The sequence below is a fragment of the Jaculus jaculus genome, chromosome 11 (assembly GCF_020740685.1).
Source record: "Jaculus jaculus isolate mJacJac1 chromosome 11, mJacJac1.mat.Y.cur, whole genome shotgun sequence".
Lineage (NCBI taxonomy): Eukaryota > Metazoa > Chordata > Mammalia > Rodentia > Dipodidae > Jaculus > Jaculus jaculus.
This window is the reverse complement of record NC_059112.1, coordinates 89,958,018-90,195,852: the sequence shown is the minus strand read 5'-3', so window position 1 is coordinate 90,195,852 and position 237,835 is coordinate 89,958,018. Positions and strand designations below refer to the sequence as shown.

Sequence of the window (237,835 nt, the reverse complement as noted above, 5' to 3'; positions counted from 1 at the left end):
GCCAGGAGTGGCGGTGCAAACCTTTAATCCCAGCACTGGGGGGACTGAGGCAGGACTGTCATGAGTTAAAGATAGCCTGGCCTTCAGAGTGAGTTCCAAGTTAGCCTGAGCCAGAGTGACACCCTACTTGAAGAACAGTGAGAGAGAGAGAGACAGACAGACAGAGACAGAGGAAAGAATACAAACAAACAAAACAAAAAAAAAACAAAACAAAAAGGAACCCAGAGCCTGTCGAATTCAGAACACACTCCACACCCGAGCTACATACAAGGCCCCGCCCCACCACAAGATCCAAACAAGCTGAAGTGTCTGGAGACTGTCGTTCATTACTGTAGAACAAGCATCTGAGGTTTGGCTAATGATTAAGTGAATGAATAAGGTCCTGGTAGATCATTGCCTAGGGCCCCTTGCAAAGTCAGGGCTGCAGCTCTTTTCCGACAGCCATCTGCTGTCCAATCAATCCCCCGACGACGGAGCAGCAGTGTCCCCAGGCCGGCCGCAGGCGGGCCCCTCCCTCCACCAGGTCTCCGGAAGGGAAGCGATGTCACCTTTGATCTCGTAATAACCTTCAAGGGCGTCCTCGGCCCACGGGAACGAACGTTGCGTACGGCCCGCACAGAGGACGGAGAGGGCTAGGTTTGCAGACCTCCTTCACTCCTCGCATGTTCAGCGCTGGACACAGAATGGGGAGTGGGTGGAGGGCTCCGAGGTCCGCCCTTGCAGCCGGTTCCCCGGGCGGCCAGCAGGGGGCGGCGTGCGGCCATCCTCATCTGCAGGTTCCGCACCCGGCGTGGCGTCCTGCCGCAGTGTCCCTCCTCAGACTTGGGCTTGGAGGTAAAATGCACAATATATATCCCAGTCAAAGTAAGCACCCACCTCCTCTCCTCCCGCCTTACTTAAAATCGTGAGCAGTGGGCCACTGAGAAGAACATCAACAGTGCTTGGACATCGTTGCATGATCACAATTTGTGGGGCGGGGTGGGGGGGGGGTCTGACCTCCAACTCAGTATGTAGCCAAGGCTTCCTGAAAGCTAGGCCAGCACTCTATGGAGCGAGCTACACTTCAGCCCTCCTGTTACATTTTTTCCCCTTTCTTTTCTTTCTTCCTTCTTTCTTTTTCTCGAGGTCGGGTCTCGCTGTAGCCCAGGCTGACCTGGAATTCACTATGTACTCTCAGAGTGGCCTCCAACCTATGGTGATCCTCCTACCTCTGTCTCTTGAGTGCTGGGATTAAAGGCGTGCGGCATCATGTTCAGCTTCTGTTACATGTAAATTTTTTTTTTTTTTTTACATATAACAGGTGATACTCCTTTTATCCCCTGGCCCTGACTTCAGTTATCCTGGGAGCCCTCCTTAGTGGGGTTACAATATTCACTGTGGGATCGTGAAGACATCTGTCAGTCCCTATAAGGTAATGGGGGGACCCTGCCTCAGGTTATTTCTACCCACTCTGAGGCTGTTACAATCTTTCCACCCTCTCTTCTGCAATGTTCCCTGAGCCATGGCAGGCCAGTTGGCAGACTGATGTAGTGTTGAGTTATTTGTATCCTCTGGATTTCTCCTTTGATAGGTTTTTTTTTTTTTAAATGTAAATGTAAGATTGTAAATTGGTGAACAGATTACTAGGGGTGGAATTGCCTAACTGAGATCAGGGAAAGAGACTGAGTAAACAAATGGTGGTGGGGAGGGTTAATCAAAATTTAAGAAGGCCTGAATAAGTTATACAGAAACCTACTGTTTTGGACAATAGTGAGCCCAGAAGTTATACATTGTTACTAGACAAATGTCAGTGCCAGAGATGGGATACCTTTCAGTGAGTTGTTGGCCGGGGAGGTCCCTGACCCCCCCAAAACATTACAGGTCATTGCCAAGGCTCTCAGTTTCCCACCAGGAATAGAGGGTAAGAGCCTATTGCTGAGACTCCACATGTTTGGGCTGCAAGGTCACAGAGAAATCAAGCCGGAGCTGAGCTGAAAACCTACTCCCTTTAAGACTAGCTGGAAAAAGCTATGCTGCATGCTGCTGTATGGGAAAGAGAAGTTATCGGCAGAGATAAATAGTAGACACCACAAGCCTTAAGTTTGGCCAGGCCAAATGAGCCACTGGGTGCAATAGTGGCATGTTTGTTATGGGGGAAACCAACTGCTTTCTAATTGGATTGGAGACTGGCTCAAGGGGAGGCAATACATGCCTGGTACTGAAAACCTATGTACCGGAGTACAGGGAGGTCATGAGCCCTAGGGGTGTAATGCCTGCTTGTGTCTGGCTAAATGCATCTATTATGCTCACCAAAATGTTCTGCAAGCCCTTCCTTTGGCTCTCACATTCTTTATGCCACCTCTTCCGCAATGGACCCTGAGCCTTGGAAGATGGAATAGAGATGTTTGTTTCAGTACTGAGCACTCCTCTGTCACTTCTTCTTAGCACTAAGGTGCCTTTTGAGTTATCCCAGAGGTCACTGCCATATGTAAACAGAAACTTCTCTAACCATGAAAATAGAAATGGGACTATTTGTAATGAAAAAGTTTGGTGGCAGAGGGAGGAAGATGAGAGAGTAATGGTGAATATTATCAAAATACATTATAGATATGCATGAAATTGTCAAAAATAAAATTTTAAGGGCTGGAGATATGGCTCAGAGGTTAAGGTGCTTGCCTGCAAAGCCTAATGACTGGGGTTCATTTCCTCTGTACCCATGTAGAGCCAGATGCACAAAGTGGCACATTCATCTGGAGTTCATTTGCAGTGACTGGAGGCCCTGACACACACACACACTCTCCCCTAGTAAATAAATAAAAAAATATTTTTATATAGAAAAAAAGTAAAAAATGTTAATGGTAAGCCGGGTGTGGTGGCACACACCTTTAATCCCAGCATTTGGAAAGCAGAAGTAGGAGGATCACTCTGAGACTGCATAGTGAATTCCCGGTCAGCCTGGACTACAGTGAAACCCTACCTCAAAAAAAAAAAAAAAAAAGTTAATGGCACTTTTGGCACTTTGGACTATGTACAACAGTTAAGTAGTGGATATTTAAATTCTTTGCTTCCTTTCCAATGCCTTGCCAAGCTGGCCATGGTAGAACACAGTTGTTATCCAGCCCTTGGGAACTGGAATGTGAAATAAAGTTCCCAAGAAGCAGCTGTACCTGCTTCAAACATCCTGTACAGCTGATCGGCTGACAGCACTTCTGTGGTTGTGGAGAGATGGTATGCTTGCTGATCTTTATAGCCAAATTATCTTGGGCTACTGTTGCAGTCAGGTTCACATTGGTGGTAGAAATCACCCAACCAAGATCAGTTTATGGGGAAAAAAAGAGGTTTATTTTGGCTTACAGGCTCAAGGGGGAAGCTCCATGATGGCAGGGAAAACAATGGCATGAGCATAGGGTGGACATCACTCCCTGGCCAACATCAGGTGGACAGTAGGAACAGGAGAGTGTGCCAAACATTGGCAAGGGGACTCTGGCTATAATACCCACAAGCCCGCTAAAGGACTCAGGAACCAGATGGACGCCATGACAGGCATCAGAGTCCTCAGTAGGCCTAAGTTTCTATTTCCCTGGCAAGGTCTAAGTTTTTATTTTCTGGTAAGGGTGGATTTAACAATTACTGGAAACTGATTATGCCATACATTCCTGTCATCATAGATAAGCTCAATTCTCCTAGCCCCAGCCCACAACTTTGCCCTCCAAAATCCTAAAACAATCAGAAGAGTACACTGTTTAAATCAACCAATCATGTACCCGTCCCTTTCTTCTATGTTCAAATCCTTATAAAAACCCGACCCTCCCATTACTCAGGGCTCTTGTACGGATCCACTGCCTTGGTGAAGTCCAGAGACCGAGCTTAAGCCCGAAATAAAGCTCCTTTTCCTTGCATATGTGTTTGGTTCTCCTTGGTGGTCACTGGGTGTGCTGAGAACACCCGCCCCCAACAATACACTGCCTCCAGGAGACTTTAATTCCCAAATCTCCATCAGCTGGGAACCTAGCATTCAGGACACCTAAGTTTATGGAGGACACCTGAATCAAACCACAACATTCCTCCCCTGACCCCCATAAATTAATAATCAGCTATGATGTAAAATGCAGTGTATTCAGTATGACTTTAAGATGGCCATGGTTCATCCTCACAGTTCCATCAGGTCTCCATGCAGGCAATCCTTCTTCACACTGCGCATGGCCATTTCCAAAACACAAGACCTCATTGCAAACTCAATGACCCTCTCTTTCCTATATTTCTTATACTCCACAATACCAGATAGGGTGCCAATTTGTTAATCTGGGGGCGGGGGGAATAAAGCAGACTTTGAAGAACAGGACACTCCTTGAGCACTCAGGCCCCTTCAAAAGAGTCTACATTCTTCCTTTTGCCCCAGCTGGCCCAATTTCAAAGGTTGTAATTTCTCATATCATTGAAGCTTCAGCCCAAAGATTTCATTCTGTGCCTTATCCCTCTGCTCACAGCAGTCCATTTCTATTCAGTGCAACCCTGCACAACTTCTCAGGACATGGAATAACAGCAAGCCTGTCACACAAACTGCTTCTTGCCAGTCCAGGAAAAGCTCTTTCTCACCCTCATAAACTGAACCTCATAGTCCATAATTCTTACTGCATTCAGGTCTAGGTTTGATCAGAATAGTCCATCAACCTGTACTTACAGCACTGCAAGGCATCTCTTAGGCCAAGGTTTCAAATCCTTCCACATTCCTCTTGAAAATCACCTCCAAAAGGCCAAAGCCACACAGTCAGGTGTCTAGTAGCAAATGACACCACTCCTCGGTACCAACATTACTGTTGCAGTCAGGTTCACATTGCTAGCAGAAATCACCCAACCAAGGGCAGCTCGTGGAGAAAAAAAAGGTTTATTTTGGCTTACAGGCTCAAGGGGAATCTCCATGATAGCAGGGAAATATGGCATGAACAGAGGGGAGACATCACCCCCTAGACAATATCAGGTGGATAAAATGAACAGGAGAGTATGCCAAACACTGGCAAGGGGACACTGGCAAGAAGACACTGGCCATAATACCCATAAACCTTCCCCCAACAATACACTGCCTCCAGGAGGCGTTAATTCCCAAATCTCCATCAGCTGGGAACCTAGCATTCAGAACACCAAAGTTTATGGGGGACATCTGAATCAAACTATGACAGCTACCTTTAGCTCCCTTAATAGCTATTTATTGTCCACCTCTGTTTGACCTGTGACCCATGCTAATTCTGTAACTATCAGGTGATCAGGGGAAATTATTCTGGAATGTACTAACAGACCACAAGATTCTACCAACACAAAGCCCAAGAGTGTCATCAGATAACATCTGAAACCTGCAGCAGAGATTGCTCCACCCTGCTGTAACCTGCCTCCCTGATATTTCCAGCAATGTATTTCAAAAGCTTCTCAGTTAATTACCTTCTTTTGTCCCGTAACTAAACACTTCATAGAATTGCTAACATATTGGATATTGGAATTTGGGGCAACCTAAATCTGTGTTCCCATGTCACAGTCACTTATGTATGGCTTCAGAAAAGACTATCTCTTTTTCCTTGAGGCAAGAGCTGTGTGTTTTGCATCTGCAAGAGGCAGGAGAAAAGGCCAGCCTCAGTTACAGAGGGAGTTTAAGTTTAAATAGCTTGGGGTTTTATGAAGCCCTGTCTGAACAACCAACAAAAAGAACCAGATGAATGAAATGGAAATGCTTGCTGACGAGTAAATAAAATGTGACGTTCCATTGTAATACATATTTTTTTTCTTTTTTTTGGTTTTTTGAGGTAGGGTCTCACTGTAGCCCAGGCTGACCTGGAATTCACTACAGAGTCTCAGGGTGGCCTCGAACTCACTGCAATCCTCCCACCTCTGTCTCCCGAGTGCTGGGATTAAAGGCGTGCACCACCACGCCTGGCTGTAATACATTTTTTTTTTTGGATTTTTTTTTTAATTTAATTTATTAGTTTTCTTTTCAGTAAATACAGGCAGTTTGGTACCATTATTTAGGCTCATCTGTGATCTACCCCCTCCCATTAGACCCTCCTTGTTATTGAAAATGGGTCGTGCATTGTGGAGTTAGCCCCCAGTTATTAGTATGATAAATGTCTCTGAAAATCATATGTAATACATATTTTTATGTGAAATTGACTATTTTGTTATGTGTTTATTGGCCATTTGTATGATTCATGATTTTCAGTTTAAAGCCAGGCATTCTTGATGTTCATGACCTCGCAGTACCTGACACTACCTACACAAGACCTTTGTAATAGGGGGAAACAATGATGCATCAAAATAGAAGAGAGAGGGGGAATTTGGGAGGGGAAATATGGAGGTGGAGGGTGAAAATTATCATTGTCTATACTTATGGAAACTATCAATAGAAAGTTTACAAAAACAGGTGGGAGGATTGCCACAAATTCAAGGCCACCCTGAGACTACATAGTGAATTCCAGGTCAGTCTGAGCTAGAGTGAAACCCTACCTCAAAAAAACAAACAAAAGGGCTGGAGAGATGGCTTAGTGGTTAAAAGTTTACCTGTGAAGCCTAAGGACCCCGGTTCAAGGCTTGACTCCCCAGGACCCACGTTAGCCAGATGCACAAGGGGGCGCATGTGTCTGGAGTTCGTTTGCAGTGGCTGGATGCCCTGGCATGCCCCTTCTCTCTCTCTCTTCTCTTTCTCTCTCTAACTGCCTCTTTCTCTTTGTCTGTCACTCTCAAATAAATAAATAAAAATAAACAAACAAACAAAAGAATAGAATCCAAGTGGTGTGGCATTGGGGCCACTTTTAATCCCAGCACTCAGGAGGCAGAGGTAGGATAATTACTCAATGAGTTTGAGGCCACTATGAGAATACATTCCAGGTCAGCCTGGGCTAGAGCTAGACCCTAAACACACACACATAGGGCTGGAGAGATGGCTTAGAGGTTAAGGCACGCGCCTGTGAAGCCTATGAACGCTTGTTCGAATCTCCAGGTCCCACGTAGCCAGAGTGATGCAAGCATGCAATGTCGCACAAGAGGGGGCATGCATCTGGAGTTTGTTCACAGCACCTGAAGGGCCCTGGCATGCCCATCTTCTCTCTCTCAATCTCTGGTGTGTGCTCTTTCTCTTTCTGGCTCTCGCTCAAAAACAAAAAATTTAAAAAAAAATTTTTTTTAAAGCCAGGCATGGTGGAGGCAAGCTTGTAATCTCAGCATTTGGCAAGCTGGAGAAGGAAGATTACCATGAGTCCAAGGCCAGTTTGGGCTACATAATGAGACCCCCTTAATCAAAACAAAGTTTTCTTTTGTTTTTTTGAGGTGAGGTTTCACTCTAGCCCAGGCTGACCTGGAATTCACTATGGAGTCTCAGGGCGGCCTTGAACTCACAGTGATCCTCCTACCTCTGCCTTCCAAATGCTGGGGTTAAAAACGTGCACACCACACCTCGGTAACCTTTTTTTTTTTTTTTTAGTTTATGTCCTTTGCCTACTTGATTGTTTAGCTTAAACCGAAAATGAGCCTTTTGCCAGTGGTATCTGTTGTATATATTTCCTGTAATTTATTTACTTTTTAATGCTGTTAGCAATACAATTATATGAAATCAGGTTATTAATCTTTACTTTATGGGTTCTTTCATTGGCCATATGCCAAGACATTATTTTCTTCTTACAAGATCAGGTTTGGTTTTAAAAAAATTATCTGTAACTTATTTTGGGGGGTGAAGCAAGAATCTCGCTCTCTCTCTCTTTCTCCATTTTTTTTTTGTTTTACTTGTTTGTCTACATATTATATAACAGCCTATAATTAAATCTGTAAGAAAGAAAAATGGCTTCATCAAATACCCAGGTCATCTCTTAAATCACTGGTTTTCAAATGTTAACTGCATCAGAATCATGAGAAGATCTTCCAAAATTTCTGAGGCTGGGAGTGTAGTGTAAGAACTCTTGCCTGGTGTGCCCTACACCTCAGGTTTGAGTCTTAACACTGCAAAAAACAAATCAGTGGCTGGAGAGATGGTTTAGTGGTTAAGGCACTTGCCTGTGAAGACTAAGGACCCAGGTTTGCTTCTCCAGCTCCCACGTAAGCCAGATGCACGTGGTGGCACATGCAGTGGCTAGAGACCCTGGCGTGTCCATTCCCTCTCTCTCTCTCTCTCTCTCTCTCTCTGTAGCTAATAAGTAAATTAAGTAAAACAATAAAAAAAAATCAGAAATGGGGAGATTGCTCAGTGGTTAAAGGTGCTTGCTTACAAAGCCTTCCAGGCAGGGTTCAATTCCCCATACCCATGTAAAACTGGATGCAAAGTGGTCTATAAACCAGGAATTCACTTGATCAGGAAGAGACCACACACACACACACACACACACACACACACACACACACACACACAAAATTGATTACAAAACAAAGCAGAGGGCTGGAGAGATGGCTTAGCAGTTAAGTCATTTGCCTGAGAAGCCAAGGACCTAAGTTTGATTCTCTAGGACCCATGTAGGCCAGATGCACAAGAGGGCACATGTGTCTGGAATTTGGTTGCAGTAGCTAGAGGCGGTGGTTCACCCATTCTCTCTCTGTCTGTCTCCTCTCTCTCTTCGCTTGCAAATAAATAAATAAAAGCAGATTGCTGTGTCTCATCCTCAGATTTTCTTTTTTTTTTATTTTTATTTTTATTTATTTGAGAGCGACAGACACAGAGAGAAAGACAGATAGAGGGAGAGAGAGAGAATGGGTGCGCCAGGGCCTCCAGCCTCTGCAAACGAACTCCAGACACGTGCACCCCCTTGTGCATCTGGCTAACGTGGGACCTGGGGAACCGAGCCTCGAACCGGGATCCTTAGGCTTCACAGGCAAGCGCTTAACTGCTAAGCCATTTCTCTAGCCCTCATCCTCAGATTTTCTGATCCAGTAGTCCTAGGCTAGGCCTGCACAGCCGCAATTCAGACAAGTACCCAGGACTCACACTGTAAACTCATACCCTAAGGCTTCCTGCCCAACCCCACCCTGGTCCAGCGGTATTTCTTATTACCCGGCTGATAAATTGGGCCTCTCTCTTCCTCTCTTGTGTACCTCATGCATTTGTCCAGCTGTCAGCCCTTCCCTTCATTTCTGTCTGGAAGATCAAAGACAATTGATCTCTGTGTAAACTCTTTGATTTTCCTTTCAGAGATCTCCGCTTGATTATCAAAGATTCCATTGGCATTTCTCTGCTGGTTCACCTACCAGAGGGGCATTAGTGTAAAGGGAGTGAGGCCCAAGCTTCAAGTCCCCCCAGTTTCATGAACCTCTAATTAAACAAGAGGTCTTTTGAGACATGATCTTACTCAGTTGCTCAGTATAGTCTTGAACTCACTGTAGCCCAGGCTGGCCTTAAATTTGCAACCCTCCTCCCTCAGTTTCCCTGTATCTGGTAGCTGGGATGAGAAGGTATCCTACCTAGCCCAGCTTCAATGTTTTTCTTCTCTCTCTCTCTCTTTGAAAGTCAAGCAGTTCAAAACTTTATTTATAGGGCTTAAGCAAAGGAAAGAAGGCAGAGCTCCTGTAAAACAGGAGGGTCCCCATCTTCCCTCCCTCTCTTCCTTCCTTCCTCTTTTGCTGTTCTTTTTTTTGAGGTAGGGTCACACTCTAGCTCAGGCTGACCTAGGATTCACTCTGTATTCTCAGGGTGGCCTTGAACTCATGGCGATCCTCCTCCCTCTGCCTCCCAAGTGCTGGGATTAAAGGCGTGCACCACCACACCCGGCTATTTATTTTATTTTATTTTTAAATTTTAAATATTTATTTATTTGACAGACAGAGAGAGAACGGGTACTTTGTGCATCTGGCTAACATGGGTCCTGGGGAATCCAACCTGGGTTCTTTGTCTCTGCAGGCAAATGCCTTAACCGCTAAGCCATCCCTCCAGCCCTTGATTTTCTATATAAAGATGGGGTCTGATGTTACCTAAGCTGGTCTCAAGCTTTCAGTAATGCCCCTGATGTCAATGCTGGGATTATAGGGGTCCTACGTCTCCTCTCTCCACCCCACATCTCTGAGTGTTCGCCTAGACTCTGTATTAGACTAGCGTGTGTCTGGTGATGAAAACCTTTTCGCAGTTTCCAGTTTTCATTCTGGCTTTTCTTCAGCTACATGAACAACTGAATAAGTGAGCGAATCAGGGCTGACTGCGATCCCGTCGTGACTGCTGAAGTGACACCTCCCACGTTCCCACCGCGCTCCTCCTTTCCTAGGGCGGGCTGCATTTATAAGGCCTGGAAACGAAGGCAAGTGATGCATCCATTATGGCTGCAAATGCCGACAAATGTAACTGCCAAGACCCCATTTTGAGGGAAGCTGGGATTAACGGCGGGGGCCAGGGTTCCACGGGGTCCAATGGGGGTGCTCCCTTGTTCAGGCTGATGGGCGGAGACCGCGCTGCTCACCTGCCCGAGCGTGTTGTAGGACACTGGCAAGTCAGTCGACTGTTGCTTCGAGCTGCAGGCGCTTTGTGTCCATTTCTCAAGCCTCGAATCCCTCTCTCCCCCCGAGCGAGTCATTAGGACCCACAGCCAATGTGCACAAGTCAAAAACAAACTTTGTTAGCTGGGCGTGGTGGTGCACGTCCTTAATCCCAGCACTTGGCAGGCAGAGGTAGGAAGATCGCTGTGAGTTCAAGGCCACCCTGAGAATACAGAGTGAATTCTAGGTCAGCCTGAGCTAGACTGTGACCCTACCCCAAAAACAAAAACAAAACAAAACAAAACAAAAAAATACCTTCACCTACAGAGTTCCAGAGCTTGAGCTGCATGAGACCCTATCCCCTTGTTTAAATTCTTTAAAAAATATTTTATATTTATTTATTTGACAGAAGAGAGAGAGAGAGAGAGAGAGAGAGAGAATGGGCGCACCAGGACCTCCAGCCACTGCCAACAAACTTGAGACACGTGTGCCCCCTTGTGCATCTGGCTAATGTGGGTCCTGGGGAATTGAGACTGGGTCCTTTGGCATTTGCAGGCAAATGCCTAAACTGCTAAGCCATTCCTCCAGCCCTCCTTTTTTTAAAAAAATTTTATTTATTTATTTATTTTTATTTATTTATGAGATATATATATACACACATATACATATATATACATATATACATATATATACATATATCACATATATATACATATATACACATATATACATATACATATATATATGGAGAGAGAAAGAAAGAGAGAGAGAGAGAAAATGAGTGGGTACTGCAGGACCTCTAACCATTGCAAACAACTCCAGACTCATATGCCACCTTGTGCATGTAGCTTTTATGTGGGTCCTGGTGAATCAAACCTGGGTCCTTTGGCTTTGCAGGAGCACCTTAACTGCTGAGCTATCTCTCCTGACTCTTATCCCCTTTAAAATATATACATTTGATTTCTTGAGCCCAGGCTGACCTGTAATTCACTATGTAATCTCAGGCTAGCTTCAAACTCACAGCAATCCTCCTACCTTGGTCTCCCGAGTGCTGGGCTTAAAGGTGTGTGCCACCATGCCTGGCTTAAAAAAGATTTTATTTTTGAATGAGGAGAGGGAGAATATGGGCCACTTGATGCACTGGCTTTACATGGGTTCTAAGGAACTGAACCTAGGCCAGCAGGCTTTGCAAGTGGTCAACCTTTAAGCACTGGGCATCTCCCAAGCCTGAAACCTTATCTCAACCCCTCCTCACAAAAATACCCTATTCCATTAACATAATTTTGGATTTCATTTGTTCTTTTACCTACCACTCATTAAGGCCCACTCTGCTGCTTTCCAGATAGCGAAGGTAGCCCTTGTTTTATTTCTCTTATGGCCATCATGTAAGGCCGCAGGGAAAGTCTCTCCGAATGGTGATTGTCCTGGAGCTTTTCCTGTTACGGTGCCATGATCTTCCTAGCAGCACTCCCACACTCCCAAAGGCGCCGTGGGAGTTCCTCAGCGATCAGGCAGGAGGTGGCTGGTCACATTGTATCCACAGTTGGGAAGCAGAGAGCAGTGAATAGAGGTGCTCCACTCACTTCTTCCTCTTGAGGTAGTCCAGGACGAAAGTCCATCAAGTGGTATCATCTGCACTCAGGTATGTCTTACCTCCTCAGTTACGCCAATCTAGAAACATCCTCACAGATGGGACTACAGGTGTGTCCCCTAGGTAATTCTAAATCCAGTCAAGTTGACAGTGAAGATGAAACCATCTTCGTGCCTCTCAGAAAGACTTGAATAAGGACTATCAAGGGAGCGCACCAGAATGTAAACAAAACCTGATAGTCACCCTGCTCTGGTTTCTACTGCCAAGGTGACCTAGCTGAATTTCTACCCTGCACTTGTCTCAATTATCTCTAAGGATGAGATGCCCATAGTCCAGAAGGCCCTCTTCCCCTGGGCTGGCTGAGTCACCGACAGGTAGCATCTAATGTCATCACAGCCCTGTCTGCATGCTGAACGATGATATTCCCTATGGCAGAGGACAGTCAGCAAGACAGAAGCGTGACAAGAGAGAAGGTGATTCCAGAATTCCCAGAAAATCTCTGTTCTTTTCCAGAAAATATTCCTTCCTTTCTTAGCCTGTCCCTCCTGTCATTTAAAAAAAATTTTTTTTGTTGTTATTTTTATTTATTTATTTGAGAGCAACAGACAGAGAAAGAGGCAGAGAGAGAGGGAGAGAGAGAGAGAGAGCATTTTTTTTTTTTTTAACATCTACTTATAACCTCCCAATCCCCAGCTGGTCAACAGCTTGATTTGTGCATTATCTTTGGCTTTTCCTAGTCTTGGCTCGGGATAAAAAGTCTCCTTTACTGCTCAATTGGTTCCTCAGTTCTGAGAGGCGGGGAAAAGACCCAAATTTGAGGTCCAAAAGTGAAAACAACACTAGAAGTTCATTTAATGGGGAAGATCAAAGAATGTTCACAGGTTGGGAAAGCTTTTGTTTAACTATTACCCAGAAGCTGAGCATGGGCTGATGTGTCTCCTAACTAATGAGTCCTGCTTCCTTTGGGCTTTGAAGACACTCAAATTCCCATGAGATGTATGAGCTCAGCCGGAAACTGCTGTTGATTTGGAAATGAGCCCAAGAGAAGGGGACACTCTCTGAACAGTTCCCTGGAGGACTACATCTTCCATTCCCTTAAGGACAGTGGAAAACAAAAAGGAATGTAGGAAGAAATTAATGGTGATTTCCAAAAAGTAGGCAGCTGGAGCATGTCTGCATGTCTCAACGTTGTTTTAGAAGAGCTGATGGACTAACTTTGTCATGCCATGACCAATAAGCTCTGCATACTTTCTACATAGCATTAATTCTAACAGCTTTCCTGTTAGCTTGGCAAGGTGGCACACACACACACACACACACACACACACACACACACACGTGCACTGGGGATGTAGAGGCAGGAGGATTAGGAATTCAAGGTCATTTTCAATCATACATTAAGTTTGACATCCCAGACTACATAAGACTGAAAACGGCAACAACAACAAAATTTCTTTTAGTCAAGTATGGTGGTACATATCCCTAATCCCTGCACTTGGGAGGCTGAGACAGGTGGAGGGAGAAATTGAGACCATCCTGGGTGTGGTAGTTTGAATGTATGGCCCCACAGACTCAGGCTGGAAACTCGAGTCTCCGGTGGGCAGAGTCCTACTGTGGAAGAGGCACGTCAGTCACTGGTGGTGGGGAGCAGGTCGTGGTGTGTGAACAGCTGGTGTTGGTGCTTGCTGGCTCTCTGGTGGTGTCTGTCTGCTTGTATCTATGGAAGGGAGCCAGCTTCTTCTGCCATTGATGGCGTTCCTTTGGAATTTGTAAGCCTGAAATAAACCCCTTTTGTCCAATAAGCTGCTTTTGGTCAGGCGTTTGTCCCAGCGATGAGGAGCTGACTGCTACACTGGGCTACATAGTGAGAATTTCTTTCAAAAACCAAGCAAAACTGGAGTTGGAGAGATGGGTTAGTGGTTAAGGCACTTTCCTGCAAAGCTTAAGGACCCAGGTTTGATTCCCCAGTACCCAGATGCACAAAGTGGCATATGTGTCTGGGGTTCAGTTGCAGTGGCATGAGGTCCTGGTGCACCCATTCTCTCTCTCTCTCTCTCTCTCAAATAACTAAATAAAAACATTAGGGGGGGCTAGAAAGATAGTTAAGTGGTTAAGGCACTTGCCTGTAAAACCAAAAGACCCAGGTGATTGTCCAGTACCAACATAAAGCCAGATGCACATGGTAGCATATGCGTCTATAGTTCATTTGCAGTGGCTGGAGGCCCTGGTATGTCCATTTTCTCTATTTGCTCATTTTTATCTCTCTCCCTATCTCTCAAATAAATAAATAAAATATTTAAAAATATTAGAGAAAAGAAATAGGACTTCCATAAAAATCCAGCTACACTATTTCTGGGCATATACCCTAAGGATTACATATTGTACTACAGACTTAAAAATTTATTTTTATTTAATTTTATTTGGGGGGGCAGAGAGAGGGAGTTAGAGGGAGGGAGGGAGAAAGAGAGAGAGAGAGAGAATGGGTACACCAGGGCCTCCAGCCACTGTAAACAAACTACAGATCCATGTGCTACCTTGTGCATCTGCCTTATGTGGATCCTGGGATATCCAACCTAGGTCCTTTGGCTTTGCAGGCAAGTGCCTTAACTACTAAGCCAGCTCTCCAGCCCACTTATATATTTATGATAGCTAAAAATTGGAAGCTAATAGGGCTTGAAAAATGGCTCAGCAGTTAAAAGGCAATTGTTTGCAAAGCCTGACAGTCCAGGTTCAATTCCCTAGTATTCACATAAGGCCAGATGAAATGAGGCATGCTTCTGGAGTTCATTTGCAGGGGTAAGAGTTCTTGGTTCACTCTCTGTAAGCCAAAAATGAACTATTTGGCTTGTATCAATTGCTTCTGGTCAAGCATTTGTACACAACAATAAGACAGTCACTGACACAACTGAGAGAATTGAAAGTAGTTTTGCACACATAAGTTACAAGTAATAGACTTAAAAGTAAAGTGTTGGCTGGAGAGATTGCTTAGTGGTTAAGGTCTGAAAAGCCAAAGGACCTGGGTTTGACTCCCTAGGACCCATGTAAGCCAGGTACACAAGGTGGTGTATATGTCTGAAGTACATTTGTAGTGGCTGGAGGTCCTGGAATGCCCATTCTTTATCTGCCTCTCTCCCTCTCTCTTGTTCTCTTAAATAAAATAAAATAAAATAAAATAAAATAAAATAAAATAAAATAAAATAAAATAAAAGTGAAGTCTGAGTGGCTGGGGAGATTGCTCAGTGATTAAGGCACTTGTCTGAAAAGCCTGATGAAGCCTTTGAAGAAAGACATTAGTTTTGGACAGTTAGATGGGGTAACAGACTCTGAGACTAACATAATATACAGCTCTATTTTTGTTCATAAAAAGAAGAGCTTAGACACATGGGAAGGCACAAATCAATTGAGAGCTGTGTAAGCCTCAGAGCACTGCTCCTCATGAATGTCGTGGTCTGGGACTCCCCAAAACAAGTGTGAAAAAAATAGTGTCTCTATACATTGATGTATTAATTGCTCTTGGTATTAATTGTGCCTTATCTTGTTATTAATATGCATATTATCTTGGATTTAAAAAATTATGAGTTATTGAGTTTATTTAGGGAGAAATCATAATCCGTGAGGTTATTTTTTTTTCCCCGTGAGGTTTATTTAGGGGAAATTGATATCTAGGAAAAGGCTGGAGCAGTTGCACACACACATGGAAGATGGGACATAGGAATCCCTTCAAATAACAGACCAGAGGGGGTTAAGACACAGTGAAAGACTCAGAGACCAACGATAAATCTTACATGCAATCAAAGTGAGGGGTTACCCTCAAAGCATAGCACAGGTAAAAGGCAAGAAGAAAAACACCCAAATCAAGATAAGTAGTCTTTCCCTCCTGTCTTGGATTTTTTAAAACTTAAAATTGGGCTGGAGAGATGGCTTAGTGGCTAAGGCACTTGCCCAGGAAGTCCAAGGACCCAAGTTCGATTCTCCAGGTCCCACATAAGCCAGATGCACAATGGTGGCACAAGCCTCTGGAGTTTGTTTGCAGTAGCTAGAGGCCCTGGCATGCCCATTCTCTCTCTCCCTATCTCCGTCTCTAATAAATAAATAAATAAAATATTTTTTAAAAGGCCTTAAAATTTGTTTTACTGTTTTGTTTTGTTTTTGAGGTCAGGTCTCCCTCTAGTCCAGGCTGACCTGGAATTCACTATGTAGTCTCAGGCTGGCCTCAAACTCACAGAGATCCTCCTACCTCGGCCATTATGCCGGCTACCTTGACTTTTGCTTGAATGATAATAATCTCAACTCTGAAACAATTACCACGCATAATCATTTTTACTTTAAATTCTGACTTCATACCTTGTTCTGGAAAATGAGAATAATTGAGAAGTGCTATGACTCAGAAAGAAATAGCCAAAACCTGCACAGAAAGGGTTCTTCCTCTCAGTTTGGTTCTGAACCCTTACATAACTCTGGGTAAACTGTCCAATTCTTTAGGATGTCTTTGTTCTACCTAAAATATTTGTATTTATTTAGGAGAGCAAGAGAAAGAGAGAGACAGGGCACTTGAGTGCCTCTAGCCTCTACAAATGAACTCCAGACACATGCTCTCTACCTATACAACAATGTTGTTAACAAGAGAAATTAACAATATCCTTTGTGTTGGAAGATGTAGATAAAAATTTTCAACTCTTGGCATATAATACTGAGAAGTGTTAATGGAAATGGTGTACAAACCAACAACTTGGAGTCATGTTGTTACTGGGGAACTGGGCATCTAGTTTTGTGGGTTCTTAGTATTTATTGTTAATAAAAGAATTTAGAGATGGACTCATAAGGGAGCCTAAGGACCATTTTATTAGCATTTGGGAGTAAAACAGGGTAGGCAAGCTGTAAATGTCAGCAGCTGCTGGGGAGGGAGTGAGTGATAGGAAGAGAGTCTGCGTGGCTTTTGAGTCAGGACCCCTAAGGCAGGCAGGTTGAGCCATGGAGGTCAGCCAGCAGCTGCTTGGGGAAGGGGAGAGTGGTCTTCAAAGGGACAGTGAGAAAGCTCACAGTGCATGCTTAGGATGTCGGCCAGGACTCAAAGAGATAGAAGAAAGGGAGGAAAGGAAAAGTGACCGCATCTTTGCTGCTAAGCCGGCCTGCTTTTACATCTCCGCAAAACTGGCAGAGCAGCCAACACCTGCAAACTACTTCCCCAAGAAGAGTATGTCATTAAGGGGTAACTGTTCCTCCCACCTCTTTAAATGTCTTTAAGTAAGGAGTAGTTTCTTGGCTTGGTGATGGATAAGCTCAGTTGGATCAACTTTTTTTTTTTTTGAGGTTAGAGTTTCACTCTAGCCCAGGCCGACCTGGAATTCACTATGTAGTCTCAGGGTGGCCTCGATCCTCCTACCTCTGGCTGCCAAGTGCTGGAGTTAAGGGTATGTGCCACCACATTCAGCTCTTCTTTTCTTTTTGTCCTTTTATTTTTTGAGGCAAGCTCAACAAACTGGCCTTTTCTTTTCTTTTCTTTTCTTATTTATTTATTTATTAGAGACAGAGAAAGAGAGAGAATGGGCACACCATGTGCACCATGGTCACTGCAAACGAACTCCAGACGCATGTGATACCATGTGCATCTGGCTTACGTGGGACCCGGAGAATCAAACCTGGGTCCTTAGGCTTTGCAGGCATGCGTCTTAACCACTAAGCCATCTCTCTAGCCCTGACCTTTTAAATTTGTTATTATTATTATTATTATTTGGTTTGTTGAGGTAGGGTAAGGTCTCACTCTAGCCCAGGCTGACCTGGAATTAACTCCGTATTCTCAGGAGTCTCAGGGTGGCCTCGAACTCACAGCAATCCTCCTACCTCTGCTTCCTGAGTGCTGGAATTAAAGGTGTGCGCCACCACACCCAGCTTTTCTTTTCTTTTTTTTTTTTTTGGTTTTTCGAGGTAGGGTATCCCTCTAGCCCAGGCTGACCTGGAATTCGCTATGGAGTCTCAGAGTGGCCTCGAACTCACAGCGATCCTCCTACCTCTGCCTCCCAAGTGCTGGGATTAAAGGCATGTGCCACCACGCCCGACCTTTGGCTTTTCTTTTTTTAATGTGTGAGAGAGAGACAGCGAGGGCAAGAAAGGGGGAGAGAGAAAATTGGCATGCCAGGGCCTCCAGCCACTGTCATCAAACTCCAGATGCATGCACCACCTTGTGAGCATGTGTGACCTTATGCATCTGGCTTACATGGGACCTGGAGAGTCAAACATGGGTCCACTATGCCATCTCTCCAGCCCCTGTATTAACTCTTCAGGGAGGGGATTTAGAATGTCAAGATGTCTCCACTCAGGGTCAGAGGTAAATTCAAGTTCTTTTTTTTTTTTTTTTTTTTTTTTTGAGGGCGACAGACAGAGAAAGAGGCAGAGAGAGAGAGAGAGAGAGAGAGAGAGAGAATGGGCACGCCAGGGCCTCCAACCATTGCAAATGAACTCCAGATGTATGCGCCCCCTTGTGCGTCTGGCTAACATGGGTTCTGGAGAATTGAGCCTCGAACCCGGGAACTTAGGCTTCACAGGCAAGCACTTAACCGCTAAGCCATCTCTCCAGCCCTAAACTCAAGTTCTATTCTTTGGCTATAGAAAGTAGCTTTCCCTCAATAAAACTCTGACACCTCCTTTCTCCTCCCTTTACCAGGGAAGGTGTAGGTGGGGTCCAAAGCTGATCATGAAGAAGAGGTGTGTCCTCAAAGGCTTCTAAGTCTGCTAATGTCTTTCTGTCTAGCGCCCTACCAACAGAAACCTCCTCTTTCATCTTTATGAGTTGGGATTATAGGTGTGAGCCACCACACTCAGGAAAAAAAACAAGAACACCTCTCTTTTTCTTACATGTACTCCTGGCTTTTTTGGTGGAGTCTGGCTTTGGGGCACTGGTGGCTGAAGTTTGCAGACTGACTCACTGTGAGGATACAGGAGTCTCTAGAGAGAGTTCATCTAGGACGGGAAGGGCTGGGATAAGAAGATGGTCAGTTTGGAGGATGAGCTACAAAGGACCAGCCGGTTTCCAGCAGCGCAAGTTCAACAGCTCAGCGCCTCTCGGGAGTGGTGGGAACAAATGGTCAGAGGCTGCTGTTCGCTTTGGTTCAACTTCAACTTCGGTTTCTGTGTCCACAGGCAGAGGGACTTTGAGCCAGGTCCATGCTGTCCGTAGAGGTCAAAACCGTGTGCTCTTATCAGGCACTTGGGCTATGGCCCTACCTTAAGGAGGAACTGAATTTTAAATTTTATGGATTTTTCATTGCATTCAAACATAAAAATCTGGGCAGTTACCAGTTGCCATGGTTTTGTTGCAGGTTTTGAGATCAACAGACCCTTTCTCAGCTCTGGGGGGCAGTGAGCACAGGGGCTAGAGTGCCGGACACTCCACGGTCACTAGAAACCCCCTGGCCAGTGGCTCTCTCAAGCCACTTACAACCCACGTAGAGTTGACCACCTTAGACACAGTAGGAAGGCAAGTTAAGCACAGCTTTAATCTTAGAAAGTAAGGCACGGCAGGGTGTGGTGGCGCACGCCTTTAATCCCAGCACTTGGGAGGCAGAGGTAGGAGGATCGCTATGAGTTCAAGGCCACCCTGAGACTACATAGTGAATTCCAGGTCAGCCTGGGCTAGAGTGAGACCCTACCTCGAAAAAATAACAACAACAACAACAAAAAGAAAGTAAGGCACAAAGCTCTGAAGCTGGGAAGCCCCCCTCACCCCCAGCAGGTAACCCACCTGGGGACCGGGATGGATGGTTGCTGTACCCCCAGGGATGTAACTTAGACATCAGATCAGAGCTGGTTAGATTGGTTACTTTGAGTGTGTGTTCTACCCTGAGGGTGTACATTAGGCATCAAGTCAGGGTGCATTGGCTTGGCTATTTTGTTTGTTTTTATTTATTTATTTGAGAGAGAGAGAGAATGGGTGCACCAGGGCCTCCAGCTGCTGCAAGCAAATTCTATACTCATGTGCCCCCTTATGCATCCTGCTTACATGGGTCATGGGGAAATCGAACCTGGGTCCTTTGGCTTTGCAGGCAAGCGCCTGAACCACTAAACCATCTCTCCAGCCCTGGATTGGCTATTTTGAATATGTGCAGTGGCTCTTCATAAAAAAGGAACAAGGACACAAGGGCTGGTGGTCAGTTGACATCTTTGTGAGTCATGGTGAGTCAGGGCTTTTTGGAATTTAGTCCTTTGACTCCGTTCTCTGGACTTGTCATCAGTATTGTTCTTTTGGGGCCTGTAACCCTGACTAAGTACCTGCAAAATGTAGACTGACACCTAATTTCCATCAGTTTGTTGTGAAATGCCACCCCCCCACACACACCACATAGGCCTGTGTGTTGGAACACTTGGTGCCCAGCCTATGGTGCTGGTTTTGGAGGTTGTGGAAACTTCTGGACTTTGAGGGGCATAGTTGGCACCATAGGTGTAGTGATAGGGAGTAGGGTTCATGGTTAGGTAGAGTTCCCCACTTCCTGGTAAAATATACTTTGGAAAAGAAAGTATGTTTTTTGCATTCAGTGCTTAGGATCTGGTCCAGGCTTATGACTTACAGGATTTTCCTTTTGTATCTTGGCAGGCAAATGTGACCTGGTGAGTTCAGCCTGGATGGGGAGCTTTAGGGAGCTGTTGACCTTTCTTTGCCCTCATGGCTCCAGAGCTGCGCAGGTGATTGTGAGCTGGGGAATACACACCCTAAGGGCCTACTTCCTTGCTGGTAGAAGTTAATGGATGTCTGATGATTAGGCAGTTGGCTTCAGTTTATGATAAATAATTCATAATTAACTGTGATTGGCATCTCAATTTAAGAGGGACTAGTTGGGAAGAAGGGGTTCAGTCAGTGGAAGGCGGCTAGGGAAGGTGGACCAGAGAAGGTAATGGGAGGGGATTAGAATCAAAATACAGTATATACATGGTTGAAATTGTAAATAAAGGGCTGGAGAGATGGCTCAGTGGTTAAGGTACTTGCCTGCAAAGCCTAACGACCTGGATTTGATTCCCCAGCACCCATGTAAAGCCAGATGCACAGTGGTGCATGCGTCTGGAGTTCGTGTACAGTGGCTGGAGGCCCCGCGCACACATTCTTTCTCTCTTTCCTTGCCAATAAATAAAGTTACATGAAAAAATTGTCAACGAAAATATAATTTGGGATAAATTGGCACACAGAGCAGGTTTTGGTTCTGCTTTGCTTTGTTTTCTTTTATTCTTTTCAATATATTTTTTATTTATTTGTATTCTGTTTATTTGTTTATTTATATTGGTTTTTCAAGGTAGGGTCTCGCTCTAGCCCAGACTGACCTGGAATTCACTATGTAGTCTCGTTCTGGCCTCGAACTCACAGTGATCCTCCTGCCTCTGCCTCCCGAGTGCTGGGATTAAAGGCATGTGCCACCACGCCTGGCTCTTATTTGTATTTTATTTATTGTTTTATTTTCCTTTAGTTTTTTATTGACAACTTCTATACTTACAGACCATGATAATTCCCTACCCTTCCCCACTTTCCCCTTCACAACTGCTCTCCATCATACCCCCTCCCTCTCTCCATTAATCTCTCTTTTATTTTGATGTCATCATCTTTTTCGCCTATAATGAGGGTCTCGTGAAGGTATTGCTAGGCACTGGGAGGTTGTGGATATCAAGGCCCATTTCTGTCTGGACAGTTGCATTATAAGGAGTCGTACCCTCCCCTTGGATCTTACATTCTTTCTACCACCTCTCTGCAATGGACTCTGTTGCAGTCTGGTTCGCATTGCTGGTAGAAATCACCCAACCAAAAGCAGCTTCTGGGAAAAAGAGATTTATTTTGGCTTACAGGCTCGAGGGGAAGCTCCACGATGGCAGGGGAAAACGATGGCATGAGCAGAGGGTGGACATCACCCCCTGGCCAACATAAGGTGGGACACAGCAACAGGAGAGTGTGCCAAACACTGGCAAGGGGAAACTGGCTTTAATACCCATAAGCCGGCCCCCAACAATACACTCCCTCCATGAGGCCTTAATTCCCAAATCTCCATCATCTGGGAACCTAGCATTCAGAACACCTAAGTTTATGGGGGACACCTGAATCAAACCACCACAGACCCTGAGCCTTGCAAGGTGTGATAGAGATGTTTCAGTGCTGAGCACTCCTCTGTCACTTCTTCTCAGCATTATGTTGCCTTTTGGGTCATCCCAATGGTCACTGCCATCTGAAAAGAGAAGCTTCTCTAACCAAAAGTGAGGGCAGCAGTAATACATGAATATGAACATTAAGTGTAGTGCTTACAGGGCAGTTTGGTGAGAATAATATATGCATTTGGTGAGAATAATGACAAGAGCAGGCTTTACATCCCTAAGGCCCGTGACCTCCCCTGCCATAGGCTTTTGATTAGGTTTTCAGTACCAGGCATGTATTCCCTCCCATAGAGTGGGCCTCCAGTCTAATTAGAGAGCAGTTGGTTTTCCCCACAGAGGACATGCCACTATTGCACCTGTTCAGTAATGTGACCTGTCTGGCCAAACTTGAGGCCACTGATGACTTCTGTCTCCCATAGGGCTGCATGCAGTGCAGCTTTTTCCAGCTTTCAGTTGGCTGGGCTACAGGGAGGAGGTTTTCAGTTCAGCCCCAGCTTGGTTTCTCAGTGACCTTGCCACCCAGGCATGTGAAATCTTCAGCAATAGAGTCTTATCATCTATTTCTCATGGGAAACCAGGGGTCTTGGCAATGGCCTGCAATGTTTTGGAGGCAATAGGGACCTCCTTGGCCAACAACTTACTAGAAGTTATCCCATCCCTGGCACTGAAAATTTTCTAGTAACAATCTATGGCTTCTGAATGTGCCATTATCCAAAAAAAAAAAAAAAAGCTTTCATATGTCTTATTCATAATATTTTGATTTTTGACTTTGCTTTGGAAATATGGTCTCATGTAGCCCAGGCTGGCTTTGAACTCACTATGTATAAGAAAATGACTTGAATTCCTGATTCTCCTGCTTCCACCTCTCAAATTGTTGGAACTTCAGGTGTGCTCCACCACTCCCAGATTTCTCTCTTTTTTTAAAAAAAATATATAGCTTTTACTTTTTAGCTTCATTTATTTGAAAGAGAGAGAACAAACAAAAGAGGCAGATATAGGGAGCGAATGGGTGTACCAGGGCCTCTAGTCACTGCAAACAAACTCCAGGGCCCTTTACCTTTGTAGGCAAGCACCTGGACTGATAAGCCATCTCTCCAGCCCCCAGCTTGCTTTTTGTATGTGACAGAGACCCAAGGACATATGTACATCTATCCAGAGTGCAGATTATCATGTCTGCAGAATATAGTTTTGTGAAGTCCTTCCACAAATTCTTTTAATATTCCCATGAAGGCTTGGGACCTCTTGCTTGGAGAACGCAGAAAAACAGAGGTGTGGAAAGGTTATGAAGCCTGCCCCTTCCCCACACTAAGCCTGTAGCAAGCAGGATTTTTTCCACTTGCATCAAGAACTTTCCTTGTACTTCCCTAGGAGAAAGAAGAGGAGGAGAAAGAGAAGGAGGAAGGGGAGGAATGAGGGGGGAGGGCTACCATAAGAGAGGAGGAAGATTTGGCAGACCACAGAGGGTAACCTGCCAGCTCTGGTGATCCCCACCATGGGAATGGTCAGCAGACAAGGGGCTGTATGACTCATCCTTGGATGACCACTGGGGCCATTGATTAAGACAGAGCAAGGCAGAGCTGACTCAGCCTCAGCTGAAATGTTGTTTTGTTTTTGAGACAGGGTCTCATGTATCAGAGACTGTCCTTGAATGCCTGATCCTCATGCCTCTACCTCCTGAGTGCTGGTATTAAAGGAGCAATGAGTCATCTGCCTCTTGTTTTCTTTGCCAACCAAACATTGCCCTATCTCACCCATTGTGGGCCTTGCTGCCTGCTCTATAGATTACACACACACACACACACACACACACACACACACACATATACATTTAGAGAGAGAGAATTAGTGAGCCAGGGCACCAGCCACTGCAATCGAACTCCAGACAATTGTGCCACTTAGTGCACATGTGTGACCTTGTACTTGACTCATCTTTGTGCGTCTGGTTTATGTGGTATCTGGAGAGAGATCAAACATAGGTCCTTAGGCTTTTTAGGCAAGTGCCTTAACTGCTAAGGAATCTCTCCAGCCCCTCCATAGGCTTTTTTTTTTTTTTAAAAATATTTATTTATTTATTTGAGAGCAACAGACACAGAAAGACAGATAGAGGGAGAGAGAGAATGGGCACGCCAGGGCTTCCAGCCTCTGCAAACGAACTCCAGACACATGCGCCCCCTTGTGCATCTGGCTAACGTGGGACCTGGGGAACCGAGCCTCGAACCGGGGTCCTTAGGCTTCACAGGCAAGCGCTTAACCGCTAAGCCATCTCTCCCACCCTCCATAGGCTTTTAAAAAATATTTTATTTATTTATTTGAAAGAGAGAGAGAGAGAAAGGATGGGCCACCAGGGCCTCTAGTCACTATAAACAAACTCCAGACGCATATTCCACTTTGTGTATCTGGCTTTATGTAGTTACTGAGGAATCAAACTTGGGTTCTTAGTTTTTTAGGCAAGTATCTTAACTGATAAACCATCTCTCCAGGACTCCATAGGCTTTTAAAAAAAGTTTATTAATTTATTTGAGAGAGAAAAAGAGAATGGTGCACCAGGTTATCTTGCCACTGCAGATGAACTCCAGATCCATGTGCCACTTTGTGCATCTGGCTTTATTTGAGTATTGAGGAACTGAATCTGGGCCATCAGGCTTTTTGCAAGCAAGTGCCTTTAACCACTGAGCCATCTCCCCAGCCCTCCATAAGGTTTTCCTTACAGTTCAGTTCTCAGCTTGACCTCATCTTCTCATTCATGTGGCTTGGCTTGCCGCTTTTCATTTCGTTGTCTATTGTCACCTAATTTCGTTTGTTCGACACACTGAAGTATTTGGATTTCCTTTGCTTGGACCCCTGCATCTTATCTCTCTCTTTACTGGAATGAAGTTCCCTGGAAGGCAGAAATTTCTGTTTTTGCTCACTACTATACTCGAAGGCTTAAAAAGTACTGGACACAAGCCGGGTGTGGTGGCGCACGCCTTTAATCCCAGCACTCGGGAGGCAGAGGTCAGAGGATCGCTGTGAGTTCGAGGCCACCCTGAGACCACATAGTGAATTCCAGGTCAGCCTGGGACAGAGTGAGACCCTACCTCGAAAAAGAAAAAAAAAGTACTGGGCACAAAGGATATAACCATCTAGTTCAGGAATGTTGCTGGGTTCCGTGGGTGGCTGAGGCCACAGCATGCTGGGCTGACCTGAGTTTCATGGGCCGAATTGGAGGGCTGACCGTGAGGGGCTGCCAAGCTCTTTCTGCCAGCACTGTCCTCTCCCGTCCTGAACGCAAGCTCCTAGATCCATCCCAGGGGCCTCTCAGGATTGGTCTCTTGCCTGGACACCCCAGAGCTCAGCCAGGCACCCCTTCTTACTCTCCTCACGTCTACCAACCTTTGGCTTTCCACTTGTTACATAGCCCCGGCTACTTGTATGCTGGTCTTCTTTCTTCCCTGTTATATAAGACTCCCCAGCAGGAATTCTTTTTTTTTTTTTTTTGCTTGTTTGTTTGTTTTCGTTTTTTGAGGTAGGGTCTCACTCTAGCCCAGGCTGACCTGGACTTCACTATGGAGTCTCAGGGTGGCCTCGAACGAATGCATCGCGATCCTCCTATCTCTGCCTTCCAAGGGCTGGGATTAAACGCATACGCCACCACGCCCTGCTTGAATTCTTTTTTTGTTTTAACTACTTCACTTTATTTATAAAAGACAGAAAGAGAGGGCTGGAGAGATGACTTATCAGTTAAGCGCTTGCCTGTAAAGCCTAAGGACCCCGGTTCGAGGCTTGATTCCCCAGGACCCACGTTAACCAGATGCACAAGGGGGTACATGCATCTGGAGTTTGTTTGCAGTGGCTGGAGGCCCTGGTACGCCCATTCTCTCTCTCTCTCTCTCTGCCTCTTTCTCTGTCTGTTGCTCTCAAATAAACAAATAAAAATAAACCAAAAAAAAAAAAAAAGAAAAGAAAAGAAATGACAGAGAGACTGAGAGAATGGGCATGCCAGGGCCTCCAGCTGCTTCAAATGAACACCAGACACACCACACGTGTCAACTTGTGCATCTGGTTAACATGTGTCCTTAGGAATCGAACCTGGGTCCTTTAGCTTTCCAGGCAAGTGTCTTAATTGATAAGCCATCCCTCCAGCCCATCCAACAGGAATTCTGTGGGGTCTGTGTTTGGACACTTGCTACAGAGCTATAATTATTCCACAGGGGCTTGTTTATTTGTGTTGTCTTTCATTTTTATGTTATTTGTGTGTGTGTGTGTGTGTGTGTGTGTGTGTGTGTGTATGATAGGTGTGTTTGGGCTCGCTCCACAGTACATGTGTGGAGATCATAGGACAACCTCAGGGTGTTTCCTCTCCTCCCACCTTCTTTTCAGGAAAGGCTTCTCCTTTTTAAAATATTTTTACTGGGGCTGGAAAGATGGCTTAGCAGTTAAGGCATTTGCCTGCAAAACCAAAGGACCCAGGTTCAATTCCCAGGACCCATGTAAGCCAGGTGCACAAGGGGAACACGTGTCCGGAGTTCATTTGCAGTGGCTGGAGGCCCTAGCATGCCCATTCTCGCTCTATCTGTCTCTCTTCTCTCTCTCTCTCTCTCTGCTCGCAAATTAATAATAAATATTTTTATTTACTGCCAGTATTTGGGAAGCAGAAGTAGGAGGATCTCTGTGAGTTTGAGGCCACCCTGAGAATACATAGTGAGACCCTACCACAAATATATATATATATTTCATTTACTTACAAGAGAGACAGAGATGCTAGGGCATCTTGCTACTGCAAATGAACTCAGATGCATATGCTACTTTGTGCATCTGGTTTAACAGGGTTTCTGAGGAATTGAACCCAGCCCGGTAAGCTTTGCAAACAAACACATTTAACCACTGAGTCATCTCATCAGGCCCGGGTTTCTCTTTAAAATAGTTTTTTTTTTTTTTCCCCCTGGGCTGAAGAGATGGCTTGATGGTAAAATGCATTTGTTTGCAAAGTCTGCCCACTTGGGATTGATTCCCCAGTATCCATGTAAAGCCAGATGTACAAAGTGATGCATGCATGTGTCTGGAGGTCTTTGCCAGTAACAAGAGTTCCCGGTGTGCTCATATTGTTTTTTTTTTTTTTTTTTTTCCTAGGTAGGGTCTCACTCTAGCCCAGGCTGACCTGGAATTCACTATGGAGTCTCAAGGTGGCCTCGAACTCACGGCGATCCTCCTACCTCTGCCTCCCAAGTGCTGGGATTAAAGGCATGCGCCACCACGCCCGGCTCCTCCTATACTTTTAAAATATTTTATTTATTTATTTAAGAGAGAGAGAGCGAGAGAGAGAGAATGGGCACACCAGGTCCTCCAGCTACTACAAACGAACTCCAGATGTAAGTGTAACTTTGTGCATCTGGCTTACGTGGGTCCCGGGGAATCAAACCATGGTCCTTTGGCTTTACAGGCGAGCCCCTTAACCTTTAAGCCATTTCTCCAGGCCCCCTCTTCTATTTTGATGTGATTTTTATTTATTTGAGAGAGAGAAAGAGGGCAGGGGAAAAAGAGAGAAAGAGAAAGAGAGGAAGGGAGGGAGAGAGAGAGAATGGGCACACCAGGGCCTTCAGCCACTGCAAACAAACTCCATACACTTGTGCCACCTTGTGCATCCGGCTTACCTGGGTCCTGGGGAATCGAACCAGGGTCCTTTGGCTTTGCAAGCAAACACCTTAATCACTAAGCCATAGCTCCAGCCCTTGATATCATTTATTTTTGCCCTTCTCCATCCTCCATGACAACATATTGATGGGGCCAATATTATGGTGGCCTTGTGCAGGGAATGACAGATGCTGCCAGGCTGTGAATGCAACTGTCACTTTGTGTCTGGCAGACAGTATTTGCAAGTGCTCCTCCCATCCTTCCTTTAGCTCTTACATTCTTTCTGATGCCTCTTCTGCAATGGTCCCTTAGCCTCAGAGAGGGTGAGAGAAACACCTTCTCTTGTTCTTCTGCTTGTGAGCACCTGAATTCTTCTGGATCTGCCTCCCATTGCTGTCGGCATGTTGGGATTACAGATGCATGTACCACTTTGTGTCCAGCTTTACATGGGTTCTGAGGAGAAGGCTAACCTCAGGTTGCTAGGCTTGTAAGCAAGCTTGTTTAACCACTGAGCCTTTTTTTCTTCTTTCTTTTAACGACACAGTCTCACGTATCCAAGACTGGTCTGGAATTCACCGTGTAGCTAAGGATGACCTTGAATTTCTGGTCCTCCTCTGTGTACCTCCTGAGTGCTGGGATTACAGGCCTGCAATACCGCACACATTTTATGTGGTGCTTGGAATCCAAGCCAGGGCTTGGTGCACATTAAGCAAGCTCTCTACCCACTGAGCGACTCTCCAGCCCAATTCGACAGTTGCGCAGGACTATGCCAGTTGAGATCATCAGGAAACTGAATGTGAGTCTGGTATGCAGGACATGAAAGAGCAAGCTTGATGGTGCAATAATGATCTCATAGCCATTTATCCACAAAACCACATCCCTGATGAAGGGGTCTTTGGAACCTGGGTTATTCCTCTGCACACGTGCTCACAGCCTCATTTGTGGGTCATGTTCTTTCTTTCTTTCTTTCTTTCTTTCTTTCTTTCTTTCTTTCTTTCTTTCTTTCTTGTTTTTTGATAATTCAAAAATATATATATTTTTACATTCTTTCTGCCTGCTCTTCTGAAATGTTCCTGGGCCTTGCAAGTGACGATGCTGATGTCCTGTTTAGGACTAGGTATTCCAAAGTCACTTATTCTCATGACTTTGCTAAGTTTTGAGTCTCTCCACTAGTCACCATCCATTGCAAAAAGAAGCTGCTCTGTCTGGCAGGTCATGTTGCTAAGTTTGTCTCTGCCATCCTGTCTGCTCACAAGCCCATGTTCATTAGGAAAGAAATGCTAGGAGTTGAGTCCTGAGTCACTCAGGCTGATCTAGATTCACGGTCTGACATTCTCCTCTGATCCGTTCTGTATTCATGTGGGCCGAGTTACAGCCATGAGCCGGGGACCAGCCTCATTAGTCATCAAGTGTGTGTGCGCCCCGCAAGGGTGCCTGGGTCATCCTGTCCATTTGTGGATTTAAAGATGCTTGACGTCGGCTCAGGTTCGTTCTCTTGACTCATTTCCAATTCATTAGTGGTTCTATTCGAAACACTCCTCGGCCCGCTGTGTTGCCAGACACTTAGGAGCAAAGGACAGAATTTCTCTGGTGATTTCATGTCATGCAATCCAGAGGTCGCAATTCTAATTGGAGAGCAAAATTAATTGTGGATTCAATCACCAGTTTCACATCGTACATTGTTCCCATTGCACATTCTGAGGACAAAGGTGAGTAAGGCAATGTCTTTTTCTTTGCAGAGCTGATTGTCTGAATATCAACACAAGAGCACAGCAGAGCAGGTGATTCCAGACCTATCCATGGGGGCGGTGGTTGGGCAAAGTCTTGAAAGATAAGCACAAGCTGTGCTACGCAAAGGACAAGAGGAAGACAAGAATGGTAAAAACAAAAGGCAGAAAAGGGCTGGAGATATGGCTTAGTGGTTAAGGTGTTTGCTGGCAAAGCCAAAGGACCCAAGTTCAATTCCCCAGGACCCACGTATCCCAGATACACAAGGTGGCACATGTGTCTGGAGTTCATTTGCAGTGGCTGGAGGCTCTGGTGCACCCATTCTCTCTCTCTTTTTGCCTCCTTTTCCTCTCAAGAAATACAAAAGAAATTTAAATATATATATATATATATATATATATATATATATATATATATTTATATATATATATAAATACGTTATTTATTTATTTAACAGAGAAAGAAGAGAAAGAGAGAGAGAATGGGCATGCCAGGGCTTCCAGCACTGCAAACAAATTCCAGATGTGTACACCCCCTTGTGCATCTGGCTAACGTGGGTCCTGGGGAATTGAACCTGGGTGCTTTGGCTTTGCACGCAAATGCCTTAACCTCTAAGCCAGACCTCCAGCCCTATATTTTTTTTGAGGTAGGGTCTCACTCTAGCTCAGGCTGACCTGGAATTCACTATGGAGTCTCAGGGTGGCCTCAAACTCATGGCAATCTTCCTACCTCTGCCTCCCAAGTGCTGGGATTAAAGGTGTGTGCCACCATACCCAGCTTAATTTACTTATTTGTGAGAAGGGGTGAAAGAGGCAGATGGAGAGAGAGAGATTAACTGTGGTCGGCACCATCCCATGGCCTGGAGTCCTGGGCTATACAATAAGGAGAGAGTTAGTTGAGCAAGTGGTGTTCATCTCTGTCTGCTTCTCCACTGTGGACTGAATGTGAGCAGCTGCCTCAAGCTTCCCTGCCATGCCTTCCCTGCTACGCTGGGCTGCTAGCTTGGAACTGTCAACTGAAATAAGCTATTTCCCTCTTTTCTCCCCTAATTTGCTTCTTTTGTCCCAGCAGTGAGAAAGTCACTGATACAAAAGGGATGAATTCCTGGGAATATAAAACCTACCAAGACTGGATCATGAAGTAATAGAAAACCTGAATAGAACAATAGCAATTGAGACTGAATGATACATTTTTGAAAAGTCCTAACAAAGAAGGGCCAAGTACCATATTACTTCACCACTGAGTTCTACCAAGCATTTAAAGAGCCAATAACCAACAGCTGGGTGTGGGGGCACACACCTTTAATCCCAACACTCAGGAGGCACAGGTAAGAGGATCACCGTGAGTTAAGGCTACCCTAGAATTAGAGTGAATTTCAGGTTGGCCTGGGCTAGAGTGAGACTCTACCTCAAACAAACAAACATAAAAAGTCAATACCAATTCTTCTTAAACTCTTGCAAAGTATGGAAAAAGATGGATGATTTCCAATTCATTTTATAGGGTCTTCATTACCTGGTACTAAAGCCATACAAAGACACTAAAGGACAATAATGATTACAAACAAATTAGAAACCAGTATCACTGATGGACAAAGATGCAAAAACCCTCAGCCAAATCCTAGCAAATGAAATTTAACAGAGTATTAAAATGGTCATATATGCTGGGCATGGTGGCACATGCCTTTAATCTCAGCACTTGGGAAGCTGAGATAGGAGGATCGCCATGAGTTCAAGGCCACCCTGACTTTTCATAGTGAATTCCAGGTCAGCCTAGGCTAGAGTGAGACTCTACCTCAAAAAACCAAAACCAAAACAAACTAACAAAAAAGAAAGAAAGAAAGAAGAAATGTCAGGCTGGAGAGATTGCTTAGTGGTTAAGGCACTTGCCTGTGAAGCCACAGGACCCAGATTCAATTCCCCAGGATCCATGTAAGCCAGAGGCACAAGGTGGAGAGAGCATGTGTCTGGAGTTTGTTTACAGTGGCTGGAGGCCCTGGTGCACACATTATCTCTCTCCTCTTTCTCTCTCCCTCAAATAAAAATAAAATAAATTTAGCCAGGCGTGGTGGTGCATACCTTTAATCCCAGCACTTGAGAGGCAGAGGTAGGAGGATCACTGGGAGTTCAAGGCCACCCTGAGGCTACATAGTGAATTCCAAGTCAGCCTAGGCTAGAGTGAGCCCCTACCTCAAAAAAACAAACAAAAAAGATACATCTAAAAAAAATAATTATGTTGAAAAAGGAATAAAAGTCACACAGGCATCTCAATAGATGCAGAAAAAGTATTCATTAACCAAAATATAGTTTAAGGAATACTTGTTATTTGTGAAGATAAATTGCTCTTGAATGGAAAGTCAGTTTCATGGTTAGGAATCAAGTTTAGGAAACTCTGACTGTAAAGGTTAAGAAACTTGTTTTAAAGATAGTATTAAAGCCAGATGTGATGGCAAATGCTTATAATTCAAGCCCTTGGGAGGCCCGGGGTAGGAGGATCACAAGTTCAGGGCCAAGCTGGCTATGTAGCAAGACCCTGTCCAAAAAAAAAAAAGAGACAGAGACAATATTAGTAACAGTTAGTTCCTGATTTTATTGAAGAGTGTGCCTCATCCAGAGTTAGAAGAGATATGCTAGAAAACAGATAGATACTGCTTCTGAGTAATAGTGCTTGCAGGCCAATGGAGAAAGGAGGAGCTAACAGAATTGCGATACTTATTTGTTGGATAATGACAAGCGAGAGTAGTTCCAGAGAGGAGATGATAAAGTATTACTGGATATAGGATATAGTGATGCAAAAGAATAATAAACTAGGGCTGGAGAGATGGCTTAGCGGTTAAGCACTTGCCTGCGAAGCCTAAGGACCTTGGTTCGAGGCTTGATTCCCCAGGATCCATGTTAGCCAGATGCACAAGGGGGTGCACGCATCAGAAGTTCCTTTGCAGTGGCTGAAGGCCCTGGTGAGCCCATTCTCTCTCTCTCTGCCTCTTTCTCTCTCTGTCAATTTCAAATAAATAAAATAAAAATGAAAAAAAAAAAAAAGAAGAAGAATAAACTAGGTGTGTTGGCTGGTGCCTGTAATCCCACTTGGGAGGGTGACACAGGAGGATTGCCAAGGGTGGCTTGAGGCCAACCTTGGTTGCGTAGTGAGACCCTGTATCAATAAACGAAACTGCAAGAATACTTGTGAACGTTTGTAAAGGCTGTGCCAGGAGGTGGACATCGGGTGAAGGGCTTCAGTCTTCATTGGTTTAACTGGAGCTAAGAGGGGCCCATGATTATGGGACTTTCTATTTCCTAGAAGTGGGCATAATAGAGCATTTTCCAAATGGATTTGACTGTGGAGATCCACTCTGAGGATATCCATTCATTTCTATGGTAGCTTTGGTCTTCAGACTGTTCTGACCTGAGGAGACACACAGTGAGGTTTTCTTTTTTCGTTTCTTTTTTTTTTGAAGAAGGGTCTCACTCTAGCCCAGGCTGACCTGGAATTCACTATGTAGTCTCAGGGTGGCCTTGAACTCACGGTGATCCTCCTACCTCTGCCTCCCAAGTGATGGGATTAAAGGCGTGCACCACCATGCCCAGCTCCAGACTGGCCTTTGTGTGTGTGTATGTGTGTGTGTGTGTGTGTGTGTGTGTGTGTGAGAGAGAGAGAGAGAGAGAGAGAGGGAATTGGTGCACCAGGGCCTCCAGGCACTATAATCAATTCCTGATGCATGTGCCACCTAGTGTGCATACACAACCTTGCACACTTGTGCCACCTTGCATCTGGCTTACATGGATCCTGAAGAGTCAAACATGGGTCCGTAGGTTTCACAGGCAAGCACCTTAACCTCTAAGCCATCTCTCCAGCCCCACGGTGAGTTTTTTTTTTTTAATTTTTTTATTTATTTGAGAGCGACAGACACAGAGAGAAAGACAGATAGAGGGAGAGGGAGAGAATGGGCGCGCCAGGGCTTCCAGCCTCTGCAAACGAACTCCAGATGCATACGCCCCCTTGTGCATCTGGCTAACGTGGGACCTGAGGAACCGAGCCTCGAACCGGGGTCCTTAGGCTTCACAGGCAAGCGCTTAACCACTAAGCCATCTCTCCAGCCCCCCCACAGTGAGTTTTAATTTAGTTTTTTTTCCAAATGATAGAACACTTTTCTGATCCTGGTGACTTGAGGTGGATGCAGGAGAATTGGAGGTTACAGGCCAGGACAGGTGCTGTGTAGTGAGTTCCAGGCTGACTTGGGCAACAAAGCAAGACCCTATCTTTTGGGTTGTTATAGAGAAACCCCAGTACAGAGGTGGGTTACTTCCTAGTGAGTTCTTGCTCTGGGAGACCTCTGAGGCCCCCCAAAAGAAGAAGAACTATATATGTCTTTCTAAATACTAACCTATTGAATCTTTTGTTGTTTTTTAAAATTATGAATTATTAGGTTTATTTAGGAAGAAATCACAACTTGTGGGGGTTACTTAAGGGTATTGGGAGGTAGAGCAGAGCCCAAAACATGTGGGGAGTAGGAAGCACTCTCTCATGTGCAAACACTGCATAGTTTATAGGGTTCATTTAAGAGGAATGGAGGTCTGGGGTGGGGGGAACCTGGAGCAGAGCCTTAACCGCGTGGAAGGTGGAATCTAGGAGTTTGTGTAGCAAGACTTGGAAGGAACCCGCAAGGCATCTGCTGTGTGCTTTTCCATGGAGGGAAGTTAACAGGGCAAATGGGGAGGTGCGAGGAAAAATGAGAGGACGCCTATCAAAGCAGAGACCAGGAGACTCAGAGCAGAAGTGAGTAATGAAGAGAGTTACACTCATGGTTACCTGGAGTTTGCAGAAATCACACAGGTAGCAGACCCAGAGTTAGCGAAAGCGCCCGTGTGCTGAGTTAGTGAACAGAAAGCATGCACATGGTCGATCAGAGACCCGAGGAAAATCATGTGTGTAATCAAAGTGAGACGTGACCCCAAACTACAAAGCAGAGGCAAGCAGAAAAGGTCCCCCGGATCAAGAAACAGTCTCATGCTCTTCCCACCACCCCTGCCTCCCAGCCAGGCTGTGTGAGGGGGAAGCCAGACTCAGGGCGTCCCTGTGGCCTAGTGAAGAGAGGCAGAGCCGAGCTACAGACCCAGAAATAACGAGTGGAGCTAAACGGAGCAGGGTGAGGTGGGGCGGGGTTCTCTCTCTCTCTCTTTTAAATATTTTATTTTATTTTCTTGCAAGCAGAGAGAGGTAAAAGAGAGACAGCGAGAATGGCACTCCAGGACCTCCAGCCCCTGCAAATGAACTCCAAATGCATATACCATTTTGTGTGTCCTGCTGTACATGGGTACTGGGGAATCAGTCAGATCATTAGGTTTTGCAGGCAAGTGCCTAAACTGCTGAGCCATCTCTCCATCCCTCTTTTTAAAATTTTTTTTTTGTTAAATATATATGAGAGCTAGATGGAGAGAGGCAGACAGAGAGAAAGAATGGGTGCATCAGGTCCTCCAGCCATCGCAAATGAATTCTAGACTCATGTGCCACTTTGTGTATCTGGCTTACGTGGGTCCTGGGGAATAGAACCTGGGTCCTTGGGCGTTGCAGGCAAACGTCTTAACCACTAAGCCATCTCTCCAGCCCTCTTTTCTTTTTTTCTCTTTGAGACAAGATGTCTTGTATAGTTCAGGATGGCCCCAGTGCTGGGATCTTGGGTACCACAACATGGAGAGAACAGTCCGTACTTTTTGGAGGAGTTCGAGTTAGGGTCTCACTCTAGCCCAGGCTGACCTGGAATTCACTCTGTAGTCTTAGGGTGGCCTCGAACTCAAGGTGATCCTCCTACCTGTGCCTCCTGAGTGCTGGGATTAAAGGTGTGCGCCACCACGCCTGGCTCAGTGTGTATTTTTTAAAAATAAAATAAAAATTTTTTCTTCGAGGTAGAGTTTCACTCTCGTCCAGGCTGTCCTGGAATTCAGTATGTAATCTCAGGGTTGCTTCGAATTCATGGTGATCCTCCTACCTTTGCCTCCCGAGTGCTGGGATTAACAAACTCCAGACAAACTCCAGATGTATGCACAGCCTTACTCATCTGGCTTTTATGGGTACTGGGGAAGTGAGCCTGGGTCCTTTGGCTTCTCAGGCAAGTGCCTTAAATGCTAAGCCATTTCTCCAGGCCAGTCTGTAATTGTGAAAACACTCCAGGTAGATAGGAAGTTGGTAACATTGGTTGTCTCAGAGGAGGGACTCAGTAGCTAGGTGAGGAAGATGTCATAAATAAAAGAGAGGCTGATTGAGAGGTGGAGGGTATAGGATGGAGAGTGGAGTTGTGAAGGGGAATGTGAGAGAAGGGGCAGGAAGTTACCATGGTTTATTGTCTATAATTCTGAATGTCGTCAATGAAAAAATAAAATAAAAAGAAGGATGGATGGAAGATTCTTCGCTGTACAGAATGGCTAAGTATCACCCACTGAAAAACCAACATGACAAGAAAAAACTTTTTTTTTTTCAAGGTAGGGTCTTATTCTAGTTCAGGCTGGCCTGGGATTCACTATGTAGTCTCAGGGTGGCCTCGAACTCACAGCCATCCTCCTACCTCTGCCTCCCGAGTGCTGGGATTAAAGGTATGCGCCATCATGCCTGGCTAGAAAAAAACTTTTCATGAGTGATCTAGATACAGTCAACACTGAGGCAACCACTGGCAAAGCCAGTTAAAAACAAAATAATATGAACTAAGTCATGAAAATTTTCTATTAAAAGGAAGGTGTGAGCCGGGTGTGGTGGCGCACCCCTTTAATCCCAGCACTCGGGAGGCAGAGGTAGAAGGATCACAGTGAGTTCCAGGCCACCCTGAGACTACATAGTGAATCCTAGGTTAGTCTGGGCTAGAGTGAGACCTTACTTTGAAAAACCAAAAAAAAAAAAAAAAGAAGAAGAAGAAGGAATAAAGTATATTTGCCAACAGGGAAACTATCCACCATGCTTTGTAAATAATAAATAAATAAAACATTTAATAAAAATGTAATTGCCACATGAGTAATAAGTACTACAACGAAGTATGCAGACAATAGTCTCTACTGCATGTGACAGCTAAAAATGGGCCTTAGTTTGGCACATTATTGCATTCGTGACTCAAATACCAGGAACAGTGTTGGCGAAGTGCTTTCTATAAAACAATAAAACTCTCTGGTAAATTAATACACAGTACACACTTCAGTATCCATAGCAGCTGCATTTGGGGTTCAAAAGATGATGTAAGATGGAGTTAAGTTTTAGCTCAGCTCGCTAATAAATCTCCACAGATTTCCAGTTGGATATGGAGTTCTATGGCACACAAGCAATCCTCAGGACTTCCCTGCAGATGTGGTCACATCTGGCTCCTTAAATGCCCTCAAGTGCCCCTCCAATAAAGGCTGCAATCAAGAAACGTCCCACAGATCTCCATGATGCCCACCAGGGGGCAGCACCATTCCCTCTGAGACCTGCTGGAGTGGACTGTGTGGAATGGGATGGAGAGGCAAGCCAAGAAACTGGACAGATCCTCCAGGCTATTGTTTTGTAGACAGGCGCGGAAGATCTGACTGGGATAGATAGCTTCGTGCATCAATCTTCTATCCCACTATGACTGGTTGAAGCAACTGCCCTTAATACCACAGGCAGAATGAGTTTTGGGATATTGGGCGTCCATGAGGAGTGCTTGCTTCTCCAGGAGCTGGCCATTGAGCAATGAATATGAGAGATACAGGTTTGGGTCCTTGGGGAGTCTACATTTCAAGGGTCAGCAGGATCCGAGGAGGGTGTCTGCTGTGGGGTCAGGAGCAAACTGAAGTTGATTTAATCTGAAATAAGAAAGTTGGCAGAACCAATCCTGATCTCCAGGTACTCTTCTGAGTATTTAATTTAATTTAATTTTATTGAGACAGGGTCTCAAGTACTCCAGGCTAGCCTTGAACTCACTATGTAGCTGAGGATGACCTTGAACTTATGATCATCTTGCCTCTTCCTCCCAAGCGCTGGGCTCACAGGCGTGAGCTACCATGCTTGGTTTTATTTATTTATTTATTTAATTCTATTTTTTTGTTTTTTTGAGGTAAGGTCTCACTCTAGCTCAGGCTGACCTGGAATTCACTGTGTGTCTTCTCAGGGTGGCCTCGCACTCAAGGCAATCCTCTCGCCTCTGCCTCCCAAGTGCGGGGATTAAAGGCGTGCGCCACCACGCCTGGCTTGATTGGATCTTAAAGCCACCTTGTCTGCTCCAACTCCCCCAGAGCATAAAGGTATAAGTTAAGTTCCAGAGAAGTGGCAGCCCCAGGACCAGAACAGAGCATAGGCCCCAAGCCAGGTCTCCAGGCCTGTGCATAACATGGCTCAGGGTCTCCCAAGGTATGTAGGTGCCCTGAGATCACAGACACTAGGGTGAAAGCCTCTGGGCTTATGTGGATTCTGAGGATGCAAACTCAGGTTGTCAGGCTTGCACAGCAAGCACTTTACCCACCGAACCATCTCGCCAGCCCTAAAGCCAATTCCTTTAATCAAAACAGGCAACTAGGGCTGGAGAGATGGCTTAGCGGTTAAGCGCTTGCCTGTGAAGCCTAAGGACCCCGGTTCGAGGCTCGGTTCCCCAGGTCCCACGTTAGCCAGATGCACAAGGGGGCGCATGCGTCTGGAGTTCGTTTGCAGAGGCTGGAAGCCCTGGCGCGCCCATTCTCTCTCTCTCCCTCTATCTGTCTTTCTCTCTGTGTCTGTTGCTCTCAATTAAATAAATAAAAAAATTAAAAAAAAAAAAAAAACAGGCAACTAGCCCGAAATAGATGGCTTTCTAAACTTGCACTCCATGAGACAATTTGTGAAAAAGGAAATGTGACCAGGGCAAAACATTTCCTCTTCTTACAGTGCAATGAGCATGTCCCTGTCCAATTACACGGGATCCCTTGGGTACCCGAACTTTCCACGGCCCTCAGGGTCTCTATGACAATGCACCTGAGTGGAAACCCAGGTGAGGCAGTGGCAGGCAACATACTCAGCACCAGAGAGAAAGCACTGTCTGAAGACATCTACACAGGCTCCTCTGTTTTGTTTTTTTTTTTTAATTAAGGGTTTATTTATTTTAAAAAATGTTTTTATTTATTTAAGAGAGAAAGATAGACAGTGAGAGAAAGAGAGAGAGACCATATGCCAGGGCCTCCTGACAGTGCATACGAAATCCAGATACATGGGTACTGGGGAACTGAACTCAGAGGGCAGACTTTGCAAGAAAGTGCCTCTAACTGCAGAGCCGTCTCCCCAGCCCATCTCCACAGGCTCCTCTTGAGCGCCTGCGGTTGGGCACTCTGCCTCCCCGGAATCTACCTACCGAGCCACCCAGCCGGTTCCCACTTCTCCAGGAACATCCGAACAGGCCCGCAGCTCGGCAGACACCAGAGCTCTGGGGATAGTCCCTGCATCAGGCCCTGGGGACTTCACTTCCATGGGGGCTTCAGTGTCCCCCTTTCGGAGCCCTCGCAGGGCATGACTCGGGTGAAGGGCATCCATTCTGGCCAGCCCCCGATGCCATGCAGCCCTTCAGCATTCCTGTGCAAATTACCCTCCAGGGTGGTCGCAAGCGCCAGGGGAGGTAAGTCCCCGCCGAATTTCCCCACCTACCATGGGCATGTGGGTGAACAGAGGTCAGTGGATAGAGGAGGGGGACACGCTGACTTTGGAGACTGGGTTTTGTCTTTTGGGAGTCGAGGCTGTTTTATCACACCTTCCAGTCCTGCAGGTTTCCCCGGTCCTCTTCTCGGAGGCCAGGAACCTTTTAATTTTTTACTTATTGATTTATTTATGGGGCTGTGTATGTATTTGCGTGCAGCGGTGTGCATGTGCGCAGAGATCAGAATAGAAGGCAGGGAGTCCTGTGACCCTCCCACTTTGGTTCCTTGATTGGGAGTCCCTCACTGAACCCGGAGCTCGCTGCTGTTGGTCAGACTAGCTGACCAGTGAGCCCCAGTGCTTCTCCAGTCTCCACCCGTCACAGGACGGGGGTTCCAGGCATGATTCTCAGCTGTGCTCATGCTTGGGGATCCAACTCGGGCCCCCCATGCTTGCCGGGCAAGTGCTCTTGTTGGGTGAGCCTTCTCCTTTAGCCCCAGAGCTCTTTTAAAGGCGTGGTGGTGCACGCCTTTAATCCCAGCACTCGTTAGGCACAGGTAGGAGGATCGCTGTGAGTTCAAGGACACACTTAGACTACAGAGTGAATGAGCTAGAGTGAGACCCTACCTCAAAAAAACAAACAAAAAACCCCAAAGCAAAACAAAACAAAAAAAAACTCAGCTTTGAGTCCCAGTGCTAGAGAACTGCTCAGCACGTAGTAGGTGCTCTTTCGATGGAAGGAAGAGATGCGAAAACGCCGCAGACTTTGGTCCCATCGGGCAGCCTTGACAGTCCAGGGCTGGGTGTCCACTGCAGTCCCACCATGTCAGCAGCTGTGTGACTCGAGAAAAACACCGCTAAGTGGAAATACTGGTCCCCAGATGCCCTAGCATGACGCTACACTCGGCGCACACTTTCTAAACTAGGTAGATCAGTATGTACTGTGCACTGTGTGTGTGTGTGTGTGTGTATGGGCACACATATGCCATGGAGTGTGTAGCAAAGTACAAAGACAACGTCAGGAGTTGGTACTCATTTGAGGTAGAGTCTCTGGTTCCTGCCTCATTCACCAGGCTAGCTGGCCTGGGGGACATCCTGCCTGCTTCCCTGTTTCACTGAAGGCATGCTGGGATTCCAGGCATATGACACCTTGTCTGACTTTTACATGGGTTCTGGGGAGCTTAACGTATGTACTCATGCCTGTGTGACAAGTGCTTTATCCACTGAGCCATTTCCTCAGCCCTCCAGTATACAGTTTTCTTTCTTTCTTTTTTTTTTTTTTGAGACAGGCCCTCATTTAGTCCAGACTGTGCTCGAACTCACTAAGTCGTTGAGGATGACCTTGAACTCCTGACCCTTTGCTTCTACCTCCTAAGTGCTGAACTTACAGGTGTGTGTCACCATGCCCAGTTAGGTGCTGTTATAAGCCACCCAACCGTACTCCAGAAAGGGGAAGGGAGACAAGATATCTTAGGACCCCTCTTTCCCCAGCAGAGTTGGGAGTTTCAGCGAAGCGGAGTTCTGCTCCTATCTCAGGGCCGGGCAGCAAGGCAGTGACAAGTGGGCATCACAGGGAAGAGAATGTGGATGGCGCTTGAGAAATGCGGCACAGGCCAGTATGCGCTTGGGAGAAGGGTGGATCGTACACCAAGCTCACACTGCTGGAAACTGGGAAGGTTCCTTAGGGGCTCCGGTGGAGCTGGTTGCTTAAGAAAAGAAAAAGGAAATATTGTAAATAGTAATGGTCATCTTGCTTACCCGCTTTCATTATCCGTACACTGGGTGTTTGGAAGCAGGAACAGGGCGAAGGGGAGTTTGGGTGGAATGGGAGCTCAGGGGGAGGAAGGAACAGACCACAGAGCAGAGAGCTTCTCACCTAGAAACAAAGTCACGCTGCTGTGAGCAGGCGAAGGACTGCACGCCAGGAGCTCAGACGACAGCCACGCAACCAAACCAGCCGAGTGGCCTCTCTTCACACGGTCAACGAGACGTTAAGTGATGGCAGCTCTCTTGTCCCCAAAGCAGCCTAGCATCTCATGCTCATTTCTGAAATGCTAAACTGGGTTGCTGCTCTTTTCTTGTGAGCTTGATTGTGTAGCTTTGATTCAATATCATTTACTGTCACAAAACAAAACAAAACAAAAAGGCTGTTAAGCAATTTGTAGTTTAAAAAACAGAAGGAAAACAATGCCCCAAGCCTCCCTCACGGTGAATAGTAGCGACAGGAAAATACAGATTCAGTGTGCCCCATGCTTTGGAGACACACACACACACACACACACACACATACTCACACACACACTCACACGAGACATAAGCGTGAGGTGTATGGTGATACTTTGATGAGCACAGCATGTTTCTCAGAAACACTTCTTGCACAAGTTTGGGGTGTCAGAGGGAGTGGCTGCTGGTTTCTGCCTGGGTCACACCCAGACCAGCGTGTCCACACTCTCTGTAACCCAGTTTGCCTCGGGCTGAGCCAGAAAATGCTGGAGTGATGTGCTGGGTCTGGTGGGAAAGCCACCCTGCCCGCGGGGCAGACACCGCTTTGATGAGGGTAACTGTCTCTAGGCAGTACATCCTTGGGAGTGGAGATACATTCCTGCAAAAAAGAATAAAAATCCTTAGTCATCTCACCAAGTAGAGAGCAAATGAGATCATTCTTAAATTCTTTGAGGTCCTTGGATGAAAAGTGGTTGTAAATACCACAGAGTTAATTACAGGGCTGTTTGCCATCTCCAAAGACTGGAGACAACCTAATAGAACTCAGGCATGCGGACCCAGTTAAGGAAGCTATGGCTTGTCCAATTGATGGGACAGTAATCTGCCAATAGAAAGGTTATAGAGAATTGTTGATGACATGGGATATTAAGTGAGAAATGCAACATTAAGGAAAAAAGTCAAACTATATCTAATATGGTTTCTTTAATTTAAACCAGTATAAAGACAGAAATCACCCAGCAAGTGGGACATAACTAAAATGTAACAGAGGGGAGGAGAGACGGCTCAGTGACAGAGATGTCTCACTCGGTGCTGTCACTTCTCAGCACTGTGGTGAGTTTTGAGTCACCCCAGTGGTCACCGCCACCTGAAAACAAAAGTGAGAATAACATTAATATACAGGCATAAACATAAGTGTCCAGCCGGGCGTGGTGGCGCATGTCTTTAATCCCAGCACTCGGGAGGCAGAGGTAGGAGGATCGCCGTGAGTTCGAGGCCACCCTGAGACTACATAGTGAATTCCAGGTCAGCTTGAGCCAGAGTGAGACCCTACCTCGAAAAACCAAAAAAAAAAAAAAACAACATAAGTGTCCAGAGGGCAGTTTGGTGGCATAGTTATATAGTCAGCCAGATAACAATAGTAATGTCCCTCCTAGGGCTTATGACCTCCCCAGCCGTAGGTTTTTGACTAGGTTTTCAGTACCAGGCATGGATCCCCTCCCTTGGAGTGGTCTCCAGTCCAATCAGAAAAGTTTCTCCCAAAACAGACATACCATCATTGCACCAGTTGACACGTTTGGCCTGACTGGCCAGCCATAAGGCTTGCAGGACCAACCACTGATTATTTTTCTTTCCTGAAAGGCTGCACGCTGCATAGCTCTTTCCAGCATCCTGACATGTAGTCAACAGGGAGGGGGTTTCCAGATCAGCTCCAACTTGATTTCTCAGTGGCCTGCAGCCCCAGCAGGCTTCAGCAATAGGGTCTTACCATCCAGTTCTGGTGGGAAACCAAGACCCTTGACAATAGTCTGTAATAACATGTTTTTAAAATTAAAATTGCTTTTATTTTGCTTTTAGTTGCTTGTTTTTGTCTTTGTTTTATTTTTTAAAAAACATTTTTATTTATTTGTAAGCAGAGAAAGAGGGGGAAAAAAAGAGACAGACAGAAAGAATGGGTGCGCCAGGGCCACTGCAAACAAATTCCAGATGCATGCGCCACCTTGTGCATCTGGCTTTAGGTGGGTACGGGGGAATTGAACCCAGGCCATTAGGCTTTGCAGGCAAGTGCCCCAACTGCTGAGCCATCTCTCCACTCATCTTTGTTTTTTTGGAGACAGGACATGACCTTGAATTCCTGACCCTCCTTCCTCTATCTCCCAGGAGTCGATGGCATGCCACCATGCCCGGTTTAGGTTGTTTTGGGGGTTGTCCCAGGGTCCTATTCACACCAGGTAGGCACTCTGCTAACTGAGATACACCCCCAATCTCTGGAACAGTTTTAGATGCCCAGCTTAGTTTCTTTTTAAATTAAAAAAATTTATTTTTAAATATTTTATTTATTTATTTGAGAGAGAGAGAGAGAGAGAAAGAGAGAGGAAGAAACAGAGAGAATGAGAGAATAGACTCGCCAGGGCCTCCAGCCACTGCAAACGAACTCCAGACACACACGCCCTCTTGTGCTTCTGGCTAACATGGGTCCTGGGGAATCGAACTGGGGTCCTTTGGCTTTGCAGGCAAATGCCTTAACCGCTAAGCCATTTCCCCAGTCCCAGCTTACTTACTTACTTTCTTTTTTTTTTAGAGAGATAAAAGATATATTTCTTCTGTTGCATATTTCAGACTTCACACCAACACTGAAGCACAGTGTGACTCCAGGTTCTTCTGAGCGCCCTGACAGTTTCCTTCCTATGAGACTAGTAAAGTCACTCCTCCAGGACCCACCTGGGAAACGCACTGGTCTCAGTAGGCTCTGGTGATGCGCTGCCTTTCCTGGCTTGAGGCAGGGTGTGCTGGAAAGCCCGAGAGCCAGCCCCACCCCTGCCCTAGGATCCCCTGGCTACCCGAGGAGAGTCTGTCCCGCTAAAGCCCAGCTCCACAGTGGCCCCTCAATCACCTGTTCTCCTGGGCTCAGAGCCTGGCAGGGTACCTGCCACTCCTGGGGAGCCTCAGCTGGGAGCGCCACAGGCCCAGAGTGTGGGGAGACAGGCCCAGCCTCTCCAGAGCAGTAGGAGATGAGCCCCACAGGCCCTGCTTCCCACTACTATGGCCCATTTCCTGGGGCTACTCGGAGCCCTATTGCACATCTTTTTTTACTAATCCTCTCCCCACCACCCATTTCAAATAGTAACTTTAAAAAAGTACAAACTAGAGAGGAGGGGGAGAATGAGCCTCCTCCATGTCCCAGTGGCCCTCTGGTCTGTAGCAGAGCCATTAGCATTGTGCCCACACCCCCCCCCCCGTCCCCCGCCCTCAGCACGGGTTCCTGATGGCTGAAACAAGGGCACTGCCTTGCACGGGCCTCGGACTCTTGTCTGGGGGGAAGGGGTGTCCTCCCAACGTCCCGTCCTTAAGGTGCAATCCCCGGGCTCCTCTGGGTTGTGCTGACTAGGGGCCCTGCTACCTGAGTCGCCCATCTGCTTTGACAGACCCCAGCTCCGATTTGGAGTCAGGGGACAGAGGACTCCAGCTGGTCAGTCTGCAGGGCTCCATGGAGCCCAGTGGCTCACAGTCCCGCCACAGACCAGAAAGCGCTGAGCTCCCCCTCTGTCCAGTCCTGGAGCCTGTGAGCTCCTCCTCCAGCGGCTCCGGCTGGGACAAGTTCAGGGTGCTGCTCAGGCTCTGCAAACACTCGTTGCGGGGCGGGCCTGCGTGCAGCCAGCTGGCATCACCTTTCCTGAGAGGTGGTTTGCGGTTGAAGGTCAAAGGCAGCACGGCGAAGCGGCTCTCGCCTAGCGGTTCCCAGAACTGAAGCAACCGCACAGCCCAGGCTCCTGGCCTCAGGGGCCGGCTCAGTGGACGCTTGTACTGCGTGACTTCAGTCTCCGAATCTACCCTGATGTCATATGATGTGGCCACCGCATAGGTTGGATCAATCCACAGACCACAGTAGCTGTTAAGGTTGGGGCCCCGGGCCGGTGCTGCATGGCTACAGGCTCTAGTGGTCCCAGCAACCCCCCAAAGTTCCGGAAAAGACGTTCTTTGGGGTCCCAGTCACTGCCAACCTGTAGGGAGGGAGGCAGCTGGACAGGAGTCTAGGAGCAAGGTCCTTCTATCTTCTCTGATGTTGCCTGGCACTGTGTCCAGCTTACTTTCTTTTTTTTTTCTTTTTCAGCTTACTTTCTTAATGCTATTGTAGGAGCAGGTGAAGACTAAACTATCAGTTTCACATTTAAATACTGTGTTTTTGTTTTCTTTTTTTTTTTTTTTTTTTTTTTGAGGTAGGGTTTCCCTCTATCCCAGGCTGATTTGGATCTTACACTGTAGTCCCAGGCTGGCCTGGAACTCACAGTGATCCTCCTACCTCTGCCTCCCCCGGTGTTGCCACTAAATGCATGCGCCACCATGCTCAGCTAGTTTTTAAAAAAATTTTATTTAATATTTTATTTGAGAGAGTGAAAATACTATATTTTCAATATAGAATATCAACCTTCTAGTCACCACCAGCATCCTGTAACATTTATTGACACTTTCTTTATGGCTAATTTTGTGTTCAGCTCTTACAAATGTCCCACGTGGCTCTTCCGTAGCTGCTCCTATTCTTCTCTTAACCCTGTGGCTCTTCTCCATGGAGGTGCTGTAGGTGTGCAGTATTTCTTTGTAATATTTTTTTTTTTAATTTATTTGAGAGTGACAGACACAGAGAGAAAGACAGATAGAGGGAGAGAGAGAGAATGGGCGCACCAGGGCTTCCAGCCTCTGCAAACGAACTCCAGACGTGTGCGCCCCCTTGTGCATCTGGCTAACGTGGGACCTGGGGAACCGAGCCTCGAACCGGGGTCCTTTGGCTACACAGGCAAGCGCTTAACCGCTAAGCCATCTCTCCAGCCCATGTAATATTTTTTAATTAATTAATTTTTTAAAACAACTTCCATGATTGTAAACAGTATCCCATGGTAAATCCCTCCCCCCCACTTTCCCCTTTGAAACCCCACTCTCCATCATATCCCCTCCCCCCTCAATCAGTCTCTCTTTTATTTATTTATTTTATTTTTTTTTTGTTCATTTTTATTTATTTATTTGAGAAAGAGAGAAAGAGGCAGATAGAGAGAGAATGGGTATACCAGGGCTTCCAGCCACTGCAAATGAACTCCAGATGCATGTGCCCCCTTGTGCATCTGGCTAATGTGGGTCCTGGGGAATCGAGCTGTGAACCAGGGTCCTTAGACTTCACAGGCAAGCACTTAGCCGCTAAGCCATCTCTCCAGCCCTCTCTTTTCTTTGGATGTCATGATCTTTTCCTCCTCTTATGATGGTCTTGTGTAGGTAGTGTCAGGCACTGTGAGGTCATGGATATCCAGGCCATTTTGTGTCTGGGGGGAGCACGTTGTCAGGAGTCCTACCCTTCCTTTGGCTCTTACATTCTTTCCGCAACCTCTTCTGCAATAGACCCTGAGCCTTGGAAAGTGTGATAGACATATTGCAGTACTGAGCACTCCTCTGTCACTTCTTCCATATTCTTTTTTTAAATTCCACGGGGCTTTTGGGGTCTGTAGACTGTCCATCACTTCTGACATTTGATTTTCTCCTTAAAATATTGCTTCTGAATAGCTTACATTCGTCTAGAACTGTGGAACAGATAACATGACAGTCATTTTCAGTCTATCTCATGTCTTATATGTATGCATGTGTGTATGTAGTATGCATACATGTGTGTAGGCATACTTGTATGTGTGTGGATGCAGTCATTTGTGAGTGCATATGGGGGCGTGCATGTGGAGAACAGACAGTGATGTTGGGTGTCTTCTTTAACCACTTAGCCTTAGTTTTTAAAAATATTTTTATTTGCAAGAAGAGAGAGAGAAAGAAAGAAAGAATACATGTGGCAGAGCCTCTTGCCTCTGCAAGCACACTCCAGACACCTGTGTCACTTTGTGCACCTTCATGTGGGTTCTGAATAGAACCTGGGCCATCAGGCTTGCAAGCAGGCACCTTAACTGCTGAGCCACCTCACCAGTCTGTAACCTTATTTTTTTTTTAATTTAATTTTTATTAACATTTTCCATGATTATAAAATATATCCCATGGTAATTCCCTCCCTCCCCACCCCCACACTTTCCCATTTGAAATTCCATTCTCCATCATATTACCTCCCCATTACAATCATTGTAATTACATTTATACAATATCAACCTATTAAGTATCCTCCCCTCTTCCTTTCTCTACACTTTATGTCTCCTTTTTAACTTACTGGCCTCTGCTACTAAGTATTTTCATTCTCACGCAGAAGCCCAGTCATCTGTAGCTAGGATCCACATATGAGAGAGAACATGTGGCGCTTGGCTTTCTGGGTCTGGGTTACCTCACTTAGTATAATACTTTCCAGGTCCATCCATTTTTCTGCAAATTTCATAACTTCATTTTTCTTTACTGCTGAGTAGAACTCCATTGTATAAATGTGCCACATCTTCATTATCCACTCATCTGTTGATGGACATCTAGGCTGGTTCCATTTCCCAGCTATTATAAATTGAGCAGCAATAAACATGGTTGAGCACGTACTTCTAAGGAAATGAGATGAGTACTTTGGATATATGCCTAGGAGTGCTATAGCTGGGTCATATGGTAGATCAATCTCTAGCTGTTTTAGGAACCTCCACACTGTTTTCCACAATGGCTGGACCAGATTGCATTCCCACCAGCAGTGCAGAAGGGTTCCTCTTTTTCCACATCCCCACCAACATTTATGATCATTTGTTTTCATGATGGTGGCCAATCTGACAGGAGTGAGATGGAATCTCAATGTAGTTTTAATCTGCATTTCCCTGGTGACTAGTGACGTAGAACTTTTTTTTAGATGCTTATATGCCATTTGTATTTCTTCCTTTGAGAACTCTCTATTTAGCTCCATAGCCCATTTTTTGATTGGCTTGTTTGATTCCTTATTATTTAACTTTTTGAGTTCTTTGTATATCCTAGATATTAATCCTTTATCAGATATATAGCTGGCGAAGATTTTTTCCCATTCTGTAGGTTGCCTCTTTGCTTTTTTCACTGTGTCCTTTGCGGTGCAAAATCTTTGTAATTTCATGAGGTCCCAGTGGTTAATCTGTGGTTTTATTGCCTGAGCAATTGGGGTTGTATTCAGAAAGTCTTTGCCAAGACCAATATGTTGAAGGGTTTCCCCTACTTTTTCCTCTAGCAGTTTCAGAGTTTCCGGTCTGATGTTAAGGTCTTTAATCCATTTGGACTTAATTCTTGTGCATGGCGAGAGAGAAGAATCTATTTTCATCCTTCTGCAGATATATATCCAGTTTTCAAAACACCATTTGCTGAAGAGGCTGTCTCTTCTCCAATGAGTATTTTTGGCATTTTTATCGAATATCAGGTAGCTATAGCTACTTGGGCTTACATCTGGATCCTCTATTCTGTTCCACTGATCTACATGTCTGTTTTTGTGCCAGTACCATGCTGTTTTTGTTACTATGGCTCTGTAGTATAAGTTAAAATCAGGTATGGTGATACCACCAGCCTCTTTTTTGTTGCTCAGTATTATTTTAGATATTCGAGTGTAACCTTATTTTTTTTTTGAGACAAGAGTCTCTTACTGAACCTGGAGCTCAAGGATTAAGCTAGACTAGCTGGCCAGGAAGCTTCAGGGAGCCTCCCCAGCACTGGGGTCTCAGGCACGCACTGCCACACCTGGGCGGTTCCGTGGGCTCGAGGGGCTCCACATGCGCCCACGGCAAGCAGCCTCCCGCCTGAGTCACCTCCTAGCCCTTGCTTTGCGTGGGATCTCCCATGTGCTGCAGCAAGCCTGCTCACGTCCCTCGGGTGGGTGCCCCGTGGGTCAACATCAGCACTGCTTCATGAGCTCATTGCAGCCTCCCCTTTGGCTCCCCCACAGGACAGACTTCCCCACCTCAGGGAAAGGGAGCTGCAGGGTGAACAGCCATGGAGAACCGCCTGGAGCACACGGGAAGCTGCCAACCAGTGCTGGGGAGGACCGCGCCACCAAGCTGGGCTTTGCCATGATGGGCTCATCGGTGCTGATGTTCTTCTTGCTGGGAACCACAGTCCTGAAGCCTCTCATGCTCAGGTAGGAGAGAGCCCGAGAACCAGTTTCGGGCAGCGTCAGAGCCAGGCAGGGGACCTAGGCGCGGGGGAGGGGGTTTGCCTCTGTTCCATATATGCCCCAAAGCAGCTCTGTGTGCAGAAGGGGGTGGGGTGTAAAAACGTGGAAGACATTCCCTAGCCCTGTTCCCCCATCTCATAATGTGCTTCAACACAGTTTACATATTAGATATCCATTTAGGTCACAAACTCTCCCCTTAAAATGTTGATTTCCCAGAGACAGGTTTAGCTTTCTATGGGAGCATAATGTTTCATTGAATTTCAAATGTCACATAGGGCGGGAGAGATGGCTTAGTGGTTAAGGCATTTGCCTACAAGGCCAAAGGACCCAGGTTCGATTCTCCAGGACCCACACAAGCCAGATGCACAAAGGGGCGCATGCATCTGGAGTTCATTTGCAATGGCTGGAGGCCCTGATGCATCCATTCTCTCTCTCTCAAATTAATAAATAAGTAAATATATAAAAAAGTCACATAGCAAGTGCTCAGTATACATTAGCTCCTTCATTTCCTAGGCTTCGTGTGTGTGTGTGTGTGGGAGGGGGTGAAGGCCAGAAACCTGCACTGAGTGTCTTTCTCAATCACTCTTCAGATTGGGTTTAAATTGTTTTAAAACTTTTATTTATTTTTTGTTTGTTTATTTTTATTTATTCGAGAGTGACAGAGAGAAGGATGGGGGGAGAGAGAGAGAGAGAGAGAGAAGAGAGAAGAGAGAAGAGAAGAGAATGGGCGCACCAGGGCCTCCATCCACTGCAGACAAACTCCAGACACGTACGCCCCTTGTGCATCTGGCTAACATGGGTCCTGGGGAATTAAGCCTCGAACCAAGGTCCTTAGGCTTCACAGCAAGTGCTTAACTGCTAAGCCATCTCTCCAGCCCTTATTTTTATTTATTTATTTATTTGAGAAAGACAGGGTCAGACAGAGGGAGAGAGACAGGGAGAGAGATAATGGGTACACCAGGGCATCCAGCCACTGCGAACAAACTCCAGACGCATGTGCCATGTGCTTCTGGCTAACATGGGTCCTGGGGAATAGAACCTAGGTCCTTTGGCTTTTCAGGCAAGTGCCTTAACTGTTAAGCCATCCCTGCAGCCCTTCAGGTTGGGTTTTGAGATAGCGCCTTGCACTGAACTTGGAGTTTACCAATTTCGCTGGACTAGCCAGCCAGCATGCCTGTCCTCTCTGTTCCCCGGCTCTGAGACGGAAGGTGTTGGCCTCCATGCGCCACGTTGCCGGGGTCCTGGGGATCCAAACTCTGGTGATGACCACATGGAAAGCACTTTACCCACTGAGCTGTCTTCCCACTTCTGTAACTAGTCATCCTCTTAAACACAAGGATGGGGGCTTGAAGACAGCTCAGCGGGTAAAGTGTTCACCACTCAAGGTTGATCCTTAGACGCTACCCACAGAAAAAAGTCAAAAGCTGTGACGACAGGCTTCGCTCATCCCAGCACACTGACAATGAGATAGGAAGCCGAGACAGGAGAATTTCCCAGCAGCTTGAGCAGAGTAAGATCCAGGGAACCCTCAAACGAGGTAGAGCCATAGAGAACTTGAAATCTGTCCTCTGCCTTCCACATGTGCCTTGCAGCATGTGCACACCCATTTCTCTCTCTCTCTCTCTCTCACACACACATGGATAAGCAAAGGACGCTTTCACTTTGGACCTACAGACAACTCCAGGGTCAGGGAGGTGGGAGGAGGGGTCCAACGAGTCTAGCAAGGGAAAGGAGGCAGGAAGGGCACAGACAAGGAAGTAAGTGGACTACTTATCATTCAGATTCTCATCTCCCACCACCCCCAGTTCTCAGTGTCACAGCATGACACACAGGACCACGACCAGAAGACCCCAGCAGTATTTTCTCTCCAGTATTAGCATCAGGAGAAACTCCTATGAACTAAATGGCTTTCCTTCCGTGGATCTAGGAACCTAACCTCTGGAAGTTTCCTTTATTGTTTTGGCTCCTGGGGCACTCAGAGCCAAATCTGGAGCTCTGTTCTCATAAGTATGAAGGATTGAGTGCCCTTCAGGTTAGATGTGGGTAACTCACTCCTGATTTCACTGTAGCTTTCTCTTGTTTTCCCATTACTCTATTTACCTCATCTCTTAAAAATATATACTTATAACTGCTAACATGTATTTGTGAGTGGAAAAAGTGGGTGTTTTCATGTATGTGGGCACATGCAGGCAGAACAGATTTTTAAAAAATTTGTTATTTGCAATCAGACAAAGAGAGAGTGAGGGCCAGAGACAGAAAAAGAGTAAGGGCACTCCAGGACCTCTTGCCACAGCAAACAAACTCCAGAAGCATGCACCACTTATGCAACTGGCTTACATAGGTACTGGGGAATTGAACTCAGGTCATCAAGCTTTGCTGGAAAGCTCCTTTAACTACTAAGCCATCTCTACATCCCTGATCAGATTTTAAAAAATATTTATTTTTATTTACTTGAGAGAGAGAGAGAGAGCAAAAGTGGCAGATAGTGAGAGGATGAATGGGTGCACCAGTGGCCTCTAGCCACTGAAAACAAACTCCAGATACATGTGCCACCTTGTGCATCTGGCTTTATGTGGATACTGGGAAACCAAATTGGAGTCATTAGGCTTTGCCGGCAAGTGCCTTAACAGCTGAGCCATTACTCCAGTCCTGATCAGATTTTTTTAAGGGTTTCTATCACTCATCTCTGACTAGATTTTTTTTTTTGTTATTTTTATTTATTTGAGAGAGACAGAGCGAGAAAGAGGCAGATAGAGAGAGGGAGAGAGAATGGGCGCGCCAGAGCCTCCAACTACTGCAAATGAACTCCAGACGCATGCATCCCCTTATGTATCTGGCTAACGTGGGTCCTGGGGAGTCAAGCCTCGAACTGGGATCCTTAGGCTTCATAGGCAAGCGCTTAACCGCTAAGCCATCTCTCCAGCCCTAGATTTTTTTTTAAAAAAGGATTTTTGTTTGTTTATAATGAGAGAGGAAGAGAGAACGAAAGAGAGTGGGGGAGGGGGAGGGAGAGAATGGGCATAACACCAGGTCCTCTTGCCACTGCAAATCAACACAACACATGCACCACTCTGTGCATCTGACTTTACATGAATACTGGGACTTGACCCCAGATCACCAGGCTTTGCAAGCAAATGCCTTAAACTGCTGAGCTCTAGATAAGATTTTTTTCTTTAAAAAAGTTTGAGGACTTCATGACCCCACAGTGATTACCATAACCCCATTGAGGAGGACCCCCAGGATAATAGGAGTTGGGTGAGGGAATAATAACCTGTGATTTTATATATATATATGTATATATATAACAAAAATTTTAAAACACGTGTTGTATTGAGAGATGGTTGAGGAGATCTGTTGTGAGCTGGCATCAAATTGTGGCTCATATTTGTTTAATTTTCTGAATTTCTGGAAACTGGTTCGAGTCATCAGGAGGATGTGCAAGAGTGTTGAGTGCTCACCTGTCTTGCCTCATGCTTGTGCATTCTTGTAAGAGACTTTCCTCCACGACAGACGACGGTTGGCTGGGCAATGGCTCAGTGGGTAAAGACCTGCTGCACAAGCATGAGGGCCTCAGTGTGGACCTCAGCGCCCTCAGAAGGGAGATGTGGAAGCTCACACCTGTAATTCCAGGGCTGGGGAGGCAGAGCCACGAAGACCCTGGGACTTGCTGGCCACCCATTCTAGTAGAATCAGTGAGTTCCAGGCTCAAAAACACAGGGGGAGGAGTGGTGAGATAGCTCAGCAACAAAAGGTGCTTGATTACAAAGTGGCTGTCCAGAGTCCGATGTCTCCAGCACCCTCCTTAAGCTGTATGCAAAAGGACACATGCACCTGAGATCTCAGTGCACCTATAACAACAGGAGGTGGAGCCAGGAGAACCCAAATCTATTTTTAAAATTATTTTAATATATTTATTTACTTGACAGAGAAAGAGGGAGAGAGAGACAGAGAGAGAGAGAGAGAGAGAGAATGAATGGGCACGCTAGGGCCTCCAGCCACTGCAAACATACTCCAGATGTGTGCACCCCCTTGTGCATCTGACTTATGTGGGTCCTGGGAAATCGAACCTGCGTCCTTTGGCTTTGCAGGCGAATGACTTAACTGGTAAGCCATTCCTCTAGCCCAGAATCCAAATCTTGTGGGCCAGCTAGATTGGCATTTGTTTGCAGTGGCAAGAATCCCTTTCTCAAAGAAAGTGGAAGGACAGCAGGCACGTCAAGATTGTCCTCTGATCTCCACATGCACGCCATGACATGTTAGCACCTATACACATACATACACAGAAATAAATAAATAAATATTTTTAAAAATAAAGCAAAGAGGGGCTGGAGAAATGGCTTAACAGTTAAGGCATTTGTCTGTGAGGCCTAAGGACCAAGATTCAATTCATCAGTACCCATGTACGCCAGATGCACAAGGTGGTGCATGCATCTGGAGTTCATTTGCAGTGGGTGGGAGCCTTGGTGTGCCTATTCTTGCTCTCTCCATCTGCCTCTTTCACTCTCTCTAACAAATAAGTAAATTAAGCCAGGCGTGGTGGTGCACACCTTTAATCCCAGCACTTGGGAGGCAGAGGTAGGAAGATCGCTGTGAGTTCAAGGCCACCCTGAGACTACATAGTGAATTCTAGGTCAGCCTGGGTAGAGTGAAACCCTACCTCAAAAAAAAAAAAAAAATCAATTAAAAACTAGAATTAAAAAAAAAGGCAAAGAGCAGTTGCTCACTATCAGCATCTGGTCTCTACGTGCACACACACTCATATACACTTGTGTACCCACACACATACAAACATGCAAGGGACTGGGGAGATGGCTCAATTGTTAAAGGTGCTTGCTTACAAAGCCTGGGTTTAGTTTTCAGCGATCTATGCAAAACCAGACAGACATTGATTTACAGCAGTAGCAGTAACAGACCCTGGCACACTGACACACACATATGGAAATAAATACATAAAAATTTAAAACAAAACAAAAAATATGTACACACACCCACATACAATATTACAGTTAAGAAGACATGAGGGCTGGAGAGATGGCTTAGCGGTTAAGTGCTTGTCTGTGAAGCCTAAGGACCCCGGTTCAAGGCTCGGTTCCCCAGGTCCCACATTAGCCAGATGCACAAGGGGGCGCACGCGTCTGGAGTTCGTTTGCAGAGGCTGGAAGCCCTGGCGCGCCCATTCTCTCTCTCTCCCTCTATCTGTCTTTCTCTCTGTGTCTGTCACTCTCAAATAAATAAATAAATAAAAAAATATTAAAAAAAAGAAGACACGAATAACTCACATGTGCCACTTCTCTTCAACCCTCATTTTTCTTTTCTAATTTTTTTGTTTTATTTTTATTTATTTGAGAGTGACAGACACAGAGAGACAGAGACAGAGTGAGAGAGAGAATGAGTGCACCAGGGCCTCCAGCCACTGCAAACAAACTCCAGATGCGTGTGCCCCCTTGTGCATCTGGCTAACATGGGTCCTGGGGAATCGAGCCTCAAACCGGGGTGCTTAGGCTTCACACGCTAAGCCATCTCTCCAGCCCACAGCCCTCATTTTTCAATCAAATGAGGTGGGGCCCAGTTAAAAGCATGGGACACACATTGCTACTTGAAATAATAGGATTCTTTTCCAACCCTAATACATCTTTGGTTCCACAAAGCCTATGGCCCTTGTGTCTGGTACAGAATGTGACACTGTCCTTCAACTGAAGCTTTCTGAGAGCTTAGTCAAATCACACTCAGTATTTGACCTGTGTGGTGGTTTGAACTAGGTGGCCCCCACAAACTTGTGCTTTCAGTGCTTGGTTCCCAGGGCCTGTGGGTGTTACAGCCTGCTTCTCCTTGCTAGAATTTGGCCCACGCTCTTGCCACCGTTTGCCGCCTGCAGTGGCACGGAGGTGATGGATGTCCAGCCTCTGCTCCACCATCTTTCCCCTGACGTCACAGAGCTTCCTCTTGAGACTGTTAAGCCGAAATAAACAACATTCCTTCCATCAGCTGGCTTTGGTTGGGTGCTTTGTGCCAGCAATGAGGTCACTACGGTAATCCAAGTGTTCCAGCAGATATGCAGGTGATCCAAGAATATTATAATCGTCAAGGTGTGTGGGCTAAATAAGTAGATAAGGGACAGTGAAGAATCAGGCCAGAAGTAAACCTATGATGCAGCATTTTCTTCCCTCTTTGTAATTTTTCATTTGCCTAACATTTTTCCTCCAGCAATTGGATTTTTCTTCCTCTCCAGGTTTGCTATAATTTTGACATCTTTAAGCTATATACATTTAATTTGAAAATATATGTTACTTTACTTTTAAAGTTTTTATTTATTTGAGAAAAAGAGGCAGAGAGAGGGAGAGAGAGAGAGGAAGGGAGGGAGAGACAGAGAGAATGGGTGCACCAGGGTACTGGAGAATTGAACCTGGGTCTTTAGGCTGTGCAGGCAAATGCCTTAACCACTAAGCCATCTCTCCAGCCGTATATATATTAGTTTTCTATTGCTATTTGTCAGATCACCATGAACTCAGTGCAACTTAAAACACCAGATTTCTCATGCCGCATTTGCAGAGGTGAGACATCTGATCCAGGCCTTGCCTCTGGCTGTCAGTGGGGTGTGTTCTTCTGTAGATCCAGGAAAGCGTCCCTTGCTAGCTTCCAAAGGCTGTCCTGGCTCTGGTCTTGTGTCTGCTGCCTTTGGGGCCAGCCAGCGCAGGCCACATCCTCAGGGATCCTTCTGCCTCCACTTCCCCAGTGCTGGCATTACAAGAGCGCACCACCACGCTCAGCGTTGTTTATGTGAGTTCTCGGGATCCAACCGAGGCTCACATGCTTACAAGTCAAGTACTTAACCAACAGAGCTTTCTCACCTGCCTCAAAATCTAACTTCTTTAAGGTAAGTGGAAATATCAGGACCCGCCTCAGCCCTAGTGAGGGGCCCATGGGCGCACGTGCACCCACACAGGAGATCCTCTCAGCAGGCTCTCTCTCTCACCGACTTCATCACTAACCGGTCTGATGACTTCACACATCTGTCCTCTTCACTGGGACTCTATCCTGCTTCCACCACGGCACCCGTTACACCGTGTGAAGCACAAGGGACAAGTTCTCAAGGAATGTTTTCCAAGGACAGTGTCACCGGGCCCACCTTGGCTGGCGCCTCTAGCATGGGAGGAGCACCTTGCTGCCCTCTTCTGGGAGGTGGCGCGGACTCCGCGGAACTCAGTGACAGCAAAACCCAGCAGGTACCCACCAGAGCCTGCCACCACGTCACTCGCCACCCTGGAGGCCGGGGGCACGTGGGATTGCATCGTGTCCAGAGCGCCTTCTGAAGCACACTCTGTCAGGACACGTCAGTGGGTTTGCCTTGAGATGATAGGCGAGAATTTTTAGCGTGACAGGTTAACGGTGTTTATTTCTCCAAATCACGTGCAGCTGAAGTGCTAGCAAGTCTACAGGTTCCTGGGCCTCCACTCAGAATCTGTGGAAGGGAAGCCCTGGAATCTGCTTGAATAGTCTTCTTACTGACAAATTGTCTAAAAATTACTATCTACAGGGCCCTCAGGGCTGAGGAAAAGGGACACACACACACACACAGAAACACACTGACACACACACACACACACACAGTAGAATCAGAGTGAAACTAACTGGGCATTTCAGCTCCATGCCTGGCACAGTTCCTGGTCAGGATATGACCTCTGAGGTGACCCTCAACTATTGCCTTGAAATGGATTTTTGTGTGGATGAGTGCACCTGCCTCATGGGCATGTGGAGGTCAGAGAACAGCCTTGGGCGTCAATCCTTAGCTTCTGCTTGGCTTGAGGAAAGGTCTTGTGTTTACTGCTGTGTACTCTGGACCAGCTGGCCCAAACTCCTGGGTTTCTCCTGTCTTGTGTCTCTCATCTCCCCATAGAAGTGCTGTGATTGCAGACGTGAGTACTACCACGGCTGGCTTTTATGTAGGCTCCGGGGACCTGAATTCAGATCCTTGGGCATGTGCAGCATGTGGTTTGCGTACGAAACCACCTCCTCAACTCCTAGGTGATACCCTGGTGCCCTCAGGACAGACACTTCCCTTTCCTTCTTGAAGCGTGCAGAGAGAAGAGACGAACTGCACTGCCATCCACGCACACGTGGTGGACGTCTGGCTGGACTGCACCTTCATCTGTGGGGCTGGCTGCCACGGCCTGGGCAAGTACCCATGTGTGCAGGTGTTCGTGAACCTCACCCACTTGGGCCAGGAAGCACTCCTCCACTACGACGAAGAGGCTGTCCACATTAACCCCCAGGTAATGTGACATTCATGATGAGTGCTTTCCCTACACTCCACTGGCAGTGGACTGTCCTGAACCCCGAGCATCTATGGGGAGAATTCTGTTTTCTCCTAGTGAACTTTCTTTTAGAGATGGGGTCTCAGGAGGCCAGGATGGCTCTGAGCTTGCTGTGTAGCTGAGGCTAATCATAGACTCGTGATCCTCCTGCCTCCATTTCTCAAGAACAGGGATTACAGGTGTGCACCACCACGCCTGGTTTATGTCAGGGATGGAATCTAGGGCTTTGAACATCCTGCTCAGGCACTTATCCACTGAGCCCTTAAGCACTTACTTTAATCCGATGGGGTCTGTTTTTCTCTTTTTGATGCAGTCATTTCTAAGGCCTCAAACATTTTTTTTTGGCCCCTTAATGCAGGACCCCAAGAGCTAGTGGATATGATAACAGACCTGGAGCTTTCTGCTTAGTACTTAGAAACTACTTGTTTCCTTTTGTGTCCCCACGTTAGCTACTTACCTTGTCACACTGAAACTTCCTCTTTGACTTCAGACCGAAGCTGTCCCAGATGAAAAACCCATTAGGTACGTGCAGTCGGTGACGGTGCCTTGTCTTTCCTCCTCCTCTGCATTCCTAGTGCTTTTACACACCCAAGTGCCACCAAGAGGGGAGCGACTTGCTCGACAGTGCTCTGGACATCAAGGAATTCTTCGATCGTAGAAATGGAACTCCTTTTGCATGCTTCTACAGCCCAGCCAGCCAACTGGAAGATGTCGTTCTCATAAAGCAGCCTGATCCGATGGTGATCTTCCACTGTTTACTGTGGCCCTCACTGACTCTGCTGGGAGGGGCGCTGATTGTGGGCCTGGTGCGGGCGACACAGCACCTGTCCGCTCTGTGCGAAAGGCGTAAAGCAGCAGTCAGAGCTGAGGGGGGTGGTCGGGTAGCCTCCGGCAGATGGCACCGACCCACGTCATACGGTGAGGCCAGGAGCCAGGGCAAGAGCAGAGGGAGCAAAATATGGTGGACCAGTTAGAGTTCTGGCCTTCCCACACAACATTGGCGGCAGCTGAGGACTCAGCTATGGCTGGTCGTGGTGCTGCCCTCGGAGGTGGAGGCAGGTTGGAGAGCTCAAAGCCAGCCTGGGCCACATGGAGATCTTGTATTAATAAACCCGGAGCTGGGGAGGCAGATCACAGATAGCATTCTTGCCTGAGCATGCACAAGGCCTTGAGTCCTAAGCTTAATTTTGCCTGCTTGCAAGTAAGTCACATAAAGAGTAAAGTGAAGGACCATATATGTTCATGTGGGAGACAAACCTCTGTGAGCCTCATTAAGTTTTCTCAGTCTGAAAGTATATAAAATTTCAACATTTTTTTTCTTTTCCAAATCTCTTTCCACATGAGCCAAGGAAGAAGTCCCCCTCTCCCCCCGGCAGGGCAAAGTGAGTTCAAGGTAGTTATTCTCCACTTTTCTCACTGAACTTGTCAGGATGGAGCCCAGCGGTCATGGTATCTACTGAGCACCTGGCCATCAGCCCATGTACACTAGTTCACATGACAACACATCTCATAGGAAAAGAAAAGAAAAACTCAGCCAACAGTTCATTCACCACAAGTAGGTAAAAACACAGGCCTGCTGCCTTTACTGTGGTTCATTCCTTCCTTGCCATCGGCAGCATTTATGGTTACCTGCACTTCGCCTGTCATGTGTTGGGCAATTTTTCCTTCAGCAGTACATTCTTCTAGCTCCCTGGACTTTTCCTAAGCTCTTCTCACACTGCACATTATGATGGGAACAGGAGAAAGGACTAGCAACAGGAAGTAAGGAGAAGTTGTGCTGGATTTCAACATTTACTTCGGACAGTCACACCATGCATGGATGGTCCATAACTGCTCTATAATTAAGAATCAATCACAGGTTACTAAATAATAGTGTCAGAAAGCTTCCACCAAGTACTTTCCAATTAACCAAGCTGAGTATATGAGCTGGAAATTTTGCTTTGATTTTCTAGTGTGCCTTGAGGTATCTCCAGGATTATACCTTTAAATCTTTTTAAAAATTTTTTATTTATTCATTTGAGAGCGACAGACAGAGAAAAAGGCAGATAGATAGAAAATGGGCACACCAGGGCCTCCAGCCACTGCAAACGAACTACAGATGCATGCGCCACCTTGTCCATCTGGCTAACGTGGGTCCTGGGGAATCAAGCCTCGAACCGAGGTCCTCAGGCTTCACAGGCAAGTGCTTAATATTTATTTTGAGAGAGAGAGACAAATAGAACGGGTGTGCCAGGGCCTCCAGCCACCGCAAACGAACTCCATATGCATGTGTCCCCTTGTGCATTTGGCTAACGTGGGTACTGGGGAATTGAACCTGGGTCCTTAGGCCTCACAGGCAAACACCTTAACTGCTAAGCCACCTCTCCAGCCCCATTCTTTAAAATATACATATATGAGAGAGAGATTTTGTGTGTGTGTGTGTGTGTGTACACAGCTGGGCCTCTTGCCACTGCAAACAAACTCCACATACCTGGACCACTTTTTGCATCTGGCTTATGTGGGTTGCTAGGTCAAATGCCTTTAACAACTGAGCCACCTTCCCACATCCCAATGATCCTTTTATTTGTAGACAATAAGATGAGACTTTTGAAGAAACTTTTATATGTGGGTGTAATCAAGTGACAGGTTAAGCCTCAGCCATCTTACCCCTTGTTAACAGTTAACCTCAAGTCACAAGTTAGTAGTAACCTGTGTGAGTAGAGTAATACTGAGGTACCTGCCACACAGTAGCCTGTCTACGGGGGGCTGGTGGAGAAATGAGTGTGGCTCAGAGCAGGCTTCATGCCCACACACAACTTTCTAGATAAATGTCCTTTGGCAAATTAGTTCAACTGTCTGGAGCTCGCTCTCCTCATCTATACAAAAAGGCTTCTCTTTTTTTATGACTTTTAGGCATAAGAAAGAAAGAATATGTGGGGCTAGAGGGATGGCTTAGCAATTAAAGCACTAGCCTGCAAAGCTTAAGGATCCAGGTTTGATTCCCCAGGACCCACGTAAGCCAGATGCACAAAGTGGCACATCCTTCTGGAGTTGGTTTGCAGTAGCTGAAAGCCCTGGTGTGCCCATTCTCTATCTGCCTCTTTCTCCCTCAAATAAAAAATATTTAAACAAATTGAAAAAAAAAATATGAGAACCAGAGACATAAACGAGAAAGGGTACAGGAATCCCAGAGCCTCGTGTCCCATGCTGTGCTGAGTTGCTGCGGCCAGCCTTATTCTGTTCCGTGGCTGTGGGGGGTGGGAGGTCAGGTGCAACACTGAGAAGGGTCCCTGCACCCCCTCACCCTCTGGTACCTTGGCCAACTGTTATCTAAACTAAGGGTCAGAACTTAAGGTGGCAAATATTATTTTGTATGGCTGAGACCTCCATAATAAAATACATATATGCATGCATTCTAAACCACTCTGCGGGTAGATTCTGTTGTTTTCTTGACTAAGGACCAGCTGCGAATCCATTTCTTAATAGACTGAACTTCCAACTCAACAATGCAAAACTAATTTTTCTCTGAACACACTCAAAATTGAAGCCCGGAGTGTGTGTTTCAATCACTGCAGTTTTCCCACTCAGTGATAACTGGTTCATCCCCAAACAGAGACATTAAGTTGGAGAACAAATCAACTTGAAATTCACACCATTGGGCAGATCAAGAAAATTCAGGCAGTGAGAGAATTCACTGTGAAATCCCTAAGTCTCAAGGCCCATGTGCTAACATTATTGGCCAAAGCAGGTCCAGACCTTACCTTCTGCAATGGTTATGAATAATTGAAAGCAAAATCCGTTTGTTTCCAGCCTGACTTCACTGGCCTTCGACTGACTTGAAAGAATAGCCTGTTTTCTATACATATGTACACACACATCTAATTCTTTTTTTCTTTTTTTATGGCTCTGGGGCTCTCATGTGGCTAGGCAAGCCCTACTATTGAGTAATACTGTGAGGCTATCCCAGTTACATAACTCTTTAGGCTTCAAATACACTTCTCTGATACTTATTATCAAGGCAGAAGAATTGGCTTTTAAGGCATAATAGGTTCAAGATTCTCAATGGAGTAGCTACTATTGAAAACAACTCACATCTAACTAGGCTCTAACCATTAGCAATACTCAGTTGTTTACATAGCACACTAAGGATCATCTGGACACAAATCAAGGCAATTGTTTTTAATAAACAGCGTGATGTTACAGACTGCAGCGTTGGGGTAAAGCAAACATTGACAGTTTCTGGGGAGCACATGCAGTGAGGGCCGTACAGGCTGGGTTGTGGCCGGGAACAGCGAGGCTGGGAAGAGGTCTGAAGTTCCAGACGCTGTGTTGTTCTGTAATTTTAACATAATAGCACATGCTATCTTGCTGTGTCAAATATTTCTTGGGGCTATCAGTAAGAGAACGTCAAAAATACTTTTCTCCTCATCAGTGCATTACACCACAGGTCTTTGATTCATTGAAGGAGCAACGTAGAGAGAAGGAAGTTCGCTACAGGTGGTGTGTCCAGAATGGGTGCTCTAGCTCCTTACTGAAGTTTGAAGAGGCAACACTGGGGGTGCCAGGGGTGTTCTTGCCATACTGCTGTCTCCCCAGACATCAAGGGCTATGTTCTACAACTACATATTGTTTCAGATTTTATTTAGTCAAATTAAGTCCAGAGACTGAACCCCACTGAAACCATTAAGTGGCTCTAGGAGTTGGTGTGTGCCTGTCATCTTAGCACCGAGGAGGGTGAGGCAGGAGGGTCTTGAGTTCGAGACCAGCTAGGACTGTGTGGTGAGTGAGACGCCATCTCAACAAACACCACTACCAATAGATAAGAACAACGAAAAAGCTTTGTGGGTTGGAGAGATGGCTTAGTGGTTAAGGCGCTTGCCTGCAAAGTCGAAGGACCCAGGTTTGATTCCCTAGGACCCACATAAGCCAGATGCGCAAGGTGCTACATACACCTGAAGTTCATTTGCAGCAGCTGGAGGCCCTGATGTGTCCATCCTGTCTCTATCTGCCTCTTCCACTCTCTCGCAAATTAAAAAAAAAGAAATGCTTTTGGGTTCCACAGTCAAAAAAATTGCTAAAAATCATATAAAGTTCAAGTTCTCCAACCAACCACTCTTAAGAATTTACATTCAATCTAATAAGGGACTTTTTCTTATGAAATCAGTGATGATGATATTTGGAGATTTGTGCTAGAATTAAGGAGTTTTACATTTATTTATTTGCTATATTTATTTATTTTGGGGTAAGGTCTCACTCTAGCCCAAGCTGACCTGCAATTTACTATGTAGTCTCAGGGTGCCCTCAAGCTCCTGGTGATCCTCCTACCTATGACTCCCAAGTACTGAAATTAAAGGTGTCTGCCACACTTGGTCTTATTTTTATTTTTTGAGAAAGGGTCTCAAATATCCCAAGCTGGTCTTGAACTTGCTATTTAGCTGAGGAAGACCTTGAGTTTTGGGCCCTACTATACCATATCTAAGTTTATGCCATGCTGGGGATCAAGCCCAGGGCCTTGTGCATGCTAGGCAAGTGCTTTACCAACTAAGCTACATCCCACACCCCAGGAGCTTAATATTATTAATAGAAAACAGTGAAGGCTTTCTGCCTCCTTGCTAACTTAGAAGGATTACCAAAAAAAAGTAAAAATACATGGTTCTGTCACAAAATTCTTGTAGTGACAGATTAAATGAGGTTAAAGATAGTCTACTTGGCTTATAAAATGTATTTAAAATGTTTTTGTACTCACCAACATGAAGAATGGATCAGTTATACACACACACACGACCCATTTTAATCTCCTCCATAAATTATTTCTTTTATGTAGTTGTGTAAAACTTAAGCCAGAAAACATCTTTATGGTTCACAGGAGCCACTGCCTGGTCACTTGGATGGCTGGAATGGTACTATACGTAACAGCCAAGCAAGAGGACCGGCACTGAGCTGATGGCAAGAGGGTGCACACGGTGGCCAAGTGGAGCTCTTGAGTGAATGAATACACTCATCTCAAGACTAGCACCCCAACTTGGGAGACTGCTAATCAATTCTACTTTGCTCAATCTTAGAACCTTGATGTTTGCTTATAGTTTTAATAAAAGATCCCTCTTGTCAGGGTTAGCAAAGTACACACACTAAATGCACCAAATAATGAAAAAAAGAACAAAATGAGTTTTAAATGCCAAATTCTAGTTTGGTACCATGTACCTTTTCTGCACTACAGCCTTTTCTAAATATCTGGAGCAATATTAAATTTAGTTCCACATTGTTCTTTTTAAAAAGAAGTTTTGTTTGTGCACGTGTGTGTGTGTGTGTGTGTGTGTGTGTGTATGGATGTGGCAGAACCTCTTGCTGTTGCGAATGAATGCGAGGCAGTTGTGCCGCTTTTGGCTTCCATCTTTACGCAGGTGGCTGAGGAATTAAACCCAGGCTGGCAGGCTTTGCAAGCAAGCACCTTTAACTGCTGAGCTAGCCCCCACCCTGAGTTTTTCTTAACATCTTCTGTACCATTAAAAACAAGGCACGCCAACTCTGACTTGTAAATCTAAAATACAGTACTGCACAAGGTTTCTGTAACATGAGAGCCTGAGGTAGTGAATGGTGACTCATCTGTCTTTGGCCCCATTAACCCTCAGAAGCCGATTACCAATCCAATTTTAGCAGGAACATAGTTACTGCTAGCTAAATCCCATAATTTTTCCAGAATGAAAGTAATTTTTATGAGAAAATAGGCTTCCCAGGCCATAGCATGTAAGATGTGTTATTGTGCTAATTACAATGGTTTCTTGCTTGTACTTTCAAACCCGCCTAGCTGTGCTCTCCTGTACTGGGAGTTATGGAGATGCTGCCCAGGTTGGACTACCTTCCAGAATCCCAGCCTGGAGGAGGAATTAATTCCTCTACTGTGTACAGTAAACGTGCACAGCTTTCAGCCTTCTCATAGCCATGCCCATGTGAGCAGGACTGGGATGAAAAATTCAAGTCATTCAGGACTCCTCCCTGCTCAGCCCCTCCCTTTACACTCCCTCCTTCCCAAACATCTCAAGTATGGAAAATGTCTTTCAATAGTACAAGCACCACAGTCTATGAAGCCACATACTTAAATGGAATCTTCTAGTGATGTTGTGGACTTCAAAATAACTCTATCGTGGACTTTAAGTATGTGGGTCCAGCCCAGTTCTGTGGTCTGTGTAGAATAGAAACAAGCGAAATTTACAATGTTCAGAAAAAGTTAACATACTTGTCTGAACATACTGCTGAAAATTAAACATTTTCAAAGAGTTGGCAAGCTTGGATTACTGATCAAAATATTAAATGGATTTTCATAATCAATTAAATAAACAAATCCAAGTTTATGTGCTGTGAGATTTTCACTTTAAAATAGGCTGCTCACAACTTTTTTTAAAGTGCTAAATTGGTTTCTGATGGGCAAAGAACACAGATGGCCTGTGTTTCCCTCCATGAAAATCCCCAAGCCATTTAAAATCAAGTCAAGGGCCATACACAGTCTGATCAAGCACTCATCTTCCTGATTAGTAAGAACTACACTTCACACAAAACACTTTACCAGCAGCTCTTTTCATAAAAAAACCAAGAGTCATAGTTTCACAGTTGAAAAAGTTACACATTAAAATATTTTACAATTCATTATATATTCACCAGGTTCCCACTTGATAAAGGGCATGTGTATAAAGCAGAAGAGAAGGGACAGCCTTGAAGGTGACGACTCTGACACTAGGTTTTTACACAGGACACTGAGAACCACAGAAAGCTTAGGTTCTATCATAAAAGAGCAACCAAATTCCACTCTTATTTAAAAAAAATCCAATTAGAAACATCTTTTTTTAAAAATACCAAATTTCACAATAAGATGAACAGATTTCAAATAAACAGCAGTCTGAAAATCTTCAAAATAAATGTTTTTGTATAGCTGAGAATATGGTAAAAAGTTAAAGCATCATTTTTCAAAGCAGTTGAGTATTTCTCACTACAATATAGCTTTTCTTTAGAAGTGCTTTCCTTCCTCCCAGAATCACTACTGAAGAAATATTTTCAAGTGACTTCATGAAGCTGTGTAGTCAAAAGTCATTTACACCCTACTCAATGACAAGGACAGTCGTATGAGAACCATCCCATGGAGCTTTCAATGGAAGATCTGATCTTTGGACTGTTACCTGCTCTTCTTTCTTTCTTGGATCATGTAATCTATGCTCTTTACAGAATGTGCCTACACTTCTCCAAACAGAATTTATGTGATTGTAGTAATTCTTGACAGTAAACATAAGTGATGAAATAAGCTATGTGATTTCTACATTCCAATGCTAGAGACCATCCTGGCTTATAGTGCTGGGCTAACCATTTAGTCTAATGTAAAAGAAAATGCAAAAACAACATAAATTTTATGCAAGGAGGCTCATGGCTTTTTTGGCACTCGGGTAAAACAGTTGTCTGTCAATTCTTCAGTTTCCACCAAATTTGTACCATGTCACTGAGTTTTCCTACAATCAATCCCTGATAGAGAAAGACTGGGATGATAGTATATATCAACTGCATTTATCTAAGTAACACAAAGTCTTAAATGTGAAGCTTAAATAAGTTATGAAGTTTTCTGTATCTGCAAAAGAATCTATCTAGTTTTCTGCTTAAAACAGAGTTTAAATTCTGCTTAACTATTCAAAACAGTTTACAGAACTAAGTTCCCCTAATCAGATTTGTTTCTCGTTGGCAATAGTATATACATGCTTTAGTGAAGTACTAAGTCTTCAATAATTATACCCTTTAAGGGCTCTGACAGCCAGATAGTAAGAGTATTTTTATAGAGTCCCGCTCACTACTGAAAACATCTACTATAGGTGTTCACTTCACACATGAGTATTTTAAAGCAAAGCTGTTTACTAGAGTGTAGGATGTGCACTCTATAAGGAAGTTCTCTGATAATACATCTAATCTAGGAAACGGCAGTAAATTATTGCACTTTTTTTTTTTTTTTTTGGTGTGGCACCTGAACATTTGCTAAAGCTATTTCCTAGGACATGAGTCATTCATTTCAAATACTGCGTACGGTGTCTACAGAGATGACTAGCACGAGCTCCTACAGCGCGAATGCGTTTCAAAATGCTGACGAATGTGTCCTGTGCTCAAGTGAGACTGAATGAGGGTGGAGCAAGACCTGACCACTGGAAATGGGACATGATCTTCAAATGGTTTAATTCCTATGTTTTCTATTGAGATGTGGGCTCATAGCTTAAGAAGGTAAGATTATGGTTTCTATACTCCCGTAGTAAAAAGTGTCGTTCAAGACCACACCACAGTAAAGGCGTGTGGAATCAGGATGATAGAATAAACTGATTTCATATGATTGTGCCATTCTCAGCTATGAATGGATGGAAGGTGAGGGATTCACAATGAAACAGACAGCAGTAAAAGGAACGTGGGTGCCGCTCAGCTGGTTTTCCTGAAGGAGCTCTAAACTTGATATTGGCATAAAGGGACTTGTGCCTGAGCCTCATCTACAGACAAGAGAAAAGCTAACCATGCTGTTTCCAACAATAAAAAATTTGGGGTGCAAAACAATGCATGACTATGGGACAGATTATGTAAATAAAGAATATATATTAATGATAGTTTCTATAATATAAATAGCCTTTAATAAAAAAAATAATCTTTTTAATAACATTAATACTCACTTCTATTTTCTGGAAAACATGCATGAAAAAATGTATTCAGTTCAACTGTAAAAGGAGAAAAAGATCAACTTAAAGTGAATACTGTACAATTCTGGAACAAGAAATTCTCCTGTCATTCTTTCTCTATGATGATTAGTTTACTTGTTGGGAGCCCAGAATTTCCCTAGGAAATAAGTCACAACCTTGTAAATACTGTCCAGAAAAACAAAAACAAAAACAACGAAAACCAAAAAAACACCACCTTATAACAGGTCTCATTTGTGACTGCTTCCAAAACTGTGCAGGTAAGACCCCAAATCCATCAAAAGGTTTGATTTATTAAAAAGAAAAAGTCTCGGTGAAATCTTGAGAGTCCCTTCCACCCCACGCATGTTTCTTCATTAAACAAGGAGTCAAAAACCCCATTTCAAATATGAAGTTTGAACAGCAATGGGAAAATAATAAATTTTCATTCTTTTCCAATCTTGTATAATTTAACATAAACTCCAGTTTACTTAGACCCAATGCAATTAACAGCCTTTGCTGTGTTCACATTTTAAAACACAGAACGTTGGCAAGACAAATAGAACATCATTGTTTTTCCTTCTCCATCATTTTGTATATATTTTGGGGATTTTTGTTTTGTTTTTTAAAAAAAGATACAAACAATCTTCAAAGTTTACCTTTTTTTGGACTTAAGGCATAACATGAAATTGCGCGTTATTCTAAAGCTTCATTTTGAAATGAACTAGTTTAGTGCTATCAAACCCTGTTTGCGTTTACAGTATTGAAGTTATGTAGCATTCAACTGATTCCCGTTCTTGCTGGAGTTCTACGCTTCCACGAGCTGTGCAGCTCCTACGCTGTCAGCTTCGCCGATGACAGTTACTGGCTGTGCAGCAGAGAAGCTAACCCTGGGCTTCCGGTCTCAGTCACGCTTCAGTTCAATGCGTGCTGCTTAATTGTGTGGAAGATCCAGTCCATTTTTGTCGTCCAGCCACCATGATGTGCATCATTCATTTGCTTCGTGAAGTATTCCAAAGCCTCTTGCTCGGTTTTATCTAAGGCTAGAGTCTTTCGAATATATGCAATGTCATCAAAAGATTGTAGCTCTGGCATTCCAGAGCCGAGCATCATGGAGAACAGATTGATGAAGAGATTGGCATGTTGTCGAATGGCTAAATAAGCCTTGTAGCACATCTCCTGAAACCTGCAGCAGGGGAGAGCATGTTGGTCAGAAGGAGCAAACACTGCCGACACCATCAGGTCTCTGGGCACAGGTCCTCTCCCTGCTCACCCTCTTCTCAGACGCACACTGTGCACTGCACGCACCTCAAACACTTCCTGGAATACCAGCAGTTTAACAGCACTGACTAAATATCTGCTTTGGTCCATAATAACGATATATCCTAAGGTGGTAAGGAAAATATGGGCATGCATGGAAAGTGTAGTTGCCCGACTATCCTCCAGTTATATGGCAAAAATGTGTTTTAACCCGAGTGTGGTAGTGCATGCATTTAATCCCAGCACTCAGGAGGCAGAGTTAGGAAGACTGCAGTGAGTTTGAGACCAGCCTAGGACTACACATGAGTGCCAGGTCAGCCTGGGCCACAGTCAGGCCTACCTCAAAAATGTGTTGTAAGCACACATATTACTGAACAAGATAAGGTAGCATCCAATTGTTATTATTATTTAATTTTGCTTTTTGTTTTATGAGGTAGTTTCTCGCTCTTGCCCAGGCTAACCAGTAATTCACTATGTTGTCCCAGGCTGGCCTTGAACTCACAGCAATCCTACCTTGGCCACCTGAGTGGTTGGATTAAAGGCATGCACCACCATGGCCAACACATCCAATTATTCAAACAGTAGCAAATAATTTCTTTTGAGGCCTGAATTAGCTCAATAATTGAAATTAGTTTTCATTTCCATTCCCCTTGAAAAATCAGACAATAAATAAATAAGAACAAAACATTACAACATGCTGCCTTTGCTATATATTCTCTCATTTTAAAATGGGGCAGAAAGGACTCTATCTCTACTTCTGCTGTCTTGTACTCACCTTTCAAATTCTCTGGTCTTTGTGCACTCCTGGGCACCTTTGCTTATCACTATTAGGAAATCTTGTGTCAGAACAAATGGTACACGCTCTCGTTTATAACCAAATTTTTTCTTCTTGTGATCCAGGAAGTGTCCAAAATCTATATGAAACAGCTTTCAAAAATAAGAAATCATGTTACAGTTTGACCCGTGCAGACACACACTGTCCTGGTTCAGTACATACAGAGAGAAGAGGCCGTTACCTGTCCATCGTCTTTCACCATGATGTTACTGTTGTGCCGGTCTCCAATTCCCAAAATGAAGGTAGCAACGCAGTACCCGGCGCAGGAGCGCGTGAACAAGTCAATAGCTGCATCGTAGCTGAGAAAAGAAGCAAACACCTCATAAGCACTGTGGAAATAGAGCGATTCAGGCCAAAGTGGGGTAAGCACTTAACCACTAAGCCATCTCTCCAGCCCAAGATATAATTCTTAACATAGTGAAAACACATTTCTCATAATTAATGTATTTTTATCCAGGTTGGTCCAGAACTCCCTAAGTAGATTCAGCTGGCCTCAAACTCATGACAATCCTTTTGCCTCAGCCTCTTGAGTGCTGGACTACCAAGGGGGAGAATATGGGTGCACCAGGGCCTCCTGTCAAATGAACTACAGATGCATGAGCCACTTTGTGCAGCTGGCTTTACATGGGTACTGGGGAATTGAAGTTGGGTCATCCAGCTTTGCAAGCAAGTGCTTTTAACTGCTGAGCCATCTTGCCAGACCTTAAATTTAATTATTTATTTTTGGTTTTTCAAGGTAGGGTCTCACTCTGGCCCAGGCTGACCTGGAATTCACTATGTAGTCTCAGGGTGGCCTCGATATTTGTTGTTATTCTTTTTTGTATTTACTGATCTAATCTTAGATCCCCTCATCCCTGACTCAGTTCTGCTGAGGGTCTTCTTAGGTGGGGTTATTGGTATTCACTGTGGGGACCAAGAGGCCTGGGTCCTTCTCTGGGGGCGGGGGAGGGAGGGATACAGTGCCTCAGCCCATTCCCACCCACCCTGAGGCTCTTACAATCTTTCCATCCCCTCTTCTGCGAGGTCTCTGAGCCTTGGCAGGCAAGATAAGGATCTGATTTCGTACTGCTTTCTCTGTAGCCTCTGGATCTCTACCTTAAACTTATTTTTTATTTCAAGGTAGGGTCTTGGCTTAGTCCAGGCTGACCTGGAATTTACTCTGTAGTCTCAGGGTGGCCTCGAACTGATGGCAATCCTACCACCTCTGCCTCCTGAGTGCTGGAATTAGAGGCATGTGCCACTATCACTGGCTAAAATTAATTTTTAAAAAATAGTTTTGTTAACAGGTTGGAAGTAAAATTTTGAACACGTTTGACTTAGAAAAAATAATATGTGATGATGGCATGTACTCTCTGTATATACATATGCGTGTATGTGTGTGGTGAATATACTGAATTTAGCAAGTTATGGGCAAGGCTAATCATTTATTTATTTTATTTATTTATTTGGAACAGAGAGAGGGAAAGAGAGAACAAGATAGTGAGAATGGGCACTCCAGGGCCTCCAGCCACTGAAAACGAACTCCAGATGTACAGCACGTGCATCTCGCTTATGTGGGACCTGGAGAATAGAATCTGGGTTCTTAGGCTTTGTAGCCATACGCCTTAACTGCTAAGCCAACTCTCTAGCCCAAGGCTGATCATTTAATCAGGAACCTCAAACAATTCAAAAGTTCATACACTTTTGGGCTGGAGAGATGACCTAGTGGTTAAGGTGCTTGCCTGCAAAGCCTAGGGAGCCAGGTTCGATTCCCTAGTACCCATGTAAGCCAGATGCACAAGGTGGTGCACGTATTTGGAATTTATTTACAGCAGCTAGAGGCCTTGGCATGCTCCCCTTTTTTTTCTCTCTCTTTCAAATAAATTTTAAAAAGCATTTTAAAAAGCTCACAATTTTTTTTTTACAAAGTTAAGCACAACTGCTTTCTGAAACTTGGAGTAATGCATTCAACCACCTGTAGACTTGGCACAGAAGTGGAGGCAGACACAGGAAGGAATGGTGAAGCTCACTCACATCTCTCCCTTGTTCTTGTCTTTGAGCCACTGGTGCAGCGTGTGGCTGTTGAACTGCAGAGCACCCTTCAGGCCTCCTTTGCACTGGATCTGCATGATGGTGTGAGAGTTTCGGACCACCTCAATGAGCCCCACGCAGTCCCCGATGGACAGGCAGCCATAAGGCAGCATTCTGAAACAATGATAACAGGAACTATTTTAACAGACCTAAACATCTACAGTCAATTATAAACTCATCACTCATTACAGTCTTAACCCAGTCTGAATTTGTAAATCCATCACTCGTGATCTTTGTTGACTTAATGTAATCATAATTTTCTTTCTTTTTAAAATTTCCTTTTTTATACTGACAAATTGTTAGGAAAAAAACTGTGGGAAGAGGGTGGGTTTTAAGGTAGGGTCTTGCTCTAGGCCAGGATGATCTGGAATTCTGTAGTATCAGGCTGGTCTTGAACTCGCAGCAATCCTCCTACCTCTGCTTCTCAAGTGCTGGGATTAAAGGTATATACTACCATGCCCGGCTTCTTTTCTTATTTTTCTTTTTCATTTTAGTTATTTGAGAAAGAGAGAATGAACATGCCAGGGCCTTCCTTTTGCTGTTGCAAATGAACTCCAGATACATGTGTCACTTTGTGCATCTGGCTTTACTAGGGTATAGGGGAATAGAACCCAAGCCAGTAGGCTTTGCAAGCAAACACTTTTAACTGCTGAGCCATCTCCTCAGCCTGCGCTCAAGTTCTTAAAACACTCTACTCCCATTCATTGTCTCACTTTAGATCTTTTGTGCCTTAGCTTTTATGCCTACCATCCTCTTGTAAGCTCAGCAGAGTAACCCAAGTCTTCAGCGCCCAGGGCTTTTTCACGGCCCTGTTTTGTAACCCTGAGGCACCACCCTGCCAGCTGTCTTTCCTTTCTTTTTGTGAACCACACACCCTGGTTTCAGCCCCTCAGACCTTCGCTCTTGCAGACTCTTCCCACCCTGCTAGGGAAATAAAAGAACTTTTCTTAAGCTGCTTCAGCTCATTGTCTTATTTCATGCTTTCTTTTTATTACTTTGGCCAACATATAACCAACAGTTACAATAAACTTGAACCTGAATTTTGCCAAACATAAACATGCTAGGGCTAGACTGTAGCTCAGTGGTAGAGTACTTATTTAGCACATGTGATGGCCTGGGTTTAATCCCTAGTACCACACATATATGTCACGTGCATGTGCACACCTATAATCTTATTTAACTTTTTATTTACAATTAAACTTCAAAAAAATTTTAAAATTCACTTAAGTAAAAATATTCAGAAAATATTATAACATGATAATCCGGAATATTTTCAATTTTAACTTCAGATGCATTTTTCTAGCAAAGCTAGTAATTTACAAGTATTGTGAACGCCAGAGTTATTTAAACCCTTTACTCTTTTGAGTTTTGTAATCTCTGGTGGTGCTGCCAGCCTATGTGGATTCTGACAACAGGACTACACCGAAAGGAAATTTGATTTACATAACATCAATACATCATTAACTGCCCTTGAAAGCAGGCAGGATGAACTCTGAATCAGAAGTTAAGAATTAGAAGACAACGACTTAATTATGTCCCTTACAAGGGTACCTGCAATGCCCACTTTCCTCTCTGCAATAAACAGGTGCTGTTATGCGCCACGGGCACCTTTCCTAACCCCAGCCATTCTCACCAGTCTCTAGGAAGCATGCACACAAGCCTTCACCTGCATCGCCTAGCCTTCCCACAGCCTCTGCTACAGCTCACCTTGCTCATGCCACATAGGAGGTGGCTTCAGCTTGGGTGATTTTTTTTATGGATTTGCAAAGGACTCAGAAAAGGAAAAACTACTAGGGTGGGAGGAGGAAGTGGGGAAAATGAGGATTGGGGGTGTGTGTGGAAGAATGGCAGTAAAAAATAAAAAAGAGGGCTGGAGAGATGGCTTAGCGGTTAAGCGCTTGCCTCTGAAGCCTAACGACCCCGGTTCGAGGCTCAGTTCCCCAGGTCCCACGTTAGCCAGATGCACAAGGGGGCGCATGCGTCTGGAGTTCGTTTGCAGAGGCTGGAAGCCCTGGCGCGCCCATTCTCTCTCTCTCCCTCTATCTGTCTTTCTCTCTGTGTCTGTCGCTCTCAAATAAATAAATAAAAATTTAAAATTTAAAAAAAAAATAAAATAAAATAAAAAAGAAATTCTGGAAGCTTGGAGGTAACACTGATGATTATGTAAAATGGGACAGAAATCCTATTAGTTACTATCGTGTTGCTGTGACCAAATACTGACCAGAAACAGCTCAAGGAAAAACAGGATTTATTCCAGCACAGTTGCAAGGTGGGGAAGGAGTGGTGGCAGGAGTGGCAAGCTGCCTCCTCGCACTACAGTCACAGTCAGGAAGGAGAGGGCAACAAGGAAGTGGGGCTGGACTGTAGAATATGGAACCTCAAGGCTCTCCCCATGACTCCCTCCCCCAGCACAGCTCTACCGCCTATACAGTCCACAACCTTCACCACAGGGCCACCAGCTGGGGATTGTGTTCAGACAAACACATGGACTTTTAGAGGGCATTTTACTTTCCTGGAACTGAAAAACTTTAAGTGATTTCATAAATTTTGCTTCAAATTTGATTCAAGACAAAAAGATGGATCAAACTTTAGAACTTGACAATTAGTATAATCAAACTTGCTTTTAAGTTCTCAACTGAGGTCTGGAGAGATGGCTTAGTGGTTAAAGGTGCTTGCTTGCAAAGTATGATGACCTGGGCTGGATTCCCCAGTGCCTATGCAACACTAGATGCACGAAGTGACACATGTATCTGGAGTCCATTTACAGTGGCTGCACCCATACTCACTTTCTTTCTGTTTACCTCTTTCTGTGTTTCTCTGTCTCATATAAATAAATAGTTAAAAATTAACAAAATAGGGCTGGAGAGATGGCTTAGTGGTTAAGCGCTTGCCTATGAAGCCTAAGGACCCCGGTTCGAGGCTCGGTTCCCCAGGTCCCATGTTAGCCAGATGCACAAGGGGGCGCACACGTCTGGAGTTCGTTTGCAGAGGCTGGAAGCCCTGGCGCGCCCATTCTCTCTCTCTCCCTCTCTCTGTCTTTCTCTCTGTGTCTGTCGCTCTCAAATAAATAAATAAAAAATTTAAAAAAAATTAACAAAATAGGGATGGAGGGATGGCTTAATTGGATAAAAACTGGGGGCTGTTTTGTCTTTTATGTCCCATTCTTTTTTTTTAATACTTTATTTTTTTATTTTATTTGAGAGCGAGAGACACAGAGAGAAAGACAGAGAGAGGGAGAGAGAGAGAATGGGCGCGCCAGGGCTTCCAGCCTCTGCAAACGAACTCCAGACGTGTGCGCCCCCTTGTGCATCTGGCTAACATGGGACCTGGGGAACCGAGCCTCGAACCGGGGTCCTTAGGCTTCATAGGCAAGCGCTTAACCACTAAGCCATCTCTCCAGCCCATTATGTCCCATTCTTAACAGTGACAGTCTGGGAGCACTTGCAGAGCCTTTATAAGCTTATCAGAGAAGGCTGTTCACTTAGCTGAATCTCATTAGCTATTGAGCTAAGAGGAAACAAATGAAGTACTATCACATGACCAACTTCCATTTATTACTACTACATGCATTTCTTTCTATATGCCTATTACCTGTTTCTATGATTAATGTTTACTAATAGTTTATTCTTTTAGGATAACTTTCAGCATACAGGCTTACCGAAGATCAAGACCTTGATTTTGCCAGATATTTTCCATAATGCGAATGATCTGAAGTGTTAGCATATCTTGCCGTAAATCTGCAATGCAAATAGTATGTATCAGAATCATCACTTAATACCATAAATGCAAATCAGAGGACCATGCTATCAAGCTTTCAAATGGAAGACAACTATATTTAATCATGAAAATAATATGAGACAGTAATATTTTGATCTTTTTTAACCTTCTAAAGTGTTTGCACAAAACAAGAGTGGGCACATATTTCACAGAAGTTTTAAATACATTTAAAGTATTTGTTTTTAGGAATCCTTCAATCTGAACACTTGCTGTATGCTAACACTGGGATCATCAGGCCCGACTGATGGAAAGCCCAAGGAACCTGACCCCACATGAATCAAGACCTTCTTGTGTTGGTTTCTTGGCAGACTCAGTCTTCATTTGAAGTATGCCTGTCATTTTATTTTTCTTTTCTAAAAATATTCTACTTATTTATTTGAGAGAGTGAGAAAGAGGCAGATTATATATATGGATAGACAGATATATTTAAAAAGAGAGAGAGAGGGAGGGAGGGAGAGAGAGAATGAGAACGGGTGCGCCAGGGTCTCTAGCCACTGAAAACAGACTGCAGATGCATACGCCACTCTGTGTATCTGCCTATGTGGGTACTAGGGAATCGAACTTCACTCCTTAGTCCTTGCAGGCAAGTGCCTTAACCACTAAGCCATCTCTCCAGCCCTCATTTTATTTTTGTAATTATCTGTTTAGTGCTGCTCCTCTTTTCCCTGCTCTGACTACAGCTACAATGTCAAGGTCTATCGCATAGAACAGTTATGGGATGACTGTTGCTCAAGCTGTCATGTGCAGGGTCAGTCAGCAAACGACAAAAGCTGATTTCAGGGTTTCTGATACTGAAGGAGTTCAGAACATTCCAGCTCCATCATGGGAGAGAAACTGGATGTTGACACCAGGTCCACACAAACTACTACCTCTTCTTCTGAGGGCTCCATCAAGACAATTCCCCACCTCTGCTCACCACGCAGGTTTTCATACAGCTCAGTCTGGCCGCCCACTTGCTTTGTAGCTAAACCCTGAACTCCAAATCTTCCTGCCTCTACCTCCTGAGTACTAAGATTATAAGTGCACAATACTATACTGACCTGATTATTTTCCTCTAACTTTAGTAATCATATTGCCGTTCTCCTTGTCCTCCTCAACTGTTAGCCCAGCTCCCCACTCCTTTCTGTAGCTCATGCTGGTATGGAAGCTTCAACCAGTTGCTCTTCTTTGGAGCTCATATTCCATGGGATTCCCAGAGTATGTACATATTTGTTGCTCCCCAAGCCCTATTAATCTGGCTTCTGTCAATTAATTTTGTAGTCTGGCCCAGGAGCTTGTAAGAGTTGAGGGAAGCCTCGCTCCCCTACACACGTATAATTTACTGGAGAGTGGGAAAAGTACTAGCTTTCAAGCTATAGGGGTTGATCTTTTGGAAAGAGTCGACTTTGGGGGTTGAAGGGACGAGGTGTTTGCCTACATACACTCCTCTTAGCACTCCTAGTTCAGTTATCAACACACTAAGCACAATGCTTTGCAGTCACATTCCTGAACCTTCCACGTACCTTACACAGGTTAAGAATCTACTTATCCGTCTATATTGTCTTGCCTGTGGTCTTCACGGTTCACAAATACTATGTGCATATGCAGAAAATGCAGGCATCATAAGCGCCCTTACCATCGCCGTTTTTAAAGATGATCTCATTGTTCTGAAACAGTAACTCGGACATGATGTCTGGATTCTCCCAATTCAACCACAGGGGCCTTTTGGCAGAGGACATGATTCGACATTCTTCAAGCCTAGAAGACATTTGAAGACTTTACCATGCACTTAGCTTTGTTACATTTAAATTTTTTAAAATTAATTTGTTTATTTGAGAAACAGGCAGAGAGAGAGAGACGTGGGGGCGGGGGCAGGAAGGGAGAGAGTGGGTGCGCCAGGGCCTCCAGCCACTGCAAACGAATTCCAGATACATGTGACCCCTTGTGCATCTGGCTTACGTGGGTCCTGGAGAATGAAACAGGGATACTTTGGCTTTGCAGGCAAACACCTTAACTGCTAAGCCATCTCTCCAGCTAGCTTTGTTACACTTTTAACCCTGGAATTTACTTTAAAGTAAATATACAGTAGCTTTAAAAACAATTCTTATTCATTTATTTGACAGAGAAGGGGGGGGGGTGGAAGAGAGGGAATAGGCATGCCAGGGCCTCCAGCCACTGCAAACAAACTCCAGACATGTGTGGCTCCTTGTGCATCTGGCTAACGTGGATCCTGGGGAATGGAACCTGGGTCCTTTGGCTTTACAAGCAAATGCCTTAACCGCTAAGCAATCCCTCCAGCCCTACAGTAGCTTTCTGAAGTGACATAATAATTAAAACTTTCTCAATTTTATGTATGAATTGATTCCTAATGAGTATATATAGATGAGTATTAAGCTTTAAAATGTTTATATAACTTTGAATTTTCAAAAAATACAAGGACACATCCTTAGGTTTTGGGTTTTTTTTGAGGTAGGGTCTCACTCTAGCCCAGACTGACCTGGAACTCTCTATGTAACCCAGGCTTGCCTTGAACTCATGACGATCTTCCTACCTCAGCCTCCAGAGTGCTGGGGCTAAAGGCATGCAGCACCACACCCGGCTTACATCATTTGTTTTATAGCTACTATGTCCCATTTCTTCTATGTGATGCCAGAAATTCTAATTATAGAAGGCTTTAAATGCTATTACCAAAGTAGCAAAAAATTCACTGTGAATAAGTGTAGTTCTAATTTAAGGTAGTCTTACTATTCCTGCTTTGCAGGGGTTGGAGGATTAGATTTTTGTCAAGACTTATCCAGAAAGCATGTACTTAACTATCCCAATAAAACTGTGGGGAAAGTACCTTACCTGAGATTTCCTAGTTGGTGAGCAGGGTTGAGAGGAGAAAGAAAGCCCTGTAGGGCATCCATGAAATCAGGCTGCCTCATCTGCTCCACTAAAAACTTCATCTGTACCTGATTTAAAAAAAAAAACATAATCCAAGTAAAAAATGACTCTCATGCTGGGCGTGGTAGCGCACACCTTTAATCCCAGCACTCGGGAGGCAGAGGTAGGAGGATTGCCGTGCGTTCGAGGCCACCCCTGAGACTACAGAGTGAATTCCAAGTTAGCCAGAGCTAGAGTAAGACCCTGTCTTGAAAAACAAAAAACAAAACAAAACAAAAGGCCTTCATGAAAGGTCAAAGCAGCCACTCATCTCTTACTCATTGAGACCTTGACTCTGTGTAATCTGATGCTATCCCCTGGAAACCACACTGGGAGACAAGGTTCCGTCCGTGCTCAGGAAGAGAACAAGGGCAGGAGCATGGTGGTCTTATTGGTAGGTGACAGAGGCAGCACCGTGGTTCTGAGCAGGGCTGGTCAACCCAGCTCTGCAGCTTGCTGCTGTCTTGCTAGTCCAGATGTGTTACACTGCAGCCACCCCACTCAGCACATGCTGGTGGCTTTCACACGGGAGGAGCTAAGCTGAACAGGTAAGGCCAAGCTGCATGGTCTGCAAAATTCAGAATACTGTCTGACCCTTAAAAAGAACAGTCTGCTGATCTCTCCGGATGAAGAGACCATGCTACTTTTGCTTGCCAGTCAGACTTTTAGGCCTTTCAGAAAATACACTCATGCTCTTAGGTAAAAAAGACCTAGTGAGGCTGAAAAGACTGATAAAAAACATTTGCTATAAGAGTCCCACATTGAAACCAGATTCTAATATGCAGTACCTGGCAATTCTCTTTTTATTTATTTATTTATTTTTTTAGCAAACTTCCAACTCCTGCAAATAAAATTATGAGTGATAAAACAGGGGCTAAGAACTAAGAATTCATGATCAATTAAGTTTTCTGCTGGAATCTTAGTAATGGAGTTCTTTTCATCGCTTCTGACTAGGCAGTTTGTATTAATATCACAGCATCTGTTTCTCTATCTGTGTGACTCTAATGTTAGCACAGTGCTTTCCAAACCATTCTATCACTGTTACAGTAACTCACAAAACCACCCACAGGAACTGCTCATCTTCTAGGTCCTCATCACAATCTCATTCAAGTTGACAGCGATCTGAGTAATGAGTTTCATGTTCCAAATGAACCACAGTGCCACTGAAGCCAATCTGTGATATAAAAATAACTCTAACACAAAATAAATGCTTATTTTCCAACTATATCCACTGCTCTGGCTTTTTAAGACTCAGCTGCAATATGAATCAATTTTATTTTGTCAAAGCAGTCCAAGCTAGCTGTGGTGGCTCATGCCTGCAATCCTAGCACTGGGGAGGCTGAGGTAGGAGGATCTTTGTAAGTTCAAAGCCAGCGTGGGCTATAGGGTGAGTTCCAGGTCAGTTTGAGCTAATGTGAACCCAGCCTCAAACAAAACAAACCAAACAAAGAAGAAAAGAGCCCAGCCCCTTCTTGTCCAGAAATTATTTGAAACAAAATTATTTGAAACAAAATTATTTCAAACATACATTTGACTTCATAAACTATCACTACTCCAATAAAACCAATTAATCATACACTGTATGACACTTAACACAACAAATTTCTTTCAGATTAATAGAACAACTCTTTAAACGTTGGTTAATGCTCCATACTTCACTTTAGAGATATCTGCTCAACCATGTATATAGCTGCTCAATTCATAATAGCTAAGAACTGGAATCAACCCAGGTACCCATTATTGGATGAACGGCTAACGAAGTTGTGGTTCATTTACACAATGCAATTCTACTCAGCAGTAAGACAAAAATGATACAGTGATATTGTAGAAAAATGGGACAGACTTGGAACAGATCATACTCAGTACACACACACAATCACAGAAAGACAAACACTGCATGTACTCATTTATCTGCGCTTCTTAACTTGGATCAGCCCAAGTTGCTGACATACCTGATAGGCAATGTTGAAGCTCAGACAATAGGCAAGGAAGGCTTTGCAGGGAGGGGAAGGGAAGGTTGGAGGGAAAACTAAACCAAAAATGAACTAGTACCATAGAAATGTTTCTACATGGGATGAAACCGAACCTTAGCTATAAATTGGAATACTTTGAACATAAGAGGTAAAATCTTTGGCTCTGAGCTGTAATTCCCAGTACCAGAAATCGATGCTACCCACATTAAGCTGTTAATTGGAGAGACCTATGATGTGCCCAAAACAAGACAGGCAAAGACTGCCAAAGCACTTGATTACCCAAGTGAAGTAAAAGATAAGACCCTATTGCTGAAGACACCATATGCTGCTGATGGAGACCTGGCTGGAATCCAGAAGATAGCCAGTCCCCAGACAGCCTGTCTAGTGCTGGACAAGTGCTACATGTTCTAAATAAAAAATTTAAAAAAGTTGTTTTTTTCCCAAAATGTCAATAGTTATCTAGGACCTTGATCCAATACTGTTAACTTTCCTTCTTTGCCCTGGGTGACTCAGTAATGAGGCCCTTTGCACTAGCAGCATTAAGTGACCTCACAGTTCAGCACAGTACTCATGTGGCCACTGGAAATTCAGCAGATGGGACTGAGTGAAGAATAGGAAGAGGGAAAAGGTCACAAGAACCCAGAGTGTGGTAACTATTAACTGAGCGACCGAGTCTGTTTTAAACTAGGAAAAAGGAAAAGCTCACATCTTCCCACTCACTTTCAGGGTCACCATTAAGGTAACAAATGAGAAATAAGGGGGGGGGGAATCATTTTAACTACTTACAGCTATATAAAAAGAAAGAAAAAGAAAAAGGAGAAGTATTTGTTGGGTACCTCTTATGTTCAAAGTATTCCAATTTATAGCTAAGGAAAGCAAGTCCTAAGAGCCTAAATAAGGTAACTAATTCCACACAGTGGAGAAACAGAGGAATTTGAGTCCAAATCCCAATCTTGGTTGCAAGGGCCATGATGTCTGGGTACACCGGCCCTCAGCATGGGCAGCCTGAGAAGCAAACAGCAGAGCCACACACCTTCTGGGTCTCATCCTTCTTCTCCTGCTTGAGAATGTCAGTTAGGTTGATGAGCTTCTCCATGGCCTCCACCTGTCGATTCAAATGCTTCAAATACATCCCACAGGCTCGGCAGTAGGACTCTAGCAGTAGGCCAAACCGCTGACTTACTGTCTTATTGTGCATCTCAGACCTGGAGGAACGAGCAAAATTAAAAGTATATATATAATTCTATTTATTTTTGTTTTTGTGAGATACGATCTCATTTTAGCCCAGGGTGACCCGAAATACACTATGTCGTCTCAGGGTGGCCTTGAACTCATAGTGATCCTCCTACCTCTGCCTCCCAAGTACTGGGATGTGCACCACCACACTCAGCTTATATAATTCTAACATACACATATAGCATATGTAATTTTATAATATAGAAAAGTCCAATTTCTAATCCAATAAATACTATACTTGTAATGACAATGAAATTATTCAAAACCCAGAATAGAATTACCAAGAATTTCATATAATTTGGGGGTATACAAATTTAGTAAATAACTAAGCTTATTTGAGCTATGTTTCTTTTTTTCTTTTATTTATTGGTTTTTTGAGATAAGGTCTCTCTCTAGCTCCTACCCAAGTGCTAGGATTAAAGATGTGGTGTGCTACCATTCCTGTTTTTGTTTTGTTCTGTTTTTCATTCACTAATCTCAGTAGAAGATATAAAAGGAAATCAGCCTCTGGCCACATTGTTCTATATTGCCAATAAGTTTGTTATTTTATTTATTTTTGTTGTTGTTTTATAGTTCTTTTCGAAATAGGGTTTCACTCTAACCAAAGCTGACCTGGAACACACTCTGCAGCCCCAGGCTGCCCTCAAACTCACAGCACTCCTCCTACCTCAGCCTCCCCGTCTATACCATGTCCCCCCGCAGCATCCCTGCCAAGTCCCTGTCCCCAAAGTTTGTCGTTTTAAACAAAGCTGCTTTTCAGTCCCGTTTTTTTTTTTTTTGTTTTAACATTCAAAAGAAGCTGTAGTAGACACAAATTTGTTTCTAAATTTACTAAAATGGGGGTGTGTTATGATCTCTAACTTGGAGCACTATCTCACATTCTATAGAGTATTTATTATTCTTTTCATTCATAGTTTCACTGTGGAGCCCAGGCTGGACGATTGTGATCCTCCTGCCTAAGCTCCCAGGCACTGGCAATAAGAGTATCTAACCTTGTAAAACACATCATTCTTTTAAAAATTATTTTTTTGTTTGTTTGTTTTTGGTTTTTCGAGGTAGGGTTTCACTCTAGCTCAGGCTGACTTGGAATTCACTATGTAGTCTCAGGGTGGCCTCAAACTCACAGCAATCCTCCTACCTCTGCCTCCCAAGTGCTGGGGTTAAAGGTGTGCGCCACCACGCCCGGCTTTTTGTTGTTGTTGTTTTGTTTTTTTGAGGTAGTCTTGCTCTACCCCAGGCTGACCTAGAATTCACTACGTAGTCTCAGGGTGGCCTCAAACTCACTGTGATCCTCTAACCTCTGCCTCCTGAGTGCTGGAATTAAAGGCATACATCATCATGCCTGGCTTTCTTTTTAAATTTTGAAAAAAATTAAAAATATATTTTTTGAGGCAGGGTCTCACTGTAGCCCAGGCTCATCTGGAACTCACTCTGTAGCTTGGGCTAGCCTCAAACTCACAGTGATCCTCCTTCCTCAGCCCCTGTACTGCTGGAGTGAAAGTGTGTGCCTCCATGCTTGGCTTTTTATCACTCCTATCAGCTTACTTTCTTTGAAGAGACAAAGGGCTTTGCCATTACTGTTTTAAATCCCAAGTTTGGATTTTTTATTTTTGGGGGGCCTTGAGGTAGGGTCTCACCCTAGCTCACCAAGGTTAGATTTGTTTGTTTTTCAAGAGAGGGCTCACTCTAGCTCAGGCTAACCTGGAATTCACTCTGTAGTTCCAGCCTGGCCTTGAACTCACAGTGATCCACCAACCTCTGCCTCCTTAGTGCTGGAGTACGCCACCAGGCAAGTTTAGATTTTTATTTTGGGAACATCTTGACATAGGCACATAGCAAACCTAAAGTAACCTTACTCTGTACATAGCAAAAATGGGCTGATCCAAACCTTTAAAAATATTTGAGTTCTCATAGAAGACCTGACTTTAATTGTGTATTTAATTTCAAAGGGAAAAAGTTGAGGGATTACTCACTGGTACAGTATGTTTTCAGTTTGGAAAATTACTCTAGCCAAGCAAAAACAAATAATCTAAGTAATTCAGGTCTATATTTTTATTGACAACTCTGAACATATGTATAGTGTACTCTGATCATAATCCTGCCACCACCTCCTCTGTCCTCCCTGCACTGAACCTCTGCTTCTTTCCAACGAGTCCCTTTTCTATCTCGACGAATCTGACTTACTTTAAATGCCAGAAGAAAAAGTGCCCAATCCTCTGATTTGTCAGTGCCTTCTTAAGTAAAAATCTTACAAGCAGGTTATCCAAATATTGTTCATATTTTAAGACCTAGGTAATTAAAAGAACAAACAAAAGTTCAAATGAATTAAACTCACTTCTGCATGACCAAGTCTGAAGAAAAAATATAGAAACAAAGTAGATAATATTAGCAGTCATACTTTTTAAAAAAAAGTATACAACAAATTGATACAGTTGTTTTGGGGACTTGCATGGATTTGGAATAAAACACAACTTTCATTTTACAGTACATTACCTGTACAAGCTGAATCAGGTACTGAGAAAGTTTGTCATCTGTTAAATACTTTTCCAAGCACCGAACAGCAAAACTTCGAACCATAGGATCTGGATAATTACAGTCCAGAAGCTCCATGGCCTGCTCTGGTTTGATTGGTGGCCAGTCTTTTACTAAACAGTACATCTGAGCATGGAGAAAAATGAAAAATCACATTTAAAAATCTGAACCAGGCTCACCAGTAAAGTGTGCTTCTTGTATAAGCAAGAGGGCCTGAAGGGGCCAGAGCCTTCCTGAGTTCAAATCTCCAGATCTCTTGTAAAACATCTGTGTGTGGAGCAGAGACCAGAATATTTCTAGAACCCAGCAATCTCTGGAATTAGTAAAAAGAGACAAGCTCAAAACAAGATCAGGCAGAAGAGCCATGGAGCATGACACCCAACAGTCAACTGGCCTTTATAGGTGAGCACCCCCCCCCCCAAGATGAGCATATGAGGTACCACAAAGGCACACACAGGCACATATACCATATGCACACGCTACATCACACATACAGAGGTAAAATTAAAAAATAAAAATAAAAAAAGCAAAAACCAGAACCATCTGTAATAGTTAACTTCTGATTTTGAAATTAGTCCAAATAAAAGACCTCTTTACATTCTGTTTAAAAAAAAATCAATTTAATGGGCTGGAGAGGTGGCTTAGCGATTAAGCACTTGCCTGTGAAGCCTAAGGACCCCGGTTCAAGGCTTGGTTCCCCAGGACCCACGTTAGCCAGATGCACAAGGGGGTGCACGCCTCTGGAGTTCTTTTGCAGTGGCTGGAAGCCCTGGTGTGCCCATCCTCTCTCTCTCTCTCTGTCTCTTTCTCTCTCTGTCTCACTCTCAAATAAATAAAAATGAACAACAACAAAAAAAAACTTAAAAAAACTTCAATTTAATGAGTTTTACCTATAGATATGATACAACTGGTATTTGTCTCATAAAGGTTAATAGTCCAGTTCATCTCTTAAATTTATGCAGATTTTCTGAGAGTACATGATTTCAACTGAAACATCAGTTTGGTGTAACAGTTGCTTAGTAATCTTAAACGTGCATTACCTGGGCTACTTCATCTCTGGAATTCCATTTAACAGACAGAAGCAATTTGGGTAGAATTTCAGGAATAGTTACACAATAGTGTCTGTTAGGAAAGACAAAACAAAAAAATTCTTCAAGTTATTCCAAAGGTTTAGATGTTTAATTCCTGAGTAACACAATCTATAACAAGTTTTAAACTTACCGTTACTACTAGCTTTTCTGTCCTTTTTTTAGAAAAACTTTATTTTTATTTATTTGACAAAGAGAGAAAGAGACAGAGAGAGGGAGAGAGAGAATGGGCGCATCAGGGCCTCCAGCCACTGCAAATGAACTCCAGAAGCATGCGCCACTTTGTACATCTGGCTTATGTGGGTCCTGGGGAAATCAACTGAGGTCCTTTGGCTTTGCAGGCAAGCACCTTAACCACTAAGCCATCTCTCCAGCCCTATTACTAGCTTTTCTAAAAATAAAGAGGTTAGAATTTAATATAAGTTGTAGATGTATCTACATATACATGTAGATTCGATTAAAATGGTAGACAAAAGGAAATTTAAGTGGAGGGTAGTAAATTAACTTCAGTGAATAGCTAAGAAAAATTCTGCTATGTCACTCTACTTTTTAGATACTCATAATTTCACTTACATATACAACTTGACCCAGCCTCACCATATCCACTGAGGTCAGGAGACAGAAATTAATGGCAGCTGCTGCAGCTAAATATACCAGTGTCAAAAGTACCAGGATAATTTCTAAGTGAAAATAAGACATTGTGCTATACTTTTTTCTTTAAAGAAAACTGGAATGAGGGATGACCTGCTCTGGACCCTCTTGTTTTATAGGAGCTCTGCTCTCTTAAAACTTTGAATAAATGTCTGCTGTACTTGACTTTCAAAAAAATAGGAAGGAAACTACTGAAAATGTAGTTTTTATAGTAAGTTGTAAGTTAAGTACTCTGGTACTAAGTAAGGTTTTTCCTTGAATTTTACTTTTTAAAATTTATTTGTGTGCCGGGCGTGGTGGCGCACGCCTTTAATCCCAGCACTCGGGAGGCAGAGGTAGGAGGATTGCCATGAGTTCAAGGCCACCCTGAGATGACAGAGTTAATTCCAGGTCAGCCTGGACCAGAGTGAGACCCTACCTCGAAAAACAAAAAAACAAAAAAACAACAACAAAAAAAAATTATTTGTTAGAGGCAGAGAGAGAAGGGGGAAGAGAGAGAGACTGGGTGTACCAGGGCCTCTAGCCACTGTAAACAAACTCCAGATGCATGTGCCATCATGTGCATCTGGCTTACGTGGGATCTGGAGAATCAAGCCTGGTTCCTTAGGCTTCATAAGCAAATGCCTTAACCACTAAGCCATCTCTCCAGCCCAAATTTTACTTTTTAAAATCCCATGAAAGGGCTGGGGAAATGGCTCGGTGAATAAAGAGCTTGCCTCTCCAAGTGGAATACCGAGTTTCATCCTCAGACACCATTGTAAAAAGCTGGGAGCTGTGAGGCACAGATGGGAATTTTCTGGAAGCTCTTGGTGAGCACAACAAAGAACAGAAGCAGCAGCGAGCAGAGCGAGAGCCAGAGACACCTGCCTCAAATGAGGTGTGCGGGCGAGGACTGGCCTAGCTGTCTTCTAATGGCCGTGTGTGCACCACAGCACTCACGTGTACACGTGCACACATGAACACATATCTACATGTGAGTTAGAACTAAAAATTTGAAGAAAGGGGCAAAAGATATGGCTCAGGGGCTAAAGGCACTTGCTTGGGAAGCCTCAACTACCCGGTACTCATGTAAAACCAGTGGCACAAAGTGCCACACGAGTCTGGAGTTCATGGGCAATGAAAGGAGACTCTGATACGTCCATACTCCCTCTCTCTCTTAGATAAATAAAATAAGTAAGTTTTTTTAAGTGTTCAGAGTTCAGGAACAGAATTCAGTGGTACAGTGTTCTAGCACGCCCAAGGCCCTAGGTTCAATCTACAGGGCCAACATTGAAAAGAAAAATTAAAAAATATGCGGCTAGCTCTACTGTTGAATGATTGCCTAGGATGCATGAACCCTGCATTTGATGCCCAGCAGCACTGCATAAAAAAGTTTTGTATGGTGACACACGCCTGTAATTGCAGCACTTAGGAAGGAGGTGGACGCAGGAGGATCAGAAGTTCAAGGTCATCCTTGTCTACACAGTGAGTCTGACAGCAGCCTAGTACACATGAAAAGAACAAAAATCCTTTCACGGTGCAAAAACCAACAGAGCATGTTTCTCTAGATAAAAATCCCAACTTTGAAAAAGTCAATGTCGGTAAGAAAATGGCTTTTAGGTTTGGCACGTTCACCGTGGAAGGCAGGTTCGCTGAAGTAGGCCCGAGGAAGCTGGTGCTGCGGCCCCAGTCTGAGGAGGGGCCTGACACAAGCTGCAGTTTGAGGCTGGCCGGGGCTATACAGTGAGTTAGTGTGGTGAAACCCTGTCGTTAAAAATAAATAAATGAATGAATGAAAAGATAGAGTAAGACCACCCAAAGTCAATTTTTTTACTCTGTAAGACAAAAAAACCAACAAGAAGCCTGTATTCTTGTTACTGCCCAGTCCAAGGCCCCTTGCAGTATAAACAACAAACTTTTCTTTCTAAAAACAAAGAAGGGAAGAAAAACATCCCAGACTCTCCATAGTCACCCTCACCTGTGGCTCCACAGGAAATCCTTCTCTTGCTCAGTGATTTCAGACAGAGGGTCCCGTGTGCAAATCGATCGAAGTTGTTCTTTGTCATTTTCTCTTAGTTCATTGTCTCTAGCCAGTCTGTTACTCTGTAAAATAATGTTTTATGTGGTATTCTTTGCCATAAATCTTCTCCTAGATACATGAGTGATCTATACAAAAAGCAAATTAATTTTCAATATACCTTAACTTGCCCATTAAACTATTACAAAATAATCCTAATGAGAGAAGAACTAAGTTAAGACAGTACTTGTGTGGAACAACTCTGTGTTGGTTTGATTCAGGTGTCCTCCATAAACTTAGGTATTCTGAATGCTAGGTTCCCAGCTGATGCAGATTTGGGAATTAATGCCTCCTGGAGACAGTATATTGTTGGGGGCAGGCTTGTATTATAGCCAGTTTCCTCTTGCCAGTATTTGGCACACTCCCCTGTTGCTATTGTCCACCTTATGTTGGCCAGGGGGTGATGTCCACCCTCTGCCATCATGTAGCTTCCCCTTGAGCCTGTAAACCAAAATAAATTCTTTTTTTCCCACAAGCTGCTCTGGGCTGGGTGATTTCTGCTAGCAATGCAAACCTGACTGCAACAAACTCTAATCACTTACTTGATTAATATTACCATCAAGCACAGTTAGAAGTTTAACTGTGGAAGCTATACTGGGATACAAGAGAAGCTGGCTACTGACTCTTCTTCCCTGCAAGGTCCCTTCCTAGTATACTATTAACTATCACTGCTAGCATTTCACAAAAAAGAAAAACAAAACAGTTAAATAATAAAATGAAAGAATAAGTCCTTTGTTGTTCCTTGCCTGAACACATTCTTATAGCCTGTGTTCAATTTCCCCAGCACCCACTTAAAGCTAGACACACAAAGTGGTGCATGCATTTGGAGTTCCTTTGCAGTGGCAAGAGACTGGGTAGAGAAAAAGAACAAACCTAAAATCCAACTGAGCAATATACAAATGCAAACAAATCCCAGCTTTCAGGAGGCAAAGGTAGGAGGATCAAGGTGAGTTCAAGGCCACCTTGAGATGATCATTAAAAAACCTCTTCTAGCCATATTATAATTTAACTACTAAGCACATAGACCAAAGAAAATATATTTGAAAGCATTAAGAGAAAAGCACCTAGTCACCTATAAAAGTAAGCCCATCATGAAAACAGTAGATTACTCTGAAGAGAAGGAAAAGCACATATGTGAGACCACAGGAAATAATAACAGTCAGGGCAAAACAGTGACAAAAAAACAGCAAGAGCTACAAAATCAAGAAAGATGGCAGGAATAAATACACACCTTTTAATTATTATTAATATCAATGGCCTCAATGCCCCAACCAAAAAACACAGACTTGCAGATGGGATTAAAAAACAGTTGCCTCTAAGAAGCTCACCTCTCCATAAAAGACAGACACTATCTTAGGGTACAAGGATGGAAAATGGTATTTTAAGCAAATGGGCCTAGGAACAAAGCAGGTGTTGCTGTTCTAGTATCTATAGGATAGACTTCAAACCAACATTAGTCAGAAGAGATAAAGAAGGTCACTTTATATTGATTAAAGGACCAATCCAACAAGAGGACATTACAGTTCTAAACATACATGCACTGAACATGGGTGCATCCAATTTCATTAAACAAACACTGCTAGATATACACCTATAGATAACCCCAACCATGACTGCAGTGGGTAACATCAATTCTCCATTCTTACCAACTGACAGGTCATCATGGCAAAAAATAAACAGAGAAGCATCTGAATTAAATGATATCGTAGAACAAATGGACCTAATAGACATTTAAAGAACGTTACATCCAAATGCTACAGGATACATATTCTTTTCAGCAGCACATGGAACATTCTCTAAAATACACCATGTATTAGGACACAAAGCAGATCTTATGAAATGGAAACTGAAATAGTTCCTTGTACTCTACCTGATCACAATGGGATTAAACTACAAATCAACAGCAAGAAGACTACAGAACATACATAAACTCACGGAAACTACACGGTACACTTCTGAATGATGAATGGGTCGTTAAAGAAATTAAGAAAAAAAAATCAAAGCTGGGTGTAGTGGCACGCGCCTTTCATCCCAACTCTTGGGAGGCAGAGGTAGGAGGATTGCTGTATGAGACCAACCTGAGACTACATGGTGAATTCCAGGTCAGCTTGGGCTATAGTGAGATTCTACATTGAAAAAACAAAAAAAGTTCAAGAAATAACAAGTAAATAACTTAATGCTACACCTTGAGGCCTTAAAAAGAGAAGAATAAGCCAAACCAAACATCAGTAGATGGAAAGAAATAATAGAGATAAAGGAATTAATGAAATAGAAAGAAATACAAGGAACCAATGAAAAAGAGCTGGTTGTTTGAAAGGATAAACAAGATAGACAAACCCTTAGCAAAACTGACCAAAAGAGCCAGGCGTGGTGGCACACACCTTTAATCACAGTACTCGGGAGGCAGAGGTAAGAGGATCACCCTGAGACTACATAGTGAATTCCAGGTCAGCCTGGACCAGAGTGAAAGAAACCCTACCTCAAAAACAAACAAACAAACAAAAACTGACCAAAAGAAAGAGAAATCACATAAATTAATAAAATTAGAGATGAAAAAGGCACCATTACACCAGATACCAAAGAAATTCAGAAAAATCTAAGGACATACTTTTAAAAACATAAACTGCACTAAATTTGAAAATCTAAAAAAAAAAATGGATGGATTTCTAGATACATATGGCCTACCAAAACTAAAGCAATTTGAGATAAATCATCTAAACGGACCTATAACAACCAATGAGATCAAAGCAGCATACAAAAAAAATCTCCCAACTAAAAAGTACAGGCCCAGATGGAGTCACTGGTGAATTTTATGTGACCTTCACAGATGTTTCTCAAACTATTTCAAAAAATAAAAATGGAAGGAATACTACCAAATTCCACTTACAAAGCTAGCATTACACTGATACCAAAATCAGATAAAGGCACAACAATAAAAGAAAATTACCAACCAATCTTCCTCATGAATATAGATGCAAACATTCTCAACCAAATACTGGCAAGCAGAATACAGGAACACATCAAAAAGATCATTCACCCTGATCAAGTGAGCTTTATCCCAGAGATGCAGACGTGGTTCAACATACACAAATTGATAAGTGCAGTACATCATATAAATGGTCTGAAGGACAACAATCACATGATCATCTCAATAGATGCAGAAAAAGGCATTTGCCAAAATCCAACATCCCTTCATGACAGAAATCCTAAAGCAATTTGGAACAGAAGGAATTGTCTCAACATTATAAAGGCTATTCAGGCAGGCAAAAACTAAGCATTTCTAATAAAATCCAGAACAAGACAAGGGTGTCTACTGTCCCCACTTTTATTTAATAGAGTACTGGAAGTCTTAGCTATAGTAGTAAGACAAGAGACACAAATAAAAGGGATACAATTAGGAAAGGAAGAAGTTAAATTATCATTATTTGCAGATGATATGATTCCATACATAAAGGGCCCTAAACACTACCAGAAAATTCTAAGAGCTGATAAATGCTTTCAGCAAAATAGCAGGATATAAAATTAATACACAAAGATCAGTGAAGATGAAATCAGGTAAATATTCCCATTCATAATTAACTCCAAAAGATAAAGTACCGTGGAATAATCCTAAGCAAGAAAGTAAAGGATTCTACAAGAAACATTAAAACACTCATGACAGAAATTGCAGAAGACACTAGGAAATGGAAAAGACATCCCATGTTCACAGACTGGAAGAATCAATATTATGACAATGTCTGTATTACCAAAAGCAATCTACAGATTTAATGTATTCCCCATCAAAATTGCAATGGTATTCTTCACTGAAATAGGAAAAAAAAATCCTAAAATTCATTTGGTAACACAAAAGCCTTGAATAACCAAAGCAATTCTGAGCATTAAGAATAATTCTGGTGGCTTATCACCATAACTGATTTTAAGATATATTACAGAGCCATAGTAACAAAATCAGCATGGTGCTGCCACAAAAACAGATACATAGATCAATGGAATAGAACAGAGGACCCAGATGTAAACCCAGGCAGCTATAGCCATTTGATTTTTGGGGGAAAAAAAAAAATGCCAAAAATATTTACTGAAAAAAAGCCTCTGTAACAAATATTGCTGGGAAAGCTGGGTACATGCAGAAGGTCTGGCTAACACACATTATCAACCATCATGGAAGAAGAATGTAGAGCACATAGCTGTTCATCTTTTCATCCTAAAACATTGACCCAGTGAACGTGAATACCCACCATTCTTCCTGTCCAGGCTACTATGTCAGAGAAGTCTTTCTTGAGCCTTCCCCCTGCCCCTGAACCTCAGTTACTGTTCTTTTTACTTTTTTGGGGGGGAGGGTAGGGTCTCACTGTAGCCCAGGCTAGCCTTGAACTCACAGTGATCTTCCCACCTCTGCCTTCCAAGTGCTGGGATTAGGGGTGTGTGCCACCTCGGCAGCTTCAGTTAGTGCTCTCATTCCACTACTCCTGTATATATCCACTCACGGTACTTCTTGTACAGGACAATCTCATATTTCTGCTTCCATTTGCTTCATACCTGCCTCCACCACTAAATAATCAATGGAGGTCTGTTGAGTTCACAACCTCCTAACTAGTGACTACCCAGTGTCTTTCATGTAGCTGGCATTCAATAGATACTTCTTGAGTAAATGAAAGCAGGCTAAGGCTCTGAATCCAACAAGAAGCTGAGCTGTGAAAAGAATAAGAGCATACAGAAAACATTATGTACTGCAATGCTGTTCTACAGGTCAACTACACCTATGTCAGGATAACACGGAAAGGATAAGCCCATCTGTACAGGTCACGACAGACTGGGGAAGCTTGGGGATGTGCTTACCAGTCCTGCATGGGAATAACTAAATCCTGCTTCTCGGGACACAGACCAGTTGGCATGCTCTTCAATCACCGACATGTCTGGAAACTTCACCACACTGCTGAACCAATCAAACTCCAGCTCCAGGCATGGTGTTTCCTGAGAGTAGAGGAAAGTCATTACATATATATGATGCCTGGCTATCATCAGAACTCTAACTGTGATTATGAAAAGCTTACTTTGTTTGGATTTGACCCAGTAACACCAATTGGGTTAAGCAGATCTTCTAATCCATGAGGCACTGGCCAAAGATTCAAAGCCATTTTCCCAGATACTAGGGTATCAGTGTAATCAAACAAGTTGATGTTTCCCCAGGCCAGTGGGCAATGCTCCTTGATTAAAAAATAAATAAATAAAATAAATCATGAGCCTGGGTAATAATTTACACAATGCATTTCTAAACTCCTTTCTTACCTGAAAAGAAGAATTCAACAGCTAACCTCTCCCCCCAAAAAAGCCACAGTGATTTTGTAAGGTTTAAGTCCTTTTTTTCCCTTTCCCACTTGAAGTCCTATGTATTTGAATTGTAAGGAGGAAGCATGAGCCAATGCAGGCCTGACACACATGCAGGCAGTATGCTGTGCGCCTAACAAACCACAGCAGCGTGCACACACTCAGGATAGTTAAAACAATATCAATGTGACATACTTCCTCATTATAAATAAATTTCTTAAATTCTCCCAGTATTTTCTTATATATTTATTTATGAAAGTCTATGATAGGCATATGTGTGTGTGTGTATATATGCTTTTTTTTGTTGTTGGCAGTAGCCCAGGCTGACCTAGAATTCACTATGTAGTCTCAGGGTGGTCTCGATCTTACAATGATCCTCCTACCTCTGCCTCCCAAGTGCTGGGATTAAAGGCGTGTGCCATCACACGTGGCAGTTTGAACTATTTTTGTCTTCAAATAAGGAAAAAGTAGCTGGACATGGTGGCATCTGTCCGTCATCCTAGTCCTCCAGTGGCTGAGGAGGAAGACAGCCTGGGCGACATGTAAAAATCTACATATTTTGTAAAGAAGCTCAGTCATAATTCTAATGAGGAGACGTCTGAGGAGACTGTAACTAACTGCGCCTTTTGCACTACCTTACCTCCTTAGCGCCCTTTCGGCCCTTAACAGAGCAAATGGAAAGGCAAAGTCGAGCAGCGCGAGGAAGGTCAGGAATGTATATGTCGTAATTCAGCCACTCATTCCACCTAAGGACAATTGACAAGACAGATAAAGAAAAGTTTACCTAGAGTACACTAATGACTCCTACCACTCATCAAGAAAAAGTTAAGTCAAATGGAAATCAGGCAAGGATGGACTGAACAGACATGTCATGTTACAGAATCAATGAAATAGCCAGAAAATTCCATGGCTGATCATAGAGAACACAGAAACTAAAATCTCACAAATATTCCTCTCTACATGGTTGAAACAATAAAAACTAAGGCTCACAGTAAGTTAAAAAAGAGACATAAAAGGAAGAGAAAGGAAGGGAGGAGGGTACTTAATAGGTTGATATTGTATATATGTAAGTACAATGATTGTGATGGGGAGGTAATATGATAGAGAATGGAATTTCAAAGGGGAAAGTGGGGGGGAGGGTTGGAGGGAATTACCACGGGATATTTTTTTATAATCATGGAAAATGCTAATAAAAATTGAAAAAAAAAAAAAAACTAAGGCTCAACGGAGTGCGAGGATATGTACTATAACAGGAAACCTCACAAACTAAAACTGGGGGGGGGGGTACAGTTTGTTACAACCAATTTGTAAAGCATTCACCTACAGGAAATCAACACCCACCCACCCTATGACCCAGGCCAACTAGGAATAAAGCCATAGAAATGTTGATGCACAGAGTGTTAACAGAAGAATTATTTTAAACCCAAATAGTCGACAGTAACATCAAGTGTGGTACAGGGTATGAGGGAATATTACACACACTCTGAATAGCTGCACTCTGTGGTTTTGTGGTAACCGCACTGTGCTAATGAAGCAGGTTTTTCTTTTTCCTAAACTTCATCACACACACACAGGGGCACCCTACATTCTTTTCTTTAAAAACAGAAATGTATTTGCTTGCATGTGTGTTCCTGTGTGTATGGGCATGCCAGGCTCTCCTGTCCCTGCAAGCGAATGCCAGGTCCTTAAGCCACTTTGTTTATGGCTATATGTGGATGCTGAGGAGTTAAACTGGGCTGCAGGCTTTGTAAGCAAGGACTTTTAGCCAATAAGCCTCCTCCCCAGACCCCTACATTATTTTTAGGAAATGGTTTGAAACATATAGTCCGAATTGATTCTAATTTTTAATTCTTTTTTGGGGGGGGCCTTTATCAAGGCAGGGACTCAGTGTAGCCCAGGATGACCTGGAACTCACTCTGTAGCTCCAGGCTGGTCTTGAACTCACAGAGATCCTCCTACCCCAGCCTTCTGAGTGCTGGGATTAAAGGTGTGCGCCACCAGGCTCTGCTGTTTCTAACTTTGAGAACTGGTATACTTAGGAGTAATTATACCTATCTAATACAGAGAGTGCATGGGAAGCATAAATACAAAGCTAACACCCTTAGTGAGTGTTTTCATATCTACTTTATTTTCTAATAGCTCCATATTTACTTATCTCTGATATTTTATTTGTATAAATGCAGAATTCCCATTACCATAGAGATTTAAACTCTAGTCTAATTAGACAACTAGATTATCTTTTCTTGGATAAAAAATGATCAACTATTGTTCTTTTTAATATTTTCTTTTGGTTTTGTTTTATTTTTTGAGAAAGAGTCTCATGTTTCCTAGGCTGGCCTTGAACTCACTATGTAGCCAAGGATGGCCAGATCTTCATGCCTCCACCTTCTGATGGCTGGAATTACAGGTGTGTGTCACCATAGACAGCTTAAGTCGTTATTTAAGTTTTCTAAAACCTCAACATTTTCACCAAACAGTAAATGTAATCTCTAATTTTTATAAAGCCCTGCTTCTGATTCCTCAAACAACATGGACAAATGTATTCAGTATTACTCAGGGGCCTGATCAGATTGGCAAGTTTGTAACATTCACTAATTTGGAAAAACATTTAGCCATATTACTTACACACACACACACACACACACACACACACACACACACACACAAATGTATATATTCATTCTTCCTATAACCATTCTACCTCTAACAGACATTAGTGTGAGTAGACTCCTATGTAATCTGTTGACTGTTATTTTTGACATTAACTTTGTTAGAGAAAAGTTTGTTTGTTTGTTTGTTTTGTGTTTTGAGGAAAGGTCTCATACTAGCCCAGGCTGACCTGGAATTCAATATGTAGTCTCAGGATGGCCTTAAACTCATGAAGTGTTTTCCTACCTCTGCCTCCCAAGTGCTGGGATTAAAGGCATGTACTAAAATGCCCAGCTTTACGGGCTGGAGAGATGGCTTAGCGGTTAAGTGCTTGCCTGTGAATCCTAAGGACCCCGGTTCAAGGCTTGGTTCCCCAGGTCCCACGTCAGCCAGATGCACAAGGGGGCGCACACGTCTGGAGTTCGTTTGCAGAGGCTGGAAGCCCTGGCACGCCCATTCTCTCTGTCCTCTATCTGTCTTTCTCTCTGTGTCTGTCGCTCTCAAATAAATAAATAAATAATTTTTAAAAAAATGCCCAGCTTTAAAAAAAATATTGTAAACAGAGCTGGAGAGATGGCTTAGTGGTTAAGGCACGTGCCTGCGAAACCTAAGTACTCATGTTTGAATCTCCAGGTCCTATGTAGCCAGAAACACAGTGACACAAAAGTGCAATTTTGCATACATGCCAAAAGGGGGCACATGTGTCTGGAGTTCATTTGCAGTGGCTGAAGGTTCTGAAGTGCCCATTCTCTCAAAAAATTTCTAGCCAGGCATGGTGGTGCATGCCTTTAATCCCAGCACTCAGGAGGCATAGGTAGGAGGAGCACTGTGAGTTCAAGGCTACCCTAAGACTACACAGAATTCCAGGTCAGCCTGGGCTAGAGTGAGACCCTACCATGAAAAAAAAAAAATTCTAAGAAGTCAGTGTAAACCCGCTGTGTCACTGATCTGAGAATGGCAAGGTGGGCCAGGAGGTCTTGTAGCCACACTTCAAAGTCCCCTTCTGTTTTACTGTCCAAACATAAATGTATTCTTTTGCTAGTAACTGCTCTTTTACTACAAGATAATCTGTTACCTATAGAAGAGTATTTTAGACACACATATTTTTACAAAGCAAAATTTTAAATCAACTTTTCCTGCCACTATATGAAATGAGGGAGGGAGGGAGAGAGAGAGGGACGGAAGGAGGGCAGGAAGGAGGGTGAGGGGTGGGCAAAGAAATAGGAGGGCTGAAAGTTTTAGGATTAGCTATATTCTGTTTCTTCACATCTAAGCATAATTTTAAGAGTTAATAACTTCTCCTCCCCCTAAGAAACTGCCTTGTTCTCAAAGAATCATTTTTAAAATATTTTATTTTTATTTATTTATTTGACAAAGGAAAAGAGGGAGGGAGGGAGGGAGAGAGAGAATGAATATGGGCACACCAGAGCTTTCAGCTACTTCAAGCTCCAGATGCATGTGTCACCTTGTGCATCTGGCTTATGGGTCCTGGAGAATAGAACTGAGGTCCTTTGGCTCTGCAGGCAAGTGCCTTAACCACTCTTAAGTCATCTCTCCAGTCCTCAAAGGATCTTTAATTGAATTCTGTATCAATTTTTGGAATAATCAGGAGACTGCCTGTGGTGGTATGGATTAGGTATCCCCCATAAATTATGTGTTCTGAATGATAGGTCCCCAGCTGTTGACAATTTTGGAGTAGAGCCTTGCTGGAGGAGGTGTGTTATTGGGGGTGGGTTTATGAGTGTTATAGCTAGTTTCCCCTTGCCAGTGTTAGGCTCACTCTCTTGCTGCTGTTACCACCTACTATGGTATAGAGATGATGTCCAGCCTCTGCTCATACCACATTTTCCCCTGCCATCATGGAGCTTCCCCTTTAAGTTTGGAAGCCCAAATAAAGCCTTTCCTCCCATAAGCTGCTTTTGGCTGAGTGCTCTATGTCAGCAATGCAAAGGTAACTGTAACACTGCTCCAAACTAGGTTAGCTCTGGAATTACTGGCCAAGAACAAAACCTTGACTACCTTCTGTTTGCTCCCTGAAGCAATGGAAGGATAGAAGCTGAAAATCTTTTTTTTTTTTTTTTAAGTTTTTAGAGGTAGGGTCTCTCTCACTCTATCCCAGGCTGACCTGGAATTCACTATGGAGTCTCAGGTGGCCTCGAACTCACGGTGATCCTCCTGCCTCCCGAGTACTGGGATTAAAGGCGTGCACCGCCATGCCTGGCTAAGCTGAAAATCTTTTGAATACAATTTTAGAATCAATAAAGTGACTGGTACTCAGTAGAAAGTCTTTCTGTTCTCTATGTAAATGTCTAGAGATGCACAGATTGTATAAAACTAATGACATCAAATAGTTCACTTTTATTGGTCATACTGCTAAACACAAACATGAACTTTGGAACTATGCCCAAAATCCTCTTACCTAGGATTGGAGCAAGGTACTCGTTGAGTATTCACATTGTCACATAAGGGTTCACCTCCATGGTAGATGCCTGTTCGAACATAGATCTAAAGAGAAAACAGAACATGAAAATGTATATATACATAAAAACACATATACACAACACAGAACCACACACTAAACAATAAAGTAACTGATGTGAATGAGACATTCAGTGAGACATCTTGGTTCAGATGCAGGTTTCCTGTGTGAACATGGTAAGATCACACTGATACAGATTGCTTAACATTTGTTGCTGACATGATCTGTTAATGAAATACTACTAAAGAGTGAATGTAGTTCACAACCCCTTGAAGCTTGGCATTTGATTCAGATGTTTTCATATTTCTAAAAGATAAACTGGTGTTCAATATTCTTTAAAACTCTTGTAGCTAGGGGAGCACCCCATAAAGATATCCATAGATCTGTAATATAACATGGATATTTATGTAAAGTGGAATTAATAAAGACTGTAAAAAGGCTCACTTTTGGTCATAACATGTTTTTTAGTCAAACATATCCTTGAAAACTTCTGATATGAAAAGCCTATAATTATAGCCATTAGAATTACAGAGAACTCAGAGCTGAGAAAAGCCCAAGTTAGATGCAAACTCAAATAGAATTCATGCCACATTTTTACTTTCTGGGATTTGAGTGTTTTTCTAGTCCTCTGAAAAACTATAGCAGACGATCTAATTCCATAAAAAGGTTTCCTTCAATACCCAGCAGCAACATGTGACCTTACCTTATCAATGTCTCGAATATTTACATTCACGTAGGTTGCACAGAGAATTTTGATTCTGAGTGCGCTGTTTATAACCCAGAGGGATTTTGTGGATGTCTCTCCATTCATGTACGGCGTGGCTGTGGAGATGCGCCTGGAGTAAGACGGCATTGTGAAGCAGTCCGTAGGCAGCTGAGAGTAAAGGCTTTCCTTAGCCATCAGCATCAGGTTAGGCATCCTCCCAAGCATGATACAGCTTCTTATGTACTGTAAGAGATCAAGGAGTGAGGAAAGATACCATTTCCCATAGGCTTTTCACATCAATGAAAACATGTAAGAGCATTACGAAAATTTACCTATTACTCTGCAGAGGTAATTTAAAAAAGCAAACTTGATACAGCACATTTCTTAGCAGTTACTTATTCCTAACATTTAAAATATTAACATTTGAGAGGCTCAACAAAGAACTTCCAAATATATTTATAACAAAGAAAAAAAATACTGTCACCTTTTGACACTATAGTTCTTTATCCTTTAGTAGAAGAAAAATAAAACTAGAAATAAAGATTGGAGGACACTTATTCTAATATGGAAGCAGCGGCAGTCTTGGGTAAGCTTCTGCTGCTGAGCATACTGAGTTGTAAAGATGCTGTCTACTTGCTCTTGGTAGAAACCATTTCTAAGAATGTTTGCTTCATTAAACAATAAAACTTCGTTATTAAGCCATAAACATTAACATTATAGTGTAATCATAGTACTTGGGAGGTAGAGGCAGAAGGGTCAGGAGTTCAAGGTTATCCTCAGCTGCACAGCAAGTTCAAGTCCTGTCTGAGCTACTTAAGACCTTGTCTTGAAACACCAAAAGACAAATACATACCCAAAAATGACAGCAACAAAAATAATAGGTAAGACTCCAAATTATGGAGATACTAAAAAAATTTAAATGCATTGGTTTGAGTAGAAAGGCAGGAAATAGATTTTTAATAGAAGTGCCATTGTATACCCATAACAACCCTCTATAAGCCCTTGTAGAGAATGACGGACAGTGAGAGCTGTTTTGGCTGGTTTTATCAGTCAGTCTTGGAATGTGTTTGCTTCTTACAAGGATTTATTTAGTGAACAGGAAAAAAGTGGGAAGGATTGGTAGTAATACATCTTAATAAACCAAAACGTCTATTTTATTTCAATTCCCATGTCATTGCTTGGGAGAGGATAAGTCATGAAATATTTCATATTTTGTGGTCAGAGTAGCTGGCAACACTTTTAGACTCTTACATAATTACAGTATAAAAAGTAAACTTACAGATGCTATTTGTTAATACTGATGGTCAAAAACATGTCCTAACAATAGTTACCAGCTCTTGAGAGATTCCTTTTAAGTGTGAACAGAGTAACCTGGAAATGAGCTCACCTTGTACTGGCTGAGCGGGTATTTCTCTAGGAAGTACTCGTCACACCCACACACCTTCAGGATGTACTTGCCCTGATACTCCAGCACGCAGAGCTTCAGCTGCTCTGAGGACAGCAGCATGCTGCGGGTTTTCTTCCTGATTGCTTCGGCAATGACTTGTTCGGGCACACAGTCGTGGTTGATCTTCAAGGTATACTTCTGCTTGTCATTATTTGGAGAAACTATTACCCAAATCACCACTATTATTTGTCCTGTAACAGGAAAATGTGGTCAGATATATAATCTTGATGTCTATTTCACTTCTCAAAAGACAAGTTTTCAAAAGTACCCATGACCCTCACCATAGCAGAAACAATTCCTTTTGTGTGTGTATGATGTGTGCACGTGAAGGTAAGAAGACAACCTTGGGATGTGGACCCTTGCCTTCCATCTTCTTTGGGACAGAATCTCTTGCTATTTTGCTAGGAATGCAGTACCAGCTAGTCTTTGAGCTTTGGGACTCCCTCGTTTCTACTTCCCACTGCTATAGGCACTTTGGGATTACAGACGAGAGCTGCTGATGTCTGGCTCTGCATGGGTTCTGGGGGTATGAACTCTGGCCATCAGGTTTGTGTAGCAAGTGTTTTTAAGCACTAAGCCATTTTCTCAGCCCTGCAGAAATGATTTCTAATCAACTTAATATAGGAAATCAACATAAATATAGGAAAATATCACATAGAAATAGGAAATGTTCATATCTATTTTACTGGACTAGCGAATAACAGGGAACTGGGGCCTAGCCATTTTGCATTCTGAACTGCTCAACGTATGTCATGGTATGACTCTGAAGAGTGATACATGACGGCTTCAAAGGTTTACCAGTGCCAAAGGCAGGAAACTATAGATGGTGAAAGAACCAAGGGGACTTGGAGATGCTGAATTAGAAAGAAAAGATGGGGTGGGAGGGACTAGAAATGAGGAAGAAAGAGGAAAATTAATTTTCTAAGCTTCTCCTATTAAAATAAATAAGCTGGAGTCTCGCACTCTAAGATATCCACATGGAAAAACAACATCTGAATTGTGATCCTACATAACGTAAAATTCTCAAAAATGCTGAAAAGTAAAAAGAACGTTCTATTTATTAAAGCTTGCTAGCTAGGCACCTATCACCACAGCACTTGAGAGGTTGAGGCAGGAGGATTGCCATGACCTCAAGGTTACCCTGGGCTACACAATGAGTTCTAGGCCAGTCAGGGCTATAGAGTGAGACCTGGCATAAACAATCAAAGTAAGTTTTAAACAGTAAAAAATATTTTCCTAAAGAACATGTTGTACTGTATTAAACTAGTTCTAATAACAAACTACTTGTAAGAATAATCTGTATTTGGTAAAATACAAATAAGATATCAGCTTATTCTAACAGAATTTTATACTTCCTAGTGTGTGAGAGTTAACCTATTTTATAACTTCATATCAAAATCTTCATTTTATTTGAAAAATATAAAAATAACTGAAGCAATGATATTTACATTCAAATCAAACTTGTACATTTTATTTTATTTTAATTATTTAAGACACAAAGAGGCAGATATATAGACAGAGACAGACAGACAGATAAAGAGAATGGGCACACCAGGGACTTCAGCTGCTGCAAACAAACTCCAGACACATGTGCTACCTTGTGCCTCTGGTTTATGTAGGTCCTGGGGAATCAAACCTGGGTCCTTTGGTTTTGCAGGCAACTACCTTAATCACCAAGCCATTTCTATAGCCCAAACTTGTACATTTTCATGTTTACTTCCATGAAGAAGTCAGCACATTAGTCATGTATACTATATCATCACAAGTAATGAGGAGATTTCATTATTGCATTTAAGAAAAATTTTCTTTGTATATATAATAAGAATGTGTTCACCTTTCCCCAAATTTCATAAGTTATTTATTTAAGCTATTTTAAGTAACTGATTAATTTTTTGTGGCGCTGAGGATCAAACCCAGGGCCCGGCATGTGCTAGGCAAGCACTCTACTATGGACCCATACTCCCAGGCTCTCCTATTTTTTTTGTTTTGTTTATTTATTTATTTGAAAGTGACAGACAGAGAAAGAGGCAGAGAGAGAGAAAGAGAGAGAGGGAGGGAGAGGGAGAGAGGGAGAGAGAGAGGGGGAGAGGGAGAGAGAATGGGTGCGCCAGGGCCTCCAGACGCATGTGCTCCCTTGTGCATCTGGCTAACGTGGGTCCTGGGGAATTGAGCCTCAAACCGGGATCCTTAGGCTTCACAGGCAAGCGCTTAACCACTAAGCCATCTCTCCAGCCCTCTCCTATTTTTTAAATTCACATTTTTAGTTATTTATTTGCAAGCAGAGAGAGAGAGAAGGTGTGTGCCAGGTTCTCCTGCCACTGCAAATGAATTCCAGATGCATGTGCCGCTTTGTGCATCTGGCTTTACATGGGAGTTGAACCCAGGTTGTTTGGCTTTGCAGGCAAGTGCCTTAACCACTGAGCCATCTTCCTGTTTTTAATCTGTGAAAAAGATAACCAGTTCTAATTTTGTTCATATCCTATGAACACTTTCACACTCACAGTCCTTCAGTTTTACTGAGGATCAATACCACATACACGTCACCAGTGCAAGGCTATTGACTACCTACAAGTTGTGCTCTCAGTACTGAATGCGCTCGTCAGAACAGTAGTCTGCCTTCAAAAGCTTATTGTTGAGTTATGGTAAACAACTGTATGGATGCAATAAGCACAAGGCAGAGCAGTCCCCCTCAGAGATGGTTCTCTTACCTTTATCTAACTTATTGTAGATGTGCTTTGGCAGTTCTGGCGAGGACTCTACATTTGGAGGGTAGACATACATTGCTCTGCTGTGAGGGGAGTTGAGGTCCCTAAGGTCCACGGCTTCTTTGCAGACATTTAGAATGTTTCTTCGGAAGTCCTGAACTTCCGGATCTTTAACCATGTCAAATTCACACACTGGCATGCCAATAACAAAACCTTGAAAATGTAGCAAACAGATATGCTTCTTATGAACAGAGAACTGTATCTATTTGGAGGGGTAGAATAGGGTCAAGAAGTTTCTCTAAGCTAAAAAAAATCTCTGATTAATATATTTTGTAAGAGTTGATAAGGTCTCATATAGAAAATACATCTTTCACATTCATATTAATATATTAAATAGTAATAGTACATCGATAATAATATATGCTATATTAATTGTATATTAATAATTAATACATTAATACAGGCACTCTAACTCATTATAAATTATCTTTACAAAGTAATAAAACTGGGACATAACAATCTAAGTCCTCTTACAAATGGTATTTCTTATACAAAACCTCACAGGATATAAGGTGTTAAAAATATTTTCAAAACATCTTTAGATTAAGATTTTTTATGGAGAACACTACTAAAGATTACAGAGGTTCAGACCAAATACCCTAATAATGAAACAGTGACTGAGCTTCCTAGGTATCTGCAGTTCCAAACTGGGTGACAGTGCCAAAGCTGGAAATGTATCATACCGATCTCCCGGTTGAGGATCTTTTCTTCACGGTTGCCTACTGGTTCAATTACTTTTAAAAAGGGTTGAAAAAGCCGAAGGTCACAAAGGCGTCTTGTTTCGTCAAAAAATTCTTCTCTTTCTGCTTCTTGGGTAACACTTACGAAAATGTAAGAAGACTCATCTTGCAGAAGTTGATGGAGAGGGTATTTTCTGGCTTCTTTAAACAGTTCGTGTTTTATGGTGATTAGTGTAGCCTCACGGAGGCATTCTAACGTCACTATCATTCCATTTGGTAGTAAACATTCTACGAGGATTCGAGGGGGCATCAAGTGGATGCCCCACAGTTCACCCGAAGATGGCCGTGGAGGCATCTTTTTGATCCTCTGCTGGCTTCACATAGAAAGCAGCTCTCAGGAATTAGATGTACGGCTGTCCCAAAGCCAGGACCTTTAGCAAGAGAAGGGGACATCTGTTAAAAGAGAAGCACTACAAGATGTCAAATTTCCTTTTCTGTAGCTATAACTGCTTAGGTAATTAATAATCGTCTAGGTATTATGGTCTAGACTGTGGCTCTAAATTATGGTATGAGGGCTAGAGAGATGGCTCAGCAGTTAAAAGCACTTCCTTTGCAAGCATGAGGGCCTCAGAAGGCCTGAGAGAACATTAGAGTTTGATCCCCAGGACCCACATTAACAGCTGGGCATGGCCATGCATGTCTGTAACCCCAGTCCTGTGAGGAGCAAAGACCAGACTCGCCTAGGCTCATGGGAAAAACAAACAAAAAACGACAAGCTCTGAAATCATTAAGAGACTCTGGCTCAAGTAAGAACAAGCAGAAGATGGAGTGGACACCACACTCCCTCCAGCCACCATACTTAAGCACACAGGTACCACACATATGTGTATGTTTATGCACAAATATGTGCATAAACTACACACATTACATAAACAGTCATAGAGTTTGGGGCCAAACCTGATGCTACAGAGTGAGTTTTGGATCAGCCTGAGTTAGAGGGAGATGCTGCCTCAAAAACCAAACACCAAAGCCGGGCGTGGTGGCACACGCCTTTAATCCCAGCACTCGGGAGGCAGAGGTAGGAGGATCAACAAGAGTTCGAGGCCACCCTGAGACTACAGAGTGAATTCCAGGTCAGCCTGGGCCAGAGTGAGACCCTACCTTGAAAAACCAAAAAAAAAAAAAAAAAAAAAAAAAACCAAAAAAAAAAACCCCAACAAAAAACAAAACCAAACATCAAACCAACACACACACACACAACAATCAAAAATAAATAATTTCAACTCATTCAAAAAACCACTTATGTTCAATAACTTAATAGTCATTTTAAAAACATGCTTGAATAGATTTTTTAAAATAAAGTTTCATCAAGACAGAGGCTGTGAGAGGAATGAAAAGGAAGTTGTAATTGAAGCCAAAATTTCCCTCACACAAGCCTGCTGTCACAGCTCTATAGTCTCAGTCACTCAGGAGACTGAGGCAGCAGACTGCAAGTTCACCGGCTGCCGGGGCAACTTTTAAGACCTTGTTTCAGAACAAAAGGTTTTTTTTTTTTTTTTTTAACACAGGCCAGGAAGTGGCTGAACATTTACCTTATTATACACAAGACCTCTGGTTCAATCCCTAGTGACAGACACACACACACACACACACACACACTCTCTCTCTCTCTCTCTCTCTCTCTCGCACTGTCACATATCACCTTTATCATTCTTTTTTTTTTTTAATTTTTATTTATTTATTTGACAGCGACAGACACAGAGAGAAAGACAGATAGAGGAGAGAGAGAATGGGCACGCCAGGGCTTCCAGCCTCTGCAAACGAACTCCAGACGCGTGCGCCCCCTTGTGCATCTGGCTAACGTGGGACCTGGGGAACCGAGCCTCAAACCGGGGTCCTTAGGCTTCACAGGCAAGTACTTAACCGCTAAGCCATCTCTCCAGCCCACCTTTATCATTCTTTGCAAAAGCTTTGGTCTATAGAAAGGCTCTTACCCCTAACCTGAAAGAATGAGAGATTACATGGCTTAGTCTTTGTGTCTTTCTTAATCTTTGTAATTTTCTTTTTTACTAGTGGTACAGGGGTGGACTGCATCTTATCCAGGTTGTATTTTAGACCATTTTGCATTATTTCAGATGGAGTTAGTACAGGGTGGTCACACATTGGCTATGCAGCTGAGGCTGGTCCTGAACTCTTGATCTTCCTGCTTCTTCTTCCTCAGTGCTGGAATTACAGGTGTGGCTTGTAATTATATGCTTGGCTTCCATTCTGTTTTTAAAACATGGTTTAAGTATGTATTTGCAATAGCATAAAGTGTTATCAATGAGTTGTCCCGGAAGCCTGATGCTAAATTTGTAGTGATGTGTGCCCTCGCTCAAAAAACCAGTCTTGATACTTCTGGCTGATTTTTTTCTGTACACAGGTGGATTCATGACTTTCTCTGTCAGTACAATGTTCCAGTCACCCCTGTCAAAAACTTGTATGATTTAAAAACCATTAAGTATTATAAAGATTGGAAAGCCCTGAATCTTTTAGACTTCACCAGCCTTAGGGGTTCTTTTGGAAGATGTTTGTTTCTCACTGCTTTGCAAATGTTTTCTTTTCTTCAGTAAGCCAAACTGGGAGGGCACAACAAAAAAACGAAATGTCAAGTGGAAAAGAAAGTGAAGTTAGAGAAGGAAACTGAAAGAGGCAGTGAGCCTGCTGATCGGATTAGCCTATAGTGCGATACAGACCATGGCTGTAACTGTGTGTTGGTGCTGCCCCAGGACCATGTTGGGAGCCTGGAACATACATAATGGAAGATTATGACAGACATGGTTCTGGGCCTCATAAAACCAAGTTGGGGGTATAAGATTATGTGTACATTTCATGTGGCAAACACAGTTGAAGAGGGACAGATTCTGTCCATGGAGAGGTGCAGGCTCTATAAAACACACTGTACGCCTATCTGACTCAGTGTCCCACAGAAGGCAGCAAAGGGACTGAACCACTTAGGTACAAGCAGAGGGTGGAGGCGAGGTGCATGGTACACTTAATCCAGAACCTGCCATTTCTTACTCCTCTAATCTCTTATCACCAACATGGAAACCATCACAAATTCTCTTCTTGGGTTAAACTACCTCAAAGACTTATATGATTGTAATTGTGTTTTTTCCCTCTATTCCATTTGTCATTCCTAAACTGGTATGACCTAAAGAGCTACAATTTAATCAGACACCTCCACTGTACCAGCTCTTGGCTGAAAACAAGCAATTATGGGATGCTTCAAAGTGATAGCATATGAAGGAAGCAAGGAGGAGGACGTGCAGCAATACTATAGTCCTTGTGCCTCTGGAAACAGGAACATTAACTGGAAGACCATGATAAATGGAAGAAAAGTATTTTATTGACTGATTGATATATGTATGTATGATATGCATGAATATGTGTACATGTTCATGTGTGCTTATATGAGTGTAGGTGTGCCATGGTGTGATCATGTGGAAGACAGAGGACAATTCAGGATGTCTCCTTACACATTTATTCATTTATTGTTTTTCAAGGTAGGGCTCAGGCTGACCTGGAATTTACTATGTAGGCTCAGGTGTGAGTCTCAAACTCACGGCGATCCTCCTACCTCTGCCTCCCAAGCGCTAGGATTAAAAATGTGTGCCACCATGCCCGGCTTCTACCTTGATTTTTGAGACACGGTCTCTCCTTGTTTTGCCATTGCAAACACCGGCTAGCTGGCCCTGTGAGCCAGCTGGGGGGGGGGGGTCTCATGCAGCTTTGAGATTCTGCTGACTCTACCTCCCACTGTAGTAGGCAGGTTACATATGTGTTATACACACATGCACAACTTTGTGCTAGGCTTTACATGGGTATGGAGGATTGAACAAGGGTTAGATGCCTGGTGGTCTAGTGGTTAGGATTGGTTATATTCAAACTGGGGATGCAAGTTCTGTAAGAGAAAGTGCTTTTAATCTTTGAGCTATCTCCCTAGTTCCCAAAAGTATTTAGTTATATTTATTTGAGAGAGATGGAGGGAGGGAAGACAGACAGACAGAGGCAGATGGAGAGAATCTTGTCAGGGCCTCCAGCCACTACAAAGAACCCGAGACACATGTGCTCTCCCATGCATCTGACTTACATGGGTACTGGGAATTGAATCTGGGTCCTTAAGCTTCACAGAGAAGCACCCTAACCACTAAGCCATTTCTCTAGCCGTCAAAAGTGGTTTTTAAATATTTTATTTATTTATTTATTTATTTGAGAGAGAGAGAGAGAGAGAGAGACAGAGAGAAAAGAGGCAGATAATAGGCACATCAGGGCCTCTAGTCACTGCAAACAAACTCCAGATGCATGCACCACTTGTGCATCTGGCTTTATGTGTGTACTGGGGAACAGAACCTGGATCCTTAGGCTTCACAGGCAAATGTTAAATCACTGAGCCATCTCTCTAGCTCCAAAGTTGTTTTTTTTTTTTTTTTAGGTAGGGTCTCACTCTAGCCCAGGCTGACCTGGAATTCACTATGTAGTCTCAAGGCGGCCTTGAACTCATGGTGATCTTCCTACCTCTGCCTCCTGAGTGCAGGGATTAAAGGCGTGCACCACCATGCCTGGCTTCCAAAGTATTATATATATATGCATATATTTTTTTGTTGTTGTTGTTTTGTTTTTTCGAGGTAGGGTCTCACTTTAGCCCAGGCTGACCTGAAATTCACTATGGAATCTCAGGGTGGCCTTGAACTCAAGGCAATCCTCCTACCTCTGCCTCCCGAGTGCTGGGATTAAAGGCGTGCGCCACCACGCCCGGCTTCCAAAGTATTTTTTGATGGTTGAAAACATTTTTCATATTTCAAAAGAGACCTAGTGAACTTATAGGACTTAAAATATAATTGTCATATTCCTGTACTTAAAAAATACTGGCTAGTAAAAATATCACATGGATCAAATTCATGAGCACAATCATAGAAGAGACATCAACTAAGGCTTTTAAAGCCTACAAAAAAATCCCCTGAGGCCCATAAGGGAGAATGCTAAATGACTACGGAAGACCTGCCAACATAAAAAGTTTAACTACAAACAAAACCAAACCATAGGCTATACCAAACAGCAGCTGTGTTTATGGTTTTCTTTGTTGAATACTGCTCAGTCTATGTCACAGAACCACTGGGGTAACTATTTTATAGAACACATATCCAGAGAGTCTCTCATGTTTCTAAAAGTAAAAGAGCAGACAAGATAATGATTTTATTGCTTATTCTACTACAGTAGTTAGAGGTTACTAACTTATTACTCAATATTCAAGGCATATTTCTCATGATGAGAATAAATACAATCATGGCCATAAACTTTTGGAGATGCTGGAAGGTTACTACTGATGAACATTACACTAACAGCCACACAGCGGACAGGATGCTCATGTCTCGACTGGTCTAATGGTCTCTAATGCTAAGCCTTATATGGAGCAAATGCTATCCCAGAGCTCACACAGTTGCAGAAAAGGCAATCCGAGTTGACATTTCATCACTCAGTATGCACCGTACACTTAGGCAGGCAATAACCTCTTGCACGTAGGTATCACCATTCTACATGCGGGGGAAAAAAGGTCAGAGACATGATCACTAGAAAACGTGTTTTACTGGGGAGTATGGAGATTAACCCAGGACTTCATGCATGCTAAGCAAGCATTCTATCCTTTGGATTTCTGAGACAAATGCTTCACTATGTAGCTCAGGATGGCTTTGAATTTGTTAGGAGCCTATGCTGGTCTCAAATTTGCAGACCTCCCCAGTACTGGGATTATAGGCATGTGCCATTACACCCAGCTAGAAAATAGATGGTCCGGATGATTTTAAGGCATGCACTGTAACCTCGACAGTGGCAATGCTCAATGATATGAATAAGAGAATGGATGGACCCTAGAGTTTCAAAAGGTTGTGTGGCACTGTGCAGCTTAGTTCACTTACTGGATCACTGTGAGGGTGAAATGAGTGAACATATGAAAACAGAGAGATCAGTACCCAGTAAGTACTCTGTGGTGGTTTGATTCAGGTGTCCCCCATAAACTTAGGTGTTCTGAATGATAGGTTCCCAGCTGATGGATATTTGGGAATTAATGCCTCCTGCAGGGAGTGTATTGTTGGGGGCGGGCTTATGGGCTTTATAGCCAGTTTCCCCATGCCAGTGTTTGGCACACCCTCCTGTTGCTGTGTCCCACCTTATGTTGGCCAAGGGGTGATGTCCACCCTCTGCTCATGCCATCGATTTCCCCTGCCATCGTGGAGCTTCCCCTCGAGCCTGTAAGCCAAAATAAATCCCTTTTTCCCAGAAGCTACTCTTGGTTGGCTGACTTCTAACAGCAATGTGAACCGGACTGCAACATACTCAATAAATGGTAAAAAATTATTAGCAGCCCTGTGTATTATCAACACTATCTTTTTTAGTGTATGTTTATATATGTACAATGTGAGTGTGTATGTGCACACATGTGGTGGTGCACGTGCATAAGTGAGAACAACATTTGGGTGTCAGCCCTGGCCTTCCACCTCATTTGAGGTAGGGCCTCATGTTTTCCACCTATGCTTATTTTATTTATTTGATATATGTATGTATGTATGTATATATGTGTGTGTATATATATATATATACATACATACATACATATATATATAGAGAGAGAGAATATGAATGAATGAATGAATGAATGAATATGGGTGTGCTAGATATATATATATAGAGAGAGAGAGAGAGAGAAAACATGAATGAATGAATGAATATGGGTGTGCCACAGCCTTCAGCCACTGTTTGTTAACTCCAGACGCATGCATCACCTTGTGCATCTAGCTTACTTGAGTCCTAGGGAATCAGACCTGAGTCCTTTGGCTTCATAGGTAAAGGCCTTAACTGCTAAGCCATCTGTATAAGCCATCCTGCGCTTTTTCTGTTGTTTTTTTTTTGTTTGAGGTGGGGTCTCACTCTAGCCCAGGCTGACCTGGAATTCACTATGTATTCTCAGGGCAGCCTCGGACTCACAGCGATCCTCCTACGTCTGCCTCCTAAGTGGCTGGGATTAAAGGCATGCGCCATCATGCCTGGCTCCCACCTGTGCTTTTTTTGTTAGTCTTCTTGGCCTCACAGCTTCTGGTGAATTCTGACGCTACTTCTCTTCTCACTTTGTGTGGCTGGGATTACAAACACCTGCCACAGCATCTAACTTTTTACATGGATGTTGGGGTTCTGAACTCAAGCATTCATGCTCAAGTGGCAAGAGCTTAATCCCCTGAACCACCTCCCCAGCCTGGAACTTGACTTCCTTCGTCAGCGAGGGAAACACGTAGTTAAGATGTTTCATCAAGCAGTACCAGCAGCTTTCAGTGTGAACGCCTGACAATAGCACTGGTCATGCAAGGTCACCCCAGGCCTGGGACAGCAGAGACCCAGATGCTACCACCTCTGGTCCCCCAGATCCCCAAGATTCCTATTTAGAATCTACCTACAGCTACCTACAGTGGAGGTGCAAGTAATCACTTCTATCCCTGTCTCTCTGAGAAGTACCAAACTATGCCAATCTCTAGGCTTCATAAACTGTGGGTTGGGACTCTATCTGGGGGCTGCATAATTGAATGTGGGGGTCGTGAGAAATCTGGAAAAACATTTATGAATTCACAATGACCAAGAACTCAAAACCAAATGCACAATGAACTCGAGGTGTTTCTGATAGTGCTCATCCACGGTGCAACACAACTTCACTGCAGCCTTGGGTTTGAATATACACACATGCACTTGGCACTGTGCATGCCACCATGCCACACAATACCAGTGAATGCTGCCTGAAATACCGTGGGTCAATGAAGTGCAGGTTTTTACTCTACACATAAGGTTTTCTGCTCTTGTTGAAACCTAAAAGCTTAATTACGGAAAACAAAGACAATATTTTCCTACCATCATTTCTCAGTATGGATCAAATTATTATATTTCTATCTGCAGGATATTAGAATGTTTGATCTTAAAAAGTGTATTGGAAGGCTGGAAAGATGGATTAGTGGTTAAGGCACTTGCTTGCAAAGCCTAAGGGCCCAGGTTTACTTCTCCAGGACCCACATAAGCCACATGCACAAGGTGGCACATGCACCTGGAGTTTGTTTGCAGTGGTTGGAGGTCCTGGCATGAATTCTCTCTATTTGCCTCTCTCTCTCTCTCTCTCTCTCTAATAAATAAATAAAATTTTAAAAAATGCTGGGTGTGGCAGTGCATACCTTTAATCACAGCACTCAAGAGGCCAAGGTAGGAGGATCGCTGTTGGTTTGGGGCCAGCCTGATACTAATCACAGGTCAGCCTGGGCTAGACTAAGGTCCTACCTTGAAAAACAAATAAACAAAAAATGTGTATTGGAGTTGCTGACAAGTTTCATAAAAATATCATTAAATGAATTCTGATTTAGAATTAAGACAGAATTCCAACAATTTTTGAAATGGTCCTAAACACATACTTCTGCCACTTTGTAGTACATACTTATGAGAAGGAACATTCTCAACATTGATAAAATACAAAATCAAAGTGTAGATCATCTCTTTAAAAAATGGTTGTAATGCTCCATGTCCTGCAATATCAAATATTCAACAAATCAGGGGAACTAAGTTTACTGTGGAACAACTTTGACGTGTGATCATGCTTAAGATGGAATATGAATTATGGAAATCCCAAGGAGGTTAAGGAAGGCTTCAGAGAGTCTTGGCGCAGCATCATGGATTACAGATTAGCAGAAACTTCTTGGAGGGCTGCTGCTTACATACTGGAGAGCTAGGTGAAGGCATCCAAGAGTTCTTTTTAAAATTATTATTATTATTAATGCAAGACTGGAAACTAAACATGCTACACAAGTGCTCTGCTACAGAGCCACGTCCCCAGCAAAGATAGCACTCTAGATGGCAACAAGACTGAGAATTCAGGCTGTTTGCAGCAATACAAGCTATTTTTTTTTTTTTGATTACTTGATTCTAAAGTACATGGGAAACAGAGTATTCTCAATTCCTATGCTTTCCAGCAGTCAATGGTCATTTTGTGACTGAGGCCAACCTATAAAACATCGTAGCATGCCCTTTTATTATTGAGGTCTACTTGAGCACCATTTTATAATTGTCTATGAACCAAGGGACAGCCTGGGGAGGAATGCTTTGTGGGTATTTCTAGAGTTGTCACTTCTGAATTACCATCTGTCTCACCTCAGACTTGCTCTCTCTGCCTCATCACATACTCATTAGAATCTTCCTTAGGTCTTTGTGCTATGATTTCTTCAGCCATAATTCAAGCAAGACAAGTTGACTGTCATCATCTTTGTCATCACTAGATGTCCTCTTTTGTTAATACTGGCCTCAGAATTCAGCCACCACAACTTTGTTGAACAGTCTAGTGTCAGTATCTCCAAGGTAAGCACAGAAAACCATTGCCCGATCACACAGGCCTTTCTGATGATATTTACCACAGATACATTTTCAAGATATCAGCAGTCTATCTGTACCAAAAGTCATAAAAAATAAGAAAGATATTTTAGCTGGGCATGGTGGCACAAACATTTAATCCCAGAATTTTGAGGCAGAGCCAGTGAATTCACCACGAGTTGGAGGACAGCCTGGAACTACACACTGAGTTCCATGCCTATCTGGGCTAGAGTAAGACCCTACCTCCAAGAAACAAAAAACAAACAAACAAAAACACGAAAGAAAGAATGCAAGCAAGCTATTTTATACATGTATCTGCAAGCTTCAGGGTGTCCTCATGATGACTAGCATTCATGACCTGCTAAAAATGAGCAGCTGGAATGTTGCCAACCTCCATGTTTCACGGAGAAGTTTCCTGTTTGTTGAGTGACCAACAGCTTTTTTTTTTAATACTTATTTCTGATTTTTCTGTATATTTAGATAAATACTGACAAAATATTTACACCCTATTCTCAGACCAACAAGAAAACTTTTTTAGTTTTATAGCTCTTCTGCTTACTAACTAGAAAATAATAGTAGGCTTTCTTGATTTTTTTTTGTTTTTTCAAGATAGGGTACCACTTTAGCCCAGGCTAACAAGGAACTCACTCTGTAGTTCCAGGCTGGCCTCAAACTCACAGTGACTCTCCTACCTCTGCCTCCCTCGGTGCTGAGATTAAAGGCATGCACCACCATATCCAGCTAACTTTCTTGGTTTTTTAAATTACTAAATGAGACTTTAGCCAGACTTAAGATAAAAGAACAAAATCTCCCCTCAGTTAATAATTCAATGATGTGATTACCCTATTTGGGGATTATTGTAAATATTTTTTGAGTTAATCATTCATTTTTTTCTTTTATTGGTTTTTTGATTTTTAGTTTTTTTTAATTTATTTATTAGAGAGAGAGAACAAATGCTCCAGGGTTTCTAGCCACTGTGAACAAACTCCAGACTTATACCCCACCATGTGTATCTGGCTTATGTGGGTTCTGAAGAGAACTGAACCTGGGTACCTTAGGCTTCACAGGCAAGCACCTTAACTCCTAAGTCATTTCTCCAGTCCAGTCACTTGTTTTCTTGATGCTACCACGGCCTTTTTTACGTGTTTCTACTATGGCTTGACAAAATAATCTCATCAAAATAATTTGTATCAGTCGGGCATGGTGGCACACACCTTTAATCCCAGCACTCGGGAAGCAGAGGTAGGAGGATCGCCATGAGTTCAAGGCCACCCTGGAACTCCATAGTGAATTCCAGGTCAGCCTGGGCTAGAGTGAGACCCTACCTCGAAAAACCAAAAATAATAATAATAACAATTTATATCCATATCAGACTTCCCACTAGACTATGGACTTTTCCATTCCAGAAGGGGGGGGGGGCACAATAATCTTAGCACATAGAAAACTAAGAAAGTAGAAAACTCAGTTGTTGAAGTGATTCCAGAGGAAACTGAACAAGAGAGAGCTTGAAGGAAGAGGCAGCAGCAGTAATACAGGAAAGTGGTGGTGGAACCTTGTAAAAGAACTTAAGAGCAAGAGACCCACTGGGTCTATTCTAAACACACGTCACTGAGTGGACATGCCTGGGAAGCAAGTGTCCTTCTGTGCGGGTTTCTGAGCCCTGGTGTGGGCCTCTAGCATTCCCTTCCTCTTAAGAGTAACTGAGCTGGTGCTGGAGCACTTCCAAAGGGACAGCTGTGATACACACTGGCTTTGGAAGGATGCTTATTATCCACTTCTTTCGAAGAGCTGTCCTTCACTGACCTTTGCAAGTTGACAGTGAGAAAAAAGATTTAACCCATGCTTTTAATGAGACAGAAAGATCTTTGGATTTTTATGTAGAAAATCAAGTTCTCTTGGAAGTAGTTAAAAAAAAAAAACACCTCTCAATCTATGTGGTAAGGGCTGCAGCTTACTTTCACCGTCAAATCCATACTCTCAGCACCAAGAAAGACTTTATGAAAGCACATTTCAGAGATATACTGTAGCATAACACAAAGGTTTCCTGATGAGATCCATGAATGGGCTCAGGAAGCCTCTGTGCTACTGAATTTTTTAAAATAATGTGACAATTAAGACCTAGGTGAGTAATGTCTACAAAATGGGGGGTGTTGTCTTTAAAAAGAAAACTTTATTTATTTGGAGAGAGAGGGAGGGAGGAAGAGAGAGAATGGGCACACCAACCACTGCAAAACAACTTCAGACACATGCATCACCTTGTGCATCTGGCTTAATGGGTCCTGAGGATTCGAATATGGGTCCTTTGGCTTTTGGTTTTTCAGGCAAGCATCTTAATTGCTAAGCCATCTCTCTAACCCTTTTTTGCCTTTTTGAAATAGGGTCTCAGGTAGCTCAGACTAGCCACAAACTCACTTTGTAGCCAAGGACCGCCTAGAAACCCTGATCCTCTGCCTCTACCTTCAAAGTGCTAAGATTACAGATGTGGGACACCAACCCCAAGTAAAATGTTCTATTAGCAGGTGGGTTAAAAATATATCTAATGTGAATAGCAGAAGAAAATGCCATGAAGAGAGAGAGAGTGTATGTGTTGTGCATGCAGAAGCCAGAGGACCTCAGCGACTTCCTAAAGAATATGGCCTACCTTCTTTGAGAGAGGGTTTCTCACTGACCTGGAGCTCACCAATTAGGTCAGGTTGGCTGGCCTGCAAGCCTCAGGTATGCTCCAGTCCCTATCTCTCCAACATATGCTACCATGCCTGGCATTTTCTTTCTTTCTTTTTTTTTTTTTTTATGGTAGGGTCTCACTCTAGCCCAGGCTGACCTGGAATTCACTATGGAGTCTCAGGGTGGCCTCGAACTCACAGCAATCCTCCTATCTCTGCCTCCCGAATGCTGGAATTAAAGGCGTGCACCACCACGCCCGGTTTTGTGCCTGGTATTTTCTGTGGGTTCTAGTAATAGAACTCAGGTCCTCATGATTGTGAGGCAAGCACTTTACTGGCTGACTATCTCCCCAGCCCTGATAAATACTTGATATTAAATTATTAAATAAATCATGCACTTAAAACTTTTATATAGTTACATAAATCATACCAAATCTTAAAACCTGAGACAGTAATTTTCTTAGTCTTTAAGATTTTTAATTTTTTGAGATATAAGGGTATAGCTCAGTGGTAGAATGCTTGCATAGCATTCCTGAGGTTCTGGATTCAATCCCACTAAAAGCAAAATAAAATAACAATAACAACAAAATGAAATGTTAATGTGTACTAGGAGAAACAAGTTTTGTAAAGTTTAAACTCAAAGAGACTAAATACTAATCCAGAGTTGGGGACATAGCTCAGTAGTCAATTGTTCATTTATCAAGTGTGAGGCCCTAGGTTCAACGCCTAGTATCCAAACAAACAACCCTCCATAGTAATCCAGGAGAAGCTACAGAAATGGGATTATAGGACAGAATTGTAAGGGAAATACAAGAGAGAATAATACTTTATAATAATATGCACATGATTTCACAGTGATCAAGAGATTCCTAGTCAATACTTCTTTTTTCATCTTCCCAGGAGAGTCAAGGCAGAGCACCACAGTTTCACATAAAATAGCACTCAGAAGTCAAGAGTATGTCAGGGAACGCCAGAAACCCCACTTACAGTTTCAGGTCAAAATGACAGCAACTGCTAAGTGATGATTTAAAAATCTAGAAACAAAAGAATGACTAATGTCAAATGAAAAATGACATGAATATTTTGCATTTGGTGTTCTAGTAGAGTATTTTGCTGAAAGTCTTTGGTCAACTTATGAACCAGCCGTCTGCACAATGGCACACACTGGCAAAATGGCAGGCAGGATTAGAAGGGCCTGCCTCTATCCAAAGCAAGAGAAATAGCTAACCAGTCATCAAGAGTCTACCTGTGACTTCAACTTTGAAATCCTGAACATTTAGGACAAATGAATAATCCAGGAACCTAAAAATAGTTCAACATACACATGCTCTTAAATTATTATTACTTAGTAGCAAAATAGACAATTTATATTAACCTAGTCCTATCCAAAGCAGGGGTGTCCAACCAGTGTTTCCACTTTAGTAGAGGACACAGGTAGGTCATTCCCCAACTCTAATGACCCCACAGGGAAGCCTATAGTTTTGAAGATTTCCTCAATCAGCAGGGTTCATTTCCTCTAGAGACTGACTTCATTTACAATGATGTCCAATTTTCTTCTGTTATGGGATAAGGACATGACTTAGTCAGGATTGGAGCTCACAGTCCAGTACTGTTTCTGCAGTTCCTCACTAGCATCTACGTACATGAAAATATGCCTGCCTCTCTGATCAACCTTATACTGCCATCATAAGCAAAGGGAAATCTGGGTGACCTACAGGTTTCTCAGTAGAACCTAGGGCCCTGTCTTTTTTATTTTCCCCCAAAATAGGGTCTCACTCTACCCCAAGCTGACCTGAAACTCATTCTGTAGTCCTAGGCTGGCTTGGAACTCATGGTCATCCTCTTATACCTCTGCCTCTTGAGTCTTGGGATCAAAGGCATGTGCCACCATGCCTCGTGGGCCCTGTCTTTTGTGCATGTAAATTTGTATTCATAGATTTTCAGCCTAGTGTTGTCCAATAAAGATAAAGCTAGTAATTTTGAAGGTACTAGGGGGTACAACATAGTCAGGCATTAGCATCCAGGCAAGCTTCATTAAAAAGGTCTCTCTGTTTGAGACTGTTTTCCTTTTTTACTAACTCAGCATTCTAAACATAACAAATTTATATGTACTATCTGTTGGAAGGCCAAAATGAACTGAGGAGAATCAGGAGTTGTCAGAAACCTCCACCATGGACTACTGATTCCAACAGAGAGACCTCTATTTCCTGAGGCCAAGTATCATAGCACTGCATTGATGATGCCTAAATTGCGGTCTCCATACTCCCAGACACAAATAATGGGAAAATTAACTATTTGTAGAATATTGTCCAAGCTGGCTGTTGCAAGGACAACGACTATTTTTCAGACGTGAAGGACAAGGTCCCATCTGTGCTCTGTGATCACAGTGGTGATACTGTCCATACTGCCAGACTAAGGAGTGGTATGAAGTGACTCTACTCACTGTTTGCAGCAGGAAAACAACATGCTGGAAAGGTAATAAAATAAAATGATTAGCTTCAAAATTGAGTATGTATGGCAATTTTATACAGGGAGAGGCCAAGTGAGTTTTGTAACAGAAACCACCACCTAATGAATTTAACCCCCCCCCAAAAAAAACCCACCAGCAAGCCAAGCCAAACCACACAAATGAAAACAAAACAACTAAAGCAAACCAAAGCAAATAAACAAACAGAAGAGACTTTGCAGTTCGCTTTACTCATCCCAAAGCAGAGTTCTTGGTGGTTTACACTGTATAGTTCAGTGTCATGAGACATGTTTCAGGGCTAGAGATGGCTCAGCAGTCAAGTGCTTCTTGCACACAAGCATGAGGACCTAAGGGGCCTGAGACCACCGGAGTTTTTGTCTTCAGATCCCACATAAAGTAGCTCAGCATGGCCATGCCTGCTTACAACCCCAGCTCCTCTGGAAGCGCAGGCCTGAGAATCGTCAGAGCCCTGCAAACTGCGTAACTGGCTCAAAACAAGCAGCAGAGAAGAGTGATGGAGCGGGAATCAGATGCTGCACCCTGACCACCACGGTGAGTGTCCCTGCACTCCCACCCTGGGCAGGCAAGAACATGAGGCACCACAGCACTTCACACACACACATACAAGCACACAAGCAAAATAAACTTTAAAAGAGGCACATTTTAGACTATAAAGGATTTTATATGCAACCAAGATTAGATTAGACACTGGGAAAAAAATCTGGCTCCACATACAGAATATCCTTGTTTATCATGTCAGTGTTTCTGTCCAGTTTTATCTTCCCTCACTTTCACTCCAGATCACAATCCCAGACTAAGTGGAACTAATTTCCTTTTTTAGAAGCTATTACTATAATATCAAAGAATCCCTTTCTCTTCAGCCCTATCTACTGATATACTACTTTCTTACAAAAAGATATACACACAGAGTTTCCTAAAAGCTTTTTATGCCAATACCTTATTATGTATTCTGCCTCTCCATTCCATATGCCAAATTTATTAGTCATAATTTTATTCCCCAGTTTTTACTTGATAACGAAAATCTCATAAAAGAGCTACTTGTAAGAGTGTTCTATGGGCTTGTGTCATGGCTGCAGAGACTAAAAGCTTCTTTTTTCAGGTGGTGGTGACCAAAACTCACCAAAATGCTGAAAAGAGACAGTGGAGTGTTCAGCCCTCAGTGAGACATCTCTATCACATCCTCCAAGGCTCAGGGACTATTGTAAAAGAGGGTGCAGAAGGAACATAAGAGCTAAAGGAAGGGGAGGAGTGCTTTGCAGTAGTGTCTCGCAGACACAAAGTAACTGCAGTATCCACAAGCTCACAGTGACTGATGCTGCCACACCTGCAAACAGAAGGAAAAGCAGTAGCAAGTAGCAGAGAGACCAGCAAGGAAGAAGAAGGGAGTCAACGGCAGGAGGAATTCAGGAAGAGAAAAAGGGAGGCTGGTGGAAAGGGATTATGATCATGGTATATTGTCTACATATATGGAAGCTGTCAATAAAATGTTTTTCTTCAAATTATATTCCAATAAATATTAATTATTATATTATCTGTATAGTAATATTTCCCATGTTTACCTATAATAACAACAGATGGAAAGCATAACTTATAATTGAAACTGGATTTTAGTCTTTTTATGGGGGGGGGTTGTGTGTCTCTCTCTAGCCCAGACAGAATTCGCCTTGTAGTCTTGGGGTGGCCTTGAACTCATGAGGCTTCTCCTAGCTCTGCCTCCCTAGAGCTGGGATTAAAGGTGTGTACCACCATACCTGATTTTGAAACTGGATTTTTTTTTTAACTGGATTTTAAGAACTACTTTTTTTTTTCATTTTTTTTTTGTTGTTGTTGTTCATTTTTTATTTATTTATTTGAGAGCGACAGACATAGGGAGAAAGACAGATAGAGGGAGAGAGAGAGAATGGGCGCGCCAGGGCTTCCAGCCTCTGCAAACGAACTCCAGATGTGTGCGCCCCCTTGTGCATCTGGCTAACGTGGGACCTGGGGAACCGAGCCTCGAACCGGGGTGCTTAGGCTTCACAGGCAAGCGCTTAACCGCTAAGCCATCTCTCCAGCCCAAGAACTACTTTTTTGTTAAGATATGTTGGTACATTCCAGCCCTTTGGAGACTGAGGCAGGAGGATCACAAGTTTGAAAAAAACCTGGGCAGCAAGTAAGATCCTGTCTTGAAACACAAAATAAAACAGAACAAAAACACAATTAAAAAGATATTGAGGGCTGGAGAGATGGCTTAGCGGTTAAGCACTTGTCTGTGAAACCTAAGGACCCCGGTTTGAGGATCGATTCCCCAGGACCCATGTTAGCCAGAAGCACAAGGGGGCACATGCATCTGTAGTTCGTTTGCGGTGGCTGGAGGCCCTGGCATGTGCCCATTCTCTCTCTCTCTTTCTTTTTTTTTTTTTATTTTTTTTGTTTATTTATTTATTGGAGAGTGACAGAGAGAGAAAGAGGCAGATAGATAGAGAACGGGCACGCCAGGGCCTCCAGCCACTGCAAACGAAACTCCAGATGCATGTGCCTCCTTGTGCATCTGGCTAACGTGGGTCCTGGGGAATCGAGCCTCAAACCGGGGTCCTTAGGCTTCACAGGCAAGTGCTTAACAGCTAAGCCATCTCTCCAGCCCCTTTCTCTCTCTTTCTATCTGCCTCGTTCTCTGTCGCTCTCAAGTAAATAAATAAAAATAACAACAAAAAAAAAAATTTAGAAAAAAAAAAGATATTGAGAGCCAGGTGTGGTGGTGCATGCCTTTAATCCCAGCACTCAGCACTCAGGGAGGTAGAGGTAGAAGTAGAAGGATCACCATGAGTTAGGCCACCCTGAGACTACATAGTTAATTCCAGGTCAGCTTGAGCTAGAATGAGACCCTACCTCGAAAGACAAAATGAAACAAACAAGCAAGCAAAGATATTGAATAGTATCATATCTTGACTTAATTGTTGCCATCTGCCCTGTTTCCTGGTAATAACAGCAGATTACTACACCAGTAATGAGTAAAAACTCCAGTACAAGCAATCAATGACTAACATGAATAGTAATTTATCCTCCTTCACTATTTGATCTTTGGTAAAAAGGCATTTCATTAAAGCTAACCTTCAGGGAATGGAGGTAGCTGGCAAGCAATGTAGCAAAGAGCTCCCAGAAGCGCAACTGGAGAAAGGAAGTTTGACTTTAGCACAAGCACCATGTAGCCAAGATGTGATGATGAGTTCTATGAATGATAGCAACACCAATGTGAAGTCTCATAAGGACAGCTTTTACAATCCATCTTTGTAGACAATGCACTGTGAGCAAGGCACTCCAGAGTATATGCAAGCTTGGGAGAGAGATGAACTGAAGAACTTTACCCTTTCACACATTTACTGCTTATTTACACTTATTTACAATCCTTATTTAGCAGTTAAGGCACTTGAGCCTGCAAAGCCAAAGGACCCAGGTTCAATTCCCCAGTACCCACATAAAGCCAGATGCACAAGGTGGCACATGCATCTGGAGTTCATTTGCAGTGGCTAGAGGCCCTGGGGTGCTCTATCTGCCACTCTCTCTCTCAAATAAATAAAATTATAAAAGAAAATAAGTACAATGTACCAAATATCTTAGAAATTATAGACACTTCACCTTAACAGAATGAAAATTATGAACTAAAAATGGGTGTCACTGTATAAGTATCATGAGTCATTCATATATATATATATGTATGTATGTATGTATATGTATTTTTTTAAACTCATTTATTTATTTATTTTGGTTTTTCAAGGTAGGATCTCACTCTAGCTCAGGCTGACCTGGAATTCACTATGTAGTCTCAGGGTGGCATCAACCTCTCAGCTATCCTCCTATCTCTGCCTCCTGAGTGCTGTAAAGGCGTGTGCCACCACACCCAATGAATATTTTCTTTTTTACTCACAAGATGCTTTATGCATCCTTGACTGGCCAAAGAATGTACGTAAACATGATTCAGAATTCAGCAAGTTGGAGTTCTTTCGTATGAAATCTGTCAACAGGTTATTTAGCAGAGATCACTGCTATTATGCCACGAGCTTGACATATTAAAATAAGGCACAGAAAGAGATGTAAGAAAGTTTGCAAAGAGGAACTCTGCAGGGTAAAGTTAGGCCTTCATTAGGCGGTGGCTAAAGAGGAACCTCTGGAAATGCAAGGAAGGCAAAGCTTCAAGTGAAGAGGTAGGGGTCAGCCGCTGGCATGCAGAGAGGTGGGGAGGGACCTCAGCAGAGCCTTTATGACAGGTATCTCGATGGGATGAGAACTCTGCAAGTGCATCAGTGACAGCCAGAAAGAGAACATGATTCTGCTTTAATAACAAGATTAAAGACCCGAACAGGAAGCTGGGCGTGGTGGTACATGCCTTTAATACCAGCACAAGGTAGGAGGATTGCCACCCTGAGACTCCATAGTGAATTCCAGATCAGCCTGGGCTATACTGAGTGAGACCCTACCTCGAAAAACCAAAAGACCAGACAAGCTTTCACCTTTATCAGTTCATACTAATGATCTCTATCATTTGATAGTTGCTTTATGGGCTATGTGATTATCATTTGCATAATTTCCTGCCAGTTTTGAGGCACATAGGAAACAGGTACAGAAAAACAACAACATTATTTCCACTAACAATAATGAAAGTTAGAATCTGCCTTCTGGGGCTTGACTTAAAAACAACAATGACAAGCCAAGATATGGTAGGGGAAGCCTTTAATCCTAGCATTTGGGAGACAGAGGTAGGAATTCAAGGCCAGCCTGAGACTACATGAATTCCAGGTCAGCTTGGGCTAACTGAGAGACCCTATCTTAGAAAACAAAATAAAACAAACAAAAAACCCAATGATAACAGAGCATGTGCCGCCAAGGCTCATGACTGGATTTGATCCCCAGTATAGCGCACAAAACAAAGCAACAACAAAAAGAAATTTACCTCTGACCTCTCACAATGATGAAGACTTTTTAAAAATAAAATTATAGATCCCGTTTTTAATGTATAATTCTACCAAGTATAGTAATTAATTTATTCATTTTTGGTTCAAGTCTCTCCTAGAACCAGCCAACTGAAATGTGCTCAGCTCCTTTGTTGTAACTGGCTTTACAATATCCCAAATCACCTATCTACACGTAATATTAACACTAAAATCCACATGACATTTCCGTACTTAAGACTGTACTTTAGTTTCCACAAAAGCAAAATTCTGAGAAGAGCATGAGTCATTATCACCAGGAGATAAAAAGTAAAGTTTGTTTGGTCAGAATATGAATCTCATTATTGAAATCAGTACTTTGGCCTAGAAGTTCCTTTTCTGAATAAAAGGAACAGAATGTTTCTCCATTCGCACACTCTGAAACTAGCAGAACTGTCCATCTGTCTGTTTTTACTACTCTGCATATCTGGTGTGTGGTGACAGCAAAATGACCTTTAGTCCAACTATTTTCAGTATTGCTCTTTTGTTCTGTCCTGTCAGGATGTCCCTTTCCCAAGACAAGAGTCTGTCTTTCCTCCTTATTTGAATATTTATTACAAAGTAATTGCAATATGCAGAGAACTTCTAACAGCTGGTCAAAAAAGCTCCCCCCCCCCACACACACTGGGAGTGCAGTTGATAATGTAGCTTTGAGGTACAGTGAGTGTTCCACATATGGTACATTCTGGGTTCAATTCCAGAGTATCCAAACAAAATTCTATTTATTTGTTTACGAGAGAGAGAGAGAGAGAGAGAGAGAGAGAGAGAGAGAGAACAATAATGGGTGTGCCAAGGTCTCCCGCCACTGCAAACACTGGATGCATGCGCCACCTTATCCATTTGGCTTATGTGGGTCCTAGGGAATTGAGTCTGGGTCTTTTGGCTTTGCAGGCAAGCACCTTAACCATTAAGCCATCTCTCCAACCCCAGTAACATTTTTAATTTATGAAAGTTTTTTTAATATTTTTTTTGTTTATTTTTATTTATTTATTTGATAGTGACAGAGAGAGAAAGAGGCAGACAGGGAGAGGAGAGAGAGAATGGGTACGCCAGGGCTTCCAGCCACTGCAAACGAACTCCAGACGCATGCGCCCCCTTGTGCATCTGGCAAACGTGGGTCCTGGGGAATTGAGCCTTGAACCCGGGTCCTTAGGCTTCACAGGGAAGCGCTTAACCACTACGCCATCTCTCCAGCCCATGAAAGTGTTTTTAAGATAAAATGTAGGATTTGATTCCCCAGGACCCACGTAAGCCAGGTGCACAAAATGGCGCATGCATCCAGAGTTCGTTTGCAGTGACTAAAGACCCTGGCACACCCATTCTCTCCTCCTCTCTCTTTCTCAAATAGATAAATAGATAAATATTTTTAAGTTTCTTTCATTTAATGATGCAAAACAGGAATGCTGAGTTGATATACATCCATACATAACCTTTCTCTCATATTCCCAACTCAGACTAGAGACTCCAGAGGAACTGCTGTGAGCGTTTTATGGAACACACCCACAACATTAAGTATTTCCACTGTTGACTCAAGTCCCTTTCTTCTCTTCTACTCTTAAAACATCTTCATTATATTGATTGATGAGAATGAACCACAGGGTGGCTGAGGTGTCCAAGGTCAGCACAACTTTCAACCACTTAGGTTTGGCATTCGATGGCTCTGGCATGTAGAACTTTGATTGTGCAGAAGAGCCGCACCGCTTGTGACCCGCGTGGGGGCCAGCAGTCACAAGGGGTGCAGTACCATGGAAGGCACCATCTTGTTGGTTGGGCTCCCAATAAAAATATTTTTCAAGAAAAGTTACTGAAGTAAGGAAATACTGTTATAAATGAAAATAAAAGCTAAGGTTCCCTCCCAATTTCCTCAGCAAAAGCCAAAATACTCTGATATGTGTAATGGATTCATATTTTTGTTTTGCCTTCTTACTCAATGTAGGTGTTCTTTTGACTTCACCACTCTCATTTCTAACATACAATCTTAAGCATTTTCAGCTCTTTGCTTACTTCCCATGAAGTCACCCTCAAATCCCTAGTTTTGTGTTGGAGAATGAGCCCAGAGCTTCATGCATGCCTACCTAGGGGAGTACTCTACCATTGAGCAGCATCCCCATTTCCATCACTGTTTTTTTTCTTAATATTTATTTATTTAAGATAGAGAGAAAGCGAGGGAGGGGGAAGAAAATGGACATGCCAGGGTCTCTAGCCACTACAAACAACACATTCCAGACACATGTACCACCTTGCGCAGCTGGCTTATGTGGTTACTGGGGATTCGAACCTGGATCCTTAGGTTTCATAGGCAAGCACCTTAACTGCTAAGCCATCTCTCCAGCTGCCCCCCATCACTAGTTTTTAATGCTTCCTACCTCTATTTGGCCTTTAAGCTTTGTTCTATGAAGCACTAATTGGCCCGTCTCTAATTCAACAGCATTCTTTAAGCAAATGCTCTCAACAAGACACTGCCATTTGAAGGAAAGGGAGGGTGATGGAAAACAAAGCTGGACAATATTGTATAGCCAGAGACCCAGTTTTTCTCATCTTACAGACTACAGAACAAAATGTGGAAACTACAGGAGAAAGCATGCACGTGTGTGTGTGTGTGTGTGTGTGTGTGTGTGTGTGTGTGTGTGTTCCCGTGTGTGTATAAGAAAGAGAAAGAGAGAGATGAGTAATTTCTAACGGGCCAACAAGGGCATCACGTGCTCAATGGGCAAGATGACTATAAGGCAAAAAGCCCTCAAAGGACACAGGATTCATTCTCCTCCCTGGTTCATTTCCCAGAGTGCCACTAGAGCTGGCTACCTAAAACATGTATCTAATTACACCATTACTCAACTGAGGCATTTACAGAGCACAGCTCTGATCCAAAGCCTCATCAGCCACTTCACACTCTGCCCTTCCTCTCTTCTCACACCCTGCTCTAATTTTACTGGGTCACCCTTTTCCCTTTAGTTCTGTCTTTGTAAACAGACTCCATCTTTCTTTCTCTATTCCCAACTGCTGCTATGTCAGTCATGCTCATCCTTTATGTTCAGCAAAGGACTTCTCCAAAGTCCCTTCCCAGCCTCATTAAACTTGGCTTGCTTCAGATGAACTGCAGAAATGCTCTGCTACACTCAAAAGCAAAGATCAAAGCAAACTTGCTGGTGTTCTCACTGAGAACCCTCTGATCACTAACAACTTAGGGACAACCGACTTCTTTCAGGATATTGTCCTAGCCAGGTTATATTTCCACATATCAACTGCTCATATCTTAGCCTGTTAAGTTTGCTGTCTTCTGACAGTCTTTCAGATTGGTGCAACCACAGCAACAGGACGCAAGGATACACGTTTCTATTAGTCAAGAGCACCTCCTCATGCTCTTTTCCAATTAACTTCTCTGTGTCTCCAGACACATTTTGGTTTCTGTAATTATAGTTTTGCTGATTCTTAACTTAATGTTGAGTCATAGACTTTTGTGTCTGGTTTCTTTTGCTTAACATAATGTTTTTGATGTTCTTTCACATTTTAATTTCTGTGGTATTGGGATCACATTCGTGGTCTTGAGTCATCAGTAGCTGCCCCCCCCCTTTCCAAGGTAGGGTTTCACTCTAGTGCAGGCTGACCTGGAATTCACTATGTACTTTTAGGGCGGCCTGGAATTCACGGTGATCCTCCTACCTCTGCCTCCCCAAGTGCTGGGATTAAAGGCGTGTGCCACTATGCCTAACAGTCGCTTTTTTGAATCACTCAATAGTATTTGTAGACTACACAAGACTTGTTCATCCATTCTCCAGTTGCATCCAGGGACTATATTCACAGCATTTGTTGTGAATATGCATTCCTATGGCAATATTGTTAGTGGCCGTATACTTTTATCCCTCTTGATACTTGAGAAGCAAAATATTAGGTTACAAGATGTACAGATGTGTTAATATTTTTTAGAAGGATTCTTACCCTTTAAAAGGACCCTGATTCAGAACATATATAGCCTTCTGGAGAATCTTGTTCCAGCTGTGTAAGCTATTGCATCTAGCTAGCATGGTGACTGCATTTTCAATTATTTATTTATTTATTTATTTATTTATTTATTTATTTGAGAGCAACAGACACAGAGAGAAAGACAGATAGAGGGAGAGAGAGAATGGGCGCGCCAGGGCTTCCAGCCTCTGCAAACGAACTCCAGACACGTGCGCCCCCTTGTGCATCTGGCTAACGTGGGACCTGGGGAACCGAGCCTCGAACCGGGGTCCTTAGGCTTCACAGGCAAGCGCTTAACCGCTAAGCCATCTCTCCAGCCCTTTTTTAAATATTTTTTTCCAATTTTTATTTATTTATTTATTTGAAAGCAACAGACACAGAGAGAAAGACAGATAGAGGGAGAGAGAGAATGGGTGACTGCATTTTCTAGGGCTCTATTCTTTCAGCCAGCTGCTTTGGATGTTGGAGAACATAGTTGAGACCAGTTATAGTGCAGTTTTCAGAATTTTTTTTTTTTTTTTTTTTTGTGAAGCAGATTTGGACTTTTCTGAGAAAAGGTTTCCATAAAGATTTAAGCATGTATTAAGGGAAAGGAGAGACCTGTAAGAGTCCAGCAGTGCATGCTCAGAGTAGAGTGGGCTTCTCAAGAGAGAACTGCCCAATCGAGGGTCTTTACTACCTTTCCTGTCCAAGGCTTCACTAGACTGATGACATGCTTGACAAGACTAAGCGAGACAGCAATCACTCTGGACTTGTTGGTCAGGCATTTGTGTGGGAGGTGAAGGAATGGAACTATGTGCAACAGAAATTCAAGAGTATGGGCATATAGATACACATATACATACACACATCCACACAAGGCAGATTATGTCCTTGTTCTTTTATCATGTACCATAACATTAATATAACTGCTTCAGTGTTGTTAAATACACTTTAAAATGTATAAATCATCACTGGGCAAGGTGGCACATGCCTTTAATCCCAGCACTTAGGAGGCCAAGACAGAAGGAGTGCCATGAGTTCAAGGCCACCCTGAAGCTACAGAGTGAATTCTAGCTCAGCCTGGGCTTTAGAGGGAACCTACCTCCAAAAAACCAAACAAGTGCTCGCTTCAGCAGCATATATACTAAAATTGGAATGATATAGGAAGATTAGCGCAAGGATGACAAGCAAATTCGTGCTGTGTTCCATATCTAAAAAAACAAACAAACAATACATAAATAAAACATAAAACATGAGATATCAGAAAAAAAATAAGCATCCCTCAACAAAGTGCGTTACCCATGGGAGAGGAAAGAATGACTGCATTTTGATTGTACACAGGAGAGATGTCAGCTATAACTATGACTTTGGTTATTTTATTTTATTTTTTTGAGGTAGGGCCTCACTCTAGCCTAGGCTGATCTGAAATTCACTGTGTAGTCTGAGAGTGGCCTTGAACTCATGGCGATCCTCCTACCTCTGCCTCCCAAGTGCTGGGATTAAAGGGGTGTGCCACCACTCCAGCTTTGTTATGTTTTTATTTGGAGAGTAAGTATTACAGAGATGTATTTGTTTGCTAAGTTGACAAGCAGCAGACTTATGATGGTACCAAAAGTATAGTCCTTACTGTGATTACTTGACCATATGTTTCAGAAATGTTTGGCAGCGCTTTGTGGGAGAACTTTGGAAAAGCCCAAGAATGCTGTAACAGAACTTAATGGATAGTTCTGTTGGGCACTCAGAAGACCAGAATGCTGAAAGGACAGAGAAGACTACTCAGAAAGTTTTGGATGGAAATAAGTATTCTACTGAGTACCAGAATAAAGGTCACTAAGGTTACATGCTAGTAAAGAACTTTTGTCTATGACCCAAGACTTTGAGAAAGGCTGAACTTAAAGTAACACACTAATATAAGGTGGAGGAAATTTCAAAGCAGCCTAGCATTCAGGCTGTTAAATGGGTCTTGCTAGCTGCTTTTAACCAGGTTGATGATAACAATTAGGAGTACAAAGGAGGATATGATAGGCTAAAATACTATAGCTTATCCAGAAAATGAGCACAAATAAGTTAGGAATAAAGGAAAGAATGCCTTCTGAGATCAATACACTAAACAGAAGCCAAATGTGTTGCACACGGACAGCTGACCACATCTCGAGAATCAGCCAGACCACATCCATCCCCAGTATCAAGTGCATGAAAGTGTAAACACAGCTGAAAGGTGCTCTGAGAATACAGCACTGACAGTTACAGGCCCATGAGACTTTCACTGAGTCTTCAAAGGAAGACCTGTAAAACCAAGAGAAACGTAAGGGCACAGAACACACAGTCACACTGCAAAAGATGCCACTGTGCATAGCAACGAAAGACTGAACCAATACAAGATTTAAAACAATCCAGGAAAGCACCAAATTCCATAGTCTCAGCTCAAAGTCTTGGGGTCCAATTCTACCCCTGCAGGTGGGCTGCTCACAGCCAGGGGAAATCTCCATCCCAAACTGGCAGCTTTTTTCCATATTCCTGGCTGGGGTCTCCCCAGCTCACCCTCAGGGCTCCATTGTGCCTCATGCAAGGATTGCAACAACCCTGCCTCACATAGCCCATGGTCATTTCCAAAACCCAAACCCCTGCTGAAGTCCAATAACCCTCTCCTGCATTTGTTATATACCATAATACCAGCTGGACTATTAAATTTGTCAAGGGGGGGGAGGGGATAAAGTTGACTTTGAAGAACAGGACATTCCTCCAGCACTCAGATTCCTTACTTTTAAAATGGTCTGCATTCTTCCTGCTATCTCAATCTCAGTGGTTGTAATCTCTCAAACAGTTGCAGCTGAATGGCAACAATTTCAACTCAATGTTTCCATTTCTTTCGGTCCCACATCCATCTGCTCACACTAGTTCATTTCAATGCATTGCAACCCTGTATAAGTTCTCAGGACAGAGACAAGCAGAATGCAGCAAGCCTCTCACAAAAACTGCTTCTAGCTGGGTGTAATGACGCACATCTTTAATCCCAGCACTTGGGAGGCACAGGTAGGAGGATCACCATGAGTTTGAGGCCACCCTGAGACTAAATAGTAAATTCCAGGTCAGCCTGAACTAGAGTTGAAAAACAAAAACAAAACTGCTTCTAAGCCAGTCCCAACAAAGTTCTTTCTTGCCCTCAAATCAAAATCCATAGTACATTCAGGTCTTTCAACTCTAATCAAAATAGTCCATAAACTTCTGCCTTCAGCACTGCAAGGCATCTAAGAGACCAAGGCTTCAAATCCTTCCACATTCTGCATGCAAATCAGTTCCAAAAGGCCAAACACCACACAGTCAGGTTTCTAGCAGCAACAATCCCATTCCTGGTACCCATTTTCTGTTGCAGTTACTAACCCCCCCCCCCCCCCCCCCCCCCGCTCAAGGTAGGGTCTTGCTCTAGCCCAGGCTGACATGGAATTCACTATGTACTCTCAGGGTGGCCTCGAACTTACAGCAATCCTCCTACCTCTGCCTCCTGAGCGCTGGGATTAAAGGCATGCACCACCATGCCTGGCCCTACAGTTACTTTTTTGTTGCTGGACAAACACTTCATCAGAAGCAGCTTGGAGGAAAGGGCTCATTTTGGCTTATAGACTCCAAGGCAAGTTCCATGACGACATGAGCAGAGGCTGACCATCACCTCCTGACCAACAACAGATGTATAACATCAGGAGAGCGTACCAAACACTGGCGAGGGGAAGCTGGCTATAAAACACATAAGCCCACCCCCATCAACACACCTCTTTCAGAAAGGCTCCATTCCCAAACTGCCACCAGCTGGGCATCTGACATTCAGAACGCATGAGTTTATGGGGGACACCTAATTCAAACCACCACACTAAGCAGATATGATGGGGCTGTGTATCTTGGAAGAAACCAAAGCCACAATTGACACCCCAGGATATGAAATAAACTACTAAGGATAACTTAGGCAGTAAGCAGATCCATCCCAAAAAAGAGCACAAATGGGCTGCTCTTAGCAAGGTTGTAAGGGTGGGTATGCCCAAACCTGCTGGAGTGCACATCCTGATGACAATTAGATCTAGGACAGGTGGCTACAGGATGAACGTTGGCCTTCATGGATTTCAGTCTTGCTTTTTGGTCCCATTCTTCCTTTCTGTACCCCCATTCCTTCCTTTGAAAATGGGAACATTTATCCTGTGCCACTACATCTTGGACTTAACTTAGCTTTGAGTCGACAGGCTCGAGCTAAGGAGTATACTTTGAGGCTCAGAAGAAACATTGAATTGGGACATGTGAACAATTATGGAACTACTAAGGACTACTGGAGATGGACTAAATACATTTCCTATTATGCAATACATTAGAGTTGGGGTTCATGGTTTTTTTTTTTTTTTGAGGTAGGGTCTCATTCTAGCCCAGGCTGACCTGGAATTCACCATGTAGTCTCAGGGTGGCCTTGAATTCATGGCAATTCTCCTACCTCTGCCTCCCAAGTGCTGGGATTAAAAGCATGTGCCACCACACGCAGCTTGGGGTCATGATTTAAGGTTGTATATTTATACAGAGTTGACAAGGGGTAGGACTGTGATAATCTTTTCAATTTGTATGTGTATGAATGCGCATGCTATGACACACATGTGCAGGTCAGAACACAACCTTGGGGTGCTTGTCTTTTCCTTCCACTTTCTTTTTTATCTTTCATTTTCTACCTTTGTCATCTTTCTTTCTTATTCTCTTTCTTTTATTTGTTTTGTTTCCTAAGGCAGAGTCTCATTCTAGCCCAGGCTGACCTGGAACTCATTCCCTAGCTCAGGAACTCACAGCAATCCTCCTACCTCAGCCTCCCAAGTGCTGGGATTAAAAGTGTGAGCTACCACACCTGGATTACTTTCTTTTTAAAGACAGGGTCTCTTAGGATATTTTGTTGTTGTGTGTACCAGTTTAACTGGACCATGAGCTTCTGGATTCCCCTGGCTCTGTGGGACAGTGCTCTCTTTTGCTGTTGTTTTGGTTTTTTGCAGTAGGGTCTCACTCTAGCTCAAATTGACCTGGAATTCACTCTATAGTCTCAGGGTGACCTTGAACTCACAGCGATCCTCCTACCTCTGTCTCTCAAGTGCTAGGATTAAAGGCATGTGCCACCACTCCTGGCTAGTATTCTTTTCAATGGCTATTTCAAATATAATGTAAAAGGTTGCACATCTGATTGCTACTGGATATAGTAGTATTGTGCAGATAACAATTAGGTTGAGCTAGCTGATTGCTTTAGACTTTTGGATGTTGTTTTTATGTCTACTTATTCTATCAACTGCTGAGAAAACATTAGAATTTCTAACTATAAATAAAGAATTACCCACTTCTTTTAAACCTAGCTCTCGCTGTTACATGCATTCTGTGCCTCTGTTAAGTAATACACATTTAGAGTTCTTATAGTTTTCTTCTGTTTCTCTGTAATTCTGAAATGTTGCTCTTTGTCTCTGCAGTGCTCTCTGCTTTGCTGATATTTATGGAGCTACTCCAGTACAAGGGTGCTTGCTTCCTGAAGAAGGGAGTCACCAGATGTCTCCCACACTGTCAAGAATGAGAGATGCACTTATTTTGATAATGAAAAATACAAAAGGGTACAGACTCAAAAGATATTTAAAATAATGTCCTGGTATTAACCACAGATTTGCAGACTTACGGGAAAATATAAATGGGCAGAAAGGAGAGACATAAATAGATATGGAAAGTGAAATTTGTAAATAACACTTCATCTTCATTTTCTTATGTTTTTTCTTTCTCTTTGCATGAATATTGCTCTCATGGAGAGCCTGACAACCTGCACCAGTGGGACAGCATCAGACACTGAGGACACTCAAAATGTATCACAGCAGAAATTCAGAAGTTGCTGAGAGCTCAACATTAAAGTAGACTTATAACGTACCCGCCAAGGCTCAGGGAATATTGTGGAAAAGGGGGTGGAAAGACTGTAAGAGCCACAGCGTGGGAAAGAAGATCCAGAATTATTACCCCCCCCACACTCACAGTGACTGACTGCTGCTCTCATAACTCATAACTCCACGGTGAATGCCAGTAACCCCATTGAGGAGGGCCCTCAGTGGAATGGGGGCAGGGAGGAAGGGAATGGGAACACATTATTTGTCAAAACAGCAAACTTTCTAATTAATTAAAAAAAAAGAAACAGGACTTGGGAGGCAGAGGTAGGAGGATTGCCATGAGTTCAAGGCCACCCTAAAATAACATAGTGAATTCCAGGTTAGCCTGAGCTAGAATGAGACCCTCCCTCGAAAAACCAAAATAATAATAATAATAATAATCATCATCATCATCATCATCATCATCATCATCATCAAGGGGCTAGAGATATAGTTCAGTGGTTAAGGCATTTGACCATAAAGCCTACTGACCCAGGTTCAATTTCCAGTACCCACATAAAGCCAGATGCACAAAATGGTGCATGCATCTAGAGTTCATGTGAAGCAGCTGGAGGCCTTGGTGTACTCATTCTCTCTGTCTCTATTCTATTTCTGTTTGCAAACAAATAGTTTTTAAATTTTTTGTTCATTTTTATTTATTTATTTGAGATTGACAAGAGAGAGAGAAGAAGAGGCAGAGAGAGAGAAACAAAGAATGGGCTGGTCCCTGCAAACAAATTCCAGATGTGTGCGCCCCCTTGTGCATCTGGCTAACGTGGGTTCTGGGGAATCGAGCCTCGAACCGGGTTCCTTAGCTAAGTTTCACAGGCAAGCGCTTAACCTCTAAGCCATCTTTCCATGCCATAAGTATTCTTTAAAGGTTAATACAGCTGAGCATAGTAGCATATATCTTTAATCCCAGCACACAGGAGGCAGAGGAAGGAGGATTATTGTGAGTTCAAGGCCAGCTTGAGACTATATGGTGCATTTTAAGTTATTTTTAGATAGGAAGATAAAAATTCAGACATTAATTCTTCCATATGTGACTTACACATTTGATATAGTTTCTACAAAATACCAATGTGACTGTTCTTTTTGTGTAAGACTAAGCACACTATCTCTGGTGATTAAAAAAAAATGCAGAAGCCAGGCATGGTGGCACACGCCTTTAATTCCAGCATTCAGGCAGACGCAGGAGGATCGCTGTGAGTTTGAGGACAGCCTGAAATTACATAGTGAATTCCAGGTCAGCTTGGACTAGAGTGAAATCATACCTCAAAACAACAAAAAGATATCAGAACACAACTTGGCTGGAAGAGATGGCTTAGTGGTTAAAGCACTTGCCTACAAAGCATAAGGACGGAGGGTTGAGTCCCAGGACCCACATAAGCAGATGCACAAAGTGGTGCATGCATCTGGAATTTGTTTGCAGGCTGAAGGCCCTGGCATGCCCACTCTCTTTCTCTCTCTGCCCCCCCCCCCCCATCTCTTTCTCAAACAAGTAAGTTTAAAAAAAAAAAACAAACTGGGGCTGAAAACATGGCTCAGTGGCTAAGGTGTTTGCCTGCAAAGCCAATTCCCTGGTACTCACATAAAGCCAGATACTGGCGCATGTATCTGGAGTTAATTTGCAACGGCTGGAGACCCTGGTGCTCTTTTTCTTCTATCTCTCTCTGCTTACAAATAAATAAATATAAAATAGGGCTGGAGAGATGGCTTAGCGGTTAAGCGCTCGCCTGTGAAGCCTAAGGACCCCGGTTCGAGGCTCGGTTCCCCAGGTCCCATGTTAGCCAGATGCACAAGGGGACGCGCGCGTCTGGAGTTCGTTTGCAGAGGCTGGAAGCCCTGGCGCGCCCATTCTCTCTCTCTCTCCCTCTATCTAGCTTTCTCTCTGTCTCTGTCGCTCTCAAATAAATAAGTAAAATATTTTAAAATAAAAATAAATAAATATAAAATAATGTTCAAATTAAAGAAAATTTTAAAAAAATGTTATAGGGCACTTATAGACACACATGAAAATAAAAAAGGAAAAGCTCTGATGTGTAAAATGGTCCAGCAGGCATATATTTGTTATTCCAAAAGTTCTGAAATATAAGAAAAATGGAACAAGGAATATGAAAGAAATAAAAGGAAAACATCTGTGAGCTAGAAAGACATGTTTTAGCAGAAGTGAAAAACCATGCTACAATTAAAATCTGCTAGGAATAATTTGGCCAGGAATTCAATCTCTAGCCAACAATCATGTAGAAAAAAAATCAATAAAGATATTTCTGAACAATTAGTTTCTCAAAGTTTTACTTTCCCTGAATTCATTATAAAGCACTTAATTAAAAATGCTAAAGAAAGGTGGAAGACAAGAGACACCACCTATTACTATAGACCTGACACATGGTCACCAGCTTTGAAAATGATTCAGAAAAGGCAATCTCAAATAGTTCTACATCAATCATAAGACAGTATTAAGACCGGGTTGGCGATAGCACAGTGTTTAGGTGCACTTCCTGCACAAACAGAAGGGCCTGAGGGAGCCTGAGTTTGAATCTCCAGAACTCATGTTAAACAGTTGGGTGTGACCACGCACACTGTAACCCAAGTACTGTAGGAGAACAGAGACCCAGGAATTGCTGGAGCTCTGGAAAACATAGTACATTCTGGGATCAGTAAGAAATTATGGCTCAAATAAGAGAGGGAGGTAGAGAGATGGAGCAAGACAATTGCTATTCCACTCAAACCACAAGTGACACTATGGGGTGTCACAGGGCGATACACCCCCTACAACACACACACACACACACACACACACACACACACACACAGGCACGTGCGTGCGCGCACAAGAGAAATAAAAAAACTAGTAAGAGCAGACAATGAAATCTGGACAGCTAAAGTATAAAATATTCAGGAAAAAGGAGCCTAAACCAAAGAGTCAGGCAGCATTGAGGACATGATGAAGAATATGGGCTTATTTTCACAAGAAGAAAAAAGGAAAGGAATTGAAAATTTTAGGGGAGAAAAAAAACCAAAAATATACAATACAATCATGCTTAAAATGAGGAAAACACAAATTTGAGCAAACATGTATAAATGAAAAAAAAAAAAAACCATGAGACCTGAGAAAAGAAATGATGAGACATGAATGGCAATTGCTAAGAATATTCTTTTTTGTTTGTTTTTTTGAGGTAGGGTCTCTATCCCAGGTTGACCTGGAACTCACTCTAGTCCCAAGCTGACCTCCAACTCAAAGTGATCCTTCTACCCCTCTTCTCAAGTGCTGGAATGAAAGCCATGCACCATCATACACCTTGCAAGAATATTCTTTTTTTTTTTTTTTTTTTTTTTGTTTTTGAAGGTAGGATCTCGTTCCAGCCCAGACTGACCTGGAATTTACTATGTAGTCTTAGGTTAGCCTCAAACTCACAGAGATCTACCTCAACCTCTTGAGTACTGGTTAAAGGAGTCAGCCACCACACACTGGCATGGGGGGGGGGGAGGAAGGGAGGAAGGGAGGGAGAGAATGGGCACACTAAGGCCTCTAGTCACTGCAGAAGAACTCCAGATGCATGTGCCACTTTGTGCACCTGGCATTATGTGGGTACTGGGGAATCAAACTCGAGTCATTAGGCTTTAAGGGCAAGTGCCTTAACTGCTGAGCCATCTCTCCAGCCAAAGAGTATTCTTTTTTTTTTTGGTTTTTTGAGGTAGGGTTTCACTTTAGCTCAGGCTGACCTGGAATTCACTATGTTGTCTCAAGGTGGCCTTGAACTCACGGTGATCCTCCTACCTCTGCCTCCCAAGTGCTGGGATTAAAGGTATGTGCCACCATGCCCGTCTAAGAATATTTTTTGTAATGGTGAACATGATTCAAAGAAAAAGTCTGGCCACATCTTACTTGTTTGCATAGTGGAAGTTTTTTTTTTCTTGCACATGTAAGGTGTGCGCATGTGTGTGTTGGATGCATGTGTCCTCACATGTAGCTAAAGGCTGACAGTAAGTGTCTTCTTCAATCGCTTCTCCACTTCATTTACTAGTGCAGGGCCCCTCACTTGAGCCCAGAGCATGCTGATTAGGCTAGACGAGGGTTCCTTGTCTCCACCTCCTGAACACTGTGGTTACAGGCAGGCCACCATGCCTGCCCAGCATGTACATGAGTACTGGGAATCTGAACTCAGGTCCTCAAGGCTCAAGCACTTTACTGACTAAGCAGTATCTTCAGCCAAAAGTGAAACATTTTTGCAAGCAAGTGCCTTTAACCTCTGAGCCATCTCCCCAGCCCCAAAATGAAACATTTTTACATAATAATATCAATGCAGGTACTATTAATTTCAGCTACTAGATCCACCTATAGTCAAAATATAAAAAGTTCAGAATGGGCAGAGCACAATGTGTAGGTTACATCCCCTGACCCAGTAAAATGGTGACTGCATATGCTTCCTGTGCCGGGGCAGAAGGAAGAGAGGACAAAGGTCCTATTACTACAGACTAACAAGGTAAAGAAATCAACATGACTGGAGATGGCCTGACAGGAAATGAAGACTCTCAAATCACAGAAGGGAGAATGGAAAAGGATAGTGAGATATTGATTAAACAGATCAACAGAGTTAAGAAACAGTAGGGGAAAATTTCATAACTGGAATACAATACTCAAAACCACTTCACCAACCTTTCATCCCAGTGGCTATTAACAGAAACAGTTTCTGTTTCTCTAAAGCTCCTATCAGATGCTGAGTGTACATTTAGCTTAGTGCTGGGGTGAATTATAGATATTTGCTTTTTATAAAAATCTTTTCAGGCACTGAAGAACTCTGGAAATCTCAGGGTTTTTTTTTTGTTTTTTGTTTTTTTTTTTTTTTAGTTTGAGTTTATTTCAGAATATGGTACCAAAACTTCCATTTTTTCCTCGGTTTTAGTTCCAGAAATATTGGCAGAAAAAGTAAAAAGCTGACAGCTGGGTACAAAGATATTACAAGATGACTCTAATTATCTAAAATGTTTCTTTTAAAAGAACAGTTGCTACTATTTCACTGCTAACATTTGGTTTGACCTATAGCTTCACATATTCCATGGCATACTAGAACTGAACTCTGCAGCTGGCCGTTCAACTCCATCAACACCTCAAGAACCAAGAAAGGTTATGCACATCTGGACTTCAGAAACTGGGCTTTGAAAGATGTGAAGGAAGGGCACTTGGGCACATCTGGACATAGAGCCTTTTGCCCTAATTACTGCAGAATTAAGTGTTTCCTATGTAGGGTTAGCTTGATATAATTAAACAAGGATCTGTGGACACCCCAGTAGGCACTACAACATGCTTTCTACAAAGGACACAAATGCCTAGTCCAAAGCACAGCATGAAAAGTGAGAGGCGAATGACTTCTCCATCCAGCAGTCAGTTTTTTGCAGGGAGAACAAGCATTGTTTTTGTATTGGGGGGGGGGATTTCAAGGTAGGGTCTCAGTCTAGCTCAGGCTTACATGGAATTCACTATGTAGTCTCAGAGTGGCCTCAACTCATGGTGATCCTCCTACCTCTGCCTACTAAGTGCTGGGATTAAATGTGTGCACCACCATGCCCTGAAGCATTGTTTTACATAGTGAGAACATGGTGAGGATGTTTATTAACACCCCCCCCATTTCAAACACAACTGAAGATTCACTAGAGGTGAGCCCACAAAGGGAGTCCTTTTCTATAATAGTGTTTTCTGAAAAGACTAAGACCAGAAAAGCAGCCAGACATCTTGAGTGTGCATCCTATACTTGGGAGATCCGTGTTATCAGTAACTAGAAGCAAATGCTTTCTCCAGAGCTCATTTTCCTCCCTAAAACTTGGGATGCTCACCAGCACCGCCTTCCTCACTCGACTGAGTTGTATGACAAACATTTACTCTGTGGTTACTGTGCATCAGGCCGACTACAGGTCTGAAGAAAAGCGCTATCCCCAAGCTCTGGGTCAAGCGAAGATGTGCAAATACCCAAGTGACATTCAGCTCATGCATGTTGTAAGTAGCAGGGCCTATGGAAATACAGGTGGGCAGACTTTTCATGAAAGCCTCCAGGAATCTTACATGGCTTCAGTGCAAGTTAAACCAGTACAAGGTCAGCAAGCCCTTGAAAAAGAGTAGTTACACGAGAAAGGTATCCAAGTGGCAGGAACACAAATCCAGGAGGACCTAGACAAGATTGTGATTGCTTAGTAGTTAAGATGGAGAGTTGCTCGATAAGGTGAAATATAGAAAATGATTACACAAAGGTGGGCATGGTCCCAGCACTTGGGAGGAAGAGGCAGGGGGATTGATGTGAGTTTGAGGCCACCCTGAGACTACATAGTGAATTCCAGGTCAGCCTGGGCTATAGGGAGACTCTACCTCCAAAAAGAAAAAAAAAAAATGATTAGACAAACGTGGGCTGATGGCAGTTAGTGAAGAGAATGAAGTAACTGAGACTGCACTTCATCCTAAACTCTCTATCCTGGGGCCATGTATGTGAGATCTTATCATGAACCGAAGACTTGTTAGAATTCATGGTCCCAGGCCTTTGGATCTACAGAATTCAAATTCCTAGGGCAATGGAATTTGATTTTTTTTGTTTTGTTTTGCTTTTGTTTTTGTTTTGTGAGGTAAGGTCTCACTAGTCCAGGCTGAGTTGGAATTCTTTATGTAATCTCAGGGTGGCCTTGAACTCACAGCAATCCTACTACCTCTGCCTCCCAAGTGCTGAGATTAAAGGTGTGCACCACCATGCCTGGTGGGAATTTGAATTTTAAAAGTGCCATGGGGGGCTGGAAAGATGGTTTAGCAGTTAAGGTGCTTGCCTGCGAAACTTAGGGACCCAGGTTTGATTCTCCAGGTCCCATGTAAGCCAAATGTATATGGTGGCACATGCATCTAGAGTTCATTTGCAGTGGCTAGAGGCCCTGGCATGCCCATTTTTTTCCCTCTCTTTCTCTTTAATAAATAAAAAATAAAATCTTTAGTAAATAAATAAAAGTGCCCTATGGCTGGAGAGATGGCTTAGCCATTAAGAGCTTGCCTGCAAAACCTAAGGATCCAAGTTCGATTCCCCAGACCCCAAGTAAGCCAGATGCACATGGTGGCGCATGCATCTGGAGTTCATATGCAGTGGCTGGAGGCCCTAGTGTGCCGTGCCTGTTCTCTTTCTCATAAACAAATTAAAAAAAATTAAAGTGCCCAACATAGATGAGATTATGATAAAGATGTGAAGACTTTAGTAAATATAATAAAATATTTCAAATAAATGAAGCAAAGTTTCCTCAATGTGTCCCCTAAATCCCAGTGTGAGGAGCAGCTACAGGAGCTTGGAATTACTAAAGTTTAGCCAGAGCCACTTCACATTTTATGACCCTCCCTGCAACTGTGTGGAAGTAGTAGTATTCTCTCCCTGGCTCTCTTGCATAAACCTTATTGCAACAGCACATTCATGAATTTCTACCCATTATTTGCACATGTTGATAACCTTGCTTGCAGTGTGAAAAGTAATAAAGAGGAGAGTTAGAAGTAGTGGGTGAGATAACTTGGTGACACAGAAAAGAAGTAAACTGAGGTGGTAATTATGAGAAAAGATGGGGAAGAATTAAGAGACATTTCCAAGAAACAACACCTAAAGTTTGGTGATAAGTTGAATTCAACAGGGTTAATGTGACCAGATTTTTAACTTAGACAAGAATGGTCATTAAGTTAGTGCAGGAAAAGATAACATAAGAGATGTGAAAACAAGAATGGAAAAGATAACACGAGAAATGCGGAAATAAGACCAAAGTATGTCAGTACCATTGATAGGGATCCTTTTTATAGGGCTTGCTCCCACTTCCTTTCTTAACTTACATGTGGAAAATATGTGTATTTCTTTCAGTATAAGATCAATTCATGCACATTATAGAAATTCATTCACTTCAAATATTGACTTTAGTGCTCATTATGAACATAGGACTCTGTTGTAATAGAACATAGTACATATGAAGAAAAATGTAAAAATTGTGCATAAGGCAGTAATTATTTGTATTTTTGCATTCCAGGAGCCTTTTACATAGCTGTTCTCATATAATGCACATACATCAAAATTTTGCTTCACTCTTTTTTTTTTTCTTTTGAGATAAGTTCTCATGTAGCACAGACTGGCCTTGAATATGACATCGAACTTCTGGAGTGCTGGTATTATAAGCATGTGTTAGGGATCAAACTCTGGGCTTCATGAATGCTAGGTAGAAACTAAACTACACAATGAGCAAGATCTTCAACCTGCTTTATCCAATTTAAAAAAAATTTCCTCAAATTACTCTGAATTCTTCATATATACGTGTCTGTGTGTGCGTGAGTGCTTGTGTGTTTTGCTGAAGATAGAACTCCAGGCCTCACACATGCTACATAAGCACTCTACCACATAAAACGTTTTGTATGACTGCCTATTTCTATAGGATATGAAATAGTTTACTTGTTAAACACGTAAACTGTTCCAAGTTAGAATGCATTCTGTTACAAATACAATTACTGAGTTACATATAGGTTTAAAGGCCTAAAAATTGCCAGTTTGTTTTCCAAAAGCAGCCTATGGAATTAAACAAGTAAATATCCTTCAACCAAAAGCACTGTTGGAAAACTCCACTTCTTGATTACCTGCTAGATAAAAAAATGTCTCCTTCATGCTTGTATTCTCTGTAGTAAATGAGCCCATCCTCTAAGGTTTTCATTCATTCATCTACAAGAGGCATTGTGGTTTTGAAAATATTTATGTTTTAAAAGTTAAAGAAGCTAGGTAAGGTGGTGCACGCTTTTAATCCCAGCACTAGGGAGGCAGAGGTAGGAGGACTGCCCTGAGTTCAGCCTAAGAGTCCATAGTGAATTCCAAGTCAGCATGGGCTGCAGTGAGGCCCTAACTCCAAAACCAAAAAGTTTAAGAAAAGCATCTGCTGCATTTTTGCAGCATTCTAATCCTGATTTGTATATATTTTCATTTGTTTCTCATTGTATGGTAGGTGGAAAAAGAAAAAGAATAGAGCCAAATGTGATAAATGTTCCCTTCCTGAGTACTTCTAATCTTTTTTTTTTTATTTATTTTATTTTTTTTTTTTTTTTTTTTTTTTATGTAGGATTTCCCTCTAGTCCAGGCTGACCTGGAATTAACTCTGTAGTCTCAGGGTGGCCTTGAATTCACTGCGATCCTCCTACCTCTGCCTCCCAAGTGCTGGGATTAAAGGCGTGTGCCACCACACCCGGCTTTTTTTTTGTTTTTTTTTTTTTTTTTTTTTGAGGTAAGGTTTCACTCTAGTCCAGGCTGACCTGGAACTCACTATGTAGTCTCAGGGTGACCTCAATCTCACGGCAATCCACCTACCTCTGCTTCCCAAGTACTGGGATTAAAGGTATGCACTACCACACCCAGTGTACTTCTATATTTTTTTCTCTTTTTTTATTTTTATTTTTTAGTTTTTTTATTTTTTATTTTGGTTTTTCGAGGCAGGGTCTCACTCTAGCCCAGGCTGACCTGGAATTCACTATGGAGTCTCAGGCTGGCCTCAAACTCAGGGCAATCCTCCTACCTCTGCCTCCTGAGTGCTGGGATTAAAGGCGTGCGCCACCACGCCCAGCTACTCTCTTTTTTTAGTAACAACTTCCATGATCACAAAAAAATATCTCATGCCTCTCCCCACTTTCCCCTTCGAAACTCCACTCTCCATCATATCCCCTCCCCATCTCAATCAGTCTCTCTTTTATTTTGATGTCATGATCTTTTCTTCCTCTTATGATGGTCTGGCGTAGGTAGTGTCAGGCACTGTGAGGTCATGGATATCCAGGCCATTTTGTCTGGAGGCACATGTTGTAAGGAGTCCTATCCTTCCTTTGGCTCTTACATTCTTTCTGCCACCTCTTCCACAATAGATCCTGAGTCTTGGAAGGTGTGATAGAGATATTGCACATACTTCTAATTCTATTTTCTTGCATATTAAGCATTCTCAAAACATGTAAAGTCAATTCTTCTCTTTGTTTCTGATAACTCCTTTATCATGTTTTGAATCCTATTTCCGGAATCTCTGTTCCCTCTGATCAAGTTCACAGTCAGTACACTGCCAATATCCATCTCTTCTGCTACTTCTAGTCTTACAGTGTTTTGATATCTGACAGACCTAGACCTAGCCCAGCTCTCAACCGGGTCTTGGTTATCTACTTAAAGCCATCTTTTGTTTATGGTCCTCCAGGCAGAATTTAGAATTATCCCAAATTCTCAAATTCATTTTTAAAAAAGAATTATGCAGGCTGGAGAGATGTGAAGCCTAAGGATCCAGGTTCTACTCTCCAAATCCCATGTAAGCCAGAAGCACAAAGGTGAGGCACGTGCAAGGTTGCACATGCCCACTAGGTGGCGCAAGCATCTGGCATTCAATTGCAGTAACTGAGGCCCTTGCATGCCAAAATTCTCTCTCTCATCTCTCTGTCTCTGTCTCTCTCTAAAATAAAGAGAGAAAAAGAGAATTACACTATATGTGCAAATCAATGACAAGACTGATACTTGTACTAGCTGAATTCCCATTCAGGAACATGATATGCCCTTCTTCCATGTAACCCATAGAGTTTAATTTTCTTTACTATGACTCACATATTTTTCACCAATATAATGTTTCCTCTTACTTTGTTCATTATTATTTATTTGTTTATTTTGTTTTTTTGAGGTAGGGTTTCGCTTTAGCCCAGGCTGACCTGTAACTCACTATGTAGTCTCAAAGTGGCTTCAAACTCAGTGATCATCCTACCTCAGCCTCCCAAGTGCTAGGATTAAAGGTGTGTGCCACAAAACCTGGCTCTTGTTTTGTTATTTTTAAGGCAGTGGTAATCACCATAGCCCAGGTTGACCTGAAACTCACTCTGCAGCTCAATGTGGCCTTAAGTTCACAATGATCCTCCTACTTTAGCATGAGACTACAAGCATGAGCCACTATGGTGGGCCTCTCTTATTTTTCCATTACAATTTTTACTATCCTAAAGGAGAACTACTGAGTTTTAAGTTTATGTACATGTAGATAATTTCTCAGTTGATTCCTGTGTGTCCCTTAGGAATGAAATTATATCACATCAAAAGTGGGAATTATCCAACTTTTCCTCCAGTATTTATTCCTCTTTAATTCATGTCTTACTGTGTTAAAGCAAACTAATAATTTAGAGCTCAAACAAAATGACAACTACAAATCCAACAGAAGCAAAAATTACAGTATTGTGTTTTTTATGAATCTCAAGTGTAGTAGTTTAAATGAAAATGTCCCACATAGTTTCATGTGTTTGTGATTAAGCCTCGTACTTAGTCCCTGTTAATGGAGCCTATGGAAGGTGACCCCGTGCTAAAGGAAGTGTGTAACTGGGGTGGACCTGGAGGCTTGCTCCACTCAGGGATCACAGCAAGTCCACTCCTTCTCCTTCCTCCCTGCTGCCATGTGATCACATGCGCCGGCTTCTTGTACCGCTTTGTTTTCACCACCATGATGAAATTTCTTCTCAAAACTATAAGCTGGAAACAAACCCTTGTCTTCTATAAACTGTTCCTGGTCAGAAGTTTTGCCTCAACAATGAGAAGGTAATTATGACAACATATGAATTATTCTAATAATGTAAAAAAATATTGTCTGGGGCTGGAGAGATGGCTTAGCGGTTAAGCGCTTGCCTGTGAAGCCGGACCCCGGTTTGAGGCTCGATTCTCCAGGACCCACGTTTGTGCCCATTTTCTTTCTCTCTCTCTCTGCCTCTTTGTCACTTTCAAATAAATAAAAATAAACAAAAAATTTTTTTAAAAAAATATGGTCTCATATACCTAAAACAATCAATTATATGTGTATTCTCTTTTTAGGTTCACATAATCATATGTAAGTTCATTCTTTATTACACGTAGGGATGAGGAGATAGCTCAGCAGTCAAAGATAATTGCTTGCAAAGCCTGCCAGCCCTAGTTTGATTCCCCAGTACCTTTGTAAAGCCAGACATGCAAAGTAGCACATGTTTGTAGAATTCATCTGCAGTGCTAAGAGGCTGTGGTATGCACATACACTTACTCACGCTCTCATAAAAATATAATAAAATATTTTTTAAATAAATGGTTCCCTTCTTATATAATGCACACATACTTCTGTTGTTAATGTACTTTGAAACTGACATAGTAATTGTGTAAATCTGCGCTGGACAAAATGGTTGTGCAATGTGCAGTTATCACTTAATGTGTTTCAGACTGTAGATATTACATCGTATTTTATAAGTATTGACCTTGTATACACCAACTGTTTGTGTGTTGTTCACTCACCATTATAAACTAAAACACAGAGTGTACTGAATAAATGGGAAATAATGTTTAATCACTCAGCTGCTTATTAAACATATACAAAGATTATATTTTCTCCGGCTAAGTTTTGAAATCTCCTTTCAAAAGTATGCTTCATTCCCCAGATGGCTAACTCCTGAGTCACAGCAGATCAACAGAAAAACAGAGTATCAGGAATTACAACCATCTTACACATCTTGTCCTATGAGTATCAGAGTATCGCAATTTTTTCCTCTTGTCTATTCTTCTTTAATTCTGTGGATTTGCCAAAGAAAATATTTCCACCCACATGGGACAACATTTATTTTATGAAGCATCAGGTGAGAATCTGCAAACAACTTTGCCTAGATAGAAGTTGAAAGGCCAGAAGAGTAAAAATGTAAATATCGTGACAAGGTAGATGTATGTTATGCTCATTTCCTTCTGTGATATTCAATCCCTTCATGCAAGCTCCCAGTTTATATTCCATCAGAACTGTTACAGGAGTAGTTCTTGGGCCCTTGTAAGGAGAACTGTGTATACAGGTGAGTATAAGGCCACAGCTACAAACTATGGGGGACCAACAAAACTGCCCAACACACTGAAGCCACATTTTTCTCTTCCAAGATTAAATTACTACCTCTCTGGTTGAGCAGGAAGGACTGTATCAGAGGCCATGTAGTACATATGCCTGAGGGGGAAAAAAATCACAACACTCAGAAGCAAAAAAAAAATAATAAAAATAATAAAAAAGGGGCTGGAGAGATGGCTTAGCGGTTAAGCGCTTGCCTGTGAAGCCTAAGGACCCCGGTTCGAGGCTCGCTTCCCCAGGTCCCACGTTAGCCAGATGCACAAGGGGGCGCACGCGTCTGGAGTTCATTTGCAGAGGCTGGAAGCCCTGGCGCACCCATTCTCTCTCTCTCCCTCTATCTGTCTTTCTCTCTGTGTCTGTCGCTCTCAAATAAATAAATAAATAAAATAATAATAATAAAAAAAATACTGGGAGACAGGTACAACATTTAGTTCATTATTTTATCACAGTTTTGTTTCACTGAGATAATTTCATGCAAATCAGATGTGATGAGATTCCCTTGTCCTGATTAAGTGTGGAAATTCAGTCTCCTAATTTTCAAAAAGTGGAACTACCACATGTGTACTGGGAAATAATGTATCAAGTCCACAATATTTCTCTTCCTCACATTCATGGTAAAGTTTAAGTTTGAGGAAATTCAAAAATATACTCAATAGGACATATAGGAAAATCAAGGTTTTCCCAGACTTTAGCTACAATTCCTTATGATGCCATTAAAAGTTCTGGTTTGTTTGTTTGTTTTTTGAGGCAGAATCTTGCTATGCATACGAGGATGGCCTTGAACTTGTGATCCTCCTGCCCCACTCTTCCAAGAGCTGGAATCACAGGTGTTCATGACCACACCCAGCTCGTGCTAAGTTCAATTCCTAGATTAGCTGTAATGCCTTAGTATGGAAATAGACTTGAATCAGTGCTAGAGTAGCCTGAAGTCACACTGCTCACTGCACACTGCAGCCCCCAAAGACTAAATTCTGTGGTTTTATGCATTACAGATATTTGGGGATTAAGCTGGGGAGATGGTTCAGTGAGTAAAAGAGCTAGCACCCATGCACAAAGCTAGGCATGGCTGCCTCACCTGTAAACCCAGACTGAGGGGAACAGAGAGAAAAGAGTCATTGAGCTTGTTGACCAGTCTACCAAACACCAGGGAGCTCCAAGGTCAGTAAGTGAACCTGTCTCAGGGAAATAAGGCAGATGAGCAATAGAGGATGACACCTGACATCTTCCTCTCACCTCTCTATCAGTTATGTACATCTGTATACACACATGCATACATCAAACATACACACACGTGCACACACACATTTGGGAGCAAGCACAATAAAAACCCATTTTTAAACACACTAACAGTGAGTATTCTTGAGTAATTATGGCAAACTTTCTGAAGCAGCCATCATGTAAAGCAGTAACAACATACGTAGTTTTAAAAGCATGCAGGTTTTCTTACTACCCTGGTTTATGAGAGCCACAGAAAGGGAATTAGCACTAGTTACTGTACATGCCCATCAAGAGCAGGTCAGCCAAAACAGCTAAAAAAGGCAGAGGTAAGAAGATAAAAGATGTATGTTTACCATAAACTTAGCTATGAGTAATCGTCTCTTTTGACAGTGAGCCAACAGCAAGACTAAAACCAGGGAGATGAGGTCATAGGGCAGCAGGGGATTAAAGGAAAAGAGATTAAACTCATGGAACTAAGTCAAAACTCATGGCTGCGTTCCTTGTTTTCATGTAAGTGACTAGTAAAGTTTAGTGCCCAGCCCGTGCACACTAATCATGTGCTTACAAGATGAAGCGTTCAATGAAGACATAGTAGCAAGCAGAATGAACTAGTGAGCCCAAGCAGTCCAGAGGACATGACAACTGCAGAAAAGCCAAGCCACATCCAGAACAACAGGACACAACTCCTCTTTAACATGAAGACAGGCAACACCCAGATGTACAAACAAGTGCCCCTTCAATGGCAGTGCTGAGCAGGTATGTCCTGGAACTCTGAAAGTCTAGGAGCAGACAGAAAATCAAGAAACCCACTAACTAATTCAACCCCTTCTACCCATTAATTCTTTACTTCTGTCAGGCTGAATTTCCATGTAATAATTATTCTAAAGATTGGGTACAAAATTCAATTCAGATTACTAGCACTAGAATAAGTTTTAAAAGTTTCAATAGAACAGAAAGTACAGTGTCTACTTGACAGCAAGCAACCTTGCTATGCACTGTGCACAGACTAGATCTATTATTAAATTCCTAGACAGACAGAATTCAAGTTACTGCACAATGTTAAAGCTCCAAATCAGGCCTGTAGACACGACGTGAGCCTCACACTCAAAGAGCTCAGGGCAGTCCTGGGGCACTCCTGCGTGCCAGGCACTCCTAAATGCTTATGTGTGTTACCCTCTTCATCTTTATCACAATATTATCATGCAGGCAGTTCTTAGCCTGCTTTTTCAACTGAGAATACTTAACCTACACAGGCTAGGTGACTTCCCGGAGCTGTAAGAGCAGGATGTCATTGCTCTGGTGTACTCAGGAGAAGGAAAGGGAAGAGCTGGAGTCATGCTAAAATTGGCCTTGACTTCACTTATCCTTCAGTGCTGACAAGTTACCCACCCCAATTTTGGTTGAGGAAAACATTATTTGCAAGAGGAGTGTGCTAAGCTGTGCATTAGCAGTTGCACAGGAGCTGTATTTTCTCGGGTTTTATTTTTTGGTTTTTTGAGGTAGGGTCTCATTCTAGCCCAGGCTGACCTTAGCTTTACAGTCACAGAAGCTTTATTTAAAATGACTTGGAAACCTGGAGTACTACAATACACTCAGAAAGCTGAAAGAGAGTCATTTCTAGTGAAGAAAAAACTAGTCTCTACACTGTAGAGTTCCTAATACTCTAAAGTGCTTTGAGTCTCACTACCATTAGTAAATACCAAGACTGCTTTGAACAAGTCATGTTCAACTTTCACAGATAGCACAGAATTAGAAAAAGTAAGGCAAAAGACACTGTTGAACACTTTGGGATGCTGCCTCTGAGATTCTCAACTGCATATAATGACAGCCACTACACTTAAAACAAACAAAAAACAACAACAATAACAAAAAAAAAAACAATTGGACTGGAGGCCCAATCCATGGAGGAAACACATCCCTGGTACTGAAAACTTAAAACAGGGGTAGTCATGAGCCCTAGGGGTGTAACATCTGCTGATGTCTGGAAAAATGTATAAACTATGCTTATCAAACTACCCAGTAAGCACTTCTCTTAATATTTATACCCTTATATTACGCTACTCTCACTTTCGGTAGAGAATCTTCGCTTTTCAGATAGCAGTGACTTTGGGATGACTCAGAAGGTATCATAGTGCTGGAAAGAAATGATTGGAATACTGAGTAACATCTCGATCACGCCTCCCAAGGCTCAGGGTCTAATGCAGAAGAAGTGGCGGAAAGAATGTAAGAGCCAAAGGAAGGGTAGGACTCCTTACAACGTGCTCCCTCCAGAGATAAAATGGCCTGGATATCCATGACCTCATAGTGCCTGACACTACCTACACAAGACCATCATAAGAGGAGAAAAAAATCATGACATCAAAATAAAAGAGAGACTGATTGAGATGAGGAGGGGATATGATGGAGAATGGAATTTCAAGAGGGAAAGTGGGGACAGGGAGGGAGGGTATTACCATGGGATACTTTTTATAATCATGGAAATGTTAATAAAAATTGAGAAAAATAATAAATTTAAAAAAAAAACCTCTGGGCTGGAGAGATGGCTTAGTGGGTAAGCACTTGCTTGTAAAGCCTAAAGACCCCAGTTCGAGGCCCAATTCCCCAGGACCCATGTCAGCCAGATGCACAAGGGGGTACACCTGTCTGGAGTTCATTTGCCGTGGCTGGAAGCCCTGGCATGCTCACTCTCTCTCTCTCTCTCTCTCTCTCTGCCTCTTTTTCTATCACTTACAAATAAATAAATAAATAAATAAAATAAACAAAATAAATTTAAAAACTTTACAATGATGCTACTATTAATACAATTCTCTCTTGCTGCCATTACATATAGTTTTATTTCAGATTGCAATTTTTTATTTATTTATTTTATTTTTTGAGGTAGGGTCTCACTCTGGCCCAGGCTGACCTGGAATTAACTATGCAGTCTCAGAGTGGCCTCGAATTTATGGCAATCCTCCTACCACTGCCTCCCAAGTGCTGGGATTTAAGGTGCATGCCACCAAACCTGACCTGGAATTTATTTTTAGTTATTTATTTGAGAGAGAAGGAGACAAAGAGAGTGAGCATGTGTGTGCCAGGACCTCCTATCACTGTAAACAAACTCCAGATGCATGTGCCACTTTGTGCTTCTGGCTTCATGTGGGTACTGGCAAATCAAACTTGAGCCATAAGGCTTTGCAAGCAAGTGCCTTTAACCATTGAGCCATCTGTCCAGTCCCCACATTGGATTTTTTTTTCCTTGAGTAGAGTCTCACTCTAGTCCAAGTTGACCTCACACTCACTCTGTAGTCCCAGGCTGGCTTTGAACTCATGGCAGTTCTCCTACCTCTGCCTCTCGTGTACTAAGATTAAGAGGGAGCCATCACACCCAGGTTAGAATTTTTAATTAAGTTCAAATTTCAGTATTTGCCCCCCAATTTTCCCATCAATGGGCTTTATATTTGATTATGCAGTCTATGCATTTTATTCATAACAGTAGCTAATTTGGCAAAAAAAAAAAAAAAAAAAACCTCCAAGGTTTTTGATGTTGCCAACAAGTTAGCCTCCAAAGGAGGGAAATACAATTCATTCCCTTTTAGGTTAAAGACAGTGAACTGTTTTGAAATACAATAGCACTTTCAGGTCTCAACTTGTATTAAGTCCATCATGAAAAGTACTTGGAAAAGCAAGAGCTCTCCAAGAAAAATAAGCCACAGAGACCTGCTTAGTTTGCTGAAAAGTAAGAATGGACTCACAACAAGCCCAAATAATAATATCTCATTACCCAGCGGGTTGCTGGTTACAAACATTCATAAGAAAGTAATGTGAACATGAATAGAACCAACAAATCAATTGCAAAAACGTCATTGCTTTCTGACTGAGAGAGGCAGTGATTTTTGTCACCTTTCCATGATTGTGCAAAACTGAGGACAGACCAAGAAAAAAAGAACTTACTGTGTCTCTTGAATTAGGCTTCTAAAGATTGGAATGAATTTTCTAAAGTCTGCCTAGTGGGATGGCTTACCAAGAGAAATTATTGATCATAGTTTCCTAGAAGTTCTTAAACAAGAAAGACGATGTCCAGTGGTTACTAGGGTGCTGGACCACAGTGCTGGTTTCACATACTACTGCCCAGGATACCTGAGGCTCTGGTGCCAGCACGGGACCATACCTGCCTATCAGAGCCCCAAAGGGAAGGAGGGGGAAGACAGGAAAGAGAGAAAGAAAAGAGGGGAGAGGAGAATAAGGGAGGGGAGGGGAGACAAGAGGAGCAAAGCCTTTCACTAACCCCCCATCCCCATGGCAGCTTTTCTCTGCTATAGAATTTCATAGAAAAGCTTTCAAATGTATGTCCAAATTTACAGACAGAGATTTTAGCTTTTGAAACTGTAAGGGACTCTGTCATGGCTTACTTCCTAGTCTCTGAAATCACAAACAAACTTGGAGAAGTAGGAATCTCAGTTTGGAAATCCTAAAGAGCCAGAGAAGCTTTTCATACTAAGAGTAAGTGCTCTGAAAGGTCAAGGTCAAGGTCAGAGAGGAAGTGCATAGCTGAATGCAGACCTGGGAAGTTCAGGTAACTGATATGACCCTGCTTTCTTCAGGATAGTCACAGCTTCTGAAACTATCAATGATTAAAACTGTCTCCAAAACTCAAAAGCAATGTGCAACTAGTTAACAAATTATACAGTGTTTCTTATACTTCAAATCAACACCGAATAAGTGACCCAAGATTGGTAGACAGAAATACAAACAAAAGAACTTTGATTTCTGTGGTAGTTTGAATGAATGTATGCTCCCATAGACTCAGTATCTGTTTGTTTGTTTGTTTGGTTGGTTGGTTGGTTTTGGTTTTTTCAAGGTAGGGTCTTGCTCTAGCCCAGGCTCACCAGGGTGGTCTCAAAGTTATGGATCAAAGGTGTGTGCGCCTCAGGCATTTTTGATTAAACTTCCTACTTGAGTCCTAGCAGGCAGATACTAGATAGGGTGGGTGGATGGGACTGGGGGCATGCACATCCTGGAGTGCAGCCCTACAGTGAGTTCAGGGGTGGATATTCAGACCAGCCCTACTAGATGTGTTCAGAGCAGTTTGAGCTCTGGTACTCTGATCTGCTGGTGTTGGTATTTGTAGGTGCTTTTGTCAGCTTGGATCTTTGGAAGTAAGCAGCTTCTTCAACCACGGATGGAGTGTTTCCTGGCTTTTGTAAGCCTTAAATAAACCCCTTTCTCCCTCAAGCTGACTGGATGTTTGTCACAGCAACAAGGAGCTAACTGCAACAATTTCTAAGTAGAATTCTATTTTAAAAATCAATGCTTACTGATCACATATATTAAGGCACTTGCAAGGTGCTGAAAATGCAAGGTGCTATTAACATACCTTATGATTCTCTTCACAGTATGTCCTTCCATTTCCCCAGGACTTGATGGGACAGACACATTTCTCTATTGGGTCTTAGTAACACCTGCCTGCTTAGACTTCTTTGGTATCTACTAAGCAAATAAAAATCCATAGTGTACTTTTTTAGATCTTTTTTTTTAATATCACATTCCGTTCAGGTGGCAAAGCAAACCTTAATACAATGAGTGTTTGTTGCAGCTGCAATCATAAGCTGAAAGTTACCAGAACTTAACTACTCATAAATGGGGGCAATTTATATAAACTGTCATGCTATCAAAATGACATAAAACAAAGAAGTATTTAATATTTAATTGCAAAGCCAAATATAAAACATTATTTTTTGTTGGTTTTTTCAAGGTTAGCTCTCACCGTAGCCCAGGCTAACCTGGAATTCACTATGTACTCCCAAGCTGGCCTCAGATTCATGGCGATCCTCCTATCTCTGCCTCCTGAGTGCTGGGATTTAAGGCATGTGCCACTTATGCTTTGCTAAAACATTAGTGTATTGTATATGATATGTTTACATTTTTTTCTTGAAGGATTTTTATGAAAGTTTTGGGCTCATTTAAATTACCTCCTTAACATAAGTTAGTTAGCAAGCAACACATTACAGTTCCTAATTCTATTCTTGAGGGGGGAAAAAAGGACAAAAATTGTTATCATCTGTCCTCAGCAGGCATACACAGTAGCATGTGGGTATGTCACACAATCTCTAGGACATTAAGAAGAACTAATACTTAGCCAGATAGCCTCACTTTAGGATATCCTACCTTTGAGGGACAAGACAGGTATAAAACATCGCTTTTATTATAAGCTAAAAACCTCGTGATTACAGTAATGTAACTTTAAGCCCCTAAACAGAGTAGGTGGGGAGTGTTGGAAAGAACACCAATAACTCATCCTGATTCATTTACTAAGTAGTTAAATTTGAGTAGAGACACAGCAACAAAAGACTGCTAGCGTGTCTAATATGGAATTTTCTGAATGATGAGCTCTCCACCCCTTCCTCTGAATCCTTGCACACCACTGCTATCTTGGATTTGTATCCCAACACCTCAGTTTCTCCTAACCATGGTTTTAATTTTTATTCCATGACTTCTTTGTAGTTAATGTGTGTGTACTTTTATCAGGCACTGTGCTAACTGCTTTATACATGTTACCTCATATATATATATACATGGGGTGTGTGTATGTGCATGCGCACATTCGCGCCAGGGTCTCCTACTGCAGCAAATAAATGTTTGTCTGGCTTTATATGGGCAATTAGGGAATTGAACCTGGACCAGCAGGCTTTGCAAGCAAGCACCTTTTACTACTGAGCCATCTCCCCAGTGGACCCCATTAACTTTTTCTAAAAAGAACCCTTGTAAAATTTACAATTTAGACATAACCCTAAGGAGGCGCATAGGCCAGTACATTTAGTTTACAGAGAAATGAGACTGTTAACAAGAAACTTCAGCCAGGCATTATTATATTGTGTGTAAGGGTACTCCAACGTTACCAAATAAATAATTGTAAAATCACTACAACAAATGGAGAAACAGGCTGTTAAATGAAAATAACATCTTCAGGGCTGGGGAGATGTCTCAGAAGTTAAGGCAGTTGCCTGCAAAGCCCAAGGACTCAGGTTCAATTCCCCAGAACCCACAAAAAGATGCACAAGGTGGCACATGTGCCTGGAGTTCCTTTGCAGTGGCTGGAAGCCCATTCTCTCTGTGTATCTCTCCTCTATCTCTATCTGCTTGCAAATAAATAAATAAAATATTTTTAAAGAAAAAAGAAAAAGAAAAGAAGCCGGGCATGGTGGTGCACACCTTTAGCACTCGGGAGGCAGAGATAGAAGGATCACCGTTGAGTTCAAGACCACCCTGAGACTCCATAGTGAATTCCAGGTCAGCCTGGGCCAGAGTGAGACCCTACCTCGAAAAACCAAAAGAAAAAAAAAAGAAAAAGAAAAAGAAAAAGAACAGAACACCTTCAGTCCATTTGTACCTTCACAGTGGGAACATTTTTTTATGCCTATATATCCTCTGGAATTGGTCCTAACAAGATCCTTTTTTCCTATATTTCCTTATACCTGGAAACTATGGTTCCTACATCTAGTCTCAGGGTCTTTGGTAAATCACTCCTCATTTAATCTCTTCTCTGTTTTTGGATGATCAAGTCTGATATGCTTAACTTTGGGATGATGTAACATCCTCACTTTGGACTCCTCTCCCCTGTATTACACACATATTACTAGCTTGGCACTTGCTATCTTGTCAAGTTAAAATTGACAGGCAAAATTATGTCTCATTCAAGTTGACCAATACTTGGGCATTGGGCAGTAAGTAGAATGGGATTCTGGGAAAATGAAACCAAAAGCCACAATGATGTTGGTCCCTAGTTATACCAGCAGCCAGCACAGTGGAAAATGGAACTTATTCCAGAAACGGTGTTCTTCATCTCAGAAAAATCCACTCATTACATCTAAAATCTCAAAAAGTGAAAGGAAATAACATTAAGTACTTGATACAGTCAAGAACCCACCTGTATCTACATTATCTCACTAAACGCAACAACTATACTGCAGCAATTACCTCACTGTGCAGACCAGGAAATCTGTACAAAGTAACTGCCAGTAAGTTTTCCAGCCATGTTTTGAACACATCAGATGTCAAAACTAATAGTACTGCTAAGAACTGTAAGGCTAAATCACAAAGGACCATGCTAAACATTTGGCACAGTCCCTCTGTGTTACAGAAAAGGATTACACCCCAAGAGTTAAGACCTTCCCAAAGACACAATATTTAGAGAAAAGGGAGATCTGAATTTAGGTGCCTGGGTCTCTTGTGTACATGTCTGAAATGGAGTGTCACTTGATATAATTTACAACATCTCAAATGTCTCCAAATGAAATTCATGTATGGCAATTACAAGGAGGATGTCCATTTTTAGTGGACAAAACTATGTATTTAATAAGAACAAAAACTTAAATGATACATATGAATCATTATCATGTCTTCAAAACATTTATTCAGTCAGTTGTCTACACTAGCAATGATTGGTTATAAAAGCACACACAAGTGTATATATATCTGATAGAGTCCCCACCTCCATGGAATTTACATCCTGGTGGAGGACACAGACAATCACAATGTGTGGAGGAAATGCTATGGCAGTGGGAGTCCAAGATGCCATGGGAACAGGAAGCAGGGACACCTAAACCAGACCGCACTTGCAAAGAAGCCATGTGAGACAGTTGGGGAAGGAAAACTGAACGCACCAATGCTTCAGGAAGTGCAAACAGCATTTACACATGAGAGCAAGGGAAGGTCACAGAGTAGGAGGAAGGAGAAATGAACCTGGAGAGACAGCCAAGGACCAAATCAGACCAGGCTTTACAATTCTGCCCATGAGAATCACATGAGCTACAAAACAAAGCCAGCAAAACAAAAGTCTAAGCTCATGGCAAACCGAAGTGTGAGGAGCCCCCAGCACTGGGTTCTTTTTAATGCTTCCTAGATGATTCTATGTGTAGCAGGACTGCTGGCTACCATGAAACTTAAAAATCGGTGTGGGCACTCTGAGAGGAAGTGGAGGGAGGCAGGAGATCTCTATTCCAACCAGAGGGGGTTCTAAGACCCTATCTCAAAGAAACGAAACAAACAAGAAAACCCTACTCAAACAAAAACCTGGAATAAACACACAAGATTTATACTGAGCTTCTTTGAGCTCTGTTAAAAATTAGCTCTAGGGGCTGGAGAGATGGCTTAGTGGTTAAGCGCTTGCCTATGAAGCCTAAGGACCCCGGTTTAAGGCTCGATTCCCCAGGATCCATGTTAGCCAGATGCACAATGGGGCACATGCATCTGGAGTTCATTTGCAGTGGCTGGAGGCCCTGGTGCAAACATTGTCTGTCTGTCTGTCTCTCTCTCTCTGTCGCTCTTAAATAAATAAATAAAAAGAAAAATAAATATTTAAAAATGAGCTCTAGGGCTGGAGAGAGATGGCTTAGTGGTTAAGGTGCTTGCCTGGAAAGCCAAAGGACCTCAGTTCAAGTCCCCAGTGCCCACATTAGCCAGATGCACAAGGTGGCGCATGCATCTGGAGTTCTTTTGAAGTGGCTGGAGGCCCTAGTGTGCCCATTCTCTGTCTCTCTCTCTCTCACTTTGCTTCCTTCCCTTTCTCAAAAAAAATAAAAATATTTTTTTTAAATGAGCTCTAAGTGGGAACAGATTAGAAGTAGCCAGACAGCCTCATATGAATGAGTCTGTCTGTCTTCAGATGAGGACGTCATTTCCTAGAGAGAGTAACAGTGCTCAGTCAATAGACTTCTATAGTTCAAGAGAAATAATACTTTAAAACATCTATTTGACAGTACCAACAAAGTATCAACTACGGCTGTGTGATGGGTGTTTCTAAAGCTGAATACTTTTTTAAAGCTCACTGGAAGGTAAACCTACATTTCACTTAAAGATATCCCCTACTTTGGAATTCAAGAATAGAATAATAAGATAGAGAAATGAGCCTTTTAATGCTGCTCTAGCTGCTGAAGAGATCAAAGCGATTGTTTGCTCTCTTCAAATAAACAGATCAACAGAGCAACTGCTCTGTATGTGATAACTACAACCAGTTAAGATTGCTAGTCAGCGAAGGGGGGTTGGACACGAAGCTGTCTCAGCAAAGTGTTTTTTTTTTTTTAAGTATCTACTTCATAAGAATTTTCAAGTTTTTTTTTTTTTTTTTTTTCAGGGAGTACTGATTTGGGATTGAGAGGATCTTACTTATCATGACAGGAAGGAAGCCCCGCTCTACCCAGACCCAGGCAGGGTCACTGCGCTTGTACTGTCCCCCCCCCACACACACACACAAAATTCTGAGAATATACACTTCCATGCACTAATTTTTCAGCTTCAGCACACTGCTTGTATTTAAGGACAACTCTTTAATGCTACATACAATTTCCTTAAATTTAAAAAACCCTAGATAAGTAAAATCAATGTTCTCCATTTGTGTTCACTTCTCAGATTACCACGTTGACAGCAGTGTTTTCAAGCTTTATGCTCAGTCACCCATAAAATGTCAACCTCTGTTACTTATTTCCCTCACCAGGCTCTGATGTGGTGTGATGATTTCTTTGAATCATCCATTTTGTTACTTAAATAGGAAGGTACTATTTTTTAAGGCACTATTTTGAAACATGCACAACTTAAAAAAAAAAGTTAAAAGTGAAAATTTACTTCTTTTTATCCGCTTCAACAAAATCCCAAAATAAGAGATGAAAAAAACTTAAAACAAAACACAAACACCAACTGCCCCCCCCCAACGATTCTCTCGAGATAATTTTGGCTGATGACACTGCAGAACAGTTAATCTGATAATTAAAATTTTCCAGAACACGTGACGTTCAGATGGACATCTAAGCTACACAGACCAGAATCCAGCGCTTTAGTTAAAAAAGAAAACAAAAGAAAAGAACAACTTGCAACTTGAATACACAGACATGTTAACAAAATTCTTCAACTGCAGTTACTTTGAGAGATAACTCCTCAAGACGCTGTGTTCTGATGTATCCAAACTAATTCTGCCACACAGTACCTTTTTTAACCACAGCACTTTTCAGGTAATCAACAAGACCAAGCACGTAAACTCCCGGCAGCACGCGATGTAAACAAAACCCGAAAAGACGCTAGCTCCCATTACTGCCCAAAGTGGTTCAAAAGTTGGAGTTAAAAAAAAAAAAAAGACGAGACTTGGGTGACGTGGAATTTTCTCGACCACGTTTCCTAGGGGTGCTCCCTTGGCCTCACATACCCTGAACCCGCGAGCCCCGAGCCCCGCGTGCACACAGGCGCAGTGGTGGAATGAGGACGCTTCCCGGAGATACGATCACAACTCCCATTCATTAAAGAACACGCACCGAGCTCTACAAAGCCAGCGCCTCCCCCCCCAACCTCACCCACCCACCCACCCACCCCGCTTTGTTGGCTCCCCTCGCTCTTTATTTAGCTACGTAAACAGCTCCCCACTCACTGACATCTCAGCAAACAGCTTCCGATCCCCGAAGTCCCCATCGCCACTCTTCCCGGAGCATCCCAAAATGAACCCCGGGGAAGCCGCGGCGGTCAGGACAGCCCCGGCAGCTCGGCTGCTTGTTTACACAGCCCGATCGTGGGCGCGACCCCGGGTCTGGTCTGCTGTACCCACCCGAGCCACGACCCAGGAGCCCATGCCAAGACCGGAGTGCAGACGCGAGTGCTACGAGCCCACGTCCCGGGTGTATGAATGAAACCCCACGGCGTCGTTCCAAAGGGGGAGGAAGAAAATACAAAACAAAACACAAGACAGGCAGGGAGGAGGAAGCCTGGGTCGTGGGGCGGGGTGAAGGGGGGGGGGAGGAGCGGCTGTCCCCGGGGCCTCGACCCGGGGCCGTGGGAACCCGGTGGGAGAAGACACGCGCACACAGGGCCGCGGGGAGAGCGCGGGGTCCCGGTGGGAGCGGCCCTCGGCGTGCACGCTCTTCTCCCGGGGCCAGCCGCGCCCGGCGTGGACGTGATGGTGGAAGGGGGACAGCGAGGGACCCGCGCCCAGCCCCGAGCTCTACTCACGTCGCGCTGCTCCAGGCTGCGCCGCTCCAGCCGCATCGGGTCCCGGCCGCGCGCGGGCGGCGGCGGCGGCGGCGGCGGCGGGGCCGAGGGAGAGGACTGCGGGCACAGCGGACGCCGCCTGCCGGGCCCTCTCCCCCGGCGCTCCGGAGCGGCCCGGCCCCGGGGCCCGGAGCCCTGCCTCGCCGGCCGCCCCAGCCCCAAAGCCCCAGCGGCCGCGGCGCTAGCAGCGGCGGCGGCGGCGGCAGCCCGAGCCCTCCGCCGCGGCACCGGAACTGCCGCTCCCGCGCCTTCGCGGTGCAACCCCCCCTCCCCGCCCCCGGCTCTGCTCTAACCAAGACCCTTTTTTTTTTTTTTTCCCCCTCTTTTTTTTTTTCTTCCCTTTTGTTTCCAGAATAAACTTTATTGGTCTCTCTTTCCGCTCACATCGTGTAAACAAACAACGAACTCTTCCCCACCCCCTCGACTCCCCCCGACAGGGGCAGAGGAGGGTGAGGGCTGAGGAGGGGCCGGGCCGTCAGTGCTCCGGAAGCACATGGCCAAAAGAGCGGAAGTGAGCACGGGGGAGCCGCGGAGGGGGCAAGTGGGCAAGGATGGGCACAATTGTGCCACTGCGCCTGCGCGCTGCTCTTCCGCCCGGAGTCCGGCTGCCGCCGCCGCCGCTTCTTCCCAGGGTTCGGCGTGCTGCAGTAGCGAGTCATCTTAGGGCAGCGTACGTGTCGTGTGTTGGTTTCTGCGCGATAGGACGCAGGGGTAGAGGTGTCCAGAGGGGTGTGAGTTCCTTCACTTTGACGCCCCACAGAGGAGGAACGAGATGGCTGGAACTCAGGGGAAGGGGCGCGGTATCCAAAACGAAGGGCCTTTTTATTTATTTACTTTTGCGAAGCCTTCGCTGCGCATCCTCCTGCCAGCATTGGCTTAAGTTGCTTAACCCATCCCGAAAGCCGTACGTAACGGCCACAGCCCTTGCAGGCCTTTAGACTCACTTCGGAGACCTTGAGCTGTGTCTCCTCCTACCCTTTTTATCCATCTTACTCAGAAGTGTGTTTTGTTGTTGTTGTTTTGACATAAAGTCAACTGAGACTTCAGAAAAATAAAAGCAATGTTGACTGCTAATTGGATTCAAGGTGGTTGGTGTCTTCCTACTGCGTACTATAGAACTTTTTTTTTTTTTTCTTGCAAGGAATGTTAACTGGATTTAAGATTAGTACTGATTAGGCAATCTGCCCTTTTCTCCCCCTACTGGTTTTTTAAAAATTGTATTGAACAAGTGTTAAGGACAGAGATCTGAAAACGGACACAAAGCCTCCCCTGTAGGTCCTCGAAGTTTTAAGTAATAGAGAACTGAAAATGACCCATTCTGGAGATAGTACGAGCCGACCTAATAGCGTTCAGAACAAAAACGTGAACGCTAACAGCACCCAGTGTCAATTAGATTCAGTCCTCTGTGCAGCCACAGTTCACTGGACTGTATTCCTGAGGTTCCTCTGCCTTTGAGGCAGTGTGTTACTCTAGCCCAGGCGCCCCTGGAACTCAGTCTGTAAGCAAACTCAGTGGAGCGAACTCACAGCGACCACGTCATCCTCCCGAGCGTGCGCTCCGTGCCTGACTCTTACTATCTTTCTTTTCCATCCTTAAGCCTATTCCTGAGACCTACATTGAACTAGTGTTTTTCACTAGCAGTTTCAGGACACTGTCACCCTGGACCAAGAGTAAAAACAAACGTTAGTTGCTTCAAGACCTTAAAGCAGCAGTGAGTAAACTGTTTTCAAGCACAGAGTTCTGCGAAATATTAATGGGTAGTACTTGGTGGGTAACTTTTATACTAGGGATATTTTTTTAAAAAATATTTTTAAATAAATGCTAATTACATTATATGATTTTGTTATATGTAGACAAAAATGCCATTGAGGACTTAAATGTATAACAGTTTTCAATGGTAAAGAGTACTGTTGTTCCTTTAACACAGTTGATACTTTTGACTTATTTAGTAGTCCTTGCTGTTATTTTCAGCAAGTTTTGTTGTATTCGGGCTTATTTGTGCAAGTGGAATGGGGTATGTGTGGTGTATGCACATGTCTGAGCCCATGCACCCTCTCTTGCACTCACTGCTGCCCTCTACAGGTGTCTGGCTGCATACCTTTCTCACCTGTTCTTATTTCAGCCTGATATATATATTAATATTACATAATTATCATTTTGTATTTCTTTGACCCAGGCCCTATTTCTCCCAGGGCTTCCTCATTAGTGTCTTTGACATTCACTGTGGGGTAATTAGAGCCTCTATAAGTCTCTGACCACAACACCTGGTTAATTTCATTCCAAATATTTAAGAATTAGGAGATGAAAAGTCCAAAGTGAAACTGTTGTTCCATTCTAGAACAGAAATTATGATTATAGCTATGTACCTTTTGGATTTTTTTTTTGAGGTAGGGTCATATACAAATACACACACACATACCTAGAGACAGAGAGAGAGAGTGCACAGCTGACCTCAAACTCAATATGTAGCTAAGGATGACCTTGTCTTGATCCTCTTGCCTCTATCTCCCAGGTGCTGGGATTATAGCCATGCATCATGACACCTAACTGCCATGAAACCCGGCTGCCTTTTGGGTTTATGACTTCTAAGAAAATGATGATGGGGCTGGAGAGGTGGGTCAGCAATTAAAGTGCTTGACTGCAAAGCCTAAGTACCCAGGTTCTATTCTCAAGGACCTACATAAGCCAGATGTGCACATGCATCTGGAGTGCCCATATTTTCTTTCTCTCATAAACTATAAATAAATTATATATATACAGATACACACACACACAAATATATGTATATATGTGTGTATGTATGTATGTGTGTGTATATATATATGTATATATATATGTATGTATGTATATATATATATATAAATGTATATATATATATTGTAAGGTTTCACTCACTATGTAGTCTCAGGGTGGCCTCGAACTCACAGTGATCCTCCTACCTCTGCCTCCCGAGTGCTGGGAATAAAGGCATGCGCCACCACGCCCTGCTTTTTTTGTTTTATTTATTTATTTTTATTTTTTATTTTTGGTTTTTTGAGGTAGGGTCTCACTCTAGCCCAGGCTGACCTGGAATTCATTATGGAGTCTCAGGGTGGCCTCAAACTCACAGCAATCCTCCTACCTCTGCCTTCCGAATGCTGGGATTAAAGACATGTGCTACCACACCCAGCTTTTGTTTTATTTTTTGAGGTAGAGTCTCATTCTGGTCCAGGCTGACCTGGAATTCACTATGTAGTCTCAAGGTGGCCTCAAACTCATGGTGATCCTCCCACATCTGCCTCCTGAGTGCTGGGATTAAAGGCATGCACCACCACGCCCAGTTTAATAAAATATTTTTAAAGAGAATACAATGATGATTTGTTTTAACTGTGAACTTGGTTGGATTAAGAAACACCTAGAGGATGAGTTAAGCACAACTCTGGGTATATCGGATGGGGTTTAGTTTACTGAGACAGGCCTTAAAGATTCTAACGTAATCAATCAATTAATCCCTTGATGGGCTTATAAAATGATGGCATTATTGGGAGGTGGTGAAAGGTAGAAGATGGGGCCCATTTAGAGGAAGTAAGTCACTAAGAGGAGGTATTCTTGGGGCTATATACTGCCCTGGCCTCTGTCTGTATCTCCCTGTCTGCTTCCTGAAACCCAAGCAGTGAAGAATAGTCTGTCACATGCTCTTGCTTCCATGAGGTTCTGCCCGAACCCAAAGGGAACAATCTACCAGTATCTGAACCTCTGAAACCATAAGTTCACATCTACCTCCTTTAAACTGTTTTTTCTCAGGTGTTTTGTTAGCAAGGACACAGAAGCAGCTGAGACAGAAACAAGCTGATTCTCACAGGTGACTTGTGCAGTAAAATATTCTTCCAGTAGCATAGGGGTCACTGCTGAGTTTTTAGTTCATTTGTAGAACAGAGTCGACTTGACTGTTTAGCAATATACTCTGCCAGGTCAAATAGCAAAAGCCCACAGAGATAACAAAGTGAGCTGCTGTCTAGGACTTTAAAATTCTGATAGTTTAAAAAGACCATATGCTTAAGCTTTCAGTACTTTTCAATTTGAAGTATGCTCTTTTCCAAGATATCTTGGTGAATAGTCCCTTGTGCATTTTTGAAAGGTCATTTCATCTATTATTGTTGGATGGAATGTTTTACACATTGTAGCAAATCAGCTGGTAATGTGTTATGTCTTCTATATAGTTGTTGGATTCTTGGGTTTATCAATTTACATATTTCACTAGATTTGACAAGTTTTCAGCAGTCAGTGTATGTGTGCACACGCACACTGGGTGTGATGCGTGGTGGATACACATGTGTGGGCAGATGTCTGCATCTCACACATGTGAATGCGGAGGCCAGATGAAGATGTTGGGTGTTCTCTTAGCTCTTTTCTGTGTACTTTTCAACACGAGTCTCTCCCTCAACCTGGAGGTGCTTTCTGTCAGTAAACCCAGCAGCTCTTTCATGCCCACCTTCCTTGTACTGGGGTTACACACGAACATGACCATGCCCCCGCTTTTTATGTGGGTCTTGGGGAGTCAAGCATAGTGGTCTCTGCCCAAGAGACCCGCATGCTTATGTAGCAACTGCCCATAACCACTGGTCCAGCTCCCCAACCCAATAATTGATTATTTTTCAACTATTTTTCTGCCCCAATTTCTTTCTTCTTTTCTGGGAATTCAATGACAAGAATGTTAGATATTTTGATATTCTTCTTGGATGTCTCTAAGGCTCTGCTTGCTTTTCCTCAATCTTCCTACCTTTTTCTCATATCTGTTACTACCAGCTATTTGTATTGACCTAATATATACATTATACACACACACACACACACACACACACATGTGTGTGTGTGTATATATATATTTGAAAGAGAGAGAGCGCAAGAGGCAGATAGAGACTAGAACGGGCATGCCAGGACCTCTAGCCAGTGCAAATGAACTCTAATGCATATGCCACCTTGTCCATCTGGCATTAAGTGGATATTGGGGACTCAAACTCCAGTCCTTAGGCTTTACACACAAGTGACTTAACTGCTGAGCTATCTCCCCAGCCCAAGCCCCCTATTTTCTATTCTTTTCTATGTCTTCTTTTGAGCCTACAGAGGGACTTAAAACAAACTTGATTGTAGGGAGGAAAGTGTGATGTTGGCTCACAGTTTGATGGGAAACAGTAAACCATGGCGGGGAAGGTGTGGCAGCAGACGGCTCCTCGTGGTGGAATGTGTCACTTGCAACTCCTCATCTCATATCTTGCTGGAACAGGAAGCAGAGTAAAAATTGTTCAATATTATATTTTTCAATTCTTTTTATTCTGTGTGTGATGTTTGTGTGTATTGTGTATAAACATGTGTGTGCAATTGTTTGCTCCTCACGTGTCCAGATGCAGAGACCAACAGAGAACATCCCTTTTCCCCTTTCATTTCCTTGAGAAGGAGTCTCTCAGTGAACCCGGAGCCTCTACATTTTGGCTGACCTGCAAGCCACAGTGATTCTCAGCTCTCTCTTCTGCACAGGACTTGGCGTTTCAGGCATGGGTGTCCACACCCAGTTTATACATGGGTGCTGGGGATCAAATTCAGGCCTTAATGCTTGTGTGCCAAATGTTCTAACCTGCTGAGCCATTTCTCTAGTTCTTATCATTTTCAATTCCTAAGTATGTTTGCTCTTTTAGTATGGTCTTTGTTTCTCAGCTAAGAAACCGTGTCATCTTTTCTTTCAAAATTTATATTCACAACCTCCATACATATACACAGAAGACCACAATGAACCCCTACCACCCTCTCTATTACCCCTCTCCTAAATCCCTTCTTCTTTCTCACTAGTCTGTGTTCTATCTTAGTGTCATCTCCCCACCTTGCCCTATTCTGCATGTTTTGCATAGGCATCATCAACCACTGGGCGGTCATGAGTGGCCCCGGCCACTTTGTATCTGGAAGACAGCATTTCAGAGCACTCCTTCCCTTCCTTTGGCACTTCCGTCACCTCCTCCCCAGTGGTCCCTGAGACGTGGAGAGTGTGATAGAGGTATTTTAATTTGTGCTGAACATGTCATTGTTGCTTCTGCTCAGCAGCTTGATGAGGTTTGAGTCTCTTCCATCTGAAAAGAAAAGCTGTGTCTCTTCATTCCTTTCTGTGCTCAGACTATCTCAGGAGCCAGAGTTAGATGTTTTCTCTGATAATTCCAACATTTGAGGCATCTCTATATGGGTACCTATGGTTTTGTTTTCCCTTGAGGATTGGGCACATTTTCCTGGAATAAAAGAAAATATCAAGTAATTGTAATTTTGGACTGTAGAATGTAAAGATAATGCCATTTTGAGACAGGATAGAAAGATAAGAAAGTGATAATGGTTTGGGTAGGGGGCACAGGCTCTGTCCCAAGAACCGTTTGATTTTGTTGTGGAGAAAAGACAAGGTTTCAGACTTCAAACAACTTCAGACTTCACCCCCCACTGACACAGGCCAAATGGCTCACAGAGATAATGCCTGAACTCACTAGCACTCCCCTCTCATTCAGAGACCTGGGATAGTTCCTGCCATAAACTTTGTTTACCAAAAGGAATTCTTTTTTTTTTAATCTTATTTTGTTTTTTCTCGATTCAAACTGCCTTTTCTCAATTTTTAAAAACATTTTCCATTATTATAAAAAATATTCCATGGTAATACCCTCCCTCCCCCCACTTTCCACCTTGAAATTTCATTCTCCATCATATCCCCTCCCCATCTCAATAAGTCTCTCTTTTATTTTGATGTCGTGATCTTTCCCTCCACTTAGGATGGTCTTGTGTAGGTAGTGTCAGGCACTATGAGGTCATGGATATCGAGGCCATTTTGTGTCTGGAGGGAGCACGTTGTAAGCAGTCCTACCCTTCCTTTGGCTCTTACGTTCTTTCGGCCACCTCTTCCGCATTAGACCCTGAGCTTTGGAAGGTGTGATTGAGATGTTACTCAGTACTCAAAAGGAATTCTTTAAAGTGTTTTGTTTTAGGCAGATCCTAGAACTCATTATGCAGCCCAAGCAAGTCATGAGCTTGCCTCAGCTTCCCAAGGGCTGGGACTGCACTGGGCTGCAGCTGGATTAACACTTATTATTTTTTAAAAAACATAAATAATCTGGAGCTTGAGATATGGCTTAGCATATAAGGTGCTTATCTGTGAAGGCTATAGACCCAGGTTTGACTCTCCAGATCCCACGTAAGCCAGATGCACAAGGTGGCACATACATCTGGAGTTTATTTGCAGTGGCTAGAGGCTCTGGCACACCCATTCTCTCTCTCTCTCTCTCTTTGTTTCTCTCTCCTCCTCTCTCTGTGTCTCAAATAAAAATAAATAAATAAAAAGAAAATTAGGGCTGGAGAGATGACTTAGCGGTTAAGGCACTTGCCTGCAAAGCCAAAGGATCACGGTTTGAGGCTCCAGGACTCACGTTAGCCAGATGCACAAGGGGGCACGTGCATCTGGAGTTCATTTGCAGTGGCTGGAGGCCCTCGCTTGCCCATTCTCTCTCTCAAATAAATAAATAAAATATATTTTAAAAAGAAAATTAAAAAATAATATGAGGGCTGGAGAGATGGCTTAGTGGTTAAGTGCTAGCCTGTGAAGCCTAAGGACCCTGGTTTGAGGCTTGATTCCCCAGGACCCATGTTAGCCAGATGCACAAGGGGGCGCACGCATCTGGAGTTTGATTGCAGTGGCGCGTCCATTGTCTGTCTGTCTGTCTCTCTCTCTCTACCTGCCTCTTTTTCTGTCTGTCTGTCACTCTCAAATCAATCAATCAATAAATAAATAAAATAATAATATGAAGATGACAGAATAGTTAATAAAATAAATTAGCAGTTAATCAAGTGGGCAGAAATTCCTGTCTTCCTGCAGCTTTCTTCTTTTCCATAGTATCATCCTTTCTTCTCTTAACATCTCTCCCTCCACCTGGCTTCATCTTCCAGAAATGTGTTTTTGTCTTTACCAATTGGTGTATCTGATTCTCCTCCTCTTCTTGGTAGTCTGTCTGTCATAGTTACGTTCTCCTTGCTGGGACAAAAGGCCTGACCAGAAGTTGCACACAGGAAGAAAGGGTTTATTTTAGCTTACACTCTCCAGGGGAAGGTTCCTGGTGGCAGGAAAAGGATGGTAGAGTGGAGGCAGGCAATACTTCTGGCCACTGCAGGTGCCGGAAAGCAACAATAGCGTGAACTGAGCACTGGTAAGGAGGAAGCTGGGTCATCACACTCCAAAGCCCACTTCCAACAACATGCTTTCTCCAGAAAGGCTTTAGTTCCCAAATTTCCACCAGCTGGAGATCATTAACTCAAGAGGCTCTGGGGACATCTCATTCAAATGATTACATTATCCTTTTCAAGAGTATCTGATGTCACTGTTAGATGGGATTTATTTATTTATTTTGGTTTTCCAAGGTAGGGTCTCACTCTAGCTCAAGCTGACCTGGAATTCCCTATGTAGTCTCAGGGTGGCCTCGAACGCATGGTAATCCTCCTACCTCTGCCTCCCAAGTGCTGGGATTAAAGGGTGCACCACCACACCTGGTTTAGGTGGGATTTTGATAAGAGGGTAATTATACCTCTGTGGTAATTGTGCCACGTGTTTCTGGTTATTTTGATGTTTTTATTTATATTTTTACTTTTTAGAGGTAGGGTCTGGATCTATGCCCAGGCTGACCTGGAATTCACTCTGTAGTCTCAGGGTACCCTTGAATTCACAGTGCTCCTCCTACCTCTGCCTCCTGAGTGCTGGGATTAAAGGCGTGCACCACCACACCTTTGAATGGCTTGATAACCAGTTTTCCTGGCTATATCAGTCCACCTACCTATCTGTTATGGTTTAGTTCTTAAATGTTGCCCTGTCTTACTAGTCTTTGGGAGGGGATGAAGCTTTTAGGAGGCGGGGTCTAATAGAAGGAAGTTAGACTGCTCTTGAACTGGATACTGAGACCTTGGTCCTTGCTCTGTGTCTCCTGGCTGTCATGGGGTGAACACTATCCTCTGCCTTACACTTTGTCCATGATAGATTGTGTAGCCACCAGCCCAAAGTCACCTGGCCAACCAACTATGCATGGAAACATCTGAAACTGTGAGCCCACACAAACCTCCTTTTAAGTTGATTTTTATTGATGACTTTATTTTTTAAAATATTTTATTTATTTATTTGAGCGAGAGAGAATGGGTATGCCACGTCCTCCTAGTCACTGCAAATGAATTCCAGATACATGTGCCACCTTGATAATTTTTTTTTTTTTTTAATTTTTGTAGGTAGGGTCTCACTCTAGCTCAGGCTGACCTGGAATTCACTATGTCATCTCAGGGTGGCCTTGAACTCACGGTGAAGTTTCTTTAACCAAAGCTGAAAACAGCCTTGGCTTATGGGCACAAACATAACCCTTTAGAGGCTAATTTAATGGGTATAATGTATCAATTTGGCCACAAAGCAATGGTAGTTTTTCCCCTAGGGCCTATGACATTCCAAGCCATAGGCTTTTGACTTGCTTTTCAGTACCAGGCATGAATTTCTCTCCTCCCATGGAGAAGGTCTCAAATCCAATTAGAGAGCAGTTAATTAACTCCCAATAAAAGGCATGTCACTTTGAACTAGTGGTACATCCTGTTTGGCTATTCAATTGTATACCTTTGCAGGATTCATTGCTGATTAACACTGCTGACTCTAAAAGAATTAATTAATTAATTAATATTTATTTGAGAGAGAGAGACAAAGAGGCAAATAGAATGGGTACACCAGGGCCTCCAGCCACTGCAAACGAACTCCAGACACATGCACCACTTTGTGCATCTGGCTTAAGTGAATCCTGGGGAACCGAAACTGGGTCCTTTGGCTTTGCAGGCAAGCACCTTTTCCACTGAGCCATCTGTCCAACCCTCTGGCGGCCTACAATGCACTTCTCAACACTATGACCACTAGACAGAGGGGAGGAGGCTTCTACATTAGTTCCACCTTGATTCCTCAGTGTCTGGTCACTGAAACATGTGGGGTCTTCATCTAGTTCTGGTGGGCAATCAAGAGCATTGGCAACAGCCTGCATTCTTTTGTGGGGTGAGGTCATGGGCCTCCCTGACCAGCAACACTCTGTGGGGGTGTCCACCTCTGGTACTGGGATTTCCTTGTAATAATCTATTGCTTCTGGGTACAGAAGTCTCCTCTCTAGCAGGATAGTTCTGCCCAAACTCTGTCTTTTTAAATTATATTTTAAAATTAGCTAATGAAGAAGTAGGTTTCCACATGGCTCATTCATGATGTCTTTAGTTAAGCGTATCCCTCCGACATACCTCCTCTCCTCCATTCCCTTCCTCTGATCCCTTTAGACCTTTCCACTCGCTATATTCCGCCCCTCGGCTTACACACCCACTTCTTTCTCCCCCAGTCCCTCCTTCCCCTTAGCCTCTTTCTATCTTCCTGGCCTCTATTACTGATTCTTACTCTATCTTTACATACAGTTCTAAACATCCAAAGCTAGGCTCTGCAGATGGGAGAGAACATATGCCATTTGTCTTTCTCAGCCTGGGTTACCTCACTTGATATACTATTTTCCAGATCTATCTACTTCTCTGTGAATTCCGTAATTTCATTTTCCTTTATGGCTGAATAAAACTCCATTGCATGTATGTACCACATCTTCATTATCCATTCATCGGTTGATGGGCACCTGGGCAGATTCCATTTCCTAGTTATTGTGAATAGAACAGCAACAAACATGAATGAGCAAGTATTTCTAGAGTAAAGAGTAGTGTCTTTGGTGTCTATGCCCAGGAATGGGATAGCTGGATCAAATGGTAGATGTGTTTTGGCTTTTTGGGAAACCTCCATACTGGTTTCCATAGTGTCTGTGCCAGCTTGCACTCTCACCAACAGTGAATAAGGGTTCTTCTGTCCTTTCCCCACACCCTTGCCAGCATTATTTTTTTGTCATTTGACTTTTTGATTAATGGCTATTCTGGCATGGTAAGATGAAATCTCAAAGTAGTTTTCATTTGGATCTCCTTGATGGCTAAAAATGTTGAACATTTAAATATATATATCCATATTTTGGGGGGACTTTCTGTTCAGTTCCATGGCCCATTTTTTGATCAGTTTGCTCAGCTGGAGTTATTCCATTTATCTTGCCAAGAATCCTGGGGTTCACAGAAGCAGTCTTAAACTTTTAGGGGGCACCAGATGAGGTGGGGTGGGACTTATACAAGGCAGTGCTCAGGTTTGGTAGGGGAGGGCTTCTGTGGGGTCGTGGGGTTGCACATGACTTTACAGGGAAAAGTGGAATGATGTGGCTTCAGCCACCCAAGGTCAACGGGGGGTGGGGGGTGGACACGTGGGCAGGTGGGCAGGGTACGGGGTCGGGAGGCTGCTAGGAATGGGGAAGTCACTTGTACAGACTTGACTCAACCGGGCTGGCAGAAGGGGCACAGTGATGTAGGCTTGGTTGGGGAGATCTGGTAGTCACCCATGACAGTGGCTCCACTGAGCACCTGTGTGGTACACACAGTGGGGTTAAGGAGCTAAATTGTTTTATCTTGGGTCTTTTTTTTTTTTTCCACCATGGGGGAAAGCTACCACAGCATTTATAATCATAGGAATTTATTTAGAATTATACTATATCCATAAGCTACTTTGGGGGACACTGAAGACTGAATCTTCCATGCTAGTCATTCTCCATTTACTCAAATCTTCTTTGGTATATTCAGTAAATTATAACGAGATTCCTCTTATAGACAAGGTATGTTTCTTGAATTCTACTTGGCAGACATTTTCTCAGTTTGATTGGTTATATTTCTATTCTATGACCCCCTCCATTACATTTTACCTAATCATGGACAACAGAACATGATTTTTTTTGTTTTAGGTAGGGTCTCACTCTGGTCCAGGCTGACCTGGAATTAACTCTGTAGTCTCAGGGTGGCCTTGAACTCACAGCGATCCTCCTACCTCTGCCTCCCGAGTGCTGGGATTAAAGGCGTGCGCCACCACGCCCGGCTCAGAACATGTTTTTAATGTTTGTTTTTTTTTTTTAAGCCTGTGTAGCCCAGGCTGATCTTGAACTCATTGTGTAGTCTAGGCTGGCCTTGAAACAGTGATACTGTCTCATCTCCCAGGTGTAGGCATAGGCATAGTATCTGATCACTTTGATGAACTCCTGTAAATTCTGAAAACAAAATTAGATGATTTTTAAAATTATTATTATTATTATTTTGGTTTTTCGAGATAGGGTCTCACACTAGTCCAGGCTGACCTGGAATTCACTCTGTTGTTTCAGGGCGGCCTTGAACTCACTGTGGTCCTCCTATCTCTGCCTCTCAAGTGCTGGGATTAAAGGCGTGCGCCACCCTGCCCGGGTTTTTTAATTAATTTTTTAAGGTTAGCATACAAATCAGTGGGTGCCATTAAGGCATTTTTCATACATTTGTCATTATTCTTTGTTTTAATTCATCTCTCTCCCTCATAGCTCTCTGTACACCCTGCCCAATGATTCTCTTATAAAATGTTTATAAACTGCATGGTTTGTATTGATTTTCAGTTTGAGGGATTATGTGGATTAGGCTAACCTCTGGGCATGAGGAGAAGCCCACCTTTAACTCTGAAATAAAAAACTGAATAAAAGGAAAGCTCTGACTAAGCAGTGGCATTCACTGCTCTCTGCTTCCTCACGGTGCCCTGAATGTGACGAGCTCCTGCCATGGCGCCTTCTCTGCCATGGATGGACTGTGATCTGGAAATAGAAGTTGAAAGAAACCCTTTCTCCCTTAAACTGATTTTTGTCATGTATTTTGTCCCATCCGTGGGATACAATACATAAGCAGTATTTGAAAATGCAAATAACATTTTATAACAAATCTATAATTTTCTAAACTTGCCATATATATATATATATATATGTAAATGGTTTTTTTATTTACAAGTAGAGAGAGAGAATGAATGAGAGAGTATATAGGTGTTACAAGGCCTCTTGCCACTGAAAATGAATTCTAGATGTGTGTGCTATATTGTGCGTGTGTCTTTACCTGTGTACTTGGGAATTGAACCTGGGCCATCAGGCTTTGCAAGCAAGTGTCTTTAACTGCTCAGCCATTTCTCCAGCCTATTTATAATTTTGTGAGGTGGGGTTTCACGTGTCCCAGACTGGCCTTGAATTCACTAGGTAGCTGAGGGTCACTTTGAACTTCTGATCTTTCTGCTTCCATCTCCTTGTGCTGAGATGACAGTTGCCTAGCGTCACACCCATCTAAGCTTGATGCATTCCAATAAATAATGTGAGCATTTATTTTCTTGCACCAACTAATATTATATTTTTTTTTCTGTTTCATCCAAGCAAACATTATATGCTATAAGTTTCTCTTGGTGACAGTCTATTTACATGCTTATCTAAGTATCACATGCTAATCAAACTGCAACTAGAGCTATTTATACACTTTTATATGAGAAATATTCCTTGATCAAATACATTTGAAAAATATACTACTAGCTATTTTACTCACCCATTGCTGTGATTTTTTCTAAAAATAATCATGACCAACTTAAGGGAGAAGGGTTTGTTTTGGCTCATCTTTTTTTTTTTTATTTGAGAGAGACAGGCAGAGAGAGAGAGAAAGAGGGAGAGAGAGAGAGAATGGGTGCACCAGGGCCTCTAGCCATTGCAAACAAACTCCAGATGCATGAGCCACCTTGTGCATCTGGCTTACGTGGGCTCTGGGGAATCGAGCCTTGAACCGGGGTCCTTTGGCTTCACAGGCAAGCGTTTAACAGCTAAGCCATATCTCCAACCCTTGGCTCACCCTTTGAGGGCACGTTACATCAAGCTGGGATGGCATGGAGGCAGAAGCATGACATGACTTGTCACATTGTGTCTGCAGTCACAAAAAGTAGAGAGAGGCATGCTCAGTACACTTCCTCCTTTAGATTCAGTCTAGGACTCCAACCTACGGAATGGTGCCACCTACTTACACGGTGAGCCTTCCGTCCTCAAAAAATCTGAAACTTCCCTCACAGACATGCACAAGGTGTGTTTCCTAGGTAATTATAGATCCAATTTGTTGACAATATAGATTAGCCATCACATCTCCATCCCTTGTCAACTTGACATCCAGGCATATCAATTTAATGTATAAAATTCCACTTCGTACCCATAATGTCTTATTTTCATCTCAGAACACAAAATCCACTTGGTCAATCTCTACACGAACCCATACACAGTCCTTAATCATCACTTTGGTTAAGTTCCAATGGCTCTTCTGAGGCTCAAGATAAACTATTAACTGTGAGTCCTATAATCTCAAAACACAAGTTACATATTTCCAATATATAATGGTACAGAGGAAAATTTTCCATTCCAAAGGACAGAAAGTGAAGAATAGCAAAGGAAGACAGGACCAAAGCAAGACTAAAACTCAGTGGGGGCTAATACCTTGAAACTCCTTACTTAGCTAGCCTCTAAGCCTTGTGATGGAATCTTCTGGGCTACAACAGCCTTGGGCAGTCCTGCTTCTCCACTGCTGCCTCTTGTGACACATGTATACTCAGTCTTGGGCCAGATCCACTTTGTGCCTCCAGCTTTCTTCAAAGAAGATCTGAGAGAGGTGGTTGAGTGCTTAAGGAGCTTGCCTACAAAGCTGAAGGACCCAGGTTTGATTCCCCAGTACCCACGAAGAGCCAGATGCACAACACAAGGGGCGCAGGAGTCTGGAGTTTGTTTGCAGTGTCTAGAAGCCCTGGTGCACCAATTCTCTGAAGGTCCTGGCATCTCAAACATCCTGGAGTCTCTATGGCAACTATGTAGCTAAGGCTGGCATTGAATTCCTGATCCTTCTACCTTCAACTCACTGGTGCTGGTTTATATGTTTATGCTATCACATTGACAAAATATACTATGATAATGTCCTGAGATTTGACTATATGGATTTGCTGTGTGAAATTCCCTGTCTCATATTTTTTTGTTTCTTTTGTATTCCTTTTTTTTCTTTTCAAGGTAATGTCTAATACAAGCCCAGTCTGACCTGTAACTCACTCTGTAGTTCCAGGCTGTACTTGAACTAACAGCAATCATCCTACCTCTGCATCCCAAGTGCTAGAATTGAAGGCATCCACCACTACATCCTGCTTATACTCCCTTCTTTTAATGAAGATTCCCTAGGACAGTTTAAGAAAGGGAACATGGTGGTTGGGGAGATGGCTCAGCAGTTAAGGCACTTGCTTGTAAAGCCTGATGGTGAAGGCTTGATTCCTCAATACTCATGTAAAGCCAGATGCACAATGTGGTGCATGCATCTGGATTTGTTTGCCATGGCATGAGGCCCTGGTATGCTCATTTTCTTTCTCTCTCTATGTCTGTCTGTCTGTCTCTCTCTCTCTGCTTGCAAATAAATAAAGATTTAAAAAAAATTACACTCTATTTTTAAAAGGGAACATAGGACACCATTCTATGTATTTATTTATTTTACTGTTTTAGTTTGGTGACTATATTTAAATATTTTATTTATTTGAGAGAGAGAGAGAGAGAGAGAGAGAAATAGGCAGGTAAAGAGAGAGAGAATGGGCACACCAGGGCCTCCAGCCACTGCAAACAAACTCTAGATGCAAGCGCCCCCTTGTGCATATTGCTTATGTGGGTCCTGGGAAATTGAACCTGGGTCCTTTGGCTTTGCAGGCAAGTAAGTACTTTAACTGCTAAGCCATCCTTCCAGCCCCCATAGTGACTATATTTAGAACCACTTGATTACTAACAACTTTATTATGGACTGGAGAGATGGCTTAGCAGTTAAGGTGCTTGCCTGCAAAGCCAAAGGACCAAGGTTGGAGTCCCCAGGACCCACATAAGCCAGATTCACAAGGTGGCACATGAGTCTAGAGTTTGTTTGCAGTGGCTAGAGGCCCTGGCAGACCTATTCTCTTTTTCTCTCAAGTAAATAAAAAAATAGTAATGTTATATATAATTTTTCATAAGTTCACTGTTTGGGCATCATATAATTGATTTTACCTTAGTTCATAACATTACTTCTATCCTGTAAAGTAATAAAGGGTGTGTTGCTTCCTAACTGAACTTCTGCTGATTTCTATTTTCTCCTAGTTTTATTCATCCATCCCATCCACAGCATGTTTTAAATTATTTATTTATTTATTTATTTGCAAGCAAATAGTGATAGAGAGAAGAGAGAGACAGAACAGGTGTGCCAGGGCCTCCAGCTGCTGCAAACAAACTAGACTCGTATGCCATTTTGTGCATCTGGCTATACTTGTGTGCTGGGGATCCAAGCCTGGGTCCTTTTGGCATTTCCAGCAAATGTCTTAACCACTAAGCTATCTCTCCAGGACTGCAGCATGCTTTTATCTTGATCCAATTTTGTCTAAATTTCACTCCCCTGACAGCCTGCCAGACCATGGAGGACTTTTAGGGCAGTTAAACTTCCTTCTCTGTATGTATAATATTGACATCTGTGGTGGTGAATCTTCATTGTCAACTTGATTAGATTTAGAGTCACCTAGGAGACACACCTCTGTGCCTGTCTGCGAGAGTGTTTCTAGGGCGGTGGAACTAAGCGGGAAGCCTCACCTGAAGTGGGTGGTGTCTTCCCAGGAGCCAGGCCCTGGTCTGAGCACAGAGGAAAAGAAGGAGGAAGCCAGCAGAGCTTCTGCATTCATCTCTCTCGGCCTCCAGGCTGTGACCACCATGTCACCACCCACTTCAAGCTCCGCCTATCATTCCTTCCCTGCCATGACAGACTACATCCTTTCAAACTATGACTTCTCAAACAACGCCCTGAAGTTGCTTTTGTCACAGCAACAAGAAAACTAACTTGTACAATACCTGTTAGATATTTGTCAAAACTCATTGAGTGTTCAGCACCAAGAGTGAAACTAAGCCAGGCACATCTTTTTTTTTTTTTTTTTCTTCTTTTGTACTGCTGGTCTCCTGCATGTTAAGTAACCACTGTGCTGCTGAATAACATGCCCAACCGTAAGGGACACTTTAGCCACGAGGACAAACTAGGCATAGGGTCATGCTCAGACATAAGGACATAAATGTTTTGAGACTGTCTATATATGAACATTGTTTAGTTGTTAAGGCCTCATTGATGATTAGCCAAATCGGGCTACAATACGTAACAGCAGCACCACAAGGGGGTGAAGACTTAAACAACAGAAAGTCATTTCTGGAAGTTGGAAGTGTGGGATCAGAGTGCCAATAGAGTAAGTGCTTGGTGACAGTCCTCTTTCTGGCTTCCTGTAACTGCTGCATTTTTTTTTTTCCTGTGACCTCTCATGATAGAAAGAAAGAGAGGAGATAGAGCACACACACACACACATACACACACACACACACACATATGTATATATGCACACACACATACACACACACATATATACATACATATATACATATATATATACATATATATGTATATATATATATATACACACATATATATACACATATCTATACATATATAATTATATATACATATATAATTTTATTGACAACTTCTATACTTACAGACAACAAGCCACGGTATTTCCCTTCCCTCCCCTCCCCTCCCCTCCCCAACTTTCTCCTTCATAACTCTGCTGAGAGAGTTTTTTTTGGCATCTCCTAAGGACACTAATCTCATCCCAGCAATCACAGGAGCTCCACCCTCATGACCCATCGAAACCTAGCTCATTATCCCCAGACAACCTCATCCTCAAATGCCCTCCTGGTGGTTTACAATGGGCGATACTGGTTTATAGCTTTACTGTCTGGGATGAAGGTGGACGTAATCTTTCTCGCTGGGTATAGCGGTGCACAGCAGGCTGGGGTAGGAAAGTTACTTGAGCTCACAAACTCAAGCCCAGCCTGTGCAGTATTATAGAGACTCAGTCTTCAAGATTGTGACTAGGCGGGGTATGGTGGGTGACTACACCTTTAATCCCATCACTCGGGAGGCTGAGGTAGGAAGATCGCCATGAGTTCACGGCCACCCTGAGACTGCATAGTGAATTCCAGGTCAGCCTGAGCTAGAACAAGACCCTACCTCAAAAAACAAAACCCAAGCCGTGAGTAGTAAATTTTGGTTGTTTATATATTACTCCTTGATTTAATGTATTTAGTTACACCAGTCTGAGTAGCTTAGATAATTGTCATGTACCTATAATAATGCCATTTTTTCTCTCTTCTATCCCTCTTTCTTTCAAATTTTTATTAACTTCCATGATTATAAAGAATATCCCATGGTAATACCCTCCCTCCCTCCATTTTCCCCTTTGAAACTCCATTCTCCATCATATCCCCTCCTCATCTCAATCAGTCTCTCTTTTATTTTGATGTCATGATCTTTTCCTCCTCTTATGAAGGTCTTGTGGAGGTAGTGTCAGACACTGTGAGGTCATGGATATCCAGGCCATTTTGTGTCTGGGGGGAGCACATTGTAAGGAGTCCTACCCTTCCTTTGGCTCTTACATTCTTTCCTCCATCTCTTTCGCATTAGACCCTGAGCCTTGGAAGGTGTGATCGAGATATTGCAGTGCTGAGCACTCTGGTCACTTCTTTCCACCACCATGATACCTTCTGAGTCATCCCAAGGTCACTGCCATCTGAAAAAAGAAGATTCTCTACCAAAAGTGAGAGTAGCGTTAATATAAGGGTATGAACGTTAAGAGAAGTGCTTACTGGGCAGTTTGATGAGCACAGTATATACATTTAGCCAGACAGCAGCAGACGTTACAACCCTAGGGCTCATGGCTACTCCTGTTTCAGGTTTTCAGTATCAGGGATGTATTCCCTCCCATGGAGCGGGCCTACAGTCCAACTAGAGGGCAGTTGGTTTCCACCATGACAGATGTGTTACTACTATACCCGTTGGCTCATTTGGCCTGGCTGGCCAAATATAAGGCTTGCAGTGTCCACTGCTGAGTATCTTTACTGGTGATTTTTTTCTCTCCCATTGAACTACATGCAGAATGGCTTTTCCCAGCTTTCTGTCAGCTGCCTCTTTCTTTTTGCCTTCTGGGTTTTCTTTCATTTTTAGAGAACCAAAATAAATGTTAGCTAGGCAGGAACAGTGTACCATCATTGCTAGACTTTCAAAGCATGCGTAACACTGAGTTTGAGGAATTCTGCCGGAAAGGACCTCACAGAGGACTTTCTGCTCTTCTAGGGTTAGGACTTCTCAGAGGAAACTTAGAAACACCAAACAAGATAGGGGACGTTACTAGAAGACTTCGTTTTTCCTTCTTTCGTTGTTTGTACACACTTGTCCATTCATTTGCACCATTAGAATCATGAACTCTCGTGTCAGAAACTCTGTGAGCTGGATCAGGGCGCCCTGGATTCTGATTCTAGCCCCTGTGGTAAGTGGTGGGGTGATACACAAGTCACTGTGCCTCACTTCTCAAGCACTGGAGTTAGGTGTGATTCCTCACCTCCCACACATATTTAAAGTTCCTTCCTTCCTTCTTTCATCTGGTTTCCTCCCTCCTTCCCTTCCCTTCCCTTCCCTTCCCTTCCCTTCCCTTCCCTTCCCTTCCCTTCCCTTCCCTTCCCTTCCCTTCCCTTCCCTTCCCTTCCCTTCCCTTCCCTTCCCTTCCCTTCCTTTCCCTTCCCTTTCCTTTCCTTCTCCCCCTGTCTTCCTCCCTCGTTTCCTTTCATAGGCTTTTATATAGCTCAACCTGGTCTTGAACTCACTATGCAGCTGATACTGACCTCCTTCCTCCTCTACCTCCCAAGTTCTGGGAGTGCAAGAGTGCACCACCACACCTAATGATATGCCTCCCCCACCCCAATACACCTTGTTACTTGCTTAACTTTATTTATTTATTTATTTATTTATTTATTTTTTATTTTTTTGGTTTTTTCGAGGTAGGGTCTCACTCTGGTCCAGGCTGACCTGGAATTCACTATGGAGTCTCAGGGTGGCCTTGAACTCATGGCAATCCTCCTACCTCTGCCTCCCGAGTGCTGGGATTAAAGGCGTGCGCCACCACGCCCGGCTATTTTTATTTTTGATGTAGGTTCTCATGTTAGCCCAGCTGACCTGGAATTCACTATGTAGTCTCAGGTGGCCTCGAACTCGCAGTGATTTTCCTACCTTTGCCTCTTGAGTGCTGGGACTAAAGGCATGCACCTCCACGCCTGGCTCTGGCTTAACTTTATTCAGTCTCTGGTTTTCAGGGGAAAGCAATTTAGGTTGCAAAACAATCCTTGAAGCAGCAGGACTCAGTGCTTAAGACTTGTTGGAGAGATCGCCACAGTGGCTTGGTGCAGTTCTGGTAGGTTCACTGCTCAAAGATAGCAGGGTAGTTCCAAGCATGTCCCTCATCCTCCTCAAAAGGACTCTGTCACCAGCATTTGAAAGTCGGTGTGCTCACCGTGACTTTATTTTTGCAGAGGAATCCAAAGCTTGTGATAAAAGGGAATGGAATGTTCAGGGAAGTACGAGAGGCTCATTTAAGTGTTCAGAACTCAAAAGAAAAAGCCTCCTGACTCCTCACTGCTAACTTGTAGGCTGTAATAATCTGTGCATGTTGCAAAACCTGAAACTCATTAAAAAGAAGCAGTTTCTGTAGAGTGGTTTATGGAAATTGGTTTATTATTGTGTCATGAATAGCATAAACTTAAACTAATGAGATAATCTGAAAAGTGGGGGGGGGGTTCTGTCATCACAAGTGACGCCATTACCTCATTTAGAGATAGCAGCAAGGCAACAGTTAACCCTTACAAAGATACTAAAAAAAGAGGCCAGTGTGGTGGTGCATGCTTTCAATCCCAGCACTCAGGAGGCAGAGGTAGGACGATTGTGGTTGAGTTCAAGGCCACCCTGAGACTGCGTAGTGAATTCCATCCAGATCAGTCTGGGCTGGAGCGAAACCCTACCCGGAAAAACCAAAAAAAAAAAAAAGAGAGAGAGAGAGACATGTGTCAGATTTTCAGGACCCTTTCCAGGGCCTTGGCTGAAGCTTGCCTTTAAGTTTTCTTTTCTATTTTCCTGTTAAGTCTCTGTATAATCTCTTCACAAACAAGTGATTCCAAACTATTTCCAGAACCCACTTATAAAACATAAAAATTTAAAGATGCATGTGTGCCATTATCATTATATATTTTTGAATCTAGTAATTGGGAGAAAGTACTAAGATAATAAGAGCATAAGATAAAGAAAAAACTATGTTTGAATGTATAAGCGTGTGAATCCTGAACAGACTGGGCATCCTGAGTTTGAAAACTTTGGAAAAATCTAACACATATTGATCGTTGACATGTAGCACAGTGAAAGATCTCACCCTGACCTCATGCAGTGGGTTGGGTCACAGTCAAAACACAGACATTATAAGAAATTGAATAGAGGGCTGGAGAGATGGCTTAGCGGTTAAGTGCTTGCCTGTGAAGCCTAAGGACCCCGGTTCAAGGCTTGATTCCCCAGGACCCACGTTAGCCAGATGCACAAGGGGGCGCACGAGTCTGGAGCTCGTTTGCAGTGGCTGGAGGCCCTGGCGCGCCCATTCTCTCTCTACCACCTCTTTCTGTCACTTTCAAATAAATAAATAAATAAACAACAACAAAAAAGGAAATTGAATAGAGTTACCTTCAGTGTATGTGTCTGAGATGCATATGAAATAGAAATGAATTTCACGTTCAGATGTGGGCCCCAGTTCCAGGATGACTCATTGTGCATATGTAAGTAAACACTGTGCTCCAAAATCTGAGAAAATTCTGAACCGGAAAGCACTTCTGGCTTCAAGTATTTCAGGTAAGGGTGCTCAACTCACACATGTTTTAGAGGTGAGTCTTACATTTGAATTTAAGGTTGCTAACAGCCAAAGGCAAGTGGGGTTCTGGTTTATTACCACCACATCAATACTTAGCGAGTGAAAAGGGCAGTTATTACCTTGGGAAGGGTTTTGTTAGAGGTCCCGGCTCAGTGCTGACTTCAGAGGTCAGCTGAGGCTGCAGGTATGTGAAGGTCAGAGCTGGGCTGAGAGCTACTTCTTTTCAGATAGTTCAACACAGGGCTGTTAGCTGAGGCCAGTGGGCATCTATCTATGGCAAAAGGCATTGGTCTTTGTCCACAGGGCTGCCTGGGTGTCCTTATAGAACCACCACTGTTGGCCCGAGAAAGGGAATCAAGAGAGGCCATTGATGACCCACGCTTAAAAAGGCACACCAAACCAGTGTGTGGCACACACCTTTAATCCTAGCACACAAGAGGCAGAGGTAGAGTGAGTTCCAAGGTCAGCCTGGGCTAGAGTGAGAACCTGCCTCAAGAAAAAAACAAAAATAGGGCAGTTAAGTGCTTGCCTGTGAAGCCTAAGGACCCTGGTTCGAGGCTTAATTCCCCAGGACCCATGTTAGCCAGATGCACAGGGGGTGCATGCATCTGGAGTTCATTTGCAGTGGCTGGAAGCCCTGGCGCACTCATTCTTTCTCTCTTCCTCTCTCTCTCTCTCTCACTCTCAAATAAATAAATAAAGATAAAACAAACAAACAAACAAAAAACAATGACAACAACAAATGCAAAGATATACTAACACTTCTGTAACACTTTGTGGTCACCCAGACCAGCCTGGTACATGATGACATTGCAGCTGAAGCAGAGCATTAACATGAGGCTGGGACCATGGAGGGCTATCTTTGCAGCTGTAACCCAGTGATAAATTATAACAGTCAGTAGGATTCATTTAAAAACAACCTAGAGGGCTGGAGAGATGGCTTAGTGGTTAAGCACGTGCCTGTGAAGCCTAAGGACCCTGGTTCGAGGCTCGGTTCCCCAGGACCCACGTTAGCCAGATGCACAAGGGGGCGCACGCGTCTGGAGTTCGTTTGCAGTGGCTGGAGGCCCTGGTGCGCCCATTCTGTCTCCTTCTCTCTCTCTGCCTGTCTTTCTCAAATAAATAAAAATAAACAAAAAAATATTAAAAAAAAAAAAACAACAACCTAGAAATGACTCGCTGGATAAAGCACGGGCCACTGAAGAGGGAGACCTGAGTTCAGATCCTCAGTGCTCACGAAAATGCCAGTTTGGTGTCTCTGCCCACCCGTTCTGCCAGTGCTCTAGAGGCAGAGATTCCTTGGAGCAAGCTGACCAGCTAATTTAGCTAAATTGGTAAACTCTGAGCTCAAGAGAAAGACCCTGCCTTGGCAAACAAAGTGGAGAGTGAAGGAAGTAGGCCTCCAATGTTGACTTTCTGGCTTCTGAATGTACACACACACATACACTCACTTCACCTATTACATGCAAACACACATGCACATGCAATACCACTCCCCTTAGGTTTATGGTTATAGGCAACTTTATTTTAATTTTTAAAAATATTTTATTTATTTATTCATGAGAGAGAAAGAGAGAATGGGCATGCCAGGGCCTCTAGCCACTGCATTCAAACTCCAGGCAAATGTGGCCCCTTGTGCATCTGGCTTACGTGGGTGCTGGGGAATCAAACCCAGGTCCCTAGGCTTCGCAGGCAAACATCTTAACTGCTAAGCCATTTCTGCAGTCCCTTTATTTTAATTTTTGAGGAAGGGTCTCACTTTAGCCCAAGCTCACATGAAATTCATTCTGTAGCCCAGGCTGGCTTTGGATTCATGGCAATCCTCCTACCTTGTCTTCTGAGTACTGGGATTAAAGGCAACTTTAACTTGAATAGGCAACTTTTTAAAAATTGAAATAGGAAAAAATACTCATGCTGCATTAAAAAACTGTGTAACATGCTTTCAATTATATATTGTACCTGTTTTCTGAAAGTAAAATAGTTTCAGTAGTAGGTTGTAAGTGAATATTTTTATGTTATATCTTAATGTAATATTTTTCTTTTGGGGGGGTTTAAAACTATAATCTTGTATAACCCAGTCTGGCCTCAAACTTGCTATACACCTGATCCTCCTGCCTCCAACTCGCAGACGCTGGGGTTACAGGCATGCACCCCCATACCCAGCTGCTTATTGAAAAGTTATAGCACAAAAATTAAGCATGATTAGGCAAAATCACCAGTATGAGAAATCTACATAGTTGTCTAAGCTTAAAGCATTCAGATATGCAAATAGCATCCAAGGTTCATCTTTTTTTTTTTTTTTTTGTTTGTTTCTCGAGGTAAGGTCTCACTCTAGCCCAAGCTGACCTACAAGTCTCAGGGTGGCCTCGAATTTATGGTGATTCTCCTACCTCTGCCTCCCAAGTGCTGAGATTAAAGGCGTGCACCACCACGCCCAGCGAGGATCCAAGGATAATCTTTGCAGTAACTGGAGTGATGATTCTCAAATCGTGGTGTTTTTACCCCTGAGATTATACACATCAGAGTGCTGAGAGTACTTAAAATCAGGAAATTAGTAAGACCATCTTCTGAACCATTAACTCTATAAGATTTAGAGGAAAATTGTGAATTTTTTCCCCTTAAAACATTTTTCACATGGGCTGAGGAGATGGCTCAATGTTAAAAGCTGCTTGTTCTGCAAGCCTGTGGACCTGCATCTGGTCCCCAGTGTTCACATAAAGCCAGATACACAGTGTCATACAGGTGTGTAATCCCAACTCCCTACTTCAATAGGAGGCAGAACCAGGACCCAGCAGCAAAACAGGAGACCATGTCTTAAAAATAAGGTGGAAGATGGGGCTGGAGAGATGGTTTAGTGGTTAAGCGCTTGCCTGTGAAGCCTAAGGACCTCAGTTCGAGCCGCGATTCTCCAGGACCCACGTAAGCCAGATGCACAAGGTGGTGCATGCATCTGGAGTTCATCTGCTGTGGCTGGAGGCCCTGGTGCTCCCATTCTCTCTCTATATCTGCCTCTTTCTGTCTGTCTGTGGCTCTCAAATAAATAAAAATAGACACACAAAAAAAATAAGTAAGGTGGAAGGAGAGGTCCAACACTCTGAGGTTTGTCCTCTGACCTCATATGTGCCATGGTGTGCATGTACACACACACATGCGCGCGCACACACACACACACACACACACACACACACACTTGTTCTGTGGATCTATGAGTATGGTCAGCAGCTAACTTAATGTAATTTATACCAACTTTCTGTTTTACCTTTGTTTAATTTTTGCAGTTTTTAATATTGCTGTCTACCAGAAATTACTGGGAATTTTAGGCTTTTGTATCATTGAAAGAAACTAGGCTATTTGCTCTGCTGCATAGTTGGGCACATTATTGCTGGGAACCTAGCATTAGGTAAATGCTATTTTTTCTTCATTAGCTACCCCACTCCCAAAGTAATGCTTAGAGCTAGATATGTGATTCCCCCAGCAGCCCCATGGAAGGACACATGTATTATTTTGAAGAATAGAGATGCTTCTTTTCAAGTTTCTGTATTTTTGCATTTGTATATTAAAGATTTTGATTGTAGAATACATTATTTTCTCACAAATCAGGTCAACTTCCTGACCTAATTTCCCCTAACAAAATATTTATTTATGATGTGAAACTCTGCCCAGTTTTACTCCACATGGCAGCAAGTTTCCTAGTAACTCACATATTCCTGGAATTCTGTTAAAAATTGAGATGCTTTGTTTGTTTTCTTAAAATGCAAGATTGAACACTTAAAATGATAATCTTCCAATAAGATCACCCATTGATGGTGGGAAGTGAAATTTTGATGCCTGAGTTTAAGACCGTTGGACCCATGAGATATTCATATTCAAAGAAAGAAAATAACTGAAGTGCCAAAAGTCGTGAGATATTCATCCTCGAAGATAACCCAAATGACCACAGGTTGTTAACAGGTAAAACTGTCATTCGGGTTGGAGAGATGACATAGTAATTAGGGTGCTTGCCTACAAAGCCTAAGGACCCATGTTCAACTCTCCAGATCCCACATAAGACAGATGCACAAAGGTGAGGCAAGCATAAGGTTGCACATGTCCACTAGGTGGCGCAAGCATCTGGCAGTCTACTGCACTGGCTGAAGCCTTGGCATGCCAGTTCTCTCTTGCTCTCTGGCTCTCTCTTAAAAAAAAAAAAAAAATGTTGAGCCGGGCATGGCGGTGCTCGCCTTTAATCCCAGCACTCTGGAGGCAGAGGTTGGAGGATTGTCGTGAGTTCAAGGCCACCCTGAGACTACATAGTGAATTCCAGGTCAGCCTGGACCAGAGTGAGATCCTACCTCGAAAAACAAAACACAAAACAAACAAAAGTGTTGGTGAATATACCCTTCACTGAATTTGGCAGAAAAATTAGTTTGTGTTATTCCCATCCCAGTAGAGTTGTCAGTGTGAAGCAGTAGATACGGAAACAATACAGGCTATGCCCTGACTCTAGTACATTGCCTTGTGTGAGATATGTTGCTCAATGGGTAGAGTGCTTGTCAACATTCATGAAGCCTTGAGCTCGTCCTAAGCACCACATATACAGGGTGTTGTGGCACACACCTATAATCCCAGAACTCAGGAGTTAGAGAAGGAGGATCAGAAGTTAAAGGTCATCCTTAGCAACATAGCAACTCTAAGGCCAACCTGGGTTACATGAGACCCTATCTCAAAAAATAAAATAAAAAATAAAATAAAATTTAAAAATTACATTGGAAGCCGGGTGTGGTGGCACACGCCTTTAATCCCAGCATTCGGGAGGCTGAGGTAGAAGGATTGCCGTGAGTTCGAGGCCACCCCATAGCATAGTGAATTCCAGGTCAGCCTGGGCTAGAGTGAGACCCTTCCTCGAAAAACAAAAACAAAAACAACAACAACAAAAAATTACATTGGTTCATTTCTCATGTGAACAGCTGATGGTGGGTTCTGAGACTCCATGGTACTCCCTCCCACACAACGTCTAATTTGCTCTCAGGGTTGAATATTGATCACCAGGGGATATAAAAGGTAAGGGAGAGGAATACAGAGAGATGGGCTGATGGAACAAAAATACATTTCCGTCAGAGGAATAAGTACCAAAGTGCTGCAGCCCAGCTCCCAGCAGCATAGTGTATGCTTTCTAAAGGGCTCGAAAGGAGGGCACAACCCGAGGCATCCCTCCCCTGAAGGACTGACTGCTGCTCTCACCAGGCATAACCCACAACCCAATGGGGAAGACCAGCAACCCCGCTGAGGTTGGCCATCAGCGGATTAGGGGGAGGGAGAAGAGAAATGATGGTCCAATACATGATGTGTCCGTACAAAGCATACTCTTAATAATACATAAACAAATAGAACCAGAGGGGAAGAGTTCAGGTGTGCCAACACAATAAAGATTTGAGGAAATGGGAATGCTGATGACCTCGATGTAGTCACTACACATGTACCAAATGATCACATGGTACCGTAAATGTGTACACTTATTTACGTGCTGTAAATGAGAGCATTCATTTATATACCATCAAAACCAAGATGAAAGAATAACACAGAGCCAAGGACCTGGAAGATCAAGCTCTGACCCTCAAATGGTCATAGAAATGTCATGGTTTTCTCAGTTCCCTTCAGAACCAGTTGCAGAAGTCTATCTACCTGTGTGTGTAAGGAGATATGAACAGCACATGAACACCATTGTGTGTCAATGCCACAGATGTTTCTGTCAGCATCAGTCTTACTGTGGATGTGCAAAATGGCCTTAAACCTTATCATTTATGGGGGCAGACCCAGAGCAACTGTATCAAGTTGTTTTATTTATTTAGTTAGTTAGTTACTGAGGCAGAGTGGTCTCTCCGTAATCCAGGTTGAACTGAAAGTTTTTAGCCCCTGCTGGCTTTGAACTCAGGGCAATTCAGCCTCAGTCTCCTGAGTGTACTGAGATTAAAGGCATATACCACCATGCTGGCTGAAAACCACTCTTCTTTTAGAAACCACTTAAATAATGAGGAAAAAAAAATCACTAAGAATTTTGAAATTAAAACTATAGAAATGAAGGAAGAAAGAAAGAAGAGAAAAGAAGGAAGGGATGGAAGGACGAAGGATACAAGGGAGGAAAAGAGAGAGAGTGCACAAAAAGCCTTGAACAGAAAAATTTAAAAAATACTAAAATAGCCTTTAAAATTAATTTCAAAATCCTTATGGACAATGAGCAACTGTATATTTGTATATTTGTATATCTGTATATTTGGTCAAAACATATTTTGCCAAGGTCAAACAGTTGACCTTTTGACCTATGCCATTGAATAACACATTTTTATATCCTGAAAATATTAATTCAAATGTAACCTGGGATGGTGGCACATGTCTATAATTCTAGCACTTGGAAAGTAGAGGCTAGAAGATCATTGTTGCCCTCAGCTACCTAACGAGTTCAAGGCTACATGAGGCCCTGTCTCGCAAAAATAAGACAAAACATAAATGGCCAGGCATGATGGCGCATGTCTTTAATCCCAGCACTTGGGAGGCAGAGGTAGGTGGATCACCATGAGTTCAAGGCCAGCCTGAGACTATATAGTGAATTCCAGGTCAGCCTGGACTAGAGTGAAACTCTACTTCGAAAAACCAAAACAAGAAAAAGAAAAACACATAAATGGATACATTTCTTGTTATCAGATATTACTGATGGTCATTAATGTACTTTTTATTCATTTTTGATTATTACATTTTTGTGGGAATATTTGTGAAATCATGCTTATTTACAAAGTGCAAATAAATTTTGACCAGATATGTGAGATTTCAGTGATCACAGTGGCAACTAGAAGACAAAACCAGGGATAAATCAGGCATATATAAAATTGTAGGGGTATTTATTTATTTACTTTATTAAGAACTGTATCATTTATTGAGAGCACCTCATTTGCATTTTTAAATTTTATTTTTATTTATTTATTTGAGAGTGATAGAGAGAGAGGGAGGGAGAGAATGGGTGTGTCCGGGCTTCTAGCCACTGCAAATGAACTCCAGACGCCTGAGTCCCCTTGTGCATCTTGCTAACATGGATCGAGCCTCAAACCGGGGTCCTTAGGCTTCACAGGCAAGCACTTAACCGCTAAGCCATCTCTCCAGCCCCCATTTTTTTGTTTTTTACATAGTACATTTAACATGATGGTTAAAATAACAAATTGTGGGTATTTTCACTGAAAATAATAGTATTGCTTCAAGAAAAAAATGAAGGTGGAGTGAAAAAAATTGATATTGAAAATCATGGGCTATTTAGATTTTTTAACTTATATGTGATAAAAAATTGTAGCATCAATGGGAAAAAAATCTCACTTCTTCATTGAATTGAGTTTTAGACAAATAATTATTAGGTTATAAAATATATACCAACCATAGATCAGGGAAACTATCAGTTTTCCTCTTGTCCTTGTTTTCAGTATATGCATTTTATTATTATTCTGTTTTTTTGGGGGGTAGTGGTGGGGTTGAGGTAGGGTCCTGCTCTTGTTCAGGCTGACCTGGAATTTACTATGTAGTCTCAGGGTGGACTCGAAGACACAGCAATCCTCCTTACCTCTGCCTCCTGAGTGCTGGGATTAAAGGTGTATGCCACACACATGGCTGTTTTGTGTTTTTTTTTTACACTATTTATTTATTTGAGAGAGAGAGATAAAGAGGCAGATGGAGAGGGAGAGAGAATGGGTACATCAGGGCCTCTAGCCATTGCAAATGAACTCCAGATGGATGTGCCACCTTGTTCATCTGGCTTACATGGTTACTGGGGAATCAAATCTGGGTCCTTTGGCTTTGTAGGCAAATGCCTAAAGTGCGAAGCCATTTCTCCAGCCCACATTTTTTTTATTATTATTATTCTTGTATCTCATTCTAAGTATCTCCAATTGATGATTTCCCTTCATAGCTTACAATGTGGTAAAAGTTAAACCCAAAACAAAGCCAAAGGTGCTGGATAAGTTAACTTTCTTGTGGCTGTGACCAAAATACATGATGTAGGCAACTTGAAAGAGGCAAGATGCATTTTGGCAAAACTCTCCAGAGTTTCAGTCCATCACAGCAGGGACGGCATGGTGTCATGGCAGAGGAAGCATGTGGCCGCACTGTTCACATCACTCACTGCGGACAAGGAAGCAAAGAACACGGGGAAACCAGGGGCTGGTGTACCATGGGAGACCTGCTCCCAGCATTCTACTTCTGTAGTGAGGCTCCACCTCCCTGTTTGCAGACCCTCAAAGAACAGCACCATTAGTCACTGCTTTGATCTCCTTACTGCTAGTCAGACAACCTCTTCCAGGAAGATGGAGGTAGACACTGACAAGACTCAAAATTCATCAAAGCAGAAAATCAGAGGCTGTAGAGAGCTCAACACTAAAGGAGACTTGAAACACACCCTTGAAGGCTCAGGGAGCAGGAAGAAAGAGTGGAAAGAATGTAAGAGTCACATGGTAAGAAGGTGTCCTGTAAGGCACTGCCTTCCCCACAGGAACTGAGTAGTGTATTCATGACCTCCCCCACTCCCTAATTACCGATAACCCCACTGAGAAAGACCTTCAGTTGAACTGGATCAAGGAAGAGGGGACAAAAGATAACTTGATGGGAATATGAGCAATTTTCAGTATGTTCCTACATTAAAGTTACCTATAAAATTATTTTAAAAACTAGCTCCATTAGCTGGGTTCAAGCACTCAAAACCCAAGCCTGTGGGAGACACTTAGTGGTTAAGGCGCATGCCTGTGAAACCTAAGGACCCAGGTTTGATTCTCCAGGTCCCACATAAGCCAGATGCACCTGAAATTCATTTGCAGTGGCTAGAGACCCTGACATTCCCATTCTCTCTCTTTCCCTCTGTCTCTAATAAATAAATAAAAAATAAAATCTTTAAAAATGTCTTTATCCACATACCTAGGGGATTCTGAGATTTTTAAAGTACTATTAGTCCAGAGGGGCAAAGAAAATTGGTAGGAGATTGAAACTGATTTAAAAGCTTGCTTCCCTCCAATTTTGCATCATTGATATATTCATTGCAATGGCACCTTGTTCATTTACCAAAAGACATAATTTTTTTTTTGTTGTTGTTGTTGTTTTTTTGTTTTTCAAGGTAGGGTCTTGCTCCAGCCCAGGTTGACCTCAAATGCACTATGTAATCTCAGGGTGGCCTTGAACCCATGGTGATCCTCCTACCCTCTGCCTCTCCTGGGGTACTGGGATTAAAGGTGTGCGCCACCACTATGGCCCGACATTTTTTTTTTTTTTTTTCTGAGGCAAGGTCTCACTCTATCCCAGGCTGACTTGGAAATCTGTAACCCAGGCTGGCTTTGAACTCACAGAAATCCTCCAGCTTTACCCTTCTGGGTATTGGGGATTAAAGGTGTGAGCCACCATGCCCAAGTAAGACATGCTTTACTGACTTTTCCCCTAGGGGTAAAGAATTTAAAATATAGTTTCTGTATCCTAACTGACGGCTGGAGTGCAGGATCTTCCTAGAACACCTGGGTTCAGCTCCAGACCATGACGGCCAGCTACATACGGTTATCTGAAGGCTTCTCCTGCCTCAGCCTGCTTCCTTCTTCATTTTCATACACAGCAACTTGGGGGAAAAGATCTTGAGACCCTAGCATCCCCTCCAGCATTTGCTTGCTACAGGATCTGACACACACACAAGAATGGGAAGTGGAGATGGGAAGGCAGCAAGCGCCCTACTCCAACTGGACCTGGACCACAGGTGTTTCTGGAACACACGCTTTGGCTGGCACAATAACAGAGGCTTGTGAAGAGTGCCCTGGTGGCAGCAGAGGACAATGAAAGCAAGGACAGGGGATTGGTTGACAGTTCCTCGGTTGCTTTGATGTTTTACAGAAGGATGGCCACATGTCGACGGCATGGAAGAAATGTTTGAAAATTAAGTGCGATGATCACAGGGTCTTTTGGTAACTACAAAAAGCCTTCATCTCCATAGAGGAAGAGGAGAAATCGTTGAAAAACACCCAGGATAGTTTGAGTCACCAAGCTTCAAAGACAGTTGCGTGCTCAGCTCAGGCAGGACTGCTCTGCCACATGCAGGGCTCTGGTTGGGAAACCTGGGGTCATGACATATGGGTGAGGCAATGTGTAGATAACCTGAAAGCGTTTGGCTCCCAACCTGTCTGAGCTGAGAGTGTACAGAGATACCTCTCCCTTGAAGCCACTACCATTCCCTGTCCTCATGTAAGAAGACCCTTGGATCAATCAGGGTTCTCGAGAGGAACAGAACCGATAGAATGAATTGTATTAAAAGGGAATTTATTGAGGAGACACTGCTCTTCAGACCCGCTGGTCTTCGGTCCACACTGGAAAGCAGCAAGCAGCACTATGGACAGGTGGGTGGGGAGGAGAATACCTTTCTTCCCAGAGCTTCTTTTGAAAAAATCTCCCCTCCAAGAGGGGCCACCCACTCTAGGGAAAGGGCTCACCCTGGGGGAAGGATTCCTCCTTTAGTTAATCCTTTCTGGAAGCAACCTCAGAGATCCACTTACGAGGAATGTCTGTGGATTCTTAAACATATCAGGTTGACACAAACTTAACCATCACAGCCCTACAGGGGCCACTTCACTGCAGGCAAGATGATCACTCTGGATCTTTCTTTACTTCTCTCTTGGCTGCTAGGCCAGTCAGTAAGGTTAGGTCACAGTTTGGCTCTAGCGGGGACACGCCTGGATGTGACATGGGAAGAAAGGGATCACGACGCAGATCATACACAGAAAGGTCAAGGAGCCTCAACCTGAAGGCTGGATAAGCAAGAGGTTATTGACTTGGCGTCACTGCTCTGGCATGTGAGGTCTAGAACCCTCGTTGCCAGGGTGGCACGTGGAAGCCTGGAACAGGTGATGCCCCAGACTGAAGGGAACTACAGTGCCGTGTCATCCCCTCACACAACAAGAGGGATACAAGATCTAATTTAGGGGAAGTTGTGGGTTCCTGAGAACACAGAAAGTTGCAGACTTTCTTCTTCAGCAGTTCTGAAGAGAAATGTGGATACTGCTTGCTCTGTTCTGCATATATGTTATCTCCCAAGGGGTCATGTATTTGAAACTTGCTCCCTAGGTGGCCATGGTAGGAAGGGATATGGAGCCTCTATCATGAGGCCCAATGAGGGGAACTTGGATAGTGGAGTATGCTTATAAAAGGATTCAGGAAGGTTTTATGGGACCTATGAGTTGGTTTTTACAAGAGGGTTTTAAAAATTTTAATTTTATTTATTTATGACAGAGAGAGAGAGAGAGAGAGAGAGAGAGAGAGAGAGAGAGAGAGAGAGAGCACGAGAGAGAGAATGGGTGTGCCAGAGCCTTTAGCCATTGCAAAGAAACTCTAGAAGCATGTGCTACTTTGTACAATTGCCTTAACCACTAAGCCATCTCTCCAGCCTGAGTATTTTTTTTTTTTAATAAAGGAATGAGCCTGGTTAGTCCCCCACCTTGACTCCTGCCTTGGATTTGTACCTGTGCAGCCCCCATGAGATCTTCCATTCAACCAAGCTGGTGTTGCCACCGCTCCCTTCAACCCCCATAACTGTGAGCTAAGTAAACCTCATTTCTTTATAAGTTTCCAACCTCAGATTAAACTATATATATATTTATTTATTTATTTGAGAGAGGAAGAGGCAGAAGGAAAGAGAGAATGGGCGCTCCAGGGCCTCCAACTACTGCAAACAAACTCCAGACACACACGTGCCCCCTTGTGCATCTGGCTTACGTGGGTCCTGAGGAGTTGAACCGAGGTCCTTAAATGCCTTAACTGCTGAGCCATTTCCCCAGCCCAGATATGACAATGAAATCTAGCCTGGAATCATAACTATTACTCCTTTGCTTCATGCCCATTGCTCCCTTTTCATATGCAGTGATGGATGTTCTACTTGTGTATTTTACTTAATCTCAACTTCTTGCCACTGGTTTTATGCCTATTTTTGTTTTTCAGATAAGGAACTTATAACCTGGAGAGGAAGCTACCAATATTAGTGAGTGCCTGGGTCCTCAGTGAGTAGAGGAAGAAACCTCTTCCAGGTACCACTGAAAGATGAATTTTCTACAACTGTTTCCCCTGTGTGGATTAGCATTCTTGTCACTATGACAACATATCTAGCAGAAACAACTTAAAGGTGTAAATATATTTTTTATTTATTTTAAAAAATATTTTATTTATTGAGAGAGAGAGAGAATGGGCATACCAGGGCCTCCAGCCACTGCAAACGGAATCCAGATGCATGTGCCCCCTTGTGCATCTGGCTTACGTGGGTCCTGGGGAATTGAACCAGTGTCCTTAGGGTTCACAGGCAAGTGCCTTACCACTAAGCCATTTCCCCAGCCCAGAGGAAAGATTTATTTTAACTGATGGTTGATGATGGGGAGAGTATGGTGGAGCAGAGAAGCTAACATGTCATATAAATAAGAGAAAGAGGGTTGGAGAGATGGCTTAGCAGTTAATGTTCTTGCCTGCAAAGTGAAAGACCCAGGTTTGATTTCACAGTACCTACATAAGGCCAGAGACACAAAGTGGTGCATGTGTCAGGAGTTTTCTTACAGTGGCTAGAGGTCCTGGCATGCCCTTATTTCTCTAACTGCCTCTTTCTCTCAAATAAATAATATACATATATATTATATACATACATATATTATAATATACTCTAAATGAACTTCAGACACATGCGCCACCTTGTACATCTGGCTTTTTGTGGGCCTTGGAGACTTGATCCGGGGTCCTTTGGCTTTGCATGCAAGCGTTTTAACCACTAAGCCATCTCTCCAGCCCTCACACTGAGGTTTAAATTCAAAGTGCATGCACTTGGTTATTATTAATAAAATAAGCCAGGGTTTGTTTTATGTGAAATATATAAATTTTAAGATATTAGCGGATGAAAGAAAGCCCGTGAACTGAATTTGATGCATGCATCATTGGTTAGGACTTCTAGAACAGGCTTTAATTCAAGCAGAAGAGACACAGAGTGAACAAAATAAAATGAAACTTAGTAATGGAGAATAGCAATAGCACAGGAAGAGATTTAGGAAGCTCTCACATGTCAAGATATAGAGAGTTGTTGGATACAGGTAGTCTCTAAACACCATTTCTTTTCTTTTTTTTTTTTTTTCTAGGCCTGATGGTGCTTGTCTTTTTTTTTTTTAATTAATTATTTATTTATTTGAGAGCTACAGACACAGAGAGAAAGACAGATAGAGGGAGAGAGAGAGAATGGGCGCGCCAGGGCTTCCAGCCTCTGCAAACGAACTCTAGACGCGTGCGCCCCCTTGTGCATCTGGCTAACGTGGGACCTGGGGAACCGAGCCTCGAACCGGGGTCCTTAGGCTTCACAGGCAAGCGCTTAACTGCTAAGCCATCTCTCCAGCCCTAAGCACCATTTCTAAATACCATTCTTCAATAAAGAGAACCAGGGCTCTGGGGGAAGTGACTGATTCCTGGTCGGGATGAGAGGCTGAGCTGAAGGTGCCCCATTGTGCCAGAAAATCACAAAGTGATCAGGCCATCATAGGAGCATGTTGAGTGGGTGGAAGAGCTGACTTTAGAAGCTGGGGATGTAGCTCAGTAAGTACGGTGCTCAACTAGCATGAGTGAAGCCCCAAGTTCAGTCCTCAGCATTGCATAAACCTGGCATGGGCTGTGCCTGCCCATAACCTTAGCACTCAGGAGGTGGAAGCAAGAGAATTAGAAGTTCAAGGTCATCTTCAGTTACCTAGTATACTTGAAGCCAGCCTGGGCTGAATGAGACCCTGTTTTAAAAAAGAAAAGAAAAAGAGAGAGAAAGGAAGAATGAAAGAATGGTGGCTAAATCTAGGATAATTTGAACAGAAAATTAAATGGTAGTAATGTATTATAACCCATAGAATTAAATACAAATGTACAAGTCCATAGTAATATGAATAAATAATCTGGGAAGAAAGGAAAACTCTTCCTAAGAGTTGATTTCTGATTAATATATTTAAAATGAAAACACTTTTGGATAAGCACCATAGTCATACTTTTTCGGAGAAGAATAACATCCTAAAAGAAAAAACAAAACCTTCAGTGAAAGTATGATCCAATAAATAGAATGCTCACACAGGCTCAAAGGATATCACCATAGTGTGTGTAGATTGAGTCCTGGGAAGACCAGCGGCATAGAGCTGATGCCTTGTAAGGGTCGTGGCGCTCTGGTGGGCACCTGGCCAGTGGTGACAGACCATGTAAGTGCACACAAAAGCGAAAGAACAAGGGGCAGGCCTGTTTCTCAAGAACTCTGACTAGCCACAATGACAGAAAGTCATTGGCAGGGCTCTGCCCTCAGCACCCAGCTGTCCTTATTAGACTCTGCCTCCCAACACTGTTAGTTGAGGATTAATCATCCAACTTAAGAATTTTGGGAACACAGCCAAATAGAAAATATGAGTGGGAAAAGTAACTTTGTGGCAGAAAAAATCCCACATACATCACCTAGAGCAAATTATGAAAGGTGACATTACCAATAACTAGACATATTACCATCATGTGTCTTCTACTGTGATGGTCTTATCAAAAATAACCTGAATTTCATCATGAGTAAACAATGGACAAACCCAAACAGAGATATTCCACAGGGCTCTTCAAATATATCAAGACCAAGAAAGGCAAAAAGACTAAGGAATTATCCCAGATTACATGGAAATTAATATTCAGTGTGCAACAAGTGAAATTGAATTGCATCCTGGACTAAAAAAAAAAAAGACATGATTGATAACATCTGAATAAAATGTGACTAGTTCTCAAATGTTCCATTGACGTGAGTTTCCATCCTTTCAGATTTTCTTGTTAGGTAGATATCTGGCTAAGCTATGCAAAGGGTGTGCGGGAATTCTTGGGACAAATTTCACAATGCTTTTGTAAGTCTGAAATAATTTTGAAGAAATCTGAAAAAAGTTTAAATTGTCAGATAAGCACAGGTAATTTCATGAAAAGATGTCCAGAGAGTTGCAACATGGTTAGTGTGAAGATACCGACCACATATGAAACGTGCTTCCTCATTTCCAGGCAAGTTGCTGTAGTTTGGATGCGGGAGGTTGGGCTAAGATAAAAATGAACCTAGAGATCTTGGTGGCTCAGCACTGAGAAGTTTATACCCCTCACTAGAAGTCCACAGTGGGTCTGGTGGTCTCTAGGACAACCTGCTGAGCTGTGCCTGTCTACTTCCCTTGTGGCTTTCAGAGAGGACAACTTGCAGAGGGTTTTCCACAGTTTTTTCCAAAAGGTAAACATTACTTGTGCTCAAAGCCCATTGGCTATAATGAGTCATGTGATCCTAACAAGGAGATTGGCAAGCACGGGGGAAGCTCAGTGGATAATGGTGGATGTCTTTGCCACCAATATTCTTGCCTAGGAGGAAACTGGCTCAGCAAAATTAAAGTAACTTCTTTCAGGCCACATAGTTTATTAACAGCCTGTAAAACCTACTGTCTCTCCTGTTTCAAAATAACATAAAGCCGGGCGTGGTGGCGCACGCCTTTAATCCCAGCCCTTGGGAGGCAGAGGTAGGAGGATCTCAGTGAGTTCCAGGCCACCCTGAGACTCCAGAGTGAATTCCAGGTCAGCTTGGGCTAGAGTGAAACCCTACCTCAAAAAGCCAAAATTAAAAAAATAAAAAGGCCACAAACAAACAAACAAAAAATAAAATAACATAATGTTAAAACCTGGTCTTTGGATGTCTCTTATGACTACACTTCATCTTTTCTTTAGTGTTACTTTGAAAACAGTATGATACAACAATGTATGAAAAAGTATATGTGGGCCGGGGAGATGACTCAGTGGTTAAATATGCTTGCTTGCAAAAAGCCTGCTGGGGGCTGGAGAGATGGCTTAGCGGTTAAGCGCTTGCCTGTGAAGCCTAAGGACACCAGTTCCAGCCTCGGTTCCCGGCTCGGTTCCCCAGGTCCCACGTTAGCCAGATGCACAAGGGGGCGCACGCGTCTGGAGTTCGTTTGCAGAGGCTGGAAGCCCTGGCGCGCCCATTCTCTCTCTCTCCCTCTATCTGTCTTTCTCTCAGTCTCTGTCGCTCTCAAATAAGTAAAAAAAAAAAAAAAAAAAAAAAAAAAAAAAGCCTGCTGGTTCAAGTTTGTTTCTCCAGTAGCCACGTAAAGCCAGACACACAAAGTGACACAAGCATTTGAATTTTGTTTTCCACAGACAGAGGCACTGGCTTGCTCCCCACCTCTCTCTCTTACATTCATGTGCTCTCTCTCTCTCTCTCTCTCCCACAAATTAAAAAAAAAAAAATTTAAAGTGCATGTATAATTTAGGAAACAATAATGAACACTCATGTGTACACTGATGGCTAAAGTGAGTTAACTTGACTACAATACAGAATCCTGGCCTGCTTTTTGTTGGACTGCACATCCTCAGAAGAAGTTAATACCAGAATTTAGGTTATTTTATCAGTAATAAAAACAGTTTCTAGTAATATATCAATCCCATGGATTGTCAGGCTATTGTTGAAAACCTTATGCTTCAGTGAGTATCATGTATCAAAACAAAGAAGCTTGTAGGCACGTTGGGAATCACAGGTGGGCATCACTGCCTGCCTAGAGTATGTAGTGCTGGGGGTAGAACCCAGGGCCTCATGCACGCTAGGCAAGCACTCTACCAACTGAGCTACAGCCCACACGATTCCTTTTGCTCATTCAAGTCTCAGTGTAGCTATCACCCTCTTAGAAATAAGGCCCCGGTGAAGGTAGCAATGTTTGGTTTTCAAGCTGACAAGGGGGTGGACTTGTGAGGGTTAATCTACTTTATCAGTTTGATTGGATTTAGACCCACCAAGGGGACAGATCTCTGGGCATGTTTGTGAGGGATTTTCTAGATTAGCCCAGTTGAAGTGGGAAGATTTATGCTAACTCTGGGTGGTACCATTCATCCCACGGGCTGAATAAAAAGAGAAAGGGAGCTGAGCACCAGCATTTATCACTCTGGCTCCCTCTGCCTGTGCCGCCATGCCTTCTCTGACATGGTGGTCGGGACCCAGAAACTGACAGTCAAAATAAAACTTTCCAGGGGGGCGTGGTGGCGCACGCCTTTAATGCCAGCACTTGGGAGGCAGAGGTAGGAGGAACGCCATGAGTTCGAGGCCACCCTGAGACTCCATAGTGAATTCCAGGTCAGCCTGGGCTAGAGTGAGACCCTACCTCGAAAAACCAAGAAAATAAATTAAAAAATAAAACTTTCCTTCCTAAACTGCTTTTGTCAGGCATTGTGTTGTAGCAGCCAGAAAAGCAATATAGTGGAGAACACACCTTACTATATACATCTTTGTGGTACTTTAATAAATGATTAAAGGACAAGCACACCACAGTGGGAGTGTACTTCATACCCCCCTGAACTGTACTCTGAAGACGGCTTAAAAGGACAAATTCATGATATGTTTTCCACGGGGAAAACAAAGCCACCAGGTCTTCATACGCCGAGAGTGCTACAGACTAGAAGAATCTCAGAGTGACCATTCCTGTCCACGCGTGTCCACCCTAAGATGTCCAGGGGGCTAAGTGAGGACGTGCTGTCCTCGGGTTAGCCAGGTCCTGCGTGGTCCTTCTTGCCTTGCAGGTGAGGCCCCGAGAGTCCAGAGAAAGTGTTCATCTGCAGCCGGCTGCAGGGCAGGTGCGTGGGTTCTTGCGGGACAGCGTGAGCCACCGGTCCACGCTGGCCTTCCCTGCACCCCGGGGGGGGGGGACACGGGACGGAAGTGTAGGGAGCTGTAGTTTAAAGGTGCGGGGCACTGTGGTCACCAAGCAGGCGGAGCGAGGGCACTGTGACAAGTCCTGGGTCTCCAAACTGGAAGAGATGACCGTGCCGGAGCCTCTTGACAGCTTTCCAGGGGCGAGTGATGTGATGGGCACTTGTGCGGAGTTGGCCTCGGGGTGTCATCGCGTGTGCCCTCCCCACCCCCGCTGCCCACCCCCGGGGGTCCGCCGGGTGCGGAGCTCGCGGTGCCCGCCGCCAGGGCCTGCTCCGCCCGCACATGCGCACTGGCGGCGACGCCCGGCGCGCTGTCTCCTCCTCCGCCGCCTCCCGGTTCCGCAGTCACTTCCTGCAGCTGGTTCCCGGTGGGTCGGCTCGGGCTGACTTTTTTTTGACAGTCAGCCTTCGGCGGCGGAGCGGCCCGGGCTGAGGCCGCGGGTTCGGGTGAGTGCGCGCAGGGAGCCGGGGCAGCAGCGTGGGGAGGAAGCGGGGGGGGGGGAGGGGGGGGACACCCCTGGGATTTCCCCCCACCCCTCCCCCGCCCCACCCCGTGCTGGATGTCCACCTGTGCGCGCCGCGCTGCCCGGCGAGGGTCTCGGTGTTTGCTTCCAGCCTGGCCCCGGCTCGGGGGGCCGCTTGCCCGCCCGCGTGCAAACCATTGCATCCTCCCTGCAGGCATCCTTGCGGGACCGCGGTGCGTGTGCGTGTGCGTGTGCGGCTCAGCAATGTCCTACCCGGGAGGGCGATGCTCGCAGAGCCTCGGCTTGGGGTGCCTTGCCGTGGACGCTTGCTCTCAATGAACCCAGCCTGGGGAAGCTCCGGCCGGCTCCCCCAGGGCCGCCGCCTCCTCCTCCTCCTCCTCCTCCTCCTCCTCCTCCCCACCGGCTCCAGCCTTGCTTATAGGATATACCTTGCTTCCGCTGGCTGTTTTCCCGGAGGCTGCGTTCTGCTGACCTCTGATGAAGGCTCCCCCCCCGCCCTCCCCCCCCGTCTCCAGAATTCCCCAGGGCAGTCTTCCTCAGGGGCCAGTGCTCTTCCCTCGGTCGATTTTTTTCTGCAAATGGGAAGAAGCGAGTGTTTCCCACCCCCCTTCCCCCGCACCCCGGTACGGTCTGTGAACCAGGCCCCCGCGCGGGCGCTGTGGTCATTCATGGCTTTGAACAGGCTACATGGTGAGGTTTTGATTCTCTTTAGTCCTCTCTCAACCCTTTTCCAGATTAGGACGGGAGCCACCGCACATCCTTCACGGATGGCGGTGCCAGCATCAAACCCAGTGGTTTTTCAAGATCCCAGGAGCATCTATGTATCAGCTTGTAAATTAGTCTCTTTATTTTTTGAATTAATGCCGCAGTTAGACGAATCTGAGTCACATACGATTTGGGCCTCTTTATTCCACCATTTGTGCAGCCACTGAAGGCTTGTTTTGATTTCTTTTGGATTGATGTATTTTGTTTCCCAATGCAGTAAAACCTGTTGTCATCTATAGACTTTTTCTTTTCGGCGGAGGATTGACTTTATTATGTTGATTGTCAAATATAACAGAAGAAGTATTTTTGAGCCATCTAGTCATTCTGTTCACATTATGAAAATAAAATGTAATAAATGATAGGTAAGTCTGCATTGTCATCCCCTCCAACCCCCCAATTCCTTCCTCTGGAATGAGGCTTTTTGTACCTCTGTACTTTGTAAAGGGCTTTTATTTTGATGGAAACCTGTATACCACACTGGGGGCAACCAAGCTGGCGTTTCCTCAAATGGGAAGGAGCATACATCCTACAAGTCCAGGCATGTCTTGGCAATTGGTAGCATTCGATTTCTTGTGTGTATTGCTGGTTTCCTTTATCCAGATGTTTTGATGCCCTCCGCCACACGACCTAACAGCTTGTTTGTAACGTTAGCATCAGGATGACATTATCAATTATTATGATAGGATACTTAAAACCTCTTGAAAAAGCTGATCTTGGAAGGCTGAGAAAATGGCTCAGTGGGTAAAAGTGTTTGCCACACAAGCAAGAAGCATGAGTTCAGATACCTTGCACCCATGTAAAAATGCTGGGAGTGGTGGCAGCCCACACCCATAATCCCAGTGCTGGGGAGGTGGATCCAGGAGGATCCTGAGACTGACAGGCGAGTATGGGTGAGTTCCACATTCAGTGAGATCTTGTCTCAAAATAATAAGATAGTCACTGAGGAAGGAACCTGACCCTAACCTCTGACCTCCACATGCAAGTTCACCCACAAATGTGCACGGATGCTATGTGAACATGTAAAACAGAAATAAAAAGCTAGTCTTTCTCTCTTTAGTTTCCTTTTTCAAAATGTCTATAATTTCTGGGCGTGGTGGCACATACCTTTAATCCCAGCACTCGGGAGGCAGAGGTACGAGGATCACTGTGAGTTCGGGGCAGCCCTGAGACTACATAGTAAATTAAAGGTCAGTGTGGGCTAGAGTGAGACCCTACCTCCAAAAACCAAAATATAAAATGTCCACAATTGTCTTTGCTTTTTGGATGTCTTTGTTGGATTTCGTTGGAAGAAATAATACTGTTATCGAGAAGTCGAGTTTTTAGATGTTGCAAATCTATATTACTTTTCTTTATTTTCTCAAAGCTATGGGCAGCGTACTTCTGCTTAGGAGTCCAACGATTTTGTCGTGCTTGTAGCTATTGTGACTGAGAAGTGCTGTCACTGTGTCTCATCCTTAACTGCAATATTTCCCTGTCACTGATGGCATTTCTTGTCCCAGACTTGGGGCTCAGTATAAAGTGATTTGGTTGTAATTTTTTCAGGGCAACGTGCTTATCAGATGTGGTAAAATAGACTTAGACTTTCACGACTTATTTTGCTCATGCTAGTAAGTCTGTTATTGCTATAACCTACATGTTTCCCTTGCAGATGGAAAACTTCGGCAGCTTAAAATAGCCATATTCTACTGGCCAAGAAAAGAAGTTTTAATAATATTGAGAGAGTTGAGGGAATTGTAGTTTTTGACATAAGGATGCTAATTTGGGTTAATTGGGATCTTGGGAACTTGCAGGGTGTGCTAGGCTCTTTCTGAGGTGATTAAAATTAGAAGATGGCATCTTGGGTGGGGGCAAGAGGTGTCATGGGTAAAGGTTGAGCAGGGGGCGGAACGTGGTAGGTTTTTCTGAGGGAAAAGCGAACCGAGGGCACCTGTTGTTTATGAAGAAGAAGAAACGATACGTCCTGAAGACACAGGGAGTGGAACGTCAGTGGGACGTAGGCAAGCGAGGCTCATTTCTCTCCCTTGTACGTTTTGCAACCTGGATGCCATATTTTGTGCTGGTCATTCATGTCTGGAAGGAGAAAAAAAAATGTTTTGATATCTTAAGGGACTGAGGAATTTAGTTTATGGTAATGGGACCATAAACTCAAGGGTCTACTGGGGCATCCTGAGTAGGGGTGGGTGGCTTGGGCATGGTATCTCTGGGCACTAGCTGGCTGGTTGTTTCCTGTGGAAGATGCAGAGGTGTGGGTTCTTTTTTTTTTTTTTTTTTTAAATTTTTTATTTATTTGAGAGCAACAGACACAGAGAGAAAGACAGGTAGAGGAAGAGAGAGAATGGGCGCGCCAGGGCTTCCAGCCTCTGCAAACGAACTCCAGATGCGTGCACCCCCTTGTGCATCTGGCTAACGTGGGTCCTGGGGAACCGAGCCTCGAACCGGGGTCCTTAGGCTTCACAGGCAAGCGCTTAACCGCTAAGCCATCTCTCCAGCCCAAGGTGTGGGTTCTTGATGCCAGATCATCCTTTTGTCACTTGATGCCACCACGCTCTTGATTTTTAAATCTTGACAACTAATCCAACTGAAAAATGAAAGTAAAACCAAGCTGTATCTTCCAGACAAAACATCTTTGGCTGACTGAGGCCCACATGGACATCTTTGTGAACTCTGCTGTAGATCACTTAAACACCATTAGTTGGTCAGGAGGAACTCTTTTTATTTACTTCCGTTATAGTTTAAATCTGGGCGGTTTCTAGAGCTCCTTGATGTTTTAGCTGGTTGTAGAGATGCACTAGAGAGTCGGTCCAGGTGTGGTGGCCCGTGCCTGTCATCGCAACACTTGGGAGGTGGTGGCAGGAGGGCCATCCTTGGCTGCATAGCAAGTTTGAGGCTTGCCTGGGCTATATGAGACCTCATTTCAAAAAAGAAAAAAAAAAAATCTAAAAAGGAAGCTGAGGAGATGGTTCAAGGGAAAAAGTGCTTGCAGTGTGTATCGATTACTTTGTTATTGCTGGGAACAAATACCCAACCATAAAGCAGCTTATGGAAGGCAAAGGGTTTAATTCACCTTAAAGTTCTAGAGGGTAGAGGCCATTATGGTAGGGAAAGTACAACAGGTTGGGCAGGGAGCTGTAGATACCCTGGCAGACAGGAAGGGGAGAGAGGGGGGGTGGGAGGGGGAGAGGGAGCAAGCAGCAAGTGGGAGTGGGCTATCTGCAGTGACTGGCTTCCTCCAGCAAGGCTCCGCCTCCGATAGGCTCTGCAACCTTCTTGACTAAACCACTTTGCTGGGAATCAAGTGTTCAAACACATGAGCCTGTGAGAGGCTTTTTATATTTAAACCACCCCACTGTGAAAGCGTGAGGACCCGAGTTTGGTCTTCAGGACCCACATAAATGGTGGAGGTGGCACTGTGCACCTGTAATCCCACGGCTCGGGGCAGTGGTGGAGACGGGAGGCTCTCTGGATAGCTAATCTAGTCAAATTGGTGAGCTCTGGGTTCAGCGAGAGACCGTGTTTCCAAAAATGAGGTGGAGAACAATTGAGAAAGACATCCAAGATTGGTCACCGGCCACTTTGTGCATCTGACTTTACTTGGGTACTGGGAATTCGAACCCGGGTTGTCAGGCTTTGCAGGTAAGTGCCTTAACCGCTGAGCCATCTCTCCAGCCCCCTTCTTTTTGACATCCTTTGGATGGAGAAAGATTCTTAGCTGTGTTTCTTTTTGGTGCGTTTTGTTTCTCAATTATGTGTGATTATCATCAGGAGTGTTTATGTGCCCTGAGGGAAGGGGTCTGGACTGAGTGACCTTTGATGCCCATTCCAACCATGTGACTTCTCAATTTAATTAGCTGTGGCTGCAGTGGGCCAGAGGGATGGCAGCTGGAGTCGAGCCATGCGAAATGAAGAGAAATCTATAAAGCTTTAAAAGCTTTCTCAGTGGAAGAGCATTATGTCAATGGGAGTTACCAGTCATGGGAGGTATGCTAGCCATGGCAAAGGAAAGGAAGGTGTCATGTTGTTGAGGTCTCTGTTGATTTTTTTTTTTTTTCTTTCCGTGCATCTAGGGTTGAAGACTTGACCTGTCACGACCCACTCGATTATGCACAAGGTCTTCTCATCCAATGATCCTCTTGCAGCGCGCTGGGCTTCCTCCACCTAAGCCACCCGTGGCCTCTCCTCCTATGTCAGTGGCCTCCAGGTCTCCAGGAACGTTGCAGCTTCCTCAGCCAAAGTCTTTCAGGCCGGAGGCGTCCTTGCCTCTGGTAGGGGAGGAGGAGTTAGCCAAGGGAGGGGAGCCCGACTCTGCCCTGGAGGAACTGTGTAAACCCCTCTACTGCAAACTCTGCAATGTCACCTTGAACTCTGCCCAGCAAGCCCAGGCGCATTATCAGGTAAGGGGAGAAAAGGAAAGCATGTATTCGTGGGGGAACATTTTGGGCTCTGCCAAATTAGAATTTGCTTCTCCAGGTATTACCAACCATGGCTAGAAGTCAAGAAGGGTTCACAACTCCGTGTTTGATTAAAAGTGTCATATTCCCATTTGATATGAGAGCACCCTGCTTTATACAGTGGGTTCCACTCCTGACATTTTTATGAGGAGGAATTGTGCGTGTAGGCCAGAGGACAACCTCAGGTGCTGTTTTTCAGGATGTCTACCTTTTTCTTTATCTTTTTTTATTTTTATTTTTATTTTTTTTTGAGGTAGGGTATCACTCTGGTCCAGGCTGACCTGGAACTCACTATGTAGTCTCAGGGTGGCTTTGAAATCATGGTGATCCTCCTACTTCTGCCTCCCGAGTGCTGGGATTAAAGGTGTGCGCCACCACACCCGGCTTGCCATCTCCCTTTTTGAAAAAAGATATTTATTTGAGAGAAAGAGAGAAAGAAAGAGGCAGATAGAATGGGTACATGAAGGCCTCTAGCTACTGCAAATGAACTCCAGTGACACGTACCACCTTTTGCGTCTGGCATACATGGGTAGTGTCTCCACCTTCCCTGAACTGGGATTAGATATGTGTATAACCACACCTAGCATTTTTAAAATGTTTTATAGGGATTGACCTCAGGTCTTTGTGGTTGCAAGGCAAGAACTTTGCTGGCTGACCTATCTCTCTAGTCCTCTGTGTTGAACTTGATAGCTTTGTGAGCAACTGTAAACCTTTGTGGTGGTGTTGGGACCTATGGTCTTGAGCTGAGCAGCTATTTAAAACATGATGTACTAAGTCCAACTCAATGTAAATGTTTAGAAGCTCATACAATTTGTGTCTATTCTAGGAAATCTCTTATATGACTCTTAAAATTCTTTCCTTTTTTTTTTAACTTAAAAATCTTATTTGTTTATGTATTTTGATCTAAGACTTTATTGCAATGAGAGAGAGGGTGGGGCGGGGGAGGGGCAGAGGTGTGTACACCAGAAAGAGAAAAAAGAGAGGCAAAAAGGTGGAGGAGATGCACATACTTGAGTAGAAAAGCTGCAAGAGTTATATACTTCCAATACGTAGTAGCTGAGGAAAACAGGTATCTTCTTGTTTTTGTGTAATGAGCATAAAATAACATTCATTTATTGAGTCCTGTCCTTTATTCATAAGCATACTCTGTTTTCATTTAGCCTCTTAGCGTGAACTAATAATTTTTTTAAAGATTTATTTATTGGGGCTGGAGAGATGGCTTCACTGTTAAGTGCTTGCCTGTGAAACCTAAGGACCCCTGTTCGAGGCTCGATTCCCCACGTTAGCCAGATGCACAAGGGGGCGCACGCGTCTGGAGTTCATTTGCAGTGGCTGGAGGCCCTGGCGTGCCCATTCTCTCTATATATATCTGCCTTTCTCTCTGTGTCTGTCACTATCAAATAAATAAATAAACAAAAAAATTAAAAAAGATTTATTTATTTATTTATTAGAGAGAGAGAGAGAGAGAGAGAGAGAGAGAATATGGGCACACCAGGGTCTTCAGATACTGCAAGTGAACTCCTGATGTATGCGCCCCCTTGTGCATCTGGTTTACTTGGGACCTGGGGAGTCGAGCCTTGCACCAGGGTCCTTAGGGTTCACAGGTAAGCGTTTAACTGCTAAGCCATCTCTCCAGCCCCTGAAGTAATAATTTAAAATTTTAAAGCTTTTATCTCCATGTAGGATAGCTATCAGAAAGGGCCATTTTAAAGATGCTATTGTCTTAAGAATAAACATAAAATTAAGTTTTGGCTGAAAAGAGAGAGGCCATAGTATTTTTTTTTTTTTTTAGTTTTTCAAGGTAGGGTCTCACTCTAGCCGAGGCTGACCTGGAGTTTACTCTGTAGTCTCAGGGTGGCCTCAAACTCATGGCGATCCTCCTACCTCTGCCTTCTGAGTGCTGGGATTAAAGGCATGGGCCACCACACCTGGTTTAGTATTTTTTTTTTAAATTTTTAAATTTTTATTAACATTTTCCATGATTATAAAAAAATATATCCCATGGTAATTCCCTCCCTCCCCCCGACACTTTCCCCTTTGAAATTCCATTTGTTTTTAATTCTAGATCTGTTGTCGATACAGAACTTTGTAGTTTCTCTTTTGGGAAAAGACACCTAGGAAACAGTGGCCAAGAACCCTTGAATGGAGGAATATCTTCTGAGCTATGTTTGATTAATTTATCAGTGATCAGGTAGCATGGTGGAAAGCTATTACAAGGTAGTTCCTCTCGCTTCTCCTTACTTTCTCCAACTTTAAAGCTTTCGTTTACTCCTGTATAAGTCTTTAATGTATCATTTTGTTTGACCCCAACGACTGGCAATTGACTCACTCTGATATTGTGCGCTGGAATTATTTTGTGATCTTTGGGACTTAGGAGAGATGCAATCTGTTGCCATTGTTTGGTTTGGTTTGCTCTCAGCTATGGAGAGTTGAGTTAATTCGAGCAGATCTTGACACATTTTTGATTCTTTCTGTCTTCCTCTTCTTCCTGCCCTTTGTCCCTGGTGTGTGCACCCTCACCACAGTGGCACACACTGGGCCTTTCTTTGCCTGCCTTTACTACTTAAGAGGCATCTATGGGCTGGAGAGATGGCTTAGCGGTTAAGCGCTTGCCTGTGAAGCCTAAGGACCCCGGTTCGAGGCTCGGTTCCCCAGGTCCCACGTTAGCCAGATGCACAAGGGGGCGCACGCGTCTGGAGTTCGTTTGCAGAGGCTGGAGGCCCTGGCGCGCCCATTCTCTCTCTCTCCCTCTATCTGTCTTTCTCTCTGTGTCTGTCACTCTCAAATAAATAAAATAAATAAAAAAAAAAATTAAAAAAAAAAAGAGGCATCTATTAGGATGCTTTGTCTCAAATCCAGGACTCTGTTTACTTTCTTCTACATTTATTCCTCTGAGACGTTTGGTTTTGAGTCTAAGACTATTTTACAAAGTCAAAAAAGGGCTGGAGAGATGGCTTGGTGGTTAAGGCTCTTGCCTGTGACGCCTAGGGGCCCAGGGTCGACTCCCCAGAGCCCATGTAAGCCAGATGCACAAGGTGGTGCATTGTGTCTGTAGTTCATTTGCAGTGGCTAGAGGCCCTGGCATGCCCATTCTCTCTTTCTCAAATAAAAAATAAGTAAAAATAAGAAAGGCAAAAAAAAAAATAAGTAAACTTAAAACAGTCAAAAAATTTTGATATTTAGCTATCTAAAGACCCTAACAAATCTTTAATGGGAGCAAATCTACTTAATACCTTACATATGTGTAATCATCTTTTAAGGAAAATCTTGGGAAATGTGTAATTTTTTGAATTTTTACTCTTTTGGTGGTGGGGGGGTTTGAGATACAGTTTTACTCTAGTCCAGGCTGACCTGGAAATTCACTATGTAGCTTCAGGGTGGCCTCAAATTCATGGCGATCCTTCTACCTCTGCCTCCCAATTGCTGGGATTACAAGCATGCGTCACCATTATTTATTTTCTTTAAGAGTAAGAGTTTAATTTCATTGACCTCTTATTTCTGCACATAGCCTGGTACATTGCACAACAGACAGTCAAAATGTGATGCAGGATTTATTACAGGAACACTGAAATGTCTGTGTGGGGCGGGACTGTAAAGGAGGTACTTGGGATTTAACCTACCACACTTAGCAGCAGAACTTCGACCTGATACTTGGAACCACTATTTCCAAGAGAGATGCTTTTGACCTCAAAGAGTTTATACTTTTAATTAACTAATTATTATATATATATATATATATATATATATATATATATATTTTTTATAGTGCTGGCAACTGAACCCAGGGCCATGCAAGGCAAGTGCTCTAGCTCTGAGTCACATCCCAGCCCTGGAGAATAATTTTGTGTGTGTGTGTGTGTAACAGTGAGTTTATTGGGATCAGTTACAAAGCAAGGTGAGGGGTTGTTTACAGGACTGTTTTATTTTGTATGTTTTTATTTATTTATTTGAAAGACACACAGAGAAAGGCAGAGAGAGAAAGAGAGCGAAAGAGAGAGAGAGAGAGAGGGAGGGAGAGGGAGAGAATGGGCACACTAGGGTCTCTCACCACTGCAAATGAACTCCAGATATATACGCCACCTTGTGCATCCAGCTTAAGTGGATAATGGGGAATAGAACCTGGGTCCTTAGGCTTCACAGGGAAGCGCCTTAACTGCTAAACCATCTCTCCAGCCTACAGTATGTAATTTTAATATCTGTATGGATTACTTACATTTCTTGTCATTTTCCCCTGCTGCTGTTTTGTGGGTCTGGTGAGGAATGGGTGCTTCTCTTCATGCAGAGAGAACATCATTGGATTAAGGCTTAAACTAGATAAGAAACAAAACCAACTGTTATTGTGCATTGTGTGTGCGTTTTTGTGATAATCTTTTTAGCTCACATGATCTGTAATTTCCATCTTTCAGTGATACAGTGAATAAACTAGAAAATATAAGAAGAGCGAAATAAGATGTTGGTAGATTCCTCAGTAACCAAAATTTTTAAGTGGAAAAGTCAGTTTGTCATAGGGGACCAGTCAAATAGCCAAACATTAGAGGAAAGAGATAAGTGAATTGGAAGAAAGTAGGACCTTCCCAGTTCTTTGGAGGCGGAGGCAGGAGGATTGGAAGTTCAAGGTCATTCTCAGCTGTATAAGGAATTTGAGGTGAGCCTATTTATCCTCCTCCTCTCTGAAAAGTAAGAAGTTTGGGTACAACAAAGCATGTTTTCTAAGAGCTTAGAAGCAAAGATTTGAATTGGGCAAATGTTAAGAAGTCCTTCTCCTTCCTCTCTCTTTCCTTCCCTTCTCCCCTCTCTCCCTCTGAAACCAAATTAGTTTGTGTATAGAAGCAGACATCAGATTCATTGGAGCCACTCAGACGAGGCTAATGTTAGAAGTCAAATTTTTATTTCTGGTTTAAGAAATATTTAATTGTGTGTGTATATGCACACACACCCGCACATGTGTACATGTATGAGGGTGCCAGGGTCTCTTGCTGCCAGATGCTTGTACCACTTTTTTGCATCTGGCTTTTAATGTGGGAGGAGGCTATTGTCTGCAGGCTTTGCAAGCAAGTGCCTTTAACCACTGAGCCGTCTCCCACGGCCCCATATTTGGATTTCAATTAGAGAAATAGTCAAGAGAGTACGGATCAAAGAGGTCAGGGCATGGGCCTGAAGCTACCAGTCCTAGAGGCCTGTGATCCCATCTCTGAGGAGGTAGAGATAGGAGGATTGAGGGCTCAAGGGCATCTTCAGCTACAGAGAACTTGAGACCAGCCTGGGGTACAAAACAAAGATGAAAGATCATCAGATCAGCGAGTAAAGACTCCACCCGGCACCGGAACAAGCCCAGGGGGTGATGATTGCACACTATTAAAACCAAGGGGTTTGGGATTAAGTGAGAAAATGGATGTAAAGTTTCATTTCAAGGCTAAACACTTGCTTTGTAATTTTTAATTCAGAGTGCTATCAAGAGCATAAATCCATTATTTCAGCTATGTGTAAGGTAATCTTCTTATGAGCTCAAAACACCTCGGGGTAAGTGGATAAATTGCTGATTTGATTACCTAAAACTTGCAGTCAGTTAATGCCACTGTGGAAATAGAAGAGTTTCAAGTTGCCCGGAGTGTTGTAAACAACCATTGTCACACCAGAGTTGCACTGTATCATATTCCCGTAATCCAGGACACACAGTGGGACCTGCTCCACAAATGCTTCCCGTCAGCTCATCTTGATGCTCCTGAACTGGGGCTCCTTTGTCACGAAACCCTTCGTACCTGTCACCAGAGAGCGTTTCTTCCTGGGACCTTTTAGCCTAGTTATTGGCTTTTAAACATCCTCAGCTGCTTGATTTGTTTATTCATTTTTGTTTTTCAAGGCAGGGTCTCATTCTAGCTCAGGCTGACCTATAATTCACTACGTAGTCTCAGGGTGGCCTCGAACTCATGGCGAACCTCCTACCTCTGCCTCCCAAGTGCTGGGATTAAAGGTGTGCGCCACCATGCCCGGCATTTATTGATTTTTAAAATGAAATTAATCTTGCTGTGTGAGAATTATGGTGTTGGTTATAAACAGAATTGAAAATCAGATGTTTTGCAGAGAAACATGTATGTGATGTCATGATGTACGGTAGGTATGTGCGTGTGTGCACAGATGTACATTGTATACAAACACACAGAGGCCAGAGAACTTCTGATGTCCTTCTCTATGGCTCAGCAGAGAACTTCCTTGAGATGGGTCTTTCCCTCAACCTGCAGCAGCTGGTTTTGGGCACTGAGCCCCAGAAGTTCTCCTCATTTGGACTAGGGTTACAGATTGGCCTGACCATGCCTAGCTTTTTATGTGGGTTCTGGGGAATCAAGTTCAAGTGGTCTTAGGCCCTCGTGCTTAAGCGGCAAGGGCTCTTAACTGCTGAGCCATTTCCCCAGTTCTTGAACTGAAACTTTTTTTTTTCTTTTTTGTTTTTTTGAGGTAGGGTCTCACACTAGCCCAGGCTGACTTGGATTTCACTATGGAGTCTCAGGGTGGCCTCGAACTCATGGCAGTCTTCCTACGTCTGCCTCCCGAGTGCTGGGAGTAAAGGCGTGCACCACCACGCCCCGGCAACAGAAACTTTTAAGAAAACAAAATGCATGAACGGAATAAAGTTAGCTAAGCATCCATTGTTGCCAGTTGCCAGTTTATCTGCTAATTTCCATAGTCTCCTGGAAAAGAGCTAGGTACTCAAAGTACATTTCTAAAATCTGCAGTAAACATAGATTGCTGTTTGTCCTTGGTCTCCAGATAGCAGCCTAGCATATTAGCTATGCTAATTAGAGAGAGAAACAGGACAGGGTGAAGTAGTTTTAGAATATTGGCGCTGAATGCAGTGGTCTTAATTCATAATAAAAACTGTGAATTTGGGCCTGGAGAGATGGCTTAGCGGTTAAGCGTTTGCCTGTGAAGCCTAGGGACCCTGGTTCGAGGCTCGATTCCCCAGGACCCACTTTAGCCAGATGCACAAGAGGGCGCACGCATCTGGAGTTCATTTGCAGTGGCTGGAGGCCCTGGTGCACCCATTCTCTCTCTCTTTGTCTCTATCTGCCTCTTTCTCTCTGTCACTCTCAAATTAAAAAAAAAAAAATTAAACTAGCAGTAGCGACTTTCCAACTTACCCTGTATTTTCAGTGCCGCCTCCTCCCTTCCTTCCTATTCTCTCCTGCGCTCAGAGTTTGGTATGACTGTCCTTTTCCCATCTTATTTTGTGTCCATCCTGGCCTGTTGCACTCTGGTTTCTGTTACGGCATTCCACTCGTCTTGGCACACACCGTTTAAAATGGATTATCCACTGAAGACTCACCAAAGTGCTGAGCAGAAGTGGTAGATGAATGTTTAGCACTGAACTCCAGGGCTCAGGGACGATTGTGAAAGAAGTGCCGCAGAGAAGTAGAAGCCAAGGGATGGGCAGCAGTGCCTTGGCACACTCTACTCCACAGTGGTGGCTGCGTTTATGACCATACAGTTGTTTTCCTTCCTGCCCAAGACCTGCATAATATGAGGGCAAAAAGAAAGAAAGAAAGAAGAAATGATAACAAGTAGAAGAGGAACTAGTTGGTTCAGTGGAGGGGGATTAAGTGAGGGGAGACAAAGTAACATGACAGGGTTATAATCAGAGTGCTTTGTTGTTATGTTTAGAGGTTTTCAAAATGTTAGAAAAGTAAATAAAATAAGTTGTTCTTCTAGCTCCTTCATGTCTTGGTCAGTATCTTAGCTAAATTACTATTTTAAAAATGTGAGTGTGGGACTGGAGAGATGGCTTAGCAGTTAAGGTGCTTGCCTGCAAAGCCAAAGGACCCAGGTTCCATTCCCCAGGACCCATGTTAGCCAGATGCACAAGGTGGCGCATGCATCTGGAGTTTGCTTGCAGCGGCTGGAGGCCCTGGCATGCCCGTTTTTCTTCTGTCTTTTTCTCTCTTTCAAATAAATAAAAATAAAATAAAATGTGAGTGTGCCGATTCGTGTACATGGGTGTACATGTGTGTACAGAGTGTGGGTTATGTGGAGGGCAGAGGACAGCCCGAGTGTTATTGTCAGGAATGTAGTCTGCCTTTTTTTTTTTTTTGATTTTTCGAGGTAGGGTCTCACTCTAGCCCAGGTTGGCCTGGAATTGACTATGTAGTCTCAGGGTGGCCTCGAACTCACAGCAATCCTCCTACCTCTGCCTCCCAAGTGCTGGGATTAAAGGCGTGCGCCACCATGCCCAGCCTAGTCTGCCTTTTTTGAGACAGGGTCTCTCATTGACCTGAAACTTGCCAAGTAGACCACACTGGCTGGCCAGCAAGCCCCAGGGATCTGCCAGCCTTCACCTTCCCACTGTTGGGATTACAAGCATGTTTTAAGAAATATTTCATTTATTTATTTGAGAGAGAGAGAGGGAGGGAGAGAGAGAAAGAGAAAGAGAGAAGGAGAGTGAATAGGTATGCCAGGGCCTCTAGCCACTGCAAACGAACTCTAGATGCATGTGCCACCTTGTGCATCTGGCTTACATGGGTACTGGAGAATCAAACCTGGGTCTTTAGGCTTTGCAGACAAGCACCTTAACCGCTAAACCATCTCCCCAGCCTTACAAGCGTTTTCATGTAGGCTTTGGATGGCAAATTCAGGTCCCCATGCTTGTACGGCAAGCACTGCACAGATTAGCTAACTCCCTAGCAATAATCTCAACTAATTTTCAGGTTCTCATAATTCTCCTATCCAGGAGAACTTGCAGTAGACTGAGAAGGGTCAGAACACACTTCAAGTGGGGCTTATGCTATACCCAAGTGCTTATGTGCTTGGGGACTTAACAGATCTGGACTAGAATCCTGGCTCAGCAACATTAGGCAAGATAACTACTCTATTCAACATTTTAAAAGGATTGTGAGAAACCAGTTTTTTTTTTTTTTTTTTTCCAAGGTAGGGTCCCACTCTAGCCCAGGCTGAGCTGGAATTCACTGTGGAGTCTCAGGGTGGCTTCAATTCTCCTACCTCTGCCTCCTGAGTGCTGGGATTAAAGGCATGGGCCACCATGCCTGGCTTCATTTTTTTTGTTTTTAATTTTTATTATTTGCAAGCAGAGTGAGCAATAGGGAGAGAGAAGGAGTGAGAATGAGTGTGCTAGGGCCTAGAGCCACTGCAAACAAACTCCAGACATCTGTGCCACATTGTGCATCTGGCTTTGTGGAGGGACTGGGGAATTGAACCCAGGTCATTAGGCTAAGCTGCTAAATCATCTCTCCAGCCCACATATGATCAATTGTAACTGCATGTGTCATGTGTCATGACTATAGGTAAAGAAATTGCTACTATTACTTGCTTGGAATTGTAGGATTATTTTCCTGTTTTTATAGAATTACTTAAAAAAATTTTTTTGTCTTGCCGGGCATGGTGACACACGCCTTTAATCCCAACACTCAGGAGGCAGAGGTAGGAGGATATCCAAGAGTTCAAGGCTACCCTGGGACTCCATAGTGAATTCTAGGTCACTGGCTTCATTTAAAAAATTTTTTTTAAATATTTATTTGACCGAGGGAGAGAGAGAAAAAAAATGGGTGTGCCAGGACCTCCAGCCACTGTAAATGAACTCCAGACACATGTGCCCCCTTATGCATCTGGCTAACGTGGGTCCTGGGGAATTGAACCTGGGTCTTTTTGCTTTGCAGGCAAATGCCTTAACCGCTATGCCATCCCTCCAGCCCAGAAACCAGTTTTAAAAAAATCAGTAAATACTATTCGCATTGTTTTTTATCTCTTCACAGTGTTTGGCTCTTCCTTCCTCATTCTAGCCATTGTCTTGCTCCCAGCACTCCTCTTGCTCCAGACCTACTTCTCAAGCTGGCATCTCTGTCTTCCTGATCTATTGTGGATGACATGTACTGGCTGTTAACGTCTTCCAAGCCACAATAACATTGTTTGATCTCCATCTTACCTGACAGGCAGGCCTTATCCATGCCATTTCCTGGAGTTTTGTTCTTCCCTACACTCTGCTGTAGAGTCCTGGAGCATGTCCTGGACGCTCTTCTCATTTGTTCCTGTCTCCTTTGCTTCTTTTCCTCAGCTAACACTTTCCACTTCTGCCCTGGAAGCTTTTTCTCATTTTCTTTTAATTTTTTTTTCTTTTACTCATTTTTTAAGGTGATCTGGTCTTCCCTTTTCAGAGAGCCTGACGTGACATACTCATGCAGAAGTAAAGAAATTTTATGTTTTTCCCTAGTAGTTTTTTTGTTTAGTCACTCTAATTATGATATCTGATTCTTTTTTTAAAATTTTTTTGTTGATTTTTATTTATTTATTTGAGAGTGACAGAGAGAGAAAGAGGCAGAGAGAGAGAGAGAGAGAGAGAGAGAGAGAGAGAGAGAGAGAGAATGGGCGCGCCAGGGCTTCTAGCCACTGCAAACGAACTCCAGATGCGTGCGCCCCCTTGTGCATCTGGCTAACGTGGGTCCTGGAGAATTGAGCCTTGAACCGGGGTCCTTAGGTTTCACAGGCAAGCGTTTAACTGCTAAGCCATCTCTCCAGCCTGATATCTGATTCTTTTTAAATATTTTTTATTTGAGAGAGAGGCAGATAGAGAGAGAATGGGTACACCAGGGCCTCTAGCCATTGCAAATGAACTCCATACATATGTGCCACCTTGTGCATCTGGCTTAAGTGGGTCCTGGAGAATCTAACCTGGGTCCTTAGGCTTCCCAGGCAAGTGCCTTAACTGCTAAGCCATCACTGTAGCCCGATACCTGATTCTTTTATCCAGCTGGTAATTATTGTTAGAAAACATTCCAGGCATAGGGAAAAGGAGGATAAATAAGATAGAAAAGATTTTTATTTATTTATTTGAACGTATGTGTGAGGAGAGGACACCAGGGCCTCTTGTTGTTGCAAACGGACACCAAACATTTGCACCTCTCTTTATGTCTGGTATGCATGGGTGAGCGGGAATTGAACTCAGGCAGACAGAACCCATGTACAACTTAAAGCAAGCGGCTTTAAGTGTAGAGCCACCTTTCTAATTCCAAGGTCCGTATTTTAAAGGAATCTACATTTCAGAATGGAAGAAAGAAAAAAAAGACAAATAAATCAACCCTATTATTTGAGGCATCGATGAATATTGCAAAGGTGAAATCAGGCAAGGTGAATTAGCACAGAGGCATTGGGAGATTTCACTGTGACCATCGGAAGAACAGAGCAAGGGCATGGTGGATAGTGTGTTTGTGTGTGTACATACATGCCCATGTGTGCTGTGTGATGAGGGGTGGTGGACATGACATCAGATTCATAAGATATGTTATAAAATGAGGCTGTAGGTTCCAGGCAAGAACCCTCCTTGCAGAGGTCTGAAAGAGCCACATTCTAGTCCGAAGTGACATCAGGTACAAAGGCCCCACAGTGAGCAGCCAGCCCGAGCTCAGTGTGGTCTTAGAAGTCAAACTTGTCCATGAAAAGCAGCTGGAAGATTTCTTCTGGGATACTGCGGTTCAAACTGGGGATCTTGCACATGCTAAACAAGCAAGCGCTCCTCCACTGAAAGCCATCCCTGGCCCTCTCAGGAAGATTTTGAGTGAGTGACATGACCTGGTATCTGTCTGAAATTGTCACTCTGGGCTATGATGAGAGTTCCAAGGACAAAAGATTGAAAGCAGAGCTGCAGAGATGGCTCAGCAGTTAAGGCGCTTGCCTGCAAAGTCTAAGGACCCACGTTCAGCTCTCCAGTACCCACATAAAACAAGATGCACAAAGTTTTACATGGGTCTGAAATTTGTTTGCAGTGGCAAGATGCCCTGTGTGCCCATCCTCTCTCTCTTTTTTCTGTCTCTGTGTGCAAATAAAGAAAATAAAATATTAAAAAGAAGATTGAAAGCGGAGACTGGTGAGGAGGAGTTTTTGGAGCAAGTGAGAGGTGTTGGTTACACTTAGTGTCCGTGGAGAGAAGAAAAATGAATGGCATGGTTATATTTTGAAGGCAGCCTGCCAGGGCTTGCTAATAGACTGAATGTTGGGCTATAGAAAGGTGGATCCAAGAAAATGGCTCCTGGGCTTTTCTTGAGTAGCTGGGTGGATGGTGGTGGCATTTACTGATATTGTGGGCATATACCAGGGGTAGTGGTAAAAATGCTATGGGGGAAAAAATGAAGGTTATGTTAAGTTTAATGGCCCTCTTAAGAGTCCAAAGAGTAGGTGACAAGAAGGGTGTTGGATCCAAGTTCAGGAGCTGTGTCAGCCAGGGTTCACTAGAGGAGAAAGGCAGATAGAATGAATATATATTACCAAGAGGATTGATTAGACTGGCTTTCATTCTGCCAACTGGGTCTTCTAGCAATGGCTGGCTGTACCCTGGAGAGGCTGCTTAGTCCCTAAGTCCCAATATGATGCTGAAGGCCTGGAGGACTTCTGGAGAGCGACTGGTCTTGAGTTCTATTGAGAGGCTGCAGATAGATGATGGGTTCCGATGCCAGCAAAGGGTGGCAGCAACAGGGTAGAGGCAGGCAGACAAAAGCAGCATTGCTTTTCCCCCAGACCGCTTTATATCAGGGCCGGGGCAGAAGGTGCTGCCCATCCTGGGGAAGTGTCTTCGGTTCGAAGTCAGTGCTCCCGGGAACGTGCCCTCACAGACCTGCACAGAGGCACGTCTCTCACTTGATTTCAGCTCCAGTCAAGTTGACAATCCAGATTAATATCACAGGCGCCATCAGCTAATTAATTGTCTTACAGAGTTGTGAGGCTGAGTGAAACCACCTGGAGTATGGATGGAGAAAGAAAAGGGCTAAGAGTGAGGCCTTGGGCTGCAGAGCTCAGGATCTGGTGGAGAAGGCAAGGAGGAGAGCGTCACGGGGAGCTGTAGAAGATGGTGAGGAGGACATTTTTTTTTTTTTTTTTTCTGTAAGGAAGGCAGGCCAGTTGTGTCATGCTGAGATGTAGGCATAGATGGAACCGTGAACTTGACTCTAGAGGCCACTGTGGTGACCACAAGAGCACATCACCAGCGTTCAGATGTTGAGAAGATGAAACTTGGCTCCCTGCATGACTGGCTTACGTGCCTGGCTCGAGGCTGTATACTAATCAGTCTATATCTCAGGTTTAGCATATGGTAGATGGCAAATGTTTTTGCCCATGGGTTTGAATTTTACAAGGTGTTAAACAAAAAGACCTGCTGTGTTATCTTACTCAGAGTGGGTTTAACCCTTGCCACGCGTTTGTATTTATTATAGGCATGTGGGGAATCACTTGAAAACAAGACAAGAAAGGCCCCTCAACCATAACAGAGGTTTGCGGTGCTGCTCAGGCCGCTGTGCTGCGTGTGAAGGGCTTTGGGCTGGGAAGGTTTTGGGGTCTTGGTTCCTCTGCACCCCGATCCCATTGGCGGTTCCTGGCAGTTGGAGATCAGTGAGACCAGTAAATTCTTACTGTGAGCAGTGAGTGACCTGGTGTGCACAAAAATCCTTTCTAAGTGCGCTGGTGCTCACTTCTGTAGAACGGGTTGGGTTATGCGTTTTGTTCGTCATTTCTGAAGTAGATTAGATCACAGTGTCATGAGTTTTCTGCTTCAGCAGCGGAGGACGAATGGCAACAAACTGTGGAGAACACATCACCAAAGAATGAGGTGCATTTACATCAACACACAGGAAATTAATGTCTTTTGGTTTCATTCTCTTTTCTTTTCCAGATAAGTACAATCTTTCAGCCAGAACCAAATAATAGACTCTTTTTATGTGTGTGTAATGCTCATGCGTGTGCAGAGGCATGTGTGGATGTGCTAACGTGTGTGCAGATGCATGTGCATATGTGCTAACGTGTGTGCAGATGCACGCCTGTAATGCTCATGTGTGTGCAGATGCATGTGTGTGTGCAGTGCCCATGTGGGAGCTGGAGGACAGTCTAGGGTATTCTTCCTCAGGTGCTGAGTGCCCTTTTTTTGTTTGTTTGTTTGTTTTGCTTTGAGACAGAGTCTCTCACTGGTCTAGTTCAGGCTAGCCTGGCTGACCGGCGAGCCTCAGTGTAGGGCTTACAGCACACGTCACCACACTCAGCAGTTGTACATGGGTTCTGGGAATCTAACTTAGGTCCTTGTGCTTGTGAGGTAAGCACTTGACCAACTAAGCCATCGCCCCAGCCCGTAGATGATAGGCTCTTATTCGTCAAGATCTGGTCATTATAAACTGGCTAAAGTTCTGTTTATTGGTGTCATATCTCCGTGAAGCAGTAACATATCACTAGTACTGCTGTTTTTTTTTTTAAATTTATTTAAACACATAGATTAGCTCACTTTGACAAATTTTCATCATAGTGATTATCCACTTTATTTTTACCTCTAGGGAAAAAATCATGGTAAGAAACTCCGAAATTACTATGCAGCCAATAGCTGTCCTCCTCCCTCCCGGATGAGCAGCGCCGCGGAGCCTACGGCCACGCCGCTCGTTCCTGTCCCTCCACAGGTGAGAAGAAGTGAAAGGACTTATGCACAGTCATGAGTAAAAACTCATCAGCCATATGTTCTCCTGAGTATATCTGGACAGTCCCCTGGAAGGATGTTCTTGGTACTTTTAACATATTGAGCTGTGTGCTGGATTTGATGTTTGCAACAATCTTTAAATCTGGAGATTTCTCTCTGGATTTCATGTCACTCATGAGCTGATGAAGCAAGCGTTGTTACTTGAGATAGGTATAAACTATCTCAGAATTCTGCCTAAATGATCCCAAATGCCTGAGTGTCTAGGTTATGTCCCGAATAAAAAGAGGTTAAAAAATTATTGATATATTTTGAGACAGGTTCTTGTATACCCTAGGCTTATCTAAAACTTGTAATATAGTTAAGGTTGGCCTTGAACTCCAGATCCCACTGCCCGTACCTTACAAGCGCTGGTATTACAGATGTGTGCCACCATGCCTGGGGTTTTTCTTCTGTGTTAGATATTGAACCCAGGGCCTTGTACTAAAAAGAGATTTTTTTTTTAAAGCAAAACTTGTTTATTCTTCTTGTTAATTCTGCTCATGTGCTTTATTTCTTCCTTGCAGTTCATTATGTTGTATTTTGTCTTATGGTTGTCAGAGCAGTTTCTTGAGACTGCGCTTTACTTGCCTTCCTGCCGAGGGCTAGTATAAAGGCTTCTGCACTTAGTGTTAGGAGACATTCTTGAGAGTTCCTTTTGCTCTTGGGGTGACAGAGCAGGTCATTCACGCCAGATATTTCTGCGCTTAACTAGTCTTTGAAATATGGGTTCCATTATTAGTTTAATTTTGTTTATTTGACAGAGAGAAAGAGGGAGGGAGGGAGGGAGGGAGGAGGGAAGGAAGGGGAAAGAGAGAGAGAGAATAGGCACTCCAGGTCCTTTAGCCACTGCAAATGAACTCCAGATGTATGCGCCACCTTGTGCATCTCATTTTATGGGGGAATTGAACCTGGGTCCTTGGGCTTTGCAACCAAGTGCCTTAACTGCTCAGCCATCTTTCCAGCCTCTAGGTTCTATTCTTTTTTTTTTTATTTTTTGAGGTAGGGTCTCACTCTGGCTCAAGCTGACCTGGAATTCACTATGTAGTCTCAGGGTGGCCTCGAACTCAAGGTTCTATTCTTTAACCTGCTTTGGAAATAGTTGCCTACGGAACAGCACAATGGTCAAAAATAATAACTGTAGTAGAGAACTTATTACACCAGGCACCCGGCTGCCTGCTGCTGTTTCTTTCAGGTCTGGGAATGAGTTGAGGGATGCACTTGGGCACAGAGTTTGAGGGGATATTGAGCCAACTCTGTATTGAAGGCAAGTATTTTAGTAGAATACTTAGGAGAATCAGTATTGGTCTGGGCAATACAGGCCAGGGCAAGCGCGAGGTCTGCAGCACCTACATAAAATGCTGACCAAGGAGGTATGTGCCTGTGCTGGGGAGACAGACGGGAGGGTCCCTGGGCTCCGTGGCCAGCCATTCTAGCCTATTTGGTGAGCTCCAGGCCAATGAGAGATCATAGCTCAAGAACAAATGGGTAGTGTTTCTTAGTATGACACCCGAGTTTGTTCTCTGGCTTTCACATGCATGCACACACATGCAAAAAAAAAAAAAAAAAAAAAAAGTCACTATTAATGTACACATGTCAGTGGGAAGAAAACATCAAAAAAAAAAAAAAAAAAAAAAAGGTAAGTACTGATTTTCCTTTTGCCTCAGACTACAATACAGCCAGCTTAGTGAGACATTATTATTGAGCCTCTTATTTTAGTAATTAATTTTTTTGTTTATTTTTATTTATTTATTTGAGAGCAACAGACAGAGAGAGAAAGAGGCAGGGAGAGAGAGAGTGAGCAAGCAGGAGAGAGAATGGGCACCCTAGGGCCTCCAGCCACTGCAAACGAACTCCAGATGCATGCACCCCCTTGTGTATCTGGATTACATGGGTCCTGGGGAATTGAGCCTCGAACCAGGGCCCTTAGGCCCAGGGCCCTTAGGCTTCACAGGCAAGCGCTTAACCGCTAAGCCATCTCTCCAGCCCTTTTTTTTTTTTTTTTTGGTTTTACAAGGTAGGGTATCACTCTAACCAAGGCTGACCTGGAATTCACTATGTAGTCTCAGGATTGCCTCGAACTCAGCAATGATTCTCCTACCTCTGCCTCCTGAGTGCTGGGATTAAAGGCGTGCACCACCATGCCTGGCTAATTAACAAATTTTTGTTCAACATTAATTTTTAAATATATTTATTTATTTGTTTATATGTTTCATTACTTATTTGTTTATGAGAGAGAGAGGAGGAGGCAGACAGAATGAGTAAGGGCATGCAATTGGCTTTATATGGGTACTGGGGAACTTAATCCCAGGCCATCAGGCTTTGCAAGCAAGCACCTTTAAATGCTAACTCATTGCTCCAGCCCTAGTTTATTATGTATTTTTGCATTTGGTTTTATTTTTTAAAAATCCATTAAAGCTTTATTTATCTTGCTTATTTTGGTTTTCTAATACTTTCTTAAATTTTGTGTACCAGCTGGGTGTGATGGCTTATACCTATAATCCCAGCACTCACGAAGCTGAGGTAGGAGGATCACCATGAACTCGAGGCCAGCCTGGATGATATAGAGTGATTTCTAGGGCATCCTGGGTTAGAGTAGGACTGTATCTCAAAAAACAAAACAAAACAAAACAAAACAAAACAAAACAAAACAAAACAAAACAAAACAAAACAAAACTGTATATTGGGCAGGCATCTTACTTGCTTCTTGCTAGCCCTGGACCCTGGCCTCATTTAATGCTTGTACCTGCTCCAGCTCATCGGCCTGATTATGTGAAGTGCTGTCCCCTGGCCAGCAGCACGAGCCTCGCAGGCAGGGACATTATTAGCTCTGGAACTTGAAGTAACTTTCCATGGTTTTACATGTTTTATAGTATCATAGAGCAAGAATTTCATTTCATGTAAGACCAAGGTATAATTTTACTTTTCTGACTGTGGTTTAGGGTTGAAAATGTGGACAGCGATCCCAGCACTTCTCAGCTTCCTGGGGCAAGTGAGATGTATTAAGAATGGATTCAGAGAACCCTTAATGCTGCTGTGGAGCTGGGCAGCTGGCCCCTTCTAGGGAATGTTTTAGGCCCCTAGCAAGCCTTTTTTTCATTTTTTTTTAGGGGGGTGTGGGGGAGTTTCAAGGTCGGGTCTTGCTCTAGCCCAGGCTGACCTAGAATTCATTATGCTGTTTAACAGTGGCCTTGGACTCATGGCGATCCTCCTACCTCTGCCTCTTGAGTACTGGGATGAAAGGCATGCGCAAGCATGCCTGGCTGTTTTTTAATTTATTTATTTGCATGGAAAGAGAAGAGAGAGGGAGAGGGAGGGAGAGAAGAGAAGAGAGAGAGAGAGAGAGAGAGAGAGAGAGAGAGAGAGAGAGAGAGAGAGAGAGGGAGAGTATGGGCATGCCAGGGCCTCTTGCTACTCCAGATGAACTCCAGATGCACGCACCACTTTGTGCATCCTGCTTTATGTGAGTACTGGGAAATCAAACCCGGGCTGTCAGGTATTGCAAGCAAGCACCTTTAACCTCTGAGCCATCTCCCCAGACCCCAGAGCCACTTTTCATTGTGTAGGCCTCTGTGAGTTTCAAAGTCAGACGTCCTGTCCCGAGAATCTCTGAAAAGAGTGCTGTCCTCTTGACCCGCTCCCGAGATGTCTCGGTACCCAGAACCGTCCTTGTACACGTTCCTCTTCTCTAGTGAGAACTGAGTCTGTAACTTTTTGTCAGCTCGTGAAGTGCAGTGCTTGCTGTGTTAAGTTTCCTTTAACATGCTGTTCCCACCCTGAGTACAGTTGTCTGGATCTGCTAGTTATTCGTCCTGGTTGTATAACCATAGGTGTCTTTAGGCTTTATGGGGACAAGAGCTTTTAAAGATACGCAACTGCTTGTCCCTTTGGCTCAAGGCAGCATGCACAGTAGACAGTTGGTACTTGGCAAATGCTTGTCAATGGCTTCTAAGCAAACTTGGCTCTTCCTGGAAAAGAGGTTTTAGGCTGATTTATCTATGACTATTATTTCCTGCTCTAATTCTCCCACACTGGAATTTTAAAACTCATTTTAATGTGTCTTCAACAGAGGTAGCATTCAGCCATTTGCTGCTGTCGTGTGTAGGTGATGATACAAAAGTGTGATTAAAGGTCTCCCAGTTTCCCCCCTCCCTTTCTTCCTGAAATTAATGATTTCCTTTCTTGTAAAGCTGAGTGCATGTGGTCATGCCACATTCTTTGCTTGTTTCTCAGGTCTCAGAAGGACCTTTAAGGGACTGGGGAGATGGTTCAGTGGTTAAAGGTACTTGCTGGAAAAGCCTGCTAAATCAGGTTCACTTCCCTTGTACCCATGTAAAGTGGCCAGATGCACAACGGGGCATACATCTGGAGTACATTTGCAGCAGCAAGAGACACCAGTGCACCTATTCTTTCTGTCTCTCAAATAAATTAAAAAAATATTTATTTATTTGCAAGGAGGGGGGGGAGGGAAAGAAAATGAATAGGTACTCTAGAGCCTCCAGCCACTGCAAACGAACTCCAAATGTATGTTCCACTTTGTGCTTCTGGCTTTACATGGTGACTGGGGAATCGAACCTGGATCATTAGCTTTTGCAAGCAAACACTTTAATTGCTGAGCCTTATCTCCAGCCCCTATTTTTTTTTTCTTTGTTTTTTTTTTTTTTTTTTGAAGACGTAAGGAGGAAGAGGTCCATGCTTTTAAAAACATGTTTCTTTTTGGGTCCTTGCTGTTAGATGGGGTCCTGCAAGCCGGGGGGCAGAGTGATCCTGGCCACAGAGAATGACTACTGTAAGCTCTGCGACGCTTCCTTCAGCTCCCCGGCAGTGGCCCAGGCTCACTATCAAGGGAAGAATCATGCCAAGAAGCTGCGGCTCGCCGAAGCCCAGAGTAACTCATTCTCGTAGGTATTGCCATTTTCTCTGAGGCCACGTTGCTATGCGAGACAACTGCCTTTAAAGACACAGTTGAAACGGGCTCTTGTTTGGAGGACTCACTCTTTTTAAATGTCTTTTTCTCCAGGGACTCCTCAGAGGTGGGTCAGAGACGGACCCGGAGAGAAGGGAATGAATTTAAAATGATGCATAGGAGAAATATGTACGCAGTACAGAACAATTCAGGTATCTTGTGAGTTTCCACGTACCTTGGAAATTTCCATATCCACTCTGCAAATGATCTTTCTTGCTCTGATTTCTTTGAGTAGTCATTGGCAGCCCTGTGAAATGGGGTTAGTCATCGCTTTGTTCAGTTGGTTTAGTGTCTTTTCAGATGGGTCTTTATTTCTGTTCTTCATTGTTTATTCCTCATTGCTTTTATTATTTAATCTTGGTTTTCAAGCAACCATCTATGTTTTAGAGTCTCTTATGATACTTTATGTTTTTTTTTTGCTGATGTGTGCTGGTTGAAATATGTAAGGCATGCTATCAACATGGGCTTCTTGGTTTAAAGTCTCACAAATTTGGTTTCTATCAGTGGTCTTTGTGAGTGTGTGTGTGTGTGTGTGTGTGTGTGTGTGTGTGTGTAGTTTTTTGAGGTAGGGTCTCACTCCAGCCTAGGCTGACCTGGAATTTACTATGTAGTCTCAGGGTGGCCTTGAACTCACAGTGATCCTCCTACCTCTGCCTCCTGAGCGCTGAGATTAAAGGTGTGCGCCATCACGCCTGGCGTTATCAGCGGTCTTTAACCAGCAAATGAATTAGAGTGATTTTCAGGCTGTGAGTTGGGAGTGGCATCCGTATATGTGTGGGCTCCGGAAATGCGGCTCTGGGATTCTGTGGCAGGCACTCAGTTCAGAAGCTGACACAAACAGGGATGTTCTCTGCACCCTTGCCCCACCTCATCTCCAATACTGTTCCTGCCAGCAGAAATCATTTATGTGAATCAGAAATAAAACAAACAAAGGTCTCTATAAAGCAAAACTGGCAAGTTAAAAAAAAAATGCACAAGACTGGGGAGACAGCTTAGTGGATAAAGTACCAGCCATACAACTCAGAGAACCCGAGGTCAGATCCCCAGCCCCCAGGTAATAACTGGAAAATATGGCATGTGCAGGCCTGAAAATATATATCAGATCAACCAAGCAATCAATAAGTAAACAAATACTTTTAGCTGGGTGTGGTGGTACACACCTTTTTATCATAGCACTCAAGAGATTGTTGTGAGTTCAAGGCTGGCCTGATACCACAGAGTGAGTTGCAGGTCAGCCTGGGCTAGACTGAGACCCTACCTCAAACCCCTCCCCCCAAAAAAAACCACAACAAAAAACCCCATATAGAACATACAATCAGTGTAATTAATAAAAGTCTAAACATATTGCTAATTACAATAAGTATAAATTTTCAAATTTTACAAGCAAAAAAAAAAAAAAATGCCAGGCTGCATAGATGTACTAATATCAAAATAAATTTTAGGGGCTGGAGAGATGGCTTAGCGGTTAAGGCACTTGCCTGAGAAGCCTGAGGACCCGTGTTCGACTCTCCAGGTCCCATGTAAGCCAGACACACAAGGTGATGCAAGCGTGCAAGGTCACAAGTGCACACAAGGTGGTGTACATGCCCGGAGCTTAATTCCAGTGGTGGAGCCCCTGGTGCACCAATCCTCTCTCTCTCTCTCTTTCTGCCTTTCATAAAAAAAGAAGGGGGCAGTCTATTGGGCTTGTCTCAAAAATTAAAAAAAAAAAAATTTTAGGATGATGGTAAAATTGCTTATGTTTTCTGATTAGAATACAATGAAATATATCAGCAAAATAAAATAAACTTGTGTTTGTTTGAGAATGTTAAAGTACTTCTAAATGACTCATGGTTCAAAGAAGAATTCATCTCAGAAAGAAAAATTCTTAGAACAAAACAGTAATGAAAGTATATCGAATATATCCAAGCTTGTAGGATGTAGCAAACGCTGTATTTTGAGGGCTGCAGAGATAGCTTAGTGGTTAAGATGCTTGCCTGTAAAGTTTAAAGACACATGTTTGACTATCCAGGTCCCATATAAGCCAGATACACAAGGTGAAAACCCAAGGTCATACATGTGCTCAAGGTGGTACATGCACCTGGAGTTTGGTTGCAGTGACTGGAGGACCTGGAACACCAATTTCTCTTTCTCTCTCTCTCTCTCTCATAAACAAATTACAAAAATACCCTGTATTTTGAGAAAGCATTACTTATTATTATAGCAGTCGAGAAAAGCATTTTTTGGTAGCTTAATTTTTATTTTTTTGGTGGTGTTGGGGACGGCATACAGGGCTTTATGCAAGCTAGGCAAGTGTGCTACCACGGAGCAACATTTGTAGCTCGCTATATAATTTTCCACTGCATTCATTACCATAATTTTTCAAATCCTATTTTTGGATTTCTCCTTCCCATACAGTTTTGTTGTTTTAAACACTGCTGAAGTGACTCCCTGTGCAAAAATGCTTAATGTTATCTTAGGATAATTCTTAGAAATAGAATATGTGAGTTAAAGTATTAGCACCACTATTTTTAAGAAAGGGTCTTACTCTACATCTCAGGCTGGTCCCAGACTCCCAGCGATCCTCCTGCTTTAGTCTCTTGAGTGCCAGGATAGTAGGTATGAGCCATGATTCTCAGCTAAAGGATTGCATTCCATTTTGAGAGGCATAGCCATTTAATGTATGGGCTTGGCTCTTGTTGTAATCACCTTTGCATTGCTGGCAGAAAACAGACACCTGGCCATGAGCAGCTTGTGGGAGGAAAGGGTTTATTTTGGCTTACAGACTCAAAGGGAAGCTCCTTGATGGCAGGGGAAAATGATGGCAAAAGCAGAGGGTGGACATCATCTCCTGCCCAACATCAGGTGGACAACAGCAGCAGGAGAGTGTGCCAAACACTGGCAAAGGGGAAGCTGGCTATAGTATCCATATGCCCACCCCCAGCAATCCACCATGAGGATCCAATTCCCAAATTGCCACCAGCCTGGGACCTAGCATTCAGAACATGTAAGTTTATGGGGACACCTGAATCAACCCACCACTGCTCTATAGTGAACTTTCTGACAATTGTTGGGGAATTATTTTTATTCTTGTAGATTGAGCCTATGTAAACTTGTAATTAAAGAATTCAGCCCTGATGTGCCCATTATTTTTCTCTCTCTTGGCTGGGTGAGGTGGTGCACCCTTTAAATCCCAGAACTCAGGAGGTAGCAGTAGGAGGATCACCGCGAGTTTGAGGCCACCCTGAGACTACATAGTGATTTCCAGGTCAGCCTGCGCTAGAGTGAGACCCCACCTTGAAAAATCAAAAAAAGAAAAAAAGAAAAAGAATAATCCACGAGCTTCTTCATTTAAGGATCTTCTGTCATTTGAATTTTGGATTACAAGTGTAGCATTTAAGTTCTTGTTGCTTCATGTTGTTTTAAGCCCTTGTTGCTTCATGTTGTTTTAACACCTGGCCAAGAGCAGCTTATGGGAGGAAAGGGCTTATTTCATCTTGAAGTTTTGAGGGGAATTTTCATCATGGCAGGGAGAGCATGACAGACAGACAGCACAGTGGCATGTCTAGTCTCATCATCTGGGTAGAAATAGCCTAAGAGAGGTAAGCTTTGGCAAGGGAAGGGTGGGCTATAACACCCCTCAGCCCTTCCCCAACAATACACCTTCTCCAGCAAGGGTTCACTTCCCAAACTCTCCCAAGTTGCCATCAGCTGAGGACCAAGTATTCAAAATGGATGGGGCGGCAGGGGACATTGCGTTGAGATGTGGTGACAAGAAGTGACTGTGAGAATGGGTCATACTTAGCTTCTGCCTCTAACTCCAGCAGGTCCTTACTTCAACCCCCGCTCTCGGCAGAGAATTCCGCGCGACCTAGCCATGTGTGTCACTCCAAGTGGCCAGTTTTACTGCTCCATGTGCAACGTGGGAGCCGGCGAGGAGATGGAGTTCCGGCAACACTTAGAGAGCAAGCAACACAAGAGCAAGGTGTCTGAGCAGCGGTACAGGAGCGAGATGGAGAACCTGGGATACGTATAATGCTGTCACACTCACATAGAGCAGTCCGTCCTGCCTCGTGTCTGCCTCCCGTCAACTCGCCCTGCTTGGTGACCCTTCCGATATGAGTCCGATCCTCTGCTTTCGTGTTAACACAAGTAACATGCAGTGGTACCATAAGACGTCAGATCGGGGGTGGGGGAGAGGGAGCCATGCTTCCTGGGTCATGATGCTTTTCCTGGCCAACTGTTGAGCGTCTTACAGCATGTGCCCTATCTACCCCATCAGAAACGTTTTATCTTGGCTAAGTTCTGTTGGCCTACTAGCCTGATGACTTAGAGCTGTGACTGTTTAAGAACACCATCTTCTTTTGCAATTTTAGTTTTGTGTCCCGTTTGATGGAAATTTGTTTTGAGTTCTTAACCTCAGATCATAGTAAACATAGACAGAGATCTCCATTTCCCAAGGCTACTGTGGAACCATGGCTCGATGTCACTAAGATGCACTGTTACATTATGTAATAGGGTCTTTCCCATGACATCGTTTCCCTGTGATCTGTCCTTCCATCTGAGAAGCAGGCTTTCTTGAATTCATACCCTCCCAAAGTGCGTGTGTTCTTCCAAACAGGTAACGTCATTCCTAGTTATGAATTTCACATGCTCCGTTTCCACCTCCTTCCCTCTTCTCCCCTCCCCCACCTGCCTCAGTTCCAGTGAGCTCATTTCCTAGTTGGACCATGGGGTTTCCAGACCCCAGATTTGAACATCTAATGAGTTGAAGATGGATATGCTTAAAACTTTTATTTTTCAGCTGATTTAGGGAAATGTGTTTGGTTTTTCATTTTAGAATTTCACTGGTAGTAAATATGAATTTATGGGGTAGTCTCAACCAAAAAGTTCACATCTTTAACTTTGCCAGGTTTTTGATGATCTCATTCTTATTATACCATCCTGCCAGTTCCTGGCTCTCCTAAATATACTGCTATCTACCATTTTGTAGATAGAAATTTGTTTTTCAAAAAGCTGATAGAGTTTTGATATCATTTCCAGTAGAAAAACATATGCATTTTGTTTTCTTTCTTGGCTTTTTGAAGATACGATAAACTTAGATGACTTTGATATGTGATAATCATGATAGTATTATTTTTTAAATATAAAGCCATAGCATGTGCCTAGATGGACCAATGGAGTTTTACATGAGCTTTCATTAACTGCATCCTCTCTGTTTACTGTCTTAACATCATGTGAATAATATCAGCGCCCATTTCTGCTTCTTTGGGAAGGGCTGCATTCAGCAAGAAGACTGGAGTGTATAGATTTCACAAAGTGCTCAATGCACCTTTGATCACTTAGGTCAGCAATGCAAAGGAAAGCTCCCACATAACCTTGAGAATTCCAGTGTAAACTTGAGAATTCTAAGGTGATAAGATGGGAGAAAGAAAATTCCCACCATCCCTCCTCCTCCGTGACACCTCAGAATACTGTTGGGTGGTTGGGACACAAGATCACAAGTTCACCTCAGGATGGTGTTCTAGGGGAGGACCAGTTTTTTCTGTCTTATATGATTGATTGCAAAGGAACATTGGTTGTAATTTTTTTTTTTCTCCCAGAAACTGAAGAATGAAAAAATGTTCTGTTGACATTTTAGCTCCTTCTGCAATTCTTAGTCTAGTAACTTTTTTTTTTTTTTTGCAGCGATCTATAGAGTTGATTGGCTTAGGACATTTTAGGGCCTGTCAGTCCCTTGGCTACTCATTTTGCTGCTAAGTATAATTCTTTGGTAGATTTCAACATAGTGCTGGCCACTTGGTTCTATGATGACTTTTAAAAAAAACAACTCATTTTCTCTCAGCATAGGGGTATGTTTGTATGTCTATGTCCTCATCCTCGGTTTTATGTGATACCCTAGAGAGAATTTCACTGAGTCTTTATGTCAGATAAGGCTAAATGATCATGGATACCTTTTTATAAAAGTCGTATTCATCTGTGTTCACTTTTTCCTCTGGAAATGAAATCAAAGGACATGCTTCCCCATTTCCCCCACTGAACACTTTGATTATCTATGTACAAAAAGCAGTGGACTTAAGGGCTTGACGTGTTTTCAAGCCCATGAATTCAGGTTTCCAGTTCCCCAATGCCCTTAATGGATGTTGCGAACGCATAAGCGCATTTTCTTTGAACGAGAGACGTTAGATTTATAATGTTATTTCTTAACTTGCTCTATTTCTTTGCACTAAAAAGAGTGATGTGTTTGTTTTGTATGATACTTCAGTGCCAGGTTGCCTATGATAACGCGATTGGTTTCTAGTTCCCAAGCTCTAGAAGTTGATCCATCACTCCATGGTCATTTTAGAGGTGACACGGATGACTGAACAGCGGCCCAATCCCCTGTGCCGCAGGTCATAGTTTGGTTAGCTGCCCCGCAGTGTTCTGCCGTCCGGAGGGTGACGGGGTGGTCACAGCTGCATGGTGCAATTTCTCACGCGCATGCGTCCTTTCGAGGCAGGTCTTTCCCTGTACAAAGCGGGCTGTGGCGGCCTGTTGGTCGGTAAGGTGAGGGCTCTATGTGTTTGATGTTTTGAGGTCTTGTTCTACCACATACTCTGGGACCTGCGCCCAGGGTTCCCCTGGGAATTGTGTACCAATGTTCACGGATAAAGGCCTAAAGGAAGGAAGACCTTTACTCCAAAATTCAGTAGATTTCAGTATCCTCTCTAAGAGCTCACAGCATCAGAGTGCATTCTCGGGAGTAGCCCTGTGCACACAGTCATGAAAAGCAGTGATGAAGATAACCAGAAGCTCTCCTAAGGTGTTGAGAGAGGGAAAACAGTTGTAAAAGAAACTGTCTATGCTTCAGTTAGAAGATTGGATTCCATATGCCTTCAAAGTGTTTTAGTTTTTTTTTTTTAAACTTCAGTTACAAAACTGAGTGTGTCTTATGCTCTTTTGAACTCTGCCCCGAACCAAGAATACTGTGCTGGTCTTTGTTTGCAGTGTTCTGTGACTTGTGACTGACTGTGCGTCTGCTATCCTTGATGTCCCTCTGCTCGTCTCTTCTGCACTGCATTCTAACAGGATGGATACGTCTTCAAGCAATTCTGTTTGGAAAGCACTTGTTCACCAACTCTGCGCCCTTTAACTCATTGGTCAGCAAACATTGAGTGTGGAACCCTGACATTGCAACAGGGATTATGGCTGAGGTAGCTGCATATCCCTGGGTCTTCCAAGGCTCACAGAACTGATCTGTAGAACTCTACACTTGCTTGTCACTGGCTGTCTATGATTTGAACAAGGAGAAGAGGAGAAAAGAAAAAAAAAATACACACTTTCAGTATAGGTATATTATGTATCTATGTGTACACCTGGTTCAATCTTCCTGTGTAGATACAGTCTGAGGACTAATGGTGGGACTTAGGACTTATTTCCCCCGTGTTTCCTGGGACTAAAAGCAGTGACAGTCTGAGGCTGTCTGGTGGCCTGTGAACTAGTCTTGCTTGTGTCTGGAGAGCAATGTCCTCCCAGTGCTGTGTGCAAAGAGGCCTGGAAAGGAGGGTTTGGAATGTGACTTGCTTTGTTCTGCGAGCGGCAGAACTTAGGCTGGAGTGTTAGCTGAGGACCTAGGTGTGCTGTGAGCTAAAGACAGGCGAGCTTCTTGAGCACTAAATGGAAACCTTTTCTACCCCCGCAGGTAAAACGCTCATGGAGTTTTGAACAAGTGTTTAAGTAATTCTACCTGACTCACTCTTATTTATAATTGGCAGATCACTGTTCAGAGTTATTATATAGTTAAAAAAAAAAGTATTTTTGTTGTATTCTTGGTGTGGGAAGCCTTGTGAGCTACGGCTGCCAACATAACTGAGTGGACAGGTAGCTGTGTAAATAGCTTCTTGTGAGACATTTTAGTGATAGCTGCTTCCTGTTTCCTTCTCATTATGAGTGGGGATTGTTTGTGAATTCCCTTTCTCTGTAGCTACCAAAAAAAAAAAAAAAAAGTACTGGCTTAGGGTCTCATGTGACCTTGTGTCCGTTAAGCCCAGAATATGAGTGCCTTTAGCAAGTGTTAGTATTTCACAGAGGGTAGAGATGACAAAATTATAACCATCAACCACTGTTCATAGATAGCTTGAAATAACGAAGGTCTGTGGGAATTATCTTCTAACATCTTGTTTTCTTTTTTTTTCTTTATTTTCTTTTTAATTTAATGCAATCTCAATTTGATATCAGGTGAAACTGGTATTACTGATGGGGAGCCATACACCCTGAAAAGGAATCCAGTCACCCCAGCTGGCAACAGTCATCACCTTGGTGTGTTACACTTGTATTCACTTGTTCCAACTTGTCTTTTCTGTAGAGAAAATTATGAATTTGCAAATAAAGCATATAAAGAGACTGCCTGGCACAGTCATTGTAGATTGTGTTGACTCATTTGGGAAGTATTTTCCCAAATAAGGTTGAGAACTTTTCAAAATGAAAATTTCCTTACTTCAATGAGTTGAAAATTCTAAATCTCCAGAATGTTCACAGTCTTTAAAACACACTGCTAACCTATATCTCTTATGGAGATGTTCCACAACATTTTATTATGAAAAACTTTGGACATGTATCAAAGGTGAAAGCATTTTCCAACAAAACTACTGCAACATCTGACCTCCAGAGTTTTACCAAACTTTAATTTTCATGTCTTCCCACCTGCCCATTATCCCATTCTCCAGTCAGTCCATCAGGATTTTGACAGTGGACTTCCCGTGGGTATCACTAACTAGGATTTAATATTTGTTTAAATATTAATATCAGCAGAGTTGCACAGCGGAAGAGTCCTGGGCCCATACATATTACCATCCCTTTGAAAGCAGTGTATGAGGTTGATAACCTGAGCCAACACACACATTTTTGTTTCTCTCCCGTGGACTTCAGTTTCTATTCAGTTTGTGTTTCTTTTCATAACTGGAGTTTTCTAGAGTTGGTGCTTTGAACTCTTACTTGTCATTCATCCCTCAATTAAGAGGTTTTTTCTTTTTTGAGGTAAGTTCTTGCTCTAGCCCAGGCTGACCTGGAATTCACTCTGTCGTCTTAGGCTGGCCTTGAACTCATGGTGACCCTCCTACCTCTGCCTCCTGAGTGCTGGGATTAAAGGTGTGTGCCACCACTCCCAGCTCCATTTAAGAGGTTTTTTTTTTTTCTTTTCTTTTTTTCCCCCTTCCTTCACGGTGTTTCTTCAGAGAACTGCTTGGGGCTTTTGCTACCAACCTGTGGCTCCTCTCACCTGGCTTCCATTCCTCTCTCTCCTTGGCTCTCCTTTCCAATGTCCAGCTGCTCTGCCAAAAGGCAGATGGGCAGGAAAGGGTTAAGTCACACTTGACCAGCTGTTCAGATAACCAGTGAACTAGTTTGCAGAGTTGAGCCTCTTGGTTTACTTGAGGAACCTGCTCTGAATTCCCTGAGCACTGTGCCTTCTGCAGGCGTGAGAAGCAGAACTGAACATGATCGCGCTGTCCAGTGAGAACATAATGCGCTGTCCAGTGAGAACATGATCGCGCTGTCCAGTGAGAACATGATCGCGCTGTCCAGTGAGAACATAATGCGCTGTCCAGTGAGAACATGATCGCGCTGTCCAGTGAGAACATAATGCGCTGTCCAGTGAGAACATGATCACGCTGTCCAGTGAGAGAGTGAGCCGTGGACCTTGGAGCTCTACCAGCCGCCTTTGGCTTTACTCTAGTCACGTTTAGAAAACTTTTCTTCTTCTTTTTTTGACATGCCTTTATTTCTGTGTCCACTTTTTGTTGACAAATGTGTGGAATTGAAGAAATTTGCTCTAGTTCATGAAGATTGGCTAGGCAGAACTAAATCAGAATTGAAATTTAAATGTTCCCGAATGGTAATCTCATGCTCTTTTGGTGAGATTTGTAGTTTCTATAACTGAACACAGAATTCCTTTGGGACCTTAAAAAGAACAGACTTGTTTTTTCACTAGTCAGACTTTTATTTTTAGACATTTCTGAATTCTTTTAAAAACATTTTTATGGTCATAGTTTTTTCTTTTTTTTTGGACAGGGTCTCTTATAGCCCAGGCTGGACTGAGGATGACCTTGAACTCCTCATTCTCTTGCCTCCACCTGCCCAGTGCTGAGATGACAGGTATGTGTCGCCAGGTTTGACTGGGAGGGGGGTGTCATTGCTTTTAGTGATGCCCAAAGCAGTTGCTAAAATCTCACTGCCCTGTTGAACACCAGCAAGGGCAGGGTTCAGCAGGTTTTGTTTCCACGATTCACTTACAACTCTGTGTAAGTGCCGCGGTGACCCCTCACTCGTGACGGAGAGTGTCCCCTCTCATCCGCTGCTTGTGTGCTGTCTGCCTGGTGGACTTTTACGGGAGAGCAAGTCCAAGTGAGGATGAATGCTGATGTCTTAAGGCAAAGCACGCGGATTTTTTTTTTCCTCAGCGAGTCAATGGCATTTCTGGGAACAAAGCTCTTTGGAGTGGCTGGTCATTGTTCGGTCTTCTTCTGGAACGTGCGTGGTTTCGTAATGTCAATTCCATGTTGATGATCACGATGCTTTGGGGTGGTTGTGTGTGTATGTTGTCTTTGAAATGCCTTACTGTCACATGCCGGGTTCTGCCGTAAAGCGCCCCACGTGTCCTCCGCGATGCCGTGGTCTCTCTTGGCTGAGTGCTCCGGATCCACAAGCAAAAATGATTTTTGTCTTCACTGACAGTTCTTGTGTTAAAGTTAGCATGTGCGCTGGGGAACCGAGGGAGTGCTTAGAACCCCTCATTTAATCAGATGGCAAACTCTAAACTTGCTTTTGCTGTTTCACCAGAACCTTACCTTTGATAAAGGATGGACTACAAAATGCCAGCCCCAGCCATGATATTGGGGTTGTGCCATACAATGTTCTGTACATGTCGTGGGGGGCGGGGGTTAGGATCTGAGCATGCTGTGTGGGTTACAGGCCAGTCACCGCTTTGAAAATCTGCTTCAGTTCTGGGGCTACAGAAATGACAGACATGTCATGGGATTAAACCAATCAACTGTGAATTCTGAAATTGGAATTGCTGTTTTGTTTTTATTTTCTTCAGCACATTGAACATAGGAATCTGAAAGTTATTTAAAATTTATACTGCTTTTGTTGATGGCTCATTTTGGCTGTGCATTCTCACTTATGTACTGATTTCTGATAAAGCTTGACAATATTATAACTGGCTTTTTTTGTGTTCAATTTAATAAAACAGTTCCTGAGTCTTGTCTGAAAATTGTTTGGTTTCGAGTTGGAGATCAAGGGACCAAAGGTAAATTCTTAGCCCCGTGGCATCATTTCCATGCCCATGGTTGAGGTCTGTGGGTTTACCATTCATGTCTGCATGTGATCTGTCATGTGTTTCCTGAATGCACGCAGAATGCTGTAACTCTTAGATTTGCTGTAAAATCGATCTCCTTGTGCCCACTGCCTCACCCCCAGCACTGGGGCTAGCCTGGCACTGGTGTGTGTTCTCAACTGTATTGACATCTTCCAATATTTACATTCCCTTCAAATTCTGAGAAAATGACCTTAGTTATATAACCACTGCTTCTGGAAAGAAATACACTGGAAAACTACACTCACTTGGGTTATCACATATAAAATACTGTTATAGATATGATCAGTTGTTAGTACAAAATGTTATCGAGAGGTGGTCATTTGAGCCCTGTGGTTTATAAGCAGTGTGCTTTTTGAGTTTAAATTCTTTTTTGAAGAAGTGGCTTACAGGTGGTAAGATGGCTGTTATACTTTTAAAAATCAAGATTCAAGACACATACACTTACTGTCGTGGGGAAAATTCTTAGGTCTGCAAAGAAAAATGTTTGTGAATGAAGTGAGCGGGTCGCATGTTGGGTTCGTGTGCTCCGCAGCACTCAAGGCCGCAGCACAGTTTATGAAATCACTTCCGAGAGAGTTTTAGCTTAAAGGAAAGCCCATGGTAATGGGCAGCAGAGACAGTGAACCACTGGGAGCTTCCAGCTTTTCTTTCTTTAGGGCACTGCTGAGGTTTATTCATTGACCAAAAAATCTTTTCAAGACCAAACCCTGGAGTCTTGTGCATGAGAGACCAGGAATGAACTGGCCTAGTCCATTGTAAACTGATAGGAAATTGTCAAAATCACAAATAGACCTTATTTTTGTGTGATGAGTTTTGAAAACGTTTATTATTTTATCAAAAGCTTAACTCACCAAATTTTATTCCCATTTGTGGGCTATTCATAACTTGGTGAGGATTGGGTATTTAAAAAACAACAATGAATAGTTTAATATTGTGAAATGAGGAGATTATTTAATAGGGTTGTGACTATGAGCCCTTAAAAATCATTTCTATGAACAATTTTCTTAAATTTTATTTTTACTTATTTATTGAGAGAGAGTGAGAGAGAGAATGAATGTGCCAGGGCCTCCAGTCATTGCAAACGAACTCCAGGCGTATGCACCGCCATGTGCACCTGGCATATTTGGATTATGGGGAGTTGAACCTGGGTCCAAAGGCTTGCAGGCAAGCGCCTTAACCACTAAGCCATCTCTCCAGCCCTCTATGAACAATTTTCGTACATGGACATAATATAGTTTGATCATAACCCTTTCCCTTTATTTCCTTTTGTTCCCTCTCCCCCATACACAGAGCTTATTCTTTGGAACTAGTCCATCTTTGAGCTCAATGGCTTTTTTGGGGGGTTTTCGAGGTAGGGTCTCACTTTAGCCCAGGTTGGCCTGGAATTCTCTATGTAGTCTCAGGGTGGCCTCGAACTCACACTGATTCTCCTACCTCTGCCTTCCAAGAGTGCTGGTATTTAAGGTGTGCGCCACCATGCCCGGCTCGATGGCTTTTTTTCTTTTGCCCTCTTCCATCATTCATGACGGCATGGTGACGGGTCCAATGCTGCAGGTAAGGACAGCTGCGGTGAGGCCATGAAGACCACAGCGCGTGTCTGGAAGACAGCATTCCACAGCTCTCCTCCCTGTCCTCTGGCTTTCATTTCTTTCTGCCTCCTCTTCTGCAAGGGTCCCTGAGCCTTGGAGAGTGTGACAGAGATGTCTCAGTGCTGAACACTCCACTGTCACTTCTCAGCACTTGGACAAGTTTTGAGTCTATGAGCTCTTCCAGAAAAAAAAAAAAAATTAAACTCTTTCTCTCCCTTCCTCCCTCCCACTCTCCCGACTCTCTCTACAAGTGGGATGTATGTATATTGATGACAGTCCCTGGGAATGTATTTAAGATGATCAAGTACTGGTGATAAATATGTCACTGGAAGACATTTAAAACAGTCTGTAACTTGAGCATGGTATTTCAGGTAAGTCTCTAGGTTCAAATGTGTTTTGGCTGGCAACCTTGTCTCTAGACAGGAACAAGACGTCTTTGACATTAGCTTCAATTTTTAATCTCTGTGCCACTTCTTTAACCCTGATTTTCTACATGGTAGGAATCTTGCGCCATCTTGTGGACGCTCTGAGATTTACAGGTAGTTTTGTGCTGAACTTGGAAGCTGATTTCCTGAGGATGGATAGAAGTTTTCACTGGGAAGTAAAGCTCACCCTCCCTCAGGCTTTATTTGTAAAGCAAACGCAGACACCATGTTTTAAAGCACTGAATTGCAGTCAGCACGTGTATGTACATCTCATCTCATCTCTCTCTCTCTCTCTCTCTCTCTCTCTCTCTCTCTCTCTCCTTGTGTGTGTGTGTGTGTGTGTAGGCCAGAGGTAAGTGTTGGGTGACTTCAATCACTCTCTTTAAATATTTTATTTATTTATTTTTTTGGAGTGGGGAGAAGGCCACTGCAAACGAACTCTAGACACATCCACCACCTTATGCATCTGGCTTATGTGGGAATCGAATCTGGGTCCTTAGGCTTCATAGGCAAGAGGCTTAATGGCTAAGCTATCTCTCCAGCCCTCAATCACTTTTTAGACAGTCTCCCACTGAACATGAAGCTCATTGATTCAGCTAGACTAACTGGCCAGTGAGCTGTACCTGGGGAGTCTCCTGTCTCCCCCTCCCCAGAGCTGGGACTACAGGCATGCAATCCTGTGCCCACCTTTATTATGTGGTTTGGGAGATTTGAATTACGGTCCTCCTGCTTGGGGGCAAGCACTTTACCCAGTGAGCCATCTACTTAGCCCCCCATCTCATCTCATTTTTTTTTGATTATGTGCTGTTTTCTTGTATGATTCACCAGTTTTTGTTTATGAGCCCTCAACTTGATGGACACCTGTGTCATTGGGATTTTTGTAAGTAAAATCTTAAAAATTGTAA

At 43.3% G+C, this 237,835-nt stretch overlaps 3 protein-coding genes and 1 pseudogene across 6 annotated transcripts; 3 read left to right on the top strand and 1 right to left on the bottom strand.

Annotated features, from left to right (window-relative positions):
* Positions 1 to 38,964: 38,964 nt before the first annotated feature.
* On the top strand, positions 38,965 to 61,605 carry Kcnmb3 (potassium calcium-activated channel subfamily M regulatory beta subunit 3). The gene is made up of 4 exons (XM_045161201.1): positions 38,965 to 39,026; positions 48,828 to 49,019; positions 57,127 to 57,325; positions 61,537 to 61,605. The coding sequence occupies exons 1-4, from the start codon at positions 38,965 to 38,967 to the stop codon at positions 61,603 to 61,605; spliced, it is 522 nt and encodes a 173-aa protein (XP_045017136.1).
* On the bottom strand, positions 61,511 to 158,976 carry Pik3ca (phosphatidylinositol-4,5-bisphosphate 3-kinase catalytic subunit alpha). Of its 2 annotated transcripts, none has more exons than XM_045161199.1 (21): positions 158,919 to 158,976; positions 103,466 to 103,893; positions 102,726 to 102,935; positions 99,958 to 100,208; positions 98,568 to 98,813; positions 97,805 to 97,890; positions 93,377 to 93,482; positions 92,463 to 92,615; positions 92,248 to 92,382; positions 87,313 to 87,437; positions 84,657 to 84,738; positions 83,578 to 83,742; positions 83,269 to 83,372; positions 80,882 to 81,053; positions 77,798 to 77,904; positions 76,587 to 76,708; positions 74,853 to 74,931; positions 71,138 to 71,308; positions 69,306 to 69,423; positions 69,065 to 69,216; positions 61,511 to 68,215 (listed from the first exon to the last, which is right to left on the bottom strand). In XM_045161199.1, exons 2-21 carry the CDS (start codon positions 103,815 to 103,817, stop codon positions 67,945 to 67,947), a joined length of 3,207 nt encoding a protein of 1,068 aa, XP_045017134.1. In that variant the 5' UTR covers positions 103,818 to 103,893; positions 158,919 to 158,976; the 3' UTR covers positions 61,511 to 67,944. The 2 variants fall into 2 exon arrangements, with proteins under 2 accessions (XP_045017134.1, XP_045017135.1); XM_045161200.1 differs by lacking the exon at positions 158,919 to 158,976 and adding an exon at positions 158,518 to 158,618.
* LOC123453437 lies at positions 128,066 to 128,160 on the top strand (annotated as a pseudogene).
* A 39,782-nt stretch (positions 158,977 to 198,758) lies between the features above and the next one.
* On the top strand, positions 198,759 to 231,946 carry Zmat3 (zinc finger matrin-type 3). Of its 3 annotated transcripts, XR_006639593.1 has the most exons (7): positions 198,759 to 198,888; positions 203,756 to 204,082; positions 218,446 to 218,565; positions 223,353 to 223,519; positions 223,639 to 223,736; positions 227,388 to 230,893; positions 231,781 to 231,946. XR_006639593.1 is itself a non-coding variant. In XM_004652327.2 (6 exons), exons 2-6 carry the CDS (start codon positions 203,813 to 203,815, stop codon positions 227,597 to 227,599), a joined length of 864 nt encoding a protein of 287 aa, XP_004652384.1. In that variant the 5' UTR covers positions 198,759 to 198,888; positions 203,756 to 203,812; the 3' UTR covers positions 227,600 to 231,946. The 3 variants fall into 3 exon arrangements, 2 of the variants coding, with proteins under 2 accessions (XP_004652384.1, XP_004652385.1); XM_004652327.2 differs by having other exon boundaries at positions 227,391 to 231,946; XM_004652328.2 differs by having other exon boundaries at positions 227,388 to 231,946.
* Positions 231,947 to 237,835: the final 5,889 nt, after the last annotated feature.

Bases quoted from the DNA above. Each gene is read 5' to 3' on its own strand.
- Kcnmb3 (XM_045161201.1), top strand. From the start codon at position 38,965: ATGCAGCCCTTCAGCATTCCTGTGCAAATTACCCTCCAGGGTGGTCGC. The intron at 49,020-57,126 runs GTAGGAGAGAGC...TCCTTCTTGAAG, and splicing joins CTGAAGCCTCTCATGCTCAG to CGTGCAGAGAGAAGAGACGA. The intron at 57,326-61,536 runs GTAATGTGACAT...TTTAATAAACAG, and splicing joins CTGTCCACATTAACCCCCAG to CGTGATGTTACAGACTGCAG.
- Pik3ca (XM_045161199.1), bottom strand. From the start codon at position 103,817: ATGCCTCCACGGCCATCTTCGGGTGAACTGTGGGGCATCCACTTGATG. The intron at 84,739-87,312 runs GTGAGGGTGACT...CTTTCCTAACAG, and splicing joins GATTTCCTGTGGAGCCACAG to ACACTATTGTGTAACTATTC. The intron at 74,932-76,586 runs GTAAGGGCGCTT...TTTGCATTGCAG, and splicing joins CATCTTTAAAAACGGCGATG to ATTTACGGCAAGATATGCTA.
- Zmat3 (XM_004652328.2), top strand. From the start codon at position 203,813: ATGATCCTCTTGCAGCGCGCTGGGCTTCCTCCACCTAAGCCACCCGTG. The intron at 223,520-223,638 runs GTAGGTATTGCC...CTTTTTCTCCAG, and splicing joins GCCCAGAGTAACTCATTCTC to GGACTCCTCAGAGGTGGGTC. The intron at 223,737-227,387 runs GTATCTTGTGAG...CTCTAACTCCAG, and splicing joins CGCAGTACAGAACAATTCAG to CAGGTCCTTACTTCAACCCC.